Source organism: Squalius cephalus, assembly GCF_949319135.1.
Source record: "Squalius cephalus genome assembly, chromosome: 12".
Lineage (NCBI taxonomy): Eukaryota > Metazoa > Chordata > Actinopteri > Cypriniformes > Leuciscidae > Squalius > Squalius cephalus.
In genome coordinates this window covers 30,585,276-30,873,633 of record NC_137133.1, presented here as the reverse complement: position 1 = coordinate 30,873,633, position 288,358 = coordinate 30,585,276, and the positions used below count along the sequence as shown (strand labels likewise).

Genomic DNA, 288,358 nt, shown 5'->3' with positions numbered 1-288,358 from the left:
CAGTGAATCATACCCAAATAAGACCAGGAACATGCATTAAAAGGATAGTACTCCCAAAAATGAACATTCTTTTACATCAACAAACCCACATGAGTTGATTTCTTTTGTGGAACACAAAATGAGATTAGCCTGACAGCCTCAGTTACCAACAAGAAGTTGAGTAAATTATAACAGGATTTCCATTTTTGGGTGTACTATCCCTTTAAGAAAGTATGTTTGCTTTAACAACCTATTTGCCAAGCAACTTTTTGTTCAGTAAACAAACTTCTGTCCCTATAGAGCAATATGAGGTTAAACACAGGCTGCCCTCTTGGAATCCCACCTGCAGTGTTTGTGCTACATGAACTCGATGGCTTCCATCCACCAACCAATAGTTGATCCATTATAATTCTTCCCATTCAGCAAGAGCTGAGGATGTCACATGTCTCTTGTTCAATACCAATTAGTTGAACAAACCAGCAAGAGTATATCATTGATAGGTTTAGATCACTGACCTGACAGCAGAGACGTTTATATTCATGCATGAACAGGATTTGTTCACACAACCTCGCTTTAATTAATGCAACACCTGCAGATTGTAGATTGAAGGATTACACTGCCAGAACAGTTCTTATGTTTGGAGATCAGTCAATTCAGTTCAGGCCTTTTGTCAACCACCTTGGGATTTCGGACATCTCTTTTAGCCTGACTGACATTGCAAGGGCTAATCTAAGACATATTAATAATTATCGGAGCAGTCTATTTAATAAATAACCGTGACATAAATTCCTGGGCTACTGTCATTTCATGGAAATAAATGTAATTACTTAGGCTTTTAATGGTTTTTACTTCATTAAAAGTTTTACCCCTTGAGAAATTAGTAATACCTCTGAAATCAACATACATCCACAATGCTCTGTATAATGACTGTTACAAAGATACTGCACCTTTAAGAAAAAAATATGCCATTATCTAGTATGAGTTTAAACAAGGTACAAGATGCTGCATACTCTCTTAGGAAGGGCTATAGATTTTTCGCAGTTAATTAGAGCTGAAAAACCCCTGACACCAACCAGCTGCTTCAGAAGTCAATATGATCACCCAGCTTACACTGTAAGCTTTTAGTGCAAGGAATCATTCCCGTATTGATTTGACCATCCAGAGAGAGGGTTAATTACCCTTCAATTTAATTGTCCTCTAGGTCTGATTAAGCATTCATAACTGATGTTAATTGATTCTTTTTTGTCTTTGTTTCATGTTTATCTTGTCATGGGTTCTTACAGAATAAGATTGAACTGAATAGAAGAGCTCCTCTAAAATGTACTGTAGAAATTCATAATGAAATGCTTTTAACTATCATGCATTATCGATGGAGTAAATAAATAAAGAAATGTCTGCAATTAATGAAAATATACATCTGGACCAACTTGAGCACTCTTCCCATTCCTATAATTTCTTCAGGAAAAAGGCCACTGTCAATTCTCAACAACCTTTGTATCAAACTGCTAATCAAGCTGTATCAGATCAGAGAAAGTAGCAGAGAATGGATCCAAATCGAATGTGAAAATCATAAAAATCCAGCAGACAAAACTAAATGATCAACTAGAGCGTCAACACAAACCAGCAAACAAATCCAAATCAAAAGTTAAAGGTAGATCAAGACAAGGTAATAAGGTTCAGGGAATGAGGAAAACAATCACAGGCTACAAACACTCAAAGAGTTGCTGAATGCGCAACAAATTTCCGTATTCTGCAAAACAGGTTGCATCTCTTCCAGTTCAGGTCTTTTGTGTGTGCTTCGTTAAATATAGAGACATTTTACTCAAGATACCTTCAAAGGAGAGAGCAAAGATGAGCAAAACCGATGTCGCATATCACTCTCAGAAAAAAAGGTACAAAAGCTGTCACTGGGACAGTACCCTTCAAAAGGGTTCTAATATGTACTATTTAGGTACTAATATGTACACGTTTGGTACCAATATGTACACGTTTGGTACCAATATGAGGGACTTAAATGCACTCTTTAGGTACAAAGGTGTACCTTTTGAAAAGGTACCGCCACAGTGACAGGTTTTGTACCTTTTTTTCTGAGAGTGTATGCAGATTGATATCTAAAAGTGTCTTATTTTTACTTCTTCTCACAAACCTTTAGATATTTAAAAAGAATTAAACGCCAACAATAAATAGAACTAGGTTAGGTTTTAAGAGGCTTAATTTCTCCATCCCTACCATAGATATCGGCGTCAGTTCGTACTGCCGTTAACACTTTCTCCAACAAGCGGATACAATGCTAACTGTTTTCCTGTTTGTTTGTTTATGTTATGTTCCACATAAAACCTACTGTCAAATCAAATAACAAAACCTGTATACATACCAACAGGAACTGGTGAACAGGTGAGTTGAGTGCTGTTGTGAACACTGTCTCTGATGGTGGGGAGGCTTTACTGCAGCCGTTAATTTATGCCCCGGGTAGCAAATGACATCTGGCCTAGTTGTGCCCCACATCTCCCACATTCTTCTGGCCCACATACCGCATAAAATCATGGCGATGAGTCATCCTGAGTGTGGCTAGCAATAGCATACATATCCAGGCCTCATCTGGGCCAACTATGGCACATATGGTTCAGTTCTTGCAGCGGCAAAGGTCACATGGACCACATCTGGGCCACTCACAGCAAGCCACAACTCACAGTAAAACCAGTTTGATGTATGTGGGCCAGATACTGCTCATATGACCTTTGCCGCTGCCAGATCTGAGCCATATGTGCCATAGTTGCCCAGGTGATGCCCGGGTATGTATATTATCTGGAGCTTTTGTATTCAAAGTTACTCAAAGAGCATTTTTATTAGTTACCTTCCTGAGAGATGAACCTACCATCTTTGGTTACCAGTCCATATGTTAAATCACATAACCAATCACCTCTTAGCAATATGATTCTTTTACAGGGTTGAGGTTAATAGTTTTGGAGTTAAAAGGGTTGTGTTTATGCATAAGAAAATTAAACCAAGAAGCAAAAATATACTGAAATTATACACATGCGAAAAGATTATTCTGATTTAATGAAATGATGTTGCCATTAGTTAACAATACTGAGTAGCTAAAAATGTTGAACAACAGCAAGATGGAAATATATGCATATGCAATTACTCCTTAGAAAACGTATCACTGCATTCGAGTTGTCTGGAATAATCACACTCTGATTTGAAATGTAAAGCAGAAGTGCCACATGCAAAAGTTTTCCCTGTGTTTGACAAGATAATGTTCTTTTTTGGTATCCTTCCGTCAGATTTTCTGGCACTCGAGTTACAAAAAGAAACACATACATTCATTTGAATCATTTTGAATATAAAACTGAAGAAAAAAAAGAAAGAAATACTTGCTGGCATCAGATTATGATGACAGCCAACACTTTTCTTTCGTGCGTTTAAGGTTTTACATTAAAATGCAGCTGGAATTCATCAACAACATCACTGTGATTGCATCATACATCTTTGTTATAGAAGTTAAATATATGCTTTCCCCACATTTTTTTATTAAAAACAAACAGATATATGTATATACATAACAATTTCCACATTACATGCATAACAATTTCCATCACCGCTATCTTAGCAATACAAGCTTCTATTCTAATGGCATTCAGACATTAAATTAACATCATAAAGATAACACACAGTGCATAAATGAACAAATAAAAACAAAAGGAAGTATCTTTTTTTTTTACTTCTAAAACTTGCATAATAAAAGTTTGCAAGATTATTTCCCTTTTCATGCACATTAGGATGAAAGATAATGCAAATAAATTCTCTTTCATGCTTTTACACTTGTGTTGTTGATTTGATATAGCCTTAAAGAGTTCACTAAAAATGAAAATGCTGTCATCATTTACTTTCAGCATATTCTGAGCACCATGAGAAGACATAGTTTGAGAAGGAAAAGAAGAAATTAATATGAAGGAAATCAGTGTCTGCTGATTAGACCTTCAGTGCATCTCTGGTGCAAAACACAAGACCATGAACAGCTGGACAACAACAGCTCCAATCCTGAGCTGTCCAGATCTATCATCTGCCAGCGGTTCCCGCCATCTGTTCTGGTGTATATGGGTCACTTTAATCCCATGTCAAGAGGACATGACAGTGAATGCAGCATGCAAGACATCTGAAAATTGCCAAGAACCCAGTTTCATCCATGCAGAGCATAACTCTTGCATGACTTACGCTGGAGAAACCATGTGTTGGGTTTCAGCCAGCTCATATCATTGCAGCTTCACTCAAACAACCTGCTGATTTATGCCTGAATTTAATTAGCCTGATCACCTCATCAGTCAAGATGGATTGTGATATCAAACCTGCTGTCACGTCGCCTCCTGCAGGGTTAGCACTGTCATATCAAATGCATCACTCCATTTTATCATTTGAATAGGTCAGGTTTCCTTCATTTGCATTCTCCATCAAAGCTGTGGCAGTATCTGAATATACTCCCATACTTCCCTACTATATAGGCAAAAACAAGAGTATATAGAGTATAATTGAGTATAATCGCATACAGTACTTTGCTACTATATAGGCGAAAAACAAGAGTATATGTGACAAGAGTATATGTCCGAATTAGCAGTACTCATAAAAAAAAAAGTAGGCAAACCTGAATTACCTCTACTCCAGCGAGATACTGAAGTGCGCATTTGATGAACACTTTACTATCCCATGAGGCCACGGGAGAGGATTTGTGAATGGCAGTGAAGCGACACAGCTGACTGTGACATGGCAGTGACAACATGGCAGATGTAATACGTACAGATTACAATCAAACACACAATCATATAGAACATGCTTTTTTAGTGGTCATGAAGTAATTCAAAAGTGATTTTGGCTGCAGCCTGAGATTGTGCATGTCTGTGTTGTGAATGTACTGTCGTTATTCATTCAGCATTAACACACAAGCTTTTTTCACCAAAATTCAACATGAAGAATTACAATACCAATGAATACCAAGGAAGAAAAGCATTCACCAATCAGAGAATTGTGGCAGATCAGCTGCAAAGAACAAACTCTCATGAAGTATTATGACTGATGTAATCAAGTTTAAGTTCTTGAGAAATTCATTAAAACAATGTAGAATAATACTTTTTGGGAGAAAAAAAAAGTTTAACCTGCCTGACTCAGACGCATGATACTCATTGTAGCAAAAAAACAAAACAAAACAAAACAAAAAAACCTCCATGAGTATAAGAGAAGCACCCTATAATCTGGTGACAGTGATATAATCTCTCATCAAGACCCCCTGCAATTATCACATGTGCCTCTAATGAATCTGGGCTCGAGTCCAGATAGATCTGAGAAATGGATTGTCTTTTATTTGTGCCTCCTGCAGAGATTCGCATCAGTCTTTGTCTAATCATCAGTCACAGACAGTGATGTCAGAAAAACCAATTAACCAATTAATGGCTGTGTTTATCGCTCCATCCGTTGCTCCAAGAGCCCCCCAAAGCCCAGTGGATCAATAGAGAACACAGAACTCCTTCCAACCACATTGTTTATGTTCTCAATTCAGTTTCGGCAAACATCCGATATTACTCCCATCAGTAGTCCTGAGAGGTCTAAATAACCAAGGATGACTTGTCACGTATCTCCCCTCAAAATATATGTGTGCAATGGACATAATCTTTATGTTGTGGGTGGTGGCCTTGCGGCCAGAGAAACGTCTCTCTGGAGAGTAACTGGCTCTTTTCCCAGATAGCTAAAGCCTAGGCTTCTGTTGCTGGATTCTCTTGGTGTAATGTCTTTGAGAGAGCTTTAAAGACCCTATAAAGTTTTGTGTGTTAGCTTTGCATGCTAGTGAGCTCTAAACAAAATTCACTCCCAGCAGATTTTCACATTCAAAATTTGCTACCAGAATAAGAATGTCCCTTTTCCTAAAACATTTCAAGCATATATTATATGGAGACAGGCTAGTTTTCCAGCATGTTGTTATTTAATACCATTGCAAAGTGGTCAGTAATTTATATATATATATATATATATATATATATATATATATATATATATATATATATATATTTTATTCAGCAAGGATGTATTAAATAAAGCAAAAGCGACAATAAAGATACATTGTTACAAAAATCTTTATTTCAAATAAACGCTGTTCTGTCTAGTTTTTCTAAAAATTTTATCAGTGATAATTTGAAATGTTTCTATGTATGAATGTATCTTACTGCAGACAAATGTTAGTAGAGTACCTTTGCTTTTAAGGAGCAATAAGCGATTTCTGAGAAACATTGTTGAAAGTGGATCAGGCCGAGCGCCACAACACTCTTGTAGCCAATCAACAGTATGGGGCGTGTCCACTCATGATGGGGGATGAGAGAGAAAGAGGGAAATTTGAAGAAAGACTGTAGAAAGAGAGATGGCTGAGAGACATTACAAAAGAGAAAAGGTCAGAGGAATATCACTGGGGAAAAAAATGGGTCATGATCAGGCAAGAGCTTAAGGACCTGTGTTAATAGAAATCGCTTACTGCTCCTTTAATTACATTTTTAAATTTGCATAATGAAAACTTTTTTCATGCAAGATATGGAGACTTCAATTAGTCCTAAGAGGGAAACCTGCCATTTTAACAGCTTGTACTGTATGCCTTAATGCAGCTTAAACTGTTCAGGTTTATGTAACTGTATCTTCCTGTTGCATTCAGTCTAATCTAAGACTTTTCCATTTCAGCCAGTGATAAAAAAATATGAGGCATTTTGAATTCAGTTTCGGCTATTTTACTCATTTTATTTCTAAAAATTGTTGGCAGTTCCATTGCCTTATCTCATTCTATAATGCCCACAGGAGCTGTTTTTCCACCAATATAAGCATTTGCCTTCACTTGTGAGAACATGTCAGCCATAACAGCTCTGTACCTGCGATCTCCTGGAATCAGCGTTGCTCTAAATACCTCTGTCTGGATGACTGTGAACTGCACGGCATGTAAATAGGGGTTGTGTCATAGAGCAGGGAGCAGCTCACAGCAGCTAACTGCATGAAAACAGAGGTTCATATTAGCATGTTGAAGAAATGCTGGAGCCATTTGCTTCAGATTATGAAAGATTGTGTGTGAAAAGGACATTACCACAGCTCGGTATATGTGTGTGTGTGTGTGTGTGTGTGTGTGTGTGTGTGTGTGTGTAGCTTATCCATGATGAGCTGTATTCAGTTTAGCTGTATGTAAGCTTTATCACCACAGAGTTATTGAGCATGCTGCTGAAAGTGGCTCTCAATATCCCTCGTAAAACAGTATTTATGTACCAGTCTTTTAGGATTGCACTTTCTTTGTGGTGGATTTAAAGGATGAGTTGTACCAAATGCATCTTACTGCCAGTAGGAAAAGTGAAAATCAATGGCTGACAAGTTGAAGACTTTATATTTGAATGAGTTCATTTGCAATTGATTACTTTCACTCTCATATTTGTCACATACAACAGCAGCAAAAAGCATTCAAAATGTACGCTATACAGAACTGTTCAACTTTTTTTATATTTATCAATGTTATGTTTAGCAGTGGTTGCTAAAGCCAGCATCATTATTTTTGTTGGTCATAGTCTTGGGGATCTGAACAAGCCTCTAACGCATTTGACATATAAATTGCCAAGGATCATTTGCTATTGTTATGAATGATAACTCCAATTGTGTGTGTGTGTGTTTTTAGCAGAGATGTGCCACTGCTTTTCTAAAAGATTCGGCAAGTAATTTTTACCTGACAAACAATAAAATGTAAAAAAAACAATCCCATACACTCAAAATGGTAGAACACATTCAATACATTATAGCAACATCCTAGCAACCTCCCAGAACACTCTAGCAACCACATAGCAACCACTCACAGCAATCTAGCAATCACCCAGAACACCCAAGCAACAACATAGCAACACTCTAGCAACCACACACAACACCCAACCATCAGAATGCTCTAGCAACCACCCAGACCCCCCCAGCAACCACATAGCAACACTCTAGCAATCACCCAGAACACCCTAGCACCCACATAGCAAAACTTTAGCAACCACCCACAACACCCTAGCAACCCCATAGCAACACTCTAGCAACCATTTATTTACTGACAAAACAACAAACATCAGCAGTCAGTTCTCATCTCCACACACACAGGAACCACATCCACAGCCAGAAATCTTCTCTCCTCCTTCTCTCCCCTCACTGAGGCAGAAGTGTCTAAACGTCTCCTCTCCAGTCATCCTACCACCTGCCCTCGAGATCCCATCCCCTCACACCTTCTACAAGCCATCTCTCCTACACTTTTACCAGCACTCACACACATCATCAACACATCTCTCTGCACTGGCATTTTCCCTTCCACATTCAAGCAGGCTCGGGTAACTCTTCTGCTTAAAAAACCCAGATTAAACACCCAGATATTTACAGACCTGTCTCTCCTACCATTCATATCGTAAAAATTTTAACGAGTTGTTTTCAACCAGGTATTATCTTTCCTCTCACAATGACCAGGCAAAACTCTAGCAACCACCCACAACCCCCTAGCAACCCCATAGCAACACTCTAGCAACTTTTTTTTGCTGACAAAACAGCAATTTAATTATTTTCCATTTCAGCCAGTGGTAAAAAATTATGAGGCATTTAGGAGTCAGTATTGGCTATTTTACTCATTTTATTTCTAAACATTGTTGGCAGTTCCATTGTCTTATCTCATTCTATAATGCCCAGAGGAGCTTTTTTCCCACCAATATAAGCATTTACCTTCACTTGTGAGAACTTGTCAGCTATAACAGCTCTGTACCTCCTGGTATCTCCTGCTCTAAATACCTCTGTCTGGATGACTGTGAACTGCACGGCGTGTAAATAGGGGTTGTGTCATAACGCAGGGAGCTGCTCACCAATCTAGTTCCAAGAATGGCCATTCAACTGAGACTGCATTGCTGCATTATTGTCAGTCACTGAAGTCCTATCGATGGTGAAAGCTGATTCCAAATCTTCAGTTCTCATTCTCCTGGATCTATCTGCTGCCTTCGGCACTGTGAAGCATCAGATCGTTCTGTCCACCCTCTTATCGCTGGGCATCACAGGAACTCCACTTGACTGGTTTGAATTCTGTCTCACAGGTAGGTCTTTCAGGGTTGCATCGAGAGGGGAGGTATCCAAAGCACATCAACTGACCACCAGGGTTCCTCAGGGTTCAGTTCTTGGACCCCTCCTCTTCTCCATATACACTATCACTGGAACCCACCCTACAGGCCCATGACTTCTCCTACCATTGCTATACTGATGACACACAACTCTACCTTTCATTTCAACCAGATGATCCCACAGTAGCTACACGAATCTCAAGCTGTCTGGAGGTGATCTCTGCATGGATGAAGGAACATTCCCTGCAGCTCAACCTGACAAAGACTGAGCTTCTCGTCTTCCCTGACAATCCAACTCTACAGCACGATTTCACCATCCAGCGAGGTTCATCATCAATTACCCCATCAAGCCAGACATCTTGGGAGTAATATTTGAGGACCAGCTGACCTTCAAAGACCACATTGCAAAGACAGATCAGTCATGCAGGTTTGCACTACACAACATCAGGAAGATCTGGCCTTTCCTAACTGAGCATGCATCACAACTTCTCATCCAAGCCCTGGTCATTTCCAGGCTTGATTACTGCAATGCTCTTCTGGCTGGACTTCCATCATGTGCAATCAGACCTCAACAAATGATTCAGAACGCTGCAGCATGTATTGTCTTCAATGAACCCAAAAGGGCCCATGTCACACCTCTCTTTATCTCTCTGCACTGACTACCACTTGCTGCTCGCATCAAGTTCAAGGCACTGAAGCTTGCTTACTGATCTCCCACAGGCTCAGCACCCTCTTACTTCCACCCGCTCTTACGAGTCTACATCCCTACCAGAAGCCTACGATCAGTAAATGAGCGGCAGCTGGTGGTACCATCACAGAGAGGCACAAAATCACTCTCCAGAACATTTTTGCTCACTGTTCCTTGCTGGTGGAATGATCTCCCTGCTTTCATCCAGAATGCAGAATCCCTGACAATATTCAAAAGACAGCTGAAAAGTCATCTTATCCGGGAGCACGTAACCTCATCATTAAAAAAAAAAACTATGCTTTCAATTTCCTTTAATCCCTTCCTATTTTATCTTATGCTACTCTGAGCAATGTCTGTGTTTATTCGCCTCTTTACGGTGAATCGCTTAATGTATTCCTAATTTGTAAGTCGTTTTGGATAAAAGCGTCTGGAAAATGAGTAAATGCAAATTTAACAATCTAGCAATCACCCAAAACACCCTAGAAACCACATAGCAACACCCTAGCAACCAGCCTGGATGCTCTAACAAACACCCAGAACACCCTAGCAACCACAAAGCAACACTCTAGCAACCACCCAGGATGCCCTAACAATCTCATGTCAACGCCCTTGCAAAAACACCCTTAGATTTTTACATGGTTGCTGTCCAAACAATCTATTTGTGGACAGCACATAAGAAAATGATCTGATCTATCTATCTGATATAAAGACGTAGTAATATTAAGCCCGTCATAGAAGTTAAAAGGCAAAATGAAACTGCAATGAACAAGAAAAACAATTCTAATTGCAAATACAGTGCTAATTATCTGTGTGACTATAAGGGGGGAAATAATAGAAACTCTGAGGATTTGTCTCTGAAATAATAATGTCATAAAGCTTCAGTAACAAAACATTGGAGTGTTGTTAACCGGAGCTTTGTGGCACAAAGATTCGGCTTTAATTGTAGACTTTTGACAGCAGGTCTAATTGTAGTTTCCTCTTATGTAACTTGGCTTTTGCCTGCTTTAGTTTGAGGTGATGTTAATTACTATGACTAATTGCCTCAGGCTCGTTTCCCACATGAGACACTAACAGGTGTGCTGATGCTAACATTCTCCCCTCTTCCTCCACCAATCTCACTCTCAGGTGCTCGAGTGGAAAAGGAAGAGATTACATTCGTGTTCCACATGTTGATGGAGAGTTGATGTCAATGGACAGCCACAATTAATGCAAGAATAAATTAATAGTCAAGGGAAAATGAGGGCATGAGGGAAAAAGCTGATTACATGGGGAGCAAAGTTAAGGTACATTTAGATGACAAGAATGTACTAAAACTGACATTTTTTTTCCTTTGTGTTTTTTGAGTACAGACGACAACACTGTCAAATGATCCCCATTCACACAGATCTGTGAAAGCGATTAGAAACGCTGTATGCTGCCAGGCCAGTAGTTAGCCATGTCACTTTGTGATCAAAAGGATTAACAATAATTATTTTCACAGGATTCTTTGTTCATATTTTCCAAGGGTGCCAATAAATCTAACCATGACTGTATGTGTGTGTATAATATATATGTTTGTTTTCATCCATCACAGGTGTTTCTTTGTCTTTGTTTTCCAGCCACTGATCAGTCACCATGGACACTGACACTAATCATCACAGCTGTTCATCTTTTAGTTGGTCATCACTGTATTTAAGTTCCTCCCTTTGTGCTGTTCATTGTTGGTTGTTGGTTGTGCATAGCACATTGTCTCGCATGTTGGCTTTGAGTTTGTATTAAATCTCATGTTATTTTCTAATCATCTTCATCTTCTGTGGATCTGAGTGTTACATTTACATGTTGATCAGTAATTTAACATTTAGCAGAATATAGCAAACATTGCAAAGTCAGACAGATTGACAAACTTGACTGCAAAATGGATTGCTTTGGACTGCAGGCCAGTGATGGTATTATGTTCAATGATATAAGAATATATATAAACATATATTGTAATCTAAAGCCACTTTTAAAATGAGGTCTATTCAATGAATAACCCATTGGCCACAATAATGTCTTAACCTGTTAACTATCCACATTTCAGACTATGCTGATACTTAGATGAAACATAACCGATACCTTCATTAAGCACCTTGAGCAATAACAATTTCTTTTAAAATGTGTTTCATAGATTTCTGGTTACTGTCTTCATAGCCCAGTAGGCCATGAGGAGTGATTTTAATTATTATTAGCTTCAGCTCCCATTCTGCATGGATTCAATCTAAAATAAAAATAAAGCCAGAATAAAATCATCCATGCTAATCCAAGCACACAGCAGTACATCAAGAGAGCAAGCTGCCATTGTTATTGTCACAAAGAGCAACAAAATAAGGACTAATAACTCATTCCTCTCCACAATTCCAGATGCAGACTCGACGGGGTCCCTCGGTGGCCCGCTGCTGTCCCACCTATTTTGGGAACATGTTCGCATCACTTTTACTTCCTGCACAGATTTGCATCGCACCCGCAAGAGCACTCTCACTCCACCCCATTGCTTTTCCCTGTAAAGTCTTTAATAAATGCACTGTTGGGGTAAAATTTTGTTTGCTTCATTGTTTTTGCTACGAATGGCACATACTAATGTGGCTGATTGATATTATGCCTAATTAATTATACATAAAAGCATTGTGTGTAGTGAGTGAGCAGCACACGCTAATTGATTTCTTAACTACATATCGCTTGCACAACATTAGAGATAGAATTACAGGAAATTATATTTTGATTGGCTAATCAGAAAAGTGGATGTGTTTACAGGGCGTGTCGATAAAATGAATTACTACATTGTCTTTTCTAGAATGGAGAAGTTTGTTGAAGTCAATATGTTGTCAGTGGGACCTTGTGCCGTTTTTGCTGACTAAGATCCTGGACGGTTTCTCTTTGTACACGTTTATTGAGTGAACCCTGCTGAGTGTGCGTTATTCTTCTATTAAGAGCATGCAGCTGGCATATGGAGTCTCTTCTTGTGTTTACTTTCAAAACTAAAAAACTAGACACTGCTGTTTTGATGGCATCTTCTCAGTCGTTTAACCGAGCCTCAGTATACTAAACAATGAAAGTATCTTTTTTTCTTCTTCTTTTTTTCTTAAAAGTTTGGGGTTGGTAAGATTGTCTTATGTTTTTGAAAGAAGTCTCTTATTCTCACCAGGGCTGCATTTATATTATTGAAAATACAGTATATAAGTTATAACATTGTGAAATATTATTACCATTTAAAATAACTATTTTCAATTTTAATGTATTTTAAGTAGTAATTTATTCCTGTGATGGCAAATCTGAATTTTCAGCATCATTACTCCAGTCTTCAGTGTCACATGATCCTTCAGAAATCATTTGCTGCTCATTATTATTAATGTTTAAAACAGTGGCGCTGCTTCACGTTTTTGTGGAAATCAAGAAATATGTTTTCAGGATTCTTTGATGAATAGAATGTTTAAAAGAACAGAATATATTTGAGAGTTTTTGTAACTGTAACTGTAAATGTCTTTACTGTCAGTTTTGATCAATTTATTGCATCCTTGCATAAATTACACTTTCATTTGAACAAGCCGGTGTACTATAGGCTATACCTAACAGTAACAGTTTCCACTTCGAAACGGACATAATTAAAAAAATTCAGGGAATCAGTTCAGTGAGGGAATCAGTTGTGAACTCAGTAATGGCTATGAACGATTCACTGATTAAGTCGGATTCAAACTGTTAACTTTCAAGTGAGTTTGAGACACATTAAAAAAGAATAGTAAAGTATCCATCAAATGTACACTTCAGAATCTCGGCGGAAGTATAGGTCATCTGAGGACTTTTCTACTGTTTTTCGAAAACTATGTATTCAGACATACTTCTCTTTTGGTATATTGTTCTTCACATACTAGAGAAGTATTTAATTCTGGACTCAGCGAATGACTTAATTTAAATATTTATGACATAGAACTATAGCTTACACTCCTGGTTTAACTGGATTACAGTAAATAAGATACAGATTTTTGTTGTTGAAATACACCTTTTACTTATAACCATGAGTATTTCCATTGACCTTCTTGAGGCATATTTTCATATCAACCATATTTGTTTTTTTTGCAAAAGTTCTATTAATACTCTTTTGTTTCCAGCCCCATGACAATGCAATGTCCATTTAATACCCATAGAATACATTTGCTGTTTAGTGCAGAATAAATGTATTGTCAGCATCACAAACACATATTCTGCCCAGGGCTGCTGATGCTACAAGGATTACTATAATTTTTTTGTTATTTTTTTGTTGTTGCTATGATTATTTGTTCATATGATGCCATTGCTTGTGTTGTCCTCTACAAGTTTAGCTTCAGGAACATTTGAAAGGCTCTATGTGGAACCTAAAGTGCTCAAAGAACCTTAAAAGTAACTTTATTTTGTTTAAAGACTCCTAACCGATAAGTAAAACAAGTTATACTGCTGCATTGCTACTGCAGAGATTCTTTTCCAGAACTGGCACATTTCCACTTAATCGCAAGAGGACTGTGAATCAATGCTTGTTTGGACATCCCATTAAAATTTCTAGACTAATTAACAAATGAAATAGATAAATAAATAAATGCAATAGTAATGAGGTGAAAAGTGTAAAGTGCGATCGAAGGTCTCTGGAGACGGAAAACCTGACTGCTAGAAAACAACAGATGGAATGTTGCAGCAGGTACTGAGCGTTGGCAAACGGAGCAAACAGCTCAGTGTGAAGCCTCTCAATCTACATCAAAAGACGGACAGAAAAGATCTACTATCCTAAGTATGGTTGCTGTGTTTATATGGGTCTATAGCACTATGTTTTTCTAGAATACAAGAAAATACTAGTGAGAGAACTTCATTTGACTTGCACACGCAAAAAATGCTTTTACCTCCTGTCAAATGTGGAACAATTAAAGCTATGTAACTTTTGGCACCCTAGTGGTTAAAAAAAACTCTAGTGGCTGTGCTTCGGCTCTGCACGACTGCGTGACTGTGTGGATGAATATGGTTACCCTACTGCATTCACTGCATACACATCCACTACTAGGCTTAAGAGATATAATCAGTTTAGATGGACAGGATCTTAAGCTGACTAGTTACTGTAGCTGTACCCATCAATATACACGGTTATTCCTGCAGTGTTACAACAACCATAATGAAATGGCCTTTCACTATAGATAATGCTTTACTATGAACTCTGTTAGAGAGCTACTCATTGCAATTCATCTGTTCAATAAAATACCTTACTCACCTGTTGAGTAATATAGCGACATCTCCGCGTTGCTTTTACAACATTTCATATCCCTCAGATCTCGCCATCTCTGAAAAGTCAAGCCAATGTTGATTCTTGTTTTATTACGAACTCTGTCACTTTCTCTTTTTGCCAGCAGACTCTTCTCTGTTTGAGCAACAGAGCAAGAGCAACTTTTCTCTATTTACGGACATGACGAGACACGCACAGGTGAGTGACGTACTGTATGTACGCAATATCCCACGAAAACCGTCCCGTCAGGTCTAAACACAGGCCTACCATGGTTAATCAGGTTTTTGGAAGGATTGATCATGTATTGATTTTGAAGCTCGCATGCTTACTGAGATAAAAATAAAATAAAATACTGCCAGAAACTTTCTAATTATTAGTTTACTTTCCCGTTGACAATATCCTACTGTTGTCTCTTCCGAGGAAGGCTTTTAAGAAAGTTCACAGATTGCACTCATTTTAAGAAAGTTCACAGATTGCACTCACTGGGGCAAAACAAAGATGCTAAGGGCTCTGAACATGCAATTAAATACCTCTCAGGCTTTAGTGCTCTTGTCCATTAACATTTACCTTCGTTTTTTTACAGAAACAAAAACGAATGTGGAGAAACTTATAAAGCAGTACAACACACTTTTCAGTACTTTCCAGTGCAAGACAAACAAAAGGTCCACTCACCCACATAAGATCCCCAATTGCTCTGCTTCACTGTTATTTTTGCATAGTATGCCAATTATTATCTTGCATTTGTGGCATGTGAGCCTTTTAGTAGCGTGAAAGCAGGCTTGCGTTTTTAGACATTTACATCTAAATGCTAATGAATATACACAGAATGCAACCCAAACACTATGGCAAAGCTTTAAACTGCTTAAATTTAGAGAGATTTACTGAATAAATAGTGTTGTTTGTGTGTTAGCTGACAGACATATTTTTTTCAGATTCAAGATTCTGTTGGTTTATAGTGCACAGCAAAAAAATAGGCTCATTGGACATATTCTACTCTCAGTTGTGTTATTGGGACGTGCGCACGCTGCAATCTGTTCAAATAAATACACACCACAGATAGAGGATGTGTGAAACAGGCCCAATTCCAGATGTTACATGACCAAACAATCCATAAATAAAATTTCTAGTTACCCAACCCGTTGGATAGATGGCACTGCCGTTGTGTTATTGCACATAAACTGCACTATGTGGCTGCCAAACTCCATCCAGATCACTGAATACACATTGGTGGCAGGATCTAATCCCACTAATCAGAAGCAAGACAGGAACAAACAGCCGCTGTGGGACGTACCTCTCCCTTGGCGCCAATGATACGTCGCAGGTCTATCATCCTTGATTTCCCTGTTCTTTTGGGGCGATGTTTCTTAGAGTGATGTCTAGACAGGAAGCTTGAAATCGCGCCCATGGCTTGGGAACACAGAAATTAAATGAGTCTGTGTGTTATGAATTATGATTATGGTCAGTCTGACCTCAGGACTCTGACAAATTCAGAGTGAAAGACTTCCCATTTAGCATGCATGAATATCACCTGATTAATATTGTTCAGGCTGTTCAGTCACCAAAGTAAAAAGAGATGAGAGGTTATGTCGAATACTGAGAAATTAAGTCACAATTTTGAGAAATAAAGCTATAATTGTGATATATAAAATCACTGTAATATAAAAAGTCCCATTTGTTATAAATAAGGCTACATTACTGTTCAAAAGTCTGGGGTCAATATATCAATATACTTATTTGATCAAAAATACAGTAAAAACATTAATATTGTGAAATATTGCATTTTAAATGTTTTCTATTTTAAAATGTAAGTTATTCCTATATGATGGGAAAAGCTGAATTTTAAGCATCATTACTCAATACAGTGTTCAGTGTAACATGATCCTTCAGAAATCATTCTCAAATGCTGATTTGCTGCTCAAAAAACATTTATTAGTTATTATCAACGTTGATGATAATGCTGCTTCATATTTTTGTGGAAACTGTGATGCATTTATTTTTATGCAGGATTCTTTGATAAACTTCAAAAGAACAACATTTATTTTAAATATAAATCTTTTGTAACATTGTCAATTTTTATTAATTGTCAATTATTAATTTCTTTCTTTTGTTAAAAAAAATAATAATTCTTACTGACCCCAAAACAGTGTACCTTTTAAGTTTTCCACTTCTGCTTTTTTGGCCATTCTGATGGGAACACGTATAATCTTATTCAACGGTGGTCTCAGGCTAGGGTTACCTTGTCTGTCTGAGTCCACTTCAAATGGTTGGAAACAAATGGGCATGCATTTTTATAACTTATTTTCCAATGTGAATTGATCTGTTCAACATAAAAATTCCCAATTCAATTCTGTCTATAGCACTTTCAAAACAGCAAAATGACTGATTACCCTGGTGATCTGTTGAATGTATCTTAAAGAAATGCTGTATAATTTAATGCATGAGATGCAGTTCAAATTGCCCTGCTAGGTACTACACAACCCCTTAATTTTGCTCAGAGTGTTTTGCACAATTGTTTTCAATCCCTGTGCCTCTAATTGAAATGTGTGTTGTGTTTTTTAATGCTTCAGCTCAGGCTACATATGGCAGTCCATTTATTTATTCTAAGACAGAAATATGGTGCAGACTCAGTAATTCAGTTGCAGTTCTCCAATATCCTAAATAAGACATATGGAATCAAGGAGCTATAGCAAAGAAGGAAATTTTTCTCATTCTAAAAAGCTCTTCCGTTAAACAAACATCTTTACATCTTAACTCATAACCATATCTTTTTTTATATCTTACTAAGGTCATGCCAGTAATCCCATATGGGTAATAATGACAGCCCTTGTTGTAGCAGCTAGATTGACACTAACAGAATTGAAAGGATCCCCATGAGAATGGGGTTAGTGGTCTGTAAATTTCTGTTTGCTCTCTTGAGTCCAAAAATGATTAAATATACCCAATACCTACAGGAAAACAGATTACGGTGAAAAGGCCTAAAGAGCTGCAGGTTTTTGGCCATAAAATCAATTGTATCAGACTAGCATCAGTTAAACAGATTACTGGCTGGTTACATCAGTGGTTGAAATAATCATCTATTGGTCTTTGGGGGTCTTAATGAGTTCAGAAAGTGGATTTTCAATTGCGTCTCATGTGTCAATTTTGATACTCCTGGTGGACTGAAACAAATTCAGTTTATTGTCTTTGGGAGGCTAGAGAAATTAGTGAACCTACTCCACTTAGAATGCTTGATTATCTCCTTATCATTCAAGAGGGAATTCACTAAGAATTCAATAGGAATTGCACATGCTGATTTCTATGTTTATCATTTGATGAATAACTGCTATACCACAATCAATACAACATGCAAACAAACAATTTCTTAAAGTTACATTTACCTCCTGCTTTCTATGGGCGTTAATAGTGCAAACAGATAACAGAGAAAACAGAAAATAAATGTTGTTGTTATCCCTTTTGCAAATAGGTATGATAATGGTGCCTTCCCATGGTCACTCCCATCGGTGTTGCATACGCTTGACCAGAGTCAAATAGCACCTTGCTTTAGTAGGAAATACTTTTAGCAAACTTTTAGTCATAATGGTGTCGACTTGTATTGTTCTCGGGTGCAAGGATTCAAAGATTAAATGTTTAGCGGAGGTGAGTTATTTTCAGTTTCTAGTGAAGGATGCATTGTAAGCAGTGGCTATAGGCTGCAAAGTATCGTAAATATGGAGAAAACGCAAAACAAAATCTCAGTGTTTGCAACATTTCAAACTGAATGACAAACGAACAGTGTTTTGGCAAATGGAGGTAAAAAAAGAAAGAAAATTAAAGCTTTAGCATGAGTTCTGCCAGGAAGACTCAATTGTTACGTCACTTATTACCATCTCATCTATCCAGTCGTGTTGTAATACTTGTAGTATAAAAGATCGGTACTTACACACGTCTGAGTTCGCAGATGCTGACGCCTACTTTAACCTGCACCCTCCCCACCACCACCAGGATGGTCCCTTCTCATACCATAGATTTATTTTCTAAATAATGATACTTTAGCTCTGCCTAATTTTATTTTATTTTCACAGTGCAAGCACCAAAAGGAAAGATCTCCAGTGAAGATCTAAAAAAAAAAAAAAGTTCTGAAATAAGTTCTGTGAATGTTTTTCCTGTTCAGCAATACATAAATAATAGAAGCTGCAGTATACTTTCACTTTGATCATACTACGCGCCTCTGCGATGCTCATTACTAATGCTTACAATTATGAGGGTCACTAATTGCACCGTCTGGCAAGTAAAAGGATGTTCCTTTGCATTCAAAATTGGACTGCAGATCTGAACAGTTTTTTTGCTTCAATAATGATGCATGTGCCGTTAAATCCACAATAAAGCTCATATACGGATGCCCCTTCCTAGACTTCTGATACTGAATGTACTATTTCCACATATGATACAGATACGGCAAAGATTATCATCTGCCTTTGATTTTTCTAAAATGAACTGAGCAAAGATTTACACTTACACCAAAGTGGCCTTTCAAAGCTTCTCGCAAACAAGTTATTTTCTCCTGCATCTCACACACTCTTGTGCAATCAATAACAAGTGGTATGTTGTTGATTGGACTTAGAGGAGTTTAAAAAGAGTGCTTATTAATTCTTAAGTTCAGACATCCCCTGTGTACTGACGTCTTCAGCTTGTTGGCATGAAAAACACCAGCATTCATTTGTTTATTTCTGAACTGTCATCTTTTATTCATAAAAATGTTGTAGGTAAAGACATCTCAATATATTTGAATAATTACAAGACTGTAAAGTTGCATGTCTACAACCACAAGACATTTTGTAAAATGCAATAAAATCAAGAATCGGGGATTTGTTGGTTCTCTTCTGTGTAAACATACACACATTTTGATTTTGATGGCTGCAACACACTCAAAAAAGGTTGGGACAGAGACAAGTTTATCACTGTGTCACATCACCGTTCCTTTTAATTACACTTAAATGTTTGGGAATTGAGAATACTAATTGTTGAAGTTTTGCAAGTGGAATTTTTATACAAGACAGCTGCTCAACAGTCTGTGGCCATCGTTGTCTGATTCTCCTTTTCATGATGGGCCATATATTTTCAATGACAGACAGATCTGGAAAGCAGGCAGGCAGTCAAACACGTCCCTTCTATGGAGTAGAGTGTCAAAATACTGTTTTAGCATGTGCAAAATGAGGCCTTGCTTCCCATGAAAGATGTCATCTTGATGGCAGTATGTCTCTATACAATCCCAACATACAGTACGCCTCCACATCAATGGTACTTTCACATAAATGCAAGTTGCCCATACCGTTTGCACTGATGCACCCCATACCATTAAAGATGTTTGCTTTTGTACCTGTCACTGATGAAAGTCTGAATAATCCTTTTCGTCTTTGGGACTGAGAACTCAAAGTCAAAATGTGGATTCATCTGATCACATCACATATTTCCACTTTGTTTTGACCATGAGATGAGCCCGGGCCAAGAGAACTCAGCAGCATCTCTGCATCGAATAGCTTTCGATATAGCTTTCTCACTGAGTAACAGATATTCAAGTTGCATTTCTTGATGCAGCGTCAGACTGTGTTAAGTGACAATCATTTCCCAAAGTTCTCCCGAGTCCATGTGGCTATATTTAACAGAGTAGCATCAAAGGAAACTCACATTCAACAGAGGTTTGCCTTGCCCACGCAGACTGAGATTTCTCTGGATTCCCTGAATCTTTTCACAATATTATGTGTGGTAGTTGGCAAAAGACCTAAATAATTTGCATTCTTGCATTGAGAAATGTGATTTTTTTCATTGTTTGACAATTCTCATGAAATTTGGCATAAAGTGGTGAGCCATGACCCATCTTTGCTTGCAAAGACCGAGTCTTTGGTGGATGCTCTTTTTATTACCAAACACAATCCCACCAGTTCACCTGTTTCAAAACAGCTTAACTTGGATATTAGTCTTTTCACTTTTATTTTGCCTCTGTCCCAATTATTATTATTATTTTTTTTATTATTTATTTTTTATTTTTTTGGAGTGTTACAGCCATCAAAATCAACATTTCTTTACATTTACAAAATACTATTAATTAGGTCAGTGTAAACATTGGAATTTTTTTCTTTATACTTTTGTCAGATAAATAAAGGTTAAATAGAATTAACAAATCACAGATTCTTTTTACAAAATGTCCCAACTTTTCTGGATTTGGGGTCATAATTTGGCTTGAACATTCAGGTTGAACAAGCTGGACTTGATTGCACATCATCTTTCTCAGTTCAACTCGCTCTGAGGTGCTAAATAATTTAGTGTAAGGGAAGTGGCGCTACGAAAAAAGCGCCCCCAATTTACTTCGGTCCACTGTGGTTTACCAAATCAGCTCAGTTCTTTCCTTTAAAGATCTAAATATAGTCTTCAGGGACATCAGAACATCTACTGATGAAAAAAAAAGTTCAGTGACTTCTCTATTCAAGTATTTTAACACCGGCCGTCCCATATTTTGTAGTCGGTGAATTAAATATAGCCACAAATGGCCTTGTCAGTTACACCGTACAGCATTTGATCAAAGCTAAAATGCACTAAGACCTGGTTATGGCTGGTTTTGAGTTTAAAGAGAATCTCACAGCAGCGCCTGACCCAGATTTACCAAACGGGAGACTGCAGAAGTCCTTTATCCTGCTTGTCAGTCAGTCAGTCAAACTCTCTTCTTTAGTCATGTGGTGATCCCTTCTCTGATTGATCCCTGATCCCTTTTCTGATGGGATGTGAAATCATTAAACCAATGAGCCCATTATCTGGGTCTCGGGAAATTGATTTTTAAAGAAATGGTGGAAATGACACTTTTACAGCATTTTATGATTCTAGTTTGGACAAAAATGATTGGCAACACTTTTTATGAAGCTTTTATACATATATGTGCAGAAAGGTTGTGCACCATTCAGAATGGGGAATATTTGAATTCAGATATCAAACAGGAACTAGAACTAAAATTTTGAATTTAAAGAAGTAGAATTAAAATGAAACTGAAATTAAAAAATATATATAAACCCCAATAGCTGCTTTGTAGCAAGAATAAAAAATAAAGTTTGGCTTTAAACATTGGCTTGCCAGTCCTTTTTTAAAAGTTTTAAGGTTCCTTTTATATATACAGTATATTGTATTAGGATTGTACCAGAATTTCAGTATTCCTTACCAATTTTAGTACCAGAGCACAAACTGTTTAAGTACTTTAAGTAGAAAAGTTTGGTTATCAGTGTTGTACAATGAGTCTCTTATTTGCATTGTGTTTTCACTTTGTTGGTTATAATAAAAGGATTCAAAACGAACAAAACTTTTTGCGTTTTCAGCGGTGTTAAGCAGATTAACTGACTAACTTTCTGACTTACTAGCACTTCTGACAGGCCATTGCATTCACGCGCTCAACAGATACGCTTGTGATTGGCTACAATGCTCAACACTTGTAAAAACAAGCTGTAAATAGAAACTTTGGGTGCGTTTCAATCATCTCCCTATAGTTCAGTAGTCAGGGGACTGATCAGGCCATTATAAGGACCGTCTCAACACTGTAAAAAGTGAATAGTTGGATCAACTTAAAAAAATTACTTCAATTGGTAACACCTAAAGAAATTAAGTTTTCTCAACTTAAATGATCATGTTTTATCATGAAAAACGTGATAATTTAAGTTGAGAAAACTTAATTTCTTTAGGTGTTACCAATTGAAGTAATTTTTTTAAGTTGATCCAACTGTTCACTTTTTACAGTGAATCGCAAAAACCTTTCAGTTTCTTCCAAATGATTCTCAATTTGAAGTTTGTTATTCGTATGGTAGCGTTTGCCTACGTATACGGGACAAACTGGAACGCTTCTTTGATGCCTTAAATATGGGACTATTCCATATTATACAAAACGGTTGGTTGGCAACCCTAGTACTACCGGTAATGCAGAAATACTGGTGCAATCTTCTTTCTTTTTTTAGTACTGACTGGTACTGGTAGTACCGGCACGTTTGACAACACAACATTTTATATTATTGAAAATTGGAAAATTGATGTTTGACCAAGTTATCAGATGATTAAATTTAACAGCTTGGTAGCATAGACACGCATCATTTTAACTCCGTTTAGCACACAGTGCAAAAAAAAAACGTTGATTATGTACGGAAAACCTTTATGGAGACAGAAAAGGCTCCTACTTCTTGAGGTTGCAGAGTTGTGTGTGTTAATTATAGCACAGCGCCTGGGGTTCTCTAGAAGTCCACGTGGTCGAATCCACTCTGAAAAATAGATGATTAAATATATTTATGCTCTAATTAAATTCCCATTTTAAAGCTCTATTTTCATGCAACATTAATAGCAGTGAACAATGAGCAACAAAAAGCACTATGAGAAATAAAGTAAAGCGCTATATTCAAGTTTAAAATACTGTAACATGCCAGATTAGACACAGACTAAACCAAAGCTGTTTGCCCCTCCAGACGAACCACAAAAAGGAGACCAGGGCTAATTGTCATACTGTTAACGGCATTGTTTATTTTTGAGAGTTAATTTGCATATATGCATGTTATGTTGAAGTCTTGACAACAAACAAAAAAAATTGCCCATGAAAAAAGATAGTGTTGAACACAAATAATGGGGCATGTTGTCAATTTTTTTACGATAAAGCCAGCTTTTTTTAGATGAAAGCTAAAGTGACAACTAACCCCTGGTCTAACTTATTTAACATTCTTTCCACGCTGTTATTCTGCATATTAACATAAAATTACTGAAACCACCAAATTTTAATTGGTGCTAAACACACTAAATTCTGCAGTCCTTATGGGACGAATTTACAATCATGCAAATCATATGCAGGAAGTGTGCACAGAAGCATAATTGGACTGCCGAAGCTAATGAAACAGGTTCCAAACTTCATATTCATTTTATTCTCATGGTTTTCTGCTCTTCCATCTAGGAAAATGAGTAGAGCGAAAATCCCTCTCCTCGGGAAATCCGTAGACCTATACATATAAAGCTTGTGATTTAATTTCAACCAGTTACTGATGCTCATTAATGACATTTGCCGTGCTGTCTGCATGGAAAATAACATGAATACATTTTTCATTCAACCGAAAAAGGGGTTGTTTCTGAATGGATGATAGTTTTCTAGAATCCATTTTCATGAGGCCACAAACAACATCAGGATTCTGTTCAGAGGTTTTTCTGATCCACCCTCCTCACCCCCTTGTTTTCGCCTCAAGTGCTTTGTTCTCCTGAATCTCATTATCATGCACTCTGTTGTTTTTTCACGGACACTCACACAGTCCCTTTGTTTTCCGCACAAGGGACTTTCTCGAGACCTGAATCAAACAGGTGTTATTTGTTCGCTAACCCTGCTAATTACCCTCCTTGTAAACATGAAACAGTGAAAGCATCGTTTTCTTCCATTCTGCCTTTGAGCTTCAACCATCAGCTATTTCGCAATGTTTGCTTGTTTATGCACAGCGCTGAAGAGACTAACTCGGTGAGTTTACAACAGTGTTGCATAATTTAATATGGAACTCGAACTGTTTGCTACTGCCTTGAACCAGAGGGAAATAAAAACCAGAGAGCTTCCTCATGCAATGAGCATTTCAGTCCGGGAAAGAAAATGATCTTCACAACTTTTCCCTTTTGCTCCAAGCACGGTTTCTAATGCTTGTTTTTTTACGTCCACCACAGTAGGTAACATGGCATTTCTGCCCCCTCTTCTGCAGTTTAAGCCAGTGACAGGGGTGGCAGTGTCAGGAAAATGATTCATTTATGAGTTGTCCTTCTCTCTCCTGCTCTGGGCCTCTGCTGTTCATTTGCATGTAGATGCAGGTGATAGAACGAGCCAACGACAAGAGCAGCATGAAAGATGGTAGTCATATGGTGCATCACAGCTTTGTTCATGCTTTCTTGTGCCTGATGCCACATGCGTTTCTCTATACTGCCAGCAGGGGGAGACTTCACATACTTAACTAAAGGAATATCCCAGTTTCAGTAGAAGTTAAGCCTAATCAACAGCATTTGGCATAATGATGATTACCAAAAGACTCCATTTTTCTTTAAAAAAGCAAAAATATGGGTTACAGTGAGGGAATTACAATAAAAGTTAAAGGGGTAATCTGTAAATGTTTTAATGCTCACTGTTTCAAAAGTGTAGCAGCAACACGTAAACAATATCCTCCAGTTTCACAGAAAAGGTTTAAGCCTGGTCCTGGACTAAAATGCATGTTTTAACTGTTTTAACTGAAAGCAACCTTAAATATCAGTGCAATTGTTTTATCTCAAGATGCACACCTGTAATCTTTTTTATACTAGGGCTACGTTTTTAAAAGCAATTAAATGTCATAATTAAAATAAGGCATAATCTTTGCTTAATCTAAGCCCTGTCTGTGAAACCAGGTTTATGAGTGTTAACATGATTTTAAAAAATCACTTACATTTTTTACCTTTTTTTTTTCTAGCTCTGTTTATAGTGCTTTATACTATACAATCAATGATGCAAACTTCTTCAAATTCTGCTATGAAGCAGCTCTAAAAAGACAATACTGTCATTATTCATCTCAAGTCAGTTCAGTTCAATAACAATAAAGTTCAACAGTTATGAAACGAGTTCAATTCAACTATAAGCAGCTCTACAGAAGACATGTCATTATTCAGTTCAATGTTGATTCAGTTTAGTTACTTTTTTGTGTAATTTTATATTCAGTTTTACAACTTTTTCACCACGATAACGTAACTACTCAGATGATGAAAACAACTTTACAGCTCACGTAATAAAAAATGTTAACAAGATAATATATAACTATATACCTCAAAATTTCAGCTTTTAAATCCTTCTAAAATTGTCCCCATTCACTTTCATTCTAAGTGCCTCACTGTAACCTCAATTTCTATGTTTTTTGGGTCAAAATAGCTCATCGGGGGCTTTGAAACTACAAGCTTTACACACTATGCCATAGTACTGCCATTTGTAGTTTTGAGCAGATACTAAGCATCTGTCCCAGCATGCATAATGCAACACACTGCACCGGAACAAGACAGCAATGTCAGTTCCAGTAAAACTGAGCTTACAGTTCAGCTTGAACATTAAGCTCACAGTTAACTGTAAGTTGAAATGGAAAGGAGACTATGCTGGGAACAGATTGCGTATGTTGCAGAAGGAGCTTAAAGAACCTTAAGCTGCTTAAGATGCTATGGCTGTAGAAAGAAAACTACCAAGTGGAGGGGAAAAGGGCTTTGATATCTCCTTTGATACTATTTTCAGAGTTGTGCCCCTAAATTAAACTCAACAGAACAACAGCCACAAAACAGAACAGTTTCATGAGATTAGATTTAATGCTAGTCAATACCTGGAAAGCTCTCCGTTATCAATGGCTGCTCTCTGATGGTGCAAGTATGGAAGCTTGTTTTTACCATGGAATAAAACATTTTTTAAAAGATAATTGTGACTTTCCAACCTGATCTCACGGGAAAACGTACAAATTCTACGAGGTGGCTAATTCGTACAAATTCATACGACCTCACTCGTACGAATTAGCACGTTTTTTACAAAATCGTACATATTTTACGAATTGCCCAATTCGTATGAATTCATACGAATGACCTACCCCTGACCCCGCCCCTAAACCTACCCATCACGTGGGTTTAGACAAATCGTACAAATTCGTACGAGTGAGGTCGTACAAATTCGTACGAATTAGCCAACTTTTTATCATTCGTACGAATACGTACGAATTGGTCGTGAGATAGTGTTGGACTTTCTCACAATTCTGACTTTTTGTCTCAATTCTGACTTCAATTGTAAGCTTATATCTCAAAAATATCTTGTTTATATCTCACAATTCTAGCTTAACTCGCAATTGCGTGTTTATATGATGCAATACTGAGAAATAGATATTTTCATAAGATAAAGATAAAGATACACAAGATAAAAAGTCGCAATTACCTTTTTTATTACGTGGCAGAAACAAGCCTCCATTTGCATGAAACAGCTAAGATAAATAAATAAACAAACAAATACAATGTAGCACCAGTGACGTATTGTATTTTATATAGCCTACAGTATGTGTGTGTGTGTGTGTGTGTGTGTGTGTGTGTGGGTGATAAAATAATAAATGTAATGCATAACCCCATGTTGCATTCAGTACCATTGGGAAAACTTGACCAAACCTTGACTACTTTGTTAAAGTAGATGTATAAGATATTTATAACAGTATAATAAAACTAGAAAACCAAACGAGATACAACATTATGTCCATTGCATTGCTCATGTAATGTTTCTTGTTGGCATTTTTTATTTTACTTTAAAAATGCATTATTAAATGTACTATGAAAATATAAGAACTTCAGCAGGTCTGAATCCCAGGAACACCTTCTGCCCTTTCATCATCTTGCCCTTTAGCACAACACATCACATAATCATATAATCATACATTGCTCCATAGAGACATCCAGGCTGATTATTATAGCAAGTTACTTTGGATAAAGTGTATCAACTAGGTGACAAGTATCCAAGGTAACCTTCATCCTCTATGGGAATAACAAAGCAGTGCAACCTGTTTTGTATTGCAAACATTACCTGGTGCTGAACCAAAATCAATACAGTCCGTGCTCCCAGACTCACCACCTTTTCATCCAAAGTCCAGACCCGATACACCTCCACCAGTAGTTGTCTGGAGCCTAGACTCACCATACGTCTCAATTTTCCTCTCAATTCTCGTCTATTGCATTTGCTGAATCCTGTTGAGAGAGTTTTGTGATTAGAGATGGGGGTTTGAGAGTGCAGACATGTCTTTCTCCCACCAGGAGTTGGAGAAATGTGCTCTAGTTTCAGAGGTGCTGGAGAAAGAACAAGAACATAGGCCTATTTGAAGTCCATGCTGAGCCATTAACTGTGGCAGACTTCAAGGGGCTTTGAGGACAAGGATGTGTCCTTCTCTAGACTGCAGCAGATCTACAGAGGAACTACAGGCCAGCAGGTTGTTCGGAAGAAAGAGAATTCTGGGAACTCAGACTCATTTTAAGACCCATAGACTGATCTGCAAACTTCAAATGGATCATTTAGAAAGCAGTTGAGTTTAAATACATCCACCCTATTGCTTAAATCATTCTGTCTAGTGCATAACTGCCATCCTTCTGTCTGTCACGGTGGGTTGCAGGAAGGCAGACAAAGAAGACGAACATTTCAAATACAAAGTTTGAATTACAATCTAGAAGACAAGCAAACAAGTTGATCCACACACACTTAACATAACGGTTATCGGACAGAGAATGGATGTGAGGGACCAACTTATATAGCAAACACAAATGCACAGCTGAACCAAATGAACTCATAATGATGGTGACCATGCTAACAAAGGAGTGGTGGGAAAACTGGACTAATGAAAACAAACTGTGACACTATCATTGTGAATAATGAAGGAAAAGAAACGCTGGCATTATTTTGTCCGCTCTACCCTGGATGACATTAGCACATGCTTTGATACTTTTTTTGCTTTTTTCCTTCTTTTGAATATTTTGAGTTTGATTTTTTGTGACCATGGTCTATCTGATACAATAGATTTTTGTGTGTGTGTGTGATAAACAGAGAAATTTTAGTCATAATATTCACCAGCACATGACCTTTGGTTATGAGCGTTTGCAAGGACATAAACGTGAATTTTTGGGTTAAAATGGATCTCCAACTTTAATCTGAAGTTTCTTAATGATCTTTTTTTGAATGCAAATGATGTTTACTACATATTGAAAAATGTCTTTGCTATATGCTTTATTCTCTTAGTTTTCAATTGCAACCTTTTATTGATGTGAAATAATTGCAAGAACATTGCATAAAACAAATATTTTTCTCAAATCTATGCCAGAATTATTCACCTTCTTTAAATGAAGTCACCTTCTCTGCAGGTGATGCAGTTTGCACTGGAAGGCTGTAATTCGCCCACGGCGTCTCTCCAGGCAGGTCCAGTAATCCGTCAGGTGAGTTTATCTGGCCAGAGTCGTTTCTGACCGTGAAACTGTGATTCATACACCTCCAGCAGTCCTGAGAGTCCTGATTTCCAACACGCAGTCAGATTGGTAAGCTGTCAAAGCTGTTAATCAATAAGGTTCCATGGCAGTTGTTAGTTCCAGTGTGTTTTATGTCTCTAGGGGACTTCAACTCTATCGAGACTGCAGGGAAAAAAGAAAAACAACTAACAAGGCAATAAATATGTTTGCTTTTCCTCTGTAACTACAATCAACACAACTGAAGAATGTACTGGGCAAATCTTGAAAGGATTTGAGTTCACACTTAAAATGAATAACTCATGGCAATATTATAAATAAGTGCAGTAAGTAAATAAATAAATAAATTAAATTCTTAAGTTTGTCAAAGCAAGAAATCTGTTCAAACAAATTTAAGAAATTAGTTATGCATGCTATTTCAAAGGAAATTATAATATATTTTTAATAATATAATATTGTGTGTGTGTGTGATTTACTTCCTTGAATGTACTTACTGAATGTAATATGCAGGAACCTGCAGTAAGAAAGCAAACGTTTCATGCTTTTAATTTCATGTTGACTTTTCAACAGATAAAAAGTGATTCATACTGACTGTAATCCTTTGGTGTTTCCTCTTGGATTTATTTTCTAAATTTTCAATCAAGTACCTTTGTTCACTACATGAAGCTTAATTATCATCAATGCTTGGCAATGGTACAGTATATGCTTTTCTTTGAGAGACATCCTGTACTGAAGAAAACGAAACAATAGTATTTTGTTCTAAGACATTGTTTTTTTTTCCTCCATCATCCATATCTCTGCTTGCCACACACACACACACACACACACACACACACACACACACACACACACACACACACACACACACACACACACACACACACACACACACACACACACACACACACACACACACACACACACACACACACACTAGTTTCTCTCAACTCAACATCAATAAGCATTTCTAATTAGAGTTTGCTGAATATAACCTAAGTTAAGCAGCTCTGTTAGTAGTTTGTGGTTTTCTTTTTAGCTGAGGGAATTAATTATAAATGCCGCCAACATTTTATTATTAATTGAACTAACTGATTCTTCTCTTTGATCATTTCCACTTTGAATTAAAATAAAGCAATTCTGCTTTGTACACAATAGCTCATGTGAGATATTCCCCTTAATATTTGATGAAAAGCACTCAAATGTCATGTAATATCCTTTTGCATGTTTTAAGGGTGTATAAGTGTGTGTGTGTGTGTGTGTGTGTGTGTGTGTGTGTGTGTGTGTGTGTGTGTGTGTGTGTGTGTGTGTGTGTGTGTGTGTTTGGGGGGGCAGTTGGGGTTTGAGACTGGATGTGCTTAATTAAAAAGGAAATGTGTCGACCGAAACGTGACTGCTGCAATCTCCTGCTTGTTGTCGTTTCTCTAACTAAATTAAACTCAAACAATGATGCTATTTGTTCAGTTCTATTAAGATGCCTCAGCTGTATGCAACGGTACAGTGCATCAGTCATATGAAGACGCTGAGTTTGCATCTGAGAACAGTGTCAGGCCTGACAGTGCTGTCAGCATGATCTGTGCTCCTCATGGCATGCTGTAGAGGATCTGCAGCACACTATATAGGGTACAGAGAATATCTGCTCATCCAATCTGCAAAGTTATGCTGACCAACTTTTCACAACAATCACAGACAATCCATACATTACTTTATTCTTTATTTCAGACTCAAAAATAATTTTGAAAATTTACTCTCATCATAAATTTATAAACAACATTTCTTATTACAGCATTTAGTGTGGTCACATCATTCTGCACAAACAACTGGTATTGTACTACAAATGTACCATACATTTTGTATTGCATCTATAAAAGTTTTTTACACAGAGTTATATATAATACTACTACTATTTATTATTTATATTATGCCTTTCTATTATGTCTTTTGTGGTTGCAGATATACTTTCTGGATGTACAATTTTAAAGCTTTAAAGACACAATAAAAAATCAGTTTGAATTTTAGCTGAAAGCAGTGTGGTTTATTTTGTGGTGCTGCATACAATTTAAATCTGTTTATCTGTGTGAATAGTTTTGGCATATTTGGCAACATAGTTCAGTTGAGGAAAAAAATATCTGAAAAGAAAAAATATCTGAATATCTGCTAAATATCTAATATCTGAAAGAGAATTGCTTACCTCATAAGTCCAATACAAATGCATTGGGATGGTTCAAGGTACTTTTGAAAAACCAACAATATGGAGTTAACAATGCTATACAAACTTTCTAAGCTGTCTTTTTATTTTTATTTTTTTTCTTGCAAATATTTCCACAGTTTTGACAGGATGAACAGTTCCCTTTCTTGGTGTAACTATTGGAGCAGTGAGGCATACAGTGTGCTTTAGATGAAATCATTGAGAACACATTCAGACACTAGCCGTGAAACTGAAGCCAGCTTCCTCACTGCCCAGTCAATGACTTCAGACCGTGTTTTTCTGTGAAGGCACGTCATTCATAGACTGTTTTATAGACAGACTTACAAGACATCATAACTTATAACCAAGAACAAATACTGATGTAATGTCTACAGTGCTTATTTCTCAGTAGAAATGGAGTCATGCAATTTGTTGAGAAAAACTGAAATTTATGTACTATTTCAATTGCACTCTTTGCAACCATAACTTTATTCTTTCCACGAATAGTCAAACTGCAAGCACAGGATTGTGGGTTATCAAAGGATACATCTCCTTAATGCATTTGATATTCTATGACTTGTGCCTGATCTTATATAGTCGTGCAAAATTTTCAATGATTAATTTGGTTCTTCAAACTCATGCAAATTCAATTTGAATATATCAGATATCAGAATATCATATTCAAAAAATGTGAGTTCACATGCTTATTAAAAATATCACATGTAGTAATGTTAAAAAAAAAAAAAAAATGTAATGAAGATTGTTAGTGAACTTCATCAAAATATACTGGACAGCTACGATAAGCCTATACGGAGCTTTGAAGAAAGGGAGAATCCAGGATCATGTCAGTAATCCCAACTGGAGATCAAAATGGAACTAGGAAGTAAAGTTCATTGGGACAAACTTTGATGTTGGCTTGAGAAAGCCATATGAGAGTTTGAAAGTTTTATAAGCTTTAAATTTAGTGAAGTGGAAAGAAAGAAAGAAAGAAAGAAAGAAAGAAAGAAAGAAAGAAAGAAAGAAAGAAAGAAAGAAAGAAAGAAAGAAAGAAAAAGAAGAAAAAGAAAGAAAGAGCTAGCATGGATTAACATGTTTTAGCACATTGTTATCATGAATTACCATGTTTTGCTAGCATGTTTTTTAACAGTTTGCTAGCATGAATTAACATTTAGCTAACATGTTTTAACATATTGGTAACATGAATTAGCATTTTGCTGGCATGTTTTAACACATCATGCATTATCATGTTGCTATCATGATTTAACATGTTGCTAGCATTATTTAGCATTTTGTTAACATTATTTAACACATTTCTAACATGTTTTAACATGAATTAACACATTGCTAGCATGTTTCTAGCTTTATGCTTTAACATTGCTAAACTTTAAAACGTTGCTAGCATGATTGACATGTTTATAACATGATTTAACATATTGCTAACATGTTTATAACATGTTTTAGCATGTTGGTAGCATGATTAGCACATTGATAGCATGTTTTAACATGCTGTTTTATGATAGTCATTTAGCTTTGTTAGTGATAGCTTAAATACTCTATAAGTATTATTGTACAAAAGTGTTGACCTCCTCATTGAAAGTCTGAGACTTTTTGCAATAATAATAAGCTTAAATAGTAGGTCAGTATGTTGTCAAGCCAACATAATTTTTTAAAGAACTAAATACTGAAATAACTCCTAATTGGCCGCTAATCTGAATACTCTGAATACTGGAGGTTACAGCCCTGTGTGTCTTGAACACTGGATTCATACAAGCATTGATGCCGTCCCTTCATACACAGCCTGCGGAGGAGCCATTTTCAGGTTTTGGACAGTCTTTATAGCTGCTCCTCCACTTTGTGCACTTTGATATGAAACTCCGGCTTGTGCCTCTCCGTAACCCCTGAACAAAGCCCTGGCTGTCTGGATGGATGTCTCTCGTTTTCCATCACTTCAGTCGTGCCCTTGAAATTGTGAAAAGCAGAGGTCAAATGTGAGGTCTGAGACTGTACTTCATGAAAGATTAAGCAGCCCCCTCTTGTTTTGTATGCATAGTTAAAGCTGAGAGGAGTCTCCCACTGCTCTACACATTTATTTTTATCTGCAGGTTTGATCCGGCCCATTTACAGCTCAAATTTGATTAACTTTATGATTTAGCGTGGGAAGAGCCGGCAGAACATTCACTCCTTATCGCAATTATCCCTGTCACACTCTCCTAATTAGGCTGGAGGGAGGGGCTGGTCAGGTCACAAGTTCACTTGTTGTCAATCACTCCTCACAGACATATCATATTAGATATTTCATCACATATAAACTATCGTTCAAAAGTTTGGGATTGGTAAGATTTTTCATGTTTTTAAAAGAAGTCTGTTATGCTCACCAAGGCTGCATTTATTTGATAAAAAAATAAAAACAGTAATATTGCGAAATATTATTTGAATATATTTAAAAAAGTTTCTCCAGTCTTTAGAGTCACATGATCCTTCAGAAATCATTCTATGCTGATTTGCTTGCTCAAGAAGCATTATTATTATTGTCAATGTTGAAAAAAGTTCAATTTCTTCTTTTTTTTCTTTTTTTTTTTTACAAAAATCAGTAAGATATTTTTTATATTTTAGATCCTAAAAACATCATTAATCTTTGAACAGCATTGTTTTTTAGAAACACAGACAATGAAAAACCACAAGTAAACATTTGCAGTTTCGGGAAAGTTGGAATGTGCATTTCTGTTTTATAAGCTTAATAGCCCCTTGGCATTGAATAAAACATGACCTGATGTCTGCTCAGTGAAACCATATTTACCTGGTAAATCTGAAAGGCAGCCATTCTTTTTTTGTCTTGCTATGCTTTTCTGAGTTTTGACAATGGCAGATGTGGAGTTCAGTTACCAGACAGATGCCCACACGTATGTGCACACACACGCACACACGCACGCACACACGCACACACACACACACAATGAAGCAAGCATTCACAAACTCTGTGGTTTCAGACCATGCATGTCACAGCAAAAATATTTGATTTGGACAGTTTAATAGAAGAGGGTAGTGATATATAGTGGGCTGCAATCAACAGCTGCATCCTGTTGTCGGTGTTGCATTATGCATGATCCTCTGCTACAAAAATAGCCTGCAAAAAATAAAATAAAAAATTCTCAATCAGAATTTTGGTATTGTTTTCCAGTAAGGATATGGAAGCATATGGTTAGCAATATTCAATTTGAAATGTATATGTAAAATGTAAATGTATATACTGTATGAATATGTAAATGTAATATGTATTTCTGTATTTAAATTAACATTTTCCATACCAATGAAATGTACATTTGGAGCAAAATAATAATTCAAATTCAATAATATAATTTACATTTGCTCTTTCCTACACTAGTTTTAACTTACAATTGAAACATATATTTTAAATGTTTTATAAGTTGCAAAATTAAAATTAAAATGTATTACAGAAATAATTAGATATGTTTAACATTCAAGCAAAAACTGTTGCACAATTAAATGTTATTTTTCTTCATTGCATTTACACACAGTTAAGACACTTGCGATTGCATTTTCATTAAATATTACATAATCAATATAGCAAAATTCTATGTGGATTTGAAAATGCATACCGAGCCGATTACGTTCCAGCCCCGTCCTGTCAATCACTGCATCAAGGCGGGCCGGTGTTGAAAACATGCCGGCGCCAGAGCTATTAACAGAGTAACATTTACTGTCAGCTGAAGCAGTACCCATTAAGATATCATGTTTAATACAGTATATCTTAATATAGAATATACACTCAGTGACCACCCCTGTTCAGCTGCATGTTAATCTAATCAGCCAATGACATGGCTGCAAATCAATGCATATAGTCAAGTAGACATGGTCAAGATGATCTGCTGAAGTTCAAACTGAACATCAGAATGGTGAAGAAGGGTGATTTAAATCATTTTGAACATGTCATGGTGGTTGCTGACAGACGAGCTGGCCTGAGGATTTCAGAAACTGCTGATCTACTGCAATTTTCAAGCACAACCATATAGAAAATGGTCAGAAAATTTGAAAATATCCAGTGAGTGGCTGTTATGTGGGTGAAAATGCCTTGTTGATGCCAGAGGTCAGAGGAGAATAGCCTGACTGGTTCAAACTGTTAGAAAGGCAACAGTAACTCAAATAACCACTCGTTACAACCGAGGTCTGCAGAAGAGCATCTCTGAATGCACACACAACACGTCAAATCTTGAAACATAGGAGCTACGGCAGCAGAAGACACACCAGTGACACTCCTGTCAGATGAGAACAGGAAACTGAGGCTATAATTCACATGGGCTCACCAAAATTGGACAATAGAAGACTAAAATAAACTTTGCCTGGTCTGACGTGTCTCGATTTCTGCTGCGACATTCAGATGGGAGGGTCAGAATTTGGTGTAAACAACATCCATCCTGCCTTGTATCAATGGTTCAGGCTGCTGGTGGTGTAATGGTGTGAGGAAAATTTTCTTGGCACACTTTGGGCCCCTTAGTAGCAATTGTACATTGTTTAAACACCACAGCTTACCTGAGCATTGTTGCTGACCATGTCCATCCCTTTATGGCACAGTTCTGATGGTTACTTCTAGCAGGATAACACGCCATATCTTAAAGCTCAAATCACCTCAAAATGTATTCTTGAACATGACCATGAGTTCACTATACTTAAATGGGCTCCACAGGCGCCAGATCTCAATCCAGTAGATTCAATCCTATTTTGTAAGTTTAAGCATAAATCTACAAAAAATTGGTGAGATGTAGGCTATGTTTAAAGGGATAGTTCACTTTGAAATTAAATTTTGGTATGTTTTAGCTTACCTCAAGGGCATCCAAGATGTAGGTGTCTTTTTTTCCGCAGTAGTTTCAATTTTGATATTTTTAGGTCAAACCGTTCTTGTCTGTCAGTCATATTATGCAGGTCTGTGGTCACTGTCTCAAAGAGCATGCACAGAGTCCAAATTAAAACAATTCCCCATCGTCCAAATTAAACAATTCCCCATCGTAAGTACACATTGATGGCTTAAGACACGAAACGAGCGGTTTGTGTGAGAAAACGAACAGTATTTATATCGTTTTACCTCTTGTAATACAGCCACGTCCAAGTGATCTGAGGGCACGCGCGCATCCTGCTGTGTGATGTGTGCGCAGACTGGTGCATAGATATATACACTATATGTCCTCAGTTCTTAACGAATGCCGTAGCCAAGGCGACATATAGTGTATATATCTATGCACCAGTCTGCACCAGATCACTTGGACGTGGCTGTGTTACAAGAGGTAAAACGATATAAATACTGTTCGTTTTCTCACACAAACCGCTCGTTTTGTGCCTTAGGCCATCAGTGTGTACTTACGATGGGGAATTGTTTAATTTGCACGATGGGGAATTGTTTTAATTTGGACTCTGTGCATGCTCTTTGAGACAGTGACCACAGACCTGCATTATAGGACTGACAGACAAGAACGGTTTGACCTAAAAATATCAAAATTGAAACTACTGCGGAAAAAAAGACACCTACATCTTGGATGCCCTTGAGGTAAGCTAAAACATACCAAAATTTCATTTCAAAGTGAACTATCCCTTTAACAAGAAGAAAAAAATGCTTCTCAAGTAAATGTATCTAATTTTAACGACATGGAAACAAAGACACTATAATTAGGAAACATGATTCATGCAGAGTTAAGTAAATGTAATATAAAAGTATTTGTCATGAGAATATTTTTTCCCCTGATTTAAAGCTCATAAGTGGCATGAATCAAAGACGCAGTGAGAGCAATCATACGTGCATTATGTTTCTATAAGATTCTCATAAACATTTTTGGAAAAGCGATATTTATCTGCAAGCAGAGTCGACGGGAGATGTGATCCGTGGTTCCACATTGTGTGTATTTGCACTCCATCATCATTTTTACAACAGGGATGATCAAACTACTGCAAATGTACTACAAAATCAATCTCTCATCAGAGCCAGAAATAATTTCATTCAACCCAGTTCTGCTCTATACCTCGTATATTAGGTCAAATTTTGCCACTTGCAAAATCAATTTCCTCAGCACTGCAATATTTTCCAAAGTTTAATTACTTTCAATAAATGGGAAATAGACATGCTCAAGGTGAAAAAGCTCAATTTCACTCACAGAGATCTGTTTGTTAGTGCTGAATTATATTGTATCGCAGCAGAAAATAGTTCAATGCCTTGGCATCTTTTCCACCTTGTTTTCCGGCAAGCCGACAGTGTCTTTCAAGTCCAGTATGACATCGCATTTCAAACAGCATCTGTAAATAGAAACAGATTTTACTATTTGCATATACAATTACATATTTCTGTGCCTAAAACTTAATTTTGTAGTCTTTCCTCATTCTATGCTACATAGATTTTAAAATGTCTTAAAAAGACAATGATGTTAATATGATACAATTATGAAAGTTATTATAAATATGAAGCAATAATCAATATTACATTAATGCATTTGGCAGACACTTTTATCCAAAATGAAATACATTTACATCAATTACAAATTTTATCAATTCATGCATTCCCTGGGAATTGAACCAATGACCTTTGTGTTGCTAACGCCATGCTTGCAATTGAAATTAATTTGGTGTTTAGTCCTATTATTTTTTTAATGATGCGAACAACTACAAAACATTTTTTTGTTGTAAATTAATCAGTGAATGAGATTATTATTTCTATTTTTTTATTTTCAATTGAAAGTTTAAATTCAATTTTAATGATGTGAACAATTACAAAAACATTTTTGCTATAAATGAATTAGTAAAAAAGAATTAAGTGTATTGTACTCACAACTCCATCCAATCCACCAGCTCCAGAATCCTCAGCTCCTCCCACTTTCCCTTTCCCCGGAATTCACCAATCAGGAACAGTTATTTAAACCACTCTCTCACACACGCACCGTTGTCTGGTCTCTTCGCTCATACATACAGTGACTCACCTGACTACCTACCTGCAAACCTGGCTCATCTGTCATCCTCTTCCTCTTCCTCTTAATCTTAATCTGCCTGGCTCAGATCTTTGGGATCCTCATCTGTCCTGGACACCTGCAAGATAGCCACAAAGTCTGATTATCAAGTAGAGTCGCATGTGTGGATACTTTACATTGCCTTACATTACTGAGTTGTTATCCTCTGAAGTATCTTCATAAAAAGTCTTGTTGATTCCATCCTCGTGTCTGCCTTCTTCAATTGTGACATATGTGAGCCGACTCCGAGTAGTATGTCCGAATTCATAGTTCTCATAAAAGAGTAGGCAAAAAGCACCCGGATGACCTACGAGACCTGCGAGAATTTGAAGAGTGCATTCGATGGACACTTTACTATCCGATGAGGTCACGGGGGAGGATTTGTGAATGGTAGTGAAGTCACACATGACAATGACAACATGGCAGATACACATCCGAGTTTCAAGGTGCATTCACGGCATGTTGTAATTACCATAATTACGAGATTTCAACTTGTAATAAGCATTCACATTCTCGTAGAGCTTGTGATTACAGCTTGTAAGATGGGAATTTTCTGAGAGCTACTTGTACCAGGCGACCGCTGTACCACCTGACCACTGCAGGTTCATTTGGGTGTTGATAGTGTTGCAATAAAAACGCATTATTACCAGTCCGAGGACAGAGGACTCTCAAGCATACGGTAATTATGCCATGGCGTGAAGACATCATCATTCATACTACACACATTCATACAATGTAGAACTTACTTTACGGTAACAAAGTTTCAAAACAAATGTAGTACCTACTATATAGTAGCTATGCAATTTTGGGTGCAGCACAAAAAATTGGGGTCTCTTGTTTGGAATAGAAGTCTATTAGGCTAATATGTAGGCCTATTTCTCCATTACAGAGCAGGCATTTTGTATCAGTCTGTTATTCAAAAAAGTTCAATTTAAGCCAACGAGACGAAACGTAAAGAAACATAAGGTTTAATTGTTCCACATTTTCAAAACCCAAATGGCACCAAATGATACGACCCATAGAACAAATCAGTGGCCAACCAAAAGACTGAAACAACCAATCTGCATCATGTATGAGCAATCTCAACCATGCAGTCATCCCACGTTACATTAGTGAAGGAAATAAAAACCTGTTCTTTTGATGTGAATTGATCTGCTCCAAATGGGAGTGTGACTTCAAACACAATTATCCTGGTGAGACAGGAAATAAGAAACAGAAAAACAAAGAGAGAGCAATGAAATGGATGGATAACACAGATAAAAAAGGAAAGAGAAGGGGAAAGGCTTCTTCTGAGATCATTTTTCCACTGTTTCTACTGACATATGTGATGGATTTTTTAATTAATCATAGCTAACATTTATTTTTCTTGCAGGAACAACATTCATATGCTTTTGAATCTTAAATGTTTCCAAACCCTTTGGTCGAAAACTCGTGACTCTGAGTGTGTGAGTGTATAAATAACAAATAGTGGAAATGAAACTAGACAGATGTCTAGGTTTGAAAACTTGTGTTTGACAATGAAGTAATCAAGAAAACAGAGTTTGCTTCTACCTAGTAACAGAAGGCTTTGCCTATGAAGAACCAATCAAATTGTAGGGAAATTATGTAATGTATCATGTCATTTTCGCCATGCTCCTATTCTATAAAAACTGTTGTATTCCTTTTGCGGGTGGGATTCTCTCTGAAATTTGTCTGAGATCCTCCGGCCGTGATTAAAGCATATTCAAAGGCATTGTCTGAAGTCTGTCGGTGCGCAGCAAGTTAGTTAGGGAAACAAGTTAGGGATTGCAAACTCGAAGCCAGTTGTCGACTGTAGACGCAGAGCTAGAGTATGAAGATATTATGAAGTGTCGACTGTAGACGCTTGGGTGTCGATTGGAGGCGTAAATTTATTATTAAGTGTCGACTGTAGATGCTTGGGTGTTGATTGGAGACGCCCCAGGTAATTAGGAGTCAAGTGCGTAAGGAGAAAAATCTACCACACATAGCAACAGTTTCTAAAACCATTCATGTTAAAATGCATCTTGCATCCCATAGAGACAAACACAAGCATGTTGGTTTCTTTGAATAATATAAACACTGTGTGGTGCACAGCACAAAAAGTGCTTCAACAGTACAGTATACATGTGTCCCTGCTCCTTCCTCCAACCAGTGAACCAGAATCGATCGAAGTACGCCATCATGACGGACATATCAATTCTCTAAATGCACTGTGTGGAACGAGGAGGTCGGGTGAGATAGGATGCTTCCAGAGGAGCTTACAGTGAGGATGTGCATCCTTTGCTGAAGTCTTTTCAACTGTGACCTGCAAAGTATAAGCTTCAGAAACAGTTACACCATTAATCTCTACGCAAATATAACATGGAAATTATGTAACATTTTTCTTTTGGCCCTATAAACGTTAAGATAGTTTTCATCCTAAAATGTGCATACACACAAAAGCTAGATTTTAGCAAAATCTACAGCTTTTGTTCATATGCACACTTTTAGAAACTACTGCAAGTTTTATAAAATTTGTTGGCCCCTATTGAGTAATAAAAATGCCATCTCCACGTTGCTTTTACATTTCAGATCCCTCAGTTCTCACCATCTCCAAAAAGCCAAGCCAATGTTGATTCTTGTTTTATTACGAGCTCTGTCACTTTCTCTTTTTGCCAGCAGACTCTCCTCTGTTCGCCGTTTGTTTAAAACGGGTGATTCTCCAGAGGTTGGAGTGTGTTCCATGTAGAGGTCTGCATTCCCGCGGCTGTCCCGCGGGATCCGCGGGACCCGACCAGATATTTTGCGCCGCGGGATTAAATTTCCGACTAAAAAACGGTAGCGGTCGGTAACTCTGGTGTAATTTGAACGGGAGCGGTCGGTCATTCAATGTCACGTTCCCGACGATGACGTTCTTTCAGAACAGCATATCTTCGCTTTACCTAATCTTAATCTTATCGACCACCGGTATAGGCTACAGTCTGCCCTGTACTCAGGACCGTTATGCACGCGCTGCACGCACGGACCAGTAACGGTTCTTTCTGTCATGCATTGATTGTATTTGCTTAACAGCAAAATGTTACGAATTTTGATAATACGAATAAAAATAATAGCCTACACTTCTTTTTTTTTTCGCTGCGATATTTTTTCCCCTACTGTCTGCAGCAAAATGTTAAATTTTGTATATTGACAAGGCGAATAAAATAATAATAAAAAAATGTTTGTGCAGACTACATTTTTATTTTCTCTGTGAAAATGTACATGTGAAATTCTGGGAGATCTATATTAAAGCGGGATGGTCGGGTCGGGAAGAAAATTATTCTAAGCAGACAGCGGGTGAACAAATAGTGTATAGGCAGCGGGAACGGGTGGGTGCGGGATATAACCCCAGCGGGAGCGGGCGGGAGCGGGACTTAAAAAACAGTCCCGCGCAGACCTCTAGTTCCATGTCAACTTTTCTCGCTCGTTGTGACAACTAACCTATACTATTCCCACACCATGCACGCGTCAAAGCCAGAGCAACTTTTCTCTATTTACGGAAATGACGAGACCGGCAGGGGGCGAGTGTTGAACGCAGTTTCCTGCATCAGGTCTAAAAAATAAACACTTATAATAGGCTTACCATAGTGAATAAACAAAAACTTGTTTTGGAAGAAGGAGTGATGATGTGTTAATGCTTTATTTCAATTTTAATCAACATACTTTTTTGTCGTTGATAATAAGAGAAGTATAATCTCACATTTAAACATGTGCATGCAGATCTGTATTACAGCTAAAATAATAAATAATTGGAGTTTGATGGGAATGCCTCCGTCTCACCACATGAATCTCTTATATTTTCAATGAAATGCTTGTATTCACAGCAGGCTGCTTTAGCCTCTTATATGTATCTGGCTGGTAAAATGAAAAATCTTTTCTTTTTTTTTCTTTTTTTCTTTTTTTTGCTTAATTTGAAGGGTAAAAGAAAACAAACAAAACAAACAATTAAATGGGGAAATTTTACCACACAGCACTTTCTGCTTGGCTTTTATTGTCACACTTTTGAACGTTTGGTTTCCGATTAACCTCAAATATTTTTGTTAATTTTAAATTGTAATAATATTTCACAATTTAACTTTTTTATATTATATATATATATATACAGTACCAGTCAAAAGTTTGGAAACGTTACTATTTTTAATGTTTTTGAAAGAAGTCTCTTATGCTCATCAAGCCTGCAGTTAAAAAAAAAAAAAAACAAAAAAAAAAAAACAGTAATATTATGAAATATTATTACAATTTAAAATAATGGTTCTCTTTTTTAATATATTTTAAAATGTAATTTATTTTTGTGATGCAAAGCTGAATTTTCATCAGCAAGTACTCCAGTCTTTGGTGTCTTATGATCCTTCAGAAATCATTCTAATATGCTGATTTATGATCAATGTTGGAAACAGTTGTGCTGCTTAATTTTTTTTTATAACCTGAGATACTTTTTTCAGGATTATTTGATGAATAAAAAGTTAAAAAGAACTGTATTTATTTGGAATAGAAATCTTTTGTAACAATATACACTACCGTTCAAAAGTTTGGGAACAATAACTATTTTTTTTTTTAAAGAAATTAGTACTTTAATTCAACAAGGATGCGTTAAATTGATAAAAGGTGATGGTAACGATTTATATTGTTAGAAATGTTTTTATTTTGAATAAATGCTGTTTTTATGAATAAATGCTGTTAACGTTTTACTCATCAATGAATCCTGAAAAAAGTATTCCAAAAAAATATATTAAACAGCACAACTGTTTCCATCATTGATAATAAGTATCAAATCATCATATTAGAATGATTTCTGAAGGATCATAAGACACCAAAGACTGGAGTACTTGCTGATGAAAATTCAGCTTTGCATCACAAAAATAAATTACATTTTAAAGTATATTAAAAAAGAGAACCATTATTTTAAATTGTAATAATATTTCATAATATTACTGTTTTTTTTTTTTTTTTAACTGCAGGCTTGATGAGCATAAGAGACTTCTTTCAAAAACATTAAAAATAGTAATGTTTCCAAACTTTTGACTGGTACTGTATATATTTTAAATGCATCCCTGAAGCACATATCATTTCTCTCACTCTTCTAGCCTAAATTTACCAACTCCTGCCCTAGAAAGAAGGCTTCTCTCAGCTAGTTTCATCTCTAGCATGGAAACGCAATTACAACTCAAGTTGCACTACATGATGCCCAGAAGTGGTGACCACACACATATGAGGAGAAAAGTCTGATTGAATGTCTTCTCTTCATCGTCTCTTACAGCAGTATTGCCTCTCAGGCCCCATGAGCTTCCACTCGCTTTGCTTTGAGACGTGTTTACCTGCAACTTCTTGCTGAGCAAGATTGAACTTTCTGCTTGAACTGCAAACATCAGACTTTTCTGAAGAAACTGCATCTATGCCCCACAGAAAAGATCAACTATTCAGAACCAGAGGGAAAAAAAGAGAACTGCAAACCATTGAGTCAGTCCCACGAGTGTTTTAAGACATCTTGATGTTTCTCTCATAATCATCCATATACAGTTAAAGATAATATTTTTATTTTAATAATAAAATACATTTCTATATTCATTTGAAATATTGTGTGGTTTGTGTTTATTTTGACTGATTCTGCGAGTTTGTCTTAAAGGAATAGTTCACTTAAAGGTGAACTGTGTAAGATTTTTTGCAGTAAAATATCCCAAAACCACTAGGCCAGTGTGTTATATATTTTGTTTAGTTGATTACTTACAACATCCCAAATGTTTCCAACTATTTGTAAATCGTAAGAAAATTGCGATTTTAACCAAGGAACCGGGACGTGTGAGGAGGTGTGAGGTGCGCGTCATATCCGCGATACCCTCGGTTTCCGCACGTACTGCCATAATAACCACGGCGACAGACGCGGACAACTGGGTTACGTCTAGCGGCATGCTCACGCTGTTGTTGTTTTGATCAAACATTATGAACCATTGCAAGCAGACTTTGGGACAAAAGGAGAACTAAAACGAGGATCAATCTCAGCGTGGCGTTTTCGAGATGCCGAGAGTGTTGCATGTACTTTATTAGACAGGTGAGCAAATGTACATAAAACTAATCAATATTATATAATTCAACATGATGAAATGTTAGAATATGATCTGTATGTTGTTCTAATGTTGATCTAGCTTACTGCTAGTCTCATACAGCCAACAAACTAACACACAGAATAACATTCAACATACTTATGCAGTTTAGTGTGATAGTGTAACTGGTAACAGCGCTGCGTTCCCTCACAATTTTAATTTGTCTAACAAACTGACCTGTGTGAATAGTAATAAAGCACTTGGGATAGTTCGGTAGAATTAATTGTCCTTATTCCTTTATGTCTGCGGGACTCGCGTGTGGCGCTGATATCTGTCTCTCATTAGCAACCGCGCCCTGCTTCATACCACACTCATGTTAAAAACATCAATGTATTCACTCATCCATAAACATTATTAGATACATCAGCTTGACGACAAGATCCATAATTACGCTTAATGCTTATGCCTCATCAACCTACACCTTTGTTATTTTAAGAGGTTAACGACCCTTAGCGGCAAATTTTTTTTTACATATCGTAGCTTTAAATGAAAATTCTGTCATCATTTTCCTACCCGCAAGTCATTTCAAACCTGTATGAATTTCTTTCTTTTGCTGAACACAAAGGAAGAACATTTGGAAGTCAATGGGGTCCATCAACTGTTTGGTTACTGTACCAACATTCTTCAAAATATCTTCCTTTGTGTTCAGCAGAAGAAACAACTTGAGTAATGACATCATTTTAATTTTTAAGTGAACTATTCCTTTAAGCCACATTCATCATGTAAGAGTTCTGAAGTCTTGCAAACAATTTCACATGGTAGTTATTTGCTGAATCTTACTTTACTATAACTGTCACAAATTGCTCCGAAGCACAGATTGAGTATCCAAACACAGCTTTTATTAGGGGTAATCCACAATCATAATCCTTATGACAAGCAAGGGTCAAAACCACAGTTAAGACAACCCAAAACAAGCAATAGCGTAGAAAGCACAGGAGACGAGCGAGAGCACTCAGAAATGCAGTGACACATACAAGACTTTGCAGAGAATGACTGAATAAACAGGGCTTAAATAGAGTCAACAAGGGCAATGACACACAGGTGGAAGTGATCAAACAATAATGAGTCCAGGCAATGGGTTATGGGAAGTGTAGTTCATGATGGGAAAGCCGAGGCGACGGGAGGAGTGCCCTCTAGTGGAAATCAAGGGCACTCCAACTGGTGGATGTTACAATAACACAGCCAGTGCTGGGTAAATTGTAGGCAGTTACTGATTCCAAATTACATGACAAAAATAGTAGTTAGTAACTAAATCCATTACATTACACATTTAAGGAAATATAATCAGACTACTTTCTGATTACTCTTAGATTACTTTTGACCTAACTCGTTTATGACATTGACTTGAATAGAATAAACTTGTACCATTTTGATATAAAAATACAAAGAGAAAGAAAATATATTCCATTCTTTGTTATCAACAACATGGAGTGCATTAAATATTACATATCATCAGGGTTTCCTAGACTGGTGTTTGTCATGGAACTGTAGGGTGTTTGTGAGTTTAATGAAAGCTATTAATTAATTAAATCATAACATATTTTAACTAAAATAACTGAAAATAAAAACAGTTCAGATAAAACACTAGGGAGAATCAATGAATTATGAATAATTTACTGCCATTGTGAGAATAATATCATGTAAGTAACTGTATTCTGATTACGAGTATTTGAAAACGTAATAAAATCTTATTACAAGTTCTTAATTTTTGGAATCTGAACAAGTAATCCAGATTACATGTAATCAGTTACTACCCAGGACTGAAAAAAGCAATAAAAAGTTAAAGGTAATTTCACCAGCCGGTGTTTGCATGTTGGATCCAGCACATATTCCTGTGCAATATACTGTAAACGAATGCAGCTCCGTACTGTCAAAACGTTTCCCTGGGGGATTGTGTTCCTTCACACCTTCGGTACTGCGGTAGAAAGACACTTTCAGAAATGTTATCAGCAAGCCATGGCAGATGCCAACACCTCAAAAACAGAGAAAGAACTACTGTAGATGTTATTTTGTTGCATAAACCATGGCTTGAGTTAGATGCGGTTCAAACAGCATGTTGATAGGATGAATTCTGGAATCTGTCAGACTGGCCTTGAAGAGAGGGACTATACATCAGACAGCTGAAATCCATCTTTACTGCAGGCATAGTTCTTAATCAAAGGAAGCTCCTAATCATGGTTTCTACCTTTGTGTTCATTTCTATTCAAGAATCTATTTCATTGCTTTGTGTTAGGCTCTATTTTTGACGCTGATTCATCTGCATTCAGCATAACCACCCACCTGTCATTCTGCCATTATTTACTCACCCACATGTCGTTCTTCTAAGCTCCTACCGCATGCTGTCAGATCAAAAATTAGACATTTAACAATATTCATGCTCTTGCTAACAATGACAGTTCATAGTGACCGTGGTCTACCAAACTAAATAAAAAAAGTCAGCATTCATTGACTATAGGTAAAATATTATCAAACAAATATTTTTCTTTAGTTATATAATTTAAATGTAATTTCAACAGCTGTAAACCAACACTTCCCAGCTAACAAAAATATGTTCTAAGAACGTTGTGGGAACGTTGACTTGAAACGTTCTTAAAATGTTGAAATGTCCAGTTTGCATAACGTTGCTGGAATGGTATTTTAATGTTAGAAAAACATTGCTGGAACGTTAGGATAATGTTGCTGGAACGTTATCTTAAGGTTAGCATAACGTTGCCGGAATGTTAGCATAACGTTGCTGGAACATTGTCTTAAGGTTTACATAACGTTGCTGGAACGTTATCTTAAGGTTAGCATAACGTTGCTGGAACGTTAGCACAACATTGCTGGAACATTATCTTAAGGTTTGCATAACGTTGCTGGAATGTTATCTTAAGGTTAGCACAACATTGCTGGAACATTATCTTAAGGTTTGCATAACGTTGCTGGAACGTTATCTTAAGGTTAGCATAACGTTGCTGGAACGTTATCTTAAGGTTAGCATAACGTTGCTGGAACGTTATCTTAAGGTTAGCATAACGTTGCTGGAACGTTAGCACAACATTGCTGGAACATTCTCAAGGTTAGCATAACGTTCATGGAATGTTATCTTAAGGTTAGCATAATGTTCATGGAACGTTATCTTAAGGTTAGCATAACGTTCATGGAACGTTATCTTAAGATTAGAATAACGTTAATGGAACGTTATCTTAAGGTTAGCATAACGTTCATGGAACGTTATCTTAAGGTTAGCATAATATTCATGGAACGTTATCTTAAGGTTAGCTAACATTGCTGGAACGTTAGCACAACATTGCTGGAACATTCTTAAGGTTAGCATAACGTTCATGGAATGTTATCTTAAGGTTAGCATAACGTTCATGGAACGTTATCTTAAGGTTAGCATAATGTTCATGGAAAGTTATCTTAAGGTTTGCATAATGTTGCTGGAACATTATCTTAAGGTTAGCATAACGTTGCTGGAACATTAGCACAACATTACTGGAACATTCTTAAGGTTAGCATTACGTTCATGGAATGTTATCTTAAGGTTAGCATAACGTTCATGGAACGTTATCTTAAGGTTAGCATAATGTTCATGCAACGTTACCTTGAGGTTAGCATAACGTTCATGCAACGTTATCTTAAGACTAGTATAACATTGCCAGAACATTGGCATAACGTTGCTGGAACATCATCTTAAGGTAAGCATAACATTCCTGAAACGTTCTTTCCCCCAAAATGTTATTAACAATACAACATTCAAAGAACATTAAAATGTCCACTTTCTTTCAAGTTAAAATGTTATTTTAAGGTTAGAAAAAAAATTCTGCAGAATTTGTACAACTTTATTTTTTATTAACACAACCATGTGAATTATAAGTGCACACTTTTACAGCACATCAAAAAGTAGAACATTTCATATGATTATCATACATTTTTAAACGCTACATTATAGCTTAAAAAAACAACAACACATATTTTCATATAAGCATTTAAATGTAATGAAAACGGTGTTTAAGGGTTAGTTCACCAAAAAATTCTGTCAGTAATCACTCACCCTCATGTTATTCCAACCCCGTAAGACTCTTCAGAACACAAATTAAGATATTTTTGATGAAATCTGAGATCTGGCTCACTCCTCAATAGGCTTCTAGGCAATTTTATTCTGGCGAGTTTATCAAGTGACGACAATAATTTTTATGCACAAAAAAACAAAATAAAGACTTTATTCAACTATTCATTTTCTTCCGTATTGGCTTCTGAGTGACTTCACTAGTGCTGGGAGAAAAAATCGATTCACCTAGGTATCGTGTTGTTGTTTTTTAAACGTTCTTAAAATGGATTATTTCTTTATTACAGAATCGATATTAATTGAAATTCAAGTTAGAGACGAGGTTGACCGAAGTAAGTCTCTTCGTTCCAACAAAGGATGAAATGTGTTGTTAAATTTCGAGTGTCGAGTAACTTAATATCCCTTTCAATTGGACACGTAAAAGCGGCGTGAGATTGAATGCATTGATAAGCCATCACGCTACTCATATACTGGGAGAGAGATAAGACAATAGAGCTGCACGATTCATCTTTAAAAAAATGTGATCTCGATTCAAACACCCACACAATCTGCTTCCATTTCGTCTGTCTATTAAACCCTTGACAAAATCATATCGCAACATTTAAAGCTGTGCTGACCCGGAGAGAGTCGTCATGAAACAGCTTCACAATCAGTCTTTTCAACCTCATAGTATCATTATTTCTGTGATGCAATAGGCTAGTTCAAATTATCATAGAAGTACTAGGATAAAAGTTTAAATTTCAAATATAAACACTGATGTTTATGATAGCAATCAAGATAGAGTAAAGCCCCAATCACACCTAACACGTTTTTCCGGTTCGAAAACGCGAGGCACACAGCACTGCCCCAATCACACAGAACAAGCAGTGAACTGCGTTTTTTGTTGCTAGGCGAACACAGAAACAGCTGTCCTGTCAGTCAAGTAAATGTCAAATCAGACTTTTATTAACTTTGTTTATTTTCTGTTAACATTGTGATAGTTACGATTCGTGAAGTCGTTAAGCTCCTGGTAACCCGCAAGAGCACCACAAGTTTATCTTCCATCATCGCACTCTCTGGCGTCCAAAACAACTGTAGCTTTCATCACTACAATGGAAGACCCGCCTCTCTATTCATTCGGTTCGAGTTGATTTTTTTTTCAACTCAATCATATATTAAAGAGAATGTAGTACTAACTGTATGATGCTTCTGAAATAAGTCAGAAAGATGAGATGAATTGTTTTTGTAAATATTACTCATCTTATACATCATGTAGCCTATACAGTCTGTAAAAGTGTGATTTAACATTTTCTGATGGTCTAGTGTTAAAAATAAAATAAAAATCGCAATATCGAATCGCAATTCTTAAAAAAATATTGTAATACCAGCAGTATCAGCACCCAAGTATCGTGATAGTATCGAATCGGGAGATAGTTGTATCGTCCCAGCCCTAGAGTTCACGAGAGCAGCGAGAACTGAGAAGATGACGCAGATGGGACTCGATGTAAATTTCACTTTTGTGAACTCACTCAGAGGCTCACACATAAGAAAATGAATAGTTGAATAAAGTTGTTATTTTTGCACACAAAAATAATTGTCGTCGCTTGATGAACTTAAGGTTGAGCCAGTCACTTGGACTATTTTAACAATGTCTTTACTAACTTTCTGGGCAGAATGAAATTGCCTAGAAGCCTTTGGAGGAGTGAGCCAGCTCTCATATTTAATCAAAAATATCTTAATTTGTGTTCTGAAGATGAACGGAAGTCTTGAAGGATAATTCTGGTATTTAGCACTTTGAGTCTCTTTTCTGGTTTGTTTTGGATGAACTAGAGTGGTGGACACAGAAATGTTGACGATGGGTCCTGTCTCGACTTTTTGACTCGTTTAGAATCGCCTTTGAGCGCTTCAGAGTGGCTGTCTATGGGCATGCACGAACATGTCCTAAAAACAACCCTTAACGTTCGTTTTCAAAACTGTGCAACTCACCGAGTGGTTAGTGGTGTTCGTTGATGATTAAAAACAAGTAGCGTAGCAAAATACAGTTTCTGTTGTGTTTTATTTGCCATTTTGTAAAATCCCATTAATTTCTGTTGGAGGACTCATTGCTCGTTGATATTACTGCGCTACCGGGAACGGAAAAGATGCTTCAGACTCAAATATCGAGCGGAAGTTTATACTTTGTTGTGAGCTATCTGAAAAAATAGTATATTAGTAAATATATAGCAAATAACACGGATTGAAATCATACATTGTGCCGATATATTTGTTTTTAATCATCAACGAACACCACTAACCACTCGGTGAGTTGCACAGTTTTGAAAACGAAAGTTATTAGGTTTGTTTTTAGGACATGTTCGTGCATGCCCATAGACAGACACTCTGAAGCCGTCAAAGGCGATTCTAAACAAGTCTAAAAGTCGAGACAGGACCCATCGTCAACATTTCTGTGTCCACCACTCTAGTTCATCCAAAACAAACCAGAAAAGAGACTCAAAGTGCTAAATACCAGAATTATCCTTTAAAGGGACACTCCACCTCTGGAAAGATGAATGTGTATTTAAATTGGGTCATTTATGTAGAAGAAATGTGAAATAGGGCTGTGCCGGTAAACTTGACAACTGCACCACCGCGGTTGTAAAGCGCCACCGCGGTGGCTGAGGAGTACCGGCGGTGGTTTGCCAAAAAAAAAAAAGTTTGTATGTAAATGCTGTTTTACATTAATATTATGACACACAAAGCTTTGTTTACAAAATAAATAATAGGTTAGCAATTAAATGTTATATCGCAGCCATGGAAAAGTTTGAATTCATGAGAGAGTTGTGCGTGAGTCCATAAATTTAAACTTTGTCGGCTTTGAATTCTGGTTTGCGATCTTCACCCGATAATCAGTGAATTTAAAAATATTCCATTAGTTATTCCATATAAAAAGTTGAATTGTCTACTTTTAAACAAAACAATTCAAAACGAAAATAAACCGACTAGCATGTTTATGTAGTCCGTAGTGTGCAATTCTCTAGGCGCGTTCACTGCGAAGATGACAAGTGAGCAATGTCAACTTCATCTTTGCAGCCCGACACTGACACACAAAAAAAAACACTTTATTAATAAACAATTCAAATGTCTCCTTGCTATATTTGACACGTTCATAATCATTACGGTTTGTGACAGCTGTTATGTGCGTTATTGGCAGCGTCACACACATGAACGCGTCAACCGCATCAGCACCAGAACATGGAGATTTTATTTTAGAGAATGATCACACAACAGACATTAGAACATAATCGAATATAACTCATAACGTTGCTGGAACGTTAGCACAACATTGCTGGAACATTCTCAAGGTTAGCATAACGTTCATGGAATGTTATCTTAAGGTTAGCATAATGTTCATGGAACGTTATCTTAAGGTTAGCATAACGTTCATGGAACGTTATTTTAAGGTTAGAATAACGTTAATGGAACGTTATCTTAAGGTTAGCATAACGTTCATGGAACGTTATCTTAAGGTTAGCATAATATTCATGGAACATAATAATCAGTGAATTTAAAAATATTCCATTAGTTATTCCATATAAAAAGTTGAATTGTCTACTTTTAAACAAAACAATTCAAAACGAAAATAAACCGACTAGCATGTTTATGTAGTCCGTAGTGTGCAATTCTCTAGGCGCGTTCACTGCGAAGATGACAAGTGAGCAATGTCAACTTCATCTTTGCAGCCCGACACTGTCACACAAAAAAAACACTTTATTAATAAACAATTCAAATGTCTCCTTGCTATATTTGACACGTTCATAATCATTACGGTTTGTGACAGCTGTTATGTGCGTTATTGGCAGCGTCACACACATGAACGCGTCAACCGCATCAGCACCAGAACATGGAGATTTTATTTTAGAGAATGATCACACAACAGACATTAGAACATAATCGAATATTCAAAAATCGTGACTCATCCCTGCATGGAATCTCTTTTTACTTTTCCCATACTTTCACTCGTGTCTCACCCATTTCCAAAGGGGATTATAAACGTTTCTTCCTTTGTTCGCTTTTAGGTCGATTATTTTCGTATTCTTTACTGTGCAGGCTAAAGTAGAAAAACCGCTGTAGGACAGATATAGCCTACATTTTTTACATGAACGTCAAATTCTTTTCAACACAGTTTGTGCTTGTTATTAGACATATTGGTATAGGCGCGTCAAGTTCATTTGTAAAGCGCGTTTCACAAGGACGGGTGATTTTAGTTTGGCTTTCTCTGGCAGCGCGCAAACATAACTTAAATGTCTTATCCATGTGGAAAATAAAATAATCTCCTCATACCTTTTACAAGTAGAAAACCTGAAGATATCAGAAAAGAGATCGATGGTCTCTTTCCTGCTCGTGTCCCATATCCCTCTCAAAGCGCAGAGCGGTAGGCTATATCACGCGTCTTTGTGTGGAAATAGTAGTTAGCAGACTAATAGTAGTTAGCAGACTAACTTTTTTTTTATGCATGCAATGGGATTAATCATAGCATGCTGATGAATGATGTATAATAATAATAATTAATCTGCATTCCCTAGTTTTGCACTGATGTAACAAGACTGACAGTGACACAATAAGACCTCATGTTAGCAAAATGTCTTAATCTTTTAACTCTTAAAAAAAAAACTATTAAAAAACATGTATGTTCTTTAATGTTTGATTATAATTTTACTGTATTCACATAGGGATGGGATTTGATAAGATTTTATCAATAATAATGCCACTGACGATTCTGATTATCAATCCAATTCGTTAAAGGAGAAGTTCACTTTTAAAATGAAAATTCTGTCATCATGTACTCACCCTCATGTTGTTTCAAACCTGTATGAATTTCTTTCTTCTGCTGAACAGAAAGGAAGATATTTAGAAGAATGTCAGTAACCAGACAGTTTTTGGGTCCCATTGACTTCCATAGTATATTTTTTTTCCTACTATGGAAGTCAATGGGACCCAAAAACTGTCTGGTTACCGGTACTGACATTTTTCCAAATATCTTCCTTTGTGTTCAGCAGAAGAAAGAAATTCATACAGGTTTGAAACAACATGAGGGTGAGTACATGATGACAGAATTTTCATTTAAAAGTGAACTTCTCCTTTAACGATTCTCTTATCGATTCTTGATAGCACTGTGTGGAAAAATGTTTAAAATGCTTTAAAAAAAAGTGGTTTTATTTATTTTAAAGTTTAAGCTTGAGTTAGCAAACTGTACTTTTTATATAATTTATGTAATAAATAAAACCTAAAGTGTTACTGATTAGTTATACACCGATTCAGACGTCTCCTGAGTTCATTAAAATGAATCGGTTCAAAGGAGTCATTAGTTCGCGAATTGGACGTGTCGTGCGCGTTGTGTGATTATCCCAGCAGTTAGGACATGGAAATCCAAGATTTGTGTCAACACAGAAAACATTTCATCACTGTATAGTTTTATTTCGTTTAATTAAAGTGTTGTTTTATGTCAGCTGAATGTCCGGAACGCGAGAAGATAAGGAAACTTATTTAGCACAATTCACACCCAGCAGTATAATTCAGGGAAAAAAAAACCTCCGAATGCTCCACACGAAACTTTGGTCTTCCGACATTTTACCACCGTGTCGATTTATTTTGATTAATATGTGCGAGGGAGAGAGAGCAAGGGCAGCGCTTATGGAGACGGTGAAGTCGTTTACACAGAGAGTGCGCGCGCGCGCGACCGGCTCTCTCTCTCTCTCGTCGTTCTTTTAGTTAAAACATACGCCCTGTCACAAACGCAGCCGTTCATCTACATTACTCACCGATCAAATAAGACTTTGGCAGGACAAAAAATCACTTTGGCGGGCGCTAAAACAAGTTCAATGCTGGAAAATTCCTGCGTGAGTTTCCATGGTTTCCATTAGACTCGCACGGTAGCCAGAGGCGTCTCATCAAATCGCGAGCTCAGCTGTTGTTGACGCTGTGCGTGTGCTTCAAGATTATAAAAAGTGCTAAGATCCCGATTGGCCCAGAGAAATGTCAATTATAAGAATTATCCAATAATGTTTCGCAATTCTAGCCTGCATGGCAGTTTACTGTGAGAAACAATACACCCCCAAAAAAAAACCTCTCCGGTTCTACGCGATTCACATAAATGACACAATTGACCAAGAAAACGGCGATTTTCGGCGAAAAGCGACAAGTTTGCAGGTGTGTAAACAAAAGTTTTTTTTTTGTTAAATAGATTAAGATTTTTCTTAAATAGAATAGATTTATTATATTATGTAAGTTACCAGTATTTACTTATATTTATAGCAATGCTTTACAGGCTTTATTGTGTCGTTTCTTTGTTTTTATTTATTTATTTCAAAACAACCACCCAAACACCGCAACACCGCCGGTATTTGGGTCCATTACCACCGCGGTGGTAAAAAACTGCCACCGTCACAGCCCTAATGTGAAATTATTTTTTTAGTTTGGAGCTTTCTAGACTAAGAAAAGCCAGAAAATGTATTTTTGGCTTATGTGGATGAAAGACAACAACTCCCAGAATGCACTTGCTTCGCTGCTCTACGAGGCCACTCTCAAGCCACACCTACCGGTTAGAGAGCAGTTGTAAATAATAAAGCTAAGCTAAGCTAAGTTACTAGTCTCTGTGAGTATGCCCGGGCACAAAATGTCCGGGATTCGACTTTTGGGTTCTACAGTCGCCATTTATTGTGTTTACTGTGACGAGCAGGACGAGACTAGGGCCACAGGAGAACGACGCGAGGCCGGTGGCGTGATTACTGATGACCGACACCTGTGAGGCACTGGCTCGTATCTCTCACGGAGGAGCGGGAATTTTCTTAGCAGTGGTAAAACGCACATCAACCGATCACGCCACCGGCCTCGCGTCTTTCTCCCGCGGCCCTAGCCTCGTCCTGCTCGCCACAGTAAACATGATGAATGGCGACTGTAGAATGCAAAAGCGGTGGCATGATTACTGATGAGCGGCGCCTGTGAGACGCACCGGTCTCTGGGCTATCTCTCACGGAGGAGCGAGTATTTTCTTAGCAATGGTAAAACGCACATCAACCGATCACATGTTTAGCGTTAATGTAAACACTACATTCAGATTCACCAATCGGAATGAATTCAGTTAGATTGAAACAAAAGGTGTGCATGTAAACAATGAATGGCGACCGTAGAAAGCAAAGCCGAATCCCGGACATTTTGGACGATCTCGACGGCCGGACATGCAGGTTTCTGCCGGTGAAATCAAACGCACTGGCACTGATCTGTGATAGGTCTGTTAGCATATTAGCTCCAACCCCCTATGGGCGGGTTTGAAAGGGTGGGAACTAGTGCTTGTAGTCTCAACAGAAATCCCCCCCTCTTACACTTCCTCCTACAATGACGCAAAATGACGATTTTTGCATCATTGTAGGAGGAAGTGTAAAGAGGTAAATACAGATTTCTCCCGTCTCAGGGGAAAATGAGAAAATGTTGCACGACCATTCAATAGTATGACTGGGTTTCTAACATTGCAAAGCTTAATGCAAATGGGTGGAGTGTTCCTTTAAAGGGATAGTTCACTTTGAAATTAAATTTTGGTGTTTTAGCTTACCTGAAGGGCATCCAAGATGTAGGTGTCTTTTTTTCCACAGTAGTTTCAATTTTGATATTTTTAGGTCAAACCGTTCTTGTCTGTCAGTCATATAATGCAGGTCTATGGTCACTGTCTCAAAGAGCATGCACAGAGTCCAAATTAAACAATTCCCCATCGTAAGTACACATTGACGGCCTAAGACACGAAACGAGCGGTTTTTGTGAGAAAACGAACAGTATTTATATCGTTTTTACCTCTTATAAAACAACCACGTCAAAGTGATCTGAGGGCACGGGCGCTTCCTGCTGTGTGACGTGTGCGCATAGATGTATATACACTAGATGTTAGGGCTGCTCGATTATGGAAAAAATCATAATCACGATTATTTTGGTCAATATTGAAATCACGATTATGTAACACGATTATTTCACATGACTGGGAACGTGTTGCATTTATTAAAAAGACACGGTAACGCTTTACAATAATGTTAATTAGTTAACATTAGTTAAAGTATTAACTAACATGAACTAACAATGAGAAAAACATTTGTTACAGTATTTATTAATCTTTTTTAATGCTAGTTAATAAAAATACAGCTGTTCATTGTTTGTTCATGTTAGTTTACACTGCATTAAGTAAGGGTTAATGCCCGACGAGGTGTCCATTATCAGGTTTTAATGGACGACGGCGAGGTGTGAACCTCCGCTGAAGTCCATTAATACCTGATAATGGACACCTCGAAGGGCATTAACCCGCTTATACCATGGTCACTTACTAAAGTTTAATGTGTTTTAGAGTAAAAATCGTGAGGGTTTTTATTTATTAAGTCGAGCGCACTATTTAATAGTATACAGGCGTTGCCAAGCAACGTGGCCACAGCGAGCTGACCGCAGCAGTTGATCAGTGAGTTTGAACCAGCGCATCATTTAAAACTGTCATCAGTTCCTAGGTGTACATTATCACTTTTTAATGGACACCCTGCAGCCAATCAGAATCGAGTATTCACCCAGACCATGGTATAACTAATGTTAACAAATACAACATTTCATTTTAATAACGTATTAGTAAATGGTGAAATTAATATTAACTAAGATGCTATAGAAATATTGTTAATTATTAGTTTATCTTAAGGTAAGTTAGTTATAATGCTAATTAATGAACCTTATTGTTAAGTGTTACCAAAGACACCTTTCAACAATTCTTAAAAAATCAAAATTTGAACATTGATTGTACTTTTTGAACTATTAAAATAAATAATGTATCAGATAATACTTCAATGAGTATTTAATTCCCGCAGGTCTACCACTTATAATGCGGGAAATCCCCCCGCAAACATTGATTCACTTTAGCATGTAGATTGTATGAGTATCTTAAATGAATCCACACAGATTATAAAATCAAATCAATAATTTTAAAACTTTCTCCAAGATACAATTTCACAAACCGCGTGAGTGTTCAGCGGTGATGCGTCTTCTCTCTCTCTCTCCGTCTCTCAAAATGCGCTGGACTGGACAAGGCAAGCGTCAAATTCAATTAATTGCACAGCCCTACTAGATGTCGCATTAAAGACATTCGTTCCAATGAACTGCCGTAGCCAAGGCGACATCTAGTGTATATACATCTATGCGCACACGTCACACAGCAGGAAGCGCCCACGCCCTCAGATCATTTGGACGTGGCTGTGTTATAAGAGGTAAAAACGATATAAATACCGTTCGTTTTCTCACACAAACCGCTCGTTTCGTGTCTTAGGCCATCAATGTGTACTTACGATGGGGAATTGATTAATTTGGACGATGGGGAATTGTTTTAATTTGGACTCTGTGCATACTCTTTGAGACAGAATCCATATTCCTGCATGAAATGACTGACAGACAAGAACGGTTTGACCTAAAAATATCAAAATTAAAACTACTGCGGGAAAAAAGACACCTACATCTTGGATGCCCTTCAGGTAAGCTAAAACATAGCAAAATTTAATTTCAAAGTGAACTATCCCTTTAAAGGGGTGGTTCGGGATTTTTGACATCGGACCTCATTTTTAAGTCAGCCTGGTTGTTATTCATCAGTGGAGACATTTTTTTTTTTTTTTTTATTTATTTCTTATATTTGGATAGTTAGCCGATGCTAGGCTAGCGCGAGTCAAGGGTATATGTTAGCCAGCCATTAAAAAAACGTTTTACCCACTCCACAGTGCACCAAACGCAAATAAATTATAACACTAGACTATCGATGAAAATGTCCGTTGAGAGAATAATGTTAGAAATCAAACATTACCTTTCATCTCAATGATCCCAAAGGAACTAGTTTCTCAGCAGCTGCGGAATTTTACTTTGCTCCGGTTAGTAATGCGGCAAAAAGTAAACACAGTGTGCCAGCGGCAGGTAATTATGCCGGTACTCTTGCATCATGTGTGGACCGGCTCACTCGGTTGCCTAGGTAATCAATATCACTCCGCTGCTGCTGTAGACAAGGCTTATGATTACAGGGAACAAATTATAACTAATGCAATGTGATGAAAGGTAAGTTTGATTTCTAACATTATTCCCTCAACGGACATATACATCGATAGTCTAGTGTTATAACTGATTTGCGTTTGGTGCACTGTGGAGTGGGTAAAACCGTTTTTAATGGCTGGCTAACATATTGTGGGAATATGTTTAATTTATGTTCATGTGAGGCATAGATGATGACAGTTTAATTTATGTTCATGTGAGTTGACAGTTCAAAGAAGATTAAGTCAAGCAACCCAGTCATCGGACATTAACCTTTGTATCTGTGTACACCTCCTGAACAGTGACATGACTCCAAGTTTTGTCTATTATCATGTGAAGGTATGGGTGATGCTATCAGGCTGATTGGATCATTTGAATGATAGTGTTATGCTTATTCTTGATTGAATCAAGAATCATCCCTCTGCTTTGTTTGACTTGTCTCCACCTCCAAAAGTCCCACCTCCTTGTAAATGTATAAAAACTATACTGTATAGAACTCAGACAGACTTTGGTGACTGCAGCTACCGACAGCTCGCGTTCTAGGGGTTGGAACAACATGACGGTGTATAATTACTGACAGAATATACATATTTGGGTGAACTAACCCTTAAATATAAGTAGTGTGGGGGTGCCAAACTAGCACTGTGGTCCAGTCTGTTCATGATGTGATCCAGTCTGTGGTCCAGTCTCTTCATGCCCTGTCTGTAAAGTGAACAGATTGACTGATGTTACTAATGGTGATTTATTATTTCATAAACATTTAATAATAACAACAGTGTGACTACTCTATAAATGTTAACCCTTAAGTTATTTAGGCTGTGCTTTGAGTACTATAAATATTAAACACACAAGATTAAAATGTAGGTTACAAATGTTATACAATGGAAAGGTTTAATAACACATTGTAAACGATTAGCTACACCTGAAAATGAAAACTTCCATCATTGAGGGGAAAATAAGATAACGTGCATCAAAATTATGTACCTGCTAAACTTTTCTAATTTGTACTAATTTGCCATACTATGGAAGTAATACTGTCATTGTATGACAATAGCAGCATTGAGAAAGGTTTTCTTAAGCTTTTATAATAAAATTATAAAAATGTATAAACAAGGGCTTGGCATTAACCATAGACTGTAAAAAAATATGGACGTAGTGTCCGTGACGTCACCCGTAGGTTTCTGAAGAGCATTTTTGAAGCCTAAAGTGGGCGTAGCCGTCCGTCGCCATCTTGGCCTTGCGTCACTCCCGGATAACAGAAAATAGGCAAACAGGCGGGGCGTGAGTGGAGCTGAGCAGCCTGGCTATCTGAAATCACCTAGCTCGACGTGATCGAGTTAGCTGATAATGTAAAACCAATTAAACATTCCTATTTTTGCCCTTCGAAATATTATAATAGTTAAAAGACGTGGCTACAAGTTAGACTGTGTATTACTTCCGAGAGTGTTTGTGTGTGACAGTGATTTATGTGCATAACGTTACATGTCCGTCACTCTTTCATGGTCCGTCAGCGCGGCATCGCTTAAGTTCGTAGAGAGCTTTATTCAGTCCATTTTAAATTCTGATTTTGGCCGTCTCTCAAATGGGTTAAACCATAGATTACCTTTGAAGTGCAAGTAAATGCGCTAGAAAATCCGCGCTCATTCATGTGCATTTATTGCACGGACGGAGAAAGCGCCGACGCCTGCATGATTTCATCTGACGGCATAGGCGGAAATCGCGGGGGGGTCGGGGGGGTCAGGACCCCCCCTATCTGAGGGTTGTCCCCTCCTAAAAATATAATTAAAATATGTGTATTGTAAATAATATAATGATATATACTTAAAATAATTGTTTAAGTAGTAAAACAATAAAAATGCAAACGGGGCAAATACAAATAAACGTTTTAAAATTTTGAGTCCCCCCTCCCTTGCCTCAGTGCTTCGGTCCACTGCCCGCTCCCCTTTTACCTCATCACAAACAACTCCAATAAACTCCAGTAAGTCAAGGCTATTTTATTTACTTTAAACCTCGGATGAAGTGATTATTTTCTCTTTAATACAGAATATGCTGCGTCTGCGTCATTAATAAATCATTGACATAAAATGTTATGATAACCAATCACTTACTTTTGTCACCGATGTAGTCCGCCTCGCTATGTTGGCGATTATAACCTTGTTTTATACAGTCTGTGCGTTAAACGTTACCTAGATTGTTTAAAAACCGTTCCCTCACACACACACCCAAAGAGTGTACGCATACACCTTGTGTAGTCTTGTAGATTAGACAAGTGCGGGTGCGCATTTAGATTTTCACGCTTTCACTGTGTGATTTAGTCAGTTTATATCATTTAATATAGTTAATCTAATATAATATCACACAAAGAGTGCAGTTTTTCTCCAGATATTAACATGATAATAAATGTGATTTAATAAATTGATAATTGAAAAGTTTACTTTTAGACACCATATTGCCTGTTTTAACTCTATTTCGCCAACGAAAATAGTTGAAAACTAAGCCAAAGCACTGTATTTGCGTCTCTGAGAAACACTGAGGTATTTCCTTACTGAATTATGAATCAGCTTTTTGAACGAATCAGTTGAATCACAATGACTCACTCATTAACAATGAATTGCTGCCACCTACTGGCGGTTTTAATTTCACATTTAAAGTATCTTTTCATGTTTTAAATAATTTTACATATCAATATTCAACGTTTTATGTTTTAAACAAAACATTATTTATGTCTGTGTAAAATCTAAATGCCATTTCAAATGCAACTTTTGTGTTTCCTCTCCATTGCAAAGATTTTGTTGATATTATTTAATTTGATTGGTAACAGCCCTATTATGACTTATTATTATAATTTAATTTAATGTATGAAATTGACACAAAAGATGATGCATGCATATATTTAGTTTTAAAAATACATTTATAAAGGTAAAAATGCCAATGAAGGTAAAAATCTATTGAAACTTATTGGAAAAATTATTTCTGTCACTGCTGTGAACTGAACCGCCACACAGAATATGAAGAATATCAAAAACTTCGGCAGTCGGCTGTCCTCGGCAGTCCTAAACATGCCAAGTTACCAGCACAATAACACACTCAGCAAAATATTGTCTAATTATCATTATCGATAAAATCCCTGAATTAATCATCAACCATCATTTTTTTTTATCAATTTTGCACACCAATGAAGAATATTTTGGTCAATTTAGTCAGCTTTTTCAATGAACCAGAGAGAAACTTTGAGAAGAAGGATAATGGAACGGTCTAGCTACACTAATAATAGCAGTAAGGCTTTCCTCTGTGTACACACATATCCATAGAAAGTACAATTTTGCCTATATTATTGGTGTCCCCTTCAAAAAATTGCTCGTGAGGAATGTTATGTTTATTGTCCCCCCCAACATTTAGATGAAATTTACGCCCCTGTCTGACGGTACATAAGCATATTATAATCCATCTGTTCGGTGAGAGCAGAACGAACGAGCATTTATTGACGTTTTAAATTTGAAAACCCCAAAAAGCAACGAAATTGTCAGACATCCATTAGTGCATGTTCACAGAGGAAAACAACTGAAATACAGCGCTGGTTGTTCTCTCGAACGATAACGACGGAATCCAAAGACGTGGGCTTTGTACCCAAGTATTAAATTGTATGAAATAATCCCGGAAAAAAGCACAAACACTGCAGAGATGGCAAGTTCAGCAGCTAACATTTGCTGAGGTGAAGTGTGACGACTAGTAACAGCAGACAAACGGCTAGCACTGACAGCGGCAATCCACCTGTCACTCAAGTGGCCACTGGCCACACCCTTAAATTTAAATATTAATCAACTAAACGGACGAGTTATAAAATAATTCACCCCCCTCACAGTTGTTATGAAGGGCAAAATTAGCTGTATAGACCAAAGCCACATAGAGATCCAGGCTGTAAACATGTTTTTTTCTGCTGTAAAGTTGGTAATTTTAACATGAGGGAGATACAGATTTGACTCACTCCTGCAGCCAGGCCAAGCGGCCAGTTAATGAATTGCAGTTTAACTCACTTCCGTGTTGGTTTCAAGAGAGAGACGGGGAGGTTGCCGCTTGGCATTAAAGGAGAACTCCGGTCAATTTTAACATTGAGCTCATTTTTTTGTACATTTGGAGTGCTGTCAATACAGAGAACAATGACAAAAATCGGTCTTGCCTTCACCGAGTTATTCTATTTTTAAAATTTGCACCCTGTTGACTTCAATGGGGCAAGTACTAAACCTGCTTTTAGCCTCTTAACATCCTTGATGTGTCATTACAAGTGCACAGAAAATGTGAGTGATTCCTTCTGAGTGAACACGAGTGAGTCTGACTGCAGTAGATGTGAAAGAAATGTATAAAAATGATGTTATTTAAGCCAGCGCAAATACCTTTGTTTACATCCTGTTTTTCGGTTGAAGTCCAAAGTAGTCGATTGCAGAGTTCACACGCATAGGTTTAATACCTATGATCACGCGCGTGAACTCGGCAATCGACTACTTTGGACTTCAACCGAAAAACAGGATGTAAACAAAGGTATTTGCCTGGCTTAAATAACATCATTTTTATACATTTCTTTCACATCTACTGCAGTCAGACTCACTCGTGTTCACTCAGAAGGAATCACTCACATTTTCTGTGCACTTGTAATGACACATCAAGGATGTTAAGAGGCTAAAAGCAGGTTTAGTACTTGCCCCATTGAAGTCAACAGGGTGCAAATTTTAAAAAGAGGATAACTCGGTGTAGGCAACACCAATTTTTGTCGTTGTTCTCTGTATTGACAGCACTCCAAATGTACAAAAAAATGAGCTCAATGTTAAAATTGACCGGAGTTCTCCTTTAACCCTGGTCTTGTAACTTGTCCTTTGGACAAATAAATCGTTCATTCACTTGTAAAAAAAGTAGCATTTTTTTGAAGCAAGGTTATTAATCTGTGTGTAACGTTAACGTATGTGTGTGTGTGTGCGGCTGTAAGTTATGCTTAAATTAAAAGAGCACATTAATATAAAACGGTGATTCAACTGACTTACCTTCGAATTAAGCGGTTGCGTGACATTCATGTTAATACTAGGCATGATGGCATTATAAAACCCCAATTTGCCCTCCAGGTGGGCATTCCGTCACGTGAAAACTATGAATTAACCATCCAGAATACTTTTTAGTTTACATCCATTCACATTGAAAAATTGCCAGCAAAACTTTTACAAAACCTCAAATCAACACATAAGATTAAAAGCCTAAAGCCTAAACTTACAGCTAAAGTCTAATCAACCTAACCTCACCTCTATCGTTAGTTAACGTTAGCCTAAAATTTGAGATGCTAACGGACTCTTCCCAAAGACACTAAACCATTTCTATAAAGTAAATATTCAACGGAAGGGTGTCATTTACATGAAAGAATGTGTCAGAAACATTTGTATGTACTATTTGTGTAATGTTGGTGACAAAACTCACCAAACTTACCTGAAATTAGCGAATGCATCAGTGAAAGACGGAGTTCCTGCTTGTCGTCAGTTAGTTGAGCTCCCCGCCCGTTTCCATGGTAACTCAGTTCAAATCTGGTTCAAATGTAACTCGAGTGCGCGCGCCAATTAAAAGACGTAACGTTAGAAGTCACGCAGAATTTACATAAAAGAAGAATTGATGGAGGGAATTATTTGGTAATCATTTAAAATATCCTGAAATGTGAGGTTAACATTTTTAAGTGTATAGGCTAGTGGTCATCACCAAACTGTAACAGAATGATGAAGCACGAGTGTATGTTTACAAAATCATAGGTTATAATAGGCTATAATATAATGTAATGTGTAATAGCCTATAATATTATAAAAAGCTTTATAAATGGTTAATGTGGTGTAGAAATAAAATTGCAAAAACATTTATTAAAAACTAAACATGATATAGGCTAAGGCATGAATATATTTTGTGAAATATATCCAGGTAAACATATTTACAGATGTAACATGAGGAACAATTTAAAAGATGTATGTTCAATGTATTTTTGAAATAATATATTTTCAAAATGTATTTCAATATATTTAACAGTGCTTCACATATGTGGATAGCATATCTATCCATACATCTATCTATAAATTATAGGAAGGTCTGTCAGTCTGTCTATGTGTCTGTATGTCTGTCTGTTAACAACAACATTTTCAAACTTGACAGGTTTTTTGCTACAGGCACAAGTGAGTGCAGTGTAAAGTTTGACGTTGTTTGGATTAGAAATACAAAAGATATTGTTAAATATATTAGTAAAAGAAGGTAATTGTTTAAACATTCTGGCATAAACACTCTGTCAGCAACTGCTACACTGTTTACTTCTGAATATTGTATTTTATTCACAGCTTTTCTCTGAGTTCACTGTGTAGCCTGCTCTCTGAATCGTGTAGTTAAATTTTCCTTGGTGCTTTCTTCCATGCATAAATAAAAATGTCACTGAACTTTTGCTGTGTAATTGTAACAATGAGCACTCAAACACACCAAAACAAAAATTATTAAAAACACACACAAAAAAACGATTTTGCACGGGCAGTTTGCCATCATTTGTAGTATCACACTGTTTGCTCAAGCGTAGCGTTTTCTCTGAGTTCACCGTGTAGCCTGCTCCCTGAATCATCACGCTTACTCATTTGTGCATGTTAACCGAATCTGTAAGTCAGCTATGCTGTTTACTTCTGAATATATTTCATTCTGGTGCTTAACATTATCACTACTAATAGTAATAGTAGCATGCTATTAACCAACAAAACATATCCTATTCAATGCGTTTACAATCTCTTTCACGGGCATCATTTGTAGTAGCCTATTCACAAACTGTTTTTACTCAAGCGTAGCATTTTCTCTGAGTTCACTGTGTAGTCTGCTCCCTGCATCGTGTAGTTCAATTTTCCACATTTATTTTATGTCATTATTTCAGGATCAGTATTTGCTTTCTACTGTACACAAAATAAAAATGTCACTAAACTTTGGCTGTGTAATTGTAACAATGAGCACTCAAACACCAAACCAACAATTACTAAAAAAACACACACAAAAACTGATTTTGCACAGGCATTTTGCACTAGTTAATATTAATTTATTAATAGGCTATATAGTGCTGGTTTATTGGGGTGGTGTTATAAACTACTGTGATGTTTAAAATGTTTATATGGATATATATAGTCATATTATACAAATCTAGTGATTGTAAACTGTTAAGAAGCAAACAACATGTTCCCAGAACGTTTTATGATAGCCTAAATATAACATTCAGAAAATACTAATAACGTCATAAAGACATTCCAAGAACGTTGTTCTAAGAACGTTTTCTATCAACGTTATGAGAACTTTCATCAGTCACAAATAATGTCATAAAGACGTTCCAAGAACCTTGTTCTAAGAACGTTTTCTATCAACGTTATGAGAACTTTCATCAATCACAAAATAACGTCAAAAAGACGTTCCAAGAACTTTGTTCTAAGAACGTTTTCTATCAACGTTATGAGAACTTTCATCAATCACAAAATAACGTCAAAAAGACGTTCCAAGAACTTTGTTCTAAGAACGTTTTCTATCAACGTTATGAGAACTTTCATCAATCACAAAATAACGTCATAAAGACGTTCCAAGAATGTTGTTCTAAAAATGTTTTCTATCAACGTTATGAGAACTTTCATCAATCACAAAATAACGTCAAAAAGACATTCCAAGAACTTTGTTCTAAGAACGTTTTCTATCAACGTTATGAGAACTTTCATCAATCACAAATAACGCCATAAAGACGTTCCAAGAACCTTGTTCTAAGAACATTTTCTATCAACGTTATGAGAACGTTCATCAATCAGAAATAACGTTATAAAGATGTTCCAAGCAAGGGCGTAGATTTGGTTTAAACATTGGGGGGGTTGAAGTTTGGGTCTGCATATTTTTCATGTGATCATGGTATAAATATTGGGGGGGTTGTAATGCATAGATATAAATATTGGAGGGGTTATCTCCCCCCCAACCCCCCCACAAACTACGCCCCTGGTTCCAAGTACGTTGTTCTAAGAACGTTTTCTATCAACGTTATGAGAACTTTCATCAATCACAAAATAACATCAAAAAGACGTTCTAAGAATGTTGTTCTAAAAATGTTTTCTATCAACGTTATGAGAACGTTCATCAATCAGAAATAACGTCAAAAAGATGTTCCAAGAACCTTGTTCTAAGAGCGTTTTCTATCAACGTTATGACAACTTTCATCAATCACAAAATAACGTCAAAAAGACGTTCCAAGAACGTTGTTCTAAGAATGTTTTCTATCAACGTTATGATAACTTTCATCAATTACAAAATAACGTCAAAAAGACGTTCCAAGAATGTTGTTCTAAAAACGTTTACTATCAACGTTATGAGAACTTTCATCAATCAGAAATACCGTCATAAAGACGTTCCAAGAACCTTGTTCTAAGAACGTTTTCTATCAACGTTATGAGAACTTTCATCAATCACAAAATAACGTCATAAAGACGTTCCAAGAACCTTGTTCTAGGAACGTTTACTATCAATGTTATGAGAACGTTCATCAATCAGAAATAACGTCAAAAAGACGTTCCAAGAACCTTGTTCTAAGAACGTTTTCTATCAACGTTATGAGAACTTTCTTCAATCAGAAATAACGTCAAAAAGACGTTCCAAGAACCTTGTTCTAAGAACGTTTTCTATCAACGTTATGAGAACTTTCATCAATCACAAATAACGTCAAAAAGACGTTCCAAGAACGTTGTTCTAAGAACGTTTTCTATCAACGTTATGAGAACTTTCATCAATCACAAATAATGTCATAAAGACGTTCCAAGAACCTTGTTCTAAGAACGTTTTCTATCAACGTTATGAGAACTTTCATCAATCACAAAATAACGTCAAAAAGACGTTCCAAGAACTTTGTTCTAAGAACGTTTTCTATCAACGTTATGAGAACTTTCATCAATCACAAAATAACGTCAAAAAGACATTCCAAGAACTTTGTTCTAAGAACGTTTTCTATCAACGTTATGAGAACTTTCATCAATCACAAAATAACGTCATAAAGACGTTCCAAGAATGTTGTTCTAAAAACGTTTTCTATCAACGTTATGAGAACTTTCATCAATCACAAATAACGCCATAAAGACGTTCCAAGAACGTTGTTCTAAGAACATTTTCTATCAACGTTATGAGAACTTTCATCAATCACAAAATAACATCAAAAAGACGTTCTAAGAATGTTGTTCTAAAAATGTTTTCTATCAACGTTATAAGAACGTTCATCAATCAGAAATAACGTCAAAAAGATGTTCCAAGAACCTTGTTCTAAGAGCGTTTTCTATCAACGTTATGAGAACTTTCATCAATCACAAAATAACGTCAAAAAGACGTTCCAAGAACGTTGTTCTAAGAATGTTTTCTATCAACGTTATGATAACTTTCATCAATTACAAAATAACGTCAAAAAGACGTTCCAAGAATGTTGTTCTAAAAACGTTTACTATCAACGTTATGAGAACTTTCATCAATCAGAAATACCGTCATAAAGACGTTCCAAGAACCTTGTTCTAAGAACGTTTTCTATCAACGTTATGAGAACTTTCATCAATCACAAAATAACGTCATAAAGACGTTCCAAGAACCTTGTTCTAAGAACGTTTTCTATCAACGTTATGAGAACGTTCATCAATCAGAAATAACGTCATAAAGATGTTCCAAGAACCTTGTTCTAATAACGTTTTCTATCAACGTTATGAGAACGTTCATCAATCAGAAATAACGTCATAAAGACGTTCCAAGAACCTTGTTCTAAGAACGTTTTCTATCAACGTTATGAGAACGTTCATCAATCAGAAATAACGTCATAAAGACGTTCCAAGAACCTTGTTCTAAGAACGTTTTCTATCAACGTTATGAGAACGTTCATCAATCAGAAATAACGTCATAAAGACGTTCCAAGAACCTTGTTCTAAGAACGTTTTCTATCAACGTTATGAGAACGTTCATCAATCAGAAATAACGTCATAAAGACGTTCCAAGAACCTTGTTCTAAGAACGTTTTATATCAACGTTATGAGAACGTTCATCAATCAGAAATAACGCCATAAAGACGTTCCAAGAACCTTGTTCTAAGAACGTTTTATATCAACGTTATGAGAACGTTCATCAATCAGAAATAACGTCATAAAGATGTTCCAAGAACCTTGTTCTAAGAACGTTTTATATCAACGTTATGAGAACGTTCATCAATCAGAAATAACGCCATAAAGACGTTCCAAGAACCTTGTTCTAAGAACGTTTTCTATCAACGTTATGAGAACGTTCATCAATCAGAAATAACGTCAAAAAGATGTTCCAAGAACCTTGTTCTAAGAACGTTTTCTATCAACGTTATAAGAACGTTCATCAATCAGAAATAACGTCAAAAAGACGTTCCAAGAACCTTGTTCTAAGAACGTTTTTTATTAAACGTTATGAGAACGTTCATCAATTAGGAATAACGTCATAAAGACGTTCCAAGAACGTTGTTCTAAGAACGTTTTTTACTCAACGTTACAAGAACGTTAATAACGTTGTATGAACGTTCCGAAAACATTATTTTAGTAACGTTTTGTGCTAACATTTACACAACTTTTAAGGAACGTTAGTGAAAGTTCTGGGAACGTTCCCTGTTAGCTGGGTTGGTCCCAAACTAGTAAGTCACAGCTTAATTTAATGTAAATTTGAAACCATTTTTTACCCAAATATGGCTTCCTTTTTGATATATATTTTAAGTTTGGAAAATCATCAGTCAGGAATTTAGGGTGCATTTATAAAATGAAATAAAAAAATATATAAAATAAAATTCAAGAAAAAATTGTATTCAGACCCTTTTACCCTTGAGATTAATGATCAACATCTTCTTAAGGTTAAGTCCCTCCTTTGACTATATGTTGAAAAAGAAAACAATTCTACCCTGTTTATAGAAAGTAATGTGTGCCACCTCTTCTCCATGTTTTGCAGTCATGACGGTGACTTCCTGTGCCGTGTGTGATAGGTATGCATGACACGTACGTCTCCAATGGTCCTCTCACTCTCCTGGTTGATGTGGTCTGATCTCAGGTTAGACTGCATTAGAGAGGTCTAAATCCACGGCATGATGAAAGGCGATTTGGGGATATGGTTGGCTAGTCAAGCACTGTGCCAGAGCCCCATGTCCTCTTGCTTTCATTAAAAACTTCCTCCACTCACATGGAATGATTTATGAGCAGTTCCACACTGCTTCTCACCTGGGCTTCAGGTCCCGCAGATCTGGAAACAGCCAACCAGAACAAAGCCATGCTCTCTCGGAACCCAGCCAATCGAATCAAAGAGCCAAGCAGGTATAGTCTGAGAAAAGGTGATGTAAAAGTGTTCACATGTATGGTTGATAGAATTCCAACCAAGACCTTTCTTTATAATGTAAAACCATTTCTAGAGGTAACAGTTCACTTTTTTCAATGCACTTATTAAAAGTTACTTTGATAAACAGTTTGAAGTCTTCTTTTTATGCCTACAAATATCTAAATAATCCTATAAAAATACTGACCTGAAGTATTCAGCTATTGAATCAAACTGAGGCAAAAAAATTATTTTAAACCAAACTGAAAACCTGTGAACTGACTGAGTTCACATTTAATCAGCTGAATCGATTCTTACTGTCCAGTAATTCAAAAACCCTTTACAAATCAGTTGATTCACCCAATACAAACTTGTTCAAAAGAATCTATTTACATTTTATTTACATTTACATCTCTGCAATGCCATACTACATCTGGGCAAATGTAATAAAAGAAGACACAGTGCACAACGTTTTGCAATGGCAGATGTCTCTGTCCATTTAATAAGGATCTTTAGCTTGCAGCCGGCTGTTTACAGTATGAGCTAACAACTCCTCCGTTTCATTTGCTTATTTCCTGTGGGAATATAGACGGGGTACATGGTATCAACTGATTGCCTTGTGTCCCAGTCTTAAGCCGTATAGTCTCAACCCTAGACGACATGCATACCAAACTGTTGAAGAACCATCTAATGCATATTGCAAAAGCAAAAAATTGTTGCAGTCTGATTGGATAAACTTGTTACAATCAAACAAAGTTGTCAGTCACATCCATGGGGTTTTTAAAAGCCTGACTATACGAGACTCCACTTCAACAGCGCCTACCTGAAAGTTGAAAGTGCCTTGAATTTGATTATTATTTTACTGCTTCCATCATCTGTGAAAAAGTACACAATCAACTCCTTAAAATAGCAGTTTGCCATGCTTTAAGAATGCAACATTAATGGCATACATTTCTTTTGTGAATTTAGTACATTTGTTTGATGTTTGATTGTTTGAGTTTGCACTAGAAAACATGTCAATAGCCGCGTTTCCATTACCCTTCAAATTGTGCAAATTGAAATTGCGAATTGAAAATATGCTCAATGGAAACACATCAATTTCGCAAAAACTCCCATTTATCGCAAAAGAGTTTTTGCGCTCGCATGAAGTGGTTTTCCAGGCAATTCGAAAAAGGTATATTTCGCAAAACGGCAATGGAAACAGGTCAGCTGACTTAGAAGGCATGGTGTGTTTGGACAGAATACGAGACAGTTCTTGAGAAGAAAGAATGACAGAAATACTGGATTCTAAACCTCAAAGAAATGCCACAATCAAGAAATGAGGGAGAAACACCCAAAAACTCCTCATATGTGCTGCTCACAGTTTAAGGGTCTTTCCTTGCCATTAATGCTTGGATAACACGCCTACGTTTCCTTCCATTTATAATAATAATAATAACGTCTAGTGCGGTACGTGGCTGTGATATATACATAAACTTACCAACGTCCGTTGCCATGATTTTTGGAATGACTTATCGCGAGAGGAAAAAATGACGTTTTAGTCGCATAACATCGGTTAATCATTTCGCAATAGTTTTTTGTCGATATTTAGAAAAAATCGCAAAAGCTTTGCGCAAATCTTTAATGGAAACGCGCTTAATGTCTGCTTAAACTGGATTACGGGTAGTTTGCGAATAAGATTTGTGTTGAAATGCAGTGATACAATGTCTTCTCATGCACGAGACTCTGCAAAAGACAAAAGCGCAACTGTTAAAGACTTAGCCTATGTCTAGCGCGTGTTTACATTGAAAATCTATGGAAAAGTGGCGCAGTGGAATGGAAAAACGCGTTCTGTGTAAACGGCCCCAAAAACATAAAAGTGCCTTGAATTTGATTATTATTTGATGATTATTTGATGAATTCCTGCTTCTATCATTTGTAAATGTACACAATTAAATCTTTAAAATAGCAGTTTGCCATGCTTTAAGATTGCAACAAAAATTGCATACATTTATTTTCCATAAGACTTAGCCTACATAAGATTAATTTGCATAGAAAGGAGTTTGCATTTCACAGTGTGATTTCATTGCATTTTGTGGCTGCTTAAACTTATGGGTAGTTTGCGAACAAGATTTGTGTTGAAATGCAGTGAGTGTCAAGTGAATTCACGGATATTTTTGGTAGCTGAGGGTTTACTCCAATTGTCACATTATCCCTGATTTTTGCTCTGGTGAATAAAAGTCGTTCCATAGGCCGAACATTAATTTATTCCCAGCTGGCAGCTTTTCTTTCTCCTCCCCTGTGCGTTTGTTCTCTGAGGGAGGTCCAATCATCAGGTCTATCCATGAGAACAGCTGGTTGCATTTCAGCTCTCTCCTCAATAATTACAGCTCAGAAAATATCGCGCCCTCCTGCTGCCTGTAATCAAATCCATACATTTCATATTTCTGACCCATATTTCAGTGCACTAGGTAAACGGTTTCTTCGCCGCCATCTGTTGAATTGAACCTTAATGGTATCTGCTACGTTCATTAGCTTTTATTTGTCATTCTCTAAGCTGTCCTTTTGCAGCCTGTTCCACTTGCTTGCACTGCAATGCACATATAACAGAATTCTGACAGATACAGAGCAAAGAAGCTTGCCCTCTGGGTTTGCCATGAATCTCGATTTCACAGAAAACCACAAGGTCGAGTGCACGAGTGCTAAGGTGTTCACACAAAGATGTTTGGATATTTCCCATGGGATCATTTATTGAGCCTGACTGTGTTTTTCTAGGTGTAAAAAGCTGCAAATGGGTCAAATATCACATATTTAGTAGTTCCTGAATTAAAATAAACAGAAAAAAAATGGTGGTTAAATCATCGAGAGATTGGAAAGAAATAATAAAAGGAACAAAAAGGAATAATAATAAAAAATATGCCAAACTATATATTACAATACAAATGCATAAAAAAGTTTATATAAAAATGAATAAATAAATGAACAAATTAAAAATAAATTTAACAATAGTAAAAAGTTAAAAAGTAAATAGAGAAAATAATAAATAAAGGGAGAAATAATACAAATAATACAAAAATAAATTCAGGACTAAACTTAAATAAAAAATAATTGTATTTTTTGTATCAAGATATACCTTTATTTTCCTATTATTAAATTGATTTATTTATATATTTTTAATTTCTGCGGGTTTGGGCCTCCAAAGTTAATAAGATATTAGGAAATATTAGAAATATTATTAACATTAATACTAGGGGGCAAAAAGCCTGTTTCTTCTTTGAGAACCATTTAAGGATAACCTTATGTTCCGGAACAAATATCTGAGCAACATACAAATAATAAACATTTTACATTATATTACAGTGCATGTACTTATAGAGCTAATACTCAAATAAATAGTCGATTAAACCCGTAGACTAAACCCAAACAGGCAATTTGGGTAAAATTACAGTCGCATCTTCCTGCTGTTTATTTATTCTGTGACTGTGCAGCCTCAATTAATTCAGTCAGACTCCACATAATAATGTAATTGGAGTCTTTTATCTGGCTCGATACTTTGGGCTACATGAACCCCATCTACTGAGCTTTATAAAGACTAGAGAGAATAAAAGATTTCAGCCCAAACCGTTACATAATATATTCTCAAACTGTCTGTGGGAGTTTTCTTTAATCCATTGACTCTGTTGAAGTGGATGAGAAAAGACTATCAATTTGACCGCTGGAAACTCTCCACATTATAGGCATGTATAGTGAAACAGTGAGATCACACTTGACCTTAACTTCCAGAGGATTCTCACACATCTATTTTAGCTGTCATTGTGTTCAGGGAAAAGCTAATGTTCAGTAATGGCTCTTCAGTCGTACTCCTCACTAGCGCCGACAGAATAAGGCGACTTTCGCTCTTCTGGGAGGGCGGTGGAGCTCTCAGCGTCGGCGCTTGTTGATCAGCCAATAGGGCTGTGACTCACGAGTCTGCCGTTAATGCATGAGCAGACTTTTCACATCAGAGCCAACAATACCACTCTCCATAACTCTGCTCTCTCTATTCACATTAAAAGCCCTGTCATTGAAACAGCTTCTACTTCACTTTATGAACACACACATAGCTTAAGGTCACAAAAGATGCACATTAATGTGATATGCTTCCATCACTAAAATTAAATATTACTGCAGGATTCTTAGGCTGAATTTTGGCTTGTTTCCCTCTGTCAATTTTTGTTCTGCTCCATAATGTCAAAGGCCGCGCGCTGCACGCAGTACGGCCTGAATATTCGAACTATCAGACTGTTTCAAATCCTTTGAACTACGCTGTGATTGGTCGAGCTGGGAGACCTGGAAGGAAAGTGTATGGAGCAGAATTTAAGTAGCCAAATGAAATGTGATGAGTCAGGATAGCAGACAGCCAAAAAACCATTACCTGAAGTGATCTGTGAAATGAATGTCAAAGATGGTAATATTATGAGAGGGTCGAAAGAATGCTTCATTTTAGCTGAAAAGAACAAAGATCTTTCATCAAATATATCTTCTTTTTTTTTTTTCTGATCCTTGCAATAATGGGAAACACTATTCTTTCCTGCAAGAATGACTAAAGAGTTGGTCATTAAAGAGATTTAATAATTTTTTACAATGTCTTTTCATTTTGTTTTTGCATTTATTTCTGGTTCTAATGTTTTATATCTACAGTATGTGCTCCTCATTGTTTCTGACATAATACAAAGAAACATTTGTCATTTTGAAGGACATTTCATAATGACAATGGCCATAAAAGCTTCAAAATGGCGAGAGAGAGAGAGAGAGAGAGAGAGAGAGAGAGAGAGAGAGAGAGAGAGAGAGAGAGATAGCTGTGAGAAGTCAATAGCTGTGTCCCAATTCAGAGGCTGCACCCTTCGAAGGCCGTGAAGGTCGGACTGAGATTTGTTAAATGGGACGGTCTAGCCTACAGAGAATTGTTCTAGTCGCCTTGCAAATGTGACAGCTTCTGTTGATAAGTGGCAGTAACGTTTGTACTGCATTTGAAGGAGCCTTCAAATTGGGACAGCCTTCGCCAATGCAGCCTCTGAATTGGAAAGCAGCTAATAAGTTGAACTCAGACTTGTGAACAAGTGAGTTCGTGGCTGCGTTTAAGTCCATTTTTACTCCCTTCCCTCACTAACTTCACTCCGTCTTGTTCACTCAAATGTACGTCATTGCTTATCTTGCATGAGTGCCCACTACTGATGGAAACCTTGCAATGTGTTTAAATGGAACACACTAAGCCCTTGATCACTTGGAATCCACAATGGAGGTGATTTTTTATTTAGATTTTTTACATTTGTTTTACGCACCTCTCTATATGTCTGTATGTATTCTTGGGCTGTTGGAGAAAATAAAATAAATAAAAAACAGAAATGAAAATAACAATACAATAAACTATAACTGTGTAAAAAAACAGTCAGCTTAAGGTATCTACAAGTATTATGCAGTTAAATGTCAAAATAACTCCAATATCATACACTGGAGTTGTCTGGGCTGAGGATAAATTAGGCGCGATCTGCTGTGACATCACAATCATGTTGCATTGTGGTCTATGGATCTGCCTGAAGTGTACCTATTGATTAGACTCGCCCACTCTGTCAAAATCGAGGGGTCGAGGGTCTGTCCAAATAAAGACCCCCGCCCACTTGATGAAGTTAAACGCACCTAAAAATGGCGGTGGGGATTCCCCGAGGGGAAGTGCTTAAGGATGTTTGTGCATGAATGTCTAAAAGTGGAGTTAAACACAGCCAAGGTGAACTAGATCATTTGAAAATAATCAATTCAAAAGAATGATTCGTTCACTGATTCAGTTCCCAATGATCTGGTAAAACCAGTGGTTCTAGTTACCTTGCCTATACTTTTATGGCACTTGTTGGTCTTTTTTGTGTCATTCTGTATCATTTAAGAAAAGATGTGGACACTATGAACCGGTGTAGAATAAATTGAACTCTCCGTTTGAGCTACTGTGGGACACATTCAGCATCCTTTCATTTGCATGACACAAGCTCCCAAAATATCAATCAGCAGGCTTGAAGAGGGGTATTAACCAACTTTTATGTTGCTTAACTTCCTTCCAGCATTTCTGAAAATAAATGCGTCCTCTGAAGTCTCACTTCATCAAGCATTCATTTTAATCTCGCATCTGGAACACAGAATAATTTGATTGTAAAATGTAGAAAAATCCATTTTAAACCTGCTACAGCAATCAGGGGTGTGTTGACTCTTAATCTATGACTTAATTCATTTGTATTACAGGTTCTTTATTGTAGTTATTTCATTAGTGAGCCACAAGGAAAAGCAACATGTGAGATTTGTTATTAGAAAGGAAATGACAAAAATTGCCGCATTTTATCTAGAGGCTATTTATATATTTAGTACCTCTGCAGAACAACTTTTGTGGAAGAAAGGCTAGCTGAATGTATCATTGAATTACAGACTTGCTGACAGCCAAAACTACAGCTGCATTGTAATTGGCACAAGCTTTTGAGCAATAATCTTTGAGAACTGCAGAAAGCACAAGAGATTTTCTGTACCTTATGAATTCTTAAAGCGACTATTTGGATGAATTTTTGAGTGTTTTTTTGTCAGGTAAATCTTTTGGATGAGATTATCCAGTGAACCCAAAGCAACACATAGATCGATATTACTTAGATCTGAAAGGGACGGTTCACCAATTTTATTTTTAATCGTCATTATTTAATCTGCCTAATTTTGTTTCAAACCTGAAGGACTTACTTTCTTCTGAAGAACACAAAGGCAGGTTTTTTAAGAACGTTTCAACTGTTTTTGTCTACACAATGAAAGTCAATTTATGTTTTGGATGAAATAATTGCTTTTTGTGTACTAATTAGACAATTCTATGTGAAGTGCAGTAGAAATTAAGTATAACTTAACATACTTTGGTGAAGTCTTGATTGTGACTGAGCATCTTTATGTCTTGCATTTCATATTTGACGGCAGTCACTCCAATCTCAAATATCAGGTTTTACTGAACATACCAAAAGCTGTTTCTGTAGTTGTAGTTCATGTGATTATAATGGGTGTGCACATCGCTTTCCTCTCGATTCTGCTCGTAATTCCTTTTGACCTCTGCCACTCTCACAAACACAGATTTCTGCTCTTTAAGCCACTGATCTGATTGGAAGGTTCATCATTTCCTGGAATCTCGGATCTGATTAGCTTTAGTGTTCTAGTGGTGAGAGACTAGCTGTTCTAAAGCATAGTTATATTTTTACCTCATAAGTACTATTCCAGGCTGCAACCGATGAATTTTCTGCTAACTTAAAGACAATGCAAATCCAAGAATGCATGTAATGCACTACAGGACACAAACATATGTAATATAAATAAATACTATGGTAATTAGAAGGCTGCCAAAGTCAGTGCATTCATTTGGATCATTAAATATTAAATAGTTTTCTTGACTGACAGGCCTAGTAATTGTATAATTGTGAATGTAAATGCAACATTTGATATGTCGTGTTTCATAAGGTCCTGTGCACAAAATAAATGAATGCATCAATCAGTAAATCACAAGATTACACAAACATATATAACAGAGAATATGATAAAACTCCAGTTGCTGTAGTGATCGTATCTCCTCCTTAGCGACACAGAAGGCTTGTGCTCATGCCAGACTGTGCTTGCACATGCTGCATTGTGTTAATGTTCACAGCTATTACAAATGATGGAAATGAACCTCCCCATTAACAGCCTCTCTGGGTTTAGTCTGTATAGCTCTTGCTGACTCTAGTCACTCAAGAGCCCTTTTTATGACCCCTTGTATGCAATTAGTTTAATCTCATGTTCAGATGCACAGTCGTTTGCTTGCATGAAGTCTGTTCATTTATTACTCTAATACACACCATCAGTGAAATCTGTGCTTCATTAATATTCTGCAAGGCTATTGTTCCAACACTCTCAGACAAAAAGGTACAAAAGCTGTCACCTTGGTGGTACCTTTTCAAAAGGTACGCTTTTGTACCTAAATGGTGCATATTGGTAACTTAAAGGTACATATTCATACCTAAAGTGTACATATTAGCACCTAAAAGGAACAAAAGTGTACCTTTTGAAAAGGTATCACCCCAGGGACAGCTTTTGTACCTTTTTAGCGCAATTTTCCTACGGACAAAATTGCGATTGTTAACTCATGATTTCTGTTCTGTCTGTGCGCACCAATCTTGCACTTCTATCTCCTCCTCAACCAGACCACCTAGAGACTTCGGGTTTTCGGCATTATGTTAAGGAAGGTCTTATCTCGGGAACGCACACACAAAAAAAAAAAAAAAAAAAAAAAAAAAAAACATAAAAAGATTTACTATCTCTTAGTGTTGTGATCCCATGACGTCAGAAAATTGTGCTAAAACACTCACTGAGTTTTTATTACTTGTTTTTCTAAGAGCGAGGAGTAGAAGATAGCAGGACTGGGCAAAATCCTTTCAGTTCATGAGCATGAATTTGTATTGATATGGCTCTACACGACATTGAATTGAATATACAAATATTTTAAAGTTTTTAAAGATTATAGATATAGATTTTTTTTTTCTTTTTTTTTTTATCTGTATCTTATTTTTCTTGTAATCACTGGGATCCCTAGAATGTGTCTGTGAAGTTTCAGCTCAAAATACCCCATAGATCATTTATTATAGCATGTCCAATTTTCCCCTATTTGGGTGTGAGCAAAAACACACAGTTTTCTTGTGTGTACCTTTAAATGCAAATGAGCTGATGCTCCCCGCCCCCTTTACAGCTTGAGCTTCTGATTCTCTGGCAACACCAAAACTGGAGAATCTCACACAGACAAAATGTCAGAAATTGTCAGTAGCGGCGTTCAGCCATGTTCGAACCGGAGTTGACACAGATGGAGAGACTCAGGAAGAAGTTATAACTTTTAGAATGCAACAGGATGTTTCTGAATGGTTAGTTGATGAATTTATGTAGTTGTTGTGGAGTTAACTTTATTCAACTTATTGATTAACTTGTTCCTTCATGATTATCTATAAATTGTTATGCTCATGTGGGAACTGTAGTAGGATGCCTACAGAGCCAGAGAATATATGCCACATGTTTAAATACGGTTATAATTTATATAATCATCTTTAGCCACGTTAGCCGATTCACAAAATATGAAGTGCGATACTCATGGGCGTGGTAGTGGGGGGAAAAGTGGACCTGACTAACCAGGGCCCCGTCTAGGGAGAGGGCCCTTTGAAATCCCATCAATTCTTTTTTTTTTTTTTTTTTTTTTTGTAGCCTAATTCGAATTAATTGGGCCCTCCAATTGATGTCATTATTCATTTCAAAATATATTGATAACACCAACTGAGAGAATTAACCCCCCCCCCCCCTCCCTCCCTCCCTCCCTCCCTACAAAAAACAAATGGTTTAGTCCGCCCATAGACAGCCGGCGGCAAACAAGTAACGCAGTGAGTCTAGAGCCTGGGAGCCTGATCATGCTGCGCAAAAAGCCAAAATCGGGCTTTCAAAAAAAGAAAGACAGGAAGGAAAAAGAAAGGAGGCAGAATGAGGGGAAGCAGCTGATGACTGCTTTCTTTCCAAAAGGTGAACTGAGTTTGCTTGTTATGCACCTACATCCAATTAAAGTTAACGTAGTCAATTCCAGACAGCTGCTGCTAATGTATGTATGCTAATGTTAAATCTTTAGCTTAGTTTGTCAACCAGGCTGCTTGTTGCTGTAAGTAAATTATGGGCCAGGCCAGCTAACGTCAGGTTGCCAACATTAACCAGTTTCAGAAACAACCAGTGGTTCTGTGGCACAGTGCTGTGCTTAAAAGCTATAGTCAATGCTCAATAAATTCATGATGTTATCAAAGCCAATGAATAGGGTTGCACAATTCTGGGAATTTTCTAAGTTGGACAATTTCCATGGGAGTTAACAGGAATATAAGGGAATTAATGGGAATTTACAAAACTGAAAGGTTATTCCTTTAACAGAAAACTTAAATATAGTTGAGGAAAATATATTGTAGCATAATCTTGGCTAAAACAAGCAGATTTAATGCAGCACACTTAAATATCTCTACTATTAAATCACATGCACACTGCAGGGCTACTGAGGCCACGCCCCCTATATGCACTGTGCATTCCTCCATCACATGCACTGATGATTTCTTCAACCCTGGAGTACTGAGGACACACTTGAGCTTGCAAACTACATAAAGTGTAATGATGAGTAATATTTTACTCAACATTCATGTTTTTGTTATTCCGTGGAAGAATTAATGGTTCATTACAAAAGTTAAAGTTTTAAAGTTCAACTCTAAAATAAATCTGATAAAAGATCATGTTGTTTACATTGTTTTACTATTTAAAAAAATAATTTTTGATATATATTTTTGGATATGATAGTTTGTTGAAATTATCACCAAATTCCAGTTAATTTCTGTTAATTTCCATTAATTCCCATAATTTTTGTGGAAAGTTTTCAAATTTGAATATTTCCAAAATATTCAGTTGTCTCGTGTTCTCCTGTTCAAAAATAGATGTTTTTAATTTAAAACTTGCATCAGTATCATGGATCAAAATGTTAGTACACAAACCCGATGTAGCCTAAGGTTTAAAGGTATTTGAGCACAAGTAGGCCAAATGCATCAATTCAGGTGCTGAATGAAAGAACCAGTCATTTTATTATAGATTTAAACACTATTTATACTCGTTTATATTCAAATAATAAAAAAAAAAATTCATTCAAAATTGAATTTTCATTTTGCTAACCGGCATCGTACAATGGCATGTGTAGGGGGCCCACTGACATTGAGAGTATACTGGGCCCAGAATTTGGTGCTACGCCCCTGGCGATACTTGTTATGGATATGAAGTTTGAGCACGAACAGTTGGTATCGACCCATCTTTCAGAAACATCTTTAAAGCAAATCTAGCCTTGAACTGACCCTCGTTTGCGAAGCAGTCCATAAAATGATTTGCACAAACATAAGACTTTGCCTAATTTCTTTGGCACATTTCCTTTGTTTTTACTTCATAAATGAAATTCATCCACTGTGCCCTCAGTGGCTCAGATGCTGGGAGTCTATGCCAGATCGTCTCCAGTCATGGACGGGGCTTGTTTGGAATATGGAACAGTGTTTTTTCAGTCACTGCTTCTGATTTATGGGGATTATTAAAAAAAGGAGCGGGTGGATTTTTACTATTATAGGCTGGTTCTTTACACACACGGTGGACACAATACCATGCATGAAAAAGGACATTTTGCATAATTGATAGATGGATAGATAGATAGATAGATAGATAGACAGACAGACAGACAGACAGACAGATAGACAGATAGACAGACAGACAGACAGACAGACAGACAGACAGATAGATAGATAGATAGATAGATAGATAGATAGATAGATAGATAGATAGCTAGTGAGAAAAAATCACCTAAAAATACATTTTTTTGTGACATCCCTCTGACATGAGACCCCAGATAATGAATCTCCCACTTTTGCCCACTCACTCTCCTGCCTGTTGAATGGTAATCCAGCTGGTTGGAGCTTCATGAGCATCTGTCACAGATTCTGGCGGTCACAATCTTTCAGGGATGAGGTGTGGATGTTGGTGGATTGTATGGGGTTTCTCAGTTGGGTGGGATGTTGCAGTGTACACATGGTTTAGCTTAGTGCTTAATGATATGGCAGTGGTGTAGTCTAGTTTTTTGTAGTGAGTATACTCTAATATAACACCCCCCCCCCCCCCCCCCGCCGCATACTCACCCATCCCAGAGCGTCACCCCATAAGCACCACCACACTCACTAATGCATACAGTATGCATCGACATGTAATTGAGAGCATTATGAAATACTAAGTGTTATCAACATGTCAATTTATTATAAGCAACACAAGACTTTAACAGCCAATGACATTTACAGCTGGGGAGACTGGACTGATTTTCTACTGTTTAGTGTTAATCACCATCTAACTCAGTCAGTTAAGAGCTACCTTTAGCCTTAGATGTTATATGAATATGGTCCCTGAAGCACAGGTTTTATCAGTTGACAATTTTCAACAAAAAATGTTTTAAAGCATTATAGGCACAAATACAAATTTACTTTTAGAAATGGTGTTTTTGAAAAAAAAAAAATTTAAAATACATTTTACTGTGCAATTTCTTTCTAATTAATTTGAGTTAGACCGAACTTTTATTTTGGTGGGTTGTAGACATTTGAGTTTCTGTGTGTTTTAATAAACTATTATTATTATTATTATTATTATTATTATTAGGCCTGAAGTATACTCTGTGCAATAGTAATATATTTCTGTTTTCTTCAAGTTATACAGAACTTTTATTTTGACAGGTTGTCGTAAAGACATAACAGTTTCTGTGTGTATATGAAACGAATGAATGACGATAGTTTTATCAAATGAAATGGTGAAATTCTCATCAAGTGACTCTCATAGCAGCTCTGCGATGAAATGCACATGTGTAGCTTACATCATGTCTCAATACAGTGAAACGCTGAAAACACCACGAGCGTGAGTCACGCGTGCTTCTGTGTGTGTGTGTGTGTGTGTGTGTGTGTGTGTGTGTGGTGTGTAGTGGAGCACACACTTGAGCGCTCATTCCCAGAGACGCGTAGAACAATTGCAGTCTCTTTTAGCTTTAATATTCATAGACACTAGTCCATATCGAGATTTGATTCATTGTACAGCAGCTACTTTTGATTTATTCATTCAAAAATAGCCAAATTCCGTGACGTTCTGCTTTATATAGCAAGTTCCATTTGTGACTGGATTCCGCGATTCGATCCGTCGCTTCGCAAACACAGACGGGGTGAATTTAAGAATGAAAGTGTGAAAGTTCTGACACAAAACGAAGTTGATACGTATCCTCACGCTTTTTTTAAGTGGGTATACGCAAATCCTTGGCCTTTTCTAGTGGGTATACGGCGTATACCTGCGTATCACGTAGACTACACCACTGTGATATGGGCTGCTAACTGAAAGATTGTACAGTGAATAGTTTGGACACTTTTATTTTTTGTTGTGAGAAACATAAAAAATAAAAAATATATTTTAATGTCTAAATAGACTACAGAAAGGTTTATTATAACATTTGTTTTACGAAAAACCTAGTCCTCTGTTGTGCTCTCTGAAGACTTCACCATTTATAACTTACGAGAAAAACTACAAATTTAGATATAATCATGCAGCTTAAGAGACAAATCTATAAAACGTTATTAAAATTCAGCTGTTGATGATTATGAACCCAGACACATTTATGCACTGTAAAAGGTATTTGTGTGAATTATTCAGTGGAGGTGTAACAAATAATACAATTAACTTTGAGAAATCCAAAAGACAAAACACAAAAACCGCATTTCCACAGCTAGCGTGACAGGGCCAGTCGTGAGATAGGGTCATAACCCCTGTTCATTTCCAGGGTTATCAGGCTACCAGGTAACATAAACATTTAAGACATTTAAAACATTTTCAGCTCAAAACTCACTTTCAGACACTGTATAGTGTCTCAAAAAGAACTTCAGATTGCAATCAGATGGGGATTCTGATCACTGTATAAGGCAGAAATATATTTAGGCCTATATGCGATGCTAAAGGCTATGCTAACCAATGCCATAATAAATACACATGATTATGGCAAATACCAGAGACTGCTTGAAGAATTCAGACAAATCATATATGATTATAATTGTATATTTATATTTATTTAATCTGTCTCTTCTCTATGCCTTCGTTGATACCGGACTTCCGTATTATGTCATAAATGACATGTTCTCCGGTTAACTCATTTAACTCTAGTTTTCTGCTTGTGAGCTCCCTCTGTTGCTCTGCTGAAAGGATAACAGTATAGTGAGACGGGAGAGATCGCCCAGACCTCCTCAGATCGCATAATTCCATGAAAAAAAAAAAAAAAATAGAAATGCTCATTCTTTCTAAAGAAATGTGATGTAAACATATGATATTTTATCAAAATTGTTCTAAATGTGTAAACCTTTGTAATTAAAAGCCTTAATTGAGTTGTTTTGTGCATTCCTGTGATCAGAAATAAATGGAAGCAGATGCTGCTGAATAGTATGCGTGTTCCTTTTTTCATGTGAAATACTGACAAATACCGGTTTGATTCAGCATGATTGATGTGCACCATTTTCCCAAACAAATGACTGTCACTTTAACATTTTTATCAAAAATCTTTGGTTAAATATAGCTGCTGGAGTCTTAAGTCTGTCATTTTCAGTTAGCATATAGCTAGTTTTCATTTACCAAGCTTCCCCATGCTGGGGAAATTGTGGGATTGTATGACGTTGTTCTATGGAGGGGTATTAGGTTTTAGGGTAGCCCTGCGGGGCTACTGATTTTGGACTTGCGGTGCAAGGCTATTGGCCCTGCCCGGCATGCTGTTAGCCCTGGATCGCACTGGCCCGATAGTGGAAAAGTGGCTAATGATAGGATGGGGATGATGACCTCAGGTTACATGTTTATGCATAAAGATGTTTTTACAATTCAATTGACTTATTTTGATGGTCCCTTTTGAAAATTCTGTTGACTATAAGCAAATTTGCACCTATATGTCATCTAACTCTCATTAGAGTATCAGTAGACTGTAATATCTGCTAACTCTTTATTGTGATGGTCCTTCAACAGACATTTGACTGACTATAAGTAACTCTGCAAGTACATGTAAACTTATTCTAACCCTATTTAGTCTACTAATACGCAACTCACACTCTAATGAGAGTTAGTAGACATGTAGGTGCAACGTTACTCATAGTCAACAGAATGTGTTAAAGGGGCCATCAAATTAAAGTGAAAAATAAATTTCTGCTTCAACCATACTCCAGAAGACTGCAAACACAAAGTCTTTGTCCTCACAACAAAAAGGCGTGTGGGTCTTTTTCAGCAGGTTACACTGAAAGACTGCCATTTTGGCAGAGTCTGGCAATCCCAAGTGCCCACAGGCTGAAAGCACAACGTATTGTTTCCCATCCAGCATTCAGGTGGGTCTGAAAGGGCCCCGTGTGCCACAGTCTCAGTGCCAGCTATTGTGTGTCTTCACTCCCTCTGCTTGCCCAGCCACACTTCTTCACGGGACGTTTCCTGAGATATTAAGTAACAATTAATGCATCTAATTGAGTAACAGATTGAAATTTAAACTGTAATTTGCTAACAATCTTTCAGTCCACTGAGCTCTTGACAGAACATTAGAAATGAGCAATCAGATTAAATTTCTTCCGATTTGAAAAAAGTAAAGGTTTGAGTCCCTGCCTTGTTTTCTTCTTTTGAATGATGAGAGAAGGAATCTCGAACAGATATAATCTAATGTTATTTACACAGGCTGGGTTTCAGTCACTGACGTGGGCAGCCTGGGATGGAGCCGTGTTACACAAACCAGCACTTTAACTCCTAGATGGATCACATATCGATTTCTGTACCATCATTCATTTTATATAACTGCTTGCAAGGCACATATGTGGATAGTGAGTGGGCTCGCTTCCGTAGATATGTTTATAGGAATATCTAAAGGACCGAGACCAGAACAAACACTGGTTTGACGTGTTCAGAGTTGAGATTTTTATTAGCCTTCCACACACGTATGAATCAATGCAGTTTTTTCTGTTGGCTTGTGAACTATATAAACATCCTGTGGCTGTGCTTTTGTTTCAGTCAATCTTTAACACTTCCACTTCAGATTCTTTTCATCCAGACCAGTGAGAGGCTACTACAAAGACCAGAGCAAAAGTGTTGCCCAACACAGTCTGACTGGATCAAGCCAGCTAACAAAAATATGTACTAAGAACGTTTTGCCAATGTTTCTATTCAGCTGTGAAAATGTTATTTCTGAATGTTCTCTGAACATTTAAAGCATCCAGTTTTATTCATTGGTAATGCAATCATTCTTCAAACTTCATTAGAATGTTACCTTTAAATGTTCTCCAAACATTCTGAAACAAGTAGTAATACTTAAATGTTAGACGAATGTACAATGTACAACTTAAATCTGGAAATTAGCATTGATTCTGAGCTTATCATCTGAGCTGTAAAAAAACCCACATGACTTATTTCTCAGGATCCACAGGAAAATGACACCCCACTTTGTGCTGTGTTGAAACATCCCTTATTATTAAAAGGAATCACTACTCACCAAGTTCTCAATACACACTCATATTTAAACATACTACCACAGATTTTTTTTTGTTCTTAATGAGAGTAATTATGTAACTACACCTTAATCTTACCCATAGCACTTTCCTTACACATTCTGCCATGTTTAGATTTTAATTAAGACATTATTTTCCCCATTTATGAACCTGTTTCACTACTGAGGGACATCCTCACAAAGTGTTTTAAGAGGTTTAAGCCTCTGGGGTCGACAAACGCGTCGGCGTGTTTTGCTGGATTTTCTTCACATAGCAGCAAAACAGACTTAAAATACTCTGTATAAAATAAAATACACACACACACACACACACACACACACACACACACACACACACACACACACACACACACACACACAGAGTTTTGGAAATATGATACGACACTATTACAAATAAAAGGATATTTCTTCAACTTCAGGCACTTTTATGTCCCAGTGGTTTATTTTATTAAAACTATCAGATAAGGTCACAGTAAAACTGTCATGACCATGCCTTCATTTATTTCTTCTATCTTTCAAATGCCTTTTATGTTTAGATTTATTGTTTAAATTAACTAGGAAGAATGAGAAAGAGAGTCAACAGGACCAGACAATTCAAGAAACATCCTTAAAACAACACTCAAACTTGGGTCACATCACACATAAAAAAAAAAGAAGAAAAAAAAAGAAGCAACAATTCTAAAAAGACAGAAAAAAATACTGCACAGTGTATACATGGCTTTACATAAATAACTACTGTAATGTAGTAAATGGGGAACACAGGAAATCTGCTGGGTGAATGTTTGATCTCTTTGTCAGTTACAGTAAGAGTGGGCCATGTTTCTTATCTTCATGGTACGCCTGCAACAGCTGAAGCGGTTGTAATGATGTGGATGGTTGCTATTTCTGTGTGGGCTCTCAGAGCTGGATTAACACACTCTATCAAAATGATAAATGCACAGAAGCACTTCATGCATCTCTCTTTTGTGTATGTAATCTATGCTGCTCATGACCAGGCATTTTGTCAGAATGTTTCCTTATTCACTGCCTGTTTTTCAATTGAGAAATGGCATTGCTTTCAAAATGGATATTTTAAGATAAGTTTACTTTTTTATTGACAATGTAAATTGTACAAGCACTCTGTAAAGTCTCCTCCAGCACATCCCAAAGACTTTCAATGAATTTAAGTCTGGACTCAGAGGTGCCAATTCATGTGTGAAAATGATTCTTCATGCTCCCTTCATGTTTTTTTTTTTTTTGTTTTTGTTTTTTCGCGCAGTGTACATTGTTGGTTATAACGATTCATGAGTGTGCAGAGCTCATGCTGAACAAAATCAGTTGTATCGAGTGGATTCTGACTAACTTAAATAGCTCTGATTGGCCATTGCCTTCACGAGTTCAACAAACATGTCTCCGATTGGCTACAATGCTCAACGTTACAAAACATGTTGTAAATACAAACCTTTGACGCTCTCACAAAGTGAGTGTTTGATAGCAGCCGTCTATCAGCAGGTACCAGTACTTCAAAAAGGATGATATCGTTACATTTGTAAAATTTAAGTATCTACTTAATACCAAAATACTGGTTCTTCTGACAAAACTAAAAGGTATAAACATTTGGTGGAATTTTTTGTGTCAAAATTCTTGTGGAACACAAATGGCCGAAATTCCGTAATGAACATAAATGTAGAAACAATAAATAAATACAGAATATTAATTTATGTGGGCACTGTTCCTTTAAGTGTTTTCCTGAGTGCTGTTCATTGACTATTTCTCTGACTCTTCACCAGGTGGCTTCTGATCAGCAAATACACAGATCCTTCATTAGCAGCTCATTAGCAAACACTGGGCCAAGAGCTTGTTAACTTATGTTTATTACTGTTTTCGTCCATGGGAGAAAAAAAAAATATTGTTCATTTTCAGCGAGTTGGAAAATAAATTAATCATCTTCACCCTGGGCCCGCAGTCGTTTGTTTCTGTCAGGAGATATCTCTACTGTAAACATAAGAGCCCCCTGTGCCTCCAATTAGGCTGCACAATAACTAGCATGTTGACGCGCAGTGGCAGGACTAATGCTTTTGAAACAAATCATTAACATTTTGTAATTATTTAAGCAACTGTGGTCACATTTTTTCCGCATACAGTAGTTCATCTTTCACTTGGTAGAAGCTAATCTAATCGGAAGCCAACATGTCAACAAGTGCAATTAAAAGTCCACTTACACAGTTCAGATGGCTTTCCATTCACAAATTCTAAATATGCATTGAATCTACTATCAGTCATCAAAACAGGTCTCTTATGTTTACACCATATAGAGCAAGACAAAAATTGCTTTCTATTATACCTGATAAGACGCATCCCATTTTTGGCTAGATAAAATTAAAACTGTCGTTCCTGGAAACAAGCATGAAATCAAACGCAGTGTGTTATCATTTCAGTCTTCTTTGACTTGTCTAGCGTTTGAATGGAAACAAATAGAAAGTGACAGCGGGAAGAGGTACAGCTGCTGGAGACAGTTTCATTACCTTACATCAGTCAGCGATCACAATATCGAAGGATATGAAAACAAAAATATGACGCTTTGTGTTGGCCTCATATTGAAAAGAAATCTTGCTGTGACAAACAAGACCCCGTTCTGTGCTGAAATGGAAAGTGTGTTGCCAATGCTTTGTTTACAGTTATAAATGGTTTTAATTGCTCAAGAGATTTTGGGATATTTCGCCATGTCCCTGAAATCCTTTGTCCATTGCAATCATTGACCCCAGGGCTCTATAATAAGGGCACAATTAACATTGGCACTTATATGCCCACATCTGGGCCAAGTTGCCAATGGGATGGAAAACATTGCAATGGTGCCAAGCCCTAAAGGCCAACAAATGTCCAAATTTATATTCATTCAAGGCTTGATATAAAAAAAAAAAAGAAATGTGTTTTCCTCAACTTGCAACTCGTCGCTCCACAGCAGGTAAATTGGGTCTGTATGACGGTCCTCCTGTGCTTGATATGGTGTATTGTTATTGTGTATCAGCTCTACAGGCGGCAGTGTTGGGATTTAAGGTCAGGCTCAACTGCTGAGATGGACTGATGGAAGAATCAGACTCATTTTAGCCTCACAGTCGAGCTGAACGAGGCTTCGGGCAGTAGATCGCTAGAGAAATATCACATTTTGAAGTGTTTCCTATGAGAATAACCCATGTGTTGCTACTGCCATCTCACCAAGAACAGGTGCTTGGCTGGAATATGAAACATAGAAATTATGTCCCCAACCATTCCATTTGAAACATAGAAATTATGTCCCCAACCATTCCATTCAAATAGCATGTTTTGTAAGTTATTCTGTAAGCTTAATGTTCACCAAGGTTGCATGTACTTGATCAAATATACAGTAAAAACTGTACTAGTGTAAAACACGTTTTAAAATATATTTTAAAATGTCATTTATTCCTGTGATGACAAAGCTAAATTTTCAGCAGCCATTACTTCAGTCAGTTTCACATGATCTTTCATAAATCATTATAATGCTGATTTGCTGCTCAAGTGACATTTGTAACCATTCAACTTCATTCAGGATTATTTGATGAATATAAGAGTTTAAAAGAACAGCATTTATTTGAAGCAGACATGTTTTGTCTTTACTGTCACTTTGGATCAATTGAATGCATCCTTGCTGAATAAAATTATAAATGTCTTTTAAAAAAAGTCTTACTAACCCCAAACTTCTGAATGGTAGTGCATATAATCAAAACAGTCAGAATATAGCAAAAATGATTCACAGAACATGTCACAAAAATAAAAAAAAATTTAAATCAACAAAATCCATCACTTCCAGGGAAGCTGGTGCAAATTAGAAATGGCAATAGAAGTTGTAGTCACTTGGGAAGCCATTGTGTTTTTTTTATATTTAATGTAATGAATACATGACAAAGTCATGTAATGTTTTTATTTACATCTAAAAATGTATTCAATAAATGTGTTCCCATCATACTTTAAGCTCATGTCTTCTTACTAAATAAAATAATGTCTATCTTTAAACGTTTCTCATTTGCATTTTCTATAGCCTTCAACATTTTTAACTCAATGTCCTTAAATTCAGTAACTGAAAGAGTTACATGAGCCAGAATATACAGTAAGTCAAAACACCCTGACAACCATCTATCAATACTCTAGAACTCCCAAGCATACCCTCAATACTTCAAAACAACCTTTAGCAACCACCCACAACACCCTAGCATCAGTTTTACAGACAAGCACAACATTTCTTCACCGAAAGTAAAAATCTAGCTGTGCCTGAATGCATTCTCCATGGTAAAATAAAGTTTGGGAAGTATTCCCCTTTCACAAATGGACAGAGCAAACTTAGTTTACTGCAAAGTATCAAAAAAAGAAAGAAGAAAAAAAAAAAGGATACCTGTCCAGTAGTGAAAGAAATCAATTTTATCTCAGTTACGCTACATTTTGTATTTAAGAGCCACCTTTCCAAACCCTCAAAAAACAGATCAATAGGAGCAATATAAGGCAAAGCAGTAAAAGCTCAAGGAATTATAAAATAACCTTGTCTGGCCTCTCTGTACAAATGAAGGTTTGAAAATCTGAGCATTACAGACCTTTTCTTTATTCACAGATGAAGCGCATCACAAGTTTCAGTTTGCAATTTTATTCATTTTCGCCTCCCTTACGATCAGATATCTATGCGGCTTGGTTGAACCGCAGTAAAAATGTGTCATTCGCAACTGGTAGAGCTGGGATACTTGGACTTGGACTGCAATTATGAATGAACTCGGACTCGGATGGACTTGTAGGGGGAGACTGATAACGTAGTAACACTTAACATTTTACTACTGTAGAAGTTTGGTACCATTCTGGGCATTATTAGTGGGGTAATTTACGAGATACATCCTTGGATTCGTTAGCGCCTCCACTAAGCCATCCGGCTGATATCTCTAAATAAGCTCTAACTTTAATAATGTTCGACCAAGGGAAAAAAAGGCTTCTGGGGGGGTGTTTGGCTCGGGGTCATGGTGCAAAGGACCCTAGATTGAAATTACTCCGAACCATCCCTTTAAAGAAGTGCAAAGACGAAGCTCTCTCCCTACAGCAGTTGCAGTTTGCTGACTTCAGATAAATCCTTACAAAATGAGCAGGGTAATTGCTGTGAAATGGCCTTTTCAAAGGTGTCTCCTGATACTTCTGGTGCGTGATCTACTGTGCCGGGCTTTTAAATACAAAGTATCAGCATCATGCTTAAGTAGCCGTAAATTATGCTAACGGCTAACCTAAGAACGCGTTTGCCAGGTACGGTAGTTTAATAACAACACTTATTGTAGAGGCAATTAAGCTTAATAAAGCTCGTTTATTGTTCATTAAAGAAGCCTATAGTCGTCATTTCAGGTCTGACTGTGCTCACCCTGGTGGCACATTCAACAAACTTCTGAGGATTCCTGTAGATGTGTCTTCACTTCAGCCTGCATAATGAATATTATATGCTACCGACCATCAGAGGTTTGCACAGAAACTCTTCTATGTCTGTGCTCAATAATATATTATTACATGTCAGAAAAAGACTACCGTTTGAAAGTTAGAGGACAGTAAGATTTTCTTCCGATAATTTCTTTATCAAAAAAATACAGCAAAAACAGTAAATATTGTTTTCTGTTTAAATATATTTTTAAAATGTAATTTATTTCTGTAATGTCAAATAATTTTCAGCATCATTACTCCAGTCTTCAGTGTCACATGATCCTTCAGAAATAATTCTAATATGCTGATTTGCAGCTTCCTTATTTTTATTATTTTTATCAATGTTCAAAACAGTTGTGCTGCTTAATATTTTTGTGGTAATTCTGATACCACATTCTTTGATGAATGTAATGTTAAAGAAAGAACAGCATTTATTTAAAATACAAATCTTCTTTAACATTATAAATGTCTTTACTGTCACTTTTGATCAATGTAATGCATGCTTACTAAATAAAAGCATTAATTCTTAAAAAGAAAATTGAATGGTGTATATTTCTTACAGCGTATGTAATTTCTGTACAACTACAGTAGCATCACTGAATGGAATTGCAAGAAGAAAAATAAGTAAAAATAATGATTTAAAGTTTACTTACAGTCTCTGCATTTTAGAAATTATTTTATATAGTTACAGTATTACACAGCACTTTGAGGAACACTTGCAAAGGAACATCCGTGCACTGTTTAAAAAAGGTCAAGTTTATTCTGACAAAATACATTTTTAAGCAATATGTGTTTTACCAATGACATATTTCTTTCTGGAGACCTCTTAAAAGCATGAAATGGACTCATTTTCTACCGTGCAAGAAAGAGAAAGAAAGAAAGAAAGAAAGAAAGAAAGAAAGAAAGAAAGAAAGAAAGAAAGAAAGAAAGAAAGAAAGAAAGAAAGAAAGAAAGAAAGAAAGAAAGCATTAGTGTACAATGACAATTAAAATGGATACAATACATGAATCCTGCTTGAATGACTAACAGCATCATCACAGTTACCGTGGACTTTACACCAACACTGGCATTTATATTGGTACAGTCCTGTTGTTCTAATTATCTGTCAATCATTGTTCTGCCAATGTTTCTCTACCATTCATCATCATTCATATTCACACATCCATCTTGAGCACGATATGAGTCGATGTTTAACGTTGATGCATGAGCTTGAAATATAAGCTTATTAGATTTCTACTGAACACAGTTTATTTGATGACTTCGTTGAGAGAAGTTTATTTACTCTGGGCACAGGGTTTTATTACAGACATTGATCAAAGTGATGGCACGCTTTGAGTGATCAGCTCACCCATAATCCCAAGTTGTGCATGTGCTGTCGATGTAATAATATGTAATGGGGGCTTACAAGCTCTGGGGTACCCATACTGCATCCCTCATCACCTCTGCAAGTTGCCATAAATGACTAATTTAATGAAAGTATTGGGCTAGAGGCGGCAGCGACACCGATTCCAGCTGGAAAAAAAAAACACAACAGACGGGCCCAGAGCTCTGGAGTGAGGACTAAGTGGCAGGCGAGGGAACACAGGAGTGAATTTACTGGGACAGGTTAACAGCTCACCTTGTGTTGAAACACCAAGGACAAGCACACAGCACAGACGTTGAGTATCGAGTCTCAGTACTGGGGGAAAAACACAGAGTGCTGCTCACAGAGATTTCCAGTGCTCAAAACATCATCCCTGAGGAGTCAGCATTAAAAATAAATGCATAAACGATCACATGAACTGCATCTCATGGGATTATGCATGCATGCATAAAACTGACAAACTTTCTGGAGATCAAGAAAGGCAATGAATTCCATGGTTTCTCAATGTATTGGTGAAAACATCTGAACTAGCTCATGTTACTACATCAAACATATCGGATTGACTTAATACATATAAGTGTTATCACAGATGATTGATTAACCGTATGGAGAAAACATTCGTTTGCAAATGCATATGAGTGTTTGTGTAAAGATGAAACATATGGAGAGCTCACATCTATATTAGATTACAGATACTGAAAGACACATACTAAACTATTTATACGCATATATATACAGTATATTTGATAAAGTTCTGTGGAATACTAGATTCTGGTGCACATTCTATACTACTAACATTTCCACAAAAGTATGAAGCAGCACAACTGTTTTTAACATTGATAATAATAAGAAATGTTTCTTGAGCAGCAAATCAGCATATTAGAAAACTTAAAAAAAAATAAAAAACTGTGCCTCTTCCATTTAATTAAATGTATATATATATACTGTATATATATATTATGAATGCAGTGACATTTATCCATCAAGTGGCTCATGCTTCAAGCTTCCACATAATTTTTAAGACTGCTGTTGACCTTTCATGCTGTTGGTATGCAAGTTAATAATGATGTAAAAGAGAAATGTTGTTCTCTTTAGCAGCCTTCTGTACGTTTATCATATCATTTTCACATCCATGACCTTGCTGCTATTTCTCTCTCTGATACATTTCAGATGAGCCGTCTCTTGCATTTTGCCTTATTTTGACAAGCATTTTTCCCCTCTCACAGCCTTGAGTTCTTCAGACACTTCTATTCCTCACTGGTCATCCTCAAGGGACTTTAGCTTTCTGCGCTGCATTTCTGACACACTGGATGGATTATAAGGAGGTCTTGAATAAATCCTGCTCTCAGAGTCTCCAATTTGCATGCAGCTTTTGTAGCGTCTTTGCTGACAAACCCGATTGGCACTGCTTTAAAGTGATTGGCTCTGTGAACACCGACAAGGCTGGTTCATAGGACGCCACATTTCTGTGCTTCAGAGATGGAGTGACAGTTCTATCACGCCAGCAGACACTTTTGCTCTGGAATGATGATGAACAAGATTAAATCTCACTCTAACAATGGCAATCTTTCTTCTATCGCTCTGCTCTTGTCAATATCAGTTTGTTTGACAGGAAATAAGAAACTGAGCCTCTTCTGTTAGACGAGCGTCACATCGAGGACTCGGGTCACGGCACCAACATGATCTTTAACGGTAATGCTGTGACAAAATCAAACTCGTATTCATACTAATAATGATGAATTACCCGTCTCGTCCGGTGCTTGAGTTATTTTTTGCATTATGCCTGAAGATAAGCCGTTATATTTATGCAACCAGACGGTTTTATTGACCAGATAGGGAGACGTTTGAAGGCAGGAACTGAGCCTGGTGCAGTGGATGATAATAGTTCAAGAATGAAGAATAATATCAGCTATAAACTGAAATTGGAGTGATTTCAAATGGATGCGACGCTTCGTGAGCGATGGGGAGGTGGGAAAGTTGAGGTATTGCCTGACTAAGATAAATTTCATACTTGCTGGATGACTGATGAGGTTTGTTTCTTTCCATCTTACACGGGACTTGAATTTCGACTGAGAGAGTTACGCCAACACACACCTGCTGACCTGTTCCTGAGTTTAGATTTATTCTTTTTTTTAAATTATTTTATTCTTATTAATATATTATTTTCAATGAGATTCAAATCTTTGACATTAGTTAATACATTAAGTGTCATGAACTTAGAAGACACTTTTACAATATTTGTTAATCTTGCTTAACATTAATTTATACATATACTAATCAATTAAATATCAAGCTGTATAAATGAAGTTGTTTTTAACAAAATATATAAAAATACAAAAAAAAATAATGAAAGATCAATATAATTTTTTTGATTGATAGATACACAGACAGACAGACAGACAGATATACATTAGATGATAGATAGATAGATAGATAGATAGATAGATAGATAGATAGATAGATAGATAGATAGATAGATAGATAGATAGATAGATAGATAGATAGATAGATAGATAGATAGATAGAACAACTGAATGAATGTAAAAATGACTGGCAGACAGTCAGATAGATAGATAGATAGATAGATAGATAGATAGATAGATAGATAGATAGATAGATAGATAGATAGATAGATAGATAGATAGATAGATAGATAGATAGATAGATAGATAGATAGAACAACTGAATGAATGTAAAAATGACTGGCAGACAGTCAGATAGATAGATAGAGAGAGAGAGAGAGAGAGAGAGAGAGAGAGAGAGAGAGAGAGAGAGAGATAGATAGATAGATAGATAGATAGATAGATAGATAGATAGATAGATGGATAGATGGATAGATGGATAGATGGATAGATAGATAGATAGATAGATAGATAGATAGAACTCTATTGAGCTTTCAAACATGATCTTTTTATCATGTCTCAACATCAGGTATGTGTCAGTATGAGCTCCTCTGACCATTTCTCCTTCATTAATGCTATTATTAGTCTCAATGTCTCTCACTCGCCCTTTTGAAGGATCTAACCTGCTTTTGTCTGCTTCACTGACGACAAACATAAACCTTGCTGTCTAACTGCAAGTCGATCACAGTGAGCGCGGTTGTTCAACTGCCTCTGCACTGTTGAGCCATCATCAGATATTAATTAAATCCCAGGTTGTCATGGTGAGAGTCATGCTGGAGAGTAACAAATTACAAGTAGGCTACGTAACAAATTTGTTTTATTCAGTGGTGGCAACTTAATAGGCCTCCATCATCATACGGTTATTGAAAACAGTTCAAGTTGCTGTATCCCATGACAACCATTACCCACATGAGCAATGCCCATGGAGAAACCATTAAAAACCATTAAAGTCTTAACTCTTTCCCCGCCATTAAAGGAACACTCCACCGTTTTTTCATATTAAACTATGTTATTCCCTTAACTAAGACGAGTCGATACATACCTCTCTCGTCTCAGTGCGTGCACTCAATCGCTCTGGCGCGCGGCGACACTTTGATAGCACTTAGCTTAGCCCAGTTCATTCATTAGGGACCAAACAGAGATGAAGTTAGAAGCGACCAAACACCTCCATGTTTTCCCTATTTAAATACAGTTACACAGTTACACAGTTACATACAGTTACATAGTTTAATATGAAAAAAACGGTGGAGTGTTCCTTTAACAGAAATCTCTGGATTTACGTGTTTTCACAGTTATAAGATAGGGGGCGCTATGACACGTCTTCTGAAAGAGTACTGAATCTCCAGTTCAAAAGACATAAAGAAGAAACAGAAACATGAGATAGCATATGCTAGCAGATGCATATGTAAAATAACGCGATCATCAACATTAAACAGCATTAAATCAAAACTGCCACAATGTGAATTGTGAAAATTCTGAAAATTCTTGAATTTCATTCAAAACTGAATGAAATGTCGACCCAGGGCAAGCTATAGGACTGTGAAGTTGATGGACTCGATCTACTCCATCTATGTTTTGATCATCATTCTGAATCCTATCTTGATGTAGTCTTTGACAAAAACATGATTTTTCTCAGCTGTTGCTCAAAATGTTGCTTTTTTTGTGAAACTTACCCACATTCAAGTGCATGAAGCTAGAATATATATATATATATATATATATATATATATATATATATATATATATATATATATATATATATATATATATTTAAAGCATTGACTCTACATGTTCAGATATTCACACAACAAAATATTCTGGGGGCCATGAAAATTTTGTGAAAATGATCAAAAAAAATGTTGCCGGGGAAAGAGTTAATATATATATTTGGCATTACCGATATTTTGTTAATTGCTAAAAGAAGTGTTGGACAATTCATGAGTTCGCTGCATTGATTGGTGTTGTGTTTCTTTCACTGGCAGCAAATATCTAGATGTTTACTGTCATCATTAGGTCCCAGGACCTGTGCTTTGGTCCAGGGAAGAAAATATTGGGCCAAGCTCACAGAATATTGGTCCTTTTTTACATCGCATTTGAAGTCACCCCTTCAAGTGCTCGGTCTCTTGGCGTCCCAACCTGCAAAGCGCATCTGGTACATAAAACTTCTCCTGATTTAAAGACCCAAATGCCTAACCTTAAAAACCATAACAGCATCATCAATATCAGAACTTCACGACCCACTTTCACAGTTAGCTTTCTTAGTTTCATCAGATCACTCTCTGATATTAGCATTAACCCACTTTCCCGTGTACCGGGAGGTCTCGGGAGGAGACGAGTGGCAGAATGTCACAGAAATGTCATCATCAGACCGCCTGAAACTTTCGCCAGCTGAAAATCACATAGAGTGTTCATTGAATGCATTAGACATGGAAGTGGTCGAGCTATGTGTATATTGAACAGTCTGCCTGCTTCATACCTCATTATACAGCGTCTCTGAGATGATCCCTTGAGCGCAAGAAGAAAGAGAGAAAACAGCGAGAAGCAGAATTTTAAACCGTGATCACCGTGACCTTGTCCTACATTGAGTTCAATTTCTTTATGCTGTTGCTTTCCTTTTCCTTTTTTCCTTTAGTTGGGTAACATATACTACAATGTTATGATTATAAGAATATATATTTGTTGTTGTTTCTTTAAATGGTTCAAATGATAGGCTCCTTATATTTTCGGTACGCCGAAATTATTGAATTAAGTTTGGTTTGCAATCAATGGAAGCCAAGTGTCTATTATAATGAACAAATTTATGAAGAAAAATATAATTATTTAAATTAAAATAAATATGTTTTGGCCTGGTTTAACAGACAGGGCTTAGATTAAGCCAGGATTAGGCCTTAGTTTATTCAGAACATTTAAGTAACTTTTTTTAAAAACGTGCCTGTGAAACAACACAACATGAACATAATATGCAGGGTATTAAAATAGAATGAAAATCAAAGAAAGGCATACAACTGTTGAAATAGTCTGTCATAATATATTTCAGACCTATTCCTATCATACAAACATACGGGCTAAAATATTATGTGATATTAGTAATGCACATTTGAAATTCCACCTGTAGAAATGTGTATAAAATAAAATAGAAAGCTCTAATTTATTTAACTAATTTTAGATGAAAAAATTTAAAATCTATGTAGCATGCAGGGAATAACTAAATAAGCGTAAACAGTGAAAATAAATAATGTGCAAAACTTTTGTGTGACTGACATATTTCTTTGAATTGCAATTCCTGCAATTCCTCTTCCTGTCAGTCAAATTCCAATTCCATTCTGTTGCTTGTAGCAGACCAAAAACTTAATTTAGATTAATCCTGTTTAAGACAGCTAAAATCCATGTAAACCATGGAAAACCAGCAACCAGAACATTCTACATTCAAACCTCTGGTAAAATAAAGACCGATGGCAAAATAAACCACAATCACCTTGGTGAATGTAAGCTACATTTTATCAACCCTGTAGTCAGTTCCTTATTTTCAAGAACTGATTAAAGTTTTAAACACCTTACAGAAAGTAATCAAAAGTTTGTGCTGAGAGTGTGAACTTCATCCATTCGTGACAGTGGGTTATGTAGAGCGCAGTGTTGCAATGTTTTTCTTTCTCCAAAGCCCTTGGATTCAGTTATTTGTTCCTGTCTTGATTTCCACACTGAATATCTTATGAGAACAACCTTTGTTTAATTCTCTCTTAAAGATCAGCAATAATTGCAATATGCTATTAGAGCAATTCAACCCGGTTATGTCACAGGTTCAGGCATTTTGTTTAGTTATTTACATTCGCAATATTCCACTAGGCTAGCTTATATTTTTCTAAATTTACTTTTACCATTCAAGTAACTTGTATTTACTGCAGCCAGAAGAGCAAGTGATAAAGAAGAAAGTAAGAATTATCAAATCACGTTGCTCACACTGATCTATTTCCTTTCTTCCTACATCAACAGCTCAGTTTGATCCATGTCTTCAGGAGTCCTTTCTTAAATCCATACAGAAATTAGCATCTCTCATTTCAACCCGAAGATAATTCTCAAAAGATAATTCTCCCTCACTAAAGTGAGCTTAAACCTCGCTACACATTTCGATTTCCAAAAAGGCAGCGAGCTGTCATGCTCTTTGAGCCCACGCTTTAGCTATCTGATGGTTTTCAGAAGATCTCAGGAATGAATGAGCTTTGATGAATATGCTTATGATTCAATTACATGAACCAATTAGTTTTCAGATATGGTCAAATAGATGGCCATCAATTTTAATATTATTTAGGTGTACTAGACGTAGCGTAATCCGGCCTGTTTGCATTATGGATTGGTTTGGGGGGGGGGGGGGGGTGATTTGAAGCAACCGCACTTGAATATAGAAGATGCAAGTTTCCCATTGCAACAAAACTTCAACAAAAAGGCTTACAAAAGCTTAGGGAAGTGTAATTACTATCGTACACTCTAAAAAAATGCTGGGTTATTTCAACATGCATGTTTGGATCAAATATGGACAAACCAAATCGATGATTAAAATGTTTTAATTCAATTGTAAACCCAATGGTTGGGATTGTCCATATTTGACCCAAACATGGGTTAAAACAACAACCCAGCATTTTTTAGAGTGTAATTATGTTTAACAGTTAAATGAACTTTGTTTTCAATTATGAAAACAACAGTGGCATGATCCTCTGCCACTCGCCATGTTTCGTCTGGTAGTGAAAATGTAGTTTGTCAGCTTTGACAAAATCACTTTTCAGTCAACTAGCTATTGTGAAAACAACTCAGTTACAATCACACATCTATCCTTCCCGAGAGGGACAGAGCGAGAAGTGTCACTTTCACATTTTTCACTGACAGCCTGTAGCTTTATTAACAATAATGCTAAATGATATCTAGTATAAAAGGACAACACATTTCACATTTTGGCTAACTGTTGACGCTGTGGGGGTACAAAACTTGCTTAAAGCAGAACTAGATTGAACCCATATTAAATTAGTTCAAATGATGCTGTTGCTGATGCATAAATGCATTTATGTCTGTGATAGAACGTGACCTATAGCATTGGTATAGAGAGACCTGCAGCAATTTGTATCACTTTATTCTGTACATAATGTACAGTTTCCAAAAAACATTTAAACATATAAATAGCCTTATTACCAAAGAGTTTTCAGCTTCATGTGGTAACAATTGTATAAAAAAACAAAAAAACAGGGGTCTCATGGGAACTACATTATGAAAGAATCAATCCTTTTGACCAAAAATATATTGCTCAGTTAATTAGAAGCCTTCCTGACCATCAGGCATAAGCAGATTGCATGAAAACGGATAAATGAGATTTCATACACTCTCAAGAAGAAAAAGGTACAAAAGCTGACACTGCGGCAGTTCCCCTTTATATTTGTACCTAAAGTGCATATAAGTACCTCAAAGGTACATATTAGACCCTTTTTAAAGGGTATCATCCCAGCTTTTGTACTTTTTTTTTTCTGAGAGTGTACGAATTAGCCACCTATTCACCAAAACGTAAAATACTTACGAATTGCCACTGGATTGCATGGGATAAATACCATAACTCATAACTATTTAAATGACTAAAAGCCTTTTTAAAAAATGGATATTAGCATGCATATTACTAGGATATTGGCTGTTTATTAGTACTTATAAAGCACATAGTAATGCCTTATTCTGCATGATCATATTCTACTACATCCCTTTAATCCTACCCAATAACTAAACTAAACAACTACCTTACTAACTATTAATACGCAGGCAAAAGTTAATAGTTAGTTAATAGAGATAATTTGACACTAATCTAAAGTGTGACCAAAAAACCTTATTCTATTTCCATCCCATGTTAAAAAGCTCACTAATTTAGCCCATTTCTTCTATTTTCAAATAAAATGATACTCAAAATTCAAATGTTTTTTTTGGGGGGTACGGTCACCCCAAAATCCTCCAATTATGATCACTCGTCCCAAATTACTACTAACTTTTTGTGACTATCCGCAACATTTACAGTAAGTCTGAGCACTGTAGCAAATATACTGCTGACCCTGAGATTAGAGGGAGGTTTTGGCGTACTTTCAGTGTTATTCCCCTTAATTTCCCTTAATTCACATTACATGATTTAATCAGCTTAAAATGGAAAACAAATTGCTTTGGCACAGCATGCATGAGTGTCTGTGTAAATACAGAGGCATTGTCATGCTCAGCTGTTCTTTATAATTTCATCTCACATTCTTTCCATTCTCTTTTATGTATCATGAACTAAGCAGTTCAACACGAATGACAAACGCACACACAGGAGCAACAACCAGAGGCAGATCACGGTGGTGTGACACGTGACGACAATGTTAGCAACATAGCCAGTATATTTTTGAATCAAACGAATGAACACGCTTCAAGACCATTTAGTTATTTTTACTAAATTTTCCAAACCTTAATATAGTTCCATTTGATTTATAGCTAGAAAAAAAAAAAATCGCTCGACTGTTTCCGACTAAAGCTTTAAAAAGCAAAGTGATATTAGCTGGTCATTGGAGGTCTGTGATTATGTACCATTACCACACAGACAAGCAGTAATTTGTCTTTATAATTGGCACTGGCACAAAGACCCAATCAGGGCGGCCTGCTAGGTGATGCTGGCATGGTAATTACAGTCGGACAGGAAGCTTGGCATCCCAGTGGCCGCCATTTTAAGGCCAGAGTTCAACTTCAGTCAGCTTTCACACTTTAAAGACAGAATGCTCTCAGACATAAAGACAGTAAGCTCTAAACCCACACAGTACAACAGATGATCTATTATGTCGACGGCATCACTATTCATGTACTGTAAGAAGGAACCTAACCAAAAGAACAAATGTGTGTAATTTCTGCAATACTAGTAATTACCAAATTCACTTGGAAAAATGAGGCCTTTAAACCCTAATGTTTACCTAATCTTAGCCACAGAACTAAGCTGCAAGGTTCAAACCCACTTTACCTCAACATTCTTAAAAATAAAGTTGCCTTTAATAAAGTTTGAACTTTATTAGTTAGGCAAGTAGGTTTTGCTGTGGTATCGGAATACTTAAAGTACCCCCACAATATTTTTTTTCTTGCTGATCTGAAAAAAAATGATCCAATCCGTGACTCAAAAAAACGTAATATGATCCGAAATGTGAGTTTTGTGATCTGTTGAACCACTATATATAGAGAAGAGGTGCGGAAAAAGCTACTAGCGTCCTGAATCGTTCTAGACAGATGAGGGCATTCCTGCTTGTGACCTTTCGAAAGGCTGCATAAAAGATTAAACTCATCAACTTGATGATTAGGTAAAAATAGGGGGTTTTCAATAAGATGCTTTGGACTCTTCAGAAAGGTCACTGGGCGACCCTGATGTGACATCGCACACATGCATGATTTAGAAACTCCACACTTCATGTTCATTATTTTGCAATCGGAGCCGCTCAAAAAGGATGACATTAACCGCCATTGTGAAGAACAGCGATGGGGACAGATCACTCTCTAAAGGTTAATTCAAACTAAAGAAGGAGTCAACCAATCAGAGGGCTGAGGTTTGTGTCCAACAGGCGGTTTGGAGGGAACAAATGAATTCTTATTCACAATGAACCCTTCAGTTCATCCCATACTCTCACCTCTTATCATTTTTACTGACAATGCTGGAGCTCTCTGACAGCCCAGAGCATTGAGACTATAGCAATTTTAACCTATTATGAGAGCACAGAAATAAATCACATCTTTTTGGAGGTGTTTCCCGTTATTATTGTAGGCTAGATGGAAGTTTTTCATGAAATGAAAGCTGACTTTGATTTGAGATGGCAGCTTGGCCGTAGGCAGGGGGTCTGATTATATGGTTTTGCATTGAAATTAGAAGCGTATCCTAAAGCGTAACACGAGATGTCCTTGTGTTAGGTCACAGTCATGTAACCATATATGAGGGTCAGCGAGCTGGATGAGAATTAAATGTCCACAGCTTGTGTGGCTTCCCGTGTGTTTCCATCACTTCAAGCAATTCTTTACCGGTTCTCAAGGTTCAGGTTTATTTCCAACACAGCAAGTGGAGGAAAAAAATCTTGACAAAAGGAGTATGATGGGGAGAAAAAAAAGAAAGTTGGTTGTGATTTTTGGGCCTACAGTGGGGGAAATAATTATTTGATAGCTTCATCACTATCATCTCAACTGTACAAATGATCAAAGTTTGATTAAATTTTGTTTAATTTTCCAGTAAAAGATTATAATTTTTTAAAGTTGTTACATTTAATTACCCCTTAGCAGATTTTGACTCATTCTGACCTGGATGAAACGAGCAGATGATTTTTATGGGGTTTTGGAACTAGGATCTGGGAGGTTAATATCAGAAGGGGATTGATGTTTTTTCTTGCAGCGAGAACATTCATGAACAAAGTCCAGAGTGTCACGCAGCAGGCCAGACAGCAGGAGCAGCGGTTCCCGAAGCAGTGTTCCTGCTGACAACCGTTTACCAGCACAGCCGCACTGACAAGCCTCTCATCTTCCCATTTCATTTCACCTCCTGCATCATTTAGTCCCTAGAGAGTGTGCATACTTAATGTGCGATGATACACAGGTTACTCACCGCCCGCAAAACACACTCAGAGATATGTCTACAATCCCGTATGCCCACACAAAAATGCATCAATGAGAAGCTAACATGTATTTTGAAGATGCCTTTAAGGGTGATTTGGTATGATAATAACCTTTTGATAAAATTCATTTTCTAGATTTTTTAGATTTTTTTTTTATGCATTGGGCCCACTCTTTCCTGGAAAAAACACTTCAGTTGGAGGAAACAGATGTAACAGAAACACATTCTCCCAAAAGGTGATGTGAGAACAAACCCCACTGGAGAACCCCAAAAGAGGTCCAAACTAATGAAGAAAACTATAACAACACAGAAGAAATTGGGATCAACACAGGAAACATTACATTACCATACTGCAGAGAGGAAAAGATTTGAGAGCACATACCTGTAGTGTTCTGGGCATCTCAGATTTAGAGCCTACGGAAGCTTTTAAAGTTACCATGAAATCAAAATGAACGAATCTTATTTTTTATGGAATATTTCAGTATTTATTATAAATGATTCATCCATGCATTGCACATGTATATTTTTTTTAAATGTCATGTTCCCTTGCAATCTTTAATCAACATAACTTCTCTGTCTTGCATTGACATCTCTTCTCTTCTCTGATGAAGTATTTACTGGCACGAGGGCGGGACAGCCTGTCACTCACATGACATCACAGCAGTAGCAAACCACAACCTTCCAATGATCCTATAATTTTTTTCTTGTTCGAAAAGTCATGTCACTCAGATTGTGAATAATGAGCACGGTTGTGTTCTCATTGGTGGAGGATTGGGCGGAGACTAGCACAATTAACCAGTCAGAGAGTGAGCAGGTTTCACTGCATGACACACACAAAAACTTTCTCTATCTCTGGTCGAAACTGGCTAGGATGTACTGTAACAGGTGGTATAGTAACTTTTTTCTTCAGCATATTATAAGTGTGTTTGAGTATAAATTAAGTTAAACATTTATTTAGCCTGTGTCACAATATGAGGTAAATCCGGCCCTGGGTAAGATATCATTTTTCTTTGTTCTATGATTGTTTGGTACATCTAATTTACCGGTAATGAATAAGCATTTATCTTACAATCGAACAGACACTTACAATTTTGATATGCAAGTAGTCTTTCTGTATCTTACGCAATGTTAGATCACTATCAGACAGTTATTTGTAAGTTGTAACCCATTCTGAATTAAACAACTCCGCAATTTTAAATCTAGTAACCTACTCAGTAACAGCGTTAATTTCATGAACAACATTACTGAAGAGAATGTTTTTTGATTTTGTCAACAATAATGAAGACAAGATGAAAAATATAAATGATGCCGATAATTACACAATTTAAGCAAGAGAGAGAGATTGCCCTGCATTAAGATGTAAGCTATTTTGGACTGCCTCGGTTAATGCTCCGGTCAAAAAGTAAGGGATAATGTACATCCAGCCGGTTGTTATCTCAGAATAAACCCCGACAGGGTGCAGGACCCTGACGCGAAGCGGAAGCTACTTTCCATATAAGTAAATAATTAGACACGAAATATTGATCTGAGTCTAAATATTTTATTAGGTCTTTAAACGCGAAGCTTCCGCGGAGAGAGCAGTTGCTAGAGCGGCAAGTTCAAACGAGAAGGATATTTAAGGGATATGGTACGGTCAGTCACCGCACTTATTATACAGCATTTCACCGCATAAATAATTAAGGGGATAAGAAATATTGATTTGAGATGAAACCGGTTTAAAATCGTACCTGTTTGTATCTTATAATCAGTGTAACGTTACAAAACAATGGTTGCAAAGAGAGAGTGAATCCACGATGCTGGATGGCATAATTAAAAAACTGTACACAAAATATTGATTTGACTGAGTTTTATTAGCTCACCACATGCAAAACTTCCACAAAGAAAAAACGTTCCTAGCAAGTGTTTAGCGCTGCTGACTTCAGTAACGCGGATGAGCCTGCTTCTGTTTTCAGCGGTTGTTATCTAGGAATAACATAGCGCTGGATGGCGCGATTGACCAATCAGAATCAAGTATTGCACAGAGCCGTGTAATAAACAGTTATCAGACAAATTGAATGCTTTACTTAGTAGTTATGAATCCACATGCATGATAAATTATTTTTTGAAACAATTTAAAGTGCATAAATGAAAATGATTGAAAATGATGAATGATTTTAATCAACCTATCCAGATAATAACAATAATAATGAATAATGTATTCAGTGATTTTCCAAATATATTCACAGTAACGACGACATAAATATTATATTACAACTTACAGTACATTATTTTTTTCAGATCTGGACAAGGGAAAGGGAAAGAAGAGATCTAAGTTTATTTCATTGATTTCTGTGGAGAAATGTCTTTATCTATCAATAATGCAGTGCAGAGTAAATGTCGGGGGGTTTGGGGTGTTGGGTGTTAGGGGGTCCCCACTAAGGGCTTTGACATAATTCGAACACTGTATAAGACAGGCAGAGCGAAGAAACCGCCTGTAGTGCTGTATCATTTGTCCTTTGCTGTGTCACAGAAGAGAACAATGCCTTCCATTCAGATTTCTCCCCAGGCGAGAGAGACGTAATGAAAGATAGACTAGATTGTCATTTCCGGTGTTTGCTGTGCTCCTGGCACACAGCTGCGCCCCTGATCTATGCCATGATCTCCTGTATACCTCAGGCCTCGCACCGCTCAGATGAACTGTCATTATCATTGGACTTGGCCGTGTGAAGAGTGGTTTGTTTTTGCAGAATGACAGAGAAAGAGAAAAAAAAATGCAAAAACAATATACAATTATACTTAACATTAGTGTTCATGTTACCATGTAAGTAATTATGTGATTAATGAGAAATACGAATGAACATAATGTACTTAATATGCTATTAGTTTGTGTAGCAGCTTGCAATTACACATTGCATTTGTAATTTATTTGATTCATTCTCCAATTTGTGTAACATGAACATTGTAATGTGGTGTTAACAAAAAAACACAATTAACAAAAGCTCAAACCCTGCATCATTCATGACAGGAAAATAAGGTCTGCGGTTAATCATAATCGAAGAGACTTGTTTCGTAAACATAAAGGTATATGCAAAATATGTAAAATAACTGTTTATTCATCTAAGATATTCTGAAAACTAATTAGGATTTCCCGAGGGAACCCATGACAAATTAGCTTTTTGCGTCAGCCTTCAAACTGACATGTCTGAACAGCTTTATCATGCCTTGTGACATCATTTCCTCTAATGTTCTGTGTGAACCGCAAATCTGTTTCTATTTTTTTTTTCTATCTCTATTTCCTATTCCTTCTCACGTTTGTCTATATCACTTTACCCAGTGGCTATGGCATTTTCTTACTTCCAATTCCGCTTCAACTGTCTATGATAAAACACATTTTCTCTCTTCATGTGGTTGTCCAGTTGTTTTATTTATTCATAGTCTATATTTATACCTTTTTGTTTATCATGGTTTATTTATGAATCCATTACGTCTTCTTTATACACTTCCTCGGACTGTTCCAGCTGTAAACAAAACTTTCTATAATGCAAATCCAAATCCAAAAATCCAGCAAAATCAGCATGTTTGTATTGGATGGATGGAAAGACGGACTGGTAGGTAGACAGATCTTTCAGATACACTAGATATATCTATCTGTCTATCCATCTATCGATATATAGGCAGACAGATATATAGATGATCGATAGATATACACATACAGATAGACAGACATACAGACAGATGATAGATACACAGATATAGATAGACAGTTAGACAGACGGACAGATGGGCCGATAGACAGATATACAGATAGACAGATATTCAGATAGATATAGATAGACACATGGATAGACAGACAGATATACAGATAGATGATAAACAGACAGACATACAATTTATGGATGGAATACAGAGATGATTCATTTTAATTCAACAGTTTGAGAATGCCAACCATCTGACCTGTTGGACGCATCTTTATGGTCGGCAATTAAAAATGAAAAATAAAATGAGTTGTTGTTTCTCTTGCAGTGTCAGCCTTGTATGAGTCAGATCCGCCCGCAAGCATGAATGTTCTGTAAAATGAATAATTTGAATAAAGAGTTTTTTTTTTTTTTTTTAAAAACAAGAAATCCCCATTAAAAAGAACAACTCAATATTATATTAAAAGATTGTTTTATTCACAATTGAAGTGTAACAAATATAGTTTATCAAAAACTTTTGCTTTAATATAATTTATTACATGATAAGATCATAAGATTTATATAAATGCAGTTTGCCAGAATGAAATATGTACAATTAAAAAACAAATTAATGAAAAAGAAATCAAACCAAACAATTTCCCACAAAATTAATTGCATATATATTAAAGAAAAACAAAACAAAAAAAATCAAATCAGATTATGTGCAATGGAATGATTATCAGCAATATAGTACAGTTACATTTCTGAGGTGGTCTCATGAAGAAATAACAAACGACAAGAATCACAAACGAAAAAAGGCATTTTCTATGCAAGATCATCAACACAATATTTAAACGACAAATTTTAATCTGAAAAGCACATCTCCTATTCCTGTTCCAGACTGTCACCTAAGATTCTCTGCGGATTCTCAGTCACAGCTTGAGGAATCACTTTCACTAAAGAGACAGCACGAAGCGCTAGTCCGCGCTAAACCGCGGCAGTGCTAAACATCGTTTAGATTCGCAGTATCATGAATACAGTGAACGCGATGTCTTATCTACAGTGTCACAGTGTTTTATGACGGGCCTCGCTCGAGATGACGTTACTTTCATATATTACTCGCTAGCACACGTTCAGCAGAGAAATACCATGTCGAGTGTTGCAGTCGCTGGCCTCAGGAGAGGAACCTCTGTGAGGTATTTTTGTTTCCATGTAGAAAGGTTTTCCACCAGTGTAATAGATTGGTTAAAGCACCACACCATACTAGTTAAGCAGAGTGGTTCAGGTTTTTTTTCTTAGTTTTGGAAACACTGCCTAAATGTAGACACTAGGAACAAACCTGTCGAGCACGTCCTGCTGCTCAAACCTCAAGTTTGAGGTGTCAATTTCCAAAAAACATTAATAAGATGGGAATTAGACCGTTCCTCCTAGAATTGGAATGTGGCTATGTAATGTGTAATAGATGTAGTGATGTATATGCACGCCAATGCATCAGATATATTTCTTATTAGTTTCCCGTGTATGTGTTGTATCCAGTGCCGTGGACTGCTTTGCATTCATTGGTTTGCATCATTTTCCATCGAAAATCTTCACTTGTGCTGTCCTACAGTAATATTCCTATTCTTTTGTATATGGAGAACCCGAACATACTGATTCACAACTTTGTGCTTTCATGTTAAATCAAAAGACACTAACAGATAAAATGATAAAATCACAACAACTAGGCCAAAGCATGTTCAATTCACATTTGGTGGTACATTCATACAAACATTCACTCCCCTTTTTGACTGACGCGGCCCATGTCCTAATAAAACACTTTCCCAATGGATTTGAGCAGCTTCATCACTGTTTACTACAGATCCCCTAAAGGGACATGGTGATGGTTTAAAAAAAAAAAAAAAAAAAAAAAAAAAGAGATGGGATGAAATTCCAATTCTTCAGTTCTCTTGCAAAACGTTTGCATTCGCTTTAAAACTTTTGCTTGTGCGTTTGCTTACAAAACCTTTCGTTCCCCCATAAAACTCTTTGTTCATTTGCAAAACTTTCATTATGGGATGGGAGGTGGGAGGAAAAACTATATTTAAATGCTTTTGCGGGCAATGGCAAAGTTTCTCGGGGAAACGTAATAAAGAGAATACAAATATTTTGCAAGCAAACGCAAAGTTTCTTCGAGGAATGCAATCATTTTGCGAGAGAATGCAAAGGCATTGAAATATTTTTCCATCACCATGTCCCATTAGAGGCATTTTCTGCCCTTCACAATGAAAAAAAGACAAAAATCCTACGTCTTGTAATAAATTAACACAAAGTACTCTATTTTACATGTATAGGATAAAAAGTCTCTGCTTCCATTGATTAAGTAAACAATTAAAACACATTTTGAACACATTTTATGCAACAAAGTAAGCTCACGAATGTAGGGGCATGAATGATAAACGACTGTCCATCACAAGCTTAAGAAGGCTGAAGCCAAGTAGGATGAAGCTCTTGGTCAGAGCGAAAATAAATAGAGCGTTGCTATTAAAACGTGACTAAATTGATCAGTAAGACTAAAAGGCACTAGTTGACTTGCTTTCACTACCTTGCTGTAGAATAAAGCCTCAAAATACCGAACCAAACATCACCAGAAAGAAATGGACAGCAAGAGATGGCGAAGTTTGGTGGATATTTCATATCTTCGCTTCTGTAAACACACATGATGCCAAAAAGACAAAAAAAGAAAAGGATGTCGATGCAGTTTGAGTTACCTATGGCTTTATAAAGTGTGTGAAAGGGCAAATTACAATGGAAAATGGTCTGGTCTCCTCACAGAGGAAATACGGTCCTTCTTGGTCTCTGAGGCTCAGAGACATGTCCAGAGTGTCAGGGACAGGGAGAGAGGGAGAGAGGGAGAGAGGGAGAGAGGGAGAGAGAGAGAGAGAGAGAGAGAGAGAGAGAGAGAGAGAGAGAGAGAGAGAGAGAGAGAGAGAGAGAGAGAGAGAGAGAGAGAGAGAAACACATGAGAACACATGAAACTCCAGCAGAAGTTCTGGAGGACAGGAACTCTCCAGCCAGAGGGGTTTTACACCCATAGCTCTTGTCCACTGTTAAAGAAGGTCCAGAAAGTTACGTTTCATTGGTGCTTTGGGGTGGAATGAAGATTACTTGAGATGGTTGGCTAACTCTGGGCTCGGTTTCTTAATGACGGGAAGAGGATGAGCCTCCGTGTTGAACACCCACTGATCGAAGGGCAAATGGTCATCGTCTGAGAACAGCAGATACAAATACCTGAAAAAAAAAAAGAGAAAGAAAATCTTTTAAAGGGCACTTTCTGTTGTATATAGTAATTCACAGTAAGATTGCCAGTGAGAGATTTGTGGTATTTGGAAAAAATGATTATGTACAGTACATGAATCAGAAGCATAAACATCAAGGTTATGAGAGGGAAATAATGATCACTAGACTCTTAGTAGAGCTTGGTAGAGATTTTATAATAAAAAAATATTTCCAACAAATATAGAAATGCATTACTGTATATAAATAATCGTAATATGCAGCAATTTATTTTTATAATTGCCAGAAATATTTCTCTCTCTCTCTCTATGTACATACATATGTATTTCTCTATGTATTTCTCTATTCATCGAGAAAGAGACAGTTTTCTGTTTTTCTTTTTTCAGTATTATTATGTAAAATTTGCGACAAGATGGACATTTTACAGCTCTAATGTAATGCTATAAATTCATAAATACTTTATTTCTGACTATGCAAAAAAGTAATAGCACACCTTCTGATCAACAAACTGCTTGATTTGAGAAATCATTCATGTCTATAGCACAAAGAGGGGGAGAATAGCCAAATGGCAAAGTTTAATACTTATGCGCAATAGTAAAAAAGAAAACATCTCTAATTATCTCCATTAAAGTCAACCTGCATAAATAAATGTACCTCTTAAAATCTAGATGTTCACTTCGTAAACAAAACATGAACATCTCCCAACTAAGTGCTGATGAATTAAAGTAAAACACTGCCAAGACAACAGCACAAGGGATGGAGACTACAATCTACAAAAAGTCTGAACATTTTACTTCCTTTGGCTGAGAGTCATAGCTAAAGGACATTGTTTCACAAATGAAGGTCATAATTCAAAACCTGCAGCCAAGAAAACAAAAAAACAAAGACACGGGTTTATTTGGAAGGCCGGATGACACTCGTTAAATTACAGCCTATAAACTTTAGCTGGAGACTGCGATTCCTGATGAAGTTGTGACCTTGATAATACGGTTTCTAACCCTTCCTCCCTCGGTTCCCTCTCTGAACATGCATTGGCAGGAGATTCGCCGATGAAAGGCTCTCTTCTCCACTGCCCCTCTGAAAATATAAGCTGTTGACCTCAGGCCTCCAGAGTTAAAGCTAAATCAGGCGTGTCCACTGGATGAACCACTCCTGGCAGCTTAAACTGCACCTGACCTCCTTTTGCAGCCAGCATGATCTTCAGACCTTCAGTTTTAATGCCCTGCCACTGGCTAGAAAAAAAATTGGAAGGTTAAGGCCAATTCTAAACGAAACTAAGAGGATTTATTTGATGACAGAGGTGACAACAGTATCATACTGCATCTGCAAGTGAAATGGACCCAACAGCTTTCAAGCTGATATGCTCTTTTAAATTGGAAATACTTCAAAATGGAAGTATTTGTTATACTGTGATTCATCTGTGCACATCATTTAAAAAAAAAAAAAAAAATGTTTTATTAATGTGCCCTCATAATCTTTAATCAAAATAACTTCCCTCTTACAGTGACATCTCTTCTCTTCTCTGATGAAGTATTTACTGGCGTGAGGGAGGGACAACCTGTCACTCACATGACATCACAGCAATAGCAAACCACAACCATCCAATCAATTCCTGATGGACAAATTCAAGGCTCGCCATTCGCCTTGTTTGAGAAGCCGTTAAGCTCAATAAGGAAACTTCCGTTTCATGCCGACTTTAGTTGAGTGTAGGCGTCTCCTGGTTTTACTGTAGTGCTTTTAAGTTAAAGCCTCAAAATACTGAATCTAACTGCATCCCAAAAGCAGCAAAAAAAAAAAAAAAAAAAAAAAATTAAATAAAATAAAACCCTGGGCAAACCAAATCATGAAGCAAAATGGAGGTTCGGTAATTTGTTTTGGATCCCATTGACTTTCAGTTATCTTTTTTACATAGAAGGAAGTAAAGGCCAGTTCACACCAAGGATGATAACTATAACAATAACTAAAGTTTTAATAATCATTCTTATTCTATGAGAACAGGGAAATCCACAAACCAATTATAACGATGGTAGGAATGTAATTGTTGAAATAACTTTTTAAAGCGATTTTCTTTCCAGCTGATAAATGATAAAAACATTGATAGCCATTTAGAATCCATCCTGCTTTAATGGATGTGAGCATTTAAAGCGGCAAACGACAAAACTGCAGCATGTGCCTATAGTATACTGAATGTTTACTGAAACTGAATTGTGCGTTAATGTGGACACCAATATAGTTATCGCTAAATCGTTCTTGGTGTGATTGGGAATTTGGAATGACATGAGGATGAGAATGAACGATTTTTCATTTTTTTGCGCGAACTCTCCCTTTAGTGGTTCAGCATGTGAAGCGGAGCAGATGAAGTGGGCTGAAGTGAGCATGTTAAAGAGCACAGTCATGCCCACAAACACATTGAGAGCATTTCTATGAACAGGAAACTCTGATCCCTCAGCCCGCCAGACAGTCTGGTTCTGAAGAAGATCCATTACTTAATACGCACTTACTGTGCAAAAGAGGCAAACACAGCCAAAAGCAACAGAACGAGAAACAACCAGAATAAGAGCGAAGGAAAAGCTGAAAGCAGGGGTTTCTGGATGCGCTCACTCTCTCTCAAAGAACTGCTAAGTCTTTTCCTTGTTCAATTGTGTGCATTGTGCTCCTCCTGGCCAAAGGGCAAGCACTCCTCCAGAGTATTAAAGGCAGGAGAAATGGAGAGCCACTGTCTTCCGTGGCAGGGTGAGACTCGAACAGTGATTTCCTCTTAAACCGCAATCAAACTGGACGAGAACTGGGAAAAGCTTCCCAAAAAACAGGATACAGAAGTGCATTGTGACCTCTCTAACTCCTCAGCTCTTCATTCTGGGCCCTGACGGAGTAAAATACTTGTTCTTTATTCATTCCTTTCATTTATCAATGTCTTTAATGATGAATGTTGTGCGATAAGGAACCCTGTGAATGAGTTCCAACTGTCACAGTCTCGTGTCTCAGCCACTTCACCTTGACAGTGACGCTTCTCGCTCTGACAGAGAAATGGCTCCATTGACTACATTCTGAGTGAGCATCTTTCCTTTAGTCAATCATTGCAGAAACACAAGTTAGTCTCAGACTCTTACAACATGTCCTATGAATAATTCGCAGAACATTTGATATTTACTGCACAACAAAATGGCAAGAGGTTTCTGAAAAATCTAAAACTAATTGGCTGGCTGATCTGATTTCAAGGAGTCAACCTCAGTGTTCTAGTATTTTTTTACTAGATATTTGTTTACAAACTTCTTATATATTCCCCAAATAAAACCTTTTTCATAGAGAAAATCAATTCTATTAAGATGTTTGTTTTGCACTGTAACATTATTTTTATGACAATTAAGCACTGCTCTCCAAATTCTCATTAGTTTTTTGTTTCCCCCTCATTATTCTGACTGATGATTCTCATTAGATTCTTATTAATATAATACAATTTATTTTTAGTATGTGAATCAGAATTCTTTCAACACAGTACAACACATATTACCATTGCAAAAATAATTACAATTTTACATCACACACACACACACACACACACACACACACACACACACACACACACACACACACACACACACACACACACACACACACACACACACACACACACACACACACACACACACACACACACACACACACACACACACACACACACACACACACACACACACACACACACACACACACACACACACACACACACACACACGGGAGAAATGTGCTCAACTGTCATGAATATAGTGTCACACAAAAAAGTGTTTAACTTGTACATTTAAAAGCTATAAGTGGGGTAGGGGTAGTTGAATATGATTTCACTTTTCTAACTTTAGTTAGTATGTAATGTTGCTGTTTGAGCGTAAACAACATCTGCAGTTACAATGCTTAAAGTTCAAAGAAAAGGGAGATATTTTCTTTTAAATAAATCGTTTTTTAAGGACTACAACAAACGGCTGGTAGGGACTACACGACATTCCTCCCGGGTTAGTGACATCATTAACCCTAAAATTTACATAAACCCGCCCCGGGAACGCAATTTATAGATTATCAAGACAGAAAAAGGGCATTATACCACTCCTTTAAGCAAGCAGTTTTCTCAACCCTGCAACACAGCCACCAGTGTGTGCGCTGTACTCACTTGAGTGTTTCAGCCAGGTAGAAGCTCTGCTGCACGTCATCATGGTTAGGAGTGCTGGCGTAGACGTCTCTTACTCCGCTGTAACCCCCTTCCAACCTGCAGTACTTCTCCAGAGCCTGAGATACAGAGATATAAATGCACCTGTCAGTATCAATGCAATTCCTAGCAACTGCATGTACCTTTGATTTTCAGAGACAGTACACTGATGCAAAGGTGTTTACTGGCTCCATTCAAAAGACCCCCAACTCCAAAGTCTATATAACAGGGCTTGGCAATTCTGGCCACTTTTCTGCAGAGTTTAGCTCCGACCCTGATCAAACTCACCTGCCTGTAGACCCCCGCTTTATAATATTCTGGTCTCTAGATCTACATCTAGGGCTGCTCCTTCAGTGTAAGTCTATGGGAGATTCAGCCTGTTTTATTGACAATCAGGCATAAATAGTAGGTCCAATCACTCAGAAAAGTAATAGTGTAGCATACTTTATGTCAAGGAGCCTCATGATTTACAACAGAAAAACTATACAATTGTGTAGGACAATTTATGTGCCAAAGTTTAATTCTCAGGATGTAGGCGTTTGTTTGAATACCAAGTTTTAAAAGAAATTACTTTTATTCAGCAAAGATGCATTCAATTGATCAAATGAGACAGTAAAGACTTACAAAATCATCATGTCTACGGTAAGTCCCCATAAAACATGTGCATGTGTTTAGTGATAATTTCAAACCTTTTTTTTATTTTTACCAAATTTGGAACATATGTGAATACAGTTTAAAACCATTGAATTCTATTTTTTAATCAATGAACATCAAAGTTAAATAGAAAAAAGATATCTGATTTGTTTAAAATGATCCACTTTTCATGCTAGAAACCTCATATAACAGTTTATCAAACAGTGATGGGATGTGTCTCTGTAATGGGAAAGCAAATTGTGCCCTATTTGTGAAAAGTGCCATAATAATAATCAAATTATTGGTGTTGTGGCGGTGTAAAGATTGTGTAAAAGAACGTTTTAAGATAATGAAGTTTTTACAAAGCGGTTTTTGAAGGAAAGAAAGAATCAAGCCTTTCATTTCATAAGAGTTGAGCCAGCACATTTTTACTGAGAGGGGAATAGATGGCAGAGGGAGAGCGAGGGAGGAAGAGATGTGATGTATCGCCTAAAGGGACCGACAAATCACAATGGCAATCTGAAGTCATTATGATACAATTACAAGGCTGTGAGATCTTGGCGGTCTCCATTGTCTCTAATCCTGCTATGCTGAAGTGCAGGGAGCGTCTGAGGCCAGGGATAAAGCCTCACTGTGACTCACAGTCTGGCCTACATCCCAGTTTAACCAGTCACGTACTGGTGACATTACATAATAAGTGATGTGTCAAATCCACATGACAGAGTTCTCACCTGTACCGCCTCCCAGCCCCACTGTCTGTACTTGGGGTCGTGGGTGAACCTCCACATGTACATGTACGTTTCGATGACCTCCGGCCTCAGAATGAAGTACTTCTCATTTTGCCGTGTGGCGATGGCCTCCACGCCGCCGTCGAAACGGAACGCCTCGGGACCCAGCTTCATACCTGAAACATACATGCCGACAAATTCATCGCTCAAACGTCCATGGAGACAAGGGATTATGGGATTACACTGTTCCTGAGATGAAGAGAAACACTATCAGAATGTGGATTAGGGGCTGTGGTATAATCTGGACCTTTGTTAATCTGCGTCAGATAAAAATACCTACGCATTATGAACACGTCGGTGATGACTATGACTCTGTATGTGTATGTGTTTGACGAGTGCCAGAGGGATTTGAGTGTGTGTGTGTGTGTGTGTGTGTGTGTGTTCAGGGTTAACTGGCACTGAGCAGAGTCAGCAAAAGAAAATACTTGACAAGTAACAAATCTCTTGCCACTGCACAGATGTGGAAAAATACATCACATAATCTGTATATAATGAATGTTAGACAAACCTATGCATAAACATATCATTTAAATATTTACTTAAATACATTGTTTTGTTTTCATGTCACAATTTTCCACAAAAACTCATTACCGTAGCTTAAATAAGTAAATAAATAAATCTCATTACCGTAATTACCATTTTACCTTTGAGTACTTTCGATTTACTGTTATACAGTAATTTGAAAAACAAAAAAACAAAAACAATATTAATAATAATAATAATAATAAAGATAATATAAATAAATACTTTACTACAACAATAATTTATTCACAATACAATAATGAGAATTAGAATTATATAGTTGGTAGGCAAGAAAAATGGAAAATAAAAATGGTAGAAAATAAGCTTCATTTTCTTTACACAAAACATTATTTCTTATTTCAGGGTGTCTGCACTTGCACTGCACTATTCTACTATACTATTATACTATCTACTATAACTATAGCTAGAAAATGTCTGTATAATCAAGCATCTTCTGTTTTTTGTTGCTGGAAATGCATTTTCAAAGCAGTTCTGTCACTCACTTGTTCGGGTGTAAGACTCATGACACGTGCGGGCGATCTCAGCCGCGAGCTCCATCTGGTGACCCGTCTTATCATCGGGGGCTCCGTCTGCTCCTAAAGCAATCATACCACCGGCGAAGCAGGTCAGGTGACCCATCTTATGCTCCAGGAGTCCACCTTTCCATTCTGCGATATAAGTCAACCCTCCGCTTGACTTCCGGATCAAATTCTTTTCAATCGCCTGCATACAGAACAGAACAGAAAATGAAAAGTAGAGGTCACTTAGTTGTTTTCAATGCCAATTTCTTCACTCTGTGGTTATTTATACTGTGTGGGTTAAAATGAACTTTGTCAAACTAAACAAATGCAAACAAGGGCATTCAAGGCTTCGGTGTGATTTCTCTCAAAAGCGTCCTGAGAACAGTTCAAGGCCCAGAATAAGGAAGATCATAGCAGAAATCAGGGTCACAGCTGTGTGCCAGCGATCTGTATTTACAGAAACATCACACACATGGGAAATGAGATTCTTATCTGTCTGGAAAAGGGCTCCGGTGCATTTGAATGGAAAACTGGAGACTTCATCACCATGGTACCCAAAGGCACGCAAGGAAATAAGTAAAGCATCTGACTCTCTTTTTCTTACATCACACCCTTTGTAATCGTATTTCATCATAAATATGGCATCAGTGTTGTGGAGAAACTGAAAGTAGTAACAGTACTAGCTTACTTTTTTTTAAGTATGTTGAATACTTTTTTTTTAAGTATTGTAGCTGTTCATGTAATGATAGCATTTTTGTCAAGATTTTTATGTTTTTTTTGTCTAATTGAATTAAAGAGTAAGATGAGTAATTAATCAAATATTTGTTATATATTCTTCTATAGCATGAGAATGCTGGATTCAATGATCTTGCGTCACCCTAAAGGATATATACTATGATAATGAACGGCAGTTTATTATCCTGTGTATTATTGTTGTGCTAATTAAATGCATAGATGGACATGAAATATTCATTAAATAAATCAAACTTAAAAATAAATCAAATATAAATATTGGTTTGAGTTCAAATTATTTTATTATCCAAAAGAAAAAGAGTGCGGATTGATACATGAAACCGCAGTAGACCACAGTAACTACACTCCTGCCACAGCACATGGAGAAATAAATCACATCCTGTACTGTGAGATGTGACCAAAACCATAAAAAAAATGTAATAATATTTATAAAATGTATCTTCTTTCACATGAGGATTGGTAGACAGGGGTCCAGCACTTTTCAGAATCATCGTAACTTTAATAAATGTAGAAAGATTGTGTATGAAATCAGTTGCCTGAATGCCACAAGTGAGCAGAATATAGTACCGTTGTAATCGAAATTATGCAGCCCACATTGCAAATCAGACTTATTTGCAAAATGAGCAGACTTTCAGCTGTTTACAATGAACAAATCAAACAAAAGTAATTGAAATGGCTCAACAAAACAAATGTTCCAAGTGGTTTCCCCAAAATAAACTGAAAATGCAACTTTTAATGACTTCAGCGGTCTCAAAATTATTCAACCCCGTCATGGCAAGCATCTTTAGTACTTGGTAGAACATTCTTTTGCTGTAATGATCTGCTGCAAACAAAATGTACAACCAGACACTAGATTCTGGCAAGTCAGGTGACTGTGATGGCCACTGTAGAATCTTCCAGGACTTCTTCTGCAACCAAGCCTTGGTGGAATTTGAAGTATGCTTGGGATCATTGTCCTGTTGGAAGGTCCAATGATGCCCAAACTTCAGCTTCTTCACTGACGGTATGACGTTTTCTCCTCGGATTTCTTGATACTTCAATCAATCCATCTTGCCTTCCACACGCTGCAGGATTCCAGTGCCAGAATATGCAAAGCAGCCCCAGAGCATCACCGAGGCACCACCATGCTTAACTGTTGGCAGAGTGTTCTTTTCAGCATATGCTTCATCCTGCTTCCTCCAGACATACTGCTGATCTATAGGGCTGAAAAAGTTCCAGTTTTGTTTCATCGCTCCACAGAACAGAATCCCAAAACTTCTGTGGCTTATTTATATGATTTTGAGAGACTTTTCTTGTGCTTTTGGGTGAGTAGTGGTGTACATCTTGGAGTTATGGCAATGGAAACCACATGCGTTTAGTACATGCCTTACTGTGCAGGTCTTTTTGCAGTCACTTAAGGGTTTTTCTAAACCTGCCTTCTCAGAAATCTGGCTGCAGCCATCGATAGCTTCCTTTTTCTGCCCCGTCCAGACAGTGTAACCACAGTTCCTTTAACTTTGAACTTGCGAACTATGCTTCCAACGGTGTCTCTAGGGACATTTAGCACCTTCGCTTTCTTTTGTATCCTGTTCCTTTTTTGTGAAGGGCGACTATTTCTTCTCTCAAATTTTTGGACCATTCTTTTGACTTATCTTTTGAGCCATATTTCTAACATGCAGTCAAATGTGACACTCAACAAACCTAGCCAGTTTAGATATTTCATGTGTTCTAGCTCAAGCACACCTGGTGCAACTAATGAAGCCCTTGATTAGTTGCATCAGGTGTGCTGGAGACAACACCCATTTTGCAGATTTGTGTTGTTGTGAAAAATCTTATTCGGGGGGTTGAATAATTTTGAGACGGCAGAAGTCATTAAAAATTGCATTTTCAGTTGAATTTGGGGAATTTTGTTTGATTTGTTCATTGCAAACAGCTGAAAGTCTGTCAATATTGCCAATAAACCTGATTTGCAATTGGGATTGAATAATTTCGATTACAACCGTATTCCAATGACACTAGCTCGTAGCTTGGAATGCTAGTAGTAAAGTAGCTCCCCCAATACTGTTAGGCACAAAAATGAAGACTTTAGCATTGCTTGAACAACAGGAACTCAATCTACAGCGATACATCAACAGTCATTGCCGTAATGTGCTTATATTTCCCAATGGTACAAATAACTGAATGCTACAGCTGAGAGGTGTAGATGAAAGGAGATGATTGAGCGCACTATCCATGGTTAGTGAGATAAATTAGGTGAAATCAGGCAGTATAGAGAGAGTTAAAGGCCTGATAAAGAGCTTTATATAGTTGTAATGAATGCCTGGGTAAAATGGTGGACACAATGGCAATTTTATAAGCCCTCTCTGAAGGTGACCGAAATAATGCACTTTTCTTTTCTTGGATGATTGGCCTGGAGTCCAAAGTGTGTGTGTGTGTGTGTGTGTGTGTGTGTGTGTGTGTGTGTGTGTGTGTGTGTGTGTGTGTGTGTGTGTGTGTGTGTGTGTGTGTGTGTGTGTGTGTGTGTGTGTGTTTGTGTGTGTTTGAGTCACTCCAGGGAGGCACCCAGACCCAGACAGACGGCCAGAGGGACAACATTATCTTAGGCCGGTTGAGGTGGTCCTCTCTAATGAAAGTGAGGATTGAGTTTGTGGTCTGTAACAATCAGTCTGCACCAGCTTTCCAAAGCTCTCACGGACAGCTTCAGCAGAACGCTGGTGGCAGCTTACACACACACACACACACACACGCACGCGCACACGCACGCGCACGCGCACGCACGCACACGCACGCACGCACGCACGCACACATGCACGCACACACTACATTTCCACAGATGAACACTGAAGAGGAATTCCAACACCTGAAAACCTGCAGAGGACAAATTTCTAGACGTTCAAGCTAAGTGCAATAAAAAAACAAACATTTGCAATGCAGATTCTTTCCTGGAAAAAGTGGACATGGAAACTTGAGGGGAAACATTCAACAGTACAGAAATAGCACTAAATAAACTTTAGTCCGACTAGATATTAAATTTAATTTGTGAATGACAACCGAGCCTTAAGAATAGAAATTCAGTTTTATTTTAGTATCTGGATCGCTCTACCAAAAAAAAAAAAAAAAAAAAAAAAAAAGAGAGATGAGAATTGAATTGAGCTAGCGAACAAGATGCAGAGTTGAATTTAAGGACATACATTAAATAAAATGAAAGCCTTTTAGTTTGTAATAAATATTGGAAAAGGAGAACAAATGATTATGAATTCTTCTGATAAATCATCTTCTGATAACCCCAGAAATGGTATATATTAAAGACTATCTGCATGCTTTGAATGTAACGGATGGAGATGATCCAGAAATAAGAAATGTTAATGTAACAGACAAGGTTGAGATTTTTATGGACGATCTTATAGCAAGACGGAGAAGGAGGAGAGAAAGGTGCTGGAGAAGATCTTCCACTAAGGCTTAACTTCCTCGGAATGGACTGATTCATCGTGCACAGCAGTTTATAAAAATTAGCAAACGAGTCGAACGATTAAATAAGAAAATAATACACATTGTAAACAGTTGTATGGTTGAAAATGAAATAGATTGCTCAAATGAGGATGTGTTGAATTTGCAGGACAAGCTCAAATTACTTAAAGCATAATTTGAGCTTGACCTGTGAACTTAAGGGTCATTGCTAGAAGTGTTATGTGTGTGGGTGTTTGTGGACGCAACATGTTTAGGTTGTTAGGACCACATGCATTTTTAAAGGGAACTGTGAACATCGTTTGCCTCAGACATAGAAAATGTGTGAAACTAGAGAAAGGTCAAAAGGGCTGCGATAGTAAAACTCACCAAATAAAGATTTTGTGTATGTGCTGCATAAAATAGGTGTGAAAAGGAAATGTATATTTTGAATATGTGCTTTTGAAAGCTTATGTTAATAAAGGACTAGGAGAAGTCCAAAGTTTTACCTTATAAGGGAATTAGCTGTACTATAATAACAGCCCATAGTTAGAAGGCGGCCTTGAACAGGGTTAGTATAAAAAGCCTTGAAGAGTTTTTTTTCGGGGCTGCAATTTGGGTGAAGACTTTTATGTGTTCAAAGAGACATGTTTTTTTTATGTCCAAGAAACATGGATGTCTAGTCGGCAGCGGTCTGGCCATTTGATCAAATCGGCAGCAGAATGTAACATTTCTCTGGTCTTTTTCTCTCTGTAAAAAATGGACTTTACCTGCAGGGCATCGTAGTAGAGCTTCTTTCCCTCCTCGTCACTTTTGTCAGACATGAGCCAGGCCTTCAGCAGGTACTCGTAGAAACTGTCCCCCAAGCCTCCAACTGAGACGTGATCTGCAACACAGCCAAAATGGCAGAGAGTGTGAAAAACCCCTTCCTACATTCATTTATAGTCTGCTGTGGGACTGCATTAAATAGAATTGCACACAATTTTTAGACATGAATATGCGCACACACACAAACTTTCACACAGTACGAGAGGTATGGTATGGTATGGTAAAACATGTTTGGGATTACGCAAATATCAAGATAAAGTGAACCTGGAGTACTTCACATTCACAATGCATGTTAAAAGACTAGTAGTAATCGTAGTAGATGCTTAATGCCATGACAAAAACATACATGTACATACCATAAACAACATACCAGAATGAATAAAAGGTTACAAACAACAAATAATCCTAATAAAGGAAATTAAATTCATATTTTTCTACTGTGATAAAAAAAGAAAAGAAAAGATAATTATAATATACTGTATAATTATAATTATGATATTTGGAATAGTTATAAATTTCCATCTGAGCAACAGTAGTACTTTGTTTAGGATTATTTTTTTTATTTTTACATTTATATAACCATGCATGACAGAAGGCCATGTGACAGAAAAGATACAGTATGGGGGTTCAGGGTTTTCTTCTTAAAGTCTGAACCATTTTCATATTTTCTACTAAAAAACAAACAAACAAACAAAGTACATAATAATCAAAACACTCATAACGAACAGAAAACAAAGTCAACTAGTAATTTAAGTTTTTGTCGTTTTCTCATTTATAACATTGTTTATTATGAAATGCTCTTAACATGCCGATTAATAACACTAAATGTAGATAGAAAAAATATATAAAATAGTCATGTATGACAGCTAAAAAAATAAATCAAATTTGTAATTGCGGCATTCTGGTTTTCTGCAGTGTTTAGCAAAAGTATCAACTTGTTTTGCTTCTCACTGTGTTTTTGCTACTGTAGTTAAAATAACTACATTATCTGCGGCTCTTCATGTGGCGCTTTAGCGTCTTTAGCGGGAGAGAGAAGCAACTTGCACGGAATGGAAAGGGCTTTAATGAATAGCGTTTTGCTCTAGATATAAATATTAGAGGATATAGTGCCAAAAAGATCATTATCATAAACAACCCTGAGGGCTTGTGGTGTGAACCGCTCCATTGTTTTGATGGTGCTACCGGATCATTATGTCTTGTGGTCCAGATGGAACCAAGCCAGGGTCCAGAATCGGACCACAGTCCGCTATTTGAGGACCCCTGACCTAGAACACCCTAGCAACCATTTAGAAAAGCCTAGCAACCACTTAGAACACCCAAGAAACCATTTAGAAAAGCCTAGCAACCACCTGCAGCACTGTAATTGATAATCAGATTCATTCACAAAAAGTTTCTTAATTATTTCTCCTTTTTAATTATTATGAAGCAATGCATCACTATGCAAATACTGTCATCATTGAGTGGCCCAAAGTGACAGACTACACAGCATACTCAAATGTGTGGATTCCATTTAGTAGCCAAAACATTTCATAAAAAAAAAACATACCATTCAAGCAAAACGCACTGATGCATCCAATTAGCACGAGATGGGGCTATTATTGATTTTACAGATGAATTGTAGTCAAATTTTCTTGAATACTAAGTACTGATTTGTGAAGGTTTAAGACATTTGAAGATGAGACATTAGCATAAATTTATGAAATTGTATAATCTTTAGAATTATTCATTCATTTGAATAAAATAAATATATAGTAACTAAAATATATCTACATTGTTTTGGAAAATGAAAAGGGTCTGACAAGCACTTCTGATATAAATATGAGGCTGATGCAGCACATGTAGCTGTAATTGTTGGTTATTGCACATTTTAAAACCATAAGTATCGGCTATTAGCAGGTCATTTTTATTCACTGGCCCCTGGTGCACATTTGGCCCATGAGCTGCATAATTTGAATATCCCTGAGGAAGATTAACAAAAGCCTAATTCAGAAATTCAGCTGAGTGCAAAGTGAGTACCATAAAAAACCATTAGACATTTGAAATAAGGCTTTAAACTAGAGCAAAATGCTTTGTTTTTCCCCTTCCTGTGCATTTACCCCGAACAGTAGCTCAGCAGTGTATTTTTTACGGCTGTCTGCGCTTTGGCTCCATTTCTCTTGACGTATCTATCACACAAACAAGTGCTTAATGAGGTATAAATATTCATGAGCTTGATCATCAATCAGACAATCACACAACAGTGCTCCTCGACCCACAGATTCTCATCTCTCACACACAGTGGACTGGACAGCACTGAACGGACTGCCTCACTCACCGTGCCACCTGGAAACACACATTTCCTCCTTAAGCACACAGACCTGACTTATCTAGGATTTCGCTTGATAGAAAAGCAAGCACTGCAGATAAATGAAAAAAATGTATGCTTAAATGGAATCTTATTAGCTAAAGATCTGGGCTTATAACTCAAAATAAATTGAATTAAACTAGATTTTTACACCTTCTGAAGAAAAAGTGAATGATCATTTAAAAGTTTGGGGTCAGTTAGATTTCTTCATGTTTCAGAAAGAAGTCTATTTGGAAAAATATTTGGAAATATTATTACAATTAAAATTACTTTTAATATATTTTATAATGTATGGCATTTTGTGATGGTAAAGCTGAATTTTCAGCATCATTACTTCAGTCTTTAGTGTCACATGATCCTTCAGAATCCTTCTTGCTGCTCAAGAAACACATTTTTGTATTAAAAGTTGTATTAAAAGTATCAAAAGAACAGCATTTATTCACAGGCTTTTTAACAATGTAAATGTCTTTGCTATATTTTTTATTTAATGCATCCTTGCAGACTAAAAGCATTCATTTCTATAAAAAAAATATATATATTGTTTGTTTTGAGTCATTTGTCTGAGTGTAGACAAGAGCCGTGTCTCTCAAAGTGCTTCATTTATTTTAATGGGAGAGGTTGTTTCATTCTCTTGCAGCGCAGGCACAGAAGCAGGTATTGAATTCTCAAAAGAAAGTCTTTAAAGATTTTAGCAGGAGGTCATTGATACTCGTGGCAGACTGGATTTGCCCGCGGGCCCGATTTTGAACAGCTCTACGCTACCTGATTTAACTTCTTAGTCACATAAGACGGCTTTTCCCCACTGTTGTAATATTAGTTCACATACAGATCTCATAGAAACTCCAAACTGTCCTGCGCTGTTGGTAAGAGGGGTTGGTTGTGAAAAGTAGATGCGAGGTGTTCTGTTGGTAAAAGCTTGACAGCTGGAAATGGTTTTTTTTATGTCAGCTCTTGACGTGCTTCCTGAGCAAAACCTGAAGACCAGCTGAGCTTATTACCCAACAGACACTGAGAATGTGCGAAGTCTCTCTGTACAGCACTGAAGCACACAGAGAAGCCCTGAAACAGACCATATACAATATACACACATTTTGTTCTTAACCACAACCCTTACTGAAAGCAAAATGTGAAGCGACAAAATTACAAAATTTATTCTGTGTTTCACAGCATGACATGAGGATGAATGAACGATTGTAATTATAATTTTAATTTTGGATACTCCTTTAAGGCGAGACACGGCAGGCAAAAACATTGTTTTGTTTTTTTCACTGGTTAATTTTGAGATTTTGGGATATTTGGGATATAAAAGTCCAAAATACACATTTAGGTCTTTATTTTACTACACTTTGTCTGTTTGCGTATGTAGATTTCTCAAAAATTCAACAAAAGTTGGCGTTCTACATAATCCCACTGCTCCGCCATCGCTGCTTGCACCCTGTCATCACATACACCGTTAGAAAGCTCTCTCTCTCCAGTACACCGTTAGAAAGCTCTCTCTCTCCAGTACAATGCTGTTGCATCCAAATATGGTCATTTCCTTTTTATCAGCAACCAATCGTGAAAGTAAAAGGGGGGCTTTAACTCTAAATGCACAATCTCATTGGCTGATATAAATCTTTAAAGCCGTTTTCTCAAAATGACTTCTCTCATACTATAAGTCCGAAATCCCCACTTCAGTAGCACCTACTGTATATACACCAAACTTTCCAGTCTTGTACCTAGTTATATTATGAAGACATTTACAGAGGGATTTGTAAATATATTATTCCTAGCCTGATTTATATAACATTTTATTCCAAAAAACATGGCGAAAATAAATTTAAGGCTATTGCCAGTATATTCTGATTTACAGGATAACAAAAGTAGATATCCATAAATCCCTCTGTATTTTTTCCCCCCATCTAATATGTGAACAAAATGAAAAAATCATTTTGAACCTGGCTTTACCCAATACTCAGATTTCGTTTTTTTTAAAAATATATGCAAATCAGCGCATATTTAATTAGATAATGCCGAATTTGCATATTTAAACATTAAATTACAGAAAACTTGTAATACATTTTTTTTCTCATCTTAATGTAGGTAATCAACTGGGAAAGTTTCATGGTGATATCTGCTAGTTAAAAATGTTACCCTATTCACCTGTAGTGTCTCGCCTTAAAGGAATAGTTCACCAAAATTATTTACTCGCCCTTATTTAGTGGAATGACTTTTACTTCTGTGGAACTCAAAATAATTGGAAGGATGTCAATGTGATTCAAAACACTGGATACCACTGACTTTCATTGTATGGATTAAAAAAAAATCCATTTTGTTTTCACGTACAAAAAAACAACAAAAAACAAGGGTCATAATAAGTCATTATAATAATTCTGATAAATACATAGAATTAGAATTAAATTAAATTTTAATATTTTTATTTTTATTTACTAATTGTAACAATTTCATCCATTTTAAAATGTACAAATATTATTTCAATACATTTTTTTAAATATTCAGAATTTGAATAAATAAGAATAAATTCTTTATAATAATAATAATAATAATAATAATAATAATAATAATAAAAGAGTGCTAAAATTCCGTCTCCTATGAGGTTTTATTCCGTTGGAATGTCACCTAGAAAACAGCTTACTATGTTTTGGAACTTTTGTCAAGTTGTACATATGAAACTGGAAGAGACAAACCGATTTGAAACATTCTGAGAATTCCTGACCATGTAAAACTAAGTTAATGCACAAGTATGAGAAAAAAAAAAAAGAGGAAGGGTAAAAGGAGGGTAGATGGTGGACTATATAGGATGGTTGTTTCATGTTGTTGTTTCATTACGGTCAACCCTGGAGCTACTAGCTGCTCAAACCCAAACATGACAACTGACCCATATGGAAAGCCCTTCAGGACTGTTCTGGGCCACTTGTGTGAAATAAAAAGACTGACAGCTATTTTTAAACGTAGCTGTACGTTATCATCCCATCTTCCCTGCGGCCTGCTGCCATCTCAGATCATTTTTGTTTACGATCATCTAACAAATGACTTTTGTCAAAGCGAAAAAAAAGAAGGACTTGCTCCGATGCACAAAAAAGAAACCTCGTTTCGGATTGCTACATTCTGACAGCTCAAAAGCCTCTCCCTTTTTTTCCTCTCGCTCAGTGGCGACGTTCCTCCATCAGAATTTGTGCTCCTGTGTTATCCTGACGACACACACTGCAGTATCTTTGTTCTCCTCCGGCTCTTCATCATCAAGCGCCTGCGTCATCGCTGACCATGAAGTTGAGACAGCACTGCTCTCCAGACTAAGCCACCAATAAATCCCTCGGAGCGAGGACGGCACGAAAGCCGCCTAACACTGCAGAGCAGGCCTCACTGAAGTCGTCATCCCGGTTGCCTCGAGACCAGCATAAAACAGCCCAAACTATTGATGTACGTGTCATCTAGAGGATGAACGCAAGGAGAAGAGTGTGTATATTTATGTCTGTGTTTCATAATTAACCCTGAAAGCACGATGAAGATGAGATGTGGTGAGAGAGTCGTGCCACTTCTCGACAGTTTCAGGGTTGCCAGCTGTCGAGCCTCTGATATGAATAAGCCTACCTTATTCATATCAGACAAACTATAAAGTTTACTCTATTCTTCTCAGAGTTCACCGGCCACTTTCTTACATGTATTTCGGGAGAAACTGATGACTGACAGGACTCTCTGAACTGCGGTGCAAAGAAACATGGTGGCGCCCGCCCATCTCACGTTATAGATCAAGATCAAGATCAAGATTATTTATAAAGGTTTTTAAACGACCACTCACTTACACATTTTTGAGAATCTGTCATACAGTGTTATTGTGGCTGCGGTGTGTCACGTGACAAATATGACGTTTCGCCATGGAAACATTAAGTAAACATTATTTAAACATTATTTTAACGTTCTAAAATAATGGTCACCTTGAAAAAAACTCACTCTGGGGAGTCAGTTAGAATATTTTAAACTTAAAGGTGCTCTAAGCGATGCCACGCGTTTTTTAGGCCAAAACAGTTGTCACATACGGCAAACATCTCCTCACTATCCGCTAGCTGCCTGTCCCCTGAACACACTGTAAAAAAACGCAGTCTCTCTAGACACCACAGTCTCCACAAACGGCAACAAAAACAAACTGGGCTCACCCGCACCACGAAACACAACAAACAGTGTTACAACTGGCAAGAAGTATTTGAGGGTGGGGTTTGGGGGGTTAGTGCGCATACACATGAAGTGGGTGTGGAGCGTGTGGAGGAGAGAGAAGTATGAAGAGGGAAGTTTGAATTATGGCCGAAACACGACCAAAGAGACGACGTTCCGAATCGCAAAGAAGAGGGACAAGGATAAGGAATACGCGAAGTACCGAATTTACATCGGAAAAACCTTTGAAAAATCTCCGCTGGCAGAAGGGCTTCCAATCCGACATTCAGTTGCTCTGTTTTTGCAGAACAGGTAAATCCATATTTCTTTCTAAACTGACGTTCATGTTCGCCAAACCAACACAAGAATGTAATTAGCTAGAACTATGCAGTCAGCGTTAACTTTGGTGAATACAACATATGTTTCTAGCAGCTAGCGATCAATCTCTATTGTAAATGGTCAAGCGAATTCACAGTAGGGCCACAATTTGTGTGAACTGATTGTTTTCACCCACTGCTTGTTATGAATTTTAATGTTCATTTATAGGCTGTTGACAACTTTGACTAAATTTGTTTACGACGCCGCCGTTGTTTATGGTGACTGGGAAACGCGAAGCTAACGTTATCTTGCTATTATTGCGTCCTTGTATGGGAGCTATAATTATAACCTCAGGTGGCGAAACGATTTTAAGATAATGTTTCTCTTTTTCTGCATTCTGTTCTGCAATATATAAAAGCATTTATCTAACTTGGTGACATTACACATTGAATGAAGTATCAGTAAAACCTAACTTTGTTTGTAGTGACTACTAGTGACTTTCCTTTATGCCGGAAGGGAGGGGAGGAGACGGGGTGAGGAGGAGGGAGGCTCTAGCTAGCCTCCGTTTTGTTTGACAACAATTCGAATGTCAACAAGAAGTTACGACTCCCGGCATCGCTTAGAGCACCTTTAATCGTGAAAGGGTTAATATATGACACTTCATTTTTGACATGCCTACAGAGAAAGGCTTACCAAAACAAAGTTACTGGGTTCTCACTTTTCACGTTTTCAGGGTTGGTAGATGCACCGGGGACCCAATTACAGCACTTAAACATGGGAAAAGTCAAATTTTCATGATATGTCACCTTTCAAATGATAAGCTTTGGTGACGGCGCAAGCCGAGCAGCACAGCAACTGAGTCACATCACCTCCCAAAGTTCAGTCTCAGTCAATCCACTACAAATATTGTCTTGAATCTGCCTTTGAGTGTCACCATGAGAGTATTTTGTGTACAAATCAGCACTTTATCTCAAAGAGAAACACTTCCAATCTGGGAAAACTGTAACTTTTTGAACATACAGTATACATTTCAGCTAATACTTCTGAAGTTCTTCAGTATGTGTGTGTTTTTGGACTTACGTTGGCCCCACTGTCCACTGTTAGGGTTCAGGTAATTCGGGTACAATCCTTGAGGTTTGTCCAGCCGATTCAGCACTTTTCTGATGTTCATTACCTGCAATGCCAGAGCACATATCGCTTATATCACCACATCTTATTATTAAGCCATAGCTAAACTCATCCACTACAGTAAGCCACTGAAAACCATAAACAGCCTCTGTGATGCGACCGATGTCTTCCAAGGGACAGACTCATAAATCTATAGACTAGGTCACTTTCACAGTTTGTACAGCCTCATTCAGAGCTTGTAATAGTGTCATTTGTCTGTGTCTATATCGCAGGTCAGGTCAGCGGATTCATTCGGTGAGAAATCAGATCTGAGAATTGCAGCGAAACGAGCATCAATAAAACGGTTATGAGCAGAGGTCAATCTGGGTCACTGTGGTCCGCTCTTCTAACAGTTCATGACCCCTACAAGTTTACATATAGTTCAGCACAGCGTTTAATGCACTGCAGAGGTGAAACGCCTGAACTGCTGCTCACCTTCTCTGCAAATATTGGTCTCCCAGAAAGTGCACTGAGGTGCATGAACTCCAAATGCAGCGTCCCGTATTCTGCGAGAATGCTGCTTCCTCCTGACGCCCATGGCCAGTTTCTGCCGATCCCACTGCAGGAAGAGGAATGAAGGGAGATTAGGCTTATTTGTGTAACTGAGCAATCATGAGCTGTGTGTACACATTTTGTGCTCTGAAAACTTTCAACCAGTCAAAACTGGGTAACAAAACAAAAAGGCTAACACTTGATTTTACAGTGTCCTTGCATGTACGTACAGTAATAACAGTAAATTATGCATAATTACATGCAACTAACCCTCAACAAAATTCTAATCCTACCCTAACCCTATAGTAAGTACATGTAGTTGATTAATATTACACAGTACTTAAACATTTATAATTACACTGTAACACAGACACTTAAAACAAAGTGTAACCAAAAAACAAAAAAAAACAACAACAGTATATCAGTGAGAAATATGGCAGGACTTGATTTTAACCATCAAATTTGATTGGATTGATGACACCAATATTATTGGTAAGAATTTCTGTTGATTCAGAGGCATAAATACATGCATATGTTTACCCTACAGTTCAAAAGTTTGGGGTCAATATGTAAAAAAAAGATATATAATTGTTTTTTTTTTAAAGTCCATTTCAAATAGTTCTTTTGAACTTTCCATTCATCAAAAAATCTTGAAAAAAATGTATCACTGTCTCCACAAAAATATTGAGCAGCTCAACTAATTCAAACATTGATCATGAGAAATGTTTCTTGAGCAGCAAATTGGCATATTAGAATAATTTGTGAAGGATCATGTGACACTGAACACTGGAGTAATGATGCTGAAAATTCAGCTTTACCATCACAGGAATAAATTACATAGTAAAAAACAAACAAACAGAAATTTGAATTTGTAATATTATTGCACAATATGATTGCTTTACTGTATTTTTGATCAAATAAATGCAGCCTTGGTGAGCATAAGAGACTTTCAAAAACATGTAAATATGAATATATATTGTGTATTTCTCACACACACACACACACACACACACACACACACACACACACACACACACACACACACACACAGTATATATGGATTAATTATAGTTTTACAGATGCAAGTTCTAGACTTAGAAGATGCTAAAAACAATTATAAATAATGAAATAATTATTTGAAGACAATTACGGTTTGCTTATCCGTAGTTTACGAGTTTTACCTTCCAGCTTTTTATTTACCATGTCACTGAATTGATCATTTCTGACTAGAGTTTATTCAAACATAATTAAATCACACCACTTCTGACATAGTTGCCAAGTTGATTTCATAGCCTTATTTTGCAGAGTGGCCGTGTTCTCCGCCTGCGATTAGATCCGTCTTTATTGATTTTCACTGGCACGGTTCCATCTAAAACCTGACAACTCAAGGAACACCTTTTTTTTAAATAGGGGTTATTCACCGTCTCCCCTACATTTAGATAGGTGGGCAAACACATTTTTGTCTCAGTGCATGCATTGTCTTAGTCTGGCAGCACCGCTGCTAGCTTAGCTTAGCATAATGAATGGAAACCTTTGTTGCCGGATAGCATGTCGTGAGTAAAAGTGATAAAAAAAACAATTAAAAAAACGAATTACTTCTTGTGGCCTGCGTATTCACAACGAGTACAAATAGCAATGCAGATTAAGACTAGGCGAGAGATATAAGAGATATCACGCAACACCTGAAATCCGCTATCTCTGCGCCCAAGATATCTGATATCTCTGCGCCCAAGATATCTGATATCTCTGTGCCCAAGTAGCAGTGCTTTGCCTGTGCTTCCCCCTCAATATAGTCCCAAGTTCATATCTGCCTAGGAAATCACCTAGTCTTAATCTGCATTGCAATTTTTACTTTTTTTTGGATAGACATGCTATCTGGCAACAAAGGATTCCATTCATTATGCTAAGCTAAGCTAGTGGCAGCGCTACCAGACTAAGACAATGCATGCACTGAGACAAAAATGCGTTTGCCCACCTATCTAAATGTAGGGGTGACGGTGAATAATCTCCATTTCAAAAAACGGTGGCGTGTTCCTTTAACTCTGGCCTGGAAAAGGAAACCACCAGTACGCCATGTCTCCTGACCAGCTTTTACTACCCCGACAGCAGATCCGCTCTGCACAAGACTTTGTCTCTACACCAATTATGAAGATAAATTACTGCTGAGTAATGACATGTAATCACAGCTTTAAAAGGACGACACTCTCCACTTTATTTTTAAAACCTAATTCTACAAAACAGACCGTGTAAGATATTTATATCATTAAATCAGTAAATTACCTACAATAGCTCTGGCCAGGAGGAAATGAGTACTGCTAAAACACTCTTAACGGTTTAATTTGGGCAATGGTTTTATGTGGATGTTTTTCTGTGTGTGATGCAATTTGATAGCAAGGAATTCTAGGCACATCTGTATAATTAATGAACAATCGTTTTGACTACATATGAGGATATTTTCTAGCCTGTGGCAGCGAATTCTTAACAAAAACTGAGGTAATGGCCTCATATATCAGGCCACAGCAGGAAAAGCGTGCACACACCTCTGGAGTGTTACCACCAATGTCATCATTTTTTACACAACGCTGATCTGCCTCTGGCACTTTAGACCTCTGCATATTACAAATGCTGCAGGGCTCTACGGTGCAGGTATTTGTGTGAGGAAATTGCTGTGTGCTATTGTGAAAATGCATTCAGTGACATCTGACACCTGAACAAAACTTGTTAACATATAATACTATCACTATCAGTCAAATTACAATGTGATCAGCTGCTTCTCAAAGTCAACAAAAGAAAGAAATCCCAAATGTTTGCAACCGTTTCAGGATGCTTTTCAGTGTCTGGACTTAAATTACAGCATATACTCCACCGTTCAAAAGTTTTGGGTCGGTAAGATTATTTAATGTTTTAGAAAGAAGTGTCTTATGCTCTACAAGGCTGCATTTATTTGATCAAATACAGTAAAAACTGTAATATTGTGAAATATTGTTAGAATTTCAAAGAACTGTTTTCTATTTTATTATATTTTGAAATGTAATTTAATAATGTGATGGCAAATCAAAATTTTCACCATCATTACTCCAGTCTTCAGTGTCACATGATCCTACACAAATCATTCTAATGCTGATTAGCTGCTCAAGAAACATTTCTTCTTATTATTATTAATGTTGAAAACAGTTGTGCTGCTTCATATTTTTGTGGAGATTGTGATAATATTTTTCAGGATCCTTTGATGAATAAAAAGTTAACAGAAGGAACAACATCAATTTGAAATATAAATCTTTTGTAACATTATTAATGTGTTCACTGTCACTTTGGGGAAAACCCAAAACCTCCGGAGAATCACCCGTTTTAAACAAACGGCAAACAGAGGAGACTCTGCTGTGAAACAGAGAATGTGTCAGATCTCGTAATAAAACGAGAATCAACATTGGCTTGGCTTAATGTTGTAAAAGCAGTTGGCACCAATAGCCTCGTGGGTAGCATGCAGACATATAGAGAAGTTGTGCTTCAGGTTGTGTCCCGTGTTTGAGTTCAGGCTCGTGGACCTTTCCCGATCACACCCCACTCTCTATCTCCAACTTTGCTTCCTGTCAACTGTTGCAAAATAAAAACTATAAAAGCGACAAGATGGCATTTTTATTACTCAATAGGCAAGTAAAGTACTTTACTGAACAGATAAATTGACATAAGTAGCTCTAACAGAGTTCATTGTAAAGCATTATCTATTGTGAATTGTCATTATTCATCTGTTACGCAGAGCCGAAGCACAACCAAAACAATGTTCTTCAGAAAAATGCATGCAGTTTTGTTTTTAACCACTAGAGGGCCAAAAGTTACATAGTGTACCTTTAAGACTAGTGGAGGTGATTATAAAAACATCTATATTTTTCTTTATCGGATGTTCACGCAGGTCAGCCGCCTGTCAGGTTAAAAGAAGTTTATTCTTGAAAGTGTCTAATGTACTTCGTCCCAGACCAATCCTATGCTTCAGAATTGTTGCAGTACTACATATTTCATATATTCAGTTTTTTCAGTGCCTGATTGTGCATATGTTGTATTGTCACACATTAGTTTTGCAGTCTTAAAAAAACAAAAGCAGACTGTACCCATAAGGGCAAGAGCGCTCCTAAGCAAATATTAATGTAGAGCCCTGAGCTGTGCCAAACCAATTTGTTTTTCATTACACAGATGATTAAAGCATGTAACAGAAAAGTAGGAAAATGAAGGGAAAAGTGATGCCAGGCAAACAACTAAAAGAACATACAGGCTCCTTACTGAAATTTGGAAATACAGATTTATATGTATGGTGGAAGAATATAGACCAGTGGTTCTCAACTGGTTTGGCCATGCGACCCACATTTTCCCATGGTCATCAAGCTGAGACGCAAATTTTTAGGAATTTGAACCAAGCATTTCTCAAAAAAAAAAAAAAAAAAAAAAAAGTACTGTTCCACTTTACTGCACATACACCTAAATTGTAAGAATATCACTAACAGTGATGAATAAACAGTATAAGGTAAGGCTATTAAATAGTTGTTTGTTTGACTACACACTGCGCGACCCACTCAAAACGGTCTAGTGACCCACGGGTTGAGAAACACTGATATAGATGATTCCTTAATAGAAAGTTAAACGGCCCAAGATGGTATTTAACACTAGAGATGCACCGGTCAACGGGCCATAAATAAGATTTTCATGATCGGTGCATCCCTATTTAACACAAAGTTTAAGTTTCCATTACAGTTCCGTACAGTAAAATTAAGTACAATTACAACAACATTCACTTTTGTAGGGTTTGTATTTCATTTAAATACTATTAACAGAAAGTATTTTTTGTCTACTATTCAATATGTAAATTTGAGTCATGTTACCAAACAATTACCCAAAATAGATGAGTGAATGACCATGTGTTTCACTTTTGTTTAGGTATGCAAACTTTCCTCAGAGGCTGACAGAAATTTAGGTCACGCTTGATGTAAATAATTTTGGTATGAAAATCGCTTGCAAATTTTGTTAGCGTTTCATGTCAATTTGTAGCAGTAGTCTTATCACACACACACAACCACACCTATGCATTTATATACATGGGAATAAAATGGCTTTATTACAAAATAAGCAGTTCAATAAACAAATGAATTAAAAGTTAATAAGTAAATAAGCATCTGCTGCATGCCTAAATTAATTTCCTAAAGTTATCCATGTTTATGACTCAAATTTAATAAAAATGATAAAAAAAAATATATAAAAAACAAACAAACATTCGTTTAATTCCTAAATGAATCAGTGTTTTTGAATCAATTGAGTAAATGCTTCAAAGACTCAATCATAAAGACAATCATTTGTTTCTTCTTTACTAAATGAATCAGCATCAGCAGATTTGACAATGAATGACTCATTGATTCACTACAATACTATATATTGTAGTATATATTATATGGTACACACAAACACTTTCTTTTTGCACAAAACAGCTAAGCTAAATAAATAAGTAAATATGTAAATAATTAAATGGACATAATATCTGTAACATGACTGTAATATAAAATGTCCTTGACTAATTTATTTTAGAAAGTAGCTAGATAGTGTACACACCTGTCCAAAAACGGCACTGTCCTATAAGGTAGTTCTCTCCCAGCTGTCTCTCTATGTAGGCCTATGTCCCAGCAGTAGGACACTTAATAATGAGCAGTAAGGGATACATAACAAATTATCTGCCAGAGCTCAGAGAAAATACCATTAGCCTGAATAATTAACTAGCGCTGGAGTGAAATAAGAACTCCACCAAATGAACCAAAGCTCATGTATCCTCAGGCTGCTAGGAGTTAGCCTTTATGTTTGACATCAGACCAGTCACACAGTGACACTCTCTCCATATCTCTTGTTCACAACTTAACGATTCAATTATGTAGGCCAGATGCCACATATGCATGCTATACATTACAGGGATCTATAAAGCTGTCGTACCCCACAAAACAGTGATATTGATCTGATAGGATGCAATACGTTTAACTTTGCAGACAATAAAACAGCAGATGTAACGGTTTTGACTGCTCTAGCACCGAACAACAGCAAAATACCTCTGAAATTAGGCTAATCACATCACGCACATATTCCTAACAGCCCAAGTCTTCTGAATTGATTACCCAGCGAGAGTTGAAGCACCCGGGGCACGGTGGCGACTCAGCCGTTCGTCATAATAAAACAGAGATTAGTAAAAAAAGAAGAAGAAAAAAAAAACCTTTATACCATTCTTTACTCCCTGACATATGCTTAATGTAAAGCTCAATTAAACCATAGAACAATTTTCCGTAATCTTGTTCGATTTTTTTTTTCGTTAGGGGTGAGATGAGAGTCCTAAAAATGGATCAAACGGAGCAGCTGCTCTCGGAGGAGGGAGAAAGGAGAGTAAGGTCTCATTATTATCTGACTTTTTGCTTTCTCCTAGTTTTTTTTTTGGCAAGACCAGAAGAAATAGCCTCATCAAACCCTCTCAAAAGCATCCATCAGGCATAAATATGCCTGTTATGTAACCCCTACGTATGCCCGTAAAAGATGAGTAACTGAAATAAATGTGAACAATTGTAAAATACCATTTAGAGGACATCAATTATCTGGAGGGGAAAATGACAGCAGAAAAAGCACGCAGCGTGTGGCCTATTCAAAGCGCCGTTATGACGCTTGCGCTTCCAACCAACACTGAACATCTCAGCGAGGTGCAATCGTAAAGCAGTTACAGTCTTGCCGATGAGACGAATTCATTATGTGAAAGGCACATTTACCCACCTCAATAGAAAATTAGTGTTGATTCTCTGTAACTTTCTTGAGTGTTTCTTATTCAAGCGTGCATGCTTGTTCCACTGGTGTGACTCACTGCTGCATGTACAAATACATCATTACCATCAGGGATAAATAGATTTTCACATTTATGTGAAAGAAAGTGACTGTGTTTGTGCAAAACTTGTCATGATGCTAAAGTGGTTGCCTGATTTGTTTCTAGTGTGTTGCTACGTGGTTGCTAGGGTGTTCTGAGTGATTGATTTCCGGTTCAAAAATCAAAGAGCCCTTAAATGTTATTAAAGGGATTTCATCGTGTGCTGGGTGAAAAACTGCACATACTAAAGTGAGTACTACTCTATAAGGAACCAGAAATAGATCTTTTTACAGTCTCTCTGAAATAAACCTTTGGTTTCTGCATAATAATGTAAAAATTGCCTTAAAATGTATTGTACTGTTGAATTTGTACATTTTTTAGGGCTGTCAAAAGATTAATCGCGATTAATCGCATCCAAAATAAAAGTTTGTGTTTACATAATATATGTGTGTGTACTGTGTATAATTAAATTTGTATATATAAATACACACACATGCATGTATATATTTAAGAAAAATGTGTTATTTATATATAAAAAAAATTATATTTATATATAATATAAACTATATAAATATATATACAGTATATGTATGCAAATATTTCTTAAATATATACATGCATGTGTGTGTATTTATATATACAAAATAATTATACACAGTACACACACATATATTATGTAAACACAAACTTTTATTTTGGATGCGATTAATCGCGATTAATCTTTTGACAGCCCTAACATTTTTACAATTGACCGCATTGAACAACATTACACCGCATTGATGGCGGTGGTTAAGAACTGGAAAAAAACTTTTATCATGCTGACTGTTTGCATGCTAAAGCAGAGAACACAAAAATATTAAACAGTTGATCTAGACCACCTATTATTGCAAATGGTCTTAATGTTACAATAACAAAATAATAATAATAATAATAATAATTTTATATTTTTCAAAAACTCAAAACAAAACCAAAAAATTAAAACATAAATCCCCGGATTTACAGACAGACAAGGCTTAAGCTAGTCCTGGACTAAAATGCATGTTTGAGCTGTTTTAACTGAAAGCAACTTAAAAGAAAGCACTGACATATCTTAAAATATATTGTTTTGTCTCAAGATGCACACCAATAATGTTTTTTTCCTAAGGCACGTTTATAAACGCTATTTAAATATCCTAATTAAACTAAGGCTTAACCCTGGCTTAGTCTAAGCCTTTTCTGTGAAACCAGGCCAAAATTCTAAATTAATTAATAATTTAAAAAAATTATAATATTACATTTTTGGGGGCAGTGCAAATGTTGTTAGGGCAAGTAGAAATCTGGCCCGACTTAAAAATTCCTTGTCATTGCTAGTTGCCCATTCACAGCTTAACTGCATAAAACTGCAAATTTGCTGAACTTCGTTACATAATCAGCAGACACTGTTAAGTAACCAGGAATCCCTGAATGCCATCCAATCACGCAAGTATGAATTAATTTTAATACTCTTGAGGTACGAGTAATATTAACTGATGTTTTGTTTGCAAGCTCCACTCATTAGGATGGATGTCAGTCTTGTTTCTATGGTGAAAAATTTCAATGTAAAAAAACTTTTTTTTTTTAACCTATTGCTCTTCGGCAAGAGGACAGTATTCAAAAAGGGTATATCTAGAATTAGATGCTCCGATGTTAGAAGCAAGGCCTTAACCAGCTTGTATTCAATGACTTCGTCTTCTCGTGACCATGCAGCATGCAGGACTCTTCAGTTTATTTCAAGCGAATGAGGTTAAACAGAATTAAAGTGATGTCAGACAGGTGGCATGGCAAATTTGATTTTGAATCCTTTATCTGCCTTTCAAGCTCTCATAAAAGGCACCAGGAAGGAGTGCAGAGGAGAGATAAGCTGTGGAAAAAATGACCATGAAAAATAATTCACTGAGCAGAGGATGTTGAAAAACTCAGCAACAGGGGTCAACAGTCACATGTGCACGACTAGATGGGCTGACGACAGAAAGGGTAAAAGAAGAGGATGTGCAGGAAAGCAGACAGATTTCTCTTCATACCACAGAGCGTGTCTATGAAGAGACGGAAGAAAACGTAAAAATAGAGAAACGCTTCAGGCTGCTTGACTTTAACCAAGGGGAACGTAGGAATAAAAAAAAAAAAAACACACGTAACAAAGGACGTATGTTTATGCATGAGGGGAAACTTCCCCTCTTGAATAGTTAACGGAGAGCAAATGTGGAATTTGCAGGAATTTATGACTGCAGGAGGAAGCGTATGAGGGCAGGGACTGGATGATGGCTTGAGCGTTTGACACACTTCAGGAGCTTAAAGAGCTGGATGTCCTTGGTAGCAAATTTAAGTGAAGATTGTAGGGATGATCTAATGCAACATTCGCCATAAAACTCTCCAGGAGCGGAATTCATGAGAATCTTAGACAAACTTTATCAAACTTTTGTAAAATAATACTCAATACATTTATTAATACTTGTAATAAATGTTTTTGAAAAAGGTTTTTCCATGAAATGAAAGTATCTTTTTTTTTCTTCTTAAAGTCCCCCTGTGGTGAAAATCAAGTTTTTAATGTTGTTCATATGTCTATGTGGTGTTTTTAATATGCTTTAAGACAAACCACGTGCAAATTCATGTCAACACCATTGCTCAGTATTTTCTCCTTAAAACTGCAGTGAAAAAAAGACACGGTTTGAAATCGCTGGTGTTTCTTGCGTCACAAACTACCTTGTAACCAATCAGGTCACGTGCGGGCGCATATAATAGCATATAATTAACAGCGAACTAGCAGGGGAGTCTCAAGAGAAGCCAGGTTATCCCGGTATATTTTTCTGTTGATATGAAAAATCGGGTAGATTTAGCAATGTAGCAGGTGTATGATGTATATTACGGTTCATGTAACATTAGCAACACATTATTAGCTATTTGATAAAATAATCAAGCAAAAGGCTAATCATATTAATCACCGCTATGTGTCCGACGTTGTAAAGAGCAATACCATTGTGCAGCGCTTACCTCAGTAAGTTGGCCGAGTGAATCTCTGAGCTAGTGGAGGCGGGGCTAATTAGCATATTCATGGATCCACGTATATTAAATAGAGCAAGGGTGTAGAGTTGCATTCAAGCAAGAAAAAAATGTTGGTGTCATTTTGGTGATCAAAGCGGAGTTTTAAGGGATAAAATGGTTGACTACAGGGGGACTTTAACAATCTGTAATATGTATGTCTTTTTTTTTAAATATAAAATCAGCCTGACAATCAATAATAAAGAGATACAAAGTGGTGCTTACACATGAAAACTGTCAATGTCTCTAAGAAAAGACCTAATCGACTATTTTTTTCTCTCCTTTAAAGGTCCCATGACATGCTACTTTTTGTAGGCTTTAATATAGGCCTTAGTGGTCCCTAGTACTGTATCTGAAATCTCTATCCAAAAATTCAGCCTCAGTGCAGAATTATAGCCACTACTAGCCAGTCCCAGAATGAGCTTCCTTCAGACGGGCCGTTTCGGTGTCTGTAGCCTTAAATGCTAATGAGGAGGAGAAAGGCGGCGCAAGGTGGAGGGTGGGTGTGGCCTTGACCATCTTGCGCAACGGTACCATGCATGTTTACGTTGCATATAGCAATGGCACGAAGACACGCAGTCGTTCAAGCATTTCAGTTTGACTCCGAATCTGATCCAGATGGAGAAGCAACGGATGAAGAAGTTGCAACTCAGCGGCTCCAGCAGGACGTTTCTGAATGGTTAGTTTAAAATATTATGTCTGGATACGGTACTTTATTCGGACGGTTTACAGTTATTATGTAGCTAACGCTAACCTACTGTTGCCTTTTCATGAGAGATCTGTAACGTCTGTAATTTATCTTATTACAATTACATCAAGCTCTGCGATCTTGAAATGTGGATATCGCGCGCGCCATATAACCAACTAGGCCTGTCACGATAACAAATTTTGCTGGACGATAAATTGTCCAAGAAATTATCGCGATAAACGATAATATTGTCGTTCTGAGACCATTTTCATTTAATATAATTATAATGGCATAACAATGCAGGTACACCTTTTCAACGATCTATAAACTTTTATTTCTAAAGAATATTAAACATTGAAAACGGAAAACATTTTAAATATCCAAAAAAATTAACAAAACAACCAAAAACAATGAAAGCAATGGACTCTTAAGTGGGTCGCACACCGGACGCGCAGCTCAGCGCCGCGCCGCGCCACGTCTAGGACAACTGTCACCTGAAAATCCGATAACATCAGCAATTTTCTGATTTCTGTAAATAAATATAAAACTAAATGTATATTGCAGCACAGGGTTAAGTCCATATGTACATTAACTACGATTTGAGACACATAAATGTAAATTTAATATAAAACTATTTAAATGGCGCTCTGTGGCGCGGCAGGATTTTGAACACGGTCCTGAGCCGTTGCTGGGCGCCGCGGACAGACGCCGAAAGGCGCCGCCGGTGTGTGTACACTCATATGTGTTCGAATTTAAAAGACGTGGCGCTGCGCGGCGCGTCCGGTGTGCGACCCCCTTCAGGACCGTGCGAGAGTGGTCATCCAGTCTCTTTGGTAGAGAGAGAGAGACGAGGAAAACAAACAAGCATGCAAATGGAATTATCGCGGCCGGAAAAATTATCGAGCTCATTTTTTTTTATCGTGCGATTAATTGACTTATCGACTATCGCGACAGGCCTATAACCAACAGGAAAACGGTTATCCAAATAACAAAGAAGTCTACAACACTCACGTTACACACACATAAACTGCATAGCTAATGTTACAGCCACATTCTACGTGTAACAATCTAGGTAACCATAAACAGTAAAGCAACACACTTATATATCATTAGTTGACTTACTTGTCCGAGGTGTGTAAAGTTAGCTGAGCCAAAGAGAGTGATCCAGACTTTAGTTTCAGACGTTCAGCAAGCCCAGCTCTGTATTGACCCTTCGGTGTTCATTTGTACATCCAATTATTGAGCAGTTATTATGCTTCGCTCGCTCAAAAGCCATGATATCTCTCGTGGACAAACTAAAATCGCGCGCGCGCGTTCCTACTTCCTAGCTCATTTTCTCATGGGCGGAAAATATTCTCTGGGTGGGCAAAGCAGAGAAAGGGGAGGTAACATTTCTCCTTATAATGTCATAAGGAGGAGATTCAAGATCAGCCCGATTGAGCTTCCATTTTCTCAAAGGCAGAGAAAGATAGCAAAAGCTCGATTTACACCGATTGAAATTTCTAGAAATTTGGGGACCATATACAGGCTAGGGGAACTCATATTAATGTTAAAAAACCTCAGAAAGTGAAAATTTCATGTCATGGGACCTTTAAACAGAATAATGTTTTGAATTACACTTTTGAAATGCCGTGGGGCGGATTGGTTCAAGAATTTGTCTTCTAAGAGCGAACTGAAATGTGTTTAAGACAGTGATCTCAAACTCAATTCCTGGAGGGCCACAGCTCTGCACAGTTTTGCTCCAACCCTAATCAAACACACCTGATCCAGCTAATCAAGGTTTTCAGGATTACTAGAAACTTACTTGCAGGTGTGAGTTGGAGCTGGTTGGAGCTAAACTGTGCAGAGCTGTGGCCCTCCAGGAATTGAGTTTGAGATCACTGGTTTAAGAGATAAAAAGTAGCAATCAAGGATTAACCCATTGTAACAATCTTTCAAAGCGGAAAAGGGAACAAAGGGAACAGCTGCGTCAAGAACCAAGGAGCAAATAATGACAGTTTTACTGCTGGTTTCATTTCAAACAAGCTGGGAGTCGCGTCATCGTACAGTTAATTGAACAAAAGCTAAGTGAGTTTCTAAGCAGCACTAAACGTTGACATTTCGATTTTATACGACAATTAGAGGTTGCACATTATGACTGTTCGCACTGAGCGGATGTTACACTCATGCAGTCAATTGCTTTGAAGCAAAGGTGTGCAAGCGGAAGCCGACAATGTGAAGGGAGAGTCATCCGTAGAGTCTTGCTCCAGCCAAATCTGGGTCAAGGTTGTCTGTAAAAAGAGGACTCTTCTTCTGTCTTTTCTCGCCTTTAATTCTCTGCCTGGAACACTGGGGACTCACAGCAGACAGACGGCATAATAATAAAGCCCACATATGTCATACAAATTCAAATTTCTGTTGGCTTGAGGCTGGTTGCTGCTGGAAGTGGGTCAATACTCACATTGGTGGGTGCATAAAGTTATCTGACATCAGTCCAAACATACTGTGTTTTAATTTAGATATGAGCTGTTTATCACCTCTTCCTAATAAGTGGGTTTCATAACTACTCGCTCTCTTCGATGATATCTCTATATTTGCTCAATTAAACCGATTCAGAAGAGAATAAGAATTCATAGCACAGAAACTGACGATCGCTGTGATTCATGCTCTCATTAGACACTGAATATGATTATGATCCCCTCTCCAGAGCTTTCAACACAGAAGAACACAAGGCTAAATCAAGGATGATAGCACCGCCGAGGACCCCTCAGAACAAACAACTACTCGCCACCGACTCTTAAAAGATCCAGCTACCCAATCTTTCACCTGTTTTATGGTTGAGGTTTTCCAATTATCTTGAATAGGGTATCATTACTGACTATGCTAGCATTTCTATACTGGCAAGTGAAAATCTATAAATGAATGCTTCACAACTACACAGACTAGAGATGGGCATTTTTGTCAATTTCTCCTTTCGATTACTGACAGGTCTTAAAAAATAAATAAATAAAAGTTTTTTTTGGCAGCAAACATTTAATATGTGGTTGGTTCATACAGGGATACAAAAGTACCCCATGAGTAACATGAACTACTCTGCTGTATCTTTAAAGGAACACGCCAACTTTTTGGGACTTTAGCTTATTTGCCGTATCCCCCAGAGTTAGATAAGTCCAGACATACCCTTTTCATCTCGTGCATGCCGTAACTCTGTCTGACGCACCCACCGCTAGCCTAGCTAAGCACAAAGACTGGAGGTAAACGGCTCCAGTTAGCATACTGCTCCCAATTACGCCAACATTTTCCTATATACATGTTGTGATTTGTATAGTCACAGCGTGTACAAATAACAAGGTCACATGAGAGACAGCCATCTTCTAACCGTATGCATACTGGGAACTATATTCTCAGAAGGCGAAGCACTGCTACTTGGGCGGAGTGATAGATATACACATTGGTTTGAGTTCAATACTACTTTCGAACTGAGTTTCCCCATGACCCCTCTCTCTCCCCCGATTATTACCTGTGTCTCTCCACTGTCCTGTCATATCCAGCCATTAAAAGCCCATAAAAACCAGAAAATCCTTTTACAAAATAAAAGATTGGCTTTCTTTGAAATGCCTTCAACTGTGAACATTCTATGAAGATGCATTAGGATACTTCTGCACATTAGATGAATACACTTACATTAGCACATACAGTCTGAAAAGGGTCTGCGACACGAATTACAGGCACACCGCGGCACCACAGGTGCCTCGAGCCAAAGCGAACAATAGCGTGGAAGCGAACAGCATTAGCGATGTGGAGTAACGATGTAGGTGACCCACATGAAGAGACGTAAGGGCCTTCGCTAGAGGTGATAGGAGCACTTGTGCTAAGTGCAGATATGGTGGAAAGCTATATTTACTGACAGGAACTGAAAACCATTTGTCCTGTAGCTGTGTTATTAGCTGCTCCTTGTTATAAAATGGTAAATGCTCGGCCGCTCCATTTAGAGCATTTGTCAGAGCACTTCACTCCAGTTCTACAGCAGTTTAAACAAGGAAACACACCCTAGACACTCAAGCTAATAGGAAAAGCTTTGATAAACACTGAAGTATGTTTCTGTTCTCTGCCATGTGCCACCCACTCATTTTGCATTGTCCTCGCCAGCGGTGCCTGACTGCATAAAGACAAATGTTAGGTAGTATGTCAGTCGAGGGATAACTCATCCAATCAGATTATCTGACAGGTTGTCTTTCTCAGGATCTCTGCAGTGACTTCCAGCTTGTCTCCGACTGAAGAACTCGGGTGGCCAGACATCCATCACACACCAGGACATCTGGGAGCTCGATCCTGATACTTATAGGTGTATGAAACGGTGTGAAACGGTAAAATTATGTCATTCTATATTACATCCATGATCTATTATCAAAACATCAACAAATTATCAACATACAGTCAATCAAATACTTAAATGAAATCTATTTAATTATTATTTTTCATGGAAAGTAATGGATGGAAATCAAAAGATGCACAATAATTCTGTTATCAGTGTAAATACTTAATGTCATGTATCTCAACTACAAATCAAAATCAATTCTTATTGGATGAGTTATGTCTGAAGATGCTAAAATCGCACAACCCTCTTGAATATATGATGCACATGTATTATTGCAAACGACTTAACTCCTTGTCTTGACTTTTGCAAATTGATCTACAGAGGTACACTATAAATAAAAATCTTTACTCAGTGACATTTCGACCGCCACATGGTATATAGTCAAATCACCCAGCACTAGTATGAAATAAAACTAGAGTTCATCTATACAAACACACATATACGTCTGCCTTTAGATGTACTTATGATCAAAGTCTTACTTACACTGCCAAAACCTGTCTTTGATTATGGAATAGCATACATGAATACATACGCATATCTGTCTAAATCACCATGTCTAACAAAAGCTCAAACAATTTAAATGGATATAGGTCTTCAAGGAACATGTTTTTGACATGTTGTCAATTACCACATAGAACAATTATGACCCGTCTGTCACAAACAAAATCACATTTACAGTAGAGGAATTACAGCGGAAGTCAACCAGGCAAGAAATAAGCAATTTTTTTTTATTACAGCCAAAAGACTTAAACAATATAAATGTTAAAATCAGACTAGAGTGATAAAATCTGGTTAGCAGTGTTGCTATTGTTAACTAAAAATAAAACTATAAAAATAATTTTCGTTAATTGAAATAAAGCTGAAATAAAATAAAATATAGATGAAAAACAAACTTCAAAGTGACTGAAATAAAAAAAATTAAGTAATAAAATTACTATAACTGAACTAAAAATGAATTAAAGCTAAACAGAAGAAAATAAATGAAAAATGACAAAAGCACATCACACAATTACTTTGATAAACTTAAAATACTGAAAATATAAAAATAAAAACTAAATCAAAATACTGACAAATACTTTACAAGTATGCAAAAAATACTAAAATAACACTGCTGGTTAATGAGTAGTATCCAATTTATGATGTAGGTAACCATAATACAATATATAGCTAACCAAAAAATACTTTTCTGTGGTGATTGGCTACATATTGCAATAGAGCATTAATTTTATGGATCTTAATTAATGGATCTGCATCTCATTTAACACTCCTTATATTAATTGACATTTCTGAGACCAAGCTAGGCTGAAATATGCCAAATATTACAAAACAGGAATAACAGCATAAAACGACTGACAGCAAAGAAAGCAGCATTTACACTTAGTCAGAAAACCGCTCCTGCAGAAAATGGTTTCTGCAACAAAATAATCCCACCAGACTGTTTACTCATTATCATATCTCGAAGGACCGGATGCACAGGTGACGGAGAGCCGCTGCTCGGTTTGAGGATTCAGATACAGCTGTTGTGAGTTAATAAGACATGCAGTGGAGAGATCTGACCTGCTTGGCTGAAGAAAGCCTCAGGAGTTCATGTGGAAATGTGTTTGTTTGTGCGTCACTGACCTCTTTAGGTTGAGGAGAGCCCAGGGGACGCCAGTCGGGGTCTTAAAAGCCGGCAACAGCTTCTCTCCTAGTTCAACAGCTTTTTTCCTGAACACCTGAAGTGAAAGAAAGACAGACAGACACATTGAGGTTAGTCTAACCTCATCTACACAGAGCAACAGCAGAGCCGTGTAACCTCTGGCTGCCCCTGCCTTACCATAAACTCACCATATTTATTTGCATGATACACAGAGTCAGCTGACAGAAAGAGAGGCATTGATATTCTGCTGAGAGCTGGATTTGGGAGACGGCTGATAACAGCAGATAAGATGAGGGCACGCGGCCCGCTGTAAACCTGCTGCCTGTCTGTCATCTTCTGTCTGCTATCTGGCCCTTCATTCGACTCCTCTGACATTTCAAACCATCAGGGGCTGCAACCAATCCCTCGACCAGCAAATGTGCTGCATATCCGTCGGCCGCTGAGATGGTATCGTGCGGAACCAAAGCGGACTGATCCGACTTCAGTTGTTTTATCCAGAAATGCTAAGAGGTCTTTTGACATTTGTGGACCATATTCAACACTCAGAATTGTCTGTGTTTACAGTATCGTTCAAAAATGTGTTTTTCCTTTTTTTTTTTTTTTTTTTAAAGAAACCAATACTTTTATTCAGCACGGATACATTATTTTGATCAAAAGTCACAGTAAAGACATTTATTTTCCATAAAAAGATTACGCAACAAGAATAAGCACCAAAACATCATATTAGAATGATTTCTGAAGGATCATGTGACCCTGAAGACTGGAGTAATGATGCTGAAAATTCAGCATTGCCATCACAGGAATAAACTATGTTTTAAAATATATTAAAATAGAAAACAGTTTTTTTTTAAAAAATCATAATAATATTTCACAACATTACTGTTTTTATTGTATTTTTGACCCCGACCTTAAACTTTTCAACGGTAGAGGACATATTTAAATAAAATAAATTAATACATCTATATAAATATTATTTCATGAATAATATCCATGTAGATTTTTATTCAAATGTTTTAAAAAAAGTATTTATTGAAATAAACTAATATGGTCCACTTATTGCTTTAATTTTTACTAGCTATGGTGTGCCCACTAATATGATTAGCTATTTCTAACAACATATTTGTGTCAGAAAAATATACATTTGCATACTTCATCAAAAGTTGTGTATAAAAAAAATAAGCACATAAACTAAACTTGACTTTGAACCACAAACAATTGCACATGATATGAAAAATGATCAATTTATTTATATTCCTAAACTAATTTTTACAGCAAGACTACCACTAATAATTCAATAAAACCTTTGACAAAACGTTAACAAGCTAGACAACATTATATCGTCAATACAGTAAATTAGCATAATTGGTCAAAAATGTTCGATCTGTAGTTTTTTGTCATTAAAACACATGCTTATGATCAACAAACATAAGGTACAGGCACAACGCAGCACTGACCCGTACCTTAAGACCCTTATAAATATTAATCAAGGTTTCTTGCATCAAAAAGTTAGTTGTTCATCCGTTTTGACCACCTTTCTGACTCCAACAAGCTATTTTTTGCAACTGCACCTTTACGACTTTCATATTTAAATGACCAGCTTTCCATGATATGTAAACCCATTTAAGCAAATATTTATGGTATCTGTTGCAGGGGTTAGCTCTTTTGAAGGGTTACTTTGGCGAAGGAAGGATTTACTCGTCCCTCTTGTAATTCATCCTGAGAGTCAGAAAGCCCACAAAACAAAGGTCCCATGAGCCCGGACAGATCGCTGCATGAGAGCCTTTCACAACACGAGAGAGGAGAGGCGGCACAGACAGAAGTCAAAATTTATTGGGGAATAAAAGCAATGCACTAGTGTGAAGCAGTAGAACAATAATAATCACAAATCAACTGTAACACTGAAGCATGTTAGAGAGTCAATATCATATCTAACCATAAATCCCACTACTGAGCTCATCTACAGCTCTAAAAGAGGACGTCTTTACCTCACATTCGTCTGCTATTCGGAATGCATATCAAGGATGAGGTCAACACGAAGCGTTTTCCCCAGCGCCTCGCCGGCCTAGATGAAGTTTGTGTGCTCGCCCTTGCTACTTCAGACACAAGGTCAGCTGTTATCCTGTCCATGTGAATTCACTTAGCAGGTTGTCTGGATGGATGTCACCAACAGGCCCGCCACCTCCACCACATCCAATGCTTTTAGGAGAATGTTTACAGAACGTTTGGAAGTGAGCCTTGAACTGTCACGTACAGCCAGCATCCTTTCCATTCCAAATAACTGGTAACAGAAACAGCCAGCAACTCCATCAAAACTGCTTTTGAGATATTAGCAGCTGGCTTGAGTGCTCATCGTTTTTTTTATTACATACATAAATAAATGCACATATATTTAGCTAACATATGCAGGTGTGCATTACCACCTCTGTGTTTGCATTCACTTTCAACAATTCAATGCAACTTTGATTGGCTCTCCCATTACTCAGAGTAAGCAAAAGACGAACAGAGCGGCTCTGCTAGACATTTTCAAATAGACTGATGACAATGTTTAATATATCAAAAACAGACAGTCTATAATATAAATGAGAACTGATGGCCATAGCATGCTATAGATATTCATGTGGTCAATTTATCAGTGGAGTACAGAGTTTATACTGATTACATTAATTTAACAAATTACAAAATTAAGCATGATTAAGTGGTTTTTGTCTGTGCAAAACTTTTTACCATGATGCCTTAGTAATAAAAAAAAGTAGCTATTTTTTTAAAGGCATAGTTCCAAACCTGCATGAGTTTCTTTCTTCTGTTGAACACAAAAGAAGATTTTATATACAGTACCAGTCAAAAGTTTGGAAACATTATTTTTAATGTTTTTGAAAGAAGTCTCTTATGCTCATCAAGCCTGCAGTTAAAAAAAAAAAAAAAAAATTATGAAATATTACAATTTAAAATAATGGTTCTCTTTTTTAATATACTTTAAAATGTAATTTATTTTTGTGATGCAAAGCTGAATTTTCATCAGCAAGTACTCCAGTCTTTGGTGTCTTATGATCCTTCAGAAATCATTCTAATATGCTGATTTATGATCAATGTTGGAAACAGTTGTGCTGCTTAATTTTTTTTTTATAACCTGAGATACTTTTTTCAGGATTATTTGATGAATAAAAAGTTAAAAAGAACTGTATTTATTTAGAATCGAAATCTTTTGTAACAATATACACTACCGTTCAAAAGTTTGGGAACAATAACTATTTTTTTTTTAAGAAATCAGTACTTTAATTCAACAAGGATGCGTTAAATTGATAAAAGGTGATGGTAACGATTTATATTGTTAGAAATGTTTTTATTTTGAATAAATGCTGTTTTTATGAATAAATGCTGTTAACGTTTTACTCAATGAATCCTGAAAAAAGTATTCCAAAAAAATATATTAAACAGCACAACTGTTTCCATCATTGATAATAACTGAGTATCAAATCATCATATTAGAATGATTTCTGAAGGATCATAAGACACCAAAGACTGGAGTACTTGCTGATGAAAATTCAGCTTTGCATCACAAAAATAAATTACATTTTAAAATATAGAAAAAAAAAAAGAGAACCATTATTTTAAATTGTAATAATATTTCATAATATTACTGTTTTTTTTTTTTTTTTTGTTTTTTTTAACTGCAGGCTTGATGAGCATAAGAGACTTCTTTCAAAAACATTAAAAATAGTAACGTTTCCAAACTTTTGACTGGTACTGATAAAAAATATAAATAAAATCTATAATAATAATAATAATAATAATAATAATAATAATAATAATAATAATAATAATTATTATTATTATTATTATTTTTATTTTTATTGTAGATTATATAGTGTAAAAGTAATGCTGAGGAGAAATAAAACAAGGTTAAGCAGACTCATAACTTGAAGGTTGCTTAAAAACGTCGTGACACTTCAAGGTGTAAGTGCGAGTGTGTATGAGCCCGTACAAGACACAAAGCAACTGTTGGTCAAGTGCTAGATGTCCACTAAATAAGATAAATTGCCTTGACAGTGGATTGTGACCGGAGACCCTCACGAGCCTTTACCTAGATTACTGTTAGCACTACAGGGACAGGAGCACACAGATGCAGAGAGCCATCTGACCCTTTCAAAGCTCTCTGGATCAGTCTGATCCAGGTATGGAGAAGAGCGGACAAAAAGGTTCAAGAAAAAAATAAAATAAATAAATAAATATTCGCAAGCAAAGCTCTAAAGCTCAAGACAGCTTAGACAAAGGCTGACATTTACGCCACCGTGAGGACCACAGCTCACGCAAAGGGAGACTAGAAAGTGTATTTTGGAGAAATGAAACACGGCTAAACTAACAGCAAAGGTGCTGCATGCAAATTTAGAATTAATTTCAACTTCAAATCAGGTCACTCGAATGAAGGTCTTTTGAAAAATGCAAATTAAGTCTATCATTAACTTTAGGATAGCTTTGCACAAATAAGGACAGAAATGTTGAGGCGAATGTATTATTCCAGTAAACGTTATTATTACCAAACAGAAATAAAGTTTCAATATTTCATTAAACAGAGTAAATTTTCCACATAGATACTTTTGGAAACCAGATTTAGATCTACAAGATTAATTGCTGTGAAAGAAAATCTATTATCAGATCAATCCAAGGTAAACCGAGCAGACGAAACAAGGTCAACATTACCAAATGAAAATCCCAGAAGCAATAGCCCAGTTGAACTCCATTTACCAAATTAAAGGTGTTTAATACTTTTTTTTTTTTAACACACTATGTTTAATGGTTATTAACCATCCATGGTGGGGTTTTCTAAGGTGTTTGTTAAGTACTTAGTTTTAGTGATCTGAACCAGTGGCCAGCCATCATTAAATGTTGAACTTTGGCTTTGTTTGTGCTATGATAACTCAACTCTTATTTTGCTCTGATTTATTTCTTTATTTATTTTTATCTTTTGTTCTCTGAATGGTAATAACATTGCAGCAGCAATTGGGCAATACAATAAAAAATACAATAACAAAAATAAAAAAAATAAATTTAATCAATTAATTAAATCAATTAAAATAAAATAAGCTTTTGTGAAAGTTCAAATTGGCCAAGAGAACGGTTCAAGCTCATCGAAGAAGAGAACAGAAGGTATGATAATTTGATTACTGGTTAACAGCATTCCCCTGACATAACATCAGAAAGAATAACGAACAAAGTGCGTAGATTCAGTAAGGGATCGTTGTCAAAGTTGCATTAAATTATTGAACAACAACTATGAGCTATGTTCTCACAACACTGTTTAAATTGGCACAGAAACCATTAATGCCATAAGCTACATAACAGAGCTCAACAGAAGCACTCAAGCAGCCGGACGCTAAATAATAGTTCGAAAGAATCACTTTTGATGGAGTTTCTGGCTGTTTCTGTTTCCAGTTATTTCGAAAAGAAAGGATGCGTACTGAACATCACCCAAAGCTTTTCTTCTTTACCAACCAATGTCAGAGCTTTAGAGCCCTGAAAAGCTCAAATATAATTGTCATTTAAATCTCATTTATAGAGTTATTTTTTTATTATTATGTAAATATGTTAAAATTGATTAGACTAAACACTTCAGTGCCCTCTGAAGGCATAATTTTAGGTTGTTTGGTGTGTGTGTGTGTGTGTGTGTGTGTGTGTGTGTGTGTGTGTGTGTGTGTGTGTGAGAAAGAGACTGGTGCTCAGTCATACGATACATAGCCTACATACATACCATGCATACCATACATATTTATTTTTCATGAAAAAAAATATGAATCATTGTGTAAGTTTAGCTATAGCTGTATATAGGAGTGCACACACAGGAGTACACAGACACTCACACAAACAAAAATACAGAGAGCGAGATTTCATACATTTCAAATCATAAAATGTATGAAATGAGTGAATTCTCTGCAAACTTGTGCTACATGGCATGAAATATCGATTTTCAGTAAGGTCTGAAGTGAAGAACTACACTTGATATCTTTCTGGCCTAACAGCATGTAGAGATACAGAGCAGTCGCACATTAATAATTAAAAGCTCACAATTAACTGAAACAAGACTAAGAAGCTTAAAAAGCAGAAGAAAAAGAGTTGTGTGACATGACACACTACAGTGCTAAATGGCTGTCACCACTGACACAGACAGCAGAAAGCATCATTTGACATCACTTAGGGTCTGGTACAGTAGATCATGTCATCAAGCGAGCAGGAGACACTTCTGAAAGTAGCACCTGAAAGCAATTAATCTGAACACTTCAACATATTTATCTTAAGTCAGCAGAGCGAGGCAGCTCTAGCCCACGAGGCTCAGCCTTTAGCTCCAACAGTGTGCAAGAGCAAGACAGAGGAAGGGAAAATATGACCACAGAAAAAGGGTGTATAGAGCCAAAGTGAAGGACACCATTAAACCCACAGGAACCTGTGTCACAGTCATCTCATTATCAGAACATTAGTGACCATCAGCTCATGACAGTTTGAACCCGGTACAAGTAAAAGATGTGTCATTTAAGTGATACATCATGGCTTCTGCAAATCACTGGTCTGGAAACGAACAAGAATTGCAGAAATACTGTAGATAAAGCAACAGCACAGAATAGCCACTCCCAACTTGCAGACAGCTTTTTACAGGAAGAAGAGTCAGGGTTGTTTCACTCAATGTTAACGGCTTCAAGCAGTTCATGAGTAGTTGAAAAATGGCTCCCAGTTCGTTTGAGTTTAAAGTGAGACCAAATATTCACTAGGGTTCACATCTGGACTCTGAGCAGGTCAAAACATGAGACTGATGGACTTGTTCTCAAGCCGTTTCTTGGTTGACTTGCAATGTGGGCAGGAGTGTTGTCTTATTAAAAAAGAGAATCGGATCATTCCTCTTTAGATAACAATTTTTCAATTGTTGGAAGCAAGCCATTCTGCAATATTCTCCTGTGCTCCAAAGCATTAAATGATCTTTCACAGAGAAGCAGCTCACCAATACCAGCAGCTAAAAAACTCCCTATACAATGACACCTCTTCCTCCATACTTCACTGTGCTGGAGAAGCATTTATTATTACATTTCTCGGCAGACTTTCAAAGACATTGCTCTAGAGCATCACCATGCAACTCTTGTTTCATTGTGATTCATCACTCCACACATAACTTTCCATATTATGCCATTCTGTCTTTGATGATTTTCTAAGAAAGCAATGGCTTTTTATAGAGCATTTGCTTAAATTTAGTTAATTTCCTGACCAATAATTTGTGGTTAGGACAATTAAAAGCTTAGTGTTTAGCCATTTAGGGCTTGGCTTATTTTTCTGGCCCAAGATGTATACGGTCCAATGCACTTGGCAGAAGGCACCAACATTTGCTTTGCCAATAAATAAAATGGACAGACAAATGTAATAACCTGTGCTGTAACAAATATAATAAAATAATAAATAAAAAACAGCTAATCTCCTTTTGTAATATATAAAATATATGTATTAGCAATATATCTGCTTTCAGCACCTTGTTCTAAATGTTGCCAATGGCTTTCCTCTCAGTCACCTACCAGTCAATTCTAATGCATTTCTAACTGTTCTGAACAGGGGCAGTTACAACAAAACCTTACAGGGAACTATGTTTAATCAAAAAATGTAGTCAGAGAGCTTCCTTTATGAGTATAATAGAAAGGAACTAATCTCTCTTTTTTTATCTTTAGGGAAAATATCATAAAAGTGATGTATTCAAGATATGTACAGAGAGAAGACTGCACTAAATGAATAATGAAACCAGTGATATTTCCCCAAGGTTGGATTCAGATACCTGAGTATAAGAGCGATCGCTCATATGAACACAGTCAGTAAATTACACCCAGAGCTCCAGCCAAAGGCTTTCCTTTGGCTGCAATACAAGACGTGTTGTAATAACGGAGCAGCCTGCACACATCTGGTCTGTATAGTAGCACAATCCAGACGCATAACGCGCAGATCTCTAACTGATGTCTCGCAAACATCTATGTATGAGTCTAATACTGTAATGTATATACTTCAAGGTACTAATTTTCACTTACAAAGCTCTACATAACCTTAGTCCTACATACTTTTCTGACTTATGCTCCTGTTCGTTCCTTACGCTCATCTAGTGCGGGATTGTTAGTCACTCCTAAATTTAGTCTGGTGACTTGCTCTTCCTCAAGACATCAGTCAAGCATCCACCCTTCTCTCCTTCAAAAACCTCTTAAAAATACATTTTTCCTCTGAAAATTACTCTTCAGTTCTCAGTCTGTAAATTGTGCCTTATTATGGATATGTTATTTGTTTGAATCCCTCTTTGCTTGTATCTTTAACCAAACTTTGTACGCAACATCTGTATATTCTTTCTGCCCTTGGTATGTGTATTTTGCTTTGATGTCGATGTTTAATGTAGTTCTGTTCCTTATCTTTGTAAAATGACCTTGAGTGTTGGAAAGGCGCTATATAAATAAAAATGATTATTGTTGAAGCTTGTTTCAAACTACTCGAAAAAGCATGTTTTTATCTTAGCACCAATATGAACTGATTACAGTAGAATTTAACAGCTAGATTCCTATTTACAGGTCATGCAAATCTGTATATTTTTCAGAATGAACCGTTTAACATTTATTAAACTTTTCCCCAAAAAAATCTTACCGACACTAAACTTTTAAACGGTATAGTTTAGATTTTATGATGATCAACTTTTATCATTTATACAGTAGTAGTTATAAAGAGAAATACTTTATTTTCCAAACACGTCTGCTGTTCTTTTTACGCAGTAAAAACACTATCAGTGTTGTTGCATTTACGCTGCTTCTTTACTTATCGCTGCTCAAAGCAAGCCTAAAACTCACCTTTTCCAACCTTATTCAGTCTGATAAAGAACACAACAGAGATTCGCCGACATAATTATGCTTCCGCTGACTGGTGCTCATCTCTGAAATGAATTAATTCTGCATTAATGCCAGAGTTTGTCTGCCAGATGTGTACAGCAGTGTGACAGACAGCTGAGGAATAATTGATTCCTCCAAGGCTGAGCAGGCATCTTTTTAATAGGACAGATATACGGTAACATGGGGCCATTGTGCTTATAATACAAAGGGGATGAATGGGCATCCAGGCAGAATGAAAGCAGAATTTATCAGCGGCGGATCCTGTTGCAGCTCTTTTCAATAGGACACTGAAGTCTCTGTGTTCAGACACACTGAGTCGGTGACATACCTTGACATTGTGACATGTCATATCAAAGAAGTGGATGAGGAAATTTCTACTTGCAACAAAAAATACAAGCTTAACAATACCAGTAAGCTAAAATTAGCTAGAAAACACATCCCTGTGATGGTCGGCACCAATATTTAGTTGTCAAGGGCATGTCTGGAAATGATAACCGGTGTAGTCATACCGTAGCCATTCAGATGAAAATGAGGGGCTGGTTGAAAAGACAAGATGGATGGCATAAGATGACAGGGATGAAAGATAGATGGAGAACAGGCTTTCAGCATTGTGATGAAATAGGCCACAGGGACGCACCTGTGCTCACTGATAAAGTAGAACTAGTGAGAACGTAGAGCCATACTGACCCTGAAAGTCATCCCTCGCCATATCAAAGGAAGAACAGGAAGCACTGGTGTGATTTCACAGGCTACTGCCAAACTCAAGAGTAGGGTTGTCAAGTTCCAGTACTAAAATAATATTGGTAGTACTTCCGCCAGGTTCACACATACTGTTCCAGTGCGTATAGTACGGGCTCATTGTGTTTTCCCATATAACATGTTTGCAGTGCACAACTGATCTTATTCATTATTTTTTATTTCAAATACAAAAGTTGTTACTGAAAAATATTTTTTTCAGCATTGTGATTCTCTCGTTCACAGTGCATTTAAACAATCTTTCATAGACGCATTCACATTTAAACACACTAAATTTAAACAACGTATTATTTAATTCATTACTTCTATAGCTTTATATAGGCTAATAATAAGTTGCTCACGCGCTGCAAACTGAGTATGTGTGAACCTGGCCTAAGTTTGGCATCCGCCTACAGGCTGTCTGACTGCAAGATGACCATTGCTGAACACTTGCACATGTATTTGCTGGATGAAATGAATCTTGGTCAAATTATGATGAAAATTCAGCTTTGCCATCACAAGAATAATATTTCAAAATATATTAAAATAGGAAACATTAATTTGAAATATTTCACAATATTACTGTTTTTATTTATTTTTTGATTAAATAAATGCAGCCTTGGAGAGAAGAAGAGACTTTATTCTAATATATATATTATATACATATATTAGTATATAGTGTATGTGTATGTGTATGTGTATGTGTATGTGTATGTGTATGTGTATGTGTATGTGTATGTGTATGTGTATGTGTGTATTATATATATATATATATATATATATATATATATATATATATATATATATATATATATATATATATATATATATATATATATACATATACATACACATATACATACATACATACACTATATACTAATATATATATATATATATATATATATATATATATATATATATATATATATATATATACACATATACACATACACATACATACACTATATACTAATATATATATATAAACATTTTATCATAACGACCCCAAACTTTTGAATGGTTACCTGCATCAAGTATTACCTGTAAGAGATAAAGAGCACAATCACAACAGAATGAAAAAGACCATCAAGTCCTTCATGTGCTGACCTTTACACAAAGGCTGCCACAAAAGGCACACTTGGATCATTCTTACCAGACGATAAAGTGGTCTGAAACCACCAAGATCAGATTGAAGGAGCCACTCAGGGACAGGAAGAAAGGAAGGGCTGCTTTACGCACACCTTTCAAAACACTCTGTGAAAAGACACATTTTCATTTTCCTCTCTATTTCTTCTGTCTGGACAAGATACATGTGTGGAAGGTGGTCAATTCAAACAGAGAACTCTGAAGTTCTTGAGTCTTTGTGACTGATTCATAAAAGGTTTGGCTCAAAAGAATCATTTGTTTGTGAATCATCCAACAGTGACTTCAGCTTTTGAAAATGAACGAGTAAAATCTGCACACTGTTTAACTACTCCCTTTATTTTCAAAATAAAACCGCAATGTTTCTGTTGGACATGGCCCATTTAGCGCAATATAAATCAGACTGTAAGCTCACAAAATACGATTTGCTTTGCCGTAATTCAGAATAGTCTGTACAACTTTGCATCTCAGTGTTCAAAACAGGCTGATGAAAATGGAACAACTCTAGACTATCAATAAATATTGTGGAGAAGAAACCCTTGATTTTTTGTCTTATAATAGACTTTGTTGCATTCAAAATGAAGACGGGAGCCATGCTAAATCTGATGATGCAAGTTGGTGACCTTTCTGGAGAGGCAGACAACGAACAGAAAAGGCTGCCATTGCATTCGGCTCTAAATGAGAGCGGCAAAATAAAACCTGCTGTCAAGCAGAAACTCTCGCTAGTGTGTTACAGCAAAGACTTTAACCTTTAAAGAACCCACAACAGCCAAAGGAAATGAGGGAACTGGAGCAGAGTGATTCCATCAAACATCAGCCGATGAAATATCATGCCAGCTTATGTTGTGTCAGTGTGCCCAAGTGGATACACTTTAGAACAAGTTCAGTCACTTCCTGAAAAAAAACAAAAAAAAAAAACACTATGATACAGTACGCTTTTACTGTACGATGTAAATAATCACATAATTTTTTGAGGTATCTGACAATTTCATTCAAGCTGAGTGCAGAGTATACTGCATGAGTCTGACAAACAATAAAAACACAATGTGAATGGGTTTTCCCGAGGATGGTTGGGTTTCGTCCCATAGAGCAGGACTTCTGAATATTGGTATGAAGCTTTCTCACAGAGACGGAAGAAAGACTACCAAACTGACATATCAGAACTGACCAGAGTTGGCTTTATTTTTGAACAGTAGAGTAGTAGGCTATTAGCCTGGATGCCAGCTGAACTTAGCCCCGTCCACAAAATTTTTAGGTCGGGAACTTCGGTCTGGACTTGATCCGTTGTGGAGCAATTATGCTCGAACCAAAACTGTTCGGACCAATCCAATTGTCAAGGCGGGCTTTATACGATGATATGGGCAGATGATCAACAGTAACGTAATAATCCACGTCATCAAAGAGCGCTTGGGTTGAATTCGTTAACAAAAAAAATGACTGCCGCTGGAGAATTGAGATTTCACGAGTTCACACTTACAAATAAGTCAGATAGAATAAATGCATATTTGGCGTGCTGTCTGAGGAGAGGGCTCCGGGCTCGGTATTCGGCCCGAACCCAAAGTACTCCCCCCGTATTCCTGGCTGTGGAGGAACAAGCCAAGAGTGAGTGGAGGGATGCTGAAAACTGTCAAGGAATGTTAGGTGAGCTGACAGAGTGAATAAATATATGCTTCCTCTCATGCTGATAGGGTAGACATGGTAATTGTTTGATGGCAAGTTGATTGGATTGATTATTTGAACGTGCTCCTCCTGAACTTTATGAAACATCATGTGTAGATTCCACCATCGCGTCTGTTATAGAAGATATCAACAGCACATTCATTTTAAAAGGGGAACAGAGAACAGCGATCAAGGCATTTGCCGATCGGAAACATAAATGAAAAACATGTCACTTACTCCATTGCTCTGATTGGTTGTAGGTCTATCCAATTGAGTGCAGAGGCATTTTCTTTCCTGGTTCGGTTGAAACACGCCCCAAAATCACAGCCCAATGGAGCAGTATCAGACTCACATTCTGACTAGAATCTGAGTATGATTACGTCAGGTTAGTAGGCTATATAACAACATCCTCACTATGCAAATGTACATAAAAGATTAAAAAAAGATGTACCATGCTTTTACACAGTTTCTAAATGGTCTAAACACTGGCCAATACAAGAAATCTGAGCTGTGGCTCAATGGATGGAGTGCCATTTATTTGCTCAAGTGACATGTATCTAAAACTACAGCAGCCAATGAACTGTAACAAACAAAACAGCCTCGCTCGGTTATTCAAACAAAAGATTTGCCAAGTAAAATAATGCAAAAGCTTATGGGAGGAATAAACACAAGCTGACATTAAAGTGAAGAATTACATAAGGGATCAAAAATCAATGTGAAGGCGTTAAGACGTCCAACTGGTAACTGAGCTACAGGACCTGCCAACAAACCTATGAAGATCTGGTTCTTAAACCAGATCAAGCTGTGATAATCCTTCCAAAACTTCCACCGATGTGTGACCCCTTTCACATAAACCAATTTTCGCCCTGTCAGGGTATCCCGTGGTGCGAAAAGTCGAGTGAAAAAAACACGGTGGGATGCGTTCCTGGCAAAAGGAAGGAATACAAAGTAATGCGCAAGATTTCACAGAAAAACTGAGGTTTGGCTCCAAGAGCTCGTAACAAACAGATTGCAACAGTAATCATGCTTAACCTAAATACAGCATGCTGCATCTGAAAATACTACGGCCTATTAACGCTGGAGATTAAGCAAGTGGCTTCTAAACGGCCTGGGCTCGGTAATCCAATTATGTTAGTTCAGGACTAAATGACCAGAGCTAACGCAGCATAAAATGCCTGAATGGAGACAGGAAGTAGAGCTGGATGTGTCTGTCTAGTGCCTTCATGTGTTTTCAGGTTGTATTTTTGACGTAAATTAGAGGTATGTTGTTTAGAGATGGAAGGTTGACACTGCAAGCCATGACAGTAATGGTCAGACACAGGTGGCTTTTAAGACTTGCCTTGTTGAACATGTTTGGGAAGGGTCGGCGTTGCGGTGATGAAACTCAGTTTTTCTTGCCAAAACAAACACCCTGACAGCAGTGCCAAGCCTGAGGGGGCAAATCTAAGCAGTGAATCATGAATAAAATGCGATAAGAGGCAGACAAAAACAATAAAACCGGAGGACCGGATTCGGCATGTTCGAATTAGAGCTTTGGCCAACTGTGAACGGTTCACTTCTCCGCTTCAATGAGCGCCAGCTCATGTCCAATCAGACACCTGCAGAGCAAGGAGAGTCAGGCCAAACACTCTGAATGCAAACCTCTTCACCTTGCAACCTCTCCAGACAGCCACCTGCAGAGCCGGGCATTTGCGAGCGATCTCGCATGGCAACAGGTTGGAAGAGTCAGGGAATATTAGAAAGCAATCAAAATATATGCAGTGTTAAAAATTTTCTTGAAAACCGAACCTCAAAAACATCAACCGATGGAAAAGAATTCAATAAAACCAGCAAGTGGCACACTTATTTCTGATTGTGTTTGTGTTGCTGGTGATATAGTGTGAAATTGAAGCTTAGCAAAGCTTTATTTGAGCTTCGTCCAGCTCAACTGTGAGGGCTGAAATGAGTCTGATCCCTCCAACGGTCTGTCTCAGCATTAGGGCCTGACTTTAAACCCCAATGCTGCAAAACACAATAAGCACAGGAGAAAAATGTGTAGTAGAGAAAATTTGAAATACAGGACCAAATGGCTATAACTTAAATCAATTTACTCAATAGGAATGAGACATTTACTAGTCTAAGCTGGCCATTTCTCGTACGAAAACAGATTTGCCAATGCAAATTTTGCCCTTATCAACGTGAAGACTCAGAGGTCAAGTGGCTTGACGGACAAGCCATTTGTGGAAAGGGTAAACGAAGGAAAGTTTTTTCATATAAACTGCTTGGAATATTTTGAGCATCCAAATGAAGTGGGCTTTCATTTCCCCTCACCAAAACTAACTCATTTGTCATGTTAATGGACTTTTGGTTTTCAGGTACAGACTCACACAGCGTTCCTGATGCTCCTCATAGTTATTTAGAAAGCTGCAGCATTTTTTCTTTCTCTAGTATCAGTCAATACACTTTTCCTGTGATTACTGTGTCAATATGAAGTGTCTCTCCCTGAAGCAAGCTTATATTTAGCACACTTTACAATAACAGGCTAATCAGACCTGAATTGTATGGTTGTAAATTGGCCATCAGAACCACATGTCTTATCTAAACAGATATTTTAGCTATGAAATATTCTTCAAATAAATCACCAGGACTCTTGTCTCTAAAATGTGTGGAAGAAATATTATAGCATAACAAATCAATCGGCAATGTTTCGATATTAGGCTAGTAAGTAAAAATTTAGAAAAAAACAAATCTAATCAATGCTAATTAACAATGACAGAAAACCCAATTAGGAATTCCCATGTCTGACAAACTGTCGCCTATGGAAACACGATGAGACTACAATCTGATACAAGTCCAGGGAGGCCAGTGAAGGCTTTTCTTCATCTTGTGCTCTGCAGCTCGTCTCTCAGTGCTGATAGCCCTTCAAATGTACCAAAGACGGATATAAACACAACGCCCGAGTGCAGCTTCCTCCTGAGACATCTGCCTGTTCTTTCTTCTCTTGCCTTCTCTCTCTGCCAGGCCTGTTCTGAACAGCATAATTCATAAAAAATAGACCATTCTTGTCAAATAGATATGAGTCTAATGTTTTCCCAGCACTTTGTGTGTTGAAAAAAATGTCATATTCTTTAAGTATGGCCGCCGTTTTATATTTCTGAAATGTGAAAACACCGAGCTGAATATGAAGGAAGTAACTCTAGGGACGGGAGATAAATTGGCCTTGCTTTTAATAGTAGGAAAGGCTGGTCCAATGGGAACCAGAAGGCCATGAGAGAGGGGGAGCAGTGAGTCATCCGTGCAAATGTACAAAAAAATAAATTTAATTGGCTGGGTATGCTAAAGAACATCAGCATCTGCTATAACACTGATTAACTGCTCAACCAAGCTCACAACATTAACAACACAAACAGGCCATTATGTGGGTGAAAAACTCAGACGTACCTGGTCATTACCTGATTAAACCTCACGTCTCAAGTGGCACTCTGCCTGTGATTTGTGATTATGGCAGAAGAGTGTGAATTGCTAAGGATAACAATCCACACTCTTCAACAAACACACGCTGAAGACACGTGACGGGATATGAAGAAGCAGGGACTGCGGCAATGAAAACTTCAGAAGTGCTGACAGACCAGAGGAAGCTCTGATAGAGCGCTTGATGGACAGGAATGATTAAGATCGATTATGAAGATGTAGAAAGAGCTGGGTCAGTTTAAAGTCTTAGATGAAATAGTTTTCTTTAGAGGAAAAAGGTGAACTACATTTCCAAAAGCACTACTACACCCGCTTGTCAGATATTAAAATCAAATAAAAAATAAATAAATATAAAAAAATTAAATAAAATATATACAAATAAAATCTATAAAAAAAAAAAAGAAAAAAAAAAGAAAAAGAAAAAAAGTACAATTCTTGAGCTGTAGAAAAATGTTATGAATTAATAAAATAATATATAAATATACATATACTCACACAAACATAATAAAATAAAATAAAATAAAATAAAATAAAATAAAAAATAAAATAAAATAAAATAAAATAAAATAAAATAAAATAAAAAATAAAATAAAAAATAAAATAAAATAAAATAAAATAAAATAAAATAAAATAAAATAAAATAAAATAAAATAAAATAAAATAAAATAAAATAAAATAAAAAAAAATAAAATAAAACAGTGGTTCTCAACTCCAGTCCTCGGGACCCGTTGCTCTGCACATTTTGGATGTCTCTCTTATCTGACACACTCAGTTCAGTTCATAGAGTCTCTCTTAACGAGCTGATGATCTGATTCAGGTGTGTTAAATAAGGGAGACATACAAAATGTGCAGAGCAGCGGGTCCTGAGGACTGGAGTTGAGAACCACTGCAATACACCTTTTATTCACCACGTCAATCAAGTCTAGGTACTAGCCGGGTGTGTGTATGGCTTCAAGAAAGTACAAAGAACATTTAAGACTAGTGGATTTTACTGGATGTACTAAAACAGAAGAGAGGTGCATGACGGGACGGTGAGAGATCTAGTGGAGCTACGGTTGAGACGGAAGTGCTGAAACCTAGAGATAAATAAGTGACAGCCTGAGCTTTTTGCACTTTTACATCTAACATACCCTGTGAAAGAAGCCCGACGAGAGATGGATCGAGATCACAGACATAAACCTGCACTTATCACCACTTACCACCTGCGCTTACGTTTCTGAGGTTAATGTGAGAGGCATGCTGGGGCCACGGGCTGCCATCCGAAGACTTCACAAACTTGTGAGTTTCAAAAGAAAGACTTCAAACTATTTTTTGCACTGAGGTTCTGTGTTTATTCTGGGCTAAGGTATGGACAGAATAACTTTTGCAATTTACACTGACTGGTCCCGACTGGAAGCTCACTTGTTTTGTAAGCCAACATGAGGCCCCGTGTTGTAGGGCCCCATACTGTACGAAGGAAATTGCTTGTCATGCTCTATCAGTGGAGGGAAGATCTCTCGCTAATAACAGGTGCACAGAGCGTCTGGGGTATTCACAGGAATGAGCCCGAAAACAAGTCATTTACCTCAGAGCAAGAGAAAAATTATGCATTTAAGGCTAAGTAATGTTGCTTTATGTGATGCTCTCTAAAGCTTCATTTCTCTGCTCGTTGCAATCAAATTGTTGTGGCGGCTCAGCACAGCTGGCAACAGGAGTGGTGTTAATAGGCATATGACTTCCATCACGATAAAAATACGGTGCCGAGAACAATCCGAAAGCAAGAAATGGGCAAATTAGTGTAATTGAAAATGGCGCATTAAACAACTCATAGAGAGCTCTTTGTTGTCGGGAAGAATGGCGTTTGCATTATGCGAACGGTACACAATAGCCGTGTCACTCAGCGCAGCATGCCGGCATTAAAGATGCATACGGCGGATTCAGTATTGTTTAATGAACTAAAAGAATGCTGCATGTATTTACAGTAAAGATGTCTACTGACAGAAACAAACGACTGTGGACCGAGTGAGGATGATTAATTTAATCTGCCTACTGTAAACAAGTCAAATGCATTTTTAATCATTCAGGAACAATAACGGCAAGAACGAGCCATCGGCCCACGGAATGCTAATGGGCTGTAATATGTTTGAGTCTCCGAGACACAATACAGAGAAATACCCGAGTTCCCACCCCAAATCCTTCCAGAAAGAATATTTGGAGACTACTGCAGTAAGACTGAGAGCGTGAACGAAGGTCTGGACAGCAGTTATGATGAAACAGATGTTATGATCATTAGCACTGACGGCATCATTTATCCAGCCTTGCCGTGCCTGCAGAGCTCAAGCGAATGCTTCAGAGTTCATGTAATTATGTTGCTTAAGCGGCTTTTATCAGATCGCCATAGTTTGGAATTTGCTTGCCAGCTAAAATGAGGTAGTAGGGCTTAGTCACATGGTTTTAGTGTAAACACGCAACCAATAAAAGCACCTACGCATGCCTCATTTTTGTCCCTCAGATCAGGAATCCATGTCAAAGCCCAGACTCCAACCATTTGTCCCGCTAGTGCAACTGAAATGGTGTTAGAAGTTGCTGGTGCACCAAAATCACCAATTCACAAATGGCACAATCCAAATGGCTTTACAGCACCTCTAGAATTAAGTTATTGTCCAGCTAAAGAACGTTTTTGATTGATTCACTTCCATTGCAAAGATCATTAGTTATTAACTTAGGGGCCGCTTACACGACACCGTTCTAACCGAAAACGGCCGTTCATTTACACGACAACGGTGTTTGGTGGCTCGAGAACGCAAACTTTGAAATAGGTTCCAAGGTGCAAGTTTTGAAAACATTTGAATCTACGTGTAAACTTCAAAAACGTGAATCTGTGAAAACAGTGCACATGCATATTACATGTTTAGTCTATAGATATGTGCGTTTGAATATGTATGTATGCAGGCACGTGTCTTTCTTTACAAATCTTTCTTTCAAGTCTTTCTTTACAAATCGCGGATTCACAATAGAGCAGTATATTTATTCAATCAGACAATTTTAATACATATTTTAAGTTGATTTTTTTTTTTTTTTTTCACTATATGGAAAAGAGCAGCCATACATGTTCATGTTTTTATTTTTAACATACAAAATGCATGAGCTGTAATAAAGCTGGACTGAAAATAAGTATTTGTGCATCCATTAATCTCTGTCAAGGTATAGAAAAATCTACACCACAGATGGGGCTTGCCGGGGGTTATGTAAAATGAATTATAGAGCAAGAAAAAAAAAAAAAAAGAAAAAAGATGAAAATCGATATGTGATCCATTAAGGAGTTAAGTGCTGTGTTCTGACAGGTGGCTCTGTCCCAGGCTGCTCACGTCAATGACGGAAAACCATCCGGGCGTAAATAATGCACGAATAAATCAGCCAGAGATTAATCCTCTCATCGTTCAGGAGTGGAAACCCACAGCAGGACTAAATCACAGCAAACAACATTAGCTTGTGAAGCCATCTATGAATGCGGCCATTCGCTTCGCCCGTTCTGGGGAGCATGTGCGATATTAGCATGAAGGCTGTCTCTCAAGACGATGAAAGATTCATCAAAGAGCGGAGACTTGCTTTGAGTGCAAGCCAAGGCGCTGGAGCCGTCACTAGCTTGAGAAGAAATCACGCCACTTTTCAATTTTAGCACCACCTCCACCACCCAAACCCATTTAGAATCTTTATGTTATATGCATGTGGACATTCAAAAGGCTGATGAGAAACGGGCCATGTTGCCTGGCAGAACGCGGAAACTATATCGATCTGATGCCTCCCAAGAAAAGCTAAGCAATGGCGATGATGTAATCATCCTCCTCCAGTGATGATTTAGTCATTCGGTGTTAGAAGAATCCTATAATGGGTTTGGTCTCCAAAAGATTACATTTTCCAAAGCCCAGTAAGAATTTAAAACCAGACACATTTACTAAGATCTCTTGCTGTGGTTTAACAATGTGAGCGGCTACCTGAAGGCTCTCTCCTCTAATCAACATTTCTCAGTTCAGGGCACACATTATTATGAAGGTAGGCAGGAGGGCGTCTCATTATCCTGAGTGTCTGAGATTACGACTCTGAAGGACTTTCATCAGTGCTGTGCTTGAAACCTGGACTGTGTGCTGGCCACTTTGTATTCAACCGCTTCATATGCCGTGCCTCCCTAGTCAATACATAGTGATGAAACAAGCTTGCGTCTTGCTGAGAGAACAATAATGTAGTGTTCAAAGATTTATATCACTGTTAGACTATTCACAACAAGAGAGATAGCGGAGACCTCCACTGTTATCTGAAACGATGTTTGACAAAGAACTATATACAGGGAGCATTTTATTTCAACACACCCATCTTATTTAACCCGACATACGACATCTGAATCTCAGTGAGGGATGACAAGAGATCATGTCTCATTAAATGAATAGGGTCACAGTAGGGCTGGGGGGGGGGGGGGGGGGTGTCAGTATAATGTTTCAACTGTAGAGACTGTGCTATAGGGCTTTATGTGATTTACATTTGAGAGCAATAATGAAATGCATTATTCCAAACTTATTCATGTGTTATAAATGCTTTAATCTTATAGCCTGGGTTTCCCCATGCTGCCTTGCGCACAGCGCGATTTTATTCACGCTGCTAGGCAGCCTGGACACCATGGACCAGATTTTCCCCTCAAAAAGGGAACCAATCACAGAACGGGGAGGGAGCAGCAAGACGATGACGACGTCTATGCGACACACCGAAGCAGTTTGTTTATATCTATGGATCCAACATGGTATCAGACGCGAAGTTACCTTTCGATGCAGCCTTAGATAGTGTTCTAAGTAGTTTAGAACGCAAGTTTATTTAGTCTTCTTCCTTGTCGAATTTCTGTCGCTCTACATTCGTCATCTGGTATAATTGAAACGATTGGCTATGAGCTACGTACAGGCGCATTTGATAGACATTCGTAGCGCCCAATAAATGGCTCTGGGCATTCGTAAACCACGCCTCAAATACGAGAAAATGAACATGTGGTTCCCAGACCACATCTCAATGAGACGAGGTCTGACGTTAGCCAGGCTATTTATCTTAGATAAAGTTCTAAAAAATGGTCCAACAGTAAATAATACTACTTCATTACAATTAAATTAATTTAATTAAATAAAAATGTCCCTCTAACTTGTGAAACAATGGCTATGTCCCTACAATTTACCATTATACAAAAATACTGACAAAGAATTTTGGTCTGTGCAAAGCATTGTAAAAAAAAATTAGTATTACAGATATTAGCATTTTTTTCAGTGATCTTTATATGAATAGAAAGTTAAAACAACAGCATTCGAAACTGAAATATTTTGTAACATTATTATTGTTTTTTTACTGTCACTTTTGATCAATTCAATGCATCATTGCGAAATAAAAGTATTGCTATTTTTTTTAATTAAAAATTTTGAACGGTAGTGTATTCTACTCTTTAAAAGCATTAAATACAAAAACAACTGTTTAACATCATACAAACACCAGTCTGTCAAGTCATTCATCCTGTAGAAAAATGAAGCTCAACTTCCTTCAGCAACACTACTACACAGCCATTCTGTGCTAGTAGAGTCATTCTGTAGATGAGAGACGGCTGTTCTGCTGAAGGGTCTGCCTTACATCAACAAAACCACACAAGTAGAGGCCTGATGAAGCTCACACAATGATCCATTCGCCCTCCGGACAAAGCTCTGTTCTGCACCGCACAAATGAAAGCTTATACTATCACTGAGAGCACATTTGCTGTGGGACGCAATGAGAAAGCCCTGAGTATCAGCCGAAAATGCCACTCTTTTGATTTGAATCAGATCCTTCACATTCTGCCAGACGTTACTAGGAAAATCTAATTTACAGGAGAGGAGATCGGAAATATGAGCAAAGTTCTGCATTAGCCTGATTCAATGAAGGCTTGGAAATGGGCTTTGTGTGTGTACTTCAGGTCACGCTTGTGAGTCCAACATCTTTTTGGTTTCAAAAAGGCTTTCAATTTATCAGAGTGGGCACAGAGCTTCCTGGATATACTGGGTTCTCCAAATGACCTCTAAGTGGGACGGCGGAGTGTGTGTGTGTGTGTGTGTGTGTGTATTTGTTTGACTTGGCTCAACGACCAGGCAAACAGCCGGACCACCGGGAGAAGACAGACCTAAGGCCCCTGTGGCTCTCCTGAGTGGTATGTTGTGCCCTGCCAACTATAAATGTCACTGATTTCCAACAGTTGCATACAAAGATTTAGGAAATCTGTGTCTTAAAACGTGTAGGAGTCAAGAACAAATGCCAGCTACAGGCTTCAAGCTTCCTTCAGGCAGCGTGTCAATTATAGCCAGCTTGCTATCAAATCCTTTGGCCATAAACACACATTCAGTCTGGTAAAACATGAAAAAAAAAAATCTGTACACTCCAGGTTTACATACCTCTTTGCCTGAGAGATAATAGGCGGACAGCAGGCCTCCGACAAAACGGATGTTCACTTCAAATACAGATATTTCGGCATTCTGAGGGAATAAAGCACAGAAAAACAAGAGGTGAATATTTAAGCTCATAAAAACAATGTGACTGGTTCACCTTGAATTACAGACTGTAAAAATAGGAAAAAAAAAAAAAAAAGTGTGTGTACTACAAACACACTTCACCCTCACACACCAAAAACAAAGAAATGAAACAATACAACAGAGCTGATAAAGCTCTGCTGGGATTGAGCAAAGATACAAACAAGCTCCCACAGGAGGGTGAAATCTGAGTGCAGATATTTTCAGCAGATCTGAGAAACCGTGAATGCTGGGTAAAGGGGTACCGTAATGCATGTTACATGAACAAAAACATCACTCACAGGATACAAAGCTATAAAGAGAGAATGCTCCAGACAGTATCTTCAAATTAAATAAATAGATAAAATCTAATATTTCAATAGAAAACCTCTTTGATTTTATACTTATCATATTTATCTGCAGTAGAGAATACTTATCCTATTACATCTCTAACAATATTATATTAAATATATTTTATACCAGTGGTTCTCAAGACAGGTGGAACAGTACAACCCTGGATATTTACAGTATTTAATCATATATTTTCAGTTTTCACTTGTACAGTATATTATTTATGGCAAAATGAGTAGAAGAAATGAGTACATTTTCAAAAATGATGACTGAGCTACACCTGTCAAAGCAAAATCACTTAACAACCATACCTTAAAATCCCTGGTAATAACACCAAATTTGTCACAAACCAAGTCAAAACCAAATATCTTTAGAAAAAAAAAATATATATATATTTTCAACTTTTTTCAAATGATACCACAATTGTTTGATTAACATTAATGAAACAGACGGCATATATTCTGACCTACTGTACCGCACGGATCTAATATAATGTTACACATCAGATGTTTTTTTTTTTTTTTCTTCCCCAACGATTAACCAAAGTTCACTTAAGACATAAAAGATAATGTTTGCGTGAATACTCGCCAAGACAGATATTTTGAAATACTGCAATTCTGTGTATATATCGGGATCGTGCGCAGTCTGAGGTGTCTTTGTGCGCACGCTTCGAATGTCTCGGTCAGCGCGAGAAAGATCGTTTTGTTTACATAAGCATGAGTATGAAAATCATTCCATTGGTTCAGATTCATGCCATCGAGAATTCGATATGAATATTCAAAAAGTTGGAATGCCACGCTTTAAAACGATACCAAACTTGTGCTGAGGGGAAGCGCCAGTCGTCAAGAAGAGAGCAGAGAAATCAGCATTTTTCATGGACAAAGGAAAGGTACTCCTCTCAGAAAACATACAAATAAAGATACTTTTAGATGTTTAATTGCTATTTGGAGCACTAGGATAGCTAGATGAGGGCTTAAATGAACAAATTATTTTGTGAAAACCGTACATATCCCGTACGCATTCCGACTCAATTTTCCAGCACGGGTCACATATATTAAAAACAACATAATAGTAAATTAATTAATTAATTAAATTATAATTAATTATATATATATATATATATATTCATTTCTAATTTCTCATTCTAATTGCAATATATCTTTGTGCACCTAAAACTCATGCATAGCCCATGTTTACATTGTGTATAGGTAATGTTCTCTTGCTGGTGCAGAGTGCCAATTTGAAAAAAGGTGATACTAGGCCTCAAAAGTTTGAGAACAACGGTTTTATAACATTTGAAAAAAAAAAAAAAAGAAAGAAAAAGAAAAAAAAACTGCCCTCAACCAAACAGCAGGTTTAGCTGGAACGGTTTACATTATATTACATCAATATTTCAGATTGTGATTATTTCAGTCCAATCTGGCACCTGTGGCATGAAACCAAACCGCAATTCTCATTTAGCCTTTGTCATTTGATGTTAAACAGTCTGACCACAGCAAGACATCTGTGGTCTTGTCTGACGGTTCATGAGGTGAATTATTTGTGTCTCTGGGCAACCAAACAATAAATGACCCACTTATTGCTTAGCATAGGAAAGTGCTATCATACACTATCAAAACAATTTCATAATGGTGCACAGGTGGCGCAGCAGAGACATATCTTGCATCACATTGGTAAATATCCAGTTCAGGGCAAGATAAATGGCTGATGTCTAGGGGTGGTTAGGGGTGTTATGGGGGCTTTTGCACCCGATAAGAACTCAGCTATAGGAACTAGCCACCAGGGCGGTCCGCCAAGAACTACATTTTCCCTGAGGACCATTTTCCTGGTTGCATTCGCAACACCAGTAGGAACTCTAAAGTGACGTAAGATGGCCAACAGCAACGTCATTTAACAACATCAACAACTAGAGGATGGAGGACAGCGTGATCAGAGCTGTTTTTGTGGTGTGTCATAGGTTTTGTGATAACAGAGATGGAGGCCCCTATTTTAACGATCTAAGCGCATGGTCTAATTAACACGGCGCACATGCACCTAGGGCGTGTCCGAATCCACTTTTGCTAGTTTAACGAAGGGAAAAATGTTCGGCGCGTTGTGCATGGTCTAAAAGGATTGTCCCTATTCTCTTAATGAGTAATGGGTGTGTTTTGGGCGTAACGTGAAATAAACCAACCAGAGTCTCATCTCCCATTTCCTTTAAAAGCCAGTTGCGCTCGTGCCACTATTTACATAGTGGAATTTGCAAGCGGAAAGATTGAACGCTTCTCCAGAGAGGAAACAGATCAGTTTGTGTGCGAGGTTAAAGCACCATCTACGGGATAAGCCAGATTCCACCATATCCTTATGTTCAAAATAATAATCGTTTACATTGTAATCCTTTCATTTTTAATATTTGGCTAGTTTGTGTGCTGCTGCGCGTCCCTGAGTGTTTAATAAGCAGAGTGTACATGCGTTGTGCACCCCCCTATAGGGGCACATTACTAATGCACCCTTTAATTAACAAAAATAATACTGCGCCATTGACTTTAGACCAGGTTTTTGTTGGTCAATGGCGCAGTCCACTTCAGTTTCCTTAAAATAGCAACGCGCCAACAATGCGCCTGAACACATCTCGTTTTTAATGCATTTGCTATTTAAATAACATGCAGAACGTGAAAATGATAACTGCGTCGGGCTGAAACTAGCAAGAAACACTTGCGTCACGCCTGCCGCTACATTGCGCTGGGTGTGTGATAGGGCCCGGAATGTAGACGTACAAGTTGTGTAATTGAACCAGCAAGGCTAAGAGACGAAATCTCCTATGACAACTTGCAGTTCTACATATCAGAGGCTGAGATAAGAGAGCAACGTGACATGTAAATGCTGTCTATCGCGGTTTTTCATGTTTGTTTAGTTAGTTCATGGAGTAAGTAGAAGTAAACCATTTACACAGCTTTTTACCCAGCAATGGTGGCTGGATGTTTCATATGGCATGTGTTCAGCTGATTAACGTACTTACATCAGTGTAGTTCTTATTGTGCTAAGTTAGATCCTACTCTGAAGTAAACTATTCTGTAACTAAATTTGTTCCCAGTTTCCTGCAGCGCAAACACACCAAAAAACCTTGTACTTCCACCAATAGTTATAAAAACTATGAAAATGTCCTTCGGTGCAAAAGCCCCAATGGAGAGCCTCCTCTCAAATGCTTATATTGTTCCAGTTGCAAGAGGGCTCCAGATGTTTCCGGATGATGGCTCAACCCTTTTGTAGGTCATAGAGGTACCAGTCAGGAACTGGCACAAAAAGACCATGACAAAGGCTTTCTTGTACATGTCAACTTGGAGAAAAAAATTAAACGGGGCGAAAAAAGTAAATACTGTAAAATTCTGGATAAAACTGGATATAACTTTGTGTGAATAAATGGTAACTATTGAACCAGTGGTAAAGCCTGAAAAATTCACGGCAGAAGGGACATAGACTGATGTGTAAAACAAAAAAGTGGGTCAAAAATACCCCAAAAAACCTCCACAAGACATGTCAGAAGTTCACTTCTGCAATCTTCTCCCTGTACACATGAATATGTACAAAGTCAATAGGGAATCAGTAGAAGTTAGAAGAGGCAAAAGCAGCAATGCACAACCTCCACAGACTCTGCAATTATTAAAGAGCTGCCTAAGACTTTGCTTCGCTTCGAAAAATATAAAGCCAACCGAATCGCTGATACTGATGAGGAAAGGGTGGAAAACCCTTAGAGAGAATGATATGGGTATTTAAAAAATAAAATCCATCTGCAACAGACAGAAGCACAGTTATGATACAGACTAGATGTCGAAGAAAACTGTTTATGTTAATTCAGGGGTTTGGGGTGCGCCTCCCCAGGGGGGCACGAGACGAGAGCATGTTAGGGGAGGCACGGAGTAGGGCTGGGCAATATGGCGATGCCAATCAAGAGAGGTTTTTCCATATAGTTTATCCATTTGTAAATACATCTGTGTAGCGCAGAACTGCTTAACAGGATGCGACAGAGCAGCAAAAAAAAAAAGATGAATAAGAAAAAAAGCGCAGGACGTGCTTGATGATGTGTTATGAAAAGCACAAACTACAAAAGAGACCTGAATTCTGTTCTGACAGGAGGCTTTCTGTAGCGCACATCCGAAGCCCATGAGTTCTGAATTCAGTTCACTTTGCCAGCTTATTGTGCTTGAATGGTCAAATACACACATTAATGCGTCTAAATGACCATCTTGGTGAGTCTTCACATAAACACAGCCAATTATGTTTAAAGTGAAAGTCAACAGCGAAATTACCATTATATTGTATCCATGCATAAGTTCTTAAAGTGAAAGCAGCCTCATATAGAGGGCATGCATTGACATCACTTTCCTGTCGGAACACGCCCCTCCAGCCGGAATGAGGGGCAAAAGAGCTGCTGCATGACTGGATTTAATAGGCGAAACTGTGGAAGTGTGAGTAAAACGAACGATTATCAGTTTAAACTAAAGGTTGGACTCGATATGGTGTTCCTTACAGCTTACCAAAGATCCAGTGATCCGTGGATATTGGCATACAGTCAGTTATTGTGTTTCCTGACATTTATATGTGCCTGATTTCGATGCCGGGGAAATACATAAAGCAAATTTGCCTGTGAACGCTTTAAATACAATATAGGTAGGTCTAAATCCGGGTGATCACTTATATCACCATATCGTCCAGCCCTAAAACTTGTATCGTTTTTTGTCCGTTTATTTAAAAACACCCAATTATGCAGAATATACGATAGTAAATATTTAATTGACGAGTTGTCAATACAATATATAACAATACAATATATAGACTATGATTTTACTCCAAAATTTAGCATATTGGCATATGATGACTGCAAATCCATCTGTCGCTGCCTGGATCCAATTGTTTCTATGAATTGCAGTGATCCATTTGCTTCTCTATTCCGTAGCTATCGGCAGTCTTTAAAAATATACCTCAGATTTCAAGTCAAATCTATTTATTCATTCAATCTCAAAGCTCTTTCCCATTTTAGATGCGTTTTGTGAGTTTTTCGCGGCATTCACGCTAAAAACCAATGTTGCTGCTCAGTCTTTCTGCCTCTATAGGCCATCCTGCTGTTGTCTATGCTGTTAATGTTAATAAAAAAAAGAGAAAGAAAATCATTAGCTACTCTCTAGCCTGCATATCTTTGACAGATTTATTAAGAATCGGTGTGTATACAGTTCATACAGTGCAATGTATGAACTGTATGCAGTGCATACTTCAGATGAGCCTGCACTATAGAGAACGGAGAGGGATGGACACAACGAGCCACACTGTGTTTGAGTGCTGAATCTAATATCTCTGATTGGTAATCCTTATAAAAAGGGCAGGGATTTTCTATTTATATGCTTTTGATGAGGTTTTTCGATTCCTCAGCAGTATAGTGTCTCTGTCTGAAAGGTTATCTCACTCGGGTTCGAGTCCAGTTGGGATTTGTGGTCATTGCAACACAGCGGTCTTTTACAGCAGTCTGTGAATCTGACCTTCGATGATGCTGGCTTTTACAGGAATAAAAGAATCCCACAGCATAAAAGATGAGAGATCAGGGCTGTTGATACAGAGAAGTGGCTCTCCTCCTCAGTTCAGTTCCAGGGTCAGATTTCTCTGTAAAGCAATCTGACCAGAACTTGTAAAACAACTGAATGTGGTAATGAGGATTCAGGAATGACCTGATTTAACAAAAAATGCTAGACAAATAAAATGCTGAGATTATGTGCAAGGATAAACAAGATTAATCATATCTCCTAATATAAATCAATGAGTCGCCAAAGAGATTGGACCACTTTGGGAAAACCTTTGAACTGATCTGAAACTATACTCTGGATGATAATGTAAGCTTGATTTGCTGATAGCCTTTACTTAGATAAACACCTTTTAGCTTCTCAAAGATAACCGGATGATAGTGGAGGTCAAATAAAGCAGCATGACTAAACTTACAATGGCTACAATTATTCCACAAAAAAAAAGTGCATCCGAAAAGAGTTGCTTAGTATTCAAGAGACAAGCTGAATATTAATAACCGTTTCACAGGGGATTTTTGTGGACTCTTTCATTGTTGGAATTGCTTGAGGGTAGAAAGAAAAGCCTTTCAATTAAAAGTTGTTTAACACTCTTCATTAAAGCATTGGACCCAGATACAGTCTTCTCTCTTGCCTTAAATTGAGGCGGTAGGATGTACTGAAGAATTTCCGATGCTTAACTAAATGTAAACCCCTGCAGAATGTCTAATGAAATGCCTAAAAGAGCCACATCAAACAAAGCATCATTTTTTGCCTACTTTATCCTGCATGTCTTAATTTGTACATTAACTTGGTTTAGTGATTTCTGGAGTGATCTGCATAAAGTACTGATTCCCTTTTACTATTCACTTATCCATTGTCTTTATGATTAATCAGATTTATGCCTTCAGTGCTGGTCTCAGGTCTTCTATTCTCCCTACTGGGTGCAGTTCTGAAGACGAAATAGTTAAGCACTTCTCATATTACTGAAGTATTATTGATGATTTTTTTTTTTTTTTTGTCCCACATATTTCTTTTTAACATTTAGGCCTCTATATTTTGATCAATTTAATGTTTCCTTTCAAAGAAAAAAATATTTTAAATATAATTTTGAACAGAAGTGTGAATAAGTATAAATATAATCTGATCACACATTAGCTAAGGGTTTGTTTTTACCTGCCCCATCCTTCAATATCAGACGCTTTAGCTTAGTTCTATTTATTACATTGTGTCATGGACTGAAACGCACCATACAGACATACTAAAACGATCAAATCACACATTTTAGCTGTTCGTTTCAAACATTTCTTCTTAAATATCATACAGAAAATGATTCCTCATGATAGGACCCATTTAAGTCATGCTGACATGGCTGTTTTTGGAAAACATGTGAACTGAACTGCAAATCATGGAGTAAACAATCAAAGTTCAGGGGCTGGGAGTCTGGAATTAAAATGTATTGCTGAAAAAATGGGAGAAAGCATGATGCAGAAGATAGTTTATGAAGCTTGGAGAATGTGGAGCGTCTCCTCATACATTACACCAAGAGTCGTGAGTCAGAGTCTTATTGGCAGATTAACAAGCGGTGATGCTAGTAGACACTCCGTCAGCGCTGGAGACGACGTTTTCAAAGCCTTATCAAAAAGTCATTATTCTGATTCTGTTGTATTATTCAGAGGAAATTTTAGAGCAAGGAAGTATTTGTACGGATAAGAATCAACTGTATCATCAGAAATGAGTATAAAAGGCTTGAGTCTTACCATGTTAAAGTCTAGGTTCCTGTCCACCCACTCAGTAGCAGCCTCGAATTCGTCATACATCTCCATAATGTAGAGCGTGTCCAGTGCATCCACAATGGTGGCTCCTTTGAGACTACCTGTGGATAAATACGACAACAAACCATTAGAGAAGAATTCCTGTGGGATTACCTCTAGGATCAGAGCCTAGCGGTAGCTTGAAATAAAACCGATAGCTCAATGATAAAGACCTCAGAGCCTCTGAGATATGGTCACTAATTCCCTGCCTAAGGTAAAATCTTGTCTAGAGAGCAAACAAACCCCAACTACAACAAATACAAACCTTGCGAGTCAACACCCTCAAAGAGAAGACAAGGTTAAGATGAACAGATCAGGCCATGTCAGATTACTTCTGTATTTTAGTAGATGACACGAAAACAACATCCTGGATAAAAGAAACACTCAACAAGTCTCTGGTGATGTAATATACAGTTTACATAATACATTTAGCCTTTCATAGACTTGGACTTGGGCTCCTTAGTTTCATATGATGTGAATCAGTTTATCAAGAACACTAATACGAATCCACTAAACACTGGGACACTGATGACTTGAAAACCCGCAACATGTTTGCGCATTAAAATGTAGATGTTATATCATATAAATAATACAATATAAAAAATGCTATGTGTAATATTATACTAAAAATAGTATTATTGTTATAAAAATAAAAATAATACAAATCTGAGTTAAATTGTAAACAATTTGATGCTATATTAGTAGTGTATTATTATTATTAGAATTAAAATTAAGATTTATTTTAGTTAATTTAAAACAATTTGATGGCTAGTAGTAGTAGTAGTAGTAGTAGTAGTAGTAGTAGTAGTAGTAGTAGTAGTAGTATAAACAACCACAGTAATAAACAATAATATTTCTGTCTTAATTTTTATGCATTCTCGAATAGTTTAATTTCTTATAAAATACATTTTATATATAAAAAAATATTTTAAATTATTAATTCATTAATTATTTTAGAATGCTATCATATATTTTACTTCATCTGAATTACTTTTAACTGCTTACCCAGTTTTATTAAGTAGTCATTGAGTCTGTACTATGCACTTCACTTTGTTTCAGCTACAGTACCAAATCAGATATCAGAAGACTACAACGGACAGTCCGGACTGCTGAAAGGATTAATGGTGTTCCCCATGCCCACATTCAAGGATCTGTACTCTTGCAGAGTGAGGAAGAGGGCAGGTAAACATCTCACAGACTCCATTTACCCTGGACACAACCTCTTTGAACTGTTGCCGTCCATCTGGCAATTCAGAACAATTCTAATTCTAATTGTATTACAATTAAGAAAAAGAGCAACCATTGATCGAGAGAAGAGGGAGAAATAGTATTAGGATCATTGTTTCGGAGCATGCGCTCTTGGCCATGGTTTCAACACTTCTGTTTTTCATTTAAAGCTGCAGATTTCATTTTGTCCCCATAATACAAATAAAAAAATAATCCTTAACTACTAATTGGTCTTATTTTAGGTCATTTCACACAACCATTTAAGGCAGCATTACTCAGCAAGCTTCTCTGACAACATGATAAAAAGAAAAAAAGAATGCAGCTAATTAGGGTGCTGATGTTATGCAACACAAACTTAAGTGGGGAAAGGGAAGGAAAACAATAGCATATGGTAACTGGAACACTCCTCAACAACAACAAAAGACATTCGTTGTAGTTTTTGCATTTGTACTGATTACAAACACAGCAGGTTGGGCGACAGTTTCTTGTACTTTAATTATTAGTCAGGCACTGCATGCAACCCCCTTCAACAAATTCAAAGCAGCCAACCAGCTGTGTTCCTCATTTAACAGCCCAGGCTCTTTCTAGTGAAGTTGAAGACGCAACATGACAGAATTATTGTGTGCAATATATGTACGCAACATCTCAAACGCCTCCTGCAGAGCGATCACACATCTTTTCCACATTGACTGTTGCTAGAGCCAATGAAATGACGAATAATCTCCCAAGAGAGTACGCTATGAAGTTATTGCAGGAGTTAGACGGGGAGAAGTTTTTGAACAGGAAAAAATAATGTCTTATGTATTTACTTTCGCAATTCTGGCTTTTCTTTACAAAAAAAAAAAAAAAAAAAGAAAAAAAAGTGTATCTCACTTCCAAAATTCTGTCAGGAGAAACACATGAGAAATGACTCTGTTGGGTTTAAAGCATGTGGGAGATCCACAAGTAGAAGAGGACCACAACGAGGTGTCAAAAGAAACAGGAAATGGGATGTGGTGAACACCAGACAAAACACCATAAAAATGTGCAAAGTGACCTCCCTCTTGTTTCCTGCAGGAACACTGTTCTTTAGGCAGAACTGTCATCGTGCTGTTAAATTGCACCCTCATAAAATGTCGGTTTATGGTCCAACGTGACTTTTTCAACTCAGACTACTTTGGTTTAAAATCATTTTTCTATCTTACAACCCTACTCCCTAAATCAAAATCACTGGTTACTGTAAGCTACACTTTGTAAAAGCCAGGAAAACAGACAAGGATGAGACTGCATCATGCTGAACTACAAGACCGGAGTACAAAACCATTCACAAGTAAAGGTGAAAAGTCTGAAGGCACAGAATGAAGGCATGCGTGTATTAATATGGTCGACTTGTAGGTTTCGTAGATGTTCATTGGTTCCTAGTGGCCTGCCTTTTGTGAAAAATAACACATCTATACATTAATACGCAAATGTAAAAGTACAAAAATCTATATGCAGTACATACAGAGAAAGAAAAATCAATGAAAAAAATTAAGTTCACAGTATAACAATGCACAGTGCAATTTCTTCCTGATAAATAGAGAAAGCTAGATGCTGATGTAATTTTTTATGTGGCAAGTTGTAAAGATATCAGAATCAGCATGGCTATATGACTACACTAGTGTATCCAGTGTAACCACCTTTTGACAGCTTCACATTCTGCTTAAGCCAACGATTTCCATATACCTTAAACACAATACTCCGCGCACACAGTTGAAATAAGATGCAAAGAGTAAGCAAATATTGGTGTTCTATGCAGAGACGACGCAAATCAAAATCTCCTTCAAGGCAGAAACTGCACTGTAGGTGAAAGGACAGCATATTTGTGCACTGCAAACAGGCCCTTGAGGACGAAAACCCCAGTGAGGAAGTGTGAGAAGGTCATAAATCACTTCACTATGAAGCTTTCCAATACAGCCCTCGGTTAGACATTCACGTCCCAAAAGCTTTTCTCCTACATGACTGGTTTTACCCTCTGAATGCTGACCCGAATCAGGAATATACAATCTTATCCGCAGGGAAGTCCACTGCACAGGTTTAGGAGAGACTCTTAGGCACTATACACAGACCTTATCAATACCAATTACACTGGTAAATTACAATCCAGGCACTTAATGACCTGATAAAGCCATCCACCATCATGAATCATTGCTGAACCTGATGAGAGCATGTTGTGACCCTTAGGTTAGAGGTGATAGGATACCAGCCTGCTTGTCTTTCAATACAAAGACTTGATCTTATCAACGCTTTACCCCTCGAGAAGGTTGTGGATCGAAGACGATAACAATCCAACGTCGAAATTACAATCAACTATTGAACCATCTTCCACCCCACTGCATGCAATGGTTTAATCAATGAGACCAACAAATAGCCATTCTAAAACAGGGAAAAAACAAACAAGATACTTAATGTTTGACGGTAACATCACGTGTTGGAGCTCATCTCAGCAAGGCCTGTATAACAGATGGTCGCTCATTTGGGATCTGAAAGAAAGCCATTACCAGAAGAGAACCTCCTGGAAACGGTATTATCGAAATGAAGGTTGACCTCCAGAGCTATTTGGCAGGGAATTGACATTGGCAGCATCTGCAAGGTGGTACAATCCTGCCTGTTTATTCTGGGCAGACAGATACTGGACAGTAATTCAGAGAACATTATCTGGCAGGGCATTTTGAAAAGAAATGAACATTTGACATCACGGAAAATAATAAAACATGGGACACAAAGCTTAAAAGCCTATGAAGCTAATTTAATAACACACCGACTTCTCAGTCAAACTCCAACAGCACTGAATAAGTATTTAAATAGTATGAACATGAGTCAAGAATATGTCGATTTAAGCAGTTTCAATTTACATCTGATTACTTCATTTGCTCATATTTATATTAAATACATATTAAAAACTAGCATTGAGAAATGTAAATAAATAATAAAATAGCTATTGATTTCAGGAAAACCCTACCTGCTGTCATACAAATTGAAAAGTTAATATATAAAATTCTCACAAATATTTAGCACATGATGGTTGATTATTGGCATATTTCATTAAAAAAAAAAAAAGAAGCAGTCTAATGAGTCAGTTGACTCCATAATCGATCCGAAAAGATTCTCTGACTCATGTCTATTCCAAAAACTTGCATTACTAAAAAATATTGCCATTTTTTTTTTAAAAAAAGAACCAGCAATCGTCTCACAAATCAGATATCACTGATTTTGCTGTTCATTTGTTTGTGCATGCAAACAGTGAGAACAACAAAGTTGTATAGTCTATTTATTGTCCTTTATTTTCCTATGTCCTGTGGTTCTCAATATATTCAATTCAGGCTGCAAGCTCACAACAAAAAAAAACTAAAATAATAATAAATAGTGTTGCTGCTGGGTTGTAGATACAGCAGCAGGGTACTGCCACTGCTGAATACACACAGTGAAACATTACCTCCTCTAGTGACTGTTGTAATGAGGAAAATATATAAACAGACGTTATCAGTGAACTCTGAGGACTGACACAATCTCTAGTCAGTGCTTCTAAAGCAAAATACATCACTTCAAAAATAAGATTAGACTGGTGATTACAGTTGAAACAAGAAGACTCGTCTTGCTCAGCAAGAAGTTGTTTGTAAGCACATCTCCAAGCAGCGGGAACTCCTAAAACCTGCTGTGACACTGGACGATGGGTTTCTTCAGGCAACAAACAGAAACGTAGATGAAACAAGCCAATGGCCATCACAACAATGCCATGATTGTGGTACAATTCAGACTGGAGGATATTCATGGCTGAACGTGCAAACACCGCTGCAACAAAGCTGTCTGCTGCATCCTAAAAGCATCAAACCATTTAGTACCAAAGATGCTCCAATTTGTGTTCGCCAGTCGACAGCCAACTGGATAATCATCATCCTCTTAAAAACAGATGGGAGTTTCTTCAACTATGGGATATTTTAGGTCTCAGAGGTTGATTTCTAGGAAAACTAACAGATTGCAACTTTTTTCCTTGTTTATTGAAGGTCACATTAAAATCGGAGACATTATAAAAGCAGGAGACTGTTCACTCGTATAAAAATGAATGGGAGAAATTGCTGCTCACAATATGGCAGGTGCAGTCTTGTCTTACATTTAAAAGAACAAATCGTCTTTTTCATAGTGACACTGACTGTCATTTACTCTAAAATGCATGCACATTAACTGAGCAACCCTTAACCCTTTTAGGGGCCATTCACACAAAACACGGTTTTGCATATATATATATATGTTTTTTTATATATATATATATATATATATATATATATATATATATATATATATATATATATATATAAAAAAAAACAAAAATTACCAAAAAAAAAGTTGAGCCACTGCAAAAGACAAGAACACAACACGTCCATCCAGCACGTTAACATATAAAAAGAACATCTGAACTGAAAGTCCATCATGAAAAGGTAACATTTTTAAAACTATGGTTACCTTGATAAATATTCAGGAATGTGAAAATACTTATTAAATATGTTTCCACAAATTATGACCATCACACAATTTTACAGCTAATAAAAGTATAAAATGTATTTTGTGATGTGTTAAATTTTAAAGTTAAAATATGAATATTTGTTTTGCTCTTTAATATTTACATATATGACAATTATAAAATGGTACTGCTAATCAAAAGCTAGTGTAGCAAAAAGCACGCTCGACAAGCAATCTGAACCAAGAGTAGAAAAAGTAAAGTCAAGAAAAAGTTCTGCTTCCTAACAAAGACTATTCATTTAAATGCAGAGGTTCTCTCTATAGAACAAAAACCCAGCGCCTCTTCTGACCTATGCCCCAAACACACAGCTAAGCATACAACTTTTGTTGGGTCATTAATATAAGTGTGGCTATATACTGACAGAACATCATGGTTCAGCAGCCACTGTGTTAAATGAGCACACAAGGGCTTAGAGCCAGACTGACGTGTTCTTCCTCTTCCCTTCCACTTATCTATGCTCTTCTACACTTTCAAAAAGATTGTGATGGTGTTTTTATGCTTTTTATTTTATTGCAAAGTTCATGTCATGGACCATCACAGATCGGTTTTATTCACTGTTGGGAAATTGTTATTTCCAAATCACAATCTTTTCCCTATGCGTTTTATTAGAGGAAGTGGTCGTGAGTGACAAGCACGCACATTCGGAAACTGCACACAGTTCATACTGTACCTGAGCGGCTTCATTAGCCAAGACACTGTCTCAGTCCCTGCTGGTTTCTAACAGAGAGATCCAGTCTGGAGAATCTGCTCCTGCCCTGAGCACAGATGATTGGCACATGGAACAGAACGACCAGTATTTTACGAAGACACTCAAATCTCTATGCAGGTCAACTTTCAAACATTCTCTCGGAACAAATATCCTAAGCAGAGTGCTGTTGTACGAAATTCAGTTAGTAAATCTAAGATTACGCATACTCTGGTCTTAAAAAGCAGCAAACCCTGACAAGCAGAGTGATACAAACAGTACATTCTATTGAATGTCAAATGGAGTTCAGCTGAACAAATTAGAGAACAACTGTTGTGCATTTAACACATTGGTCTTTATCCTGTACAAAGTATTTAAATTGCATTTAAATCCAACCCATGATCTTGGCGTTTCCAGTGCAAAGCTTTTGTTTGAGGTCAGCCAATCAAATCAGAGAATAACTATTATACATGTTAAACATTGACATTTTTCCTGTACATCAAAATATGATTTTATCATGCAGTGAAATGTAAAAAATAAATAAACTCTTCATTAGAAAGAAAATAGTGTTCTAAATCAATAATTCTCCATTTAAATTATTCTACCAATTAAGCCCATATAGTCCATTTTTTAGGGATGCACCGATTGGAAAATTTTGACTGATACCGATAACCGATAATTCTTTGTATTTGAAAGCCAATAACCGATAAATCTAAATCCACATTTTATTTTTGAGAGCCTGATTACAAAACACAAGTTTCACCATTAAAAGCCATGACCCAAGTACACAACTATAATGTTCTCATAATAATTTTATGTAGCTTATATGACAGCACTGCACATGTTGCACTTAACTGTATTTTCCTTTTTGAAGTGATTTCAATCATTTTCAAGCAATTCAAAAGCATCGTGGCGAACTGTGCACATCTGAAGTGAAGCGTCTCAGCTGAAGGAAATAATCCATTGTTTATAGGCTTTAATATATCGGCCAAATTTTCTTATCAGGCAGATAACGATAACATTAAAAATTAACAAATATCAGCCAATACCAATATGGTGGCCGAAGTATCATGCATCCCTACCATTTTTAACAAATATACCTAAAAAAAAAAATCATACTGGTAAAATGACACTTAAGAGTAATTCACTGCTTAGGATAAACTGCACAATTTGGAAGAAAAACTACATATGCAATAAACTTTTTGGACCATGTGATGGTGGTAAACAATGTAATAAACTTCAATTTAACATTTTCAAACTTTTTGGACAACGTGATGGCGATAAACTTTAATCAGTCATTAATTGCAATTATTTGAATTATATTAAATTATTTCATCACTAACACCCCATTCTCTTTTACCGCATTCTCCTTGCTTCTTATCCTAGACTATAATGTGTATTCAATGGTCTTAAGCCCAGTGTGTGAGAAATATTCAAACTCTCTAATACACAGATTCTTAATGATTTTTTTTTTTTTTTTTTATGGTGGGTTAAACGCAATTCATCATAAATTGCCATATACTGCGCAAGATTTAATGAACTTTAATGCAACTGAGGTCAAATGCATCAGATGGCATGCAGTGGCACAGAATACGTTTATAAAAACACGTGGCAATATTCTCACACATCTGGAACACACAAGCAGGCATAATGTTTTGACTAAGCACTTCCATATGGCTTGACTTCAGCCTGATTTTTCTCTGCGAGCTAAAGCCCTGTGGGTTGTAAAGTGGCTGTTCTTGTGACCGCCTCAGTGATCATGATTTCCAGCGAGGTCTTACTCCGTGTCGGTGTGTGTGTGATCCGATCGGCCGGTATCAGCAGCTCACATCTCACTGAGAAACGCGATCTACAAAAGCACAAAACAGTCATTCCAGCTGCCTGGTCAGGTACAAAAACCCTGACCAGCATATTCCAGATAATCTTTTATTCAAAGCCAACGTATCATTAACCCAACCTCTAATTTTATAATGGAAACCCCTGCCAGACAAAACGCAGCAATGGTTGAGCATGTGTTCAGTGGTCTCCTGTGTTCATGGGCCGTGTTCGAGAGCTGTCAGGCTTTGACTGACATGGGAGTCTTTTAAAACGCACACACACGTCTGAGGCTGTGGGGCACGAGGGGATGTGAAGAGTGTGACGTGCTTCTTGCCAGATTGTTATTCTGATAGTGTGTGAGCCAAAATTAAGACTGTATATTCTTCTGGCAAGTCCAAAGCAAAATTATGGAGGTTAATCAAATGTGCGTTGTAAATCCCCGGCCTGCCCTCCAGCTGAGTGCCAATTGACTATGTGGAGTTTACAACACAACAGCAGGACGTCTGATGAATGTTTCATAACACTCTCAGTCTCGATCCTGAAAAACACTGATGTGCATGAAACAAGATTCAGACAACTCAATTAATTGAGAGGATATGCAGCTGGAAATTGTTTGCATGGTCAAAAGTTTGCAGTCAAACCCCACATTTTGATTCAATAGTGATGCACAACAAATTTATCTGCAACTGAAAATTATTATTTTAAATTAGACTCGGTTTGGAATCAAATAAATGATATATTTTCCTAAGTGATCACTACATGAACATCTAATATTGTTTAAAAACAATGGCATTTTTGGCCAAGAATTTCCCAGGGGATGAAATTTTAGTGCATCATTAATTTTCATCCGTAAGACAGACAAGATACAGTAAGCTTTCAACCTGAAAAATCTGAGAAATTGCATGACGACCTGCAAAAGTTTTTAAATGCCCAAAGGTTTCAAAGGGAGGTTATTTATGCAGGATTTAGAAACTATTCTAATTGGTTTGCTAAACTTAATTGTTAAATCAATCAGTGAAGCTATAAAAGTGTGCCAACCCAACAGTCTACTATAAAATACTAAAAAAGTTAATAAATCTAGGACAAATTTAAAGGACAAGTTCGGTATTTTACACTTAAAGCCCTGTTTTCAGATCGTTTCTGATGAAATAGAACGGTTAAGATTAAAATTTGGACACATCGATTTCTTTCGCTTTCCCCCCACCTACAGAATGGCTGCATAGGTGCACTGGAACAATCCTTCCTAAAACGCATTAAACTTTCATTTACAGAGACGTGAAACTCACCGAGTGGTCAGGGGTGTTCACTGATATGCTCACACAAATCGCTGCAAAAGATGCTTTCCAACAGGTGTTTTACCATTCGTTGTAAAACTGTGGACCTATTTTTCCAAACGCCTCACACCCGTACATTCTTCCGTTGAGAGCTTGAATAATAGACACTCCAGTCCAGTTTCCGGCGGCGGAGTAATCCCGTACCTCACACATCCAATACAAGTCAATGGAGTTGGACAAAAACTACGATAAAACCTGTTGGAAAGCATCTTTTACAGCGATTTTTGTGTGAGCATATCAGTGAACACCCCTGACCACTTGGTGAGTTTCACGTCTTTGTAAACGAAAGTTTAATGCGTTTTAGGAAGGATTCTTCCAGTGCACCTATGCAGCCATTGTGGAGGTGGGGGGGAAAGCGAAAGAAACCAAAATTCTCGGGCCAGCAGCATGTGTTCAAATTTTAATCTTAACCGCTCTATTTCATCAGAAACGATCTGAAAACAGGGCTTTAAGTGTAAAATACCGAACTTGTCATTTAAAGGGATACTTCACCTCTGGAAAGATGAATGTGTATTTAAAAATGGGTCATTTATGTAGTAGAAATGTGAAATTATTTTTGAATTTGGAGCCTTAGACTGAGAAAAGCCAGAAAATGTATTTTTGGCTCATGTGGATGAAAGACAACAACTCCCAGAATGCACTTGCTTCGCTGCTCTACTAGGCCACTCCCAAGCCACGCCTACCAGTTAGAGAGCAGTTGTAAACAACAAAGCTAAGCTACTAACATTAGTCTCCGTGAGTCTGCCCGGGTTTTTGAGATCGCACAAAATGTCCGGGATTCGGCTTTTGCGTTCTACAGTCGCCATTCATTGTGTTTACTGTGGCGAGCAGGACGAGGCTGAGGGCCGTGGGAGAACGACGCGAGGCCGGTGGCATGATTACTGATGACCGACACCTGTGAGACGCACTGGTCTCGTATCTCTCACGGAGGAGCGGATATTTTCTTAGCAATGGTAAAACGCACATCAACCGATCACGCCACCGGCCTCGCGTCGTTCTCCCGCGGCCCTAGCCTCGTCCTGCTCGCCACAGTAAACATGATGAATGGCGACTGTAGAACGCAAAAGCGGTGGTGTGATTACTGATGAGCGCCTGTGAGACGCACCGGTCACTGATCTGTGATAGGTCTGTTAGCGCATTAGGTCCAACCCCCTATGGGCGGGTTTGAAAGGGTGGGAACTAGTGCTTGTAGTCTCAACAGAAATCCCCCCTCTTACACTTCCTCCGACAATGACGCAAAATGACGATTTTTGCGTCATTGTGGGAGGAAGTGTAAGAGGTAAATACGGATTTCTCCCGTCTCAGGGGAAAATGAGAGAGTGTTGCACGACCATTCAATAGTATGACTGGGTTTCTAACAATGCAAAGCTTAATGCAAATGGGTGGAGTGTTCCTTTAACCCAGTAGTCAAGAATGCCAGAGGGCATGTCTCACTGCGGTATGTATAAACTGCCTTTATTATCTGTGAAAATATTTGGTCTTGAATGATAATTGTAAGTTACATAAATACTTATTTCTTGGAATAAATGTATTAATGCTGATAATTGGTGCGTTTCCAATTCCAAACTTTTGGAAGGCACGGTAACATTTTTGAGAGGAGCTAAACAACACATACTACAATACGCAGGTAGCATAACAGTGTGATATAATGTGTTGTTGCTGCATCCTCTGAGTTATTGATGTATATTACAAACCTCACAGAAAGATGGACAGGCCTTCATGAATTATTCAAGAATTAGTATGCCCACTCACAACCTGTGCTTTTCAGCTTCAAAATAGAAATAGGTCAAGATGGTGACGGGCAAAAGCAGCACAACAACATTTCTTTAGAGGGAAGGAAAACACAATGCGTAAACGTAGAGGATCAAGGTTTCATGAAACTAAATTTATGTTGTGTGACCATGCCATTCCCACCCGATGCAGTCAGAAATGGTTTTGTTAGTCTTCTTGAAGGCAGAAATAGACCTAGACGGAGCTTGTGAAGTGAGACGGACCAGAGAGAAATCAAAAGCCTTTTTGATAGAGGTCACCTAACCACCTGTGCAGCTTTGATTGACAGTTCTGACTGCTTAGCAATTTACTGTGGAGACGTGAAGCTGTACATGCACAAATCATAGTTTCATGGTCCGAGTCAGAGAGACACTCACCAAACAAATTGCTGGAGTGGCCTTGCTTCGAGACGGGACGCAGCTCGTTGGAGCCCCAGGCGTAACGCTTGTAATTGTCCCAAGCGAACTGCATCATCTGAGGAGAGAGTGACAGATGAAGAGGTTACCTTTTGGTTCATTTCCATGTTGCAAAGGTAAACATCACAAAAATTACAGAAATAATTTTTGCAAACACAACTGAATCACGGTTCAATGAATATGTCAATAACTAACATACTAGGCACTGGGCTAATCAAGGATCAATATCATTAATTAATTTGATTAAATCAAAAGTTGAAATACTTAATGGATCCACTTCGGCACAAGTGAGCAGTGCAGAAGCACTTAATTAATGGAGGGAAACCTCAATGCTTGCATGCCTTGGGTATGATTAACTGGATAAAAATGGGTTGCTGGAACATGGTATTTTAGGTCCTATACACAGTTTGTAAATTAGCAACAAATGAAACATTGATACAAATTAAAATGACAATCGATTCCCCATCTCTCATAACATTCTAAAGTGAAATAGCTGATATGATAAATAGCAATATATTTAGAACTCATTACACAAAAATACAAACAGAAAAAAAAAAAAAAAAAAAAAAGTATACATTTCTTTAGGGAAGTCAAACTAAAAATGGCGTACTTGTTGAATCCGCTTATTCAAACACACATATTGAAAACATACACACAGCAGTTTTAAAACAAATCACTAAAATCTTAGACCACAAACAAATTAGAATATATCTGCACATGCTCGATACAATAAAAAGTCACCGTACGAGACAAAACACAAGTAAAAATGGCATTTCCCATTTGAGTCATGAAACACATTATTGTGGTATAAAACTGTTAATTTATATATGAAATATGTTCATATTTTGGATTTGAATTTTGAAGCCAACCTCACAGGATTTTTCCATGCACTACAGCACAGGTGTCAAACTCAGTTCCTGGAGGGCCACAGCCCTACACAGTTTTGTTCCAACCCTGCTTCAACACACACACACCTGCAGTTTTCAAATAAGCCTGAAGGACTTGATTAGCTGATCAGGTGTGTTTAATTAGGGTTGAAGCTAAACTCTGCAGGGCTGTGGCCCTCCAGGAACTGAGTTTGACACCCCTGCACTACAGCAATGTCTTATAATTATTCATGAGACTGCATGACCACATCCTATGAGAAGGTCCTGCTTCATTATTATACATGATATTTTCCTAATACCAGCGTTTTAAAAACTCTAGCACTTCACTGCTACCATGCTGAAGCGTGGATCACGAGAGTCTGTTTGCATGCTTTCCCCATCGATGCTGACAAAGCTACAGGTTTTCAATCAATGATTGACTACTTTGACATTTAATATGGGAGAGTTTTTTTATATTTATGGAGATGTGGACTGTGAACGGATCGAACCACTTGTAAATAAATGTTGCATAATAGTGATTAAAAATGCAAAGTACATTCACATTTGTCAATGCAAAATAAAGACGTTAACTGTTCCACATATTTGTGTAATATAAAATGTGCATTTGTGCAATGTGTTTGAAGCTTACGAAACATTTCTAAGAACCTCTGAAACTCCATTAAAGCAATTTACTTTTGTTAGATTTATAAAACTGCACAAGAAACTAAGGAAAAGAGCAAACAAAAATTGTGTAAATTGCTGTATAGATCAATATTTCAACACACACACAGAAAAAAAAAAAAAGCAGCAAAACATTACAAGATGCCCTTTCAAAGTTTTCTTTTCACTCCGTTTGGCCAAATAAACATTTTCTTTGTATTTTTGTTTCCTTAAAGCAATTATTTCTTTAGTTGGAAGAGGGGAAAAGCAGCTGCAGAATTTATTAATGATGTATGCCGTGTTGAGGAAACAAAGATAAGCAGAACTCATTATTCACTGTGACAGGATGGCGCTGATGATCCCAGAGAAACAGTGATTGGAGAAGGATGAAATGTCCTCAGTAATTTTTTCTCCATTAAATAATCTACTTCCAGCTCATTCATTCTAAAACTCACAAGAGAGTGTTTTTAGACCAGTCTTCGCACTCCCCAGGGGTGCCAGTTAGCAGGGCAAGAGAAACAGACCTGCTGTTCTCCCCGGAGAGCGTCAGACAGCACCAAAGAGACGAAAAAATAAAAAAAAACTCTTGACACACACACTCTTCTGCCTGGATAAAGTCATTTGCAGCCTAGCCACAGTCTTTGAACAAAATCAGATCAGTTTATCAACTGCTGGCCTAACTTTTAAGTGTGTCCTAATCATATAACCCTTAGCTTTCAAAGATAGCCAACTCAACACCAAGGACACTGATTGAAAAAGATAAGATGAAAGAAGTGAAAACAAAAGTCTTTAGCTCCAGGCTGGAGATAAGCAGATAGACAAAGCTGTCCTGCAGGCCTCCCAACTGGTTGGGAAGATGAACACAAGCTGTATTTATTCTTCCCAGTGCTTCCTGCAACACTGTTCAGAAGAATTGCTGCGCTGCTGAATCTACAGCCCACAGCAAAAATAAATATTTTGGTTTATTATGAGATTTGAGTCTGAATTGAAGTGACCATAAAACTGCATCTACTGCGTTGTCCTTTCTAGTTGCATGATGCTATATGCAAACTTAAATGTTAAAAGTTAAAAAATAAGTATTTTACTTAAAAAAAAAAAAAAAAAAAAAAGCCCTCAAACAATAAATATAAATTCCGAAACAACAAATGAACAACGTCAGGGTTGCCAGATTGTCAAACGTACAGAATACAGCTATTTATCTAGATCTTTATTGCTAAACAATCAACCTCAGCTTGGAAACAACTGACCGAAACTTGGAAACAAGTGCCGCGCCAGGGACGTTAAATTGCGTTCGAGAGAGAGAGAGAGAGAGAGAGAGAGAGAGAGAGAGAGAGAGAGAGAGAGAGAGAGAGAGAGAGAGAGAGAGAGAGAGAGAGAGAGAGAGAGAGAGAGAGAGAGAGAGAGAGAGAGAGAGAGAGAGAGAGAGAGAGAGAGAGAGAGAGAGAGAGAGACATTCTCAACGACGATTGGCTGAGAAGACGTAACATGAGATGAGATGGAAGACATGCGCAACAACACGTTCTCCGCACAATCATGACAGTAGACGTAGGATCCACAGCTAGATCAATGAGTATAGAAGCCCTATCATTACAACAACCATCATTTGAAGCGTCAAAATTCTGAAATTATCGTACATTATAGGATTTTTTTTCATTATTGATCGTACAGAGGTCAAAATGATCGTACAAATACGATAATTCTGGAGACACTGATACTGGCACTCCTCATTATAGGCGCACATACTTTTAAAACAAGACAATGATTATCTAGTCCACAAGTCAGTTTAGTTACAACTCTGCAATAAAGCAAGATGGAAAGCAATGTATTGACACTGACATTGACTATTGATTTATAGGCTATATTGATACTTTGCAGTCACGTGATATCTGGCGGGCAACAAACGCGGTTAGTGCATCCAATCGCACAACAACTATCTGGCATGTCGTGTACACCTCAAAACACCAACTTTTGTATATTAAAACTGGCAACGTCCTGGCAAGATCCTTGATTAGTTTACTGGTTTTCGTTGCTAGAGAATGACGTTCTTGCCCGCCAGCCAGTACAACTGACGTCACGTGCAAAGTATCAATTGCATTTAAAATGTTGATTGGCTGGACATACTGGTCAATATGGATGCACATCCCTCATTAAATAATAACCATCAAGTATCAAGTATTGCTTTTATCATTTATCATTTTAAAACACAGTGACATGCTATGGCAAGCCATTTTAGCTTTTATTCATTCACAGGATGCATTTTTTATATCAATAATTACATTTGTACTATTTAAAATGTGAATTCTTGATATTAAGAACGTACTTTTTCTAGTAACAATGTTTATTTCTGATATCAGGAATTACATTTTCATTCGTACTAGTTTAAGGAGGGAGGATTGTAGTGGGAGTACTGGGGTGTCAGGTGTGACTGTGTGGCAATGGCAAATGGTTTACATGACTCATGGGTCAGGTAGGAGAATTTTGCTTAGGGCCCCAGGGAGGTCAGGATCGGCTCTAATTGTGCGAGAGACTTAAGATTGTCTACAACCTAAATCAGTTTAAAGCCAAACACAGATTCTGCTTTATTGAAATTGCTTTTTCGAGAAGATTTTAATACCTGCAAATTCTAATATGTCCAGAGTAATCCTATCATGGATGTGCCTGCCATCTGTCTGCAGCGCTCTGGCTGACCGATTACCATCGCTCAGACGGCAGCGGGCGCCAGTGACGTCAACGGGCAACAAGGTTATGGCCCACATGTGATTACTGCGGTGGTGGCGCTCAAAGGTTCGGGTCACAGGACCTCAGACAACTTTCAGAGGCTGAAGCACGAGCAGAGGGGAAGCGTGAGAGGTCTGGCTGTCCGGGGACCGATGCCGAGTGGCTTCTGTCAGATGAGCGGAGAGGACAGGTGCCATATGAACCTGGTGAGGATGCTTGAAACGATTTCAGCAAGCTTTCGCCTTGCTCTTCCCCTCACACAGTTCTGAGAGGACTTTTACGCAGCCTGGCTGATAATACACCCCATGGGCTGCCAAACAGATCAAAGCTCTGGGGCATGTTCTCGCTCCTAGAGGACCATCTCTTTCTGAGAATATGCTGAAAACAAGAGTGATGAGACAAACAGACAGACAGTATGCGCCTAAGAAAACTGATTAAAATCAATATTGATAAAAAAAAAAAATCATGTCCATATTGCACAGCCCTAATACGTAGCCTATATAAAACAAAACAAAAAAAAAAAATTTAATTGCCATCATGGGGATAAGATAATACTGAAATTGTAATTTCAAACTTTTAGGTGTGCGTGTGTGTGTGCGTGTGTGTGCGTGTGTAAAACCAACACATTTTTATAAAGATTAACTCATTATAGATTAACCTTTCTAATCAAAAAGGTGGTTGTTGAACAACCATTTTGATGTCCGTTCCCCCCTTCCAATCTTGTAGACTGGCATTATGTTCCATTTGCAGTGCGGAAATGACTCCGGCTTCCTGCCTTGAGGGAAATGGAGAGGAAGTGGGGTTGGCATAGGAGGCTAAAGAGGGGTAAACGGGATCCATCAAGGGATCTGAAAAAAAGAAGGTTTTAGGTCAAACAGAAAGAGAGAGAGAGAGAGAGAGAGAGAGAGAAAGAAAAGGAAAATGGACTGCGTGATCTTGGCAAAATGAAATGGCAGCAAAAATGTGCTTTTGTATTCTGGACCCTATAAAGGTGAAGAAAAAGAGAGAGACAGAACCCTGCAATCTGTACGCTAGCAGATGCACGAACAGTCGGTTCTGAAATAAATGTCAGCGCTTGGTAAAATGTATCACACATCTCCCACCCTCCATATACAGTCACTACTTCATTCTGCCTTTTATCTTCTACATGTTCATTTTAAGCTCTCCCACTCAGTTACTTTCTATTGCAACAGCTGCCCTCAAACACTGCAAATTCAGCCCCTCCTACCGTACCCGCCTGCCCATTCCTAAACCCTTCATCCCTCATCGTAACACCCCTTAATATACCTCTTTTTTCTCCCTCACACCACGAGGGACCAGTTTATGCTGACTGTGCTTTTTGCCCTGCTAAAGAACAAGACGTTTAAGACTTCAAAACAACAAGTTCAGAGTCATGGATCGGTGTTGGTTCCCAGAACTAGCATTGACAGTTTCACGGTTTCCCTGGAACTGTGCACAGCTATGCGTGGATGCACAGGGTGTTTGTTTAAAAGCATCCAGTCGGATCAATGCCACATTGAGTCTGGTTAATGTTTATTGACATAAGACTCAAGGCAGAGAGAGGGGATCCAACCGAAACTCTAAGACAATAGACCTTATGCGCCAGAGAAACGAGGGCACCGCCATCTTTAGAATATTGTCTTTGAACTTCCGTTTTTGCGGTCGCTCTGTATATTTCTATGGCATTGCTGTCCAGGAGTAATTAGCTTTTGAAGTGGATTTACTTAAAGTAAAGTTAACGAAAGTTATCATGAGGATTGTAATGTTTAAAGCAGATGTCTTAACAGATGTCAGTAGACCGGGAAGATTTTAAAACGAGCCGTTCATTCATAAATACGCAAGATCGCTGTGAAAATACAGACCGGAAGTCAAGACAACGAGCGCAGCGCTGAAAAGGGGCGGGGCTACATAAGGTTTATAAGATGCATCAAAAACTAGAGGAAATTTAACATGCAAAATTAAAATAATAATAATACATTTCTGCAGAACATTTTAAAATTCTATTAAATTTATACAATTTAAAATATTTAATGTATATACTATTTAAATCTTAAATATATATATATATATATATTTACATATACATACATATTTATTTATTTATTTATTTATTTTTATTATTTTTTATTTTATTTTTTATTATTATTATTATTAATAATATTATTATTATTAATAATATATAATAAATGTGATATTTCTTATAAAATATAAGCAATATCACACTCTATATCAGCATCGCTGTAATTCGGCTGTAGGCAATCACAACATGCTGATATAGAGCCATATCACACAGCTACAAGTGTGATATTGTGTTCACACAAGTTCGACGGCACAAGTGTGTAAATAAATGAGAAACAATGACGGAGTGTCTTTTAAAACCCTGTTTTGTGCAGAACTACTTCCTTCTGCCATGGATTCAAATCTCAAGTTAACAGTTTAACAGTTGAGCCCAAGCCTCCGTTACTAATTCTTAACACTTTAGAACTAGTAATGGAAGAACGCTTCATTGAAGCTTATTGTATTATGAGAGACAATATATGTGGTATATACTTTGATAATATAATATAATATAATATAATATAATATAATATAATATAATATAATATAATATAATATAATATAATATAATATAATATAATATAATATAATATAATATAATATAATATAATATAATATAATACTCAAGCTCATTGATTGGAACACATCAAATCCAATCTGACGCTAGTTGAAAAGGTCTAGTTGAAAATGTATAACAAATATGTCAAGACATCTGAAATGCAAATCAGATCCAAAATTGACATTGAATTTTTTTTGAAAATGATTCACTCCCAATATCTTTATCAGGGATGAAATTCAGATAGATGCTATTTATTTTAATTCAATTAATGAAATTAATAGAATGTGTTTATTTCATTAAAAAAAATTCAATCGACAGCCATACTAAAACTAAAAACCCAAATCACTTCTCAGAGTTTGTGAAAGTGCCATGTGGATGTCATTAAGATGGATGTCTTCTCATTACAGAATCTGACAACAAGGCATCTGTCTTCCTCAACCGTCCGCACAATCAAAACTGCCGAGCACATTAGGTAAACCCGTTTAGCATAAAAATCTAATCAGACCCACCTGGGCATCAAGCCTGGCTTTGAGAAATCTATTCAAGCTAAGCTGAACACAAAATCATCAACTCAGTTTCATCTTAAAAGGATCCTCTGCTTTTACTATCACTACTTTAGATGTAACATTTCACTGCAACTCATTTGACTTGCAAGCGAAATAACCAGCCATATCAAATGACTTAGCGCATATCAATTGATTAATTCAAGCGTTTGCAAGCTGAATCTAGGCAAATCCAAGTCAATGATACGGGCTAAGGCATTATCCTCTGCTTTCAAACCCCAGAAAAGGTTTTGGTAACTTAATTACAACCACCAGAGTCACAAGAGAGAATCAGAGGGATTGCATGTCTGCTACTGAGAGAATTAGGATTACAAACTGGAGTCTGTCTCCTCCTCTGCCCGGTCGTACATTCTCAGTCGCAGATTCTTCAGCAGCTTATCACTTGGTAAGATCTTCATCCCTTCTCTCAACACGCGCAATCTGTTCCCAGCAGGCATGCGACTTTACTCTCATTTACAACTCATTGTTTACTGCCTTGGTGGTGCTGTGTTTGAAACTCATACATGGCTGTGGCAGCTTGATGACAGGAATCAATGAACATCATGATGCGTCCATTCATTGCCTGGTGGAACTTACCAAAATGGGCTCTGAAGAGGCCAGAAATATCTGTATGCACTCTTTATGGAAAAGATATTGAGAGATAATGACATGCAAGAACACCTATTACCTCTATCCTTCACAAGAAAGCATATTACTCATTCCCCAGCCAACACCACGTCTGGCCTTGGCAGCTGTCACCGAGAAGGGAAGAACAATGGGGTTTTAAAAAAAAAAAAAAAAAAAAAAAAAAAACCCCGGACCTTGGAAAATGAGAATAGGAGAAAAGAATAGGAAACATGATTGTGTGAGTAAGGTAAACAGACAAAAACTAACCCAGATCTGAAACAGAAAGGTGTGGGCCTGCTTCTTGTTTAGGCAAGACAAAGTGAGAAGGTACCTGTCAAAATGAGACCGTTTACTTGACCTCAGGGCCTGAGAGGTCCAGGCGTACTGCTGAGAGACTGACCAACAGAAAACCCTGCCTGCGGTGTACTGGAAACAGGAACATTTATTTAAGTTTTTTTTAATCTTTATAGGATATTAGATTGTGAAGATAAATGTCTAAACACAGGCAGGGGTTTGAAAACATATTGATGCCACGGACGGCAAAACATGTTGATCCAGCTGTGAGGGACTCCCTTCATAAAACATAAAAGCAGCTATAAATGTTCGTGCATTTCTAACGGAAGCAAGCTAGTAAGATCTGTGAGTGTAAACCTCACTCCCCTGGCCTCAGGAGGTGCACTAGCAACTGACGCTAGCGGCTGCAATCTTTAGCGTCCTTTTTAGCGCACCCGCCGCAGACGGCGATTTGAATACTGCTTGGAGCGGGTCGAGTAGCATCAGTTACATATGGTGCCGTGACCCGGATAGGAGTGAGTGTAACGGAAACAAGCCAGTAAGAGCTGTGCGTGTAAACCTCACTCCCCTGGCCTCAAGAGGCGCGCTAGCGACTAATGCTTGAGACAGCCGGTTTTTGTTAGTGCGCTAGGAGCGGGGCGAGTAGGACTGGTTACACAGTCATATTTATTCATTGAAAAATAAAAATTATAAAAGTACCATTCAAAAGCTTAGGGCAAGATTATTTTTGAAGGAATCTAAAAATCAACCTCAAGTGACCGTAAAGACTTACATTGTTACAAAAAATCTAATTCAAATAAATACTAGCCTATCTTTTTAACTTCATTAAAACTTTTTTTTAAAAACTGAAAAAAATGTATCAATGCTTCCACAAAAATATTAACCACCACAACCGTTTTCAACATTGATAATACTAAGAAATGTTTCTTGAGCAGCAAATCAGCATATTAGAATGATTTCTGAAGGATCACGTGACACTGAAGACTGTCACTATCTTTTATCCTACCTAAGATGTATAAACCTGAATAGAAACTAAACTATGCGCGTCAAGCTTTATCCATGGATGTTATCATCATTGGCCATAACAAATGATAAGAAATGCAGTCACAGAAGTATTTTTGCAGAATACGCAATGATTCTTTAATAGGCTCTATGCACGATCGCTTCCGCGTTTTGTCTCCATTGAGTTAATGTAAAAACACAAACCAACATATTCGTACCACATACCAACGCATACCAACAGCATCATTGATTCTTAATGTGAGTGACGACATGCTGACTGTTCCAAGATGGCGGGCGGGCTGACGTGTCTGGAGCGGTTGAATGTGGCATCTATGTATACACTTACTATGAACAAGTCACCTTCACAGTGAGGACATTATGAATGACATTATGAGTGAAACAGACATTTTTACTGATTTTCTCATTTTCCAGAAAAGCAGACAAGGTGAGGGATTGTGCAGCGGAGATTTAGTATTCAGTAGGGAGCCCTCATAAGTAGATGACAAGGCAAATTTGATAAGAATGTCCATAACTACCTAGTCAGCAGCAGAGAGTTCACACAGCAGGAAGGACAGGATAAGCGTCTTTAGACCTTAAATGCATTTTTAATACATGTATGCAGCGTTGCCTTTAAACATTAGTAAACTGTCTCCTGCCTGTGCAAAATCCTTAAGTGACTGATAATCTTATGATATTTAGTTGTTGTTTTGAATCATTTTTGCAAAAGATTTGACAGGCTTCCAGGGAAAAGCTGGATGCCTTCTAAACCGTTTGCATGTAAATGTTAGCATCTAGCTAAATTCAAGCTTACATTTATATATTTATAAACTGCTGTGGCAGATTTGGCTGTGCATTCATCATCATTTAACAAAAATGAACTCAAAAGAGAACCATCACGAATGCCTCATCTGTGATACGGGGGGGTTGTGGGTAATAAGAGTTCAAAACATTTCAATAATCCACAGTAAACATCACCATTTTGGCACACTATTTTTGCTGTACTATAATTAGGGACACAGTAATCCTAATCTCGCATACTATGCAGGAAGGATACGGCAAACTCCAGTAAAGTATTAATTGTTCACTACAAAAAACTAAAACTATAAACTAAGACTATATTTCAGTAATTGAAAAGGCTGAAATAAAATAAAATATTTATTATATGAAAAACTTCAATGAAAACTAGAAACGTTGCATTGGCAGCTAACTTTAATTACTAAAAATAGAAATTAAATAAAACTAAATTAAAGCTAAATTAGGAATACTTAAAAACAAACAAAAAAAAAATAAAAAAAAGTTAATTCAAAATGTAAATAAATAATAAAATGGTATACATAATGGTAAAATAAAAAGATCCAGCCACAGCCTCAAAGAACTGTCCATTAATAAACAAAGAAAATAAGCCTCTACTACACAGGTATTGATGAGAATTGAATTAGCAAAGGATGTATCACTTTTTATCTCACGTTAGCTTATCTCTTCCTCAGATGACCTTTACAGCTGCAGCATATGTTGTGTGAAAGGACAGAATGAAAATTAGGCACATGTTGACTGAAGGTTCAGTTACACAAACAAACGGGATGACACAGCAATGCATTCATGCACACACACAAGGCACGCACACACAAAAACCCCATTATGTACGTGACAGCTTGCAACAGGAAGCCACAAGTTAGCATGTTTGCACACAGCCTAAAGGAAGAGAAGGAAAACAGCGCTCATAAGCAGCCAACTCAGTCTCATATTGCATGTCAAACATTCAATATAAACACAGAGAAGTCATTAGAATTACAACCTCAGGCTGCAGTGTGAGCGTGCGCACACAGACTAATCATTGATTCTACTCAACGCTAATTATCTCAGTGACTTTGATAGACGCTCCTCCGTTTTGAGCAGTGTTGAGCAGATTCGGACTAACTTAAAGGAATAGTTCACTTCAAAATGGAAATTCTGTCATCATTTACTCACCCTCAAGTTGTTTTAAACCTCTATGAATTTCTTTCTTCTGCTGAACACAAAGGAAGATGTTTTGAAGAATGCCAGTAACCAGCCATTTGATGGTTGTAAAAAAATGTATAATAAATAGTAAAAAATAGATAGTAAAAAAAAAATTTAAAAAAAAAAAATCTATTTGGTTACCGACATTCTTCAAAATATCTTCTTTTGTGTTCAGCAGAATAAAGAAATTCATACAGGTTTGAAACAACTTGAGGGTGAGTAAATGATAACAGTATTTTCCTTTAGAAGTGAACTAATCCTTTAAACACACCTGATTGGCCATTGCGTTCACGTGCTCAACAGATAGGTTATGTCTTTGGTTACAAAGCATGACACTGCAAAAACACGTTGGTGATAAAAAGATTAATTTTGTTGGACGCCAAAATATTTTCACTGCAGGAAAAACCCTGTTCATAAATATGTTAATTATAAATTAATTAGTAAGTAATTAGTTAGGATTTAATTGCTTTTTTTATCTCTTACTCAGATGACCTTTATAGCTGAAGCTTATGTTGGGTGAAAGGATAAAATGGAAATTAGGCAAATGTTGACTAACGTTTCAGTTTTATAAACAAACTTAATTAAAAAAATAATTAATTCTGAAATATAAATGAATAAATATTTTCCATTCTGGAAAATTCCAGAAAATTAAAATCCATAAGCTGGATCTAAGGACGAAGCCTCCAAATGAAGCACGGGCACAATGCTGTAATTAGCTGACAGTTTAGATTCTGTCACGCCTGTAATTTCACTTCCCCTTACGGCACCAGGAATGGTAATGAAAACAGCAGTAGTAATGCCACTTCAACAGCAAATCTCAAACATGTGAGAATGCAATTATGCTAACATTGCAGGCTACGGGTGTCAGGGTGAAAATGATGTCATTCACATAACGGCTGTTTCTGAAATAACAGTCATGCTGTACTGAAACAGAAGATGAAATGCCTTCTCTGACAGGCCTAGAGGCTGAAGCAGTCAGGAGCTTGTTGTGTTTCAATCAGCCGGCTTCCTTCGAGATACAACCGGTTAAACTTCCACCTTTGACCAGGCATAACTCGGGAGCCAAGCCGACTTAAGGCTCCAGACTCCCGGTGTGGCCCAGAGTATGGAGCCCCAACTCAGCTTGGCTTCCGAGATACACCCGGTCAAACTTCCAGCTTGACTCCAGCTACAACTCCAGTCAAGCCGACTTAAGGCGCCAGACCATCGGCCACTAACACCTACCCATCCCACCCAGGGCTCTAATCAAACATTAGCAAAAGGATTTTTTTTTTTATATATACTTCTGTCACTGAATATGATGTTTTGCTTCTTTAAAATCAATTAATTTGTATATTTTGTCAATCAATGATGATGTGGGCTTAAATGGTGCCAACGTACCAATTTAGCCCATGCCAGACTTCTGACTTTATTCCTAAATTATCTTAATTTTATATTCTAAAATGTACATCAACTAAATAGGCCTAATACATTTTCAAATGAGAGATAAATCTTGCATTTTAACAAATTCTTTTTCTTATAAACTATGTCAATATCTATGAAAAAAACCTAGACTTAGATTTTGGTGGGCTTAATAGGTACAATTACCCTATTCGTTAAGCTATTTTAGTGAGGTCTTTTGATTACATGAGATATTATTTCAGTAAGTTACAGTTTTTTTAACATACCGAATAGATACTATTGGTTGCTGATTTTTGGTGAATCACTAGAAGAGAAGATGAGTTGGAGGGATTGCTTCCCAGCTAATGGATCAGTCCATGCTGGATCTCAGGATATTTCACTGTTAAATTGAGTAATTAGGGGTGAACGTTATGAATTGCTGTGGCATGTGAAAAAAAATAAATAAAAAAAAATAAATAAAAATCTGCCGTGTGATACCGCTGCACATTATCAGCATAATGAAGGCCAATCACAGACTGCCAAGTGAAGCTCCACAGGTTAATGACCCGATGTATGCATTTGTGTGCATAAGCAAAACACCTGAAATAGACACCACGAGCAACAATAAAACAAATTCAGTGGTGAAACAGTAACAGCCCACGCCCCAACGCATAAGAAGCACCTGCAGACGGCATGCCAAAGAACAGGTGCGGCTCAAGTGGGTGGACATGTGCTTCCTTGGCACAGGAGCTATGGCTAGCCTGGCTCACGCTACCACACATGCCCTCTATCTCCCTCTCAAGCACACAAAGCCATTGATCCACTGCCAAAACCCACTCTCCAGAGACAACCCAGGCCCACAGCTGAAAACAGGGAGGCAGAGTTAAGTTACAGCCATTTGCCTGGCTCTCCGAATGAGAGTGGAACCGTGGCGGCCGGCCAGCGGCGTGCCGCGATGTGCGTCCTCCTCTGGTACCAACCTATTCAAAAGGTTCCAATAAAACAGTTTCTCAAATTGTGGGATGAATGGACAAATTTATGTCTGAAAAGAAGTGTGGCGTCTAGGGATGTCAAATGATCTAAGTGTGGCGAATGGAAAGATGCACTGCTTGGTGAAAAAGCTTAAGGGCTTTCGCACCGGAGGAACCGTTTCATAGTTCCTAGAACTATTGGCGGAAGTACCCGGTTTTTGCCGTGTTCGCACCACAGAAACTAGGAACGATTTTAGTTTTAGGAACTCTATTTGGAGGAGCTAATTTAGCTCCTACTTCAGAGTAGGGTCTAACCCAGCACTATAGGAACTACCAGTGTCATTAGTGTACGCTGATTGGCCGAACTCAAGCGAAACACACAGATTGTAGCCTATATATTTACTCCAGAAACTAACTCTACGAACATGGAAAACAGTGATAGATGGGCCTCTTAACCTTTACACTAAGGAGAAAACTAGTGGTCGACCGATATGGGATTTTTAATGGCCGATGCCGATATTGAGAAAGCAATCTGGCCGATTGGCCGATATGAGGCCGATACAATACATGTGAATACAGTAAATGAGAGACATGAATATTGGTGAAACTAAATGAACATTTATTGTACATACTATTTATGCAAAATTCTTTTTGCAATAAAAAATATTTACTAAGAAATTAAAATGTAAACAAAAAGGTAAGGTAACACTTCAATAAATAAAGTTTTAGTGCAACTAAAACTATTTATTTGTAACCTGCAGTAAGCAGCAGTCATTTTTTCAGTCACATAAATAATTACTGCTGCTTACTGCAGGTTACAACAAATAACATTTATCATTAATGAACCAATCTAAAGAATATAATGACAAAATAGTATGTGAGATTACATACATTTTATGTACAACATAGTTAAATATAAATCTCACATAGTTTATTTACACTATTTACTTTAAAATAGTTTAAATAGTTCAACCTTTTTTTAAGGTTGTTTTACTTCAAGTATATTTAAATAATAATGATTTATGTGTTTAGTTTTGCTTGTGTGTTTCTTTAAAAAGTTGCAAGCCGTCACATGTATTTGCATGACATACATGAACATATGATAATGTATACTACACACGATATTACGCCAATCATGGATAAATAAATACAGTAGATAGTGAATAACATTTTCAAGGATTTATTTTTAAATGTAATATTATTACATCGTGTTCTCTTCTCATCCACCTCACGCGACCAACTGATCTGTAATGAACGCGACCCAGCTTTTCCGTGCACGCGAGTCCGTTGGAAAACAGCGTCTAGTTTAAATGTAACCCGAGAACAACGCGCGTATCTGAGGAACAGCCAGTCACAGGATTTTTGACTGTTTGTGAGGTAAAATGTTTTCAGTTGTGTTTGAATTCGTTTATATCACATCTGTGACCCCCACTGGAGCTACCGCTGGGCTGCGGATCTGACATATCATGGTACTGTTTGAATAGACTCTGCTGCACGCCGGAGTGTTTTTGTGTGTAACACAATGTAGCGTCAGGTTAGAAAGCGAATGCGAATGGTCATTTACTGTGTCTGTCAGATGTCTGCTTCACTTCTGAGTGGCTTGTTTTACGGTGCTGGGCGGAGCAGAGCGAGTGTATTCAGTTCATTCACGCTGCTCTGTTCGCGTCAGTGGAAAAAAGCGCTAATGCACAGTCACAAACTGTTTTGAAATATATCGGCCAAACGGAAAGATTTATCGGCCGATGCCGATATCTAAAAAATTCCAAATATCGGCCGATATATCGGCCTCGGCGATATATCGGTCGACCACTAGAGAAAACCCAACACAACTTTGAGGAGACCAAGCAAAACATGATTATGTATTTCTGCTAAGCCAGCATCACTGGACATCAACCACACGGCATGTGCTCATACCTTTTCATATACCGTCTACTTTGTAACAGTTCTATTTAAGGCCCTGTTTACACGAGAACGCTCGCGGGTGAAAACGTGAAAATATTTTATCAGATGTGCCTTTCGTTTAGACGGCGACGGCGTTTTTGGGGCTTAAAAACGCAAAAGTGAAACCACCCTCCAGAGTGGAAATCTTAAAAACACTCCACCGTCGCGTTCCCGTCTTAACGGTAAAAAACGCAAAAGTCTGCTAGACAGTGAAGGCACCGATCAGTACTTCACATTGCCATCTAGCCGCCTGGAGAGCACACTACATTGAATTTCACACACTTTTGCATCACCATATGCACGCAGATTTCCCCCACATAACGCTCGTCTAAACGCAGAATAAAAAGTGATCACTTTTGCGTTTTCCCTTCAGATCGTTTCCGTGTAAACGTAGCCTAATAATGTGTTAGACAGATCACAAACTAATGAACACGTGTGCTCAGGCTCTAGCTGGCATTCTCAGCGCCGTCACAATAAAGATCCGTCACGCCGTCAAAATAAAAGTCATAACAACAAGCGTGGTCACTTCAGAGTTACTGGCGGTGCGAATGCAACCAGGAAAATATTCCTAGGGGAACTATTAGCTCTTGGCGGAACCACCCTGGTGGCTAGTTCCTAGAACTAACTACCCGGTGTGAAAGCCCCTCTTGTCATGGTTGCAAACACGGTCAGTTTGTCTTAAGTGAACGCAAACAAGTACATTTTAAAATCTGATTTGTTAAAATATCAGATATGTGCATTAGAGACATGAAAAAAGATCTTTCATTGTTCTTGGCAGCATTAATGTAGTAGGTTTAGTAAGCCCTCTACAATCAAATATAACATATAGCCTAGGCCTAAATAAATAAAAAGGTACAGTTAATTGTAACTTGACAGTAAGGATATTACTCTGATGGCCAGATTTTTCTTGCACTGCCAACATTTTCACCAGCCTCGCCACAAATCATTCAACAGTCACATTTCTAATGTAGCTCCATAAACGAATGTAATGTTTTAATGGCAGTGCAGCAGTGTTCTGAAAAGGCAAGAGACCGTATTGTAACTAATAATCATGCAGTGAAGACTATGCTAAATTAAGTCGTTTTATTGAACATTTGATTAAATTGCATTATTTTCATCCTCTGAATGTTTACTTGAATACTAAGTGCACAGTTTACTTCATTTGCATCTTTATTATACTGTTATTAATTTGTTTCTTTGCACATTTTATTACTGACTGACGTGACTGCGTACTTGTCTTGAATAATTACTTCAAGCAATATTTACCCAAAGACTGGTTCAGTCAAATAAGAAAATGGTGTTATGTGTTTCAAAACGTTCTTTCACGTGGAACACAAAAGCAGAATAATGTAATAGATGCTCTTTTTCAAGCAATTACAGTGAATGGAAATGGAAACTTGAGAAAACTTCAAAAACAGATAAGATGAATCCTACTGGATCAACAGGTTCATTGAAAATATCCTACTCAAAAAAAAAGATTTACTCATGAATCAGACATTGCAACTTCTCTAATAAACATGCCAAGTAGAGCAAGTCAAGATTTCACAGCTTAAATTTCAGTCTGTTCCTCAGATAAAGCTATCATATGGCTTAAAAAGACTTGGGAAAAATAGTGCAAATGGTCATATGGACTACTTTTATGATTTTAAGCAAGACAGTCAATCAGGTCCGAAACTTCATAAGGGTGAGCGAGTACATTTTTAGACAAACCATTACTTTAATAAATATGAGACTTAGTATTGTATTAGTATTGTGCATGTAACGGAGATCATGCCCTACCCAGCATCATTAAGCCACGTTCATAAAGCATTAAAAAAGGCATATTATGTTTTGATCACAATTCTCTATGCAATGAGAGAAGCTGTCACCACCTATAATTAAACTAGGGAAAATGTGCTTGCAATTTTCAAAATAAGCCAGAGGCTCCAAGCTACGATTCCTGCTCTGAAATTTACACCACTGTTAAACCTGACGTGTTGTCATAAAATGGAGGTAGATCTGTAGCAGTCAACCTTAAGAATCTCTGACCCACAAAAAGAAAACCCTCTCAGATTTAGTGAAAGGGGGAAGAAAGAAAAATCAATCTTTCTGCTTTATCCTTTTGGCTTCAGGGATGGAAAAAAAAGGGCAGAGAGTCAAGAGTTTCATAAAATCCACAGGTTTTCACAGCAGCAACCGGCAAGATCCATGACAGACTGTGCCCTACCAGTGCGCTTATATAGCTGATGGATTTTTTATTTTATTTTTGTACGCCAACCAGTTTTACACTAATACACCTATGAAACAGAACCGTCTCCTATAAGTGCATCGGTGTCAACTGTCACTGACATACGAGACGTCCCTTTATGTATTCTCAACAGCTCTTGGACAACAGCAATACAAAACCACCATGACACATATTGACATGACCTTTTTATTAGTGATGGAAAACAAAGCAACACGATTTGACCCTCTTCAGCTGGGAGGATTTTTTCCCTCCTTTTCAATATGAGGCAGTGACATTCATTATCTGTTTAACAGGCTGAGAAAGCGCAATAAAACAACCAAGACCAAATATTTAAATTCAATTAACGTCTCAGAACACTGTAGTAAAATCAGAGAGTGAACTTTTACCAAAGCAAAGTGTCATTTGCTTCAAATAACACTCTTAATAGGCCTGAACTTTATTGCTCCGTTTGATTTTTATGGTCGATGAGAGTGGACTGTGTACTCATAAAACCTATTCAAATTTGTAAGAAGCAAAGACGGGAAAGGGAATTCAGAGATGCTTTAAATTTAAAGATGAAAACATAAATCATTGAGGGGAAGTGAAGGTTGGGTCGTACGGTGCACCAGAAGGTTATTGTCTTGCATTGACCCGTCATCCCTAGAAAACAAGAACAACTACATGCATTCAAAAGACCAGCAACATAATGGAGAAACTGCTCCTAGTACTGATGAATGGCCAGAAGAACTTGATGTAGGCTACAGCAGGACTGCAACTAACAACTGACAATAATTAATAGTGGTGTTCAACCGATATATCGCCAAGGCTGATATTCGCAGATATTTTTTAATTATCGGCACATGACATCAATTTTTCTGTTTGGCCGATGTGTCATAAGCAGGACTTTTATTTTGACACTGCAGTTCAGCCACTGAACACGCATGATCAACAAACTATAAACCCTTGATTTCAACCTATGCTGCGCTATATCCAAGTTGCACACTGTCATATTCATGTCATTTCCACTGTGTGCTGAATGTATAATTAGTGTTACCACGTCTTTATATGAAAAAAATTCATAACTCCAAGTGAAAACAAACTTACCAGATCACCAAGTGCCCTGTTTGTTACAGTGTTTACTTCCTTTTTATTCATATATTCAACATTTTATATAACAAAAATTTGTATGAAAAATAGTGTAATAGGATTTGTCTTCTAAAGTATAAGTCTGTTTATTTTACAGATTTATTAAATATTACAGAAAATAAATATTAAATTTCATAATTTGTTATGCACATGTTTTTACTGTATTTAAATTAGTGTGATACAGCAGGCTATACGTATATCGGCTTCTCTTTAAGATATCAGCATCAGCCATAAAAAAAAAATCTATATTATCCAATCACTATTAATTAATCTGATCAATAAATCGGAAATTCCACATTTTGCGCAATGATTCCCTTTAAACAATAATGTGCAAGCATTTTTCACAACTTTCTTAAAGTGCCATCCAGATTCTTCATACAAAGACCAAATGTCAAGACCCAACTAATTTAAAATAAACATGTTGTTTATTTCCATGTTCAATTATTATTGATCTTATTGATCCATTGTTGCATCCTCTCATGCTTCTCCTGATCAATGCACAGTGCACACTTGTCAGGCAGATGTTTATTGCTCTTCTAATCAGCGCTGGACTCTGATTTTGGAGTATTCAATTACTGGAAAAACCAAGCAATCACTACTGCAGTACAAGTGTCCCAATGCTCTCTGAAAAAAAACACTAACCAAAACTCCCTCGTGTTATCCATTCCACATGCATTTTAATCTGCTAAATCTAATCTGTGCTTTAGTGTAGAAAAGACCATGCAATTCATAAAACAAAAAGCAAAACATCACGGATCCTAGCAACGGATCAGATATGCCATTTAAAGCCACTGGAGATAAAGCTGCTTTTATTTAGGTTGAATTTTGCTTTCTTCCCCACTTCTCCCCTTATCCATTAAGTATCACTTAACAAAAACACTGTAATATAACCCTCAAATAAGTGTATGTAGTATCCTGGCCATTGGAGAACATTCTAGCCACTTCAAGACCAAAAATTAAGAGGAAAAAAGACAAGTCTGACTGGGGACTAACTTTGCCTGCAGCAGCTGTGCCATTGCTTGAGGGCATTCATTACATTTCTCAGCACCTGCTTCTGGCTAAAGCGAGATTGACCCAAATAATCCGAGGTCTGTCTTGGGTCTCCAGACAGCCTACGCTGATCACAGCCATAGTTGTAAAAGGGTGCAGGTACACTGTACGAGACCAAAAGTTCTCGCTCTCCTCTCCACCGGCAGATTCTATCTCTAAGAGTAAGACCATGCCTTATTCACAAGTAGTAAAATGAAAGAAAGCCAGCTGAATTATTTAGTATCCGAGCACTTCAGCTTTCAGAGGGAAAAGCCACTGTATGATAGAGGGAAAACAAACAAACCTGGGATAAAAGCCATGACCAAAAGGAGAAAACATCAGATATACAAAAGAGGTTGTGCAACGAGAAAAAGTGTTTGCATGTTCTACTTGCTCATGGGGCAAAAGAGGTCCAAAAATAACCTATGACATTCAAAGAACTGTCATTGGTAAAGGGAAACAATTACAATATACAGAGCCAGATGTCCTGATATAGCCTACCTAAAGTCAAGTGCACACTGTGAGATTTTTTTTACACAGGGCAAAATAAGCAGTTTTGGAGCGGTTAATGTGGCATCATGCAATGTTTAAACTGATTAAATGCATGTACACACCCCACATCCTGTTGCAAACAGTCGCTGTTGCATATAGCACCAGAAATTGTCAATGAAAATGAATGCGTTGCGTTCATGGTGTTTTGTGGAAAGCTCTACCGAAGATGTATATTGCATAATCTGACAGTTTGCCTTTTATCCAAGATCTCACTGCAGTCACATCTTACAATCTGAAAAGCAAAAGTCAGTAAAAAAAATAACTGTATGCACTACACGTTTCTGCACCATCCCTGTACGTTTCATTCTTTCAAACACTTGGCTCTCCATTCCACCATATACCTTTAAAGTTTCATTTGTATAAGTTTTTCTGTTGCCCCCCTGCACTGAATACCTGTGAACAACTCGATAAGAATTAATTTCTCTTATTAGCTTGAATTGTGCATAATTGATGGTGAGAGAAATGAGGTTTGAGCGTGTGTGGAGCACTATCATCTATAATGAATGAGGAGCTCAGAGCCCAGATGGGTGTGTGATGTTGCCTGTGAGCAATTCCTGCGGTGGACACACACAAGGGAGAGCATTTCAGGTGAAGGTGAGAAGCCATAAACAAAGATACCTCTGTGAACTTCTTAATGCACAGATTCCGTTTGTTTCAAACTATAGCTAAAGTGCCATGAACAAATATCTGGTGGGGATTTTTTAATGTACGGTTTGGAGTACTTTGTCAAGTCAAAACCTTTTTATTATATTAGCATGGCCTAGCCTTGCTTCTGCATTACATATTAGGGTTATTAATGACTGTTCATTATATATTGCTGTTAATAATATAATTGTTCAAGAACGGCAATTTCACAAAAAGAAAGAAATATTAAACTTATGTATACACTACTGTTCACAAATTTGGGGTCGGTCAGATTGTTGTTCAATATTTTTTAAAGAAAACGCTCACCACAGATGCATTTAATTGATAAAAAAAAAAAACAGTAATATTGTGAAATATTCCAATTTCAAATAACAGTTTTATATTTTAATATAGGCCTATACTTATATTCTAGTAATGGCAAAGCTGAATATTCAGCATCATTACTCCAGTCTCACGTGATCCTTCAGAAATCATTTTAATATGCTGATTTGCTGCTCAAGAAACGTCTCTTATTATTATCACTGCTGAAAACAGTGGTGCTGCTTAATATGTTTTATGGAATCCATGATACATTTTTTCAGGATTATTTTATAAACAAAAAGTTCAATATCAGATTCAAGTGTGAACTGGTTATGTTCATGAACTGACCCGCATGTGCAAAAGAATGATAACAAAGATGGCACGCTCTCATACGGAAGTAAGCAGGAAGTGAGCATTTACGCGTTTATTTACTATACGGTTATGTGACACAGAAGCCAGCGAATATGTGCGCAGACAAGGATGAGGAGAAAGAACAATGTTTTTCTCAAACAGTTTCTTCTCAAGTTTTGCTTGAATAGAGCAGTTACCGTAATACTTATGAGTAAAACAGTTCACCATCCCTCCACTGACTGACTTCGCTGCCATCTTCCATATTCAAAGAACTACCGCGGTATGTAAAATCTTTGGAATAATGTTCATCAGTACAGATTGTAACGAATGTCTAGAGTTGAAAAGTCCAATATAACTGTTCAGGTTGAGGTTACATTGCAAAACATCAGACCTGTATCCGATTTAGGACCACATATGCAATTGGCCCAAATCCGAATCGAAAAGATCAGATTCCATGTGGTTTGTGCGGTTCACACTGTTATAAAACAATCAGATCTGAGTCACATAAGAGCAAAAATAAATAAATTCGGATTTGGGCCACTTTTGCTTGCAGTGTGAACACAGCTTAAACATCCTACACAACTGACATTCAGATCTGCCTCCATCTATTAGCTATGGCCAACTTCCTATATGATCCAATCCATTCCCGAAGGACAAAATCAAATCCCGCCGTACAGTTTTCTCATTCCAGACCAGAAGCTGTTTCACTCCGATATATATACACACGTCACAGTAGGGAAGAAAAGATTATCGCAACTTCCGTTTCTTCCTACTTTAATACCAGTAATGTAACTATTAATCAATTTTCATTCATTAACTCACAATCAAAGACATTTTTTTATATATGAAAAAAAAAAAAAATGTAAAACGCACACAAAGAGGCAAAAACAGCCCTGTAAATCTCACTGTGGCCTATCCATATTACGAGTTTTCAGCTTATAAAACCAAGAAAAAAGAAATCTCACACAACCATTTTTTACATCATAACCTTGTTGAGATCAATCCATTTTCTAAGGCAATTCTGCTTCTCAAAGGTCAGAGTGTCTGGCGAGGCGAGACAGAGTGCCCACAGTCGAGTCTGACAAGTGAGACCCCACAGGGTACAGCTGTGTCTATTTGTTTCCCTCATGCCAGCGATCAATGGATGAAATCCCGCTATTCAGGGGTGAATTATCACCGTTCTCATGCTGAGCCACTGCATTAAGCAGGAGAGATGAGGGGCTTGTCGGATCCGCAGGAACACCAATGCTCTTGGAGAGGAAAGCGGAGGCTTCCGCATGCATTAATGCACATAGCTCTATAGCGGTTTAATCCTAGCATTAAAACATATCCAACTCTGGGGGATCCAACTCGAGGAGCCACCTTATTATCAACAGGTTTGCACTGTTGGCCATTGAGTGTGACTGGGATTGCCTTTGAATTAAGTGCATTCAAGCGTGTGACAAACTAAATATATTTTAGACAGATCACATGATTTAGGTTTGATGTTTTACATCAACTCAAACCCTTTGCAGCAATCTCTAAACCTGAACCTAGCTGTTGATGTGTATTAGGAAAGGAAAAGTGTCCTCTAGTATGCAAACTAGAACAAAATCGCAATTTAGGATGGCATTTGAAGTGACGAAATGTAAATTTGGAGGACACAGTAGGGACATAGGCACCATTTTCTTATGCAAATAACTGAAAGGTAGTGACTCGTTGTGTAGACTAGGTGGAATTCCAGAAAAAACAAGGAGACAAGGTCAATACAACTGAAAGGGGCGATTTTAAAGCTTCGCCATGCTGTCAGTTTTCATCTGCATCTTTACTCTGGACTTGCCTGATTCAAATGGGAAAAAATCTGGGTCTCAATCAATAGCAAATCTGATTTAATCAAGCCGATGCAACGTCTACATTTGACTCATACTGAGGGAATATTAGACTAAGGCCTGACATACTCTAAAAGCATTCATCCTGAAAGAAACAAGAAATTTCTTCTAGTTAATATTAACAGTTCACCCTTAACCAAGATTTAGAGCTATAAGCTCAACTCAACCTGATTGAGTTTTCTATAGCCTATACCACCAAGCACAAATATAAATATTTTTTTAAACTAATAAAATATGCAAATGTCATGGATTAACAACCTCATAGCTCACAGTAGGTCAGTCTTTAGAGTTTTCGTTCAAAATCAATTTCCTTATAGAGAAAATGAATGCCATTTTTACTTCCGGAACCCAAATGTTGCACTCTATTGGCATTGCAACATATAAGCAATGTGATACTGATGACTCACATTGCACTTTCACTTGATAATTTTAAATAAATAAAAAAGCCCTCATCATGTAAAAACACGTAGCTCAGTTATGACCAGTCTAGAATCAATGTGAAACACTTCACAAAAATATAAAAAAAATAAAATAAAAAAAAAACAAAGGAAATGCTGACAGAAATTATTTAAATAATGACTGACTGAATAAAAACAAGGAAATAAACCAGACAAAACATAATGAGTGAAATAAAGAATTTACAGTGCTATAGTGAATACTGAAGTGCATACAGACCATTATGAAAAAAGCAGGGAATAATGGCTAGAATACTGACTGAAATTCAGGCAAATCTCACTAAAAAGCACAAAACACTGCTAACAGAAACAGGCACGGTTGACTGAACCAGTAACGAATGAAATATTAAAAAACTACTATAAAAACAGACTACTGACTGGAATACAGAAGAAGAAAAAAAACATTCAATAGCAAGTGAAGACTACGTATTCACTGCTTAATTAACTGGAGGAGAAAAGAAACAGGGAACTAAAATACTGACACTGACAGAGATATTGTTAAACGAATCAGGAAAAACATTGGCTACTGAGATACAGGACCACTCACTAAAAAAGCAGTCTGACATACAGGAAATGCTGACTGAAATACATGGGCTACTAAAAAGAGATTACTGACAAATATTTGAAAATACAGTGGGAAACAAGTAGTGTTGACTATACTGACAACAGTTAATGCGAGCTGAAATACGGAGCAAAACAAAGAGGACTAAAATACTGCCTGTCAGTTTTCAACAAACTACAGTTCGGCGATTGACCGACAGAATGAATGAGCACGCGCTCGCTCTCCTGTGAGTGACAGAACTCACGTGTCCATTAAACAGACCTGTCAGAAGTCAGGCCTGTATGAAATACCGGTTTGCACACGTCATCTTATCTCTCTTATTGCAACATTGTGTTTTCATCAATGTTCTTTGGGGAAATGTTTCCTGAAAGTGACACGGTGTCAAACAGACCCCTTCTCCAGCCACCGGCACTGACATACCGGTATAACAAATATATGTAATGCCACTTGGTTTCTCTACACTGGGAAAGTTATTTAGTTTCACAACAATATCTGACATGATTTCCTTCGAGAGTCTGAGAAAAGCGCAAGAGTATATAATAATAAAAACATACGATACCTCTTTTATCTTGGCTCTTTTCTCTTTAATGTCAGGATCCGCGGGCTCGTGCCCTGTTGCTCCGGGCGGCCGCACGTACTGAACGAACGGCAAACTGTCACCTTTCTCTCCAATCATCGGCGCAACTTTCTCCTTGTCGTTCATGATCTCTTGCTTGATTTCTTCCGGCCGTTTCTGTAGGGTGTCCTTAGCCTCGATCAGCGCCTTTTCGTGGTCTTTTCGAATCTTGGCCAGGATCTTCTCATCCTTGCCCGTCCCGGTGCTCGTGTCACTGACCGTACCTGTGCGCGTCTCTGGCTCCACCGAGGACGAGCGGAAGAAAACTCCGCTGAGAAGCTTAGAGGAATCCGGCAAGAAGAAGATAGCTCCGAAACACAGGGTGATAAAGGCGCTGAACACTAAAAGCAAGATGAATTTCTCCGTGAGCCTGAAGGAGGTCGGGCTGGCGGACTTCCTATTCGGAGTGGCCGTGAAAGGCAGGAGAGAAGCTACAGGCATTTTCTTCAGCGTTTAAAACACGACTAAATAGGCTAAATTCTACAACAAAGTAACTCCCCGATCACCTTGACCTACACTGTTTACGATACCTGTTACATTGACCTTAAGGTGTCCGAATAGGGCACGGTATATCCTCTGAAATAAGTTGATCCCACAGTGCGAACAGAGGAGTCCCACCGCCTCAACTGATGATCACGCACACATCTGTGTGTAAAGTCTCGTTGGCGGAACGGAAGAAATGGCAGAGATCCGTGAGTGACAGCGCGCCTCGACCAATCGCTTTGAGCCGCTGTTGCACAAGTTCGTTGTGGGCGTGTCTTCCGGATTTAAAGTACAGACTGGCTTGATGTCTTGTTCAAACTTAATTGGTTATGGACTGGGATTATTCATTTATGTGTCATGGTCATAACGGCATAAAAAAGGCTTATGGACATGTAAAGATTGGCCAAGTTAGGTTGTTATTTTTTAATTCAAACTCTGCTTATTATAAATTGATTAGCATTTTAATAGCAAATATGAACTGCAAATAAATGACACAGTTTTTAAATTGGACATACCAGAGCAGTCTACTATTGTAGCGGAATGGCTAGTCTGGATAACAAAAAAAAAATTCAAAATTTTCTTGAGAGACCTGCATGAGATGAGATTTGTGTCAAAATTCCAAAATTAAGTATTCATAGGTCTATATGAAAAATGTATCCTTTAAGCTAAAACAGACTGAGAACTGGAAAAACTGAATTTTGTAGGAATATGGCACAGGCAGAGCAGAACAGAATACAGGCTAAGCTATAAACTTGACGTACATAAAGCAAGACCAGATTTTCCTATAGCTGAGGATTTCCTGGAACTTGATTACAAAATAAACACAACGTCAGACCGTAAACGTTCAGCCTTGACTTTGTTTTCCAAAGCACTAGCAGCAGCACTGTTCTTTAACAAGACTGAGAACAGGAGACAGCTGCTTCATGCATGAAGATTTTGGGGCTAAAGCTTAAAAACTGCCATTAGAGTTTTCACTTTCGTAACAGTAGGTTGCTTCTCACATCTGGAAAGCTGAAGCATAGGCTACATAAATTCTTATGTGTATAGTAGGCTATGTTTATTGTAAGGTTTGTTGGCAAGCTCATTCTTTTAAGTCTGTGAGTTCATCTGAAACCAGCAGTGGTGGGGTATGTTGTCTTTGTACTCAGTTGTGTGTGTGTGTGTGTGTGTGTGTGTGTGTGTGTGTGTGTGTGTGTGTGTGTGTGTGTGTGTGTGTGTGTGTGTGTGTGTGTGTGTGTGTGTGTGTGTGTGTGTGTGTGTGTGTGTGGTAGTCCAAAACTTCGGTCCCTATGAGGAAAACAGCTTCTAAATCATACAAAATTATGTTTTGTTGCTGTTGTTGTTTATGTTGTTCGTTTTTAATGTAAAAATGCAGAATGTACGGTTTAGAGGATAGAATGTAAGATTGTACATTATAAAAATGATTATACGTCTATGGAGAATCCTCATAAAACAAAACCTAAGGTGAATGCAGGTAAAGTGGGCCACTTTTTGTTAAAAGTGCAATTCATTTAACTTTATTACTTTTGTTAACTTTAAGCTCCAGCTATAATATTTAAATTTGAACACAGTTCCTATAATGTGTTATTTGCAAGGTATGTACCAATAAACATTTTGAGATCATGCACTCCAGATAAATTTATTTTCAGGTTAAGTGTTGTCAGCCATTTTTGAACGAATCGGTTTAATCGATGGCTGCATCCGAAATCACATACTTCCTATAGGCAGAAAAACAGTATGTGATGAGTAAGATGTCCAAATTCACAGTACTCATAAAAGAATTGGCAAAAAGTTCCCTGATGACCTCCTTCCAGCGAGATTCTGAAGTGTGCAATGGACACTTTACTATCCCATGAGGCCACGGGAGAGGATTTATGAATGGCAGTGAAGCAACACAACTAAATCTGGTAGGTTACATGATATTGACATTAATACTATAGAACATGCAAGAGAGTATGTGATGTTGGACGCAGCCCATGATTCAATGACTCATTCCTGAATGAATCAGCATTTTTGAACAAATCAGTTGAATTAGTCGCCACCTACTGGTGTAACTATGTAACCTGGCGAAAGAGTCAATGAATGCAGACACACAAGCTGAGGGATATAAACAGTGGAAAGTCCCAGCGCTGTTTCACTCTAATGACTAAACTCTTGGTCTTTATGAGATTTTAATTAGTCTTTTTAAACTTTGTTTTTCGGTAAAATATCTAAAAATTCCTAAAACAAGCTACACTTGAGAAGAAACACTGTTTACGATATTAAGACGAAATGTAGCCTATATGTATTTTGTCATAAAAACAAGTCTTAATATTTTATGCAGTGTTCCTTTTCAAGTACTGTAAATATATCTGGTTTTAAAGAGTATTAGTTACTTTAACTGAAATTAGACAACAATATGACTTTTTGCAGTATTCTTGGTTGAATTGGGTTTCATTTTGTCCATGCTCAAAGAATGAAAAGGAAGAGCAATGAAACAAGGGGAATGTTTAGTGAGAAAACAGCAGGTGTCATCTAGAACATATTACTGTAAAAGCACATGGGACATGCAGTCACATTGCCTGCCGCAGGAGTTCTCGCACACAAATTTCAGGGGATTTTAATCTTGTCACTTCATCATAACAGCTTGCTGTTACTCCCAGAAACACGGTGAAGTGCGTGAAGGAGTTTGGAAAGGCTTTGCATTATGGGAGGCATGGTGTTGAAGTAAAAATGAACTGGAAAAGTGGTCAGGTCTGGAGATGGGAAACTGACAAACTCAACCAGTTCTTCCACTACACCCGCTTTAATTCCTTTCTTGGTCGCTCAGCAGGGCTTTCAGGTTCTTTGTGAGTGACAACAATCCAGGAACATGAATATCTTAAATATAGTGTACTAAAAGGATCAATTTACTTTAAACTATATGATTATGGGTACAAAATGAACCTGCACAAAAAAATATGCTGTTTATTGTGTAATTACCTAAAGGGTGCACCCAAAAATGAATTTTTTTGTCAACACTTACTCACCCTCAAGTTGTTCAAAAGCTATATGAGTTTCCTTCTTCTGTTGAACACAAAAGAAGGTATTTTAAAGAATGTTGGTAATCAAACAGTTGACGGCAGCCATTGACTTCCATAGTAGGAAAACAATACTATGGAAGTCAATGGCTACTGTAAAAAATAAATTATATGATCAATAAGTTATGACAACATATGTTTTTACATTTGTTAAACTCATCTGAATAAGTTAAGCAATGTTCAACTTTTTTATTAGATATACAAGATTAGATTTTAAGATTCTAATCAAGATTCTAATGTAGTAAAATGCATTAGATTTTACTACATTTTTAAAGCCAATTTAGTGTAATTTAAGTTGAAATGACAAACATCCCATATCTAAAGTGAATTGAACTTAAAAGATTTAAGGCAGCAACTTTTTATTTTATTTTATTTTAATTTTTTAACTATTTTGTGTTGAACAGAAGAAAGAAATTACAAAAATAACATTTTTGGGTGAACTATACCTTTCCCAAAAATCCTTCTGAACAATGTGAACACTCTTTTTAATGACTCAAAAAAGGAAAATGGCAATTTTTTGAGTGATAGTTTATTTGCAGTTAATAATAATAATAAAAACCTCCCTTTCTGCTCAGCTTGTTGTACGTGAGGTAAAGGGCTTCTTTTAGGAGGAACGTGTGCATTGCATGCAGCTCAACACCTGCCGCTGCACACATCACCTGCCATTCACTGGCTTCCCGATCTCACTTCAGCTGATTTACCATCTTCAGCTAAACTGTATCATTCACAGTTTGCACTTCACTTGTCATCAGCTACTAAGATGAGGCTTTCTAAATGTTGTGTTTTTTAGATGGTTTGAAAGAACCTTAATCGTACAGCTCATAATCATTTGGCTGATTAATGGTGCACAACAAGCCAAGGAAATGAAAATTAGTCCATGTTTGTTTCGCCTTTGAGGGAGTTTCTATGGAAGCCATATGGTATCTATGCACCTGCTCAGAATAGGCAGGCATGCAAATAACCACGGCCTGCGGCTTTTAAACAGGCACAAATTAGCCTATCAGGTAATGCCATGAAACTTATAACTGAAAACGAGAAGGTGTGACAGAATGAGGACTCAGATAGTGAAATTGTAAATTAGAATTATGCAGCCAAATGTGGAAATGCAACAGCATTTGATTATTTCAATGCTGTGACATTCATTGTGGCCAAATAGAGAGAAACTATCTGTGTGCATCAAAGAATAAATTACAGCAAGAGTAAGAGAAATGTAACTGAATCAGCAATGAGGCGAATTTTTTTTTTCAAATTCTTATGTGACAGTATTTTGGCCTTTCATTTCTCTTTAATGTCACATGCCTGCTTTACTCTGCTATAGCCATCGGCCAAACAGTGAGAAATGGGTCTCTCTCTCTCTCTCTGATCAGCCTTAGATGTGTGACACACAGTCTTACTCATTGTTGGCTTGACCATGCAAGATATTTGAAAGCTTTACTGCTAAATATGAATATATACAAACAAATATTGTTTTGTGTGCCACATATATATTTAGAAATGATTTTTCCCCCTATTTCCACATTTACATAAGCACACCCATACCCACACATTTTGTCCCCATAATGTAGGATTTACCAGGACAAAAGTTCAAAAGTGGGATCAATAAGATTCGTTGTTGTTGTTGATGATGATGATGAAAGAAATGCATACTTTAATTCAGCAAGGATGCATTAAATTGATCAAAAGTGAGAAACACCTGTTCTTTCTATTTCAGATAAAGCTATATTAAATCTATATTGAATTTTCTATTCATCGAATCCTGAAAAACAAAATATGTCATGGTTTCTACAAAAATATTAAGCGGCACAACTGCTTTCAACAATGAAATATTTCTTGAGCAGCAAATCAATATTTAAATGATTACTAAAGGAAACTGTGACACTGAAGACTGGAGTAATGATGCTGAAAATGTAGCTTTCAATAAATAAATTAAAAATACTAAAAAACTAACAATGAAATTGAAAACTGAAAGTTTAAAAATAAAAACTAATTTTATAAAAGCTTAGACAATAGTATTTAAACAATACTAAAATAACAGTATTGTTTAGGCTCTCAATGGATGTTATTTTTTTATACATACACTGGATCTATAGAGGTTGAAAACCCACTGCCATATTGCATATTGCTGACTTTGCAGGGCTTATTCAATAAACATGATGACCAAGAATCCCTCCTGCAAGTCAGCAGAAATCCCACATATCCACTGCTTAATTCAAAATAGACTTAATAGCCTTCCTCTCAAAGGATATATTCAGATAAGACTTATTTTCTTTTAACACGTCTTGCATATTTGTGTGACTTCCTAATCGACCTATCCATCATATAATGTCATTTTCTCTGACAGCATAACAAAATGTTGACAGTCCTTGCCATGCCCTTGATCTACTGGCTTGTGTTATTGGCAGGTAATTTGAAATGATTTCACTTTCAAATGAGATAATCCACATAACAAACTCATACTTGATTCATGGACAACATGAATAAGCATTAAATGATCTTTGGCACTTGGGTTGATAACCTCATTGAAACTACATTCCTCATTAACAAAAGGTCAAATAAATCCCGGCTCCAAAGAACAAGTGTTCAACACCGTCAGGACAAGACAAACAGGAAGCGCCATACATTAGCACAAACTCATTAATAAAACAGTCGCAGGATTTGTGTGCTTGCATTTAGCCTATGTGTTTTGCATGGCTAATATGCCTTTTCCACTCCAGTGATCAGTACACACCTCACTGCACTGGACTGCGTATCAGCACAATGCAACATGTGCATGACGGCAGGTGCATCACTATTCCTCCGTGGCAGAGTGACTGCTAAATTACCGGCTTCTGCTATTCTTAGCTCTATTCATGGCATATCAGATCATTCCAAATAATGCCGAATGCTTGTGCTGCTAGCACTGCGCACTGTTGTTTGGCAACAAAACCGATCTGGGGTGTGTTTCCCAAAAGCATCTTGAGCAAAATAAGCAAGCTGACATATGTAGATGTAGTATGAGGGCGCTTTCACACTAGCACTTTTTTTTTTTTTTTTTTTTTTTTTTTTTTTTTTTTATTAATGCCAAGGTTTCAAAAATATAACTTACATAGCAAAAATGTACAATTTACATACAACGGAATAAAAAAAAATAAAAATAAAAAAGAGCAAAGCAGCATATATATATACATACATATAGCCTGTATATACTCATAAAAATAAAATAAAAAACAGACCAGAAAGCTTTAATGAAATAAATTAAAAAGTTGAAACAATTTTATTGTCTTAAGAGCTTTAAGATTCTTAGATGACGAAATGCTTTGGATGTATTGTTGGACCTCTCTTCTAAAAACAATGAATAAGGGATTCTGCTGAGTGAATTTACAACGGTGAATGTTTCACACTAGCACTTTTGGTGCGCACCCGGATTCGAATGACGTCAGAGTTCGGTTCGTTTGGATGATGTGAACGCTGTCTTCCGAACTCGGGTGCGCACCCGCGAACCGTACTCGAGTCCGATTAAAAAGGTGGTCTGGGCTGGGGTACGGTTCGCTGCTGATATGAACGCAATCGAACCAAACCGCGGAAGTACCCGCTTTCTGACGTATAATGTGTCGCCGTCTTTGAAACGTTTTCAGAATTTTTGCGGCAGACAGACGCAAGTGTGTTTCTGTATGTCTATGTTGAAAACAAAACCAAAGGTTAAAAAAAGGAAGAACAAATGTCAACCGAGCAAGTCTATCGGCGCCTTTTCATTCGCGGTTACCAAGCAACAGCATTACGCCAGCTGCAGCCTGATGACGCAAGCGTACCGCGGTACAGATAGAAATAATATAATGTGAACACAGTCCATCGGGGGCAGGGGGAGGGGGGAGCAATCGATCTCGGGTTCGGAACAGGCAATCGAACCAAGTGTGAAAGCGCCCTGAGTGTAAATGTACTGTTTTTTGTCTTCTGTCGAGCTGCCTGTAGCTGAATAGAACAATCCATGAATTTTAGGACGTTGTAACACCTATAGATCATTTGTTTTGTTCCTAAACAGGGAATTGATTTGCTATAAATGTTGCATTTTCTTCTTGGTTTGGTTCGCTTTCACAAGACAACCTTTCAAAGTGTGCCAAAATGTGTTCACGCAAGTCACATGTGAGCACAACTGTCCTCTTATTGGTCAGAGTTTCCTCTGTGTGAGTGTGTGTCATCCATCAAGATGATTGACAAGTTCGCTGGCTTTATTTGTAACTGTCAAGACTCACGCTAACACTAATGTAGCCGTCATTCCCGCTGTTAAATTATATAGCCTACTCCATTCATATTAATACTGCAGCAAATTCAAACACGCTCTCTCTGGATATCGCAGTGCTGTGGTTAACAGTGTCAAGACACACGCAAACACTATACGAATGCAAGGCTTCATCGGGACGGCATTCTCACACAGAGAAGCGCAATTACACAACATTGTAAGATGAAGAGGTGCTCTTTTGGTTTTCAACCGTGATAACTAATGGGCTCACTCACAGAATCACTACTGCTTTTTATATAGCACATTTCCCGCTATGAATTATAATACCATTTGGTTCGTTGGTTCGGATTGCTTTCACACTTCAAGCAAACTGTTCCAGAGTTCGTTTGCAGTCGGGCTGAGACCACCTCGATCAGGCGATTGTTTTGGTGCGGATTGCCGTGTTCACATTCAGTATACCTAAACGAACCGAACCAAGGGAGAAAACGCACCAGGTTCTGAAACAAATGCGCAGGTGTGAAAGCACCCTTACAGTCATTGAACTGAACTGAATCAACACTGAACTGACTTCAGCTGAATAATAACACTAAACATTCTATTGGAATATGAAATTGGGCCCCACAAACTACCTTCATAATAACATAAACCGTTCATAGGCCTATATTAGTCACACTGTGATCCGAATGCATGTTATATGCTAATGTGTCTTGAATGAATAACCTAATAGACCTTCTTAATTCCACTAAACACCATAAGATAAGACCACCCTTCTGACTTTCTGAAAAGTGTCCACAGGCTGACATGCTCTCAGCAGAGAGAGCGCGACGTGTTTACTCCTCCTATCAGGAATGTCTTCTCCTCTTTATGAGGCTGTCGCTTCGCTTTATTTAAAGAGCAGCCTCTCCTTTCTGTCACCCATGGCATGTGATTTTTCATTGTGATAGCACAAAATTAACTTCTGCGTGATGAGCAGTGTGGTGTAACGTACCTAAATGCAGAGCCGGTTTATTTACAAGGATGGGCAGACGTGAATAGCAACGAAAGAACCTGGAGGCTTGTGCTCACTTTAAGTTGAAGCGCTGTGCTGAAATATGAATCAAAGAATTGAAAGAGGACAGGTGCAAACACTTTTAGAGGCAGGCGCTGAAACAGATCTGGTGTGCTTTGATACGGTACAGAATGATCAAAGTTAACATGGCTTTCCCTATCTTGCGATTTACTCAACTTCATTTGCATTCCTTTGATTCTGAAATGGACTGTTTGTTTGTGAAATAGTCTATTCATGAGAAATTGCCTCAATACAGACTCTGCCTCCTGTTCACAGCGGCCTAATTGCAAAACCATAAAAACGGGACTTGAAGTAATTCGAGTTTAATTATTGACCTTGTGTATGCTATAACATGACATAACAGCAGTTGACTGTACGGGAATGGTTATAGGAAATTCAGTCAATAACAAGGCAACTACTAGATCCCATGATGAGTGATTCAGCTGAACGACTTTCTTCTGTTTAATACTAGAATGAAATAGTGCCAAAGAAACGCTAATCCGAACCTAGAGAGTTATTATAATATTTAGATGTTTAGCCAACTATATTACAGTGTCAAGGCTGGAATAGTAAAGAGGGAGACGTTTCCTTGGGATTGAGGGCTTGAAATTGAAATTAATATCTTATTTATCATCATGAATAAATATGACAAGGTGAATTTAAAGGTCCTCAAGGTGCTCAGACTTGGATTTATTAAAAATAATGGAGTCTTCCATTATAAATGGGCGTGAATAAGCCAAAAGCACATACACAGAGAAATTATCTTTTTGGGGATATAGGACTTTCCTGTTAGGATGACCGTGACAATGACTGAATTACAGTGCGTTTACATAACGATGTATACTAAAAACGGAAGAATTTTTTTTTTGGTGTTTTTCACGTACAGACGACAATGTTGTCAAAGCTATCCCCGTTCAAACGATAACCGAATAAAAACGCTGTATTATGCTGCTGGGCCAGTAGTTGGCGATGTCACAGTTTGCATTTTCAGGTCCCCAAAACGCGAGTACGCTGTTGTCATGTAAATGAACGGCCAAAACTCATTGGAAGTTTTCAGTTTTAGTTGAAAACGGTTTCGTGTAAACGGCCCAAAATGTCCTTTGTTTTGCTAAGGTTAATTTCATGGCTAGCATTTTATGTATCTTAAATTAAATACTTACATAATTTGTCAAATTTGCAGCTTGATTGGAAATTACGAACATTACAAATATTCTGTTTACAACTGATATTTACCTTGATTTCTCTAAGTTGTCTCATAGGACATCTAAGTATGCTTGCTCTTTTGATTTTTATACATAAGACTGAAATCTGCCTTAAGGAAAAAAAGGTAAAACAATAAAAACTATAAATAAAAGGCATCTGAAAAATAGCAAAATGAAAAGGTTTTCCCGACAGCATTAAAGTGACCTTCATATAACAAGTAGAATAACAATATATGTTGGTTTTAATCAAAATCAAGGGGACATAAAAGTATAACAACAAACAGCCAAAAAGCAAATGGAAACACATGTCCTCCTCATGCTTCTTGAAAGAGAACATCTCATGTCATGATTCATGTCCCAGTCAAACATTGCATGTGGAGTGACAGCCATTTGTCAGACAGCATTCAATACAAGAACTAGACGTGAAAACAGACTGTTATTTACATCCTGCCATTTATTCTAACTATTACAGTTCATGTTTTATAGAGGCGACATTTCAAATTAAATGTGGATGTGCTTGTGGTCACCCACTTGCGGATCTCAAAGCAATGAAAAGTTATTGTGCGAATTATTGTGATAAAACAAGTTATTCATTCCACAGCAGAGGGTTGAAATGCTGTAAGTTCAAACTGTCATTCAAAATGACAACATTCAACATAGATGAATTCAGTTCTGGTTACTTATGCACCATGCTTACTGCCAGCAGTGATATTTGTTTTCAGAATAACTGAAGGCATTGCAACACATGCTATAATGTTTAAAGTTATCTATATTGTATTGCTCATCACAAGACAAGTTACAGCCCTATTCGGACAGAATTGTTTCACATGGGCGCATGATGTAACTTATAATGTAAAACTTCACCTGCCTATATCAATAACTATTGTTATGACACACAAAAGACCAAACAGTAATGTTAAAAAGCGTAGACAATGTTTTTCAAAAACACTTTTAAAGGTGCAGTCAGTATTTTAACTCTCATTGTTTTTTAAGTAACCCTGAAGAAATGAATAGAACATTTCATATATACAGTGCTATGCATAAGTTTAGACACCCATGCTAAAGTTGACTAAAAAGAGGAATAAAAAAATCATTTTTTGGAAATTGAACTTAATGCCTTAATTTAAAAAATTAGGAAAAATCCAACCTTTAAGGACACCAATTTTCTTTGTGAATGAATAATGTATCATAAATAAATAAATGTTCTTCCTTAAAATACAGGGTGCATAAGTTTGAACACCCCTATGTTAAATTCCCATAGAGGCAGGCAGATTTTTATTTTTAAAGGCCAGTTACTTCATGAATCCAGGATACTATGCATCCTGATAAAGTTCCCTTGGCCTTTGGAATTAAAATAGCCCCACATCATCACATAGCCTTCACCATACCTAGAGAATGGCATGGAGTAATTTCCATAAGATCATCTCTCAATGCAAATCAAACCAGCTATTAGGCTAACTGAAATAAAACCATGCCAATCTCTAGGTATGGTGAAGGCTATGTGATGATGTGGGGCTATTTTAATTCCAGAGGCCAAGGGAACTTTATCAGGATGCATAGTATCCTGGATCCATGAAGTAACTGGCCTTTAAAAATAAAAATCTGCCTGCCTCTATGGGAATTTAACATAGGGGTGTCCAAACTTATGCACCCTGTATTTTAAGGAAGAATATTTATTTATTTACGATACATTATTCATTCACAAAGAAAATTGGTGTCCTTAAAGGTTGGATTTTTCCTAATTTTTTAAATTAAGGCATTAAGTTCAGTTTCCAAAAGATGAATTTTTATTCCTCTTTTTAGTCAACTTTAGTATGGGTGTCTAAACTTATGCATAGCACTGTACATATATATATAACTGAAGAAATTTAAAAATATATATTTTTAGTGAGAGACGAGTTATTTTAACCACATAGGAATGTCTATGTTCTCCACTGATGCATATGTCGACTGAAGTATTCTTTATTAGGAATGAGGATTATGTAGCATGATGTAAATCTATTTTAAACATGAACAACATGTTTCTCTACCTTGTAAGGATAATGTAAGTTCCTTTGGTCAGCACATATATGCCCAACCTTGGTTTACTGAGAAAGCTGAGCATGAAGACCATCTCTTCAGAAAATTGTCTTTCTCTCAATGTCTTGATAATTAATAATAAAAAAAGAGATCTCTTGGCAAAATAACTGCTGTTCACTTTACAACGGGGATAAAAGCTTAATCTCAAGTCTACAATAACATTTGCCGTTGCATGATGCAGAATCCAGAATGACAGCCATGTTGACACATTTTAAAATACAAAGTGTCAGCAAAACGTTTAGCTTTAAGGGTCAGGTAAAATTTTTTTTTTTTTCAGTGCAGAATCTGAAAGCTACAGGAGCTTCATGGCGTAAACAAATTTTTATAGCTTGTATTCTCAGGAGAGTTCACAGACAGAACCAAAAGCACGTACTGACAGCGAGGCCAATCCGTCTGACAGCCCCTTAAGACCCATCATCATGTTCTTTCATTCACTGTCATATGAAAAACGTCGTTCTGTGTGACCAGTCCATCTGACACACACCACCACCGCTCAGAGCCACCCCACCCTAAGCAGGCATAAAAATAGAGGAGACTGTTTCAGACTAATCCTTTTAATAGAGCTCTGTAAACTGCCAAGACGTACACAAATACTCTCAACCAAATGCCTTAAATATGCGATTTAAGCTAAAGCTCTCTTATCTCCTGTCATGGAGAGGTGGATGGCGGCGCGGTCTCTGACATGGCTGCCATGTATTTTATGGTGAATGAGATTCAATGTCAGTCTCGGCGCGAAATCGCTTTCACGTGTCTGATGTGCAGAGGAGGCAGTGCCTGCGCTCGTGCAGTGGTGAAGATAACAAACTGTCTGCGCTTTCACCTCACATCACGCTCAATTACACTGTGGTGGAGTTAACACTGGCTGTCTACCCACCTAGCCCAGAATGCAATATATATGTGGTCGATATATCTCACCAATAACTCACAAATGTAGCCTAACTATTAATATTGATATTGATGGTGGAATAGGCCTAGCTGATGTGCTTGCGGATTGTTTTCACTTTATCTAACTCATCTTTGTGCTATCTCCTTAAGTAGTTGCAATTTTGGATTTTTATAGATTGTTATAACTGCCAGGATGTGGGACACTATAAGTTGGAGCACTTTTTTGTGCCTTTTTTTCTCATATATTTTCTCATATAGCCTATCATATATTTTAGTGGCCTAATAATCATAAAAAGGTAGGCTGCCATTCGAAAGTTCAAAATTCATTCTGTGAAAACGGTTTTGAAATTGGACAACGCATTACCGTAAAAAAAAAACGGTGCTTTAAAACCTTTTAGTGTTATCAACTTTAAATTTGGAACTCAACTTGGTTATACATGGATTTGATTTAATAGCAATTTTAGAGTCTACATTTTTTTGTAAAATATATATTTTGTAGGCTATAACATAAATGTTTGGTTCTGTAAGGTATATTCGCTTTACAGTAAACTTAAAAAAAAGAAGAAGTTTTCACTTCAATAATCTGCTGCCCAGCTAACAAATTTATGTTCTAAAAATGTTGTGGGAACAGTGATTTGCAATGCTTCTAAAATGTTAATATGTCCAGTTTTCTTGTCGTGATTAGAATGTTATTTAAAAGGTTCTGATAATGTTATAGTACAACATTCTCCTAACCTTATTTTTGCTCTCACAATATACATTTTTTTTAACCTTTATTTGAATATTCCAAGAATGTTGACATTCATCAAATATCAATCACATCATAAGGAATGCTGTTCTAAGAACATTATGAGAACATTCATCAAGTACAAATAACATCATAAGGACATTTCTGTCATGTTATCTGAGCTTGAGTTTAGTTTGAGTTGGACTCGTAATTCCTGTTTCCTTCGTTTACATTAGTTTCCATGGTTTTTCATTGTTTGATTAATTCGTTCCACTGGTTTCTCATTTCTTCCCTTTGTTAACATTTGTATATCCCTGAGTGTGTAGTGTTATTTGTCTGATCTTGTTGCAGTTACATTGTTCTGTTTGCTTTGTGTGAAGATTCTGAGTGTTTTATATTGAGTTAGTGCTTAATAAAGACCACTGCTGCGAATAGATCCTGCTTTTATCCTTCCTTGTTGGAACATTATGAGAACGTTCATCAAGGAAAAACATCATAAAGACGTTCAAAGAACGTTTTTTTATTTATACAAACAAATTCAATAAAAAAGTTGCAATTTATGTCAATAGATGCACTTCAATAACTGTATAGCCTATCATATTTTATTGCATTTTGTTTTGTGGTTTGGCTGGACCTGAGATAACATAGATATCTCTGAAACCTGAAGAGAAACCAGATCATCACAAACTTTTAAGGGTTTTGAAAACTGAGGCAATTGCAGATTTCTTTAGGAGGCTGAGATGAAAGACAAGAAACAAAGGGTCTGGCAATATCCACATGTCTATCCAATCTGTGTGCATATAGGCTACTCTATTATGAAAGCAATGATCAAATATGTCTATAAGGACATCCATATGCCTTCCTGAAGATCAAACTGTAGAGGATGGTACCAAGGTTATTATGACAATGATAAAAACAATAGTTTGAATGCAATGTAAATGGCTTTGGATAAATGTGTCTGCCAAATACATAAATATAAATGTCTATTTTGTAAATTCCAGATTCTATGCTTCTAAATGACTCCCATTTTGTTTCAATGAATGAGTGTGTGGTTTTTAATGAATTTGTTAGCTTAAAACACAAAAAGCATGATCAAAATATATAACCAGACTTACATCACCCATGTCTCCAAGATGGAATGCATTATTTACACTGACAGCAGCTGATAGGAAAGCAGTTACAAAGAAAAAGAAACATTAAAGGGTCTCAAAATCATGTCTAAAAGACAGATTTGAGAACTTTCTTACTTTACTCGTTATACATCTTTAGGGTTGTGAATATGGAGTCATGAAGACTGACAACAACAGCAAAATAAATCTAAATCTCAGAACAGAATATTCTTCATAGTCACTGTATTTATTGAAAATTTCCTGTGCTGCTCTGTCATTCCAGAAACAATTCTCATGCGCGCCACAAACTGATATAAAGGCGATAAATGCCAGTGGGGAAATAGTTGGGGAGTTAAATCGCCTTGTATCCTGTCCTACCCAAGAAAACACCTCTCAGTTCACATTTCATGGTTGAGCGATATAATCTTTTTTCACTCCAAATGTGCTGAGTTTCCTTTCAAGCTCAGCTGATGAGACTGTTTCTCTGCATTACCATCAGAGAGTAAACACATTTCAGAAGGTCACTGTCAAAACCGGCAAACTTTCTTTTACTCTTTCAAGTTCAAAATTGTGAAAGTTGAGGTGTGAAAGAGTCACCCAAAAAATAGAGGCTATATAAGATTTTAACCCCTAACATCACTATCCATCTCCCACCAAATTCTGACCGTAACATTGATAACATTTCTATTAGCTGTGTCCTGCCATCCTAACTGTGTCGCCATCACCCATGTGTCCAAAATCTTGACAGACGCCCATACGGATACAAATGGATTGGATGCCTGAAGAGGAGAGATTAGCAGGCCATCCTGTTATACAGGCCTCTCAAAGTTACTGAGAAGAGCAATATTTCATATTTGCAGAAACTGAAGAGGAGAACAGCTCAGAATGAGAATAGTCCATTTTCTGTTGAGAGCTGTTATACTGTCCTGTGAGCAGCAAAGGACAATTTGTGTTGAACCGCAAAAAAAATGACCTATTTAGACATTCACTGAAAGTCTTGTATTCACATTCAGATTTGATTGTCCTCATAGGTTATCAATAACGTACAGCTAGTCCAAGCAGTAAAGTCAATTCGAAAATACAAAATATATAAAAATATCAAATGTTGCAGTTTGGTCACCTCTGATCTCAATATATAAAGATGATGGTTCTGTAAGCGTCTTAGAGTTTAGAGCTCTAACACAAGCTTTCCATCTCCATTTCAGTGTCATTAGAGACAATTCTGATGATTGAGGGATCTGGGCGCAAAATAAATCTCTGTCACAATACAGATCAGTTTAAGGGGCATAAGAACGATCGAGAAGTTGGGGGACACATTATAAATCTCATCAACCTCTCTTCACGAGCATGACACAGATAATGTCAGATGAGATTACAAATGAACACTTCTAAACTTTAAGCCATTTTTGAAACTCAAACAGTCTAGATGCACTGATAAAATGTATACTTTGAAAGTCACATTGGATAAAAGTGTCTGTCAAACGCAAGGCCTAAAACTTGAGCATAAAAATGCATACTTTTGTAAAAGACAGCTTTTCTTTCCTTCTTTCAATTTTCTTTTTTTTCTTTTCTCCTCAAGAAGTTTACTTTCTGTCAGCTGCTCAGTGCATAATGCCAGGCATACGGGTCATAAATATTAATTATGTTATGCGTTATGTGATGTTCGCCCCAACTTATTTGCTGAAAGGCCGACTTCGAGCGCTGGTGGGATTACCAGTTATCACTTCCGCATTTGGACACATCTAAAGCGGCTGGTTGGCACAGTCTTCCTCGCTGTCAATATCTGGACAGCATCCTTTGAGAAAAAGTTTCATGATATAATTGTGTCAGATTGTTTGAGCCCTGCAGAAGGAGGCGACGCAACAGCAGGTTGGATCTCAGAAGCCATCTTGACTGATGAGCCAGAATGAGGCTAATTGAATTGAGTCATAAATCAGCGGATCGGATGAGTGAGGCTGAAAAAGAACTAAAGCTTGGCTCATGAAGACGAGAGTTGGCTCACGACTGATCTGGGAAGGAGGTGATTTGAGGGTACATCGTGCCATCTGAGAGCGACCTCTCTCCTCCCACTAGTCTGGAGAAGCAAGCAAGCACTGAGCTGTTCCATTTATTATGTCCCTCGCACCCCGCTCGCTGTCATCTTCATTTCTAGACATGGAGTTAAAGTGGCCCAAATACACTGGCGCAGATGGCCAGAACCATTGGCACTCGGCCCTGGTCACCTCAGACGACAGGCTGTTTGTGTCCAGATGCCCTGATCTCCACTTTTGCTCCAGTGGTGCATTCATTCTCTGGTCTGCAGCATCTGCTTTACTTCACACTCATTCTTTGCCTTACATACCTTCATCCGGTTCTGCTCAGCACGACCCCTGAGGCGACGAGGTTGCATTTACTCCTGACCCGTTTTAATGTTGCGTTAAATGCATGATGGCTCTTCTATTCTTCATTCAATCGCACAAGCAATGCCAGTTTTTAAAACATCATCGTAGCAAAGTGCCAAGCCTCTGTCAACCGGCCCTCACAGCAAGACATTCTGAGACCTCAAAAAGCTTTTGAGCTGGGTCAAAGCATTCAAGGAGATGTGTTTTCCAGAAGGACACAATGAGTGGGAATAATTTTTGTGTTGAGATGGCTCCGTTTGGCTCAAAAGGGAGACTCTGAAAATGTCGTTTTGAGGCAAACTGGCACAAACATGTCATAATCCTCACATTGTCCTCTTGCAAAACCTGAAAAAAAAAAAATAAACACTGAGGAAAAAAACACTGAAATGTAGCATCTTTAGAAATAAAATGACTTGAATGAATGACAAGTCATGCAACACAGGCTGTCTGTGAAAATAACAATGTATGTAATTCCGTTCCATCTTCCTGATGAAATATAGCAGATAGCTATCAGGGGGACCAGGTATTTGACACAGAAATAAAACAAAATAAAAAGTGGTCTAGGAGAGCATGCAATGAATTTACGGGACAGGAGTTTTAAAGCCGACTGTCTGTTTATGAATGACACAAACAGAAAGGTTTTAGAACAATATTCTATTTAAATCGTTCTATTGTACCAAGTAATGAAATGCTCTGAAATGTTTTGTTCATGACATAAATGACACCTTAGATTTATTCAAATAACATGTGTAAATACCATGAACCTTGGCGAAACAAAACTTTAGGTACAGTAAGCAATTTCTGAGAAACACTGGTGATATTTGAAATCAACACCCAAACTAAAACACCTTCATTGCTCCACCCCCAAAGTAATGAACATGCTATCCAACCACATAAAGCTGGTGCATAAGACAGCTTGCGTGAGTAACAAAACAATGTATATTCTGCATCCAATGTCTCTCCAGCGCTAGAAAGCTTTTTCGATATTAATGTAGGTCCTAGATCTTGCCAGATTGGTTCAATCCACTTTGTTTTTTCCTCCAATTTACACACGACTATGTACAAACACATTTTTTTTCCAGCACAGAACAGACATCTTGCAAATATTCACAAAATTGTCAGTTCAAAGTTGGTTTTGATAAACATTTTCAACAGCGTTTCTCAGAAATCGCTTACTGCACCTTTAACAGTTTTTGTGCTTACCCAACATAAATATAATGCTATTTTAATTTTAGTTTTGATTATGAAATGAACTAAAACTGTACTGTAATCTATTAGTAATACCTTATATTTAGAAAAAAACCCATGCACAACAAGATTCATTGATTTATTGTTGTAATCCTTTTATTTTATTACCATGTTAGACACAAACAGAGAAAGACAGGAAGATAGCTTCTGTCTTTCTGCTGTCATCATTGCTGACATAGACTGGTCGGTGTTGGTGTTGCTGAATTTTAACATTGTCTTTCAGCAGAAGTCAGATGACATGTATGTCAGGTTGTGATGGAGGAGGCTTCCATCTTTTTCAAATGAAGTGCCTCAAGCTCCAGAGAGAGCTTGAAATAACCATCATGTGACACGTGACTGATGCATGCTCATTGTTTCTAACATTAGATAAGTTGTTTCTAGCAAATTCTCTTAACAGGTTTGCCACTTTTGCACACATACTGTATTTCAGCGCAACAAATTGCATCATGCTCCCACAATCTATTTAACCAGCCACTAAATGTGCTGAGATAGCACTGCGTCGTGAATATTCAAATGAAGTCATTGTCATTTTCTCAGCACAAACACACCTCCTTTCTATGCAAATTAAGCTCATTATAGATGTGCATTACTAAGAAAAACTCAGCACTATTTACCCACTGCAATTAACGTCACAGTATTTCTATCCACAGACATCAGGCAGTAAACCGAATTTTATTTAAGAGATGTTTATTTACGGTTTTTATCAATCTTAAGCCGATTCAAGTGCCTGGATCACAGTGATGCTGTAAACTTCCTGTAAAGCATGCCGGATCACGGTAGCCGCTGCATTCTTCACAACCCTGTCAATTAAAGAGGGAAATATAAAGCATGATACAAACCTCTAAGCCACTCATCCAAAACATAGATCATAACACCATCCTGCAGTGTCATGGTGCCTTAGTGAATCAGCTTGATGTTTTATTAATGGCAAACTGTTCAGCAGACCCCTGACCGTGAATGAACACAAGAACCTCTTAAAAGTACAGTACACATTCCAGTACAGTTTCCACACTCCTTTGTAGGTTTAGCCTTGAGACTAAACTTACAAAGAAATGTTGCATAAATATTGTGCTGGAATGTGTGAGGCTGTAGGGTTAAAATGGATTCGGAATCTTCAGTCACAAAATGTTATTTAATTTAATTTAATTGCATTGGATTAAATTCAGCTGTTCCATAAGGTGAAAGTGGACACAGATTTTTACTTTCCGACTCCAAAAACTTAGGCTATACCATAAAAGTGGTTTATATTTCTTAAGCCGTATAATAATTTTATGCGAGTGTTTCATCAGCATCTAATGACCTGGCAGCAGAATACAGCGTTTTTGAATACAGCGATCCGTGTGTATGGTGATTGTTTTGTCAGCACGCGGAAAACTCAAAGGAAAAACTTCTCCGTTTTAAGCAGATAGCCTATGGAAGCTTATTTCTGCCACGGAATAAAACAATTTAAAACATAATTGCGACTTTTTATCTCACACTTGCGAGTTTACATCTCACAATTCTGCAGATATACAGAATTGCGAGAGATATAAACACACAATTGTGAGTTATAAAGTCAGAATTGCAAAATATAAACTCACAATTCTGACTTTTTTCCTCAATTGTGTTATAAAGTCCAATTCGGAGAAAAAAAAGACTGAGTTGATATCTCACAATTCTGACTTTATAACTCATAATTTCTTTATTCCAGTGTTGCCAAGTCTGCAGTTTTCATTGGAATTGGGCTACTTTTACATTGTTGCCGCGGGTTGTTTTTTTAGTCCACGGATAGTTTGGGCCGTGATTGGGCAGGTTTTGAGCAGAAATTGGGCTGGTTTTGTTGGAACCTGGCAACCTTGCTTTATTTGCAGATGTTTTTTTTTTTTTTTTTTTGTGATTTTGCCCTCAAGTTAAAAACTTTGGATGGAAACATTTTTAATGATGTGTATACATTTTCAGCACACTGAAATCTTCCACCACGTCACAGATATTTAATTGCTTCGTGTCGTATGAGGATATCATTGTTGACATTTATTTTGACAGGCTCAGATGCCATCAAATTATGAAGCAACGCTTACTAAATAATTAAAAAATTGTCATGGACTGCACACAAGAAGGAAACATCTTCTACCACATTTCTGTACTTTGACGACTAGAGGCACATTGAGTGATATACAAGAATCTCTCTTACTGGGAAAGATCATTCTATGGTATTGATGGATGGCACAGTATACATTACTGGTTACAGGGGTCAGATACAGCAGCCAATAAATTTAAAGAGCACTTAAATGGAGTGCTGGGACAGCCAGTAAAACACACCCACATCTGCTCCCCACATCAGTCATTTTTGTACCCCAGTGTTGGTGCTTTCTGATTTAATCCATCGTTCGTTCCACAGCTTTCTTTTGGCTGCAATATTATCTTTGCATCTATATGCCTCTCTGCAAGTGATAGAAATATGTTAGGTCATTAATTTAAGTGAAAGCTAAATCAAAGATCAACCAAAGATACAGGATCTCTAGACCAATGGGAGAAATCTGATGTACAACCACATGGTCTTTTAGAAAACACTACAATTAATTAAAGGTCCCGTTCTATGTGATCCCATGTTTCAAACTTTAGTTAGTGTGTAATGTTGTTGTTAGAGTATAAATAATATCTGTAAAATTATAAAGCTCAAAGTTCAATGCCAAGCGAGATATTTTATTTAACAGAAGTTGACTACAAAAAACGCCTGGATTGGACTACACCCCTCTACTTCCTTCTTTAGTGATGTCACTAGAACCGTAACCTCCGCCCACAGGAACACAGGCGTATTGATGGCGAAATGTCAACAGACGTGGTTGTTTATCTATAATCGGATACCGCAAAAGTTTAATTCGAAGTTGTTAGTTTGCTCTGTCCGTTTCACCACGGACTGTTTTTCTAACCTGGGATAATATCAAGCAGGCTTCTCTCAGCGTTTCATACTGACGAAGGGGACAATTTCAACTATATTCCAGCAAGCGGTAAGTAGTGATTTAATATGGAAGTAGCGATCAACTTCACATCGTTTCTCTTAGTAGGATGAAAATAATCGTACTTAAACTGTGATTAATATACAGAAAGCGATCAAAGAACAATCCCTTTCCAATCGTCCAAGCTATCAATCACACAGCGCGAGTTTATCTGGACACTTGCCAAAACTCGTTATGAAATCAATGACGCTGTTACACTGCACAACGAAGCTCTTACTGTATTTATATGCCTCATGTTTGCATTGGTGAAATCATTAGTGAGAGTGCAGAAACTGCGATGCAATGATAAGATCTTTCACGCGATCAACAGGCTGTCATCTGCTCAATGCTCATAACTGCAACCTTTTATGTGATGGTAATAGATCTAAATACTTAAAAAACTTCTCACGATTCGTTAATCCAGATAGCTGTAAAAGTAAAAACGTATAATAGCTGTAATAGTAAAAGTTTTCCAGATAGTTCCACATGTAATGCCAGATATTTCATATGCAAGCATGTCAGCCAATCACAGCAGAGGGCGATTGCACTGAAGTCTCACAGCAGACACGCCCCTTCAAACAGAGTGTTCAAACCAGGGAATGAAATCAGGCTAGGAAATATGCCTTTTATTTCTAAATTATAACAATTTTTGATCTAAAAAACATACTAACATTATAAGGGCACCTCTGGAAACATTATAAAATAATAAAAATAATCCATGGAATGGGACCTTTAAGGAGCAGAGCCAGGTCTGATGTACAGTTCAGTGATGGTATCAGATGATAATACCATGCCACTGAGTGATTCATGGTTTTTACACAGTACTCGAAGGTACTGTACCATGAGATTACCATGGTAAGGACCAAAATTCTATGAAAACCTTGAATTAAAATTTAAACATAAAAAATAGAACATTATGAATGTAAAAAAAACATTTGTAAATTTATGTTGTTTTAAACAATTTAGAAAATGCGAAATTGGAGCATTTTGCAAATGGTCTCATTAATTTATATAAAAATGTATCTACTCATTAATTTATATATACACACTGTGTACACACACACACACACTTTAAAAGTGTGGGGTCAGTAAGATTTTAAAGAAATTACTTATATTCAGCAAGGATGCATTAAATTGATCAAAAGTGACAGTAAAGATGTTTAGAATGTTACAAATATTTTTGACTAACAGTGACTAGATTAATTACACAAATTGAGTCAAAACTACACTTATAGCTCTGTTCTTCACTTTATCAAGCTCCAGATTCTGTCACATTTTGTTTTGTTTATTATGATCAAATCTTTTGCTCAAACCACTGTTACAGGTTCATTAGCTTTAAATTCATCCGTGCTGCAATGACAGGCCTGTGGGTGGATTGCTCATTGATTTTAATAGCCGTAAGTGATCCAAAGACACGTTCCCATTTAATGATACAATACAGTTGCATGTGGGAGTCTTGTACTGCCTGCCTGTTGCCCTCTCTCTTAACAAGTTTTAATATGCGCTTCTTTGTGAATACCTGCTGGTGCAGCCCATCCCTGAGGCTGTTTATGGTCTCATTTTGCAGCTTTCCTTTGACATGTCTGGAACTGGTTTTGTGGTGGGCATAACCAGTGTTGGAGAAAGTTACTTTGCATTACAATATTGCGTTACTCCCTTAAAAAGTAACTAATTGTTTTACTTAGTTACTTTTTAGAAAAGAAATGCGTTATGTTACTTTTGCGTTACTTTTTTTTTATTTACATGGGCTGGGCTTGTTTTTTTATAACAAAAAAGTTATATTTTTGGGTAAATGTAAAAACCCTTTCACACCAAAAGTGAAATAATAAGCCTCAGGCTGAAGGAAATGCAAATTCACGCGTGTCTTCTCTTCTTGTGGTTGTCCATCGAATGAGTGAGTTTTCTATAGTCCTATCCTGGATCCACAGGTTCTATTGCAGGTGGAGCATATATACATGGTATTGGTGTTACTGGTATTTATGGGAGTGTTTCTCCTGAGCCTTCTATGTTGTCTCCTGACTGTCAACTTTCCTCTGACTTTTTTCAACTGACTTTCCTCCTCCAGTGCTTGGGTCTCATCTAGACATAGCTGCCGCCAGATGTTGCGGTCAGCAGCCATGTTCTCCAGGTCCCCAGGTTTTATTTTGCACTTGTTAAGCACTGTCTTCTATTGGTCTTTAAAGCGTTTCTTCTGGTCTCCAGCAGAGCGCTGGCCTTGTTGTAGCTGGCCATATAGCACTCTGCGGGGCAGACGGTTGTAGGGCATCCTTATGACATACCCCAACCAGCGCAGTTGGTGCTGGGTGATTGTGGCCTCAATACTCTTGCAACCTGTTCTCCTGAGGATCTCAGTGTGAGTCACTCTGTCACGCCAAGTGATTCCCAGGATGTGCTGGAGACAGCAGATGTGGAAGAGTTCCAGGGACTTGATGTGGCAGCTGTAAGTAACCCAGGCTTCACAGTAGGGCTGCACAATATATCGGAAAAATTATCGTTATCGCGATAATAGTGTATGCGATATCCGTATCGCAGCGAGATGCGATAAATTGCATTTATTTTATGTGCCAAGCATTTGTGTGATGCATGCATGCATAGGTTGTTTATCCATATTTGACCAATCAAATGGGGCCTTACTATCCTTATACCCGCCTCCCCAGTAGGTGCTATTATGCTATTGGCTAGATCGGGCCCAAAGGGGAACCTAGTGGTTCAGAGCAGAGAGTGGAAAATAAAAACTAATGGCGGGAGTAGAGACAAGCGAGGAAAATGACAACAGCGAAGAACCTGTGCCTAAAAAGAACTGTACGTCTGAAATATGGCAATATTTTGGCTTCAATAGAGAAGACGTGTCATAAATGCAGGTACTGTGAAAGGGGCCATTGACATATCGCGTCTAAAAACGCATGGAAAGCGCAACCGCGCCGCTATCTCCTTCTTTCCACAAGCGCTTGCGTCTGTCGTTGCTATGCAACCATGACCTGCGTGAGCTTGTGGAATTCTGTAAAGTTGAGATGTTGTCATCTTGTCGCAGCATAGGCGGGCCTGGAAAAATGTGCTTCCATTTTGAGATAACGAATTTGCACGCGCAAAAAACACAATATGTGAACATAAGTGATGGTGTCACTAAGTCGTGGCGAAAAATGTTGGCCTCGTCGAGAGGAAACTAATCTCCACACACAGTCATCTGGAACGCAACCTCTGGGAGCTATATGAAGACTTCAAAAAGTGTAAGCCCAAATCTACCAAAACTTCTAACGAAATGCCAAGTAACAATAACAGTGTCTCACAGACAACCATTAATCAAAGTGTTGCATGTGTAATGTTAACTCCTTATGAAAAAACTGAGATATTTTTATTACCTGTTTATTTTAGTATGATCATTGCATATATAAATGATAAAAACTTCATAAAAATAGCATTTCTCTAGGGAAATGTTATATCGCAAGAAATATCGATATCGCAATACTCAACAACAATATCGCATATCGCATATTTTCCCAATATCGTGCAGCCCTACTTCACAGCTGTAGAGGAGAGTGGTGATGCAGACCGCTTGGTAGAGGCAGATTTTTGTGTTGAGATGAAGGTTCTTAGTCTGAAAAACCCGCCACCGGAGTCTTCCAAAGGCAGCTGATGCTTGTTTGATTCTGTTCTGGACCTCATTGTCAATGCTATTGTCTGATAATGCTCCTCAGGTATGTACCTCAGGTGCAACTGGCAGTTTTTCATCTGCAACAGAGAAGATGGGTGGTGCGGGTGGGATGTTTGCACTCCACTGGCAGATTACCACTGTTTTGGCAGTGTTGATGGTCAACCCCATCCTGCTATATGCCCTCACTGCTGCATCTAAGACAGACTGGAGGTCTCGTGAAGAGTGAGATACGAGAGCGCAGTCATCAGCATACTGCAGCTCAAGTATCCTCACTCTGTGCAGTTTGATGGTTGCCTGCAGTCTCCTGATATTAAAGAGGTTACCATCCAGCGTGTACGCTACTGTCACCCCACACTGTTGTCTTCAATCTCCTTGTGGAGAAGCTGGGTGACACATATGAGGAAGATGTTAAAAAGCACTGGTGCCAGTACACACCCCTGCCTTACCCCTGTGCACACAGGGAAAGGGCTAGACTGTTGACCTCCTATTGTCACCCTAGCAGTCATTCCATCATGAAACTGATGGAGGATGTTGACAAACTTAGTGGAGCATCCGAACCGGAGGAACTGTCACGCGTGTACAGTAGAGGGCACCGCTCAAACAAACCTTTCAGCTGTGCCGCCATTCTGGATAACCGAAGAATGGGATGCAGGAGAAAAACGTTTAACACTTAGGCTACTTTACCAATAAAAACCAAAAAAAATCTAGTCTTTTTGCTTATGGTTTAACTGAATCATCAGAAGGTCAGAAGCAAGTACATTGGTCAATAAAGTGAGATTAAATGCATAAAAATGTACGTTTTATTTTACATATTTAGTTATTGGAGGTTTGCATAGTATTCTGATTCTGCATTTCACTGATTTTATGCAAGGTGAGGAATACTGAATCTTTTTTTTTTTTTTTTGCAAGTGAGATGAGATAGCGCTCACAGTTAGTCTAGAACTATAATAACCATCATGTTTACACAAGACGCCTCTGCACTTCGATTTGTTTCAACTTGGGGACAAGAGAGCTGTCATAAGTATAGGAGTAGAAAGGAGTATATAAACTCTTGCTTGAAGTGTACTTTGGTGTGTATCTTATTTTGACACTGTTGATGTAGATTTACATGTATTATAATAAGCAAATACAGAATAAAGTAAATAACAACAAATAGCGCTTTACAAAGGAGATTCTACTCACAGTTGATGCTAATCAGGTTTAGCAGGATGCTATGCTACTGATCAGCCCATTAGGAACTAAGTGGGACATCTTTCTAGAATCAGCGTGACACTCTAATAAGAATAAAATAAGAATAAAAATCAATAATCAATATGCAAATACATGTATGAATAAAGATAAGTTGCAATTCAATATGGAAATACTGATAACCTCATCCCTGTTGAATCCCCATAAATATTGAATGATTTTAAAACTTCTTTTCGCCTTTATATTCTAATATTTCTTTAATTACATATTTACAATTTTTAACACACACACTTGATTTTTTTTTTTTTGGAATGACCAATACTGATTAAAACAACAAAGCATCCAAATATTCACAAAGAGCCTGTTATGTTTCACCTGACAATACGAACACTGCTAATAGTCACAACCACATGAATAAATTAATAAATAGGCTATGCATGTTAAGGATAGAGGTGACATCGCCTTCTCCAAACATGCAGACTGCCTATTGCTGACACAGAACAGTATTTGGCTATTTGCTTAGAGGTCTTTTTACTCAGTCCAGCAATTTGCAAGCCTCTGACGCATAGTCTGTGCACATGTCCTAAACTGCCAAAAATTAGGATGATCAGTTTTGTGCTGTAACCACACACTGCTAAAGCATTTGTTAATGACTGGTATTTTAACATTTTCTCAGAAAAACACAAGTCCATGTAAGCATCAAAACAACAACCCACTTCCAGAATCAGAATGTTTTAGAAAGTTAATTGACAACTACAATGTCTGGAGTATTTGGATATTCTCTGAGAACACTTCCTAGAGAGTTTATGTTATCATTCAGATTTGAAAACCAGCTAGTTTGAACAGTCTTATTTGTGTGTACTGCACTTTGTCCAGAAACTTTGCACAGTTCTTGAGCTGTTTTGTTTACGATGCGATCGTGGCGCGCAATGTAAAGGCCTTTCAACGCAGGGCACCCGTTCATTATATGCGCTGTAGATTCCATTGTTTTATCGCTGTGTAACAGACAGAATGGTTTGTGGTGTTTTGGAAACCACAGAGAGAGGTTGTATTTGGTTGGGAGAGTTTGCAGCCGAGCTTTGATAACAAATTTTAGGATACCTCTGTTAACGGCTGAATTTTGTAACGCAGAGTGTGAGACTGTATGATCCACGCACTGCAGGCATGCAAGTTTCCCTTGAAGGCGCAGGTTAACCCAATAATCGTGTTGTTGTGCTTGAAAATATTGGAGGATTTCATACCTGCACGTCCGGCTGTTCAGCTTCTTACCAGGGGGCCAATGTTTCATAAAACACTGAAGCTTCCCCGGGCGCCACCATTGATTAGCAGACCATCACCTGCTGTTAGCATTCCATTGACTCCCATTCATTTTGGCGTCACTTTGACAGCGAATAACTTTACATCTGAGGCGTTTAAAGACTCCATTTGTCCATTATTTATTTCTAAATGTGGCGAGGTGGTGGAAGGGCAAAAGTTACACTTATGAGAAAAGTATAGCAGAATAAAGAGCAGACTACGCCATCCCGTTTCACTGAACGGGGAAATTTCACAAGAACACACAGGTTCGCTACCACAGAGGACAAGAGACGTGGATCTGAATACAAAAACACTTTATTTTCACAATAATAATTATTTTAAATATATAAAAAGCTATTGACTCATGAGGAGCCAGAGTTTTACGCCACTTCAGTGTGCATCAGAACAGAAACCAAAAAAAAACACTTTCAGGCTGAGGCTTACCAGTAGGGAGCTAGCTGGGCAGTGAGTATCCTAAGACCACACCACTCACCAAACTCCACTCCACACAAACACTCTCACACTTGCTAAGTGAAAGAAACGCAGGTGCCAACGGCAAAACACTCGGTGAAGGAAACACCACCACCAAAAAGGCACAGACAGCTAGCTTCCCTACACCGGGGGCCTTCAGCTTCTGAAAGAAACACAAAAACACAATTAAAAAAATATAATTTCACAATTAGCTGCAGACACATGTATCAACAAGTTACAGTATAACAAATTCTAGCTATAAAAGAGGCCAACACTTGGCAATTTACTGGCCACTGAAGTTAAGCCGACTAGTGTTTCCCAAGGAGTTCACATCAGATTGCCATTTCGGCATAAACAGAGCAGCCAAATGCTATATAAAACAGAAAAATAAAGTGAAATAATAGAAAATGAGAACAATTAATTGAATCACAGGAAACAAATCCAAAACAGAATGTAGCTCACTTTTCACAGTCCTTAAGACAAGCACCGATCAAAGAGCAAAATAACCAAACTGCTGGTGGCAATATAACCAAAAGGTAAGGGCTAAATTACATTGTTGCTATTACGTCTCACATTGAATGACGGCTCTGAGACTGGCCACTCACTTAGTCCACCAGCATAGGCTTAAAGCAATCTTCAAAAACAAAATAAACTAACGAAAAAAACAAAGTAATATATCAAAATAATAAAACGGTCACATAGTGGTGTTAATGGCAGCAGAAAAAACAGTGCAGTCTTAACGACGTTGTCTATGGAGCATTTGCCCCGCAGTCCACTGAGATGAATTTTAAAAACACCCACCTCATAATACTCAAGTGGTTAAACTTACCTACCCAATGGTAGATCGCTAGACCCACAGAATACTCAAGTTACTCACAGCCTCGTTCACAACAGGCAAACCGCAAATGTATCGGTGTTCCATCTAGCCAAACACATAAGCTGCACTATGATGGAAACATAGGTTACCGAGGATCAAACCAGAACTAACAGTAGTTCTTTAGAATTAACATACCTGTGATCAGGACAGCCTGCACCCAGAAACAACGTTGCACAAAGCACCCTAGTCTGGCTAAAACATAGACATTCCCACATTAATAATGCATGTGCACTAGCAGCAACATTAGCCAAACGGCTAGGTACATACCTCCAGCAGAGATGCGCGCACACCCAAACAGAGGCGATAATGACAATGACGCATACCCAGGTGGCCTGAACTCCGCCTTAAATAGGCCAGGGATGGCTGCCGATAGGCTGTCACACCCATCACTCACCACAAATAATAGGGGCGGGATCTTAACCCGCCCTGCCACATAAAGAAACACGAAAATGTATAAAAGGCTCCATTACCTTGTATCTTATGTTATGGCCCCGTAGAAGCCTATTTTGTAAAAAAATAGGCTAACGATTGCGTCATAACCACGTGACTCTCTGTCGCACAGTAGAGAAATTACCGTATGGACATGAGGAGAAGCTTGCGCGCAATCGGGGGGACGTGGAGGCAAAATGACAAAATAATTAATCAGAATACTTAGCAAAAGTTTCTCCTGCTCCTAGCTCATGGACAGCTCCTACTCACACTCTCCGTCTCTGCAAGATTCGTAAGGGAATGATTCAGATTTCTCTTGGCACAGCTACTAGAAGACAGACGGGTTGCTCACGTCACATCTACGTCATCAAGCTCAGTTTGAGTCTGCGCAGTACGCTCAGCCTTCAGGAAGTGAGTGCTTCTAATTGACTTCATTTTTCCCCGTTGAATCCAATGGGGTCGCTGTGTCCATTTTTTTTTACTGTCTATGCTTCTTACTGGTTCCAGTGTGCTGTATTGTCGCCTCGGCATGCAAGTTTAGATCCATAATCTGGCCCTCGCTGATATTTACCTGCTCCCCGCCTGTATGTGCCCAGTTCAGCTGTATATTATTGTTGCTACACAAGTCATTCAGATCGGGCCAATCCGAACGTACTCCAAATCCTGTAGCCCTGCTATCCAGCTTTCTGCTAGGTTTCTTTCTGAAGCCGAGGAAACCTGGTTCTCCATCTGCAGCACAGGGGACCTTGCGTTTGCTTACACACACACACACACACACACACACACACACACACACACACACACACACACACACACTCGTATATCTATCTTTATGAGGACATTCACTGACACAATGCAATCTCTAGCCGCTTACCCTAACCTTACCCATCACAACTAAGTGCCTAACCCGAACCCTGACCCTAAACCTACCCTTAACCTAACTATAACCTTATCCCTAAAACAAAGTCTTGACCCTCAAACAGGGGGGTCTCAGAAAGTGATGACCGGCCAAAATGTCGTCACTTTACTCTCTTTGTCCTCACTCCAATGGTCTAAAACTCAAACTGGTCCTCACAAAGATAGTTGTACAAGTACACACACACACACACACACACACACGCACACACACACACACACACACACACACACACACACACACACACACACACACACACACACACACACACACACACATTTTATAAGAACTTTATGGAACTTTAAACATGTATATGATACATTTTACACACACACACACACATATATATATATATGTATACAGACCTTTTATATACATATATATATATATATATATATATATATATATATATACACACTCACCTAAAGGATTATTAGGAACACCTGTTCAATTTCTCATTAATGCAATTATCTAATCAACCAATCACATGGCAGTTGCTTCAATGCATTTAGGGGTGTGGTCCTGGTCAAGACAATCTCCTGAACTCCAAACTGAATGTCAGAATGGGAAAGAAAGGTGATTTAAGCAATTTTGAGCGTGGCATGGTTGTTGGTGCCAGACGGGCCGGTCTGAGTATTTCACAATCTGCTCAGTTACTGGGATTTTCACGCACAACCATTTCTAGGGTTTACAAAGAATGGTGTGAAAAGGGAAAAACATCCAGTATGCGGCAGTCCTGTGGGCGAAAATGCCTTGTTGATGCTAGAGGTCAGAGGCGAATGGGCCGACTGATTCAAGCTGATAGAAGAGCAACTTTGACTGAAATAACCACTCGTTACAACCGAGGTATGCAGCAAAGCATTTGTGAAGCCACAACACGCACAACCTTGAGGCGGATGGGCTACAACAGCAGAAGACCCCACCGGGTACCACTCATCTCCACTACAAATAGGAAAAAGAGGCTACAATTTGCACGAACTCACCAAAATTGGACAGTTGAAGACTGGAAAAATGTTGCCTGGTCTGATGAGTCTCGATTTCTGTTGAGACATTAAGATGGTAGAGTCAGAATTTGGCGTAAACAGAATGAGAACATGGATCCATCATGCCTTGCTACCACTGTGCAGGCTGGTGGTGGTGGTGTAATGGTGTGGGGGATGTTTTCTTGGCACTCTTTAGGCCCCTTAGTGCCAATTGGGCATCGTTTAAATGCCACGGCCTACCTGAGCATTGTTTCTGACCATGTCCATCCCTTTATGACCACCATGTACCCATCCTCTGATGGCTACTTCCAGCAGGATAATGCACCATGTCACAAAGCTCGAATCATTTCAAATTGGTTTCTTGAACATGACAATGAGTTCACTGTACTAAAATGGCCCCCACAGTCACCAGATCTCAACCCAATAGAGCATCTTTGGGATGTGGTGGAACAGGAGCTTCGTGCCCTGGATGTGCATCCCACAAATCTCCATCAACTGCAAGATGCTATCCTATCAATATAGGCCAACATTTCTAAAGAATGCTTTCAGCACCTTGTTGAATCAATGCCACATATAATTAAGGCAGTTCTGAAGGCGAAAGGTGTGTGTGTGTTTGTGTGTGTAAAATGTATCATATACACGTTTAAAGTTCCATAAAGTTCTTATAAAATCTTTGTGCTTGACGTTTAGACCAAACCCTAACCAGGAATATTATTAATGCATGACTTTCACTGTAAATATCTGCCTTAGATTATTCGTAAAAAACCATCAACAGCTGTTAGACCTCACAGACCTTTTGTCACGGCACACCCATCCCCATGAGTATTAGTAATGCTCCTGAATGCTTCTGCATTGAATCCTCCCACATTTAAAACTCTTCGCCTCTCTTCTAAATGTCAGAGATAATTTATGGAACAGCTGTGATGCTGTTTATTCACTTACGACTCAAGCCTTTAAAACAGCGAGAGAAGAACAACACTTGCAGGTACTTAGCGTGGTTTGAGCCACATCAGCAGCCGAAACAGATGCTGGGTAAACGAAGATAAAGCCAGACACAGCTGAGAACGGGGTTTGTAATGGGTGATCAACGGCTGGATTTGCACAAGGTACTGCTCTGAGACCCACAGTCAGCTCAGTAATTGGTGCAGAACAAATACCTTTTGCAAGCGCATCCAGTTAATTGAATGGAAACGGGGAACATATGGTACCTGAAAGTGCTGTAGTGTATGAAGTATTGTTTTGATGATGCATGCCACTTCATGCACAATAGTTCGGCTAGCAGAATATTCCCCAGATAAACACCTGTGAGGTTTTGTGTTTTCATGTTGATATTTTTGACATTTTCAAAACCGTTTTTTCCACTTGTGATGCATCATTCCCATTAAAAACTACCGATTAATGCAGCACTTTCTGACATAAAATCACTTCAGAACACAAATGAAGATCTTTTTGATGAAATCTGAGAGATTTCTGTTCCTCCATTGACAGCTATATATGCAACTACCACTTTGATGCTTTAAAAAGTTCATAAAGAGATCGTAAAACTAATCCATATGAATTGAGCGGTTTATTCTAAATCTGTTCATCATATAAAGCGATCGAGTCTCTTAAGAACATTTGATTTCATTTAGATTTTATTTCGTGTTGTTTTAATATAGAACTTGGTCTAAATTCAATTTCAATAAATATGGGATGTTATTGTTTTGGTGAATGTCTGTTTCTCAGATCATAGAGATCTACTACATGTAGTAGTATAGAAAACAGAGGAGGAAAAATGATGACCGTTCACACCAGCGTACTTCTTAAAGGAGAACTCCGGTCAATTTTAGGATTGTGCTGTCAGTACAGAGAACAACAACAAAAATCGGTGTTGCCTACACCTTGTTATCCTCTTTTTAAAATTTGCACCCTGTTGACTTCAATGGGGCAAGTTTTAAACCTGCTTTTAGCCTCTTAACATCCTTGATGTGTCATTACAAGTGTCCACAGTAGTCGATTGTCGAGTTCACGCGCGTGATCATAGGTAACTAAACCTATGCGCGTGAACTCGACAATCGACTGCTGTGGACTTCGACCGAAAACAGGAAGTAAATACAGGTATGTGCGCTGGCTGAATTAACATCACTTTTATTCATATCTTTCACATCTACTGCAGTCAGATTCACCCGTGTTCACTCTGAAGGAATCACTCACAATGGCTGGGCACTTGTAATGACACATCAAGGATGTTAAGAGGCTAAAAGCAGGTTTAAAACTTGCCCCATTTAAGTCAACAGGGTGCAAATTTTAAAAAGAGGATAACACGGTGTAGGCAACACCGATTTTTGTCGTTGTTCTCTGTACTGACAGCACTCCAAATTTACAAAAAAATGAGCTCAATGTTAAAATTAAAGTTCAGTGGTTGAGACCTTCAGATGGACAGATGAAATACAGATGATCTTGAGACAAGGTAAAGCCTGACTGCCAAAGATGTAGTTCATGATTCTCGCTTCATGCCTCTGAAGAGGCAGTGGATGGGAGAGGTGAATGAACCCTTGACCCGCACAAACAAACTCATATCAGACCCTGAGCTGAGAGATATGACCTTTAACTCAGTTACATACGGTGAGAGTGGAAACATGCTGATGCGAAGCCAAAACACTGTCACAACAAACTCCTTAACTTGAGCTGACCTCGGCAAAGTTTGTGTGGAGGATGGAAGTATTGAATTCGTGAATATTCCCTGATGGCAAGGATTTAGCAGTTGATGCTTTATTCTTTAGGATAAAACTGAGAGTGGAAGAGAAAGACTCTGCCTCTGGAGTAATCAGAAAAGATTTACATCAAGTTACCGATCTGAAGTCAGCTGAAGGAAGGCCTGTTCGCTCTGGGAGTTTCTCGCTTGAGTTTTACTCCTTGTGTGGAAAGCATCTCACCAAAAAAAGAGAGCCGATGCTTGTTTGGCATGCCAATATGGTGACGCACACACCTAATGTGGAGATAAAGCCAAGACTCATCTAAAATAAGGTCACAAAACAAAAAAATTAACAAGTTAACATGCATGATTAATCAGAAATGTTTAAAGCTGTTCTTTTGATTTGACACACAACAAAACATTCCCTAGATGAGCAGCGGTTTATTGGCAAATGATGGGTAATTTATTTTTAAATCAACCCCTCATGGGACATTTAACAAAAGACATTTGCACTCTTTGTATAATGAAATTTAATTATCAACAAAGCCAAACGAGTGAACAATCATCCACAAGCTAAACACTGTCATTCATGTTGATGAAAACATTAGGAAGGCCATTCTGATGCAGTTTAGGAAATATAAAATATCAAATGTTTATCATCCATATGAATTGCAGAACCTAATAATTATACAAAAGCTTTTATGTATTTTTTTTTTGTTAACAGGAACTATGTTAATGTGCTAATTAATATTCTAATAAATTGACAGCTCTATTTAACACTAAAACTAACTTGAAGTAATATCAACAACTATCTTTCAATTACTTTGTGGTTTATTTTTTGATTGAACTGTCAGAATTTGAGAGAACTTATTGTATATTAAATAGTTTTTCACATAAAATAAAAATGGTAAAAGTTGTTTTATGAAATCAAAGAGAATCTGTCAGTCAAACGTATTACCTTTCAGGTGTTTAAAGCCAAAAATAATCTGCCAAAAAGTAGTTTTCACTATGCAAATTTAAACATAATTTGAAGACTTTTATAGTCAATATAGCTTGAAAGGATGCCATTGGGTTTTCAGGGACAACTGTTATTGTTTTTTGCTAATTTCTGTCAGAACATATTTGGAAATTCTGCCTCCAGAAATTCTGCCTCAGTAAATTAAAAGTGCAACTTAAAATCTAAATATCAAGAACTTAAATGAGTAAGATGGATTCAAACTAAGTACACAAAGGTATATATATATATATATATATATCCTAAAATAATTGCCTAAGTCATTTTTCAATTATTGGTTCAGTTTTTGGTGTTTTCTGAGAAACTTGAAAAAAAATTACTTGGGCAATTATTTTACGAAGGTGATGATATATTCTATAAAATCTAGAATATGAATAATTAAAATGTACATATATCAACACCAAACATATTTTAACATTAAGAAAGATTGAGGATATTATCAGAATTGTTGTCAGAATTCTACATTCTTAACATTTCCACGTGGTTTAACAATGACGTCAGATATCAAAGTAAGCAGTTATTGCTTGAAAGGAGATAGACTGTCATGTTTACATCATAAAATAAGAGAGGGTTGTTCATAATTATACTATCTTTCAACAAGGAACTTTTCCAGCAACTTCCTGTCAATGTTCCTGTCTGTATTTAACTTGAAGTTTGTTTCACCCTGAGCAAGCTGCAAAGAGCAGTTTCATCTGTCACAGGAACCTGCGAGTCACTTATTCCCTCTGACACCCTGACAGGAGGAACACTATAATGACAGTCTAGACACTGCGGAAGAGTACAGGGTTTTTGTGGGAAGGCAGACCCTCCAGAGGGAATGAAAAAGCGACTGGAGCTACAAACAAGCCCAAGAAGGTATCACTCATTTACAGCCTATATTTTGAGGATTGATAACTGTGTTTCCACACCAAGAATAACCCAGTATCTTTACTGAGCAGTGGAGAATGCAGACCGCATTTTTCTTTTGCCATGATCACCATGATAATTATTGCCAAAACTGCTTATCAGAACATGCAGAGATTGCTATATACTGCAAAAAACACTCTTTCCTTCTTGACATTTTCTTATCATTAAAAGCACAACATAGTCAGGAGGATGCTTTTAGTATTTGTTTCTTTTCTGAAGGGAAAACGTTTTTCTCAGAACATGTACAGATCCAAGGCCCTCGTTAAAGGCACTCCAAGACAAAATCAGTATGTAACAGATTTAGGGCCCTATCATGCACCCGGCGCAATACAGTGCCAGGCATGACACAAGTGTTTTTTGCTAGTTTCAGCCTGACGCCGTAATCATTTTCACTTCCTGCGCCACTTTGTTTAAATAGCAAATGCATTTGCACCCATCTGTTCGCCCATGGGCGTGCTGGTCTGAAAACGAGGTGTGTTCAGGCGCATTGTTGTCGAGTTGCTATTTTGAGGCAACTGAGGCAGTATTTTTTTTTTTTTTGTTATTTAAAGGGTGCATTAGTAATATGCGCCTAATAGGCAGGTCCACAATGCGTGTACATTCTGTTTATTACACACACAGGGACACGCACACAATCATGCCAAATATTACAATAAAATGATTACAACGTAAATAGTGTACATAATGATATGTGGATTCTCGCTTGTCCTGTAGATGGTTTGCTTGTGTGCTTTTACCTCGCGCACTCTGGAGAAGCGTTCAGTCTTTCCGCTTGCAAATTCCGCCATATAAATAGCGAATCCGCCATGGCGCGAGCGCAACTGGCTTTAAAAGGGAATGGGAGATGAGACTCTGATTGTTTTTTTGCACATTACACCCAAAACACACCCATTACTCATTAAGAGAATAGGGACAACCCTTTTATATCATGCACCGGACGCGCCGACCATTTTCCCCATCGTTAAACTAGCAAAATTGATTTCGGATATGCCCTAAGTGCTCTTGCGCCGTGCACTTTAGATCATGAGCTTAGATCGTTGAAATAGGGCCCTCAGGCTAACTTTTTCCCTGCCATGTCTTCACTGTTATACAGTAGGGGGCGCTATTACGCATCTTCTGAAAGAGTATAGTATCTCTGAATCCAAAAACAGGCAAAGAAGAAGCAGAAACAAGCTATGGAAGCATTGCTTACGCACATGAAAGCTAACGTGATCATCAAACATTCAACAGCATAAAATCAAAACTTCCCGGGCTTAAGATACCGAATACATTTAAATACATTTATGTGGCACTAAAAGCATGTTATTATAGGCCAGGTCTAAAATGCAATGCATATGGAATAGAGGATCCTTGTCTTTCTTTCCACCATGATAAAGGCTGGAGACCCTGATTTGAATCATGCTTTTCTACTATCATAATGCTATCGCATTCACTGGATTGTGAAAGGATGGAGCTCATTGGCCAGTGAGGATTGGCCAGATCTCCGAGCAACTCTACAGTCTCTGAGCACAGAGCCTTGTAATTGTCCTGACAGACAAAACGCTGTCACAATCAATTCTATTATCAGTCAGCAAGAACGCACTGTAGAGCATTCACGCTCCACCCAGTGGAAGAGAGGCCATCTTCATTAACACAAAAAAGCACGCGCATTCGCTAGGTGAGACACGTTTACGCAGCAAACTGAGCAGCAGAGTGCCTGCGGGGGTCGACGCTAGAGGTTGTTAAAGCCTCCGAGCATGTCTCAACTCACAGTGCTGGCAAAAGTCAATGCACATAGTGGGCCTCTTTAGATCATAATACAAAAAAGCTGCAGGGCATTTCTTGGAGCCGGCCTGAATCTGCTTCAGATAATGATCTCAGGCCTCAACAAGAGTAGGAGATTCAACCAACGTGATGCAACCACTGAAATCACATCCTTTGTTTTGAGGACATTGTGTCATTGGCGCTGCTTTTTGCTCATTTGTTTTCAGAACATGTTTAGCATAAACCTCACATATAAGCATTTATTTCCCATGTCAAAATGTAAAACTTAAGAAATATCAATAACTTTACAGTCTAGATACATTTAGACTAAAAGTACACAAAGGTTGACCATGCTGTTTAACCCTTGAGTAAAATAATGTAACGTAATGTAAGTTTAATACCCATGTCAATAAGCATTAGGTTATTGCTCTAATATTATATTAATAAATAATTAAAATATTTTCAGGTTTTGTTTTGTACTTTTACTTGAGAGACATTTTAAGCTGTGGAGCTTAAAGATTTACACTGGAATGTGACATTTAGACGATTTTTTGCAAGAACTAGTATGGGTAGCTTAACATTCCAGCGACATGCAGAGTGCAAATTAAACAAAATAATGTAATAATCCCAAAGACAGACGTCCCCTGAGTGAAAAATAAGCCTGGAATAATGGACAAGCCTGTTCTAAAAATGGCTGCTGTCGTCTTTGTGTGCCTTACGACCTTATTTAAATTCTCCACAGCTTCCTTTTGGAAAGAATGTCATGCACACACTAATTCATGCGTAAATCTGTGAGAAAATTACACAGATGTTTTTTGTTGCTACGAACACATGCTCCGCCATCTGCGGTTGTGTCTGCTTAAAGTATTACAGTGTAATCATGAATGAAATATCATCCCAGTTCATACGGTGATTTCAAAATAAGCCTCTTTAGATCAAGTTTGATCTGGAAGCAGGTTCACGCCAAGTTACACTAACTTTTGTGGTGCATATGCTTTCAGTTTACTGAACAAACTAATTCACATAAAGGCTATGATGACTCTACATTATCCCGCCTCATTACCAAATAAATAAAGAAAAAAATATACATACGGTTGAATACAACTACAAGCCTAATAGTCCAGGCAAAGTAACTCATTTTGGAGCCAAAAAATAGAATAAATTGTAAAAGAATTTTTTTCAGCATAGATCTTTTCTATGAGGTGTCCAGAACAACATACTAAAAGTCCTAAGAAATCCTAGTTGAGGAAATATGTTAAATTCTCATCAATCCGAGATGTGTGCCAATAAGGCCAGGCAACAATACACCCCCAATGGGGCTATTTTTTTCCTTTACTCCTAACAAAATGAAACTTTACACAATGAAAGTACCCATGAAAAGTAAATTTTTTTGTATTACAAGTTTCTTTGAAAATGAATTTAAATATGCAAATGAGCTATACACTCGAATATAGGCTACATATACAGCATTTAGGCTTAATTTTTTCCTTTACTCCTACCACAAAAAAAACTTTACACAATGAAAGTCTACAAGAAAAGTAAACCATTTTGTATTAGAAGTTTGTTTGAAAATGAATTTGAATATGCAAATGAGCAATATACTAATCGAATATGTCCAGAATACACCCTAATGGACTTATTTTTTCCTTTACTCCTATCACAATCAAACCTCACACAGTGAAAGTATACATGAAAAGTAACATTTTTGTTTTACAAGTTTCTTTGAAAAATCTATTTTAAATATGCAAATGAGCTCAACACTAGGCCTAATTGACTTACTGTATGGCCAAGATACCATAAAGTCACAAGTAGAAAAAACAGGGGCCAAATAACTAACACATTCATGTCCATTCAGTAAATTAACCTATGCATAAACACGATAAATTTAAAGGATTAGTTCACCCCAAAATGTAAACGATAGGTCATTTAAATTTTTTTTTTTTTAATAATTTGTAGACTTTTTAACTTCAATAGTTCGGGTTGAGCTGATCAACAAACGGACAGGGAACTACGTTATCACGTTGAAAGGTCAAGCCGGCGCCGGCCGAAGTACCGCCCCACTGTTTACAATGCGACCGTACATAGGAGCAGGGCTGCCAACTCTCACGCATTGAGGGTTAGACTCACGCAATTGACACTTTTCACACGCTCTCACGCCACACATCCATTTTCTCACGCACAGAAAAATTGCGGAGCAAAGAGGTACTTTTAATACTAGACTAATTCTCAGCTCTTAGATTCCATCAATTTTATTCGAAATTCAGACAAAAATACGTTTGGCGCTTGTAAATGTGACGTGACAGATCGCTGAGCGCCTCAGTTCAAGAGCATGTGAACCGATCATCTGTTACTTTTTTCTTTAAAGATGCAGTACAACTTACCGAAAGTATACATAATATCGACCAATTAGTGTTTTTCAACCACGGAAAGAGGTCAATATAACAGCAGGAGAACAATTATGTCACATAACGTTACATTTACCTCAGGAAAGCCATTTAATGACCATAGCATGTTAACTGAATAGAAAAAATAGCTAGAGAGGAGATTTTGCTGAGCACTATATTACATATTTATTATATTTTTACTTATGTCATTAAATAATTGTTATTATAACAAAAACTGCATTATATTTAATTTAATTTGGTATTTTTAACCTTTAATAATACCAGCAGATTGGGCCCTCTATGTTTACAGCATTAGGTGAGATAATTTTTTTAAATAAAATTTAAAATAAACATGTATACAAATTAGTCAATATTGAATCAAAATCGGAATCAAATCACAAGAATGGAATTGAAATCTTGAAATTTTTGTCAAGCAATAATAAAAACTGTATCCTACCAGTCATTGTACAATGTAAACATTGTAACATGTTGTCACTAAACTTCATTAAATTCTATTTAGTTACCAAATGTTTTGACAATCTCAATTACACTTATTGTGATGCAATATTTGTTTTTACATTATATTGACCTTAAAGGTAGGGTAGGTAGGATTTAAAAAAAAAAAAACATTCCAAATTTGTTTAAACTGTCTTTATATACCAATACATAATTAAAATGCAAGTAATCTGAAAAAGAGAGTATAAAAATCGAGTGTCTTTAGACCTCTCACGACTGTTGTAAACACAGCTCATTATTTCCATTCACTCCGCCCCCTCCCTTCTGGGCTCCTTCCAAAGCCACACCCCCAAAACACATGAACGCGCGACGCCAAACGCTCAGGCTCCGCTGGAAGATGCATTTATTTACCTGAGACGAGTGGAGAGGAACGAGCGCAGTGCATGCAGTGACATCATGTCAGAATCACATGTAATAAAATACCTAACTTTATCACTATGAATATAAACAAATAAGATGGCTTTTAGTAGCCTACTCACTATCAAGCTAGCATATCGATACTGGATACTGGTTGATACAAATCAACAACAACTAAGTTACATCACCACAGTTTTATAATGTCTTGTTTACAGATAAACAGAGTAACATACACTCAAACAACTCCTTCTCACAACTGTATTGCAGACACAAAATAATATAACACACACAGTGTGTACGACACACAAGGCGTCACTTTTCATCCCCTTTAGGTCCCTCAGTTCTCGCCATCGCTGGAAAGCCACGCCGATATTTACTCTAGTTTGATTTCTTTGTTTATCCAAATGCTTTTTGGTCATTGCCTTTTCTAGTACTGTCTTTCTTTTTTTGCCTGGTTTGCCTTCGCTGACTGCATATGCAGGTGCTTTGAATTTTGAATGCTCTTTCTTTCCGCGCCTCTCTTCACTCCTCAAATCAAACGGTGTCGGGTGCACGCATATGGGCAGATCTTGTAACAGGGGTGGTTGCCATGGTTGCGAGAGAGTGACAGTCGCCCAAACCAATCAATTGTTTCGTCCCGGATGGAAATAATGAGCTGTGTTTATTGCAGATTAAAAGGTCTACAGTCACTCGATTTTTATACTCTCTTTTTCAGAGCACTTACATTTTAATTATGTATTGGTATATAAAGACAGTTTAAACAAATTTGAAAAAAAGTTTTTTAGAAAATCCTACCTACCCTACCTTTAAGAATTAATTGCACAATCTTGCCTCCAGTTACTTTCTAAATTCTTTTTTTCCTTTTGGCGAACAAGCCTTACCTAATGACATTCCCACACAGATAACATAAGAAGAAAGTTAGAATAGCCATTTTAGTCATTAGTAACATGGTGAGATTAAATTTTGGGCTGGTAGATTTACAAATGATTGGTATTGTTGGTAAGATTACAGGCAGAAGTCATTCTTACCAACTAAACGATTCACTCTCACACAGAAGACTGATAGACACACTTTCCAGACATTCCAGCTCTTTACAATAATTTTGCCAGACACCAAAACTGCTTCTCTTTTTGTAGTTAGCAAATATTTCAGACCAGGCAGGCCACACATCAGACTTCTACCATTTGTAAAGTAGCTTTGCAGTGTTATGAGAAGCTAGCAACAGCAATATCTACTTAGTTAAAGAAAAACTAAAAAAATCTAAAATAAAATAAAAAACACCAGAAAGAAACCTCCCCTGTTGTTGCTAGCTTGTCGTGGTGGGGAGGCTTGTGTGCCTCCGTGACCCTGAAGACTATATCGGCGGGGGTTTTACCACTGGCAGGCACTACCAAGCCAGGCAGTTTTCAGGTTAGAGGCCAGTCTAAAAGCAGCATTGCCATCACCCATTGGCAGTAGTATGATTGGATGAATATTGGGCTGATGTATTTGTCATAATGGTGTTTCTGCCTATATGCAAATTAGGACATATTCAATAGGTGTGGCCCTCATGTGCATATTCTAATTCATTTCAAAAGAAACTTGTAATACAAAAAAAGTTACTTTTCATGTATACTTTTACTATGTGAAGTTTTATTGTGTTAGGAGTAAAGAAAAAAATTAAGCCTATTTGGGTGTATTTTGGGCATATTCGATTAGTCTATAGCTCATTTGCATAATAAAATTAATTTTCAAAGAAACTTGTAATACAAAAAATCTTACTTTTCATGGGTACTTTCATTGTGTAAAGTTTTATTGTGTTAGGAGTAAAGAAAAAAATTAAGCCTATTTGGGTGTATTTTGGGCATATTCGATTAGTCTATAGCTCATTTGCATAATAAAATTAATTTTCAAAGAAACTTGTAATACAAAAAATGTTACTTTTCATGGGTACTTTCATTGTGTAAAGTTTCATTTTGTTAGGAGTAAAGGAAAAAAATAGCCCCATTGGGGGTGTATTGTTGCCTGGCCTTATTGGCACACATCTCGGATTGATGAGAATTTAACATATTTCCTCAACTAGGATTTCTTAGGACTTTTAGTATGTTGTTCTGGACACCTCATAGAAAAGATCTATGCTGAAAAAAATTCTTTTACAATTAGTCTGTCGTAAAACACTATTTTGCCTGGACTATAACAACGGTGCAAAAAATATTACACTATTCTGAAAACTTCTTCATTATACACAAAATTGCAAAAACAATCACTAATGGAATCATTCACGGATGTAAATCATTTGATTCCTTATGATTCCCATATACTCATATGTCATATTGAGCATTACAAGCTGATGTGTCTGCATTTGCATTCACAGTATGACTGAAGAGTGAATGCAATTTCTTGGCTGGATTATGACTGACAGACTGGAATGAGTGGCACACATCTTATCTTCATTTCACTGGCGAGGAAGAGCTGCTGACACACTGGATTTTGCAAATGAGCCACTGATACATTCCTAATCTTTTTTTTTTTTTTTTGCTTAATTCGAGTCGGGCTCGGCCGGGTGCAGCAGATAATGGCAAATTGCAGACATTCTTAATAGACTTACAGAGTTTTGATTTCAGGGAATTCTTTAACGCAGTCTTTCGCATCGGCCTCCAAAGAGAATCACGTGTGAGCAAGGTTAAAAAACAATGAATCTAGATGCTCACGGCACAATCTAAAACCATTCCAAACACCCAGAATAATTGAATTACAATTAAACATGCTAATCATTGTGATTATGCTAATTTCAACATCTAAATGAGGGCTGTCATTGTAATTATGTCCATTTTGTGAGGCATTTTATGAGTCTGTTTCCTTGGGACGGTTGCACATAGTTGCATGCAAAGATAATCAATCTAATCTAATCACAAGAATGATATATGTTGGGAGCAGCTGGGAAGATTTTATATAAGCCACTGAATTTAAATGCAAATGGGACAAATCGGTGCAAAACAAAAAGGTGTATGAGTCAGATAATAAGGCAGTTTATTTCCTCCTGGAACTGTGCACTGTGCTGGGCGAGAAACGAAACTATTGTTTCCTTTGTCATCGCCATCATTTCACAGGCTTCAAATTAAATCCTCCTCCCTGTTTTTCCTCTGCTGTTTAAAAGAGAATAAATGGAGGAAAGTTTCTCAGAAAAAAAATAGATGTATTCTTAATTATCCATCCTCGGAGCACTCATGAAAAAAGTTTTTTTTTTCCTTCTTAAAGGGGCCATTTTCTACACCTCTGCAGCATATTCTAGCAATCAGCCACTTGCTGTACTAATATATACCTTAATATGTAACTTTGCCAATTTCAACCCGCTTCGTATTGTTACAATCTCGGAAGTATATGTAAAAGAACAATGTTAACTCGTTCTCCAAAAACGCCTCGTTCTCTTATTCTCCGCCGGATAGTGCACTTTTGTGAGCTTCAGGGCTTTTGTGAAAACTAGAGATTAAACTTTTGCATTTTTGTGTGCCAGCCCAAGAGTCGGATCAACAGAGGGTTATTAACAGAACAGTTATTGTAAGGGTAGGTTTATCACTGAAAATTGTATCGTACTATCCAGTGTGTCAACTCTTTAAACAACATTATGGTAGCTTTCTTATCTGTATGCGACAGCGTTTTGCTTCAGGGGTTGGGCGGAGCTGACAGAACGTTAGTTTCTTTCAGTTTTCTCCCTCCTTTGGTCTAAAACACTGTGTTAGTGTCATACAGTTTGAAATGTTTACTACAAACACAGAGGTTTTTCAGATTTCCCGTCGCAGTGTTCTTTCTCCATTTTTTCATATGTTCTCTTGATTATTTTCAGCCTTTAGCCACTGCCTAACCCTAGTGAAAAAGTATACAACAAATTCATTAACATATATTTGACATATTGCTTGAGACTTACTGATATAAACTGATTATAATGAATCTTTATTTGGAGTACTTCTTTATTCAACAATGCACATTTCTTAATATCAAGCCTACCGTGTTTATTAGTGAGGATAGTATGATCACTGAATAATTTAAATGAAAGATATTTAAATTGTGCCTAAAGTATACTTGCAATAGTTCTAATTTAGCACAATCAAATATACTTATATCTTTAGTTGATTATTATTATTTTATATTTTAAACATGAGGGAAGAACAAAACACTAAACTTGGTAAAGGTATTTATCTGACAAAATTATTTGGCAAAAGAGGCAAACTACAGCTACTGGTTTTATTTTACTATACAATAAATATCCGCATAATTTAGCATGTTTCATTGCGTTATCACAAATAAAACAATTGACTCCAAGCACAACTACACAATTTGCTTACAAAATCTTAAACAAACTTTGAATAATATTTGAATAAATGATGAAGGTGTCTATTTTCCTTTTTAGCCACTACTGTACATGTCAAGACAGTAGAACAGCTTGTATATATATATTTTTTAATTGGATTCATACGTTTAAATTAATTAAAAAATGTTAAGCTTTTCCCATAAGCTCCACTTATGTTTTATATTGTGCCATAAGACACATGCTTTTAAGAAAAAAACTAATTTGCATATTAAGTGGACAACAGCAATTATAACTGATAATGTTTTTTTGTTTTTTTCTTGTTTTATGCACAATTTTTGGTTTATTTTTGTTTAAAACAAGAAAAAAAAGTACAATTTGCCAATGGGATAAAACAATTCAAGATCTAGTAAAAACTAAATTTGTTTCCCAATTAAATACATTTTGTTTGAGGATAATTTGTCAGTCAGAAATACAGATTAAGAGATATATATATTTTTTTTTTTTTTACCGCAGGTTAATGCTGACAAAAAGGGACTAGATATTTAGATCCAGATGCAATTTCTCATTGTTATATTCAAGTACGTCTCATCAAGATCAAATACTGCATGCAAGATTAATGAACTGGTATACAGAGAAAATATTGAGTGACAGCCGTGGATGCTCTTGCAAAGATCACACATGGGTCACTTGAGGTCAGCTTGTTTGTTTGTATCAGGGGAAGTGTTCTGAATATGGCACTCTCACCATGAAAAGAGCATCATCCCAAATGAAATTTCATTTCAGTCACACACATTCTCCCTGCGTCAGTCACCTCCAGAGTCATTCATACTGTGCCGGTGCTTTGTATCAGAAGGTAAGCCATTCCAGGAGGAGATGAGGTGAAGAGAGAGTTTGATGGGGAAGCATTGCTTTCGGAGCGATGATACAATGTTGGAAAAGTCTTCAGTTCTCTGCCAAATAAAGGACACAGATTAGGGAAGAACAGTCAAAGGTGGATCTAAAACCGTTTCCTGAAGTATTGCCATACCTGAGAGCTCCTGTGAAAGAGGGGTTTGGCCAAGTTAATAACATTGGAGGCCAAAGAATGACACCTAAAAGTTATTTAGTCATGTCAAGTCCTGTCATCTTCTGTGGCAGTATAAGGTCTGTTGTGGTTTTGACACAAAATTGCATTATTTCTCCATTTTAACTATTTATTAAACATATTAACATGTTGTTCCAAACCTGCACTGAAAAAAAAAGGTGCAAAAACAATTAACACTCAGAAATTGCTAGAAAATTTCACAATAAATTACAAAGCATCAGCAAGTAACACCATTTTTAAGTAGAAAGACAAGTATTTTCTTGTAATATGTACTCCAAACTTTGTTTAATGTACAACTTGAATAACTTTTTTTTTTTCTTTGGAACTCAAAATAAAATATTTTCAAGAATGTTTATGTTGCTCTTTTCCACACAATGAAATAATGTTGTAATCAGGGCTGACATGCTACAAAAAGATAATAAAAACCCTAAAAGAAGCACAATAAAAGCAATGGAAGACGAGGCATTATTTTAAATATCTAAATGTTAAATATTATATCGTTTATAAATAACAACAGATGATAATGATGATGTGGCTATTTTACCTTATTATTTTGTGTATTGGTACAAAAAGTAAAGGACTCACATAAGTGAATAATTTTTCAAACTCGCTCATATAAAAGTGTCCGGAAAAAAATCATACACTGAACAAAAAAAAGTAAAAAAAAACCACGTGTTTCATGTAACATATAAAGTAATCAATTTACTTCAAGTCAAAAATATTATCTTAAAGCTGCAGTCCGTGCTTCGGACTTCGGAGTGGCTACAGAAAAAAAGAGACTGCAGCCGGGCCCATGCGAAAACAAGGATAAATATCGGAAGGGCATTAAATGTAGTCACGCAATGCTGATGTTGTTAACATTAACAATTTGAGAACAAAGTATAATTTGCACGGTTTTGACATCATATGATAAGCGATCGTTAGATTTAATCAGCGTGATTTACTGCAATGCTTTTTTTCCCCTTAGTTGGTCAGAACAAAAGTGGATGTTACTTAGTTGTTCAGATGACATTTTCCGGTGAAAATTCTCATGTTGGTCATACTTCCAAAAAGTAGAATCTGTGATTTGACACCACACCACTGATCTATATAGAATGATATAGATCAGTGATCCACACCGACACGATGACTGACAGCCACACATTCTCCTCAAAACATTGGATTCATCCGCGCTGTGCCGTGCCAAGGTACAACCCACAAGTTGATAATTCCGCAAATAACTGCAATTGCAGATTTCGAACAGAGATGGAAAAACTACGGACTGCAGCTTTAACATCTGTGTTTATTGTTGTTTTTATTTTGTTTGTTTGTTTTACAGTGAGAGTTAATAGTGTCATAGGCCATAATGGGGTTTGGGTCTCCACTGACTTTCACTGTGTATATACAGTGTATATATATATATATATATATATATATATATATATATATATATATATATATATATAAAGAAATAAAAAATAAAATAAACATCTTCAAAATATCTGTGATACCGCAGGAGAAAGAAAGTTATACAGGTTTTGGACAACATGAGGGTAAGTAAAATTGTTTATTTTTGGGTGGACTATGCCTTTATCAACTGCTTGATTTAAATAGTCATCAAAGTTAAATGTTTTTATAGTCATATTTTAATATGGTGGCTTTTGTTGCCCTCAGCTCTCCTGCACTGGATTAATAGCACAGTACTCAAACCCCAAATAAAACCATGAAATTTCAGTTAAAGAATATAAGGGCTTTTACGCTCCCTTCGGCCAGAAACGAGCCGGATTGCATCGCATGGTCCTCTTATGAGGACGTTCTATGCTGAAGCCATTTAAGTGTGACGGAATTTAAAAGGAAACTCTGCTGTGACCGGTCTTCCATTAGGGCACTTTCGGATTTCCAATAAAGGCTTCTAAATGTTTCAGTATTGGCTGATTCTGGGACGTAATCACTGATTTTAATTAAAAGCTGTGAATGTGCATCGACGTGCGAACACATTGAGCCTGCTGAAAAGCTATTTAAAAATCCTAATGGAATTCATCATTTTCTTCATTTGCAAACGGCTCCAACAAGGGATGAGCAGCTTCGCGTGAACACTTCATCATTCTGTGTGATTGTTTGACAACAGGCCTCTGCCTTCTGTTAGCTGAATCACCAGCGGTCTGCACTGAATACAGATGTCTGCCGATGATTCTATGCATTGGAATAATTACGAACAACATGACCAGTTATAAAATATTCACCGTCACTGAACTGGCAAAACTGTCGATGAAGTCTAGTGTAGAACCAAATATTGAGTTTTATAGAACTACTGAGTATTTGCAGCACATTTCTGTATTTGGTTGAGTTGTGAGTATTTGCACGGTGTTTCTGTATTTGGTTGCATTGTGAGTATTTGCAGCGGGTTTCTATATTTGGTTGCGTTGTGAGTATTTGCAGCGGGTTTCTGTATTTGGTTGCATTGCGGGTTTCTGTATTTGGTTGCGTTGTGAGTATTTGCAGCGGGTTTCTGTATTTGGTTGCGTTGTGAGTATTTGCAGCGGGTTTCTGTATTTGGTTGCATTGCGGGTTTCTGTATTTGGTTGCGTTGTGAGTATTTGCAGCGGGTTTCTGTATTTGGTTGCGTTGTGAGTATTTGCAGCGGGTTTCTGTATTTGGTTGCATTGTTAGTATTTGCAGCACATTTCTGTATTTGGTTGCGTTGTGAGTATTTGCAGCGGGTTTCTATATTTGGTTGCATTGTGAGTATTTGCAGCGGGTTTCTGTATTTGGTTGCGTTGTGAGTATTTGCAGCGGGTTTCTGTATTTGGTTGCGTTGTGAGTATTTGCAGCGGGTTTCTGTATTTGGTTGCATTGTGAGTATTTGCAGCGGGTTTCTATATTTGGTTGCATTGTGAGTATTTGCAGCGGGTTTCTGTATTTGGTTGCATTGTGAGTATTTGCAGCGGGTTTCTGTATTTGGTTGCGTTGTGAGTATTTGCAGCGGGTTTCTGTATTTGGTTGAGTTGTGAGTATTTGCAGCAGGTTTCTGTATTTGGTTGAGTTGTGAGTATTTGCAGCGGGTTTCTGTATTTGGTTGCGTTGTGAGTATTTGCAGCAGGTTTCTGTATTTGGTTGTGTTGTGAGTATTTGCAGCGGGTTTCTGTATTTGGTTGCATTGTTAGTATTTGCAGCACATTTCTGTATTTGGTTGCGTTGTGAGTATTTGCAGCGGGTTTCTGTATTTGGTTGCATTGTTAGTATTTGCAGCACATTTCTGTATTTGGTTGCGTTGTGAGTATTTGCAGCGGGTTTCTATATTTGGTTGCATTGTGAGTATTTGCAGCGGGTTTCTGTATTTGGTTGCGTTGTGAGTATTTGCAGCGGGTTTCTGTATTTGGTTGCGTTGTGAGTATTTGCAGCGGGTTTCTGTATTTGGTTGCGTTGTGAGTATTTGCAGCGGGTTTCTATATTTGGTTGCATTGTGAGTATTTGCAGCGGGTTTCTGTATTTGGTTGCGTTGTGAGTATTTGCAGCGGGTTTCTGTATTTGGTTGCGTTGTGAGTATTTGCAGCGGGTTTCTGTATTTGGTTGCATTGTGAGTATTTGCAGCGGGTTTCTATATTTGGTTGCATTGTGAGTATTTGCAGCGGGTTTCTGTATTTGGTTGCATTGTGAGTATTTGCAGCGGGTTTCTGTATTTGGTTGCGTTGTGAGTATTTGCAGCGGGTTTCTGTATTTGGTTGAGTTGTGAGTATTTGCAGCAGGTTTCTGTATTTGGTTGAGTTGTGAGTATTTGCAGCGGGTTTCTGTATTTGGTTGCGTTGTGAGTATTTGCAGCAGGTTTCTGTATTTGGTTGTGTTGTGAGTATTTGCAGCGGGTTTCTGTATTTGGTTGTGTTGTGAGTATTTGCAGCACATTTCTGTATTTGGTTGTGTTGTGAGTATTTGGAGCGGGTTTCTATATTTGGTTGCGTTGTGAGTATTTGCAGCAGGTTTCTGTATTTGGTATCTGTATTTTTTACATTCAATATGTTTATCCTCTGTCTTCCTGTATCCATCATGAATTCCCCCTGGTACAACTAATTATGTACTCAAAAACACATCAATAACCCTGACAGGTGACCTTCTTCCATTTGATATCCGAAAGGGAAAATAAATCAAATCCAAATTACAGTGCGATTGCGCTCTCGGGGGACAGCTGGCCCCCTGCTGCATTTATAGTGATGCAGTCATTGTCCATGTGAGAGGATGATAAAAGCATCAGGGCCAGAGTCCATAAAATATGAAAGCACGCTGTGTACTTCGCCCGCATTTATAGAAACAAATTCAACAGGCCAATCCTCCTACATTTTCCTGTGTGACATTGCAAATCCACAAAAATGATGTACTTATAGCACAAATTTAAGCCACTCTCAGCAGTTTTATTGCTGGAGGTCACAGGACGCTGGGCTGTAGGCGTTCTTGCCGCTAGATGTGCAACTGGTCAATGCTTTTGAAAACCTCATAAATGAGATGTATTGCCAGTGAAAATAAGATGTCATCATGTCAGCTAATTTTCATGCAGCTAAAACGAATACTGTACTCTGCAGGGGGAAGCATTTGTATATACATTGCAGCAGAGCATAATACATCACATCATAAACAAGATAATTATCAATGCATGAGTCAAACTCACGCAGATTGTTGACAATTTCTGGCTGGCATTTTTTTTATTATACAGTATGCCTTGTGGGAAGCGACAAACCATATAGAACATTGACATCACTCACAGTAACATGAACTCCTCCATCTGGCTGATGCTCGATTGCAGTATCTCACAGGATAAGTACGGATCACATCAGTTCCAGCGTCTTCACTCCTATTGGTCGCCCACATCATATCGCTGACACTTCATAAAAGACAAAAAAAATAAATAAAAATAAAGTTGTACTTTTGATTATTTTTAAACTTATTTGCCAGTTAAACATTTTTCATCTAATATTTTTATTTTATTTAAGCTTTATTTAAAAAAAGATTTTTAATCATTTTAATTTGATTTAACAACACTGGTAGCAATTTTCATTGCCAAAATGAAGTTAAGGACTCTTAACTATAACAGTTTATTTTCTGTTTTTATAATATTATAATATTAACAGAAAATATTCATCTTCAGTTCCAAACTAAGTGCTAAACTTAGCAGAATCTTAAAAGTTTATAGGAGAATAGCAATTTACTAATTAAAAAAAGGAATTAAGGAAAGACAAGCATTACTGCACACTCCCGTGCTTATTTACAAATCATATAAAATGTTTTGCACATTTTTATAGACAGTAGAGAGGAGGCAGAAAGTTACTAGGCAGATGAACATTCCACTCAAGTCAGATTCAAACTTAAAGGGATACTTCACCTCTGGAAAATGAATGTGTATTTAAAATGGGTCATTTATGTAGTAGAAATGTGAAATTATTTTTGAATTTGGAGCCTTAGACTGAGAAAAGCCAGAAAATGTATTTTTGGCTTATGTGGATGAAAGACAACAACTCCCAGAATGCACTTGCTTCGCTGCTCTACGAGGCCACTCCCAAACCACGCCTACTGGTAAGAGCGCACAGTTAAACAACAAGACTAGGCTACTAGTGAGTCTCCTTGACGAGTCTGCCCGGGATTACGAGATCACCCAAAATGTCCGGGATTTGGCTTTTGCGTTCTACAGTCGCCATTCATTATGTTTACTGTGGCGAGCAGGACGAGGCTGAGGGCCGCGGGAGAACAGCGCGAGGCCGGTGGCGTGATTACTGATGAGCGACGGAGGAGCGGGAATTTTCTAAGCAATGTTAAAAAACACATCAACCGATCACTTGTTTAGCGTTCATGTAAACTTTACATTCAGATTCACCAATTGGAATGAATTCAGTTAGATTGAAACAAAAGGTGTGCATGTAAACAATGAATGGCGACTGCAGAAAGCAAAAGCTGAATTCCGGACATTTTGGACGATCTCGATGGCCGGACATGTCCGGGAAAAAGAGAATGGTAACCCCTACTACTCAGCTTTCTCCACAGAACAAAAGCCTGCTAGCTTAGCTTCCAAAGAAAGACGGCTGACACTATGTGTACATTCTGTGAGTGAGATCCCACCCTCTATGGGCGGGTTGAAAACATGCAAAACAGCCCCTACTACTAGCTGTAGTCTTTAGCCTCTGGCCAAAAAATACATAAATCTCTCGTCTCAGGGGGACATGAGGGAGGAAAGCACGATAATTCAAAAACACTACGGGTTTTCTACTGATACAAAGCTTAATGCTAAATCCTGAAGTATCCCTTTAAGGCTCCTAAAAGAGCACCAAAACTCAACGTTTCTGCATGCCTACTAAGCTCTAATATCATTGGTTTTCCTTTTGGGTGACACCACAAAATCTAATTTCCTAGAACCTGTGGAACCTGTGACTGGTTGTCCATCCATCCTTTGGTGTGGAACATTGTGTACTATTTTTTTCCTAGTTTGTGAGATCCTCTTGAAGAGATTGACTCGGTTACTTGAAATTCAGTAGAAGTTTTAAAACCTGCACCTTTTGTGCTTTGAGGTCAGATTCTTCCCGGTGTGCTGCCACCATCTGTGCACTCGATTTGAAGACAGGCATATACTACAAAAAAACGATATATTTCTAAATCTATTGCTTCTGACTTCTTCTCTAAAACCCATTTCCCAAGTGTGTCAGTTATTCATAATGAAAAGCAAGCTTGATGTTGAATTTCAAAGTCCTAGACATGCAAGATGAAGCCGTAGAACATATTAGCTAGGATTCAGCTTGGATTGCGAAGAGTATTGCGGTTTAAAGTCAGGGCTGCTGTGAATCCTGATAACCGACTGGGTTCGGCTCACACTAACATTACAGATGTTGGACAGATCTGCTAGTCAGGCTAAACAAAAATGCACTTTGTACTTTTAATGATATTAAAGAGGAACTATTGTGTCGTGAAGTCTTGATTTAGTTTTTTGGGGCTACTAGAACAGGTTTTCATGCTTGAATATTCACATATTTGACATTGTTGCAGCACCTCTGTTCCCAGTCTGTCAGTAATGTTCTGGGGTGTGTCTCTCATACAACAACATAACTCACTGATAACTACCATAGTACAATGCATCGTTAAAGAAATCTCTATAGACATTGTTCACCATAATTAGGGTTGCTTTCACTCCAGCCCGCCACTTTTTCTTTTCTTTCTCTAGTGATCTTTCATCTAGTGCATGGCCTTGGGTGACAAAACTTGCAGAGAGATTAATTAGTTTGAATGAATCAGTGGGCAAAGGGGTTCATAGATTTCACCGCATACAAAATACATTCAGCTGTTCAGTATCTGCGTTCAAAGCAGGAGCGGTCAGGAAAAAGCAAGAGCTTCAAAGCTTATATAAATGTATACACTCCTTGCTTTGTTTGCACCACTTGCAGTCAAATATTATTTCATTTTCTTGGCAAGAAAAGAAAAGAAAAAAAGATTTCCACTCACGGTTTATGATAGTGTTGTCCATTTAAACAATATCCATTCTGTTTGTGGATCAATCTTGAATGTTCATCAGTTCCCATTCCCATGATTCTTGCACTGCCAAAAAAAGTTTTTGACATTTATCTAAAAGTCCTTGAAACAAGATTACTTTACTTGAGAAGCCACACTGCATAAGCTATTAAGACTAGATGTTGTAAGAAGCTATGGAATGGTTGCTTCATAAAAGTGCATTGCAAAGTATTTTTCAACACTCCCAACTGAGTTCAATGCTAACAGTTGCTTTTAATCTTCATACTAAAAAATCCACAAGCATTTTAGCAAGTAAATAAATACTGTAATAAAAATAATCCAGTCTTTAAAATCCACAAAAAATGTTTGCTAATATCATAACAGAATGCATGGTGGACTCGTCGTGACGAACACCTGTCAACGAGGAATCAAAGTGAAATGAACATGACTGCACGAGAGCAGCATTTTACTTTTCTTGATCTAGATAATAACAGATCTAAACTAAAGATTCCATTTTCTAGGCCTCTGCTCTAGTTTTGCCTTATTTATATCTTTTAGAGTGAACCAAATACAGTATTTTTGCTAAATGGACTTTTTGCTGTATTAATAAACATAACCCAATGCAAATGCATTCCTAATGAGCTGTTCATCTCAGTGGACGAATCCATAGCATCTTATATCATCTATTATGCAAGAAAGAAAAAAAAAATTATGGGGAAAACAAACTCAAATCACAAACACTAAAGCAATGAATAGTATATAATTATACATTACGCATCCATTGAATTCACATGTGACAACTGTTGAATGCGAGTCACAAAAAGATTTGAGAAATGCATATAAATTTGACCTGGAATCATGTCTCCACCACTGTCATCACATTCAATTCATGTATGCCTTTTAAACATAATACATTCTTAATGGTTTCCAAAGGCAACAGTCTCCAGAAGGCCTGGAGAAGAGATGTCTATTTAGACTATAAGTGTGAAGCTGTAAATATACCTGATGCATGTAAATAGCTCTAAATCGTGAGCATATATTAGATGGACTGCGCAGGAACGAGTGTTTGTAAGAACGTTATCTCAAGCGACGTCAGCGAGACTCACAGAGGTAACACTGACAGATCTCACAACATTAAAAAGTATAGAACACCAACGGTTTGCTAAAGTGTTCAGTGGTGAAAATACAAGTTTTATCAGCTGTTTATACAGTACTGTATCAAGTTAGTATTTTCACCAAAAGTTTTAAGCCAGTTATTTATATCCTTTGCTGTAGTGTGTCAGTGGGAAATACCAGTTCATGTTTCCAAACATTCCTTTTTGCTATTAATTGTAATAATCAATAAACAATAGATTTTTGTATGCATAAGGAGTCTGACAACAGCTGGTGCTCCACATGGAGAGAAACAGAAAGAACTGAGACAGACTAAATGAAACATACCGTCCAAGACGCCTGAAGAAACATACCTGCAAAGCTACAGTATTGTAAAATGTTTTAGGCACTTGTGTAAAAATGCTGTAAAATGAGGATTCTTACAAAAAGAATGTCATAAATAGATTTTATTTATCAATTAACTTTTATTAACTAAATCAAAGCATTATTTGGTGTGACCACCCTTTGTGTTTAAAACAGCTTTTGACGGTACACTTGCGCACTTTTTTCCTACTGACACACTACAACAAACAATCTAAATAAAACCATTGGCTTAAAACCTTTTTTGTTTATTTGGTGAAAATACTAACGTGCCTAAGACAAAACCAACATTTAAATCTTAATATTTTAATTAATATTATATACCTAGGCTAGTTCTGGCATGCAAATCTAGATGGTGCAGGCTGATAGGTCCTTAACTTATTTGGTAGTGATCACATGATTATCTACATAGCGCATCTGATTGGTTGCTGTTGCATCAGCGGTCAATGAGCTGCGGCTCGGCATTCAAATACTGGTTGCTGTTAGCAGTCTGCTGCGCGCTTTTAGAAATCCTCCACCAGCTCCACCTGTATAGATGTGCAACAGGGGTTAAACTAAAACTAATCCTAATCCTAGACCAGCAGTAGGCAGCTTCAACATGCAGTCGATTGAGCTAATTTGAGTGAAATCTCCAGAGAAATTTTTTTTTTGGGTCAAATTAATTTTTCCCTCATATTTTTATTTCCCTCATAAAAAAATAAAAAAATAATTAATTAATTTTTCCCTCATATTTGACGAGTCATTATAGGTGAGTACAGTACATCACTGCCCCCTAATGCCTGCCCCTGGCACATGACCCTGGCATCAGCTCAGCTGTCACAAACCAAGCAAGAAATAGATTCCTGGAGACGTAATTAGAAGTGCAAAGTTGTGAACGTCTATCTTCCCCAATGCTCTGCCCTACATTTAGCACGAGGAGTGAAACTCCTGAGGGTTTTGTAAAGTGAGAGTCGTGTCAGTACACTGAGCTGGCAGACTGATGGTGTCGAGATGGAGTGAGTTACACCCTTAATGAGGATGAGAGATCAGGGAAAGGAACCCGAACACCTTTTGGCACTGCTGCATCTGTTGCAATCATCTCTCTGTCTCTCCCCAATCGCATATGACAATTACGTCCCACGTTTAAACCAGACTCAGTTGTCACCAGTTATGTGTTTGAGACCTAGGAAGACAAGCTAAAAAAAAAAAAAAAAACACAAAAGGAGAAGGTACAGTGGGTACGGAAAGTATTCAGACCCCCTTACATTTTTCACTCTTTGTTATATTGCAGCCATTTGCTAAAATCATTTAAGTTAATTTTTTTTCCTCATTATTGTACACACAGCACCCCATATTGACAGAAAAACACAGAATTGTTGACATTTTTGCACATTTATTAAAAAAGAAAAACTGAAATATCACATAGTCCTAAGTATTCAGACCCTTTGCTGTGACACTCAGGTGCTGTCCATTTCTTCTGATCATCCTTGAGATGGTTCTACACCTTCATTTGAGTCCAGCTGTGTTTGATTATACTGATTGGACTTGATTAGGAAAGCCACACACCTGTCTATATAAGACCTTACAGCTCACAGTGCATGTCAGAGCAAATGAGAATCATGAGGTCAAAGGAACTGCCTGAAGAGCTCAGAGACAGAATTGTGGCAAGGCACAGATCTGGCCAAGGTTACAAAAAAATTCTGCACTTAAGGTTCCTAAGAGCACAGTGGCCTCCATAATCCTTAAATGGAAGACGTTTGGGACGACCAGAACCCTTCCTAGAGCTGGCCGCCCGGCCAAACTGAGCTATCAGGGGAGAAGAGCCTTGGTGAGAGAGGTAAAGAAGAACCCAAAGATCACTGTGGCTGAGCTCCAGAGAAGCAGTCGGGAGATGGGAGAAAGTTGTAGTAAGTCAACCATCACTGCAGCCATCCACCAGTCGGGGCTTTATGGCAGAGTGGCCCGACGGAAGCCTCTCCTCAGTGCAAGACACATGAAAGCCCGCATGGAGTTTGCTAAAAAACACCTGAAGGACTCCAAGATGGTGATAAATAAGATTCTCTGGTCTGATGAGACCAAGATAGAACTTTTTGGCCTTAATTCTAAGCGGTATGTGTGGAGAAAACCAGGCACTGCTCATCACCTGTCCAATACAGTCTCAACAGTGAAGCATGGTGGTGGCAGCATCATGCTGTGGGGGTGTTTTTCAGCTGCAGGGACAGGACGACTGGTTGCAATCGAGAGAAAGATGAATGCGGCCAAGTACAGGGATATCCTGGACGAAAACCTTCTCCAGAGTGCTCTGGACCTCAGACTGGGCCGAAGGTTCACCTTCCAATAAGACAATGACCCTAAGCACACAGCTAAAATAACGAAGGAGTGGCTTCACAACAACTCAGTGACTGTTCTTGAATGGCCCAGCCAGAGCCCTGACTTAAACCCAATTGACCCTTCGCAGGGAGCTTGATTGACAGGTGATCTGACCAATCATACTTCGCCATCCGCCATTTTGTCCGACAAAGCAGTCAGGAGAGTTAGTAGATTAACATGGGAGGATTTGAACTTGAAAAACGGAGTGTACTGACGCCTTTCCGTGGTTAAAACAACATTCCTTCTTATGTTTATTCATGTTTATTTGAGGCTATAAATTAACTAGAAGGAAGAGATGATCGGTTCACGAGCAGCTTTAACTGATGCTCTACAGCGATCTGTCACGACACATTAAAGAGCCACAAGACGGTATTTATTGTTTAAATTTCTTTTAAAAAATGACCAAATTTGAAAGGTGAGACTTTGTTTAATATGTTTAATATCAAACGTAACCGAAAAGTAACCTGGTCAGTCCTGTCTGTCAGCGTGTTGTCAGTCTCCTCTCTGCTCCTCGATGTATTTTTCACTGCGTGAGAACATGGTGTGGCGTGAGAATGGCGTAGCTTGTCGGACATAGCGACAGTAACTAAGGGGGGCGGGTCTTTGCGAACGGTCAATTGAGCATCTCTGGAGAGACCTGAAAATGGCTGTCCACCAACGTTTACCATCCAACCTGACAGAACTGGAGAGGATCTGTAAGGAGGAATGGCAGAGGTTACCCAAATCCAGGTGTGAAAAACTTGTTGCATCTTTCCCAAAAAGACTCATGGCTGTATTAGATCAAAAGGGTGCTTCTACTAAATACTGAGCAAAGGGTCTGAATACTTAGGACCATGTGATATTTCAGTTTTTCTTTTTTAATAAATGTGCAAAAATGTCAACAATTCTGTGTTTTTCTGTCAATACGGGTTGCTGTGTGTACAATGAGGGAAAAAAAATAACTTAAATGATTTTAGCAAATGGCTGCAATATAACAAAGAGTGAAAAATTTAAGGGGGTCTGAATACTTTCCGTACCCACTGTATATGTGCATGAGATGACTCCGAAATGTAACTACAAAAAAACAAAACAAAAACAAGGATGTAATATAAAGACACTATTATCAGAGGAAATGAAAGACTCCAGGGATTGTTGCATGGGGCGGCAATTGTTTCACAGCTGGTGCCTGCGTTAGAACAATAATCCAGCTCATATTCTAGTGTGATTCAGAACAACAGGATCTCTCCAGAATCCCCCAAAGGGCCTTACAAAAACCTACTAAATCTGCCTTTTTATCATCTTTTTTTTTTTGGGGGGGTGGAACAAACAAGAGACTTTGTATGCGGTTTGATATAGCATCTCCACAATCCAATATACTATCTATCCATCTATTTGTCTGTCTGTCTGTCTATCTATCTTCTTAGAAAAAAAGACAGTAAATGGATATTTTCAAGGAATTATTAATTGATCTTTAAGAAAAAGTTCATTATTTGTATCACTTACTTGCCCTCGTGTCATTCCAAACCTGTATGACTGCTTTCTTCTGTGGAAAACAAAACATTCAAATTGAATTCAAATCCATTTGGGTGAACTCCGTATGATACGGCAATGGTTTTTACTGACATTTTTGGGTAAACTCTAGGTTAATTCATTTTTATTCCTGACAAACAGACCTTAGTAGTGTAATCTCACAATCTTCTCACGTCTCTTTTAGAGTTTCAGAGATCTCAACATCTCAAAATGTGATAATATTGTCCAAGAGACCAAAGTCTGCCATAAAAAAAAAAAAAAAAAAAAAAAAAAAAAACACAATTTCAATATTAACATTTTTCACAAAAATATCTCAGGAAATTCTTCTGAACAATGCTATTCACATTCATTTTACAAATTATAAGATAAATTAAAATATTCTAATTTGTAAGCCAATTTCCGCCACATAAGAAAAAAATATATCATATTCTGGTCATAGAGTATATACAGCCTGTTCTCATCCCAAGGCGTTATATACTGACGCTTTTGACATTTCGTCTACATCGAACGCACATGGCACCCTTTAGCGTCAATATGAGACGCAGATAGATATGGGCCAGAAGGCGCCTCCTAGCGGTCTAACCCTACCCCAGACCTAAACCTACCCATAACCGAACAAAGCTCTGTGCGTGTCATATTGATGCTAAAGGGTACCATGTGCGTTCGATGTAGACGAAATATCAAAAGCGTCAGTATATGACGCCCTAGGATGATGTATGCATGACAAAAAGTCAAAATTATGACATGCTAAGTCAAAATTAAGAGATGAAAAATCTAAATTATGATTTAAATAGTCAAAATTATGAATTAAAAAGTCAAAATTATGATTTAAAAAGTCAAAATTATGAATTAAAAAGTCAAAATTATGATTTAAAAAGTCAAAATTATGACTTAAGTACTCGCAAATAATAATAATAAAAAAAAACACACACACACCAAGTAACAAATTAAACATGAATTTTTGAAGTAGAAAATCTGAAAAAGTATTTTCTATGTATTATGTATTACAGTTTAGAAGAATATCGTATTCCCAGATAAGAGAACTAGGCATCAGAACCTGCCATTTTTTTCCTCTCCATCCTTTTGTGAGTGTTTCATTTTAGTCTCAAAGCAAATGAGAGCAAATGAATCTCACAGATAACAGTGTATGCTAATCAGTCCAGCTTGATTTGGGTTCTCCACATGAAAATTAGGGTCCACTAGGTGTGTAATTAATTTCACATGAAAGTGATTCTGCAGGCTCATACATCACAGTAAAGCCACTCCACTGATAAAAATGATCTTTGTGGTGAAGTAAATACTACAGAAAAAACAATGTAATTTACATGAAAAAGTTAGTTCAGGCAAGAATTTACAAAACGAAGTAAATTCTATATTAGTACTCAATTCAAGCGTGTAGAAATGAAAGTGTAAATATCAGCGTTATAAAATTAAGTAAAATTACTCAACTTTTCTGATACTGGTGTTCCCATCATGCACTGGGCCTTGAACAATTAATGAGGTTGATTTTTCACTGTTATCCAGCTGTATTTACACTGTTTTATTATTGCTTTTGTTGTTAGGATTAGTGACTTGCCATTTTGTGACATTTGGAGTTTATTTTCCACTCAAAATGACACATTCAAACACAAAAATGATCCATCAAATGTTACCGTCATTGTGTATTGTCTACCAAGTATTGAGGTCTCTCCGTTCACCATTTGTAACACCATTTGTAACTCTTACTATTGTATTGATTATGCTTTTACTAGCCAAGTTAAAATTACTTATTTCCTTTGTTACTTTCACTTAACTTAGTTAAGTAGAGTTTACTTAATTCCGTATGTGAAATGTACATAAAAGTATGCATGTGAAATGTACTTAAAAAATATTTATGCAAAACTTGCCAAAGAAAAATTAAGATAATTTTACGTTTTTTTTCAGTGTGGGTTAGCCGGGTTAATGTGTGCTGTGTCTATTCATTGAGTTTCTAGTTAGGATGAAACTTTTAAAAGATGTACAATTAAGCAGAATCTTTCTAAGGGTCTAAATAAGTTGTTTTTGTGGGTTTTTTTCTTCATCACAGGTGAACTACATCAACCTCAGCATCACAATTGACATTTCCAAATAACACGCAGTGTAAATAAATCAAGGATGATTTGGAATACCACATCAAATCCTTAATTCAACTGTGTTCAGTAGTTCTATGCTGATAGTGGGTTTCTTTAACATTAAATTAAACTGCTCAAATACCCTATGAAGTGGTAACTTAACTGAATTGAGTCAAATTACACGTCAAAGTTCTAAAGCAATATTTTTTTAAACATTGAACAAGAAATAAAGAAGCCATCGTGTGCAGTGGAAGCGCAACGAAGATAAAACGGTTATATTATCTAATAAAATATTCACCTACATTAGCATATTTGCAACCAAAGCTCCGCTCTTCACCTCAGTGGAAAAGCTAAAAACAGAAATTCATCTAAATCCACATTCACAAAGAACATTTAACTCTAACAACTCTCACGCTTTTCTCATCTGGTTAAAAACATATAGAATAACTGGTGGTAACACTTAACAATAAGGTTCATTAGTTAACATTAGTTTACTACCTTATATTAATGTCAACATTTAATAGATTATTAAAATCAAAGGTTGTATTTGTTAACATTATTTAATGCACAGTGAGAACAAACAATGAACAGTTGTTTATTAACTAACATTAACAAAGATTAATAAATACTGTAACAAATGTATTGCTCATTGTAAGTTCATGTTAGTTAATACATTAATGTTAACTAATGAACCTTATTGTAAAGTGTTACCGGATAACTTACAGTATATCATCTCTTCCCATTCAGTCCCATGCAAAGCATGTTGAAAACTGGGAATCCCCTGATCAAACAAATGAAATGTATTCATGAAGTCTCAATGCAAAACAAACACATTTTGTTTACCATATTTAAATAATTTTATGCAATTCAATTAAGTTGCAACAAACATTCAAGAGCGGTGCTGCATGACTCATTTTAAACAAGTAAACAAGCAGCAACTCCAATTTCCATTTTCAAAATGAGCCATCAATAAATGGAGTGAAGATATCAAATAAAAAAGGCTGCTGTCATTAACCGTGCTTTAACATGATGCTGTGTTTGAGAAACACACTCTGTAGTTTCTAAGAGATCCCTGAGATTCATCCTCCCACGACTACGAATGTAATTTTAGTTATGCAGCTAGAGAAAATAACAGCAAGTGAGATTTATCAAGACGCTGCCCACGGTGATGGCTCCTCGATTCTGATGAGACAGAAGACTGCTTGATGAAGTGTGTTGTCAGAGGAGGAGAGGAATACCAATTAATGATGGGACTCACCGTCAGAGGTGGTCCACATGAGACTGAATACCTCAAATAAAACTCGATTGCTGAAATGCTCTAGATGTCCCATCACAATCATCCTCTGCCCAGTGTGTTCCTGTTAGTTGCAATGAAAGAAGATAGAGGTGTTCAAAAAACAGTTTATAGGAAATGAATGATTATTTATGATGAGACTATTTCAGATTATATGGGTGAATAAAAGGAAATACATTTCTAATATATATATATATTAGGGCTGGGTAAAAAATATCGATTTCTCGATTTTAATCGATTCTCATTTTTACGAAACGATCGATTCTTAAATCTTAAGAATCGATTAGTCATCCTGTTTTCAGTTGATGTATGAATGTAACATTGTTGCGCGCATGATGCGCATCCCATCCAACAAATCGCAATAATCTTTGTGCTTTGTTATTATTGATATGAAACAAAGTCTCAGATTTCAAATTACGTCCATTTTCTTACGAAATTCAAAAACATAACCTACCGGTTTTGGCGCTGTTCGTGAGATCGCTCTGGCGCACCTGGAAGAGACGCACATGACCTTCTCTTCCGCCTTAATAATAGCAGTTACCGCGCGAAATAAACATGAATGAGCATCTGAAAGTATGTTAAAAGGTAGAGTACAATTTATAGAAGTATGTATCATGTCACATGGAATCGCTCAATCAGTGTTTCAACCGTGGAAAGACGTTAGTAAACAGTGTCACGTCACATTTACCTCAGAAAAAACATATCCAGTGACCATAAACTGGTTAGTCAGCTTGAAAAATTTACTCTAGAGAAGAGCATTTTGATAATATGCACCATATTACATATTCATTATAATTTTTAATGTTCTTCAATATTTAACGCATGTTTGAATAAATCTGGAAAGTTTTTTATGACAGCCACCATTTAAATTTTTATATAATTTCATATAACTTTATTATTATAAAAATAAATAAGTGTATTTTAAGTGTTTGTATGCAAATCAGTTAATTTTTACCTTCAATATTATAGTAGGCCAATGAAGCCTATAGGCTACAAGTAGTTAAGAGATTTGTTTTCCTTGAGAAAATTTGCAATGTATTGTACCTGATATCCAAAATAATCGATATTGAGTAGAATCGAATCGAAATCGAATCGAATTGCAAGCTTGTGAATCGAATTGTGAAATTTGTGTCAATACCCAGCCCTAATATATATATATATACACACTTTTAGACTGAATTGTCATAACACGACAAAGACAGTTTCTGTTTGATCTGATGATATATTGAGAAATTAAAGGGCTGTTTTGCTTCTACGCACTGGGAACTTTTTCATGATGAGATGGACATTGAGGTTGCTACAGAAACTATAACTGACTATGTTAACTTTTGTGTGGACACAGTTGTGGAGAAGAAAACTGTAACTGTATCTCCTAATAACAAAAGTTATATAACAATATAAGTTAAGGAGTGTTTAAATAGGAAGAAGTTGGCTTTTATTAATCAAGACAAAATTTAACTAAAATCAGTCCGAAAGGAATTCAATTTATTACTAAAGGGGGCAAGGAAAAACAGAGAGATACTAAACTTTACTTCAGTTTAGTATCTCAAAACTTTAATTCAGGTGATTCCAAAAGATTGTGGGATGCGATGAAAGTAGTAACTAAAATGGCAGCCCCTTGAAAAAGGCTTGCAACTAGCAATGACCAACAAAGAGCAAATTACCTTAATGTTGTTTTTTTTTTCTTAGGTTTGAGTCACCGGTGGAGCAAATGTGGACCATATTATGTAATATGTAATATGGGGCTAGAGGTAGCCCCACACAGAGTAAGCCCGCTATATGTACTAAAAAAACTTCCACTTTGTGGAAGAAATCTATAATTACACCTGTTCCCAAGAAAGTTTGCCCAGTTGAGAATTGTGATTTTAGACCTGTGGCTTTGACTTCAAATGTTATGAAATGCTTTGAAAGACTTGTTGTAATTGTCTTAAAGGATCAGGTTAAATCATTCCTTGACCCATTTCAGTTTGCATGTAAGGTTGGACAGTATTTTTCTGATGTTGACAGGTTTTTTGGCTGGTGTGACACTAATTTGTTGATTTTAAATGAAATGAAGACTGTTGAAATTATTTTTGATCCTGGATCTGTGGGGGACCATAGCCCTGTAATAATACACGGTTCTTCATATTAATACTTAGGAGTTTATGTGGACAATTCATTATGGTCTTCTCACATCAACACTCTTTGTTCTAGATTGCAGCAGAAGCTATATTTCCTGCGGTTAAAAGGTTTTTTTACAGTCTATGGTTAAAAGTGTTTGGAGTGAACCAGAGGATCTTGTTTCTTTTAATCTTCTAAGCTTAATAAGATATGGCATCACTGCATGGTATGTAAATCTGACTGTTCAATCAAAATCAAAACTAGCACGACTGGTGCATACTGCTCAAAAAATTATAGGGTGGGAGGAAAAACGAACCATACAAGAGTTGTACGAGGCATCTATTCAGGGTCTTGATGTGTAAGTCTAATTGTTATGAAAACTATTTTTAAATAGAGATTTTCAAAATTGATGTAGGATGCTGCTAGTTTTTATTATTGGAATGTTGTTATATTCTAATTACTGTATGCTATGTACAGTGTTGTGTGTGATCGAAGTTGTGTACTGGCCGTGTCATGTTGTCCAAGACAAATTTCCCAGGAATGGGACAATATATATATATATTATTATTTTTTTCAGCATGCACAAACACTTTTAAATTGTTGACCGAGAAGAAACGTGTTAAAAAAGAAATTACAAGCTTTTTCATTAAATTCATTAGTCTACTTTAGACATTCTACTAGCTATAAGTAGCTTTCCAACTATATGACAACTAACTCTCATTAGAGTATCAGTAGACCGTCTGCTTATATCTGCTAACACTATTTTGATGCTCCCCAACAGACATTCAACTGATTATAACTAACTTTGCAAGTACCTCAAATGATACGAACCTTATCCTAACAGTCTACTAATACTCTAATGAGAGTTAGATGACATGTTGTTGCAAATTATTGAGAGTTAGTTGACATGTAGTTGCAAAATTATTTTAAGACAAGTCATTTAACTCGGCGGCCATCTTTGAAACGCCTCTCGGGCATGCAAGTGCAGCTCCTATCTCTTTAAATGGGGAAACATCAAATTCTCCAAAACTGTTCACCAAGCTTATGATTAAATTTCATATTTGAAATCACCAATGAAATCTGACAAGAGCTGTCTCATCAATTTTGTTTCTAAACGCTCGAATCATGACAGAAAACAAAAATTTTCAAGCTGGATCAAACAGTGGACTGTTTCTAACTGCAGTGATGCAAAGACTTTACCAATCAGAGATTGGTTCTTATTTAGAAGGCGAGACTTATTCCGCCATATTGAGCGTTGCACTTTTCCCCATTCAAAACAATACGAGTGAGGCACCTTGTGTTATTCGATAGTCTTTGTTTATAGTTAGTGGAATGTCTAAAGTGGCCAATAAAATAAAGTGTAACCTAAAAGGCTACATCTTTCACACCTAATGCGCTTAAGAAATGTTTTTTGCTAATTTAATCATGCTTTCAACATTTAAATAATGCGCATGTGTAGAATTACAAGATTTGCTTAAACATCAGCAAAAAAATAAAAAAGATAAAGACAACTAGTTGTCCAGTTCAGAGAATATGGGTTTGACTCTTGTTGCATGTTAATACAGACAGTATTTGAGACACTACTGTAAGTTGCTGCTTGAATGGGACATTTCGAGACTCACACTTGTAAGTAAACGCGGTGGTCAATCCCAAACACTTACAGTGTGAACGTAGCCAGTATTCTAGACGCTACTGTAAGTTGCTGTTTGAATGGGACATTTCGAGACTCACCTGTAAGTAGATGCGGTCAATCCCAAAAACCAACAGTGTGAACGCAGTCCTAGTAATCCGGTTCTGTTCACACAGCGCAGGGTTTCCCAGAATGCGGTTGTGAGTCCTGAAAATTTGCGGGTGTGAGTTAGGTTATAGAATGCGGTTGTCACATCTGTAAACAACTGAACTGTGTGTGAACATACCTGTATTAAGCATTCAAATACAGGACTGAAAACTGTATTCTGTTGCTGTGTGAATGTGGCCATATTCCTACCCTACGAGATGTTTCTGGTCCCCAAGACGTGAAACTGCCACCCTGTGAAAGGACACCAGTGGAATGACAATCCGCTCCTTATGTCTTGCTCCCCTGGCAGTCGTGTACTAATGATAACTACAAGATGGAAAGTCTCAGATCAGAATAGTGTTGCAAATGGAACTGCTGGAGTGTGACTCTTGATCCTTTCCCTTTGAAAAGCAAATTCCCTATGGGACAGCGGCATAGATGAGAACTCATAATCACCAGGAGACGGGGCGATATAGATCAGACAGGTCTTGAAGAAAAATCAGGCAGGTTTGGGGTCTATTGACAGCCTGATCTACGTTTTCACACCGCTAATGTCTCGGTAAAGCTCTCTCTATGGCAAATGCCACCAGTTCAAATTTCATATCAGCAAAAGGGCGGCCTCTGTAAATATTAACATTTCTGCAAAAGTCATGGTGTGAATTAATAAAGGACATTGAAATTTATCCAGTGGGAATTCTTTGATTGGTAAAAATTAGAAATATCTTGCAGCCTGATTTTAACAAGTTTCTGGCTTACGCAATGAAAACCGGAGTAAGAATAATGACCCGCAGGAACTCTTGTACAAAAGTATCCTTTTTACTTAAGCTTCTCACGTCAGGCTTTTATTCCATTTTATGCCTGGCATCAGCCAGGGGAGAAATACACAGGACCAAAGAGCATCCATGAGTTATGAACGCTCCAACCACTGTGCAGAAATATTAAACTCTATTGGAAACTATTCAATAATTAAATACATGAACGAAATCTAAGCAATCCCACTGCAAGAGTGATTACTGCTCGCAATTCACGCATGGAAGAAAATCAATGGTCCCTCAGAACCATCACTGGCTTATTCATTTATAATGCAAATGGCTTTATTCAACTGAATGAACACATAAACAAACAGAGAGAAGAATTCCCTGAGATTTATCAGGACAGGGATCCAAAAAAAAATCCGGTAACTTTGTGAGATTGGAATTACACTGCATGAAGAACCTATTATTAGGATCATTGCACAGGGACGATGAAGAAATCCCAAGGGCTTTACAGTATATTTAATTCATTTTACACTCTGCATAATGATTTCACTTAAGTGTAGGCCTATAGTCATATGTTCCCTAAAAGGACACATATTGCTGCATAGGAACTACAATGATTGTCTGACCCATCAAGCATGTAAACTCACATGCTTGCGGTGGTTGTAGTCCTAATCTAGCAATTTGCATAAAAAAAAAAAGGAAAAAAAAAGACAGTGACTTTAAAATTCACGTTTGAGGTCTGACCGTGTATAATTTAAGTTGTACAGCAAAATATGTCACTTTATAGCTGCAGTCCGTAACTTTTTGTGTGTTCAAAATTTACAAAATGTATATAAGCGAGTAGGCCTACATCTTGAATCAATTTTTAAACCGTGTTTTTGTCTCATCCTGAATCACTACGGTACACCTATAATAAGTGTTTGCATTCAGACTATTGTAGACTGATAAACAGCATAGATATAAACAGAGTAGTTTGGTGTGGTTAAGGACCCCATCTTAGGACCCCAGTAGTATGCCTGATCTAAAGCTGTTCTTGCGATTCTTAATGTAATCAATCAAACTTTAATTAATGGAATAATCTTTTATTTTTATCCTGATTATTTATATAGTTAAGTGAAAGAGACTGTAGATGGTTCGCACTCTGAAAAACTAGACAAAGTCTTTAGCAAAAATAATCAATTATTTTAATAGAGCAAGAGCAGATGTTTCAGCCATCCAGCTATTCTCAATGCTCATCTATATAGCATAGCTGGATGGCTGAAACGTCTGCTCTTGCTCTATTAAAATAATTTATTCTTTTTGCTAAAGACTTTGTCTAGTTTTTCAGAGTGCGAACCATCTACAGTCTCTTCTACGTTTTATTGGTTTTCACGCACCTGGACTTACAACTAGCCTTCATCTGAGCGCAACAATATTTCCTTGTCTTCTATAGTTAAGTGAAAGAAATTGCATTTTTAGGTATGATTTGCGACATGTTAATAAGGCATACATTTTTTTTTTTTTTTTTAATTACAAGTATGTTATAATTAATGCTTAAACAGAATTATGCTTGTATCATATTTGTTATCAAAGTTTTTTATTGAAAAATATTGTAGAAGATTAAAAAACGTTATCTCTAATCATTTCGTATAGCTGTATGCTACTATCTAAGCTAACTAAAAAACACTAAGAACGAGAAATGTTTAATTTCACAGTCTATAGCTTAGGTTATATACTAGTATATGAAACATAATTTAAAAGACAAAAATGCTAATTCTCTTCTAGGTTTTAAGACACAGTAGTTTTAAAACTACAAACTTAACAACTAGCCAATCATGCTAGGTTAATATTAATGTACGTGGTGTATTGAAGTACAGTGATTTTAAACCTTCAGAAATGAAGTTAAAGTTATTCGTATAGAATGTTTACTGTTATATTTTTGTACATTTGGATATACTTTAAGAAGTATAAAATGGATGTACTGACAGCATCTATGTAAACTTATTTACGTATACAGCTTTCTTTATATTATATTTAAATGATAAATGTGTGATCTTCAGTGTCACATGACCCTTCAGATTTGATGCTTGATAATTATCAATGCTGCTTAATATATATATTAAGTTATTATCTCGTACTGACACCAAACTTTTAAATGGTAGTTTTCAACATACATATATATATATATATATATATATATATATATATATATATATATATATATATATATATATATATATATATATATATATATATATATATACACTGCTCAAAAAAATAAAGGGAACACTTAAACAACACAATGTAACTCCAAGTCAATCACACTTCTGTGAAATCAAACTGTCCACTTAGGAAGCAACACTGATTGACAATCAATTTCACATGCTGTTGTGCAAATGGAATAGACAATAGGTGGAAATTATAGGCAATTAGCAAGACACCCCCAATAAAGGAGTGGTTCTGCAGGTGGTGACCACAGACCACTTCTCAGTTCCTATGCTTTCTGGCTGATGTTTTGGTCACTTTTGAATGCTGGCGGTGCTTTCACTCTAGTGGTAGCATGAGACGGAGTCTACAACCCACACAAGTGGCTCAGGTAGTGCAGCTCATCCAGAATGGCACATCAATGCAAGCTGTGGCAAGAAGGTTTGCTGTGTTTGTCAGCGTAGTGTCCAGAGCATGGAGGTGCTACCAGGAGACAGGCCAGTACATCAGGAGACGTGGAGGAGGCCGTAGGAGGGCAACAACCCAGCAGCAGGACCGCTACTTCCGACTTTGTGCAAGGAGGAGCAGGAGGAACACTGCCAGAGCCCTGTAAAATGACCTCCAGCAGGCCACAAATGTGCATGTGTCTGCTCAAACGGTCAGAAACAGACTCCATGAGGGTGGTATGAGGGCCTGACGTCCACAGGTGGGGGTTGTGCTTACAGCCCAACACCGTGCAGGACGCTTGGCATTTGCCATAGAACACCAAGATTGGCAAATTCGCCACTGGCACCCTGTGCTCTTCACAGATGTTGCAGGCAGCAGAACGTTCTCCACGGCGTCTCCAGACTCTGTCACGTCTGTCACATGTGCTCAGTGTGAACCTGCTTTCATCTGTGAAGAGCACAGGGTGCCAGTGGCGAATTTGCCAATCTTGGTGTTCTATGGCAAATGCCAAGCGTCCTGCACGGTGTTGGGCTGTAAGCACAACCCCCACCTGTGGACGTCGGGCCCTCATACCACCCTCATGGAGTCTGTTTCTGACCGTTTGAGCAGACACATGCACATTTGTGGCCTGCTGGAGGTCATTTTACAGGGCTCTGGCAGTGTTCCTCCTGCTCCTCCTTGCACAAAGTCGGAAGTAGCGGTCCTCCTGCTGGGTTGTTGCCCTCCTACGGCCTCCTCCACGTCTCCTGATGTACTGGCCTGTCTCCTGGTAGCACCTCCATGCTCTGGACACTACGCTGACAAACACAGCAAACCTTCTTGCCACAGCTTGCATTGATGTGCCATTCTGGATGAGCTGCACTACCTGAGCCACTTGTGTGGGTTGTAGACTCCGTCTCATGCTACCACTAGAGTGAAAGCACCGCCAGCATTCAAAAGTGACCAAAACATCAGCCAGAAAGCATAGGAACTGAGAAGTGGTCTGTGGTCACCACCTGCAGAACCACTCCTTTATTGGGGGTGTCTTGCTAATTGCCTATAATTTCCACCTATTGTCTATTATATTTGCACAACAGCATGTGAAATTGATTGTCAATCAGTGTTGCTTCCTAAGTGGACAGTTTGATTTCACAGAAGTGCGATTGACTTGGAGTTACATTGTGTTGTTTAAGTGTTCCCTTTATTTTTTTGAGCAGTGTATATATATATATTTACTTTCAAAACGACTTAAATACGGCACCAGAAATCACACAGAACAGAATGAAACTTATAATTTCAAATTATGTAAATGCATCAAATAAATGATTGCACTGAACATACTATAATGTCATTGATTAATGCAACAACAAAAAATCTATTAATTTCATGAATTCAATATTCTATGATCCTTAAATAATTTGTAAACATTTATGTAAATACTTACGATTACTAATGAGATCATATTGCTTTTGCCATTTTATAAATGTGGTCTGATTCACAACATGCATTAAAAATCACCCATTAACTGGTAAAATCATTGCAATGCATGGCCTCTTGTGGCTTATTGCTTTAATATGTAAAAACTCATTAGGCGGTCGGCTCAATAACCTCATGCAACAAAAAAACTCTGGCCAAGATAACCTCGGGTCAAAATCCTATTTTTAAATGACTACTTTACACTATTCCATTTGATTATTCAATATGCCCCTGAGCTTTACCATTTAAATGCTATAAATTATTACAGATCCTTGTCATATATCATGACTTTGAGCTAACTTATCTCGGTGAGCTTACAGACCGAACACATTTAAGACTCACCCAGCGCCTCACAGCTGGTGAACTATCCACAATTTCAGACCTGGATGAGCCTGTGATTGGAACACGTGCTGTCAGCACATCTTGAAAGACAATTTTTTGAACAGTCTGCGGATGAAATATATGCCTCCCTCCTCAGCTGGCATTTCTGAACTCAGAGACACATAATTAATGATGTCACTCATTGGGAATTGCACCAACAGCATGCTGGGATACATTGAGTCAGAGCCGAGTGTGCTCTCCTCGTTGTGTCCAAGCCATTAAGGGTTGTCACCACAGTTAGGAAGAGATATGACCATAGTTTCCCACCCTCGATATGTGTCCATGTGTGCATGTTATTTCCCTGCAGGGCTTTATTGCTGTGGGTATAGAGAGGAAGGCACACACATAAAAATGAGCTATACTTTTATGCCCCGGTAAGCCCCCCTTCCCCCAATCCAGGGGCTTCTATATTACACCCACTCAAACAAACTCCTCATCCCAGTTTAATAAGGCCAGAGAGCACATATTTACTGAAATGAGAAACTCCCAAAGAGAGCAACATCTCTTATGTGCACAGAAATTACCAGTTATATGAAACGCTAAAAGGGTTTTGAATCCTTGCATTCCCAATGAGCAATCAGGGCTGGATTATGAATTCATGGAAGAAGAAAAAATAAGACAAAATATAAGTTTGGAGTAAAGTTTAATGAAACTTAAACTTTAAGTTTAAGTTTCATTATCCTGGAAGAAAACTTGCATCCTTCTGCTCTGACAATGTTCCCCAACTCGTTTTTTTCCCCCCACAGAAAAATGCTCCATGTCACACAGCCAGGCCAATCAAAGTGTGGATGGAGGACACTGTCATGGTCAGCCCAAACTCTAGACTTGAACCCTACTGAAAACTTCTGGAAGCCCTCAAACAAACATTTTGTGCCAGGAGTGGCATAAAGTCACCCAACAGCAATGTGAAAGACTGGTAGAGAATATGTCAAGATGCATGAAATCTATGAGGGTTATTCCACCAAATATTGATTTCTTAACTCTTCTGAAGTTGAAACGTCAGTATCTTGTTGTTTAAAAATTAATATAAACTTTGCATTATTCAAAGTCTGAATGTTTTTTGTTATTTTGACCAGTTGTCATTTTCTGCAAATAAATGCTCTAACTGACAATGTTTTTACGTGCAATTTAGAAAATGGTGTCAGTAGTTAAGGGAATGAAACAAAATGTAAATTTTACTCAAACACATACATATAAATAGTAAATCCAGAGAAACTGCTAATTTTACAGAAAAAAAAAAAAAAAAACTGTAATCCTTTTTTAATGTAACAAGCACCTCAAGGTTTTCTGGCAAAAACAAGTATTTCAGAATGCAAAAGTAAAATATTGTGGTAATTATATGTATTATATGTGGTGTAAATTTACATTCATTAAATTTATATATTAAAATTTCATCTTACCTTTTGGATTTTAAGATGTCAGAAACCAAACAGTTAATGTTGACTTCCATAGTATTTTTTTTTACCTCCATACTATGGAAGTCAATGCGGCTCCATCAACTGTAAGGTTACCGACATTCTTCAAAATATATTTTGTGTTCAGCAGAAGAAAGAAATTCATAGAAGTTTGGAACAACTTGAGGGTGAGTAAATGATGACAGATTTTTTTGGGGTGAACTATCCTTTAACTATACTATCATGGGGTTATTTATTTATGATATTGTTAAAGAAGTTTTTTTTTTTTTTCCCTCAAACAATTTTATTAAGAAACAAACATAAAAAAAAAAAAACAATATTCTTAAGAATTACAACAAAAATCCAAATTTGAGATGTGTGGGCCACTCTCTCTCTCTGCTCACCTTAAACATCATCTTCTTCAGCTCTCCAAGCCCCACCAATCAAATCCTGACCCGTCCACTGCCTCTGTTCTGCTTATCGCCCTCAGACAGTGAAGAAGAGAAAAAAGAACTTTGACTCTGGTCAAAAGCGGATAATTCACTGCAGGACCGAAAAAGACCGAGGGTCACAAAATCTGTAATGGAGGAGCGAAGGAAATTAACAGTCTCTTGAATAGCTAGAGGAGAAGATCTAACGATCCAGGCTTCAACAGTAGACTACAAGTATGCAATCAGCCATTATTGATTGCTTTCTAAAATAGCTGAAAGTTTGAGTATTTTTGGATGTCCAAGAATGGCTGTTATAGATGGATTATGCGATCAGTGAGTGCAAATCTCAGCTATTCTGCATCAATATTTCATTTAGCAGTGTGAAGTAAACTCCTTTCTCAACGGAGATG

General features: G+C 37.3%; 1 protein-coding gene and 2 long non-coding RNA genes across 3 annotated transcripts; all 3 read right to left on the bottom strand.

The window, feature by feature from the left end:
• Nucleotides 1–107,883: 107,883 nt before the first annotated feature.
• On the bottom strand, nt 107,884–215,313 carry man1a1 (mannosidase, alpha, class 1A, member 1). The gene is made up of 12 exons (XM_079889371.1): nt 214,604–215,313; nt 189,276–189,372; nt 177,474–177,589; nt 169,724–169,804; nt 147,405–147,499; nt 130,758–130,881; nt 130,236–130,329; nt 122,287–122,402; nt 117,323–117,542; nt 116,241–116,413; nt 114,841–114,956; nt 107,884–110,672 (listed from the first exon to the last, which is right to left on the bottom strand). The coding sequence occupies exons 1-12, from the start codon at nt 215,099–215,101 to the stop codon at nt 110,546–110,548; spliced, it is 1,857 nt and encodes a 618-aa protein (XP_079745497.1). The 5' UTR covers nt 215,102–215,313; the 3' UTR covers nt 107,884–110,545.
• A 45,248-nt stretch (nt 215,314–260,561) lies between these two features.
• LOC307169041 lies at nt 260,562–268,370 on the bottom strand. The gene is made up of 3 exons (XR_013823029.1): nt 268,301–268,370; nt 265,582–265,700; nt 260,562–260,717 (listed from the first exon to the last, which is right to left on the bottom strand). It is a non-coding gene; the product is annotated as an uncharacterized lncRNA (long non-coding RNA).
• Nucleotides 268,371–276,947: 8,577 nt separating this feature from the next.
• On the bottom strand, nt 276,948–288,053 carry LOC307169040. The gene is made up of 4 exons (XR_013823028.1): nt 287,922–288,053; nt 281,109–281,225; nt 280,853–280,958; nt 276,948–277,085 (listed from the first exon to the last, which is right to left on the bottom strand). It is a non-coding gene; the product is annotated as an uncharacterized lncRNA (long non-coding RNA).
• Between the last annotated feature and the right edge of the window lie 305 nt (nt 288,054–288,358).

What these genes read in the sequence shown, in the direction of transcription:
- man1a1 (XM_079889371.1), bottom strand. Translation starts at nt 215,101, where the DNA reads ATGCCTGTAGCTTCTCTCCTGCCTTTCACGGCCACTCCGAATAGGAAG. An exon ending in AAAGAGCCAAGATAAAAGAG is followed by an intron (nt 189,373 to 214,603) that starts GTATCGTATGTT and finishes CTCTCTCCTCAG; the next exon opens with ATGATGCAGTTCGCTTGGGA. An exon ending in CAGTGGACAGTGGGGCCAAC is followed by an intron (nt 122,403 to 130,235) that starts GTAAGTCCAAAA and finishes GCTGTGTTGCAG; the next exon opens with ATCACGTCTCAGTTGGAGGC.